At 45.5% G+C, this 288,358-nt stretch overlaps 3 protein-coding genes and 5 long non-coding RNA genes across 13 annotated transcripts in view; 6 read left to right on the plus strand and 2 right to left on the minus strand.

The window, feature by feature from the left end:
* The first annotated feature begins 1,685 nt into the window (after positions 1-1,685).
* On the plus strand, positions 1,686-154,469 carry LOC307211838 (L-threonine 3-dehydrogenase, mitochondrial-like). 4 transcript variants are annotated; one of them, XM_079968933.1, is made up of 9 exons: positions 1,686-1,698; positions 143,539-143,731; positions 144,281-144,323; positions 144,735-144,805; positions 146,366-146,515; positions 146,620-146,792; positions 148,761-148,851; positions 150,374-150,643; positions 152,241-154,469. In XM_079968933.1, the coding sequence occupies exons 2-9, from the start codon at positions 143,548-143,550 to the stop codon at positions 152,387-152,389; spliced, it is 1,131 nt and encodes a 376-aa protein (XP_079825059.1). In that variant the 5' UTR covers positions 1,686-1,698; positions 143,539-143,547; the 3' UTR covers positions 152,390-154,469. The 4 variants fall into 4 exon arrangements, with proteins under 4 accessions (XP_079825059.1, XP_079825058.1, XP_079825056.1 ...); XM_079968932.1 differs by lacking the exon at positions 1,686-1,698 and adding an exon at positions 110,541-110,553; XM_079968930.1 differs by lacking the exon at positions 1,686-1,698 and adding an exon at positions 140,022-140,158.
* On the plus strand, positions 68,726-219,496 carry LOC307212113. Its single transcript, XR_013836839.1, has 2 exons — positions 68,726-68,875; positions 216,160-219,496. It is a non-coding gene; the product is annotated as an uncharacterized lncRNA (long non-coding RNA).
* MTMR9 (myotubularin related protein 9) lies at positions 84,764-117,322 on the plus strand. 3 transcript variants are annotated; one of them, XM_079968749.1, is made up of 11 exons: positions 84,764-84,780; positions 86,690-87,054; positions 95,393-95,501; positions 97,569-97,694; positions 98,382-98,555; positions 98,992-99,209; positions 102,646-102,807; positions 103,724-103,865; positions 107,260-107,480; positions 108,961-109,112; positions 110,674-117,322. In XM_079968749.1, exons 2-11 carry the CDS (start codon positions 86,870-86,872, stop codon positions 110,850-110,852), a joined length of 1,668 nt encoding a protein of 555 aa, XP_079824875.1. In that variant the 5' UTR covers positions 84,764-84,780; positions 86,690-86,869; the 3' UTR covers positions 110,853-117,322. The 3 variants fall into 3 exon arrangements, with proteins under 3 accessions (XP_079824875.1, XP_079824874.1, XP_079824873.1); XM_079968748.1 differs by lacking the exon at positions 84,764-84,780 and adding an exon at positions 84,889-84,991; XM_079968747.1 differs by lacking the exon at positions 84,764-84,780 and adding an exon at positions 85,247-85,412.
* LOC307211965 lies at positions 159,475-169,880 on the plus strand. The gene is made up of 5 exons (XR_013836656.1): positions 159,475-159,516; positions 160,635-160,693; positions 164,986-165,013; positions 167,636-167,692; positions 169,668-169,880. It is a non-coding gene; the product is annotated as an uncharacterized lncRNA (long non-coding RNA).
* On the minus strand, positions 177,007-183,799 carry LOC307211951. Its single transcript, XR_013836635.1, has 3 exons — positions 183,574-183,799; positions 182,193-182,322; positions 177,007-177,233 (listed from the first exon to the last, which is right to left on the minus strand). It is a non-coding gene; the product is annotated as an uncharacterized lncRNA (long non-coding RNA).
* On the plus strand, positions 213,100-219,496 carry LOC307211817 (uncharacterized protein). The gene is made up of 2 exons (XM_079968869.1): positions 213,100-213,232; positions 214,272-219,496. The coding sequence occupies exons 1-2, from the start codon at positions 213,133-213,135 to the stop codon at positions 215,426-215,428; spliced, it is 1,257 nt and encodes a 418-aa protein (XP_079824995.1). The 5' UTR covers positions 213,100-213,132; the 3' UTR covers positions 215,429-219,496.
* An 18,274-nt stretch (positions 219,497-237,770) lies between these two features.
* Positions 237,771-246,083, minus strand: LOC307213178. Its single transcript, XR_013837432.1, has 3 exons — positions 245,713-246,083; positions 242,046-242,195; positions 237,771-237,918 (listed from the first exon to the last, which is right to left on the minus strand). It is a non-coding gene; the product is annotated as an uncharacterized lncRNA (long non-coding RNA).
* A 33,795-nt stretch (positions 246,084-279,878) lies between these two features.
* The window catches only part of LOC307212089, a 10,321-nt gene continuing 1,841 nt past the window's right edge, over positions 279,879-288,358 (plus strand). The window contains exons 1-2 of the long non-coding RNA XR_013836814.1: positions 279,879-280,225; positions 281,280-281,409. This is a non-coding gene — a long non-coding RNA (uncharacterized lncRNA). The remainder of the gene's footprint in view (positions 280,226-281,279; positions 281,410-288,358) is intronic.

Here is a 288,358-nt window from a genome sequence, read left to right on the forward strand (position 1 = left end):
GGAATGTTTCTTACCATCCTCTTTTTATTCAGGATTTACAGAGAGAGGCTATGGAACACAGCCTCTTGGATAATGGCGTTGTCCTGAGTGAATCTCCAACCCCTGTCTCTGTGGGATGTTAGAATCAGGTGCAGTCAACCACAACATTGCTAGAATAGACATGAAGGTTGTCTCAGTCCTCCAGCCATAACTTTCCTGCTTTCCACGACTGAGACGAAACTTCCTATGTGTAACTTGAGATGGGCATGGCCTCTCCTGAAGTAGAATGATCCAGAACCACAGGCTGGCCACCATCTTGTCTCTCTTGTCTCTATCGATGGCATCTTAACAACAGCACTACTAAGATGCACCCTTGGCTCCAGGCCAAGAGGAGAAAAGGGGGGGCTTTCTCCCATAAGGAGATAGTCACCACATTTAAACTATGTTCTAACCTTTTAAGCTGGTAAAAATGTGGTCTTGACTATGCTACCACTCAGTGGATTTGTAACTGGCTGACTGACCGAACCCAAAGGGTGCTCATCAATGGTTCCTCTTCATCCTGGAGAAGAGTGACTAGTGGGGTGCCACAGGGTTCTGTCTTGGGCGCAGTCTTATTCAACATCTTTATCAACGACTTGGATGATGGTCTCAAGCGCATCCTGATCAAATTTGCAGATGACACCAAACTGGGAGGGGTGGCTAACACCCCAGTGGACAGGATCACACTTCAAAACGACCTTGACAGATTAGAGAACTGGGCCAAAACAAACAAGATGAATTTTAACAGGGAGAAATGTAAAGTATTGCACTTGGGCAAAAAAAATGAGAGGCACAAATACAAGATGGGTGACACCTGGCTTGAGAGCACTACATGTGAAAAGGATCTAGGAGTCTTGGTTGACCACAAACTTGACATGAGCCAACAGTGTGACACGGCAGCTAAAAAAGCCAATGCAATTCTGGGCTGCATCAATAGGAGTATTGCATCTAGATCAAGGGAAGTAATAGTGTCACTGTATTCTGCTCTGGTCAGACCTCACCTGGAGTACTGTGTCCAGTTCTGGGCACCACAGTTCAAGAAGGACACTGACAAACTGAAACGTGTCCAGAGGAGGGCAACCAAAATGGTCAAAGGCCTGGAAACGATGCCTTATGAGGAATGGCTAAGGGAGCTGGGCATGTTTAGCCTGGAGAAGAGGAGGTTAAGGGGTGATATGATAGCCATGTTCAAATAGATAAAAGGATGTCACATAGAGGAGGGAGAAAGGTTGTTTTCTGCTGCTCCAGAGAAGCGGACACGGAGCAATGGTTCCAAACTACAAGAAAGAAGATTCCACCTAAACTTTAGGAAGAACTTCCTGACAGTAAGAGCTGTTCGACAGTGGAATTTGCTGCCAAAGAATGTGGTGGAGTCTCCTTCTTTGGAGGTCTTTAAGCAGAGGCTTGACAACCATATGTCAGGAGTGCTCTGATGGTGGTTTCCTGCTTGGCAGGGGGTTGGACTCGATGGCCCTTGTGGTTTCTTCCAACTCTATGATTCTATGATTCTATGACTGCCTTCTGGGAACCTTTGTGTGAACAGATGATTACTTTTACAGAAGACTGTAGCATCTTATTTTAGGAGGGATTAAAAGGGGAAATACCAGGAAATATTTACAGAGACTCTAACGAGTCTGAGCAAGCTACCTGCTGTGCTTGCTGTGTTTAAAAAAGAGGAATGTTAACTGCTGATTTTGTTGAACTTGTAAAGACAAGTTGGGATAGGATATCTTAGACAATATATCCTCTCCCGCATCCCTAAACATTCCCACAGTCTCCCCCACTTCCTCATTCGTTACTTCTATGGGTGAAGAAGTAGAGTTTGGATTTGATATCCCTCTTTATCACTACCGAAAGGAGTCTCAAAGCAGCTCACAATCTCCTTTCCCTTCCTCCCCCACAACAAACACTCTGTGAGGTGAGTGAGGCTGAGAGACTTCAGAGAAGTGGGACTGGCCCAAGGTCACCCAGCAGCTGCATGTGGAGGAGCGGGGACGCGAACCCGGTTCACCAGATTACAAGACTACCGCTCTCAACCACTACACCACACTGGCTCTCCACTGCTGCTACCTGCCCTCTGCCTTTGAGCTCTTTGCTCTCCTACTTCCAAGGCTCTCCGGTTTCTGGGAGGGGGAGTTCTGGAATGCTTTCTAAAGACACTGTGTCCATCAGCTGCTTCCTCTTCCTCATCTCCCATTATTTCCCAACTTTCCCCCTCATCTGCCTCTGAGCTGCAACCTTCCTCAAACCCTGTTGTAAATCTATACTGTCTTCCTCTTATAATAATAATAATAATAATAATTTATTATTCATACCCCACCCATCTGGCTGAGTTTCCCCAGCCACTCTGGGCGGCTCCCAATCAGTGTTAAAAACAGTACAGCATTACATATTAAAAACTTCCCTGAACAGGGCTGCCTTAAGATGTCTTCTGAATGTCAGGTAATTCTTTATCTCTTTGACATCTGATGGGAGGGCGTTCCACAGGGCGGGTGCCACTACCGAGAAGGCCCTCTGTCTGGTTCCCTGTAGCCTCACTTCTCGCAATGAGGGAACCGCCAGAAGGCCCTCGGCGCTGGATCTCAGTGTCCGGGCTGAACGATGGGGGTGGAGATGCTCCTTCAGGTATACAGGACCGAGGCCGTTTAGGGCTTTAAAGGTCAGCACCAACACTTTGAATCGTGCTCGGAAACGTACTGGGAGCCAGTGCAGATCTCTCAGAACCGGTGTTATGTGGTCCCAGCGGCCACTCCCAGTCACCAGTCTAGCTGCCGCATTCTGGATTAATTGCAGTTTCCTCTTCCTCCTCCCTGGAAGGGCCAGGCTGTAGAAGTGGTCTTCACCTTCCCTCTTCTGCCCAGTCCCTGACAGGGGTGGAACAAGGGTGGGGGCCAGACCCCTTGTGGAAAAATTGCTTGTTCTAATGCGGAGGGTTTCCTTAACTTGGGTTTTAAATGCAGCCTTGGGTTCAAACAGACATCAAACATTGCTCTCTGGTTCTCTGCCCAACTTGCCGCTTTACTTCTAGGTCACATCCCTGACGCTTTCAACTCTGGCTTTTTCTGTTGAGGGAGGCCACCCATCCATTTGCTGCCTTGCACCGAGCCCCCTTAATCCGCCTCGACAGCTCACCGTCCAGGTTCTTACCCCACCAGCAAGCTAGTCCGGCTATTCCAATAATTAGGAGCTTTGATTAAATTCTGACACTTGCTGGATCCAGGGTCTGGAGGGGCCTGGCACCCAGCATGACAACCCCAAACTCATAACAATATGTATGAAGTGAAATAGAGAAATTATGTGTCTCTAGCAGAGTGGTGTCCAAACTTTTTTTAAAGAGGGCCAGATTTGATGAAGTGAAGGGCCGTTGGGGCCGACCAAAGGGCCAACCAAAGTTCTTGACCATTTTTTAGAATTGAAGTTCTTTAGCTTTTTTATGATTTTACCCCAAAGTTATTAAGCTTTTTTTAGGATTGAAGTTGTTTTACCCTAGGAAGTAAACTGCGACAGGGGCTGGATTAAACCGACCGGCAGGCCAAAATGGACTTTGGAGAAGCCTGCTGTAGCACCTACAGTCCCAAGAAACAAAGGTCTGTATAGTTAAAGCTATGGTTTTCCCAGTAGTGATGTATGGAAGTGAGAGCTGGACCATAAAGAAGGCTGATCGCTGAAGAATGGATGCTTTTGAATTCTGGTGCTGGAGGAGACTCTTGAGAGTCCCATGGAAGATCCAACCTCTCCATTCTGAAGGAAATCAGCCCTGAGTGCTCACTGGAAGGACAGATCCTGAAGCTGAGGCTCCAAGACTTTGGCCACCTCATTAGAAGAGAAGACTCCCTGGAAAAGACCCTGATGTTGGGAAAGATGGAGGGCACAAGCAGAAGGGGACGAGAGAGGATTAGATGGTTGGATAGTGTTCTTGAAGCTACCAGCATGAGTTTGACCCAACTGCAGGAGGCAGTGGAAGACAGGAGTGCCTGACATGCTCTGGTCCATGGGGTCACGAAGAGTCGGACACGACTAAACGACTAAACAACAACAACAGTCCCAAGAAGTGTGTGTGTGTGTGTGTGTGTGTGTGTGTGTGTGTTATTTATGGACTACCTATCCAAACCCTTTGGCGACCTCAATCACTTTGTTACCATTGACTATGGTCGTTCAGACGGGTGAGATAAATTACTGGATTATTCGTGGATGTGCTAGAGAAGAAGACTCAAAAAGCATGACAAAACCAGAGAAGTGTGACTACTGGGTTTTTATTTCGTTCTTTCTTTCTTCAACCAGAGAGGGGGAAAGTGAGCTTCCCCCCCCCCGGCCCCCAAGTGCTATTGAGGGAGAGAGAGAGAGACAGATCTTGCAGCTGAGGCTCCTCTCTTTGGCTGTCCTCTGGCTGCTCAGGCCTTGTACTGTGGTCTCCAGTGGGGCCACTTCGGGTGGTGGACTGGATAGTGAGGGGCAGGACGTGGTGCTGGTGCAGGTGCTGGCAGTGGTACCGGCCGTGGATGAGGATACGGGTAGTGATAAGGCCGTGCAACACAGCAGTAACCGCCATGAAGCGCGCAGGCACAGCTTGGCCGAGATGCCCCATATTTGCACGAGGTTCCACAGGTGCCGTAGCAGCGGTCTCTGCACTGGTGCTTGTAGCCTGCAGGAGAGGGGAAGCCCAGAGTTATTTGTTTACTTACATATTTATCATCATTGCACAAAATTTATACACCGCTGGAATACCCCCCCCCCCCCCGAGCGGTTTACAAAAGGAGGAAACAATAAAATCGCCACAAAGGAAGATCTCCGGCAATAGGTTAAACTACCAAAAGAGGTTAAAATTCACGTTGGTTTTCTAAACACCTGGACTGGCTCGTCTAAACAGGAATGTCTTCAGCTGGCGCTAAAAGGAATACAGTGCAGCAGAGAAGGTGCCCCCTTGATATCAAGTGGCAGGGAGTTCCAAAGGGTAGATGCCGCCACACTAATTGATCGATCTCTTACAAATGCGGAATGGGCATTATGTGGCACCTATAGTGCTGCCAGTTCCACCGACGGAAGGGTTGTTGTGGGGATTAAATGAATTGGAGGAGAGCTATGCATGCAACATTGAACTCCTTGGAGGAAAAGGAGGAATATAATGCAGTATAATAAATAAGCACATGATTCTCTCTCTCTCTCTCTCTCTCTCTCTCTCTCTCTCTCTCAATAATAATTAAATTTTCTGTTTTACAATTTGGAATACTCATTTATACATCCTTAATATATCAATAAGGGACGCAGGTGGCGCTGTGGGTTAAAGCCTCAGCGCCTAGGGCTTGCCGATCGAAAGGTCGCGGTTCGAATCCCTGCGGCGGGGTGCGCTCCCGCTGCTCGGTCCCAGCGCCTGCCAACCTAGCAGTTCGAAAGCACCTCCGGGTGCAAGTAGATAAATAGGGACCGCTTACCAGCGGGAAGGTAAACGGCGTTTCCGTGTGCGGCTCTGGCTCTGGCTCTGGCTCTGGCCAGAGCAGCGATGTCACGCTGGCCACGTGACCCGGAAGTGTCTCTGGACAGCACTGGCCCCTGGCCTCTTAAGTGAGATGGGCGCACAACCCCAGAGTCTGTCAAGACTGGCCCGTACGGGCAGGGGTACCTTTACCTTTAATATATCAATGACTTCCCTTCTTCTCTTTCCATGGTTCATTTTGCATATTATAAATCCCTGCATATTTTACATAAACCAAACCAGGCATAGGCAAACTCCGGCCCTCCAGATGTTTTGGGACTACAATTCCCATCATGCCTGGCCACTGGTCCTGTTAGCTAGGGGTGATGATGGGAGTTGTAGTCCCAAACATCTGGAGGACCGGAGTTTGCCTATGCCTGAACTAAGCCATTCAGTATTCCATTATTACATCCATCAAAACTTATTTACACTGTTGAATTTATCTGAACGCTGCCCATGTTTTCAAGTGTACACAATCCCCCCCCCATATATTCCATAAATGTTTTCCAATCTTCTCTAAACGTGTGTTCTTCTTGTTCTCGTATTATTCTATATGTTAAGTCCGGAAGCTGCGCATATTCCATCAGCTTAAGTTGCCATTCTTCTTTAGTTGGGACCTCACTCATTTTCCATTTTGGGCCTATATTATTATTATTATTATTATTATTATTATTATTATTTCTATTATTATTATTTCTTAATCACCCATTACCGTGAGATTCCAGGGCAGGTTACAACAATTAAACAAAATCTATTAGAAAAAGCTTAAAACAAATTGCAGTCCCAAGATTTGGGTGCGTCCTAAAATACAGATGGTTGCCAACGACCAAAACTATACAGTGACGGTGCCATGTGGACCTCAGGGGTTTCACAGAGAATGCCTTCTATAGGGCTGCCACCATCTTGGAACAAGAAGGTCTTCATCTGCCAATGGAAGGACAGCAAGGAGGGAGCCAGTCTGGCTTCTCTAGGGAGTGAATTTCAGAGTTTGGGAGCAGCCACCAAGAAGGCCCTTTTGTGAATCCCCACCAAGAGTGCCTGTACTTGGTAAACTACATGCAGTTGCAGTCTAAAATATCAATAGGGTAACGGGCTAGGGAAGAGTGGTCAATAATAGAATTGTAGAGTTGGAAGGGACTACAAGGGACATCTACTGCAACCCCCTGCAGGAATCTTTTGCCCAACGTGGGGCTCAAACCCACAGCCCTGAGATTAAGCGTCTCATGCTCCACCGACTGAGCTATCCCAACTGGGGACAGTCCAAACTGACTTTTCAGGGTTTCCGACAAGAGTTTCCCAGCCTACCTGGAGGCTCCAGGGATGGAGCCAAGGAGACCTCCTGTATGGAAAACTTGTGTTCTACCACTAAGCCGAGCCTTTTCCCATTCCAGAAGAACCAGGTGCACGTGATGATAGATGGAAGGTGCACCATCTAATACAACCCTCTCCCTTAAAGGTGCCATCCTGCTTCCCCACCATTACCTGCATTGACCACAGTGACGAGCAGGATCACAGCAAAGGCAAGGAAGAGGGTCCTCATGGTGAAAAGCTGGGTCAGATCTCGCCTACTGAAGATCTGAAGATCTGATGATGAGTGTGGTCTGGAGCTCCAGTGCTTATATAGGAGTTGATGAATCAAGGAGAGGTGATGGATGATGCACAGGTTGTTCCATTGGTGCCCTATCATGTCATCTCAACCCCAGCAGGCCTTCCATGTCATTGTATGTTATCAGTTTGTACAATGAGCATGGTCCACTGCTGCTCACCGCCATCTGCAAGGAACGTGTTTCATTCCTGGTCCAGGAAGTCTCCATCCTGATCCGGCTGTCTGGCTTCAAACCCATCAAGTGTGCAAGAGTTTAGGAGGCATGTGTGCATGGAAACAATCTCACGCATCTGAGAGGAGAATTGAAAGAGGGAACAAGTTAAGATCTTCCAGGAAGATTACCACACCAGGAAGGAACACCTGAACAAAACGTTCAGATAAGGCCGATGAAGGTACTGAGACAGTGATGGGTATTTTGCCAACCACAGATCGTGAAGAGCGGATGTGATGACGTCATAGCACCACACAGCCAATCCCCAGGATTGTTGCAGGAGACAAACGTTACCTTTTCCATCTTACTTGTGGGGTCTACCCAGCAGCAACTGGGGGGCTGCTGCAGGAACAAGGTGGTGGACTAAATGTACTACTACTCTGATTCTGCAGAGCTTTGGTGCTCTGATGCAGAGAGTTGTCCAGAGACCCCTATGTTCCCCTCGTGAAGCTATAATTCTCAGCGTGGTTTAACAATCAATCCCTCTTCACATGGAACTCTGGGAATTGCAGCTTTGGGGAGGGGAGGGGTCTCCTAACAAACTACATCTCCCAGAATTCTTTGGGGGGAAGCCATGACTGTTTAAAGTGGTATCACAGTGCTGTGTGGTGTGAGGGTAGCTTTTGTTCATTTGTTTTAGCTTCACATCCTAGATCAGAGGAGACGGGCCATATTTTCCTCTGGGCAACATTCCAGGCAACACTTCTTCTTTGGCGATCACTTGTAGGCAAGTAAGATGGTCTTCCATAAACATGGTTTTAACAGTGAGTCTGTAAGTGACTGTGGAGGCCAATTCTGGATCCACACGTCCTTACACAGTGGAGACATAGGTTTCTGGGTGGGACTTGATCACGGTATGGATTTGCCAAGTGTGCCTTCCTCTTAGCACGTTTCTCCCTTGCGTCCTGAGTTTGAGCGTCTTCAAAGCCCATGACACCTTTGGTAAAGGCTGTTCCCCAACTGGAGAGCTTGCAGGCCAGTGTTTCCCAGTTGTCGGTGTTTATACTACATTTTTTTAGATTTGCCTTGAGACAGTCTTTAAACCTCTTTTGTTGACCACCAGCATTACGCTTTCCATTTTTAAGTTCGGAATAGAGTAGTTGCTTTGGAAGACGATCATCAGGCATCCGTACAACACGGCCAGTCCAGCAAAGTTGATGTTGAAGAATCATTGCTTCATAGCTTATGCATCCCAGTACTACAATTCCCAGCACCCTTAACAAATAACAGTCCCCAAGATTCTTTGGGGGAAGCTATGGGTTTCAAACACATGGTAGATGCAACCATATCAGAACTTCTGCTCAGCTTTTCCACTTAGATTACCTTTTTTTCTTTCCCCCTCCCCCTTAATTTTTTTTTTTGTATTTCAATCAATTTGTTTTTATATTGGGTGTTAGCTGCTAAAACCATTTGTACATGTTGCCATGCTACCCGTCCATGCAGCATGTATGCACCCTATATATAGAAATGAGCAAACCAGTGATATTTTAGGGAGCAGGCGAGCAGGTGGGGCCCATGACTTACATCATAGGAGCCTACACAACACAAAACACTGCTGCTGTATGTAGGTTTCAATTTGTTTGTTTTTTATCTTATATTTTGGAAATGTACATCCAGTTTTTTCCCCTTTAATTTTTTTAGGGGGGGCCAAGAGAGTGGGGCCCTAAGCTATAGCTTGTTTAGCTTATACATAAATCCGGCACTGACATCAAGGCCCCAGAGGGCTGACATACAGACCACAAACCAGTCTTTCCTCAACTTATTGCCTTCCAGATGTTGTTGAACTAAGACTCTGCATCACCCCCAGCCTATGGTCAACAGATGGCTTTGGCTGATGAGAGTTCTTCTTCAACGGAACACCAGAAAGACTTCAAGCTGTGAAATGCTGTGGTGGAACCCAGGATGTGAAAAGTCTTTTGTGCTCTATCAAGGTCAACATGACTGTGACGTCTTTCTCATTGTGTGTGTCCTAGTTGCTGGGGTGCAGTGATACAGGGTTTTGCCTGCCAAGTATCTCTGTTTTGGCTGGCTCCGTTCTGTCTGCATTCTCTGAAGCAAGGATCCTGCTATTGTGCGTGCGACGCTTAAACCCTTGGCAAGGACACGAGACTTGGAGGCCATTCTTGAAGCCTGCCATGCCACGAAGCAACATCAAGCTCTCTGAGTCAACACGCATACCCACACCTGTACCTACAAAATAATAATAATAATAATAATAATAATAATAATAATAATAACTTATTTATACCCTGCCCTCCTTGGCCAGAACAGGGCTCAGGGTGGCTCACAACAGTAAAATTACAGTAAAAAACATAATAGGGAAAAAAACCAATTTAAAATACAGGTTAAAATGCAATTTAAAATGCAGCCTCATCAAAATCATAAGGGGAGGGAGATTGAGTCCAAATCAAAGGCCAAGCGGAACAGCTCTGTCTTGCAGGCCCTGTGGAAAAATGTCAAGTCCCGTAGGGCCCTGGTCTCTTCTGTCAGAGCATTCCACCAAGTCAGGGCCAGTACTAAAAAGGCCCTGGCCCTGTTGTTGTTTAGTCGTTTAGTTGTGTCCGACTCTTCGTGACCCCATGGATCAGAGCACGCCAGGCACTCCTGTCTTCCACTGCTTCCCACAGTTTGGTCAAACTCATGCTGGTAGCTTTGAGAACACTGTCCAACCATCTCGTCCTCTGTCGTCCCCTTCTCCTTGTGCCCTCCATCTTTCCCAACATCAGGGTCTTTTCCAGGGAGTCTTCTCTTCTCATGAGGTGGCCAAAGTATTGGAGCCTCAGCTTCAGTATCTGTCCTTCCAGTGAGCACTCAGGGCTGATTTCCTTCAGAATGGAGAGGTTTGATCTTCTTGCAGTCCATGGGACTCTCAAGAGTCTCCTCCAGCACCATAATTCAAAAGCATCAATTCTTTGGTGATCAGCCTTCTTTATGGTCCAGCTCTCACTTCCATACATCACTACTGGGGAAACCATGGCTTTCACTATACGGACCTTTGTTGGCAAGGTGATGTCTCAGCTTTTTAAGATGCTGTCTAGGTTTGTCATTGCTTTTCTCCCAAGAAGCAGGCGTCTTTTGTGACTGCTGTCCCAATCTGCAGTGATCAGATGGCCCTAGTTGAGACCAATCTAACCCCCTTGCGACTTAAGTGTTGTCATTTGTGGACCTTAAGGTCCTCTGCAGGGCATATCAGGAGAGGTACGTGGGTCCTAGGCCGCATAGCAGATGCTCTACCACTGAACCACAGGGAGGCAGATATTGGGGGCTGGCTCGCCTGTTTGGTGGGGAGGAGAGGTAATCCAATCTAATTTAGGTTGGCTCAGTAGCAAGATGAGTCATTCCCAATAAGGGAGCAAGGGGACATAGCTCAGCCAGTTTGCCAAGTAGTCTGAGCTTAGCGTGGCAGAGCCATCAGAGAATCTTATTAACAAGGGGATCCTTCTAAACTTAGGTCACTCCAGTCCCCAGCATTCCTGACGAAAGCCCATATTGGCTGGGGGTGATGGGAGCTGAGACCCCACAAATCTTGAAGAGCAGTAGTGCAACTCTTATTCTAAAGCAGTGATTATCCAAATAACAATCTCCTTGCAGAATTAAACTGATCCTTTTAAAAGACAATGTGCAACTAGTTAATTTATTAGAGTACACAAGAACAAATTAGGGTAATAGAAGCCAGTGCATTAAATGTAAATAACAATACAAGTGCAAGGAGTAGAATTGGAAGTCTTTTATTTAGAAATTCAATGAATTATTCTTGTTTTGTATGTGTGTGTTTTCCCTCTTTCTTTTTTTGTCTAAATCTTTTCTTTTTTATCTTTATGTATGTATATATATATATGTATTTTGATTCAATAAAGATGATTAAAAAACAACACCAGCCCACTTCCTACCCTATAAAGAGCAGTATTCAGAACAGCGGTTTGCACAGCCCATTAAGGGACATAATGACAGTAGAATTCAAAAACAGTAACGCCTCCATATTTATTCTGAATCCAATTGAAACTATTTAGTTTTATTATTTCAACAAATTGAATGAACTTGATTTAGTGATAGCAGGATAGTCATTTGTAGTCCAGCTACACCAGCTGTTCCTAGTGCCGGATTTACATACAGCGGTACCTCGGGTAAAGAACTTAATTCGTTCTGGAAGTCCATTCTTAATCTGAAACTGTTCTTAACCTGAGGTACCACTTTAGCTAATGGGGCCTCCTGCTGCTGCCACACAATTTCTGTTCTCATCCTGAAGTAAAGTTCTTAATCCGAGATACTATTTATGGGTTAGCGGAGTATGTAACCTGAAGCGTCTGAAACCTGAAACATCTGTAACCCGAGGTACCACTGTATAAGCTAAGCAAGCTTTAAAGGAAAAAACAACTGGATGTACATTTCCAAAATATAAGACAAAAAACAAAAATAAAATAAAACCTGCATACAGTTAGAGCTTAATAATTACTTCACTATTAATATACTTCTTCTTAATTGTATTTCACTATTAATATATTTCTTCTTAATTGTATTTCAGTTCAACAATTACTTTGATAAAATACATATTTTGTTATGTGCAAATGGCTTTAGATACCCGTTAGGTCCATAAATTACCAAATAGCATATATTCAACAAAAAAACAGCAACAATTTGTTGTTGACAAAGGACAGCTGGACATATAAAGGGCCCCATTACCTTCAGTAGCTTAGGGCCTCATGAATCCGGCCCTGGCTGTTCCTTTGCCTATTAGCACCCTCTAAATAGTCCCAATGCCCCCCTCAAGGGGCAGTGAATCATAGAATCATAGAATCATAGAGTTGGAAGAGACCACAAGGGCCATCGAGTCCAACCCCCTGCCAAGCAGGAAACACCATCAGAGCACTCCTGACATATGGTTGTCAAGCCTCTGCTTAAAGACCTCCAAAGAAGGAGACTCCACCACACTCCTTGGCAGCAAATTCCACTGTCGAACAGCTCTTACTGTCAGGAAGTTCTTCCTAATGTTTAGGTGGAATCTTCTTTCTTGTAGTTTGGAACCATTGCTCCGTGTCCGCTTCTCTGGAGCAGCAGAAAACAACCTTTCTCCCTCCTCTATGTGACATCCTTTTATATATTTGAACATGGCTATCATATCACCCCTTAACCTCCTCTTCTCCAGGCTAAACATGCCCAGCTCCCTTAGCCGTTCCTCATAAGGCATCGTTTCCAGGCCTTTGACCATTTTGGTTGCCCTCCTCTGGACACGTTCCAGTTTCTCAGTGTCCTTCTTGAACTGTGGTGCCCAGAACTGGACACAGTACTCCAGGTGAGGTCTGACCAGAGCAGAATACAGTGGCACTATTACTTCCCTTGATCTAGATGCAATACTCCTATTGATGCAGCCCAGAATTGCATTGGCTTTTTTAGCTGCCGCGTCACACTGTTGGCTCATGTCAAGTTTGTGGTCAACCAAGACTCCTAGATCCTTTTCACATGTACTGCTCTCAAGCCAGGTGTCACCCATCTTGTATTTGTGCCTCTCATTTTTTTTGCCCAAGTGCAATACTTTACATTTCTCCCTGTTAAAATTCATCTTGTTTGTTTTGGCCCAGTTCTCTAATCTGTCAAGGTCATTTTGAAGTGTGATCCTGTCCTCTGGGGTGTTAGCCATCCCTTCCAGTTTGGTGTCATCTGCAAATTTGATCAGGATGCCCTTGAGTCCATCATCCAAGTCGTTGATAAAGATGTTGAATCAGACCGGGCCCAAGACAGAACCCTGTGGCACCCCACTAGTCACTCTTCTCCAGGATGAAGAGGAACCATTGATGAGCACCCTTTGGGTTCGGTCAGTCAGCCAGTTACAAATCCACTGAGTGGTAGCATAGTCAAGTCTGCATTTTACCAGCTTCTTTACAAGAATATCATGGGGCACCTTGTCAAATGCCTTGCTGAAATCAAGGTAGGCTACATCCACTGCGTTCCCTTCATCTACCAGGCTTGTAATTCTGTCAAAAAATGAGATCAGGTTAGTCTGACATGACTTATTGTTCAGAAATCCATGCTGACTATTGGTGATCACAGTATTCTTTTCTAGGTGCTCACAGACTGTTTGCTTAATTATCTGCTCCAGAATCTTCCCTGGTATTGATGTCAGACTGACTGGGCGGTAATTATTTGGGTCCTCTCTTTTCCCCTTTTTGAAAATAGGGACAACATTTGCACTCCTCCAGTCTGCCGGGACTTCGCCTGTTCTCCAGGAATTCTCAAAGATGACTGCCAGTGGTTCTGAGATCACATCTGCCAGTTCTTTTAATACTCTTGGATGCAGTTCATCTGGCCCTGAAGACTTGAATACATCTAAACTAGCTAAGTATTCTTGTACTATCTCCTTAGTTATTCTGGGCTGTGTTTCCTCTGCTGAATCATTTGCTCCAAATTCTTCAGGTCGGGCATTGTTTTCTTTATCGGTGAAGACTGAGGCAAAGAAGGCATTGAGGAGTTCAGCCCTTTCTGTGTCCCCTGTTTGCATTTCACCATCTTCTCCTCTGAGTGACCCCACAGTTTCCTTGTTCAGTGCCACCCCCTTTGGGGACCACTGCTCTAAATAATCAATTGCCTTATTCCTCCCTTTTCATTTCCACCAGATCCTTCAAACCCGTTGCTCCCCTACCCAAATGCCTTGTTCCATTTGGCTCTCTAGCCTTGAGACACCATGAAAACCCCAATGGATGATGATTTTGACTGGCTTGGCTATGAATTTAGCAACAAGCCATACATTTCAATCTGAGTAGATCATAAAGAGTTCCTCCTTTGGAGTCCAACAGGCTGGGGGTCAGCTGATCATGGCCATCACAAAAAGGAGAAAGTGGATGAATGCAATGAACAATGGCCATTGAAAAGACTGCATCAATGTGCATTGTTCTGGGTAAGAGAGGACAAAAAAAACATCCACCAAAAGGGCAGTAGCTATGTAAGCCTCATGAATATCCACCTGGCATCCCTTTCAGACATTCCTTCTATAAAACAACTGAGCCCTTGACTGGAAGCACCATCGAAGTGCTTATCCACTGTCCTTCTGTGTTCACCCAGAGAACCCAACCAGAACTCCACCATGAGAGCTCTCTACCTTGCCTTGACCGTTGTGTTGTTGGCTGCCACTGTCATAGATGTTCAAGGTATGAACTGAACTTCTACAAGGTGGGAAGAAGGGGCTGTACTTCATAAAGCATACTGAAGCGGCTTCTGCCTTGACCTTAATTCAAGGGAGAGGTATGGGTTTCAGTGATGGCCACCAGCCTAGATGGCCTTCAAAGAGGATTATAGAAATTCATGGAGGAGAGGGCTATTGATGGCTACTGGCCCTGATAGCTGTGCTCCATCTCCACAATTGGAGATAGTAAAGGCTTCTGAATACTCCAGGGGGAAAGAGTGCCTTTGTGCTTCGATCCTGCTTGTGGTTCCCACATGTATCTGGTCAGCCACTGACAGAAGAGGATCCTGTACAAGTTGGGCCATTGGCCTGATCCAGAAACCTCTTCTTATGTCCTTATGGCAAGCACAGACCTCAAGGGAGTGGTGTTGGCCCCATGGGAAAGCGATGGCATAGAGCAGGAGGTCTTGGGTCTAAACTAGATCCTCATTTGGGCTTCAAGGAGTGTTTTGGTTTGGGCGACATTTCTAAGGAGAAGCCGCAGTTTGGGGTAGAACAGCAAGGAGAACAGGAGGTCACCTCCCCTCAAAACAGATGCTGTGTTCCAGGCAAAGGTTCAGAAAAGGACAAACTAAATGACCAAGGGATGGAAGCAACTCCCCCAGGAGGGAAGGACTTCTTCAGCTAGAGAAAAGGCAGCCAAGAGGAGGCATTGTAGTGGTGCCTAAAATCATGTGCAGCATGGAGAATGGAGAGACCATAGCTCAGGGGTGGAGCATGTGATTATTCGTTCATTTATTGCATTTATATGGCACCTTTCCCCCATGTGGTGTACATGGTTCTTCCTCTCCTCATTTAAGCACCACAATACCCAGTGAGTTTCAAATCTGAGCAGGGTTTTGCACCCTGGTCTCATGGGTCCTAGTCTGATACTAACCACTATACAGCACTGGCTCACTCTTCTTCCTGCAGCTTCCTGTCACAAGACACCCAACTGTAAGCGCTATGAAGGCACCTGTAGCAAGGATTGCTTGACGGGTAGGAGATTCGAAGCCACCTGCGACTGCAGTCATGGCACCGTCTGCTGCCTGCCTCCCAAGAGAGGCTGAGCAGGAGGCAGGCCGCCTCACTGAGGAGGAGCTGGAGACCCTGTCTTCACCACTCAGCTGTGTAGAGGGGCCCATCATGGATGCTTCTCCACAATAAATTGACATCAATGTCCTTGGCGAGTTCTGTGTGCTTCTTCCAGAGAGCAGGCAGGGAGGGAGAACTGTAGGGCGGTGGGTGTAATATGGTCATTTCAGACCCCTGGGGTTTCCAAAGCCTTTTCCCAGTGTACAAAGTCCTTTACAGTTCCTACTGCAATTAGCCTCATGCGTTAAGACTGTCCACACTGGGGCTAAGGCAAAACCTGTGATGATTGCTGCAAATGTTTTCACCTGCAAAAGGAAAAGGAAAAAAGGGTGCCCCTTTTGCCACCTTGAGGGTGAAAGCAACAATGTCCAAGGGCATCTGTGCCCTTCTGCATAACACCTGTTCAGGTAGCATCCCCCTATGTTTCTCTCCCTAACTTCTCTTTAGGAAGCACCCACTCAGAGGGCAGAATGGTGCAGGAAACATTGTCATGCCTTGGGATTAGCTTCCTTTGTCCACAACACAACATCAGTATTCCCAGGAAGAACAGTCTTTAAAATAATAATAATAATAATAATAATAATAATAATAATGCTGAAAGAGTAGCAATTGGGAATGGAAACAATAATGAACAAGGTATTGTTGTATGAGGAGATTATTCTGATACATATTTGTGCTCCTTATTTTCCTTATTTCCCTTTTTGCACTGAATATTTTTTCCGTATGAACCTTTGATGCTTTTTTTAAAAAATACATCTTTATTGGTTTAAAATACAATCTTGCAATAAAGGTAAATACTACAAAGTTAAGCACAGAAAAGAAAAGAAGAAGAAAGAAAAGAGGGGGGGGGGGAATTATCCAGATCAAAAAGTACAAAAAGTTTAAAAGTAACAAGAAGGGGGTGGGGGAATAACAATTAAAAGTGCCAGATATTTATACATCATGTCTTATCCAATAAAGTCTTCTGTGAAAAGCTTCCAATCGTTCTCATTATGCTTTTTCTGTTGTCTTGTTGTTTTATCACACAGTTTGTTTTATTTCTTTTTCCATATATACCTCTAAGATGTTTATTCCATTTATTTATTATACACAAATATCATTCAATTCTGCTAGGATGGTATCATTTTTACTATATAGTCTTATATATTCCTTAAATATTTTCTATTCTCCATATACTTTTTGATTTAAGGTTCCCCCGACTTTTCCACTCCGCTTTGCCATTCTGTTATTGTTGGTGTTGTTTCGCATTTCCAACTTCTGGCCACTAGTATTCTCGCAGCTGTGATTGCGTACATGAACAGTGGTCTTGTGTTTTGCTTAATTTCTATTGGCAATATTCCTAATAGGAAAATCTCCGGCCTTTTTTTAACAGTGAATTTAAATAATTTCTTAAATTCATCATATATGTTGTTCCAAAATTCACTTATAATTATGCACCTCCACCACATGTGATTGTAAGACCCTATCTCCTTTTTGCATCGCCAGCATGTTGGTGAACTACCTTTGTACATTTTAGCGAGTTTTGGTGGAGTTTTGCATCTGTAAAGCATCTTCATGGTATTCTCCCTCAAGTTATAACATGATGTAAATTTTATATCTTGTTGCCACAGTCTTTCCCACTGCTCCATATAGATATTATATCCAAAGTCTTGAGCCCACCTTATCACTGATGTTTTTACCTGCTCCTCTTTCACTTCCCACTCTAAAAGATATTCATACATTCTTGACATACACTGGTACCTCTGGTTAGGTATTTAATTCGTTCCAGAGGTCCGTCCTTAACCTGAAACGGTTCTTAACCTGAAGCACCACTTTAGCTAATGGGGCCTCCCGCTGCTGCCGCGCCGCCGGAGCACGATTTCTGTTCTTATCCTGAAGCAAAGTTCTTAACCTGAGGTACTATTTCTGGGTTAGCGGAGTCTGTAGCCTGAAGCGTATGTAACCCGAGGTACCACTGTACTTTCCTTTATTATATATTAATTCTTGAATCTTCGATGCTAACCTACAGAGCACTTAAAGCTTGCATCTAATTTCTGTTAGTTTAGGTTTCTGAGGTTTCTGAGAAAGCCTGATGTCCCTTAAGAGAGTTGAAGGTCTCATTCTCATGGTTCTCTAGGGAGACGGGGGGGGGGGGCTTGAGTCTATGGGGTAGATTAGGACAGAGACTTACAGTAAGAGCTCCTGGGGAGATACAGGCATCCAAGATGAGCCCTGCTAGATCAGACAATGGTTCGCCCATATGACATCACATGCACTCAGCCCCAGGCCTCTTCAGTCTTTGCTGCAAGTTGGCACCTCAGCGTTCACCTAGAATTGCCAGAGTGGTGGATCCAATTCTTCCATCCAGCCAACAAGCAGAACATCCTCATCCTCAGCAGCTGAGATACACCTCCAAGGTGGGCTTCATGTGGCCACCATCACCTGTCCCAATCTAGAAGCCCATCTAAATGTTGGATTGACCTGGGGAGAAGCTACATGGGATGCGAAACACACCACCATGCAGCATATTAAAGAAATTAATGAAATGCATTAATAAGAAGGAGACTGCAGCATTCACTGGAACTTAATCTTTCACCTCCTCCACAATCCGCAAGAACTTACCCCAATCCCGCTGAGAACCAGGACCCAGGAGACCAGGGTTCAAATCCCCACTCAGACATCAAAAGGTGACCTTGGACCAGTCACTGCCTCTCACTTGTTGTGATGATTAAATTGGGGGGGGGTGTGTGAATAATGTATGCTACCTTGAGCTCCTTGGAAAAAAAGGTGAGATATAGATGCAGTAAAAATAATAACAAATAACAAATAAATAATAATAAATATAATTTATTATAAAATAAATTAATGTTATCTATTTTCTTTATTATCAAATAATATTTATTATAACATAATAAATAATAACGACACTAATTGGACTCCCCCCCCCCCATATAAGTACAGTGGTACCTCGGGTTAAGAACTTAATTCGTTCTGGAGGTCCGTTCTTAACCTGAAACTGTTCTTAGTGATTTCTCTTCTCATCCTGAAGCAAAGCTCTTAACCCGAGGTACTATTTCTGGGTTAGCAGAGTCTGTAACCTGAAGCATCTGTAACCTGAAGCATCTGTAATCCGAGGTACCACTGTAATATCAACACTGGGGGAGGAATTGGGATCACAATAAGGGTTAAGCCTCACATTTACACATACTACAGTCCAAATGGTTGGGGTTTTGTGGAGGGGGGGAACATACCTACTATTTGGGTGGGGAGGTAGCTGCCTGGTTAAGAACCCAACGTTAATTTAAAATACTGCAGTTAATCTCTTTAGGGACGCGGGTGGCGCTGTGGGTAAAACCTCAGCACCTAGGGCTTGCCGATCGTATGGTCGGCGGTTCGAAGCCCCGCGGCGGGGTGAGCTCCCGTCCTTCAGTCCCAGCTCCTGCCCACCTAGCAGTTTGAAAGCACCCCTAAGTGCAAGTAGATAAATAGGTACCGCTTTCTAGCGGGAAAGTAAACGGCGTTTCTGTGTGCTGCGCTGGTGCTGGCTCGCCAGAGCAGCTTCGTCACTCTGGCCATGTGACCCGGGAGTTTTTTGGGAGCTAAGAAGTACAAATTGTTTTTTGGGAGCTAAACAGTACAAATTGAAAGCATTTGCTGACGATTTAGTATTGACTTTGCAGGAGCCAGAATCTAGCACCAAAAGGGTACTGGAATTGATTCAAGAATTTGGTCAGGTAGCAGGCTTTAAGTTGAATAAGATGAAAACTAATGTTCTAGAGAAACATTTAACTGTGAATGAGAGAGAGAAGTTCCAGGAAGAGACAGGACTAACATTGGTTAAGAAAGTGAAATATTTAGGAGTTAACATGACTGCTAAGAATGTTAATTTGTTTAAAGATAACTATGAAAAATGTTGGACTGAGGTGAAAAAAGATTTAGAAATATGGTCAAATTTGAAGCTATCATTGCTAGGCTGAATTGCTGTGATAAAAATGAATGTATTGCCAAGGATGTTGTTTTTATTTCAAACTTTGCAAATTTTGGACAAGATGGACTGTTTCAAGAAGTGGCAGAGAGATATTTCTAGATTTGTCTGGCAGGGCAAGAAGCCTCGAATAAAATTCAAGATATTAACTGATGCTAAAGAAAGAGGTTGATTTGCCCTGCCAGACCTTAAACTATATTATGAATCAGCTGCTTTTTGCTGGCTGAAAGAATGGCTGCTTCTTGAAAACACTGATGTGCTGGATTTAGAAGGTTTTGACAGTGTACTTGGTTGGCATGCATATTTGTGGTATGATAAGGTAAAAGCACATAAAGCATTTAAAAACCATGTCGTTAGAAAGGCACTGTTTAATGTTTGGATAAGACATAAGGATTTGTTAAAAAATAAAACCCCAAGATGGTTGTCACCAACGGAAGCGAAGGCACAGAAAAAACTCAATATGGAGGCCAATTGGCCGAAATATTGGGAAATTTTGGAACAAGCTGGAGATAGAATAAAACTGCAAAGCTTTGAAAAATTAAAAAATAAAGTGCGAGACTGGCTCCATTGTTACCAAATAATGGAAGCATATAATTTGGATAAAAAAGTTGGCTTCCAGGTGGAAAAATCAAAATTGGAAACAGAACTGTTAGATCCTAAAATTAAAAATTTGTCAAGAATGTATAACTTGCTGTTGAAATGGAATACTCAGGATGAAATGGTGAAATCTGCTATGATTAAATGGGCACAAGATGTTGGACATAATATTATGATGGCTGACTGGGAACAGTTATGGACCACAGGTATGAAGTTTACGGCATGCAATGCCTTAAGAGAGAATATAATGAAAATGATATACAGGTGGTACATGACACCAGTCAAGCTTGCAAAAATCTATCATCTGCCCGATAATAAATATTGGAAATGCAAAGAGACTGAAGGTACATTCTGTCACCTTTGGTGGACATGCCCAAGGATTAAGACATTCTGGGAGATGATTTATAATGAAATGAAAAAGGTATTCAAATATACCTTCCTGAAGAAACCAGAGGCCTTTTTACTGGGCATGGTTGGCCAATTGGTGTCAAAGAAGGATAGAACTTTCTTTATGTATGCAACAACAGCTGCAAGAATACTCATCATGAAGTATTGGAAGACACAAGATCTACCCACCCGGGAAGAATGGCAGATGAAGTTGATGGACTATATGGAACTGGCAGAAATGACTGGCAGAATCCAAGACCAGGGAGAAGAGTCGGTTGAAGAAGATTGGGAAAAAATTAAAGATTATTTACAGAATTAAGGAGCTTTAGAAAAAAGGAGCTTTAGAAAAAAGGTGGAATGAAGCTAGATGGCTTTGGCAGAATGTTAGACAGAATATATTAAAATTAATTATAAGACAGAAAATAGATGAAGATGGAAAGGACTTGCTAAAATAATTAACTGAGGTGGAATACAAAAAGGGAGGCGTGAGGAAGTCAATGAAACAAGTGCATGAAAGTTAAGATTAGAAATATTGGAAGTGTTTTTAATTCTTTTTGTTTTACTTTGTTGATTCAATGTTTTATGTAGTGTTTTTGTTTGTGGTTTTGTATTTTGTTATATTGTTATGTCTAATCTTTCTTCTTTTTGTAATTTCTAAAATTTCAATAAATATTTTTTTTAAAAAAAAAACACACAAATTGTTGGGGTTTTGTGGAGGGGGGGAACATACCTACTATTTGGGTGGGGGAGGTAGCTGCCTGGTTAAGAACCCAACATTAATTTAAAATACTGCAGTTAATCTCTTTAGGGACGCGGGTGGCTTCTGTGGGTAAAACCTCAGCACCTAGGGCTTGCCGATCGTATGGTCGGCGGTTCGAAGCCCCACGGCGGGGTGAGCTCCCGTCCTTCGGTCCCAGCTCCTGACCACCTAGCAGTTCGAAAGCACCCCTAAGTGCAAGTAGATAAATAGGTACCGCTTTCTAGCGGGAAGGTAAACAGCATTTCCGTGTGCTGCCCTGGTGCTGACTTGCCAGAGCAGCTTCGTCACACTGGCCACGTGACCCAGAAGTGTCTCCGGACAGCGCTACCCCCTCCCAGCCTCTTAAGTGAGATGGGCGCACAACCCTAGAGTCGGACATGACTGGCCCGTACAGGCAGGGGTACCTTTACCTTTTAGTTACCCTATTTTTCGCTCTATAAGACTCACTTTTGTGCGTCTTATGGAGCGAATGCAGGCTGCGCAGCTATCCCAGAAGCCAGAACAGCAAGAGGGATCACTGCTTTCACTGCACAGCGATCCCTCTTGCTGTTCTGGCTTCTGAGATTCAGAATATTTTTTTTCTTGTTTTCCTCCTCCAAAAACTAAGTGCGTTTTGTGATCTGGTGCGTCTTTTAGAGCGAAAAATACGGTAATCTCTTAGCAACAGGGCATACCTTCAGGACCCTGGAGAGCTCCAAGCAAAGCAGACGGGTGGGGTGCTTTCTTCCCAAAATAACGACAAATATTATGGTGGCGTAGGCCTGGGGTCAGCAAACTTTTTCAGCAGGGGACCGGTCCGCTGTCCCTCAGACCTTGTGGGGGGGTGGACTATATTTTGGGAAAAAATATGAACGAATTCCTATGCCCCACAAATAACCCAGAGATGTATTTTAAATAAAAGGCCACATTCTACTCATGTAAAAACACCGGGCAGGCCCCACAAATGACCCAGAGATGCATTTTAAATAAAAGGACACATTCTACTCATGTAAAAACACACTGATTCCAGGACCGTCCAAGGGCCAAATTTAGAAGGTGATTGGGCCGGATCTGGCCCCCGGCCTTAGTTTGCCTACCCATGGTGTAAGCGTTAGCGGCCCACTTGGTCCATCAGATGGAGTGGTGTGCAGCCCATGAATGTTTAAGCAATAAGAAGAGTATTATTATTTATGGAGTCAAGGGACTCCGCATTGCTGCTGTTTAGTCGTTTAGTCATGTCCGACTCTTCGTGACCCCATGGACCGGAGCACACCAGGCACTCCTGTCTTCCACTGCCTCCTGCAGTTTGGTCAAACTCATGCTGGTAGCTTCAAGAACACTGTCCAACCATTTCATCCTCTGTCGTCCCCTTCTCCTTGTGTCTTTCCCAACATCAGGGTCTTTTCCAGGAAGCACTCAGGGCTGATTTCCTTCAGAATGGAGAGGTTTGATCTTCTTGCAGTCCACGGGACTCTCAAGAGTCTCCTCCAGCACCATAATTCAAAAGCATCCATTCTTCGGCGATCAGCCTTCTTTATGGTCCAGCTCTCACTTCCATTGCTTTCCTGTAAAGTTAGAATGCTGAGGCAGATGATCTTGCCTCAGTGTACATCACCTCTTACCTTGAAAAAACACCTGCCATTTCGTTGCCCATTCAACCCACTCTGGGGATATCCTTTCCAAGCTATTCACGGTCCATCCAGGTTTTCAGCATCCTGAGTGTTTGGGTGTCACCCACAAATTTGATCTCTTGCCTATTCACCCCTAACTCCACCAATGAATGTTAAATAGCACTGGTACCCTCTACATAGCATTCAAAGAAACTCAATTTACTTCTCTTCTCTGTGAAAACTGTCTGTTTACTGCTATTCATTGCTTTCTGTTGCTTTTTTTCTTTTTTCTTTTCTTATAACATTCCACATCAACAAAGCATGAACAAAAATGATACAACAAAGAAAAATCTCTCTCTTCAAAGATTTCAAAGAATCAACAAAAAAAATCTGAAAACATTCCCTGACTTCCTATCCTTTCTTTCCATGATTCCTTTTAACCCCTATTTTCCTTGCGTTTTCTTAATTCACCCCGTCTATCGCAACCACTTTTATATATTTTATTTGTTTCTTACTCTGCTGAAAATTTGACCATCCTGCTGGGTAAATTGTTTGCTTATCATACTTTTCCATATATTCTATAAATAGTATCCAGTCCTCTTTATATCTTTCATCATTTTGGTTTCTTATTCTAGTGGACATCCCTGCTAACTCTGCATATTCTAACAGTTTAATATGCCAGTCTTCTTTATCTGTTTTCCATTTTTGTGCTAATAGTACACGGGTGGCCATTGTAGCATATAGAAACAATTTCTCTCTTTATTGGAGACTTCTGTTGTTATTAGCCCCAGCAGTAGGGCTTCTGGGCTTTTAGCAAAATATTTTTAAATAATCAGTATAAATCATTTCCCAATTATTTTTAATTATGCTACACAACCACCACATGTGGTAGAAGGTTCCTTCTGTTGTTTTAAACTCCCAGCACTTAAGGTAAAGGTAAAGGTACCCCTGCCCGTATGGGCCAGTCTTGACAGACTCTGGGGTTGTGCGCCCATCTCACTTAAGAGGCCAGGGGCCAGCGCTGTCCGGAGACACTTTCGGGTCACGTGGCCAGCGTGACATCGCTGCTCTGGCGAGCCAGAGCCGCACACGGAAACGCCGTTTACCTTCCCACTGGTAAGCGGTCCCTATTTATCTACTTGCACCTGGAGGTGCTTTCGAACTGCTAGGTTGGCAGGCGCTGGGACCGAGCAGCGGGAGCGCACCCTGCCGCAGGGATTCGAACCGCCGACCTTCTGATCAGCAAGTCCTAGGCGCTGAGGCTTTAACCCACAGCGCCACCTGCGTCCCAAACTCCCAGCACTTACCCTTTATTAATTTTGACATTTTGCTAATCTTTTGGGTGTCAGATACCAATTATGCTGCATCTTCATATAGTTTTTTCTTAATGTATAGCATGCCGTAAATGTTATATTTACTTTCCACAGTTGTTCCCATAGTATAAAATCACTATTGTGTCCAATGTCCCTAGCCCAACTTATCATTGTAGATTTTACTGTTTCCTTCAGTGTTTCCCACCCAAATAATAAATTATACATTTTTGATAATATTTTTACCTTGGATCTTGATATGTGCTCTTCAAACTGTGAGCTCTTTTCAGCAAAACTGTATTTTTTGTCTTACTAAAATATTGCCCTTAAATGGTTGTAACAACCAATTTGCATTTGGTCTTTTATCTCTTCATACTTTTTCAGTTTGTATTCCTCCCCAATGAGGTTTAGAAGATCTCTATATGTACTGCAGTTTGTCTCTGTGTTAACTTTTTTCCTTCCCAGGGCTTCTGTTGGTGATAACCACATTGGTGTTTTTCTTTCCAATAAATTTTTATATTTTTCCCAAACCCTGTGGAGGTTTTTCCTGATTATATTGTGATTTATTCACAGTTAACCCTACCCCCAGGTATTCTACGTTCTTTTCACTCTTTATACCACCAATTCTTTCCAAGTCTTTCATGAGTTGAGCATCCATATTTTTAACTAGCATTGTTGTTTTTGGTTTGTTTAGTTCAAAACCTGCTAAGTTTCCAAACTCCTTTATTTCTTCCAAAACTGCTGGTACAATTTCTAGTGGGTTTTTTGAACGTCATAATAACATCATCCACATAAGCTTTTAATTAATAATTTCGTTGGCTCACTTTTATACCCCTTATTTTGTTGTGATTCCTTATCTTCTGTGTAAGTACCTCCAAAATCAAAATAAACAGCAATGAGGACAACGGGCATGCTTGCTTGGTTCCTTTCGTAACTTTACATCCCTAAAACATAATGTTATTTACAATAATATTTGCTCGTTGTTTAGTATATATAGCTTCTATAGACTTTAAGAATGTTTACCCCAAATCCATTTTCCTCAGAACTCTTTTCCTAAAAAGCCAAGACACATTGTCAAACGCTTTTTCTGCATCCAGAAATATCAATGCTGCTTGTTTCGCATTGTGCGCTTCTAGATATTCTATTATGTTTATTATATTTCTAACATTATCTCTTAACTGTCTGCTGAGGAGGAAGACTGCTTGATCCTTAGTACCGGTTCCTCTACATAGCATGTGGAGAACTCAACTTACATCTCTTCTCTGTAAAAACTGTCTGTTTACTGCTACTCATTGCTTTCTGTTGCTTAATCCATTACCAATCTAGGTGTATATATAGGCTTAGATCCAAACTAAGGTTCTTTTGCGTCAGCTCAGGAGGCCAGGCCTAGTGAGGACAGCATCTCTTCCTGGTAGATCTTGTCCCTATGTGGGAGTTCTGAGGAGGGTTGGGGGGTTCAGGGTCTGAGCCTCACTGTCTTTCACCTATGAAATGGGCATTTTTCAGCAGCCATGACAGCTCCTTAAGTTTCCAAATGTGTCCCTAAGCACTAAAAGGTTTGAGGCAAAAGCCCTTTCCTGGTATTGTTACCTGGCTACTGGCATTCAGGGGTGGCCTCTGAACCTGGAGGTAATCTACAGTCATCTTGAATAGTTGGGGTTCCCCAGCTGGTGCCTCTCACCAGACTTCTGCATTCAGCTGGTCCATGACATTATGGTAGGAGTGTCCCATGAGCTAGGGAAGAGCTAGAGGAGGAAGCCTGGGATAGGCTACCTGGACAGGTGCTATGCAGAGGGGCACAGATGCTGCTTTCAGGCTCAATGCCACAAGAAAGAAACCCTTTTTCCTTTCCTTTTGCAGGTGAAAACATTTGCAGAAATCATCACGGATTCCAGCTTAGCCTCTGTGCAGACAGTCCTGTCGCATGAGGCTAATTGCAGTAGGAACTGTAAAGTACCTTGTAAACGGGGGGGGGGGAGCTCTGAAAACACCAATCATCTGAATGTTGCCCCCAATGCTCCACCATTGAGCTACAAGCTAGGGAAGAGCGAGAGGAACAAAGGTTGACTGACGCTACCTTAAAGGACTTTATACACTGGGGAAAGGCTCTGAAACCCCAAGCATCTGAAATGACTATATTACCGCCACCGCCCTACAGTTCTCCCTCCCTGTCTGCCTTCTGAAGGAAGCACACAGAACTCGCCAAGGACGTTCATGTCATTTTATTGAGGAGAAGCATCCATGGTGGGCCCCTCTACACAGCTGAGAGGTGAAGGACAGGGTCTCCAGCTCCTCCTCGTGAGGCGGCCTGCCTGCTGCTCAGCCTTTCATGTAAGGTAAACAGCAGACGGCACTACCGCAGTCGCAGGTTTGCTTGTAGTTCCCTGTCTTCAGGCAGTGAGTGCCACAGCTGCCTCCGTAGCTCTTGCAGGTGGGTTTCCCCTTACAGGCTCCTGCAGGAGGAAGAGAAAGGCAGTGTGGTTTAGTGGTTAGAATGCTGGACTAGGCCCTGGGAGACCAGGGTGTAAACCCCTGGTCAGCCGTGAAACTCACTGGGTGTTGTGGTGCTTAAATGAGGAGGGGGAGAACCATGTACACCACATGGGGAAAAGGTGGCATATAAATGCAATAAGTGAACGAATAATAAATATTGAGACAATGCAAGAGCATCTCCCCGTGGATGGAGCTCCCCCCAAGGATCTGCAGAGAGGGAATGCCCAGCTGCATGCAAGACAAATCCCATGCTCCACCCCTGAGCTATGGTCTCTCTCCGGAAGCAGCTTCACATCAAAGATTTATATTAGAGGTTGGAGGTGGGGAACCTCAGCCTTGGGTGCTCAATGCAGCCCTTCAGATCTCTCTGCCTGGCTCAAGCCACACATCCTTCCTAGGCCACACCCCTTCCTAGGCCACACCTCCCGCTGCCCAGCTCCACACACTCCTCTTGCGGTTTTCCCTGGCTGGAATGTGCTCTTGAGATGCAATGTTGCCTCGTTCTTGCCTCTGGCCAGAAGACGGAGAAATGTCTGCATCGGCTTGTGGACAGAAAGCAGCCTGTTCACTTTCTCCAGGCCACACCTGATTTTAGGCACCCCTTTCATGCCTCCTCTTAGCAGCCTTTTCTCTAGCTGAAGAAGTCCCGAATGTTGTACCCTTCCCTCCTGAATGAGCTGCTTCCACCCCGTGGTCATTTTGTTTGTCCTTTTCCGAACTTTTGCCTGGAACACAACATCCTTTTTCAGGGGAGGTCACCTCCTGTTCTCCTTACTGTTCTACCACTAAGCCTTAGAAATACCTCCCAGACCAAAACACTCTTTGAAGCCCAAATGAGGTTCCAGTTTAGACCCAAGACTGACTGCTCTATGCCATTGCTTTCCCATGGGGCCCACATCACCCCCTGAGTTCAGATCAGGTCAGGAGAACCTTCTGTCTTCACCGTAAGAACATAAGAAGAGGCTGCTGGATCAGGTCAATGGTCCATCTCATCCAGCACCCTCTTCTGTCAGTGGCTGACCAGATGCCTGCGGGAAACCCACAAGAGGGATCCAAGCACAAGGGCTATCTTCCCCCCTGGAATATTCAGAAGCCTTTACTGTCTCCAACTGTGGAGATGGAGCACAGCTATCAGGGCCAGTAGCCATCAATAGCCCTCTTCTCCATGAATTTCTATAATCCTCTTTGAAGGTCATCTATGTAGGCTGGTGGCTATTACTGCCTTTCCTATGAATCCCATACCTCTCCTTTGAATTAAGGCCAAGGCAACAGACCCTTCACTCTCTCTTATAAACACAGCCCCTTCTTCCCACCCTGTAGAAATCTGGTTCATACCTGCAACAGCCATGTCAGTGACAACCAACATCACGATGGCCAAGGCAAGGTAGAGAGCTCTCATGGTGGAGTTCTGGTTGGGTTCTCTGGATGAACACAGAAGGAAAGTGGATGAGCTGAGGACTCGGTGGTGCTTGCAGTCAGGGGCTCTGCTCTTTTATAGAGAGAATATCTGGTAGAGATGTCATGTGGACATTCATGTGGCTTACGTAGCTTCTGCCCTTTTGATGCATGCTTTTCTTATCTTCTCTTGCCCAGTACAATGCACATTGATGCAGTCTTTTCCATGGCCATTGTTCATTGGGTTCATGCACTTTCTTCTTTTTGTGATAGCCGTGCTCAGCTGACCCCCCCACCTCATGGACTCCAAAGGAGGAACTCTATGTCTTTATGATCTGCTGTGAAATGTATGACTCGCTGTTAAGTCATAGTCAAGGCAGCCAAATTCAACAACCATTTGGGTGTTGACAGTGTCTCAAGATTAGAGACCCAATGGAGCAAGGACTTTGGGTATTGGAGCAGCAATGGGTCTGAAGGACCTGCTGCAAATGAAAAGGGAGCAATAAGGCAACCAATTATTTTGAGTACTGGTCTGCAAGGTTTGGTTGTAATGCCCATTGGAGAGAAGGGGAATCTACTCAGGGGGTACTAAGAGGCTAAGGAGCAGTCTTCTTCTCCTTCTTCATTGGCGATCACTCATAGCTGAGTAAGATTGTTTTCCATGAACACGGTTTTAACAATGAGTCTGTAAGTGACTGTGGAGGCCAATTCTGGATCCACACATCCTTCCACAATGGGGACATTGGTTTCCAGGTGGGAGTTGATCACGTTGAGGGTTTGCCAGATGCGCCTTCCTGTTAGCATGTTTCTCCCTTTCGCCCTGAGTTTGAGCATCTTCAAAGCCGATGACACCTTTCTCACACACACACACATACACACACATTGTGTATGTCACTACATCCAACTTATAAATAACAAGACCCAAAACCGACTCCTCTATGTTATTGCTTTCCCATGGGGCCAACACCACGCCCTTGAGTTCAGACAAGGGCAGGAGCATGTTCTGTCTTTACCATAAGAACATAAGAAGAGGCTGCTGGATTAGGTCAGTGGTCCATATTGTCCAGCACCCTCTTCGGTGGGAAACCCGCATTTACTGTCTCCAACTGTGGAGATGGAGCACAGCTAACATGGCCAGTAGCCATTGATATCCCTCTCCATAAATTTCTATAATCCTCTTTGAAGGTCATCTAGGCTGGTGGCTATTACTGCCTTTCTATGAAACTGATACTTGTCTCCTGAATTACGGCCAAAATAGAAGCCTCTTCAGTTTGCCTTATCAAACACAGCCATTGGGCTCCATTGGGTCTCTAATCTTGAGACACCGTCAACACCCAAATGGTTGTTGAATTTGGCTGCCTTGACTATGATTTAACAGCGAGTCATACATTTCACAGCAGATCATAAAGACAGAGAGTTCCTCCTTTGGAGTCTGGCAGGTTGGTGGTCAGGTGAGCATGGCTATCACAAAAAGAAGAAAGTGCATGAACCCAATGAACAATGGCCATTGAAAAGACTGCATCAGTGTGCATTGTACTGGGTAAGAGAAGATAAGAAAAGCATGCACCAAAAGGGCAGAAGCTACGTAAGCCACATGAATGTCCACATGTCATCTCTACCAGATATTCCCACTATAAAAGAGCAGAGCCCCTGACTGCAAGCACCACCGAGTCCTCAGCTCATCCACTGTCCTTCTGTGTTCATCCAGAGAACCCAACCAGAACTCCACCATGAGAGCTCTTTACCTTGCCTTGGCCATCGTGATGTTGGTTGTTGCTGACATGGCTGTTGCAGGTATGAACCAAACTTCTACATGGTGGGAAGAAGGGGCTTTGTTTGATAAGACAGACTGAAGGGGCTTCTGCCTTGGCCTGAATTCAAGAGAAAAGTATTGGTTTCATAGGAAAGGCAGTAATAGCCACCAGACTACATACAGGTATGGGTTTAATGGGAAAGGCAGTGATGGCCACCAACCCAGATGGTCTTCAAAGAGGATTACAGAAATTCATGGAAGAGAGGGCTATCAGTGGCTACTGGCCATGTTAGCTGTGCTCCATCTCCATAGCTGGAGGCAGTAGATGCTTCTGAATACCCCAGGAGGGAAGAGTGCCCTTGTGCTTGGATCCCACTTGTGGTTTCCACATGTATCTGGTCAGCCACTGACAGAAGAGAGTGCTGGACAAGTTGGGCCATTGGCCTGATTCAGAAGCCTCTTCTTATGTCCTTATGGTGAAGACAGACCTCAAAGGGGTGGTGTGGGCACCATGGAAAAGCGATGGCACAGAGAAGGTGGTCTTTGGTCTAAACTAGATCCTCATTTGGACTTCAAAGAGCATTTTGATCTGGGAGGCATTTCTAAGGAGAAGCCACAGCTTAGCAGTAGAACAGCAAGGAGAACAGGAGGTCACCTCCCCTCAGAAAGGATGTTGTGTTCCTGGCAAAGGTTCAGAAAAGGACAAACAAAATGACGAAGGGTGGGAAGCAACTCATTCAGCTAGAGAAAAGGCTGCTAAGAGGAGGCATGAAAGGGGTGCCTAAAATCAGGTGTGGCCTGGAGAAAGTGAACAGGCTGCTTTCTGTCCACAATCCCATGCAGACATTTCTCCGTCTTCTGGCCAGAGCTCTCATGGTGGAGTTCTGGTTGGGTTCTCTGGATGAACACAGAAGGAAAGTGGATGAGCTGAGGACTCGGTGGTGCTTGCAGTCAGGGGCTCTGCTCTTTTATAGAGGGAATATCTGGTAGAGATGACATGTGGACATTCATGTGGCTTACGTAGCTTCTGCCCTTTTGATGCATGCTTTTCTTATCTTCTCTTGCCCAGTACAATGCACATTGATGCAGTATTTTCAATGTCCATTGTTCATTGTGTTCACTCACTTTCTCCTTTTTGTGATGGCCATGATCAGCTGACCCCCAACCTGTTGGACTCCAAAGGAGGTCTTTGATAACAGAATAAATGATGTAAGGAGGGAGCTGCAGCCCAAGAGAGGAAAAGAGGTAATAAGGGAACACCTAGCTACTTTAAATTAATTCAGATTTCCAGGACCTGATGAGCTGCATTCAAGGGTACTAATGGAACTTGCACATGTAATTTCAGAGCCTTTGTCCATTATCTTTGAGAATTATGGGAGAACAGGTGAGGTCACTACAGGCTGGAGGCAGGCAAATTTTGTGCCCATCTTCAAAAAGTGGAAAAAGGAATACCAAGGTAACTACCGACTGGTGAGCTTGACATTTATACCACGGAAGGTCCTAGAGCAGATAATTCTACAGTTTGTCCGTGAGCATTTAGAAAAGGATGCTGTCGGGGGGACTTCCGGCGAGGCAGCATGGCGGCTGCAACAGCAGAAAAGAGCTCCTGAAGCCAGCCAGAGTAAATGGCTCTGTCTGGCCGACTCCCGGACTCCCAAGACTGCTGCCGCCAGCACTGCCAGCAGAGAGGAATTGGGGATGCCCGGGGGTCCATCAAAGGAGCCAAAACACCCCCCCAAGGACTGAGATTGAGCCGGAAAGGCACCCGGAAAGGCACCCGACCACCCCCCCCAACAGCTAAGAGAGGCTCCAAAACCAGGAGGACAGTGCAGCCAATGCAGAGAGGGAGAAAAAGAAGAGAAAAGGGGGAAAGAAGGAGAAAAGGAAAGAAAGAAAAAAGAGCCCCAACTTTACCGCTGCTGCACGGCTCCGAAAAAACAGGCTCCGAAAAAACACGTGGCTGAGCCGACGGGAGCCTACCCCTCCGGAAAACAGAGGAAAACCGCATGACAAAGGAGATCGCAGAAAGGAATAAACTACCCTCTTCCCCGCCCCCTTTTTTTAAAAATATATATCCTTTTTAACCCCTTCCTCCCCCTCTCCCTTTTTTTTGTTTAAAAAAAGTCCTTTTTTTTTTTATTCCCCCCCCCCATATACCTACTTTGATCATTTTTCTTTTTAAAAGAGGGGCCACTGCTGCAGCAGCCACCCTTACTTTTTTCAAACAGAAAATAATAATAATAATAATTAGGGGAAAATAGGTTTCTTTTTTTATATATATTAAAAAACACACACAATCCCCCCCCCTCTATTCTATTTCTATTTCTATTCTATTTGTTAGCTTGTTCTTGAGGGGGGGATCTTTCACCCCCATCCACGACCACCACTCTCTTTTTAAACAAAAATTTCCTCCATATCACTGCTATTGCTATTGATACTCCCCCCCCGTTTATTTTTCTCTCCCTTTTTTCTCTCCTCTCTCTCTCCCTTCACCCCCTTTATTTTTTCCTTTTATCCCACCTTTCTCCATCCCCAATTTTGTTCTCTATCCCCTTTATCTTTTAAAATCAACACCCCCTTTTTAGCCTGTTCGTCAGCTTGTTTTTGAGGGGGGAGCCCTTTCCCCCCACCCCCTCTTTTAAAATAAGACTTTCCCCCCCATACCATTGCCACAGCTCCCCCTCCCTCCCCCTCCCTTCTCTCCCCCTCTCTTTTCTTCTCCCTCCTTTTCCCACCCTTCCCCCTCCTCCTCTCCTTTTCTCTTCCTCCTCCCTCTCTCCATCCCCCCCCCCCTTCCCCTAAAGGAAACACATACACACATTCATATCACCATATCCTACTTTGCCCCCCTCATACTATAGCTAAAACTACTGCGGCAATCTAATACCGCCGATATTACTGTACTATCTCTCCTCTCTCTTTCAACTCTCTTTTTGTCTCTCTCTCTCTCTTCTCTTTTACTCCAATCTCTCCTCTCCCCCCCCCGTCTCCCCCCTTCTTCTTTCTTTCTTCTTCTTCCTTTTTCTCCCTCCACCCTTTACATATAGCCTATTTGTCTGTCTCTGTTTCTGAGCGCACCCCCAACCCCAACCTCCACCTTAACCGGACCCCAATACCCTTTTTGGGTATATACAACCCCCTCCTAAACACATATTTTCCCTGGCCCCACCCCTCTAATCTCTTGCATCTCTACCTGCTAACCCCTCCCCCTTATATGAACTGTCTGTCCGTTAGTCTACCCATCTCTACTTACCTGCCCCCCCCCCCGCTTTGGCGGCAACGCTGAGGCAACCACAGAAACTCTAGACAAGTTCTTAAAACACAGGCTAGAAGTGACACAAATGACCACCTAATCCAAACGCTCTGTAAAAGCCACCGGCAACGCCTGATCAGCCCAGCAACCCAACAATACCCAGGAATCACCACTGCCACAACTCCTAACCACCACACGCCCTACTCCAAGAGGATGCCAAGCCAACCTCAAACCAAAACCATTAGGGAGACTGAGATGACACCAACCAGGGAGATGGCAAACAATGCCAATACCGTAACTCCCCTTCAAGATGACGACCACCCAGTAACGAAACGAGATCTGAGGGAAATGGAAGCAAGATTAGAAGCACGATTAGAAGAAACACTGAAGGCCACAATGGCTCCCATGCAGGCACTAATCAACAATCTAACCTCCAAAGTGGAAGCTCTAGAGAACAAGAACCAAATGCAAGAAAGAATAATAGAGCAATACCGGGAGGAGAACGCACGTGTGAACAAGAAACTGGACGAACTGGTAAACCAAATGGAAGCAGAACACAGAGAGATGAAAATTAAGCAAGCCGACCTTGAAGATCGCAATAGATGCTGTAACATCCGCTTCCGCAACTTTCCTGAAAAAACAGAGGAGAAAAGCCCAGCAGACCTAATTATACGCTGGCTGAAAAACACAATCCCAGGCCTGAAACTTGAGGCAGATGACTTGGAGAGGGCTCACAGAGCCCTAAAACCCATGCCAAAACCCAGCGCCCCCCCAAGAGACATCATTGTATGCTTCACGCGCTACAAAAAGAAGGAAGAGGTATGGAACAACCTCAGAAACTCAACCAACCTTCGATATGGAGAAACCCCCATTCTGGCCCTACAGGACCTATCCCAGGATACCCTAAACCGGAGGAAAAGCCTGCGCCCATTCACCCAGCGTCTCCAACAAGCCGGGATCAAATACCGATGGGGCTTCCCCTTCCGCCTCATTGTAACAACTAATACAACACAACACACGGCCACCAACATATCTGAGGCCCTACAACTACTAAAGAACCTTGAACTCGACCTCCCACCGGAATGGCAACCGACAAACCCACCAAGTGACAGCCCCAACCATGAGGAAACAACAGCAAACAACTGGACGACGGTAGAGAAGAAGAAAAGGAAACAACAGAAGCGGCACAACAACGCAAACCAATACAGACAAGCATCATGCTCAGAACCACCCCGCCGGCCATACGACACAAGAAACCAGACCAAGATTAACCAAACCAATTCATCGCAGATGGACAACCCTACAACAACAACAACCGCAGCTGAATGAAGCCACAAACTGAAGGACTGGTGATTCCCCCCCCCCCGTTCCCCCTCTCTCTCCCCCCCAAAACATAGATTTACTTAACACCATCAACATCCCCCCAGCCCCACACCCCCACAGAAATCCCCACCCCAACACCAGCCCAGACGACCTCAACCACATTCCCCACCACCCACACCTTCAACATTCCCATACTCCATACTAAGGAAAAACAACTCCTCCAACCTCAATAACACAACCCACAATCAGGCTAAAATCTGATACCCAACCAGCACTATGGTGGCACCAGAGCGTACCAGCACCCACACCCACACACCAACACACCAACAATGTTGCTCATAACATTGGCAACATTGCTCATGAACCTTATACTTGACAGCGACGTTACAAAGTCACTTCACACTGTCTCACTGATCTCCCCCTCTCGCAAACAACAGGGGGGACGGCCTGCCCTTGAACACGGCCTTCCACACCAGCTGAGACCTAGGACCAACCGGCTAAATGCCAGATGGCCCAAAATACCCCAAACAAACACCTATATGACTACATATAGGAAACTCTCTACAACTTACCCCCTACTCTTTAACCCAAATCTTACTCTAATCCCATTAGCCCCCCACCCACCACACCCTAGGTCAGCGCAACCCCACTGGTTCTTTAAACAACACGAAGAGAGAGACACAAGACAACCCGAACGGGTTGGCAGGGAATCGCCCCACATAATAGATAAGCAAGATGGCTAACCTAAAAGCAATTACATTAAACGTGAGGGGGCTGGGAAACCCCATCAAAAGAAAATGCATCACCTCATACATAAACACCATGAAACCACACATCACCTTCCTACAAGAAATACACAACCCACCCAAAGGCAGCAAACTCCTGAGCGACCCCCGCTTCAGTCAGCAGTGGGTCGCACGAGGCTCAGGGAAAGCTCGCGGTGTAGCCATAATACTCAGTAGAGACCTGAACTTCACTGCCACAACAGTCCTCAGGGACAAAAAAGGCAGATTCATTTTCGCTAAAGGGACACTAGATGGTAAAATCTGACAATTGGCTCCATATATGCCCCAAACGCGAAACAATTAGAATTCTTCCAGAAGACACTAAACAAATTCCTCTCCTTCTCTGAAGGGGAAGCAATCCTAGGAGGGGACCTCAATCTAAATATGAAAGGTATATCCCTGAAAGATATCCACCCTACAACCCCATGGGCAACCTTCCTCCGAAGGAAACCCCCAACAACTAGGAACTCTTACAAGTTACTAAAAATGCTAAAAAACAGGGGTCTCTACGACATTTGGAGTGAGCAAAACCCGGGAGACATCAGCCATACATTCCAATCGGGACGTCATGATACAGTGTCCAGACTGGACAGCATTCTACTCACACAGGGTCTGATCCCCTCAGTGGAATCAACAAACATCGGTAACATTAAAATCACAGATCACGCCCCAGTAGAAGTCATCGTTAAAATAGGAGAAGGAACACAAACCACCCCATCATGGTCCTTCAGTCCCATCCTAACTACAAACAAACAAATTAGAGAGAGTCTCACAAAAACCCTCCAAAACTACTTCAAGGAAAACGATGTAGACAATATAACAACCCCCCTCCTATGGGACACAATGAAAGCGGTCACCAGAGGAGCTTGCATAAAAGAGAAAACATTCCTTAAAAAACAAACCTCCTCAAAAATTAGCAAAATAGAACAAGACATCACAGCCCTCTCAACACGCTACAAACAAACAGGATCTAAAAAACTCCTCAAACTTATAGAACAAAAAAGGAGAGAACTAGACTCCCTAGAAATTAACAAAACAATGATCAGCATTCTATATTCTAAACAACGTTTCTATGAATATGGAGGGGAAAACTCCAGATTACTAGCAAATAGATGTAGGAAAAAAGCACTCAAAACAAGAATACACTGCATCACCAAAAAAGACGGCAACATAACATCCTCCCCTGAAGAAATAACCTCAGAATTTGCAGAATTCTACTCCAACCTATACACCTCCCATAACCCACCAGAGAAGGAAATCAGAACATTTCTAGCAGGACTGACCATGCCTACCCTAACTGATGAGGAACAGGAATTCATGGACAGCCCTATCACCCCAGAGGAAATAGATGTGGTCCTCAAAAACCTGAAACCACACAAAGCCCCAGGCCCAGACGGCTTCACAGCAGAATTCTATAGGAAATTCAAAGAACCCTTGATGCCCTACATGACCCGCCTATTCAACGACATCATAAAAGGGGGCCCCATCCCCAAAACCTGGACCCACTCCAAAATAGTCTCCATCCCAAAACCACTAAAAGACAGCCTCAAAGTAGAATCATACCGCCCAATCTCATTAATAAACCAAGACTACAAGATATTCACATCAATCTTGGCCAACCGCCTAAAAATCTTCCTACACAAGTTAATAGCCCCAGACCAGACTGGCTTTGTCCCTGGCCGCAATATAACAGACCCCATCAGGAAACTACTGAACCTGATCGAACACAGCAAGGCAACGAAACTCCCATTGACAATTATGTCCCTAGACATCCTCAAAGCCTTTGATTGCTTAGAGTGGAAATACATATTAGCAGTACTAACTAACATGAAATTTGGCCCCAACTTCCTACAAATCCTCAAACAAATATACTCCCAAGCCTCAGCAAAATGCAGAATTAACAATATGGATTCTAATACTATAGCTATCCAAAGAGGCACGAAACAAGGATGCCCACTGTCTCCCTTCTTATTTATCCTGGCTCTGGAACCCTTAGCAATCCGCATCCGAGCAGCCACAGACATCAAGGGAGTGGAAATAAAAGGCAGAACCTATAAATTAGGGCTCTTTGCAGATGACCTAATGGTGACAACACCAGACCCCATAAGCACAGCAACCTCCCTAATCAGAGAACTCAACAAATTTGCAATGGTGTCGGGCCTACAGGTAAATTTTACAAAATCAGAAGCTATGTGCTTCAACACCCCTCCTCACACCCAAAAAGAGCTCACGAAGGTCACCAAAATAAAACTCTGCCACACCAAGTTCAGATACCTAGGGGTACAAATAACCAAAAACCTCAACAAATTGTACCTCCACAACTACAAGCCCCTGTGGCGGCAAATTAACAAAGACCTAAAGAGATGGAATAACACGAATTTCACTCTCTCAGACAAAATAGCCATGATCAAAATGATCACACTCCCAAAACTAACCTACCTATTCCAAACCCTCCCAATCTGGATCCCCTCAACCCAACTCCGCAGTTGGCAGAGAAAACTACACTCTTTCATCTTCTCACATAAAAAACCAAGAATAAGCCCCAAATACCTGCACCTCCCCACCTCAGAAGGAGGATGGGGAATCCCCAACATAGAAGCATATTACATTGCCAACCAAATACGTCATATAATTCCATACATACTAGAAGATGAGACAAAACAATGGATGCACCTAGAGAGGGACACAATTGAAAATACCTGCACCACAACATACCCACTCCTCCCAAACAAACTAAAGAAAATTCCCACAACACTTAACAGGTACACACAGACCATGCTCAAAGCATGGAAAACACAAATAGGCAAACTATCCCCAACCCCATCCCCACTAATCCCCCTGGCGTACCACCCATTATTCCACCATGCAGCACAAAACCTCCAGATAAAAGCCTGGCGAACCAAAGGCTTATATCGCCTAATAGACTTTTATAAAAATAACAAACCCTTGTCAACACAAGAAATACAAGACAAACTAGAAGACACCCAAATGCCCTGGTTAACACAACACCAACTACATGCCCTCTTAAACAACCCAACAGTAAAATCAGCAGCAACTAGGCCCCTGACAACCTTTGAAAACCTCCTCCTAACAACAAAGGGAAATGGTAAAGGGACGGTATCCGCAATATACAAAATACTACTCCAAAATCCCGCAAATCCCCTAGACGCAATCAAAAAACAATGGGAGAATGACATAGGCTATGAGATTAACCCCACTCAATGGACCAGAATGTGGTCTAAACCCCCCTTTAAATCCATATCAACGAAAAGAAAAGAACTCACACTGAAACTCACCTACAGGTGGTACCTAACACCAAGGAAACTAGCGCTAATACACCCAGGAACCTCACCAAAATGCTGGAGAGGGTGCACCTCCACAGGCACATACCTCCACATGTGGTGGGAGTGTCCCAAAATCAAACTATTCTGGACAACAGCCATGCAAGAAATATGTAAAATAACAAAGCAAGTATTAGACTTCACCCCAGAATTGGCCCTACTAAACATCTTCCAAGACAACAATGCCCATTTACTCCACAAAGAACTCATAACCCACCTACTTTCAGCAGCCAGAAACACCATAACCAGACACTGGAGAGACCTGTCAGGAGTAAGCATGGACCAATGGTACCAAATAGTATGGGAAACAGCCCTACTAGAAAAATTAACTAACAAACTGAAACTGACATGGGGACAAACAGAAGAAGACACCTTCACCCCGGTATGGCTCCCCTTTATCACATACACAGCCCAACAGGACAATGACAATAATCCACCAACAGCATACAAATCAATATGGCTAACTTGATCCAAAACACCCACCCACCTCACTCACACACGAAAACAAAGATCACCACAGCCAATCACAAACAAACAATCACATCCTAGGCCAACCCCAACCTCTCTCACCACCAAAGGAACACAAGTGAACAACACAAGCACGCTGACACCAAACTACATACATTAAGCATAATAGAAACACCGCTACCCCACCCCACCCCCATCCATCTCCCCTCCTTCCACCCTCCTTTCTTCTTCTTTTTTTTTCTTTTCTCTTTTTCTTCTCCCCCTAATGCCTCAACAAATGAAATGGATTTGTAAAAATGTTACACGGGGGAAAGAAAAAAATACGAGGCATTACACTTACACTGTAAAACAAGAAAACCCTTAATAAAATATATTAAAAAAAAAAAAAAGGATGCTGTCATTACTAAGAGACCCAGCATGGGTTTCTCAGTAATAAGTTATGCCAGACCAATCTGATTTTTTTTTTTGGTGGAATTACAAACTTGGTGGATCAGGGAAATGCTGTGGACATAGTGTATCTTGATTTCAGTAAGGCTTTTGACGTAGTCCCCCATGATATCCTCACAAGGAAGCTGGTAAAATGTGGTTGAACAATGTTAGGTGGATTTGTAGACAGAACCCAAAGAGTACTCATTACTGTTTCCTCATCATCCTGGAAAAAAGTGACAAGTGGGGTGACACAGGGTTCTTGTCCTGGACCTGTTGTTGACTTGAATGAAGGAATTGAGGTGATGCTCGTCAAATCTGCAGATGACACCAAACTGGGAGGGGTAGCTAATGTCGCAGAAGGCAGAATCAGAATTCAAAATGCCCTTAACAGATTGGAGAACTGGGCACAAGCTAACAAAATGAATTTCAGCAGGGAGAAATGTAAGGTTCTGCACCTAGGCAGGAAGAACCAGATGCACAAATATAGGATGGGGAACACCTGGCTTACTAGTAGTACATGTGAAAAGGATCTAGGGGAGGCTTCCTCAACCTTGGCCCTCCATATGTTTTTCGCCTACAACTCCCATGATCCTTAGCTAGCAGGACCAGTGGTCAGGGATGATGGGAATCGTAGTCTCAAAACATCAGGAGGGCCGAGGTTGAGGAAGCCTGATCTAGGGGTCTTGGTAGACCAAAAGCTTAACATGAGTCAGCAGTGTGTGTTGGGATACTGCCAGGGAGATAAAGCCCATCATGGCCCCCACGTCGCCTCTGGACGATCCATCGATCTCCCGTAGATACAGTATCAGCAATTAGCGACATGAGCTCCAGAAAATAGCTTGCCACATTCCAGAGCTGATGCACGGTCTATCAGCAGAATTCGCACAGCGAAAGATGCACGCAGGAGAGCATTATTTACAAGTTTATTCAGCGTTGGTCAGAACAAAGGAAAAAACATGACTGCCTGCTTGCGTGTTCAGGCACAGAGAGAAATGAAAGCAAAGACACAATAGAAACATCCTGTGAACAGGAAATACGCAGGCTGTGACACAAACATCCTGCTCCCTTTTAAGGTGGAACAGAAATATCCTAACAGTGTGATGCACACAGAAATATCCTAACAGTGTGATGCAGCAGCAGCAAAAAAAAAAAAAAAAATCAGCAGCAAAAAAAAAAAAGGTAATGGTATTTTAGGCTGCATCAACAGAAGTCTAGTGTCCAGATCAAGGGAAGTAATGTTGTTGTTGTTTAGTCGTTTAGTCTTGTCCGACTCTTCGTGGCCCCCTGGACCAGAGCACACCAGGCACTCCTGTCTTCCACTGCCTCCTGCAGTTTGGTCAAACTCATGCTGGTAGCTTCAAGAACACTGTCCAACCATCTCATCCTCTGTCATCCCCTTCTCCTTGTGCCCTCCGTCTTTCCCAACATCAGGGTCTTTTCCAGGGAGTCTTCTCTTCTCATGAGGTGGCCAAAGTCTTGGAGCCTCAGCTTCACAATCTGTCCTTCCAGTGAGCACTCAGGGCTGATTTCCTTCAGAATGGATAGGTTTGATCTTCTTGCACTCCATGGGACTCTCAAGAGTCTCCTCCAGCACCATAATTCAAAAAGGGAAGCAATAGTACCACTCTATTCTGCCTTAGTCAGACCACACTTGGAATACTGTGTCCCATTCCGGGCACCGCAATTTAAGAAGGATGTTGACAAGCTGGAACGTGTGCAGAGGGGGGCAACCAAGATGATCAAGGATCTGGAAACCAAGCCTTATGAGGAATGATCGAAGGAGCTGGGTATGTTTAGCCTGGAAAAGAAGAGACTGAGAGGAGATATGATTGCCATTTTCAAATATCTTAAGGGCTGTCACATGGGGGGGGGGAGCATGTTTGTTTTCTCCTGCTCTGGAGGGTAGGACTCGAACCCATGGCTTCAAGTTGCAGGAAAGGCGATTGCGAGTAAACATTCAGAAAAGCCTTCTGACAGTAAGAGCTGTTCAGCAGTGGAACAGAGTCCCACGAGAGGTGGTGGACTTTCGTTCCTTGGAGGTTTTGAAACAGAGGTTGGATGGCCATCTGTCATGAATGGGGACTGCCATTTTTCCCCACCCAGAAACTCCTGCTGCTGTGGCTGTTGGGGGGACTGCTGTCTGCCCCACTTGGAGGACTGCTGCTGCTGCTACAGAAGTGAAGAGGACTGCAAAGAGTACTGTAGGGACCAGGTCCCTGGCAGGCAGGCAAAGTGGAAACAGCTGCTGCACCAGCTGGGCGTGGTCCAGGTACTTGGGGGTGGTGCTTTGGGGGTGAGACAAGGGTGAGGGCCAGCCCCCCTGTGTTAATGGTTATTAAAAATATTTTTATTAAGAATTTCAACATAACAATTTATCAAAAACATATCATCCTCATTTTTCCCCCTCCCCCTAATTTTTTCCTCCCCATTCCCAAAAAAGAAATCCACCCTCCCCCCACCCCCACCCCCAGACTTCCCTCCGCTCCTCTCTCTGGTTTCTCAGCACATGTTATTCTCTGCATATTATAACATTGTAAAGATCTCTCTATATGTTACCAATAATAAATTTGTGTAAGTTTATTCAAAACCTGCCAAGGAGTCCAGTTCAGTTGGTTGTTTCTTTAAGTACTTTGTAAAAGGTTCCCATTCTTCTTTAAAGTCACAGTTGTCCTTATCACGCAGTTTGTGTGTCAGTTTCGCCAATTCCACATAGTCCATCAGTTTCTCTTACCACAGTTCTTTGGTCGGGATTTCTCTGTTCTTCCATCCTGGTGCTATTAAGACTCTTGCTGCTGTTGTCGCACACATGAAAATGTTCTTCCAAAGTGGGCAAATCTTGTGTCTTCCAGTGCTTAGCGATGAGTATTCTTGCTGCGGTTGTTACATACATAAAGAGTGTTCTATCTTTCTTTGGCACTGATTGGCCGACAATGCCCAAGAGGAAGGCCTCTGGTTTCTTAGGGAAGGTATATTTAAATACCTTTTTTAGTTCATTATATATCATTTCCCAGAAAGCCTTAACCCTTGGGCAAGTCCACCAAAGGTGAAAGAATGTTCCCTCAGTTTCTTTACATTTCCAACATTTATTATCAGGCAAATGGTAAATTTTTGCAAGCTTGACTGGGGTCATGTACCACCTATATATCATTTTCATAATATTTTCTCTTAAGGCATTACATGCAGTAAACTTCATATCGGTGGTCCACAACTTTTCCCAGTCAGCAAACATAATGTTATAACCAATGTCCTGTGCCCATTTAATCATAGCTGATTTGACTGTTTCATCCTGAGTATTCCATTTCAACAGCAAGTTATACATTCTTGACAAGTTCTTGGTTTTAGGTTCTAACAATTCTGTTTCTAATTTCGATTTTTCCACATGGAAGCCTATTTTTTTATCCAGATTGAAGGCTTCTCTTATTTGGTAATAATGTAACCAGTCTCGCACCTTATCTTTTAGTTTCTCAAAACTCTGCAATCTCAATGTGTCTCGATCTTGTTCTAATATCTCCCAGTATTTTGGCCATTTGGCCTCCATATTAAGTTTTTTCAGAGCCTTAGCCTCCATAGGTGATAACCACCTTGGAGTCTTGTTTTCCAGTAAGTCTTTATATCTTGTCCAGACATTAAACAAAGCTTTCCTGACAATATGGTTTTTGAATGCTCGATCGACTTTTACCTTGTCGTACCACAAATATGCATGCCACCCAAAAGCATTGTTGAACCCTTCCAAATCCAAAATGTCAGTGTTCTCAAGAAGTAGCCAGTCTTTCAACCAGCAGAATGCTGCTGATTCATAATACAACTTCATGTCTGGCAGGGCAAACCCCCCTCTTTCTTTAGCATCAGTCAATATTTTAAATTTTATTCTGGGCTTTTTGCCCTGCCAGACAAATTTAGAAATACCTCTTTGCCACTTCTTGAAACAGTCCATCTTGTCCACAATCTGTAAGGTTTGGAACAAAAACAACATTTTTGGCAATACATTCATCTTTATAGCAGCAATCCGGCCCAACAAGGAAAGCTTCAGTTTTGACCAAATTTCTAAATCTTTTTTGACTTCTGACCAACATTTCTCATAGTTATCTTTAAATAAATTCAAATTTTTAGCCGTCATATTAATCCCTAGGTACTTCACTTTCTTAACCACAGTTAACTCTGTCTCCTTCTGAAACCTTTCTTTTTCCATTATTGTCAGATTTTTCTCTAAAACCTTAGTTTTTTGCTTGTTTAATTTAAATCCTGCCACATGACCAAATTCTTGAATCAGTTCTAACACCCTTTTTGTACTAGATTCTGGCTCCTGTAATGTCAAAACCAGGTCATCTGCGAAAGCTTTCAGTTTGTATTGTTTAGCTCCGACCCTAATTCCTTGAATCAGCCGGTCCCTTCTAATCATATTTAACAGCACCTCCAGGACCGATATAAATAACAATGGAGAGATAGGGCAGCCCTGTCGTGTTCCTTTTTCTATTCTAAACTCTTCTGACACCACATTATTAACTATCAGTTTTGCTTTTTGTTCTGAATAAATCGCTTCTATGCCATTTTCAAACCCCCGTCCCACTCCCATTCCCTCTAAATTTTTCTTCATGAAGTTCCAGGAAATATTGTCAAAGGCCTTCTCCGCATCAATAAAAATTAAAACTGCTTTTATATTAATATTCTCTTGTAATAGCTCCAAAATGTCAATAATATTCCTTGTATTATCAGATAAATGTCTGCCTGGGAGAAAGCCTGCCTGGTCTTTGTGTATCACTTCATTCAAAACTCTTTTTAGTCTATTAGCTAAAATGTCTGCAAAGATTTTATAATCCACATTTAAAAGGGATATGGGACGGTAGTTCTTAAGTTGTGTCTTTTCAAATTCAGATTTCGGTATTAATGTGATGAAAGCTTCTTTCCACGACTCCGGCGCCTTCTTTCCCTCCAGAATTTCGTTGCATACCTCCTTTAATGGTTGAATTAGGTAGTCTTTCAAAGTCTTATAGTACTTGGAGGTTAATTCGTCCGGTCCTGGAGATTTGCCTAGTTGCCATTCTGAATCAGACTGGACACTGGTTAGAGCTGAACGTTGAGCCTACCAAGTGGTGATAGTGACGACGAAGAGGACCTTCTTCACCGCCTCTATTTCATCTGCAGAAAACAGCAGCAGGAGACTCTTTCTGGTGGCTCACAATTTAACAGAACCACCTTCGCCATCGGGGCCTGGTAAGGACCCCAAGATCTCCTTCAATGATTTTGCAAAGGTTTTTTGCAGATAAAGTCAATCAGATTCAGAAAGAGGTAGACTCCACCATGGGAGCACGGCCAGGGCAGGAGAATGCTAGAGTCTTGCCCAGTCAAGTTGCATGGAATTAATTCCAATCTGTTACCTCTGAGGACGTGGACAGGATGCTTGGATGAGTGAAACTGACCACCTGTCTCATTGATCCTTGCCCATCCTGGCTCATAAAAGCGAGCTGGGAAGGGCTGGATGATGGGCTCTGCGGGGTGGTGAATGCTTCTGTCTGTGAGGGAGCCTTCCCAGATCCACTGAAAGGTATTTATTAAACTGCTTCTTAAAAAAAATATCTTCGTATCCAGCCAATATGCCCAACTATCACCCAGTCTCAAATCTTCCATTCTTGCGCAAGGTGATTGAGCGGGTGGTTGCTGAAGAACTCCAGACATGCCTGGAGGATGTGGGCCATTTGGATCCCTTCCAATAGGGATTCAGGCCTCATCATGGGACTGAAACTGCCTTGGTTGCACTGGCCGATGATCTCTGGCGGGCTAGGGCCAAAGGAGAAAGCTGTTTCCTAGTTCTGCTGGATCTCTCTGCGGCCTTTGATACCATCGATCATGACATACTTCGGGACCGTCTAGAGGGGCTGGGAGATGGGGTCATTGTTATACAGTGGTTCTGCTCCTTCTTCCTGGGCTGTGTCCAGAAAGTGGTGATGGGGGATGAGTGTTCAGACCCCTGGGTTCTCACTTGTGGGGTGCTTCAAGGTTCCATCTTCTCTCCCATGCTTTTTAACATCTACATGAAGCCGCTGGGAGAGATCACCATGGAGTTCGGGCTGGGTGTTCATCAGTATGCGGATGATACCCTGCTCTACCTCTCCTTTAAATCATAACCAGCAAACATGGTGAATGTCTTGTGTGAGTGTCTGGAGGTGGTTGGAGGATGGCTGGCGGCTAACAGATTGAGGTTGAATCCTGACAAGACAGAAGTACTGTTTTGGGGTGACAGGGGGCAGGCAGGTGTAGAGGACTCCCTGGTTCTCAGTGGAGTAACTGTGCCCCTGAAGGACCAGGAGCAGAAGAAGAAGAAGAGTTTGGACTTGATATCCCACCTTTCACTCCCCTAAGGAGTCTCAAAGCAGTGAACAATCTCCTTTCCCTTCCTCCCCCACAACAAACACTCTGTGAGGTGAGTGGGGCTGAGAGACTTCAGAGAAGTGTGACTGGCCCAAGGTCACCCAGCAGCTGCATGTGGAGGAGCGGGGAAGCGAACCCAGTTCACCAGATTATGAGTCCACCACTCTTAATCACTATGCTACGCACAGCCTGGGAGTCTTTTTGGACTCACAACTGTCCATGGAGGCACAGGTCAATTCTGTGTCCAGGGCAGCTGTCTACTAGCTCCATCTGGTACGCAGGCTGAGACCCTGTCTGCCCATGGACCACCTTGACAGAGTGGTGCATGCTCTGGTTATCTCCCATTTGGACTACTGCAATGTGCTCTATGGGTGACTACCTTTGAAGGTGACCCGAAAACTACAACTAATCCAGAATGTGGCAGCTAGACTGGTGACTGGGAGTGGCTGACGAGACCAGATAACACCAATCCTGAGAGACCTACATTGGCTCCCAGTATGTTTCCGAGCACAATTCAAAGTGCTGGTGTTGACCTTTAAAGCCCTAAATGGCCTTGGCCCAGGATACCAGAAGGAGCGTCTCCACCCCCATCGTTCACCCACTGATCTCCAGTTCCAGACACTGATCTCCAGTTCCGAATGCCAAATGCCTTCTGGCAGTTCCCTCCCTGCGAGAAATGAGGTTACAGGAAATCAGGCAGAGGGCCTTCTTGGTAGTGTTGCCCACCCTGTGGAACACCCTCCCAGCAGATGTGAAGGGAAAAAACAACTATCTGACTTTTAGAAGACATCTGAAGGCAGCCCTGTTTAAGGAAGTTTTTAATGTTTGAAATTTTATCGCTTTTTATTGTAAATATTATGTTGGGAGGCACCCAGAGTGGCTGGGGAAACACAGCCAGATGGGTGGTGTATAAATAAATTATTATTATTATTATTATTACTACTACTACTATTACTATTACTACTACTATTATTATGATTAATAGGTAAAGGTTCTGGAAACCCCAGGCTTCTGAAATGACTATATTACCGCCGCCACCCTACAGTTCTCCCTCCCTCCCTGCCCTCTGCAAGAAGCACACAGAACTCGCCAGGGACGTTCATGTCATTTTATTGAGGAGAAGCATCCATGGTGGGCCCCTCTACACAGCTGAGTGGTGAAGACAGGGTCTCCGGCTCCTCCTCATGAGGCGGCCAGCCTGCTGCTCAGCCTTTCATGTAAGGTAAACAGCAGACGGCACTACCGCAGTCGCAGGTGTGGTAGTGCCGAGTCTTCAGGCAGTGAGTGCCACAGATGCCTCCGTAGCTACTGCAGGTGCGCTTCCCCTTACAGGTTCCTGCAGGAGGAAGAGAAAGGCAGTGCGGTATAGTGGTTAGAATGTTGGACTAGGCCCTGGAAGACCAGGGTGCAAAACCCTGGTCAGCCATGAAACTCACTGGGTGTTGTGGTGCTTTAATGAGGAGGGGGAAAACCATGTACACCAAATGGGGGAAAGGTGGGATATAAATGCAATAAGTGAATGAATAATAAATATAGAGGCAAAGCAAGAGCACCTCCCCATGGGTGGAGCTGCCCCCAAGGATCTGCAGAGAGGGAATGCCCAGCTGCATGCAAGACAAATCACATGTTCCACCCCTGAGCTATGGTCTCTCTCTGGAAGCAGCTTCACACCAAGCATTTACGTTAGCGGTCAGAGGTGGGGAACCTCAGCCTTGGGTGCTCAGTGCAGCCCTTCAGATCTCTCTGCCTGGCTCAAGCCACACACCCTTCCTAGGCCACACCTCCCGCTGCCCAGCTCCACACACTCCTCTTGTGGTTTTCCCTGGCTGGAATGTGCTCTTGAGATGCAATGTTGCCTCGTTCTTGCCTCTGGCCAGAAGACGGAGAAATGTCTGCATCGGCTTGTGGACAGAAAGCAGCCTGTTCACTTTCTCCAGGCCACACCTGATTTTAGGCACCCCTTTCATGCCTCCTCTTAGCAGCCTTTTCTCTAGCTGAATGAGTTGCTTCCCACCCTTCGTCATTTTGTTTGTCCTTTTCTGAACCTTTGCCAGGAACACAACATCCTTTCTGAGGGGAGGTGACCTCCTGTTCTCCTTGCTGTTCTACTGCTAAGCTGTGGCTTCTCCTTAGAAATGCCTCCCAGATCAAAATGCTCTTTGAAGTCCAAATGAGGATCTAGTTTAGACCAAAGACCACCTTCTCTGTGCCATCGCTTTTCCATGGTGCCCACACCACCCCTTTGAGGTCTGTCTTCACCATAAGGACATAAGAAGAGACTTCTGAATCAGGCCAATGGCCCAACTTGTCCAGCACTCTCTTCTGTCAGTGGCTGACCAGATACATGTGGAAACCACAAGTGGGATCCAAGCACAAGGGCACTCTTCCCTCCTGGGGTATTCAGAAGCATCTACTGCCTCCAGCTGTGGAGATGGAGCACAGCTAACATGGCCAGTAGCCACTGATAGCCCTCTCTTCCATGAATTTCTGTAATCCTCTTTGAAGACCATCTAGGTTGGTGGCCATCACTGCCTTTCCCATTAAACCCATACCTGTATGTAGTCTGGTGGCTATTACTGCCTTTCCTATAAAACCAATACTTTTCTCTTGAATTCAGGCCAAGGAAGAAGCCCCTTCAGTCTGTCTTATCAAACAAAGCCCCTTCTTCCTACCATGTAGAAGTTTGGTTCATACCTGCAACAGCCATGTCAGCAACAACCAACATCACGATGGCCAAGGCAAGGTAGAGAGCTCTCATGTTGGAGTTCTGGTTGGGTTCTCTGGATGAACACAGAAGGACAGTGGATGAGCTGAGGACTCGGTGGTGCTTGCAGTCAGGGGCTCTGCTCTTTTATAGTGGGAATATCTGGTAGAGATGACATGTGGACATTCATGTGGCTTACGTAGCTTCTGCCCTTTTGGTGCATGCTTTTCTTATCTTCTCTTACCCAGTACAATGCACACTGATGCAGTCTTTTCAATGGCCATTGTTCATTGGGTTCATCCACTTTATTCTTTTTGTGATAGCCATGCTCACCTGACCACCAACCTGCCAGACTCCAAAGGAGGAACTCTCTGTCTTTATGATCTGCTGTGAAATGTATGACTCGCTGTTAAATCATAGTCAAGGCAGCCAAATTCAACAACCATTTGGGTGTTGACGGTGTCTCAAGATTAGAGACCCAATGGAGCCCAATGGCTGTGTTTGATAAGGCAAACTGAAGAGGCTTCTATTTTGGCCGTAATTCAGGAGACAAGTATCAGTTTCATAGAAAGGCAGTAATAGCCACCAGCCTAGATGACCTTCAAAGAGGATTATAGAAATTTATGGAGAGGGATATCAATGGCTACTGGCCATGTTAGCTGTGCTCCATCTCCACAGTTGGAGACAGTAAATGCGGGTTTCCCACCGAAGAGGGTGCTGGACAATATGGACCACTGACCTAATCCAGCAGCCTCTTCTTATGTTCTTATGGTAAAGACAGAACATGCTCCTGCCCTTGTCTGAACTCAAGGGCGTGGTGTTGGCCCCATCGGAAAGCAATAACATAGAGGAGTCGGTTTTGGGTCTTGTTATTTATAAGCTGGATGTAGTGACATACACAATGTGTGTGTATGTGTGTGTGTGTGAGAAAGGTGTCATCGGCTTTGAAGATGCTCAAACTCAGGACGAAAGGGAGAAACATGCTAACAGGAAGGCGCATCTGGCAAACCCTCAACGTGATCAACTCCCACCCGGAAACCAATGTCCCCATTGTGGAAGGGTGTGTGGATCCAGAATTGGCCTCCACAGTCACTTACAGACTCATTGTTAAAACCGTGTTCATGGAAAACAATCTTACTCAGCTATGAGTGATCACCAATGAAGAAGGAGAAGAAGACTGCTCCTTAGCCTCTTAGTACCCCCTGAGTAGATTCCCCATCTCTCCAATGGGCATTACAACCAAACCTTGCAGACCAGTACTCAAAATAATTGGTTGCCTTATTGCTCCCTTTTCATTTGCAGCAGGTCCTTCAGACCCATTGCTGCTCCAATACCCAAAGTCCTTGCTCCATTGGGCTCACTAATCTTGAGACACTGTCAACACCCAAATGGTTGTTGAATTTGGCTGCCTTGACTATGACTTAACAGCGAGTCATACATTTCACAGCAGATCATAAAGACATAGAGTTCCTCCTTTGGAGTCCATGAGGTGGGGGGGTCAGCTGAGCACGGCTATCACAAAAAGAAGAAAGTGCATGAACCCAATGAACAATGGCCATGGAAAAGACTGCATCAATGTGCATTGTACTGGGCAAGAGAAGATAAGAAAAGCATGCATCAAAAGGGCAGAAGCTACGTAAGCCACATGAATGTCCACATGACATCTCTACCAGATATTCTCTCTATAAAAGAGCAGAGCCCCTGACTGCAAGCACCACCGAGTCCTCAGCTCATCCACTTTCCTTCTGTGTTCATCCAGAGAACCCAACCAGAACTCCACCATGAGAGCTCTCTACCTTGCCTTGGCCATCGTGATGTTGGTTGTCACCGACATGGCTGTTGCAGGTATGAACCGGATTTCTACAGGGTGGGAAGAAGGGGCTGTGTTTATAAGAGAGAGTGAAGGGTCTGTTGCCTTGGCCTCAATTCAAAGGAGAGGTATGGGATTCATAGGAAAGGCAGTAATAGCCACCAGCCTACATAGATGACCTTCAAAGAGGATTATAGAAATTCATGGAGAAGAGGGCTATTGATGGCTACTGGCCCTGATAGCTGTGCTCCATCTCCACAGTTGGAGACAGTAAAGGCTTCTGAATATTCCAGGGGGGAAGATTGCCCTTGTGCTTGGATCCCTCTTGTGGGTTTCCCGCAGGCATCTGGTCAGCCACTGACAGAAGAGGGTGCTGGATGAGATGGACCATTGACCTGATCCAGCAGCCTCTTCTTATGTTCTTACGGTGAAGACAGAAGGTTCTCCTGACCTGATCTGAACTCAAGGGGTGGTGTGGGCCCCATGGGAAAGCAATGGCATAGAGCAGTCAGTCTTGGGTCTAAACTGGAACCTCATTTGGGCTTCAAAGAGTGTTTTGGTCTGGGAGGTATTTCTAAGGCTTAGTGGTAGAACAGTAAGGAGAACAGGAGGTGACCTCCCCTGAAAAAGGATGTTGTGTTCCAGGCAAAAGTTCGGAAAAGGACAAACAAAATGACCACGGGGTGGAAGCAGCTCATTCAGGAGGGAAGGGTACAACATTCGGGACTTCTTCAGCTAGAGAAAAGGCTGCTAAGAGGAGGCATGAAAGGGGTGCCTAAAATCAGGTGTGGCCTGGAGAAAGTGAACAGGCTGCTTTCTGTCCACAAGCCGATGCAGACATTTCTCCGTCTTCTGGCCAGAGGCAAGAACGAGGCAACATTGCATCTCAAGAGCACATTCCAGCCAGGGAAAACCGCAAGAGGAGTGTGTGGAGCTGGGCAGCGGGAGGTGTGGCCTAGGAAGGGGTGTGGCCTAGGAAGGGTGTGTGGCTTGAGCCAGGCAGAGAGATCTGAAGGGCTGCATTGAGCACCCAAGGCTGAGGTTCCCCACCTCCAACCTCTAATATAAATCTTTGATGTGAAGCTGCTTCCAGAGAGAGACCATAGCTCAGGGGTGGAGCATGGGATTTGTCTTGCATGCAACTGGGCATTCCCTCTCTGCAGATCCTTGGGGGGAGATCCATCCACAGGGAGGTGCTCTTGCTTTGCCTCAATATTTATTATTCGTTCACTTATTGCATTTATATGCCACCTTTTCCCCATGTTGTGTACATGGTCCTCCCTCTCCTCATTTAAGCACCACAACACCCAGTGAGTTTCACGGCTGACCAGGGGTTTGTACCCTGGTCTTCCAGGGCCTAGTCCAGCATTCTAACCACTAAACCACACTGCCTTTCTCTTCCTCCTGCAGGAGCCTGTAAGGGGAAACCCACCTGCAAGAACTATGGAGGCAGCTGTGGCACTCACTGCCTGAAGACAGGGAACTACAAGCAAACCTGCGACTGCGGTAGTGCCGTCTGCTGTTTGCCTCACATGAAAGGCTGAGCAGGAGACAGGCCGCCTCACGAGGAGGAGCTGGAGACCCTGTCCTTCACCTATCAGCTGTGTAGAGGGGCCCATCATGGATGCTTCTCCTCAATAAAATGACATGAACGTCCTTGGCGAGTTCTGTGTGCTTCTTGCAGAGGGCAGGCAGGGAGGGAAAAGTGTAGGGCGGTGGCGGTAATATAGTCATTTCAGAAGCCTGGGGTTTCCAGAGCCTTTTCCCAGTGCACAAAGTCCTTTAAGGTAGCGTCAGTCAAGCTTGCTCCTTTAGCTCTTCCCTAGCTCATGGGACACTCCCACCATATTGTCATGGAGTGTGCTGGGCCCAGGGGTAACCCGGCTAATGTGGTCCAGGTCCAGTCCCGAATCCAAGGTTTCTGCAAGGAGTCAGTCCGACAGGGCAGAGGCAGGAAACCAGGCAAGTTCAGGCACAGGATCACAGGCATGTTCTGGCAAACAGCAACATTGCTCCTGCAACCTGGGGTGTGGTCCAGCAGCCTTTTATCTCTGTCGGGGTAACGGCCGGTCCTGATCCCCCGGTGACTCGTCTCCCTGTCTCGCCTGAAAGTGAGCACTTCTTCTGCGAGTACTCAGGTCTCTCCTTCTCTCAGACCTCAGTCTCTGCAGCTCAGGAGATGTCTGTGGGTTACTAGACCCAGAGGCCATCTCAGCCTCTCTTTACCTAATTGGCAGTGGTGCAGCTGTAAGCAATGGCCCAGCTGGAGGCAACGAGGTCTGCCCCGCATCTGGAGCCAGGGCAGGCTCAGGCCCTTGACTCAGCCCAGCTGGTGTTTGTTGCAGGGGAACCTGCGCAGACTGGGACTCTTCAGGATCAGGACCCAGACTTGGTTCAGCTGCTGCCTGAGGAAAAGGATCCAGTGCGGACTGAGACTCCTCTGGCTCTGAGTCCGAGCCCGGGTCCCAGGCCATCACATGGAGCAGCGGAATGCAGAGGATTGGGGAGAGGCACCAGCTGGGGGATCCCATCTAGTCAAGATACCCATACATTATCTTCAGGATCATTGGGCACCCCTGAATGCCAGTCGCTAGGTAACAACACCAGGAAAGGGCTTTTGTGTCAATCAAAACAAGTGATGCTGAGACCCTGAACCTCCCCAACCCCCACAAAAAAAGAAAGCCAGGAATGTTTATCGCTTCCATGAACACAGACAAAATAAGCAGCCAATGTATCCTCAAAACTGGACCCCATTTCTTCCCCTGCCCCAAAATAGGAGGTGGAGTTTTTGAGGGTACTGAGGTGCTCCAGATACCATGTTGCCCCCTCCCCCGATTAATAGAACCAGATGTCATGGACTGGCTGGATTCAGATGTGCAGAGATATCAGGGACAGGGCAGAGGAGGAATGGTGGAGACCACCTCCCCAATCTGACCATTCCAGAGAAGAGGAAGACAGTTCAGAATTAAAACCGAGGTTTGAGGGAGGTCACAGCTCAGAGGCAGATGAGGGGGAAAGCTGGGAAATAAGCATTCCAGACCCCCCCCCCCGAACCTGGCAAGTCTTGAAAGTAGGAGAGCAAAGAGCTCAGAGACAGAGGACCCTAAGTGTCACCCAATGGGGAGGTGATGACAGTGATGAATGAGGAAGTGTGAGAAAGGGGGGGGTTAAGAGTCACTCGGGACAATGCCATTATCCAAGAGGCTGTGTTCCAAAACTTTCTCTGTGAATATTGAATAAAAGCGGATGGTAAGACACATTCCTTGTGAGGGTGGGTCCTCTGCCGCCAGACATACAGTCCCTTGGGGGGGGATGAGGGGACTATTTAGGGGGTACTAAGAGGCAAACGAGCAGCAGGGGTAGCTGGAACTGTAAATGATGGCATGCCAAGGCTCTGTGACCTCCTCACCTCTGATATAGTAAAATAACTAGACAGGACAATGAGTGTAAGTGAAGAAAGGGTCAAATAGGCCACAACTTTATTGTTTATATGTGAGAAGGTTTGGCATTGCCATTGGGTATACCATTTTAAATCTAGCCCGCCTGCTAGATTTATACAATCCGTCTGGGATTGTATTCTAGGGTAAACCAACCGAAGGTGGGGGCCCGTATAATCTACATCAAATAGGGGCATCCCCTAGGGGTCGCCGTTGGAGGGGTGCTATGACCCAAATCCCCACCTGGGCATCTGAACAGAGGCATCTCCTCACAGGTACCCCAGGCAGAGGCTACAACCTCCCTTCCATTCAAGACTAAGGCTTACCCAATGCCTAGCCGCACAAAGTTGTGACAAGTATTAAGAGCCAATTTGCTCAGCGGAAAAATTACTGCCCAACCCCAAATACTGCAGGCAAAAATGTCCATAGCAAAGTCAATTACCAGCAAATAGCCAATATTAGACCCAGGGCTGTCATTAGCAGATGTGGCACCAGGGTGCAAATATCCACTGAGCATCCCCAAATTACCACGGATAGTGTGTGGGGAGGGGAAGCTGCGCACTGTCAGCCATGGGTGGGGGCACAACTCTCCCTTATGCTACTGCGGGAGAGCAATCCCCGCAGAGGCTTGGGAGGGAAGCTGTGCGCCTGCCGGCCATATGGTTGATGGGGCGCATCTGGCAGCCGTGCAGGGAAAGGGGAGGCCGCTGGCAAAGCAGCACTCCCCCACTCGCTGGGGCGCCCCTGAGAGGCTGGCGCCCTGGTGCAACACACCACTAAGCCCTATGGGAAAGACGGCTCTGATTAGACCTCAAAACCTTGCTCGTTATTTTGTGACATTTTTTTGTTGCTCCTAGCAAACAAAGCAGGGACACAGGTGGCGCTGTGGGTTAAACCACAGTGCCTAGGACTTGCCAATCAGAAGGTCAGCAGTTCGAATCTCCGTGACGGGGTGAGCTCCTGTTGCTTGGTCCATGCTCCTGTCAACCTAGCAGCTCGAAAGCACATCAAAGTGCAAGTAGATAAATAGGTACTGCTCCAGCGGGAAGGCAAACGGTGTTTCCGTATGCTGCTCTGGTTCGCCAGAAGCAGCTTAGACATGCTGACCACATGACCCGGAAGCTGTACGCCGACTCCCTCGGCCAATAAAGCGAGATGAGCGCCTCAACCCCAGAGTCGGTCACGACTGGACTTAATGGTCAGGGGTCCCTTTACCCTTTACCTAGCAAACAAAGCACCCAGTGGTAGAGATGGGGCCAAACATTTGATTCAGTTCTCATTGATGACTCTACCCAGTTCAGTTTCTTAAAATGAGGAACTGAATCAGGGAGATTCATCGATCCCTACTCAATGGTCAGTTTTTTGGGGGGAATGTTTCTTATGGACCAACATGACTTCTGTTGTATTTTCATGTATCAGACATTGTGACTTTGCTATTAATCTCCTGTATGTTTGTTGCTTGTTTTTAAGGTTAATATTGGTGCACTGATTGCTGCCTTTAAAAAATGGAAGATGCTCCCTGTCTTTGAGAGTTGCTGGATGCAACTTTCTCCTCAGCAGGGGACTCCTTTTGCTTCTGCCCCAAAGCACCCACATTTTTTTAAAAAATAAATAAATCCCTTGCAACATTTTCAATGCTTATATGAGCTTGTGCCTTGCAATAAAAGCAGATTAAAATACCCTGTTCCCTTTGTTTCTGATTTTCAGTTGCTTGTAAAGCCAAAAAAGCACAATGAGAAGGCGGTGTCAGCAGGCATGGCTGTGCAGAAGCTCAAAATGTCACTAGGAAAGAAGCCTAAAAGGGGGAGAAAATCTCCAAAAACAATCCATTGAGGAGGACTGGGCCACAATGGGGAGAAGGAAGAATGCCAAAATATGGGGGATGGAATGAGAGGGAGAGGGAGTTCTGTTCAGTTTGCATTTAAATGACAACCAACCTGATGTGCACTATTTGGAAAAAACGCACAAATTGAAACATGGCCATTCTGCCAAATTCACATTTCTATGAATTTTGTGATGCAGTTCTCCAATCAAATAGTGTGTTCTTTGAAAAAAGTGTATGGTGAAGAACATCTGCACAGCTATGCCGATATTCATGAAAACAACATACCAAAATGTCCAGCAGCCACCTTCACGCAGGTCACTTGTGCATGTTGCACCGGAGCTTCGAGGGGGAGAAACTGTCAGCCCCAAGGGGGTGTGCTATCTGTGAGCTATTAAGGCAGCTCTGGTGGAGCTGGAAAAGGGAGGAAGGGAGGAAGGTTTGAGAGCGCTTCCGTCAGCTCCCAGTATCCTTTTGCTGATAGAAGCTGATAGAAGCTGGGATTTAATTGATATAAGGTGAGGGATAGTAATTGTTTTCCAAGCTGCGCCTCATCATCAGCCTGCTTTGCTGAAGACGCTCTTACTCACACCGGCGGACTCGAAGGGGGCTTGCTTCAACCCCATTTTTTCGGTGTTTCCGATCACCCACCTTGAGTTTTTCCTTTCCCAGTGACGGGGGGGTCAGGCCAGGCCTCTTTCCTTCCCCTTTCACTCGTTTCGGGAGATTACTCAGCTCCACAGCACCAAATGCACGGCGGGAGGTGCGGCGAGGCAGCAAGGCTGAAGCTCGAATCAGGTGATAAAACAATAAAACAATAAAACGCTAAAAAGAAAGCGAAGGCAGCGTTGAGGGGATAATGCAGCCACTAAATCATTAAAATTGAAAGATAAAAGCCCCGAGGGGTTTAAAAACTACTTAAGACTGCTTAAAGCTTAATCTGAAGGCAGACGAGGTTAACTAGGCTACTACCTTCGTCGCCATTTTGAAGCTACTCCCCATACCAAAAGGAATCATAGCAGGGAATGTGGCTTTGCAAAAAGTTGTGACTTCTTAAGTGCAGCACCAGTCCCTTGGATGTATAATATTTTATTAATTAGTTCAATCAAATTCCCGATAACTTTCAGATCTTGACACACACAACCCTCTCCAGCCTCCTCTTCTGTCACTGGTTCTGGACTGCTCCCTGCCACAGCCTCTCCCTGCTCACTAAACCACATTACAGTGGACCCTCTGGATACGAATGTAATTCATTCCAGGGGTCCGTACGTACCCCGAAAAATCCGCAAGTAGAGGCACTGCTTCTGCGCACGTGCACGGTGCGATAGACCGCTTCTGCGCGTGTGCGTGCGGTGAAACCCGGAAGAATACACTTCCGGGTTTCCACGTTTGCAACCCGAAAGTTATGTTACCCGAAGGTAACGTAACCCGAGGGTCCACTGTACATCTTCAGTTTCCAACAGCTCCTCCTCCCATTCTGCTGCTTTTTCTCCCTCTGACCACTCATCGTCATCCCACCACCGATCCCCTGGCTCTGAACCTTCTTCTCTTGGAGATTCCCCATCTGGTTATTCCCACTACTCCTCTGAATCCAGCCAGTCCATGACATTTGGTTGTAGGGCCCAAGTACCTACGGGACCACCTCTCCTGGTATGCCCCGTGGAGGACCTTAAGGTCCACAAATGACAACATTTTGGAGGTCCCAAGTCGCAAGGTGGTTAGATTGGTCTCAACTAGGGCCAAGGCCTTTTCAGTACTGGCCCTGATTTGGTGGAACAGTCTGTCACAAGAGACTAGGGCCCTGCGGGACTTGACATCTTTCCGCAGGGCCTGCAAGACAGAGCTGTTCCACCTGGCCTTTGGTTTGGACACAGTCGGACCCTTATATTTCCCTCCCCTTATGGTTTTGATCTATGAGCTACTATTAAAATGAGGCTGCATTTTAAATTGTATTTTAACCAGTATTTTAAATCGGTTTCCCCTGCCTATTACATTTTTTTTTTTTTGTAATTTTCCTGTTGAAAGCCGCCCTGAGCCCAACTCTAGCTATCGAGGGTGGGGTATAAATAAATTATTATTATTATTATTATTATTATTATTATTATTATTATTATTATTATTATTATTCCAGGGGGCAAAATAGTATCTGGGGCACCTCAGTGCCTTCAAAAACTCCACCTCCTTTCCCCGCCCCCTTTTTTTTTTTGCAGAGGACGGTGTTGGGGGACTGTTTTGGGGAGACATTTCCTGCTTTTTTTGTCTGTGTCCTATTTGTTCATGGAGGTGATAGAGATTCTTTGTCTGGTTTTTTTTTATGGAAGAAAGTTTAGGGGTCTCAGCTTCACCTGTCTTTCTCATGAGAGAACAGAGAGCCAGTGTGGTGTAGTGGTTAAGAGCGGTAGTCTCGTAATCTGGTGAACCGGGTTCGCGTCTCCGCTCCTCCACATGCAGCTGCTGGGTGACCTTGGGCTAGACACATTCTTTGAAGTCTCTCAGCCCCACGCACCTCACAGAGTGTTTGTTGTGGGGGAGGAAGGGAAAGGAGAATGTTAGCCGCTTTGAGACTCCTGAAGGGGAGTGATAAAGCGGGATATCAAAATCAAACACCTTTTCTTCTTCTTCTCCTGTGAAATGGGCATTTTGCAGTGGCCATGGCAGCTCCTTAAATTTCCAGATGTATCCCTGGGCCGATAAAAGTTTGATGCAAAAGCCTTCTCCTGCTATTGTTACCTGGCTACTGGCATTCAGGGGTGGCCTCTGAACCTGGAGGTAATCTACAGTCATCTTGAATAGTTGGGGTTCTCCAGCTGGTGCCTCTCACCAGACTTCTGCATTCAGAAGGCCCATGACAATATGGTAGGAGTGTTCCATGAGCTAGGGAGGAGCTAGAGGAGGAAGCCTGGGATAAGCTACTTGGACAGGTCCTATACAGAGGGACACAGATGTTGCTTTCAGGCTCAATGTCACAAGATGGAAACCCTTTTTTCTTTTTGCAGGTGAAAATATTTGCAGAAATCATAACAGGTTTTGGCTTAGTTCCTGTGGGGACAGTCTAGCCACATTAGGCTAAGGGAAGTAGAAATTGTAAAAGACTTTGTACACTGGGAAACGGCTCTGGAAACACCAAACATCAGAACTGAATATGTTGCCCCCACCACCCTATTGTTCTCCATCCTTGCCTGCCCTCGGCAAGAAGCACCCAGAACTCGCCAAGGACGTTCATGTCAATTTATTGAGGAGAAGCATCCATGATGAGTACTCGCAGAAGAAGTGCTCACTTTCAGGCGAGACAGGGAGACGAGTCACTGGGGGATCAGGACCGGCCGTTACCCCGACAGAGATAAAAGGCTGCTGGACCCCACCCCAGGTTGCAGGAGCAATGTTGCTGTTTGCCAGAACATGCCTGTGATCCTGTGCCTGAACTTGCCCGGTTTCCTGCCTCTGCCCTGTCGGACTGACTCCTCGCAGAAACCTTGGATTCGGGACTGGACCTGGACCACATTAGCCGGGTTACCCCTGGGCCCAGCACACTCCATGACAATATGGTGGGAGTGTCCCATGAGCTAGGGAAGAGCTAAAGGAGCAAGCTTGACTGACGCTACCTTAAAGGACTTTGTGCACTGGGAAAAGGCTCTGGAAACCCCAGGCTTCTGAAATGACTATATTACCGCCACCGCCCTACACTTTTCCCTCCCTGCCTGCCCTCTGCAAGAAGCACACAGAACTCGCCAAGGACGTTCATGTCATTTTATTGAGGAGAAGCATCCATGATGGGCCCCTCTACACAGCTGATAGGTGAAGGACAGGGTCTCCAGCTCCTCCTCGTGAGGCGGCCTGCCTGCTGCTCAGCCTTTCGTGTAAGGTAAACAGCAGACGGCACTACCGCAGTCGCAGGTTTGCTTGTAGTTCCCTGTCTTCAGGCAGTGAGTGCCACAGATGCCACCGTAGTTCTTGCAGGTGGGTTTCCCCTTACAGGCTCCTGCAGGAGGAAGAGAAAGGCAGTGTGGTTTAGTGGTTAGAATGCTGGACTAGGCCCTGGAAGACCAGGGTGCAAACCCCTGGTCAGCCGTGAAACTCACTGGGTGTTGTGGTGCTTAAATGAGGAGGGGGAGAACCATGTACACCACATGGGGAAAAGGTGGCATATAAATACAATAAGTGAACGAATAATAAATATTGAGGCAAAGCAAGAGCACCTCCCTGTGGATGGAGCTCCTCCCAAGGATCTGCAGAGAGGGAATGCCCAGCTGCATACAAGACAAATCCAATGCTCCACCCCTGAGCTATGGTCTCTCTCTGGAAGCAGCTTCACATCAAAGATTTATATTAGAGGTTGGAGGTGGGGAACCTCAGCCTTGGGTGCTCAATGCAGCCCTTCAGATCTCTCTGCCTGGCTCAAGCCACACCCCCTTCCTAGGCCACACCCCTTCCTAAGCCACACCTCCCGCTGCCCAGCTCCACACACTCCTCTTGTGGTTTTCCCTGGCGGGAATGTGCTCTTGAGATGCAATGTTGCCTCGTTCTTGCCTCTGGCCAGAAGACGGAGAAATGTCTGCATCGGCTTGTGGACAGAAAGCAGCCTGTTCACTTTCTCCAGGCCACACCTGATTTTAGGCACCCCTTTCATGCCTCCTCTTAGCAGCCTTTTCTCTAGCTGAAGAAGTCCCAAATGTTGTACCCTTCCCTCCTGAATGAGCCCTCTTCTCCATGAATTTCTATAATCCTCTTTGAAGGTCATCTATGTAGGCTGGTGGCTATTACTGCCTTTCCTATGAATCCCATACCTCTCCTTTGAATTAAGGCCAAGGCAACAGACCCTTCACTCTCTCTTATAAACACAGCCCCTTCTTCCCACCCTGTAGAAATCCGGTTCATACCTGCAACAGCCATGTCGGTGACAACCAACATCACGATGGCCAAGGCAAGGTAGAGAGCTCTCATGGTGGAGTTCTGGTTGGGTTCTCTGGATGAACACAGAAGGAAAGTGGATGAGCTAAGGACTCGGTGATGCTTGCAGTCAGGGGCTCTGCTCTTTTATAGAGGGAATATCTGGTAGAGATGTCATGTGGACATTCATGTGGCTTACGTATCTTCTGCCCTTTTAGTGCATTCTTGTCTTATCTTCTCTTGCCCAGTACAATGCACATTGATGCAGTCTTTTCCATGGCCATTGTTCATTGGGTTCATGCACTTTCTTCTTTTTGTGATAGCCGTGCTCAGCTGACCACCAACCTGCCAGACTCCAAAGGAGGAACTCTATGTCTTTATGATCTGCTGTGAAATGTATGACTCACTGTTAAGTCATGGACAAGGCAGCCAAATTCAACATCCATTTGGGTGCTGACAGTGTCTCAAGATTAGAGAGCCCAATGGAGCAAGGACTTTGGGTATTGGAGCAGAAATGGGTCTGAAGGTCCTGGTGGAAATGAAAAGGGAGCAATAAGGCAACTTATTCTTTTGAGTACTGGTCTGCAAGGTTTGGTTGTGCTGCCCCTGGGCGGGGGGACTACTTAGGTGGTACTAAAGGGCAAAGGAGCAGCAGGGGTAGCTGGAACTGCAAATGATGGCACACCAAGGCTCTGTGACCTCCTCGCCTCTGATATAGTAAAATAACCAGACAGGACAATGAGTGTAAGTGAAGAAATAGTCAAATAGGCCACAATTTTATTGTTTATATATGAGAAAGTTTGGCATTGCCATTGGGTATACCATTTTAAATCCGGACTGTCTGCTGGGAGTATATTCCAGGGTAAACCCAAACTAAGGTGAGGCCCTTGTGACTTACATCAAATAGGGGCATCCCCTAGGGCAGTGGTTCTCAACCTGTGGGTCCCCAGATGCTGTTGGACTACAACTCCCATCATCCCTGAGCTCTGGCCTTGCTAGCTAGGGGTGATGGGAGTTGTAGTTCAACAACAACTGGAGTGGCACAGGTTGAGAAAAACTGTCCTAGGGGATCCCCGTTGGAGGAGTGCTATAACCCAAACCCCCGCCTGGGCAACCCTACAGAAATATGTCTTCACAGATACCCTTTATGTCACATAGAGGAGGGAGAAAGGTTGTTTTCTGCTGCTCCAGAGAAGCGGACACGGAGCAATGGTTCCAAACTACAAAAAAAAAGATTCCACCTAAACATTAGGAAGAACTTCCTGACAGTAAGAGCTGTTCGACAGTGGAATTTGCTGCCAAGGAGTGTGGTGGAGTCTCCTTCTTTGGAGGTCTTTAAGCAGAGGCTTGACAACCATATGTCAGGAGTGCTCTGATGGTGTTTCCTGCTTGGCAGGGGGTTGGACTCGATGGCCCTTGTGGTCTCTTCCAACTCTATGATTCTATGATTCTATGATTCTTTAACGGGATACCATTTCCTAGGGTGGGGCAGGCAGAGGCTACAACCTCCCTTCCATTCAAGACTAAGGTTTACCCAATGCCTAGCCGCACAAAGTTGTGACAATTGTTAAGAGGAAGGCCAAAACCACAGGACCAGAGCCAATTTGCCAAGTGCAAAAATTCCCTCCTGGCCCAGAATATTGTAGCCAAAATGGTCCATAGCAAAGTCAAAAACCAGCAAATAGCCAATATTAGACCTCCAAAGCTTGCTCGTTATTTTGTGACATTTTTGTTGCTCCTAGAAAACAAAAGTTTTTAAGGTTAATATTGGTGGACTGATTGCCGCCTTTGGAGAGAACTCATGAGAGTTCTCTCATGGTGTTCTGGCTGGATTCTGTGGATGAACACAGAAGGAAGGACAGAAGATTGGCTGAAGAATCAATAGTGCTTACTGTCAGGGGTTCAGCTGTGTAATATAAGTGAGGCCTGGAATAGATGTCATGCATGTATCAGCAAGCTGCTTGCATAGATTCTGACATTTTGTAGATGTTGTTTTTCTAGTCCTCAGAACAGGGAATATAGAACATAGAATACATGACTTGCTATGAATCTGCAGCCAATGAAGGCCCAAACCAAAATCTATTTGACTTTGATGGTCCATCATGGTTAGAGATAGCCGGTGATAGAAGTTGGGTGGGAATCAGTGCCACAGAAGGATGTGTTAGACAGATAAAAACAAAGGAATAAAGCGACCTGTTTGTCTGAAAAACATGCATGGAATGATGCACCACTCACACTCCATATTTATATTTATATTTATATTTATATTTATATTTATATTTATATTTATATTTATATTTATATTTATATATATTGTCCAATAGCACCTTATAGAACTGGGACGCAGGTGGCGCTGTGGGTTAAACCACAGAGCCTAGGACTTGCCAATCAGAAGGTCGGTGGTTCGAATCCCCGTGACGGGGTGAGCTCCCGTTGCTCGGTCCCTGCTCCTGCCAACCTAGCAGTTTGAAAGCACGTCAAAGTGCAAGTAGATAAATAGGTACCGCTCTGGCGGGAAGGTAAACGGCATTTCCATGCGCTGCTCTGGTTCACTAGAAGTGGCTTAGTCATCCTGGCCACATGACCCGGAAGCTGTACACCGGCTCCCTTGGCCAATAAAGTGAGATGAGCACCGCAATCCCAGAGTCGGTCACGACTGGACCTAATGATCAGGGGTCCCTTTACCTTTACCTTATAGACCAAGTAAGTTTGTTATAACAAACGCTTTAGTGTGCATGCACACTTCTTCAGAAGAAGTGTCTGAAGAGATCTGAAGAAGTGTGCTTGCACACAAAAGCTTATACCAGAACAGGTCTATAAGGTGTAAGGTGCTACTGGACATTTATTTATTTTATTTTTTTAATTTTTATTTCGACTGCGTCAGAGCAACACAGCTACTTACCTGAATCCATATTTATCTATGTTTAGCTCAACAGTTGCCCTCCAGGTGTTTCCTGTCTACAAATTCCATTAAGAAGAATCCTGATGGATCAGTCCGAAGGCACATTGGGGCCAGCATCCTGTTCACGCAATGGCCAACCAGGTCCTTATATGGGTAGCTCACAAGCGGCATCTCAGTCCTGACAACCTGACTATTTCGCCATTTTATCTGGGGCTGGTGGGAGTTGAAGCCACATCTGGACCATCACAATCTCTCCATCCCTGGTTTAACACAATCAATGTGCATGGTGGTTTGCAAAGTACCATGGGAGAAGTTGACACTCCTGGAGAGTTCACAGTCGAAAACTGAATACATTGTAGAACTCTACAGTTCTATGAAATCAGAAAATTAAGTTGACTAAGTCCTGGAGAATAAAATGAACATGGACCCCAGGCCTAGAACGGATCCTTGTGGCACCCCAGAACCAAAACTTTCCTCCTTGTTCTCCCTCCAAGCTGGATATTAAGGAAGAGAAGCGATTTTGTGCAATCAGCTGAGTCATGGTTGAACTAGCAGGGAGAATGTCCCATAAAGAGTGGGAGGAGGCAATAAACAATAAGCATTGGAAATGTGGCAACTGGGAGGAAAATGCCTGTGAGCAAGTTCAGTGGGCCAGCATGACAGTTTGGAAGAGCAGGCAGGGAAAACCTGCTGACCCAAGATCATCTGTCTTCCTGAACAACTCAGCTTCTGATAACTTTGCCAACTCAACACGTAATGAATCAACCATATTATTTCCATAGCATGGTCTTTGTCTCCAGTATCCTAGAGTCAGGGTTCATCCACATCTCTGTTTTCCCTGTCGCTCCCCCACCCCAGCCGAGAAACCTACAGCTTAGCCCTAAATTGGAACAATGGGCAAGCAGGTTTCTCATGGGTTGTCATTTGCTCTGATTGAGTGCGAAACCACTCAGACCCATGCCTAAAAAGCATAAAGGGTAAAGGTAAAGGGACCCCTGACCATTAGGTCTAGTCGTGACTGACTCTGGGGTTGCAGCGCTCATCTCGCTTTATTGGCTAAGGGAGCTGACGTACAGCTTCCGGGTCATGTGGCCAGCATGACTAAGCCACTTCTGGCGAACCAGAACAGTGCACCGAAACGTCGTTTACCTTCCCGCCGGAGCGGTACCTATTTATCTACTTGCACTTTGACGTGCTTTCGAACTGCTAGGTTGGCAGGAGCAGGGACCGAGCAACTGGAGCTCACCCCATCATGGGGATTCAAACCACCGACCTTCTGATCGGCAAGTCCTAGGTTCTGTTCCCATCAGCACTACTAAGAAGACCCCCATTCCCTCAATAAAGAAACTTCTTTTCTCCCTCTCCCTCCCTGCTAGAACTGTGGGGTAGCCAATGAACCTGGGTGTTAGAGAATTCGGTACAGATAAAAGAAAGTATTTATTCAGGCAGTGCATAGGGAAACTATGGGACTCACTCCAGCAGGAAGCAGATGGCTTTAAAAGAGTATTGGAAAAATTCGTGGAAGAGAAGGCTATCATTGGCTACTAGGTGCAATGGCTTTCTCCAGCTGGATACTCCCTGGTTCTAAATGGGGTAACTGTGCCCCTGAAGGACCAGGTGTGCAGCCTGGGAGTCATTTTGGACTCGCAGCTGTCCATGGAGGCGCAGGTCAATTCTGTGTCCAGGGCAGCTGTTTACCAGCTCCACCTGGTACGCAGGCTGAGACCCTATCTGCCCGCAGACTGTCTTACCAGAGTGGTGCATGCTCTGGTTATCTCTCGCTTGGACTACTGCAATGCTCTCTATGTGGTCACCTTTGAAGGTGACCTGGAAACGACAACTAATCCATAATGTGGCAGCTAGACTGGTGACTGGGAGTGGCAGCTGAGACCACATAACACAGGTTCTGAAAGACCTACATTGGCTCCCAGTACATTTGTGCTGACCTTTAAAGCCCTAAATGGCCCTAAAGTGTTCGTGCTGACCTTTAAAGCCCTAAATGGCCTCAGTCCAGTATGCCTGAAGGAGCACCTCCACCCCCATTGTTCAGCCTGGACACTGAGGTCCAGCTCCGAGGGCCTTCTGGCGGTTCCCTCACTGCGAGAAGTGAGGTTACAGGAAACTAGGCAGTGGGCCTTCCTGGCAGTGGCGCCCGCTCTGTGGAACGCCCTCCTGTCAGATGTCAAGGAAATAAACAACTATCTGACTTTTAGAAGACATCTCAAGGAAGCCCTGTTTAGGGAAGTTTTTAATGTTTGTAGTTTGATTCTGTTTTTAGTGTTCTACTGGGAGCTGCCCTGAGTGGCTGGGGAAATCCAGCCTGATGGTCGTGGTATAAAAAACAAAATTATTACATTATTATTATTATTATTATTATTATTATTATTATTATTATTATTGCCTCATTGTCAGTATGCCCCTGAATATCAGTTGTTGGGACTCACAGGCAGGGAGAGCACTGTAGTCCTCAGGTCTTGCTTACTGGCATCCCTTTGAGGGAACTGTGAGAACAGGATTCTGGATTAGATAGGTAAAGGTAAAGGTACCCCTGCCCGTACGGGCCAGTCTTGACAGACTCTGGGGTTGTGCGCCCATCTCACTCAAGAGGCCAGGGGCCAGCGCTGTCCGGAGACACTTCCGGGTCACGTGGCCAGCGTGACATCGCTGCTCTGGCGAGCCAGAGCCGCACACGGAAACGCCGTTTACCTTCCCACTGGTAAGCGGTCCCTATTTATCTACTTGCACCCGGAGGTGCTTTCGAACTGCTAGGTTGGCAGGCGCTGGGACCGAGCAGCGGGAGCGCACCCCGCCGCAGGGATTCGAACCGCCGATCGTTAGATATTCTGGACTTATCAAACCATAGGACTCTTCTTAGGTTATTGAAGAGATTTTCACAGTGTTATAATCAAGTGTGCATACACAGGGCTAACTTGCCTGAGGAAATGGGATCGCAGAGAGAAAAATTCACTTTGCGGTGCATTCCCCGCCCCCTCCATACAACAAACAGTCCGGTTTTGGTTGAAATGGGTGTTAGAATTCCTGCTGCATGATTGCAGTCATGAGATTTTTGTCTATCACATGACGGTGTATGTTTTGACGCCACAGAGTGGGAAGTGGCGGAGACAGGATGTTTGTGTTACTGTTTTCCGTGAAGTGGGACTATTGTCCTTTGTTCTTTTTCTTTTTCTCTTTGTTCTTTTTCTCTTTCAGCAAGGCAATTGACAAGGTGCCCCATGATATTCTTGTAAAGAAGCTGGTAAAATGCGGTCTTGATTATGCTACCACTCAGTGGATTTGTAACTGGCTGACTGACCGAACCCAAAGGGTGCTCATCAATGGTTCCTCTTCATCCTGGAGAAGGGTGCCACAGGGTTCTGTCTTGGACCCGGTCTTATTCAACATCTTTATCAACGACTTGGATGATGGACTCAAGGGCATCCTGATCAAATTTGCAGATGACACCAAACTGGGAGGGGTGGCTAACACCCCAGAGGACAGGATCACACTTCAAAATGACCTTGACAGATTAGAGAACTGGGCCAAAACAAACAAGATGAATTTTAACAGGGAGAAATGTAAAGTATTGCACTTGGGCAAAAAAAATGAGAGGCACAAATACAAGATGGGTGTCACCTGGCTTGAGAGCAGTACATGTGAAAAGGATCTAGGAGTCTTGGTTGACCACAAACTTGACATGAGCCAACAGTGTGACGCGGCAGCTAAAAAAGCCAATGCAATTCTGGGCTGCATCAATAGGATTATAGCATCTAGATCAAGGGAAGTAATAGTGCCACTGTATTCTGCTCTGGTCAGACCTCACCTGGAGTACTGTGTCCAGTTCTGGACACCACAGTTCAAGAAGGACACTGACAAACTGGAACGTGTCCGTAGGAGGGCAACCAAAATGGTCAAAGGCCTGGAAACGATGTCTTACGAGGAACGGCTAAGGGAGCTGGGCATGTTTAGCCTGAAGAAGAGGAGGTTAAGGGGTGATATGATAGCCATGTTCAAATATATAAAAGGATGTCACATAGAGGAGGGAGAAAGGTTGTTTTCTGCTGCTCCAGAGAAGCGGACACGGAGCAATGGTTCCAAACTGCAAGAAAGAAGATTCCACCTAAACATTAGGAAGAACTTCCTGACAGTAAGAGCTGTTGGACAGTGGAATTTGCTGCCAAGGAGTGTGGTGGAGTCTCCTTCTTTGGAGGTCTTTAAGCAGAGGCTTGACAACCATATGTCAGGAGTGCTCTGATGGTGTTTCCTGCTTGGCAGGGGGTTGGACTCGATGGCCCTTGTGGTCTCTTCCAACTCTATGATTCTATGATTCTTTGCTGTCTGATGCTAGGGAGAGAGGGAGCCATGTTGCAGTGCTCCGTGTGTGTTTATATGTAAATAAAGGTAGATTAGCCAAAATGCTGAGTTGCTGTCACACAAGGGGCGCAAATTCTGTGGATCTCTAAGTGTGCCGGTGTCGGTTGGGATCGGTCGCTGTGATGTTGGGGCTGGAGAAAGCTTATGAAGCTCCCAAACGATCAACCAGGAGGGAGAGAACATGCCAGTCCTACTCAAGTGTAGGCTGAACTCCTGACAGCAGGTTCATTGGGTGAGAACACCAGCTCTGCCTTAATTGGTGAGCCTGAACTTGCTGTTTTGCACTTGAATCCCACCTGTCTAGAAGCAGCTGCAGACACATTCCAGATCACCTGGGATGATCAATTCCCAGTGTACACCTAGAGAGCCCAGGTTGCATCAGCGGGTGTTGGTCTTTGCCTGCTCAGTCTCCTCCTTGAGGTGCAGCTGTGCTTCCCACAGATTTGCCTGACGCCGAGTGAGACTCTAAAGGAGCTCCTGGTTCCTTTGGGACCCCAGTCGTATGCAACACTGCTTGTGCCCCGATTAACCTCTCTGAGGAAGTGAAGTGAGGAAGGAGGAGTTGGGGGGGAGAAGGAGGCTGGTTTGGCAGCTGCCTTCTGCTCCGGAGGGAATGGTTGGAGCAAAGGCACTTTCCTGCCTTGCTCCAGTGAAGCTGAAAGAGCCATCTGTGGCTGAGAGAGAGCGTCCTCAGAGGAGAGGAATCCTGGGCCACTGAGTTTTTCAGTGATCATGCCTTACAGAAGGGCAGATCTCCAATGAGATGGAGAAGTCACTGTGGAGACCATAACTGTTCCCATGGAATCTTCTTCTTTTTAACCCTTTACCTAGAGCATGTTTGTCTGTCGGCATATCTATCTATCTCTACATGCATCTATCTAGAAGCTCAGCAAAAAATATAACAAGGTGTAACCGGACCATTCTGTGAATGGACACAGAAATCGGACAGCGAGAAATATTTGAACATACAACAACAACAACAATTTATTATTTATACCCCGCCCATCTGGCTGGGCTTCCCCAGCCACTCTGGGTGGCTACCAACAAAATATTAAAATACAATAATGCATCAAACATTCAAAGCTTCCCTAAACAGGGCTGCCTTCAGATGTCTTCTAAAAGTCTGGTAGTTGTTTTTCTCTTTGACATCTGGTGGGAGGGTGTTCCACAGGGCAGGTGCCACTACCAAGAAGGCCTTCTGCCTGGTTCCCAGTAACTTGGCTTCTTGCAGTGAGGCAACCGCCTAAATGGTCTCGGCCTACTATACCTGAAGGAACGTCTCCACCCCCATCATTCTGCCCGGACACTGAGGTCCAGTGCCGAGGGCCTTCTGGCAGTTCCCTTACTGTGAGAAGCAAAGCTAATGTATTAACTTATGTGCATTGCTTTTGTATATATGCAATAAACATTTCCCATTCTTCTTTATATTGTTGTCATCTCAATTTCTCAATTTCCCAATTACCGGTAACTTAACGATTTCAGGGTATTCCATTAATTTACCAGCCTTCTTTAGTTGGGACTGCATTGGGCTAACAGTATCCAAACGGTCGTCTTCTTCTTCTTCTTCTTCTTCTTCTTCTTCTTCTTCTTCTTCTACATTTCCAACATTTAAATGAGGTACAAGCCGTAAACTTTCAACCGTTCTTCCAAAGTCTTTCCCAATAGCAAGTACACCCTTGTGCAAATTAATTGAAACACATATACGTACATTAGTAATGGATATGACCTCCGTTATTTTTAAGCAGCATTTGAACACTGCTTGGCATGCAGTCTACTAGTTTTGTTTTGTTTTTTTAAATATTTATTAAGATTTTCCAATTTTATACACAAAGAAAAACAGTTAACAAAACAAAAAACAAAAATACACATTTAAAGACAAAACAAAACAAATATAATTCCCAATTCTTATTTCCATTACCTTATATCCCGGACCTCCTCTCACCTCCCCCTTTTGTATTCCAGTTCAAATTCTTAATTCAGCAAAATCCTTGTTATCACATTAATATAACTTATTTTAATTTATTATTCCAACTTTACATTACAGCTGGTAACCATTTAATTTCTGTCCAACATCATTCTAACTTTCATTGATTTTGCAATATTTCTGTAGATAGTCTTTAAATTTCCTCCAATCTTCTTCCGACGACTCTTTCCCCTGGTCTCGGATTTTGCCAGTCATTTCCGCCAATCCCATGTATTCGATCATCTTCATCTGCCATTCCTCCAGAGTGGGTAAATCTTGTGTTTTCCAGTATTTTGCGATGAGAATTCTTGCTGCTGTTGTCGCTTACATAAAAAAAGTTCTGTCCTTCTTTAGTACCATCTGGCCGACCATGCCCAGAAGAAAGGCCTCTGGTTTTTTCAAGAAGGTGTACTTAAGTACCTTTTTCAGTTCATTATAAATCATTTCCCAGAAGGCCTTAATCCTTGGGCACGTCCACCAAAGGTGAAAGAATGTACCTTCAGTCTCTTTGCACTTCCAACTAGTTTTGAACAGTCACTGTTGATTTTTGGATCCCTGTACCACACTTGAATCAGCGCCTGAAGGAGCTTCTCCATCGTGGTACAGTCTACAGCACGGAGACGACTTTTCATACACAAGTGGTACCTCTGCTTGCAAATGGGATCCATTCTGGAGCTCCGTTTGCAACATGAGCAGAACGCAACCCACGTCTGCCTGTCTGCGTGTGCGCGGGTCACGTATTCACCGCTTCTGCGCATGCGTGTGATGTCATTTTGAGTGCCTGCACATGCGCGAGCGGTGAAACTCAGAAGTAACCTGTTCCACTACTTCTGGGTCGCCGCAGGACGTATCCTGAAAGAACGTAACCTGAACCGAACGTAACAAGAGGTATGACCGTAGCCCACAATTTCTCAGTGGGATTTATGTCTGGGGAATTCCCTGGCCAATCAAGTACCTGTATTTGCTGATCTTTCATGAATTTCTTCACCACTTTCTAGGGGGCTAGATCCTGCTGCAATATCCCAGTACCACCAGGATGCCTCTTTTCCAGCTCTGGAATAACTCTCTTTTGTAGAACCTCAATATATTGTGGCGAGCGCATCACTCCTTCTGTTGGCTGCAGGCTTCCGACACCATAATGATCAACCGACTTTTCATGTTTGTTTTGAGTACAGGATTATGAGTAAGACAGAAAACAAGCTTTGTTTCAATTATTTTGCACAAGGGTGTAGCTTCACTCTCACCCTCCAGGCTCTGTCCTGCCTATGCCTGCCCCACTTCTGATCACTGTCTCCAGTATGTTTAAAGTCAGAGGTTGGCCGCCCTGAATTTGAGCAATGCTACAAGAGCCTTACACATCAATCTCTGCCCATCGTTCTCCGAGCTGGTGCACTGGGGTGGAGCGACACTCGAGCATGGAGGAGGAAGAGTTGGGAGGCCGGAGACTCTGTGTTCCTTCACACACACACACCCTGCAGTTTCTCAGGCACATCTCTTTTGTCGTTCACTTTCCTTCTTGGGTGCTGCCAGGCCTCTCACATCCTATCAACTCGCACCCATGGGGCATTCTGTAGTTCTTTTCCCTCTCTTCCTTTTTCTCTCCATTGCTCAGGCAGGTAAGAAAAGCATTTTGTGTATGTGTGTGTATGTGTTGGCGGGGGGGGGGGGGTTATAGCCTTGGTTTGTCTTCTAAGGACTTATGCACAACTCCATTTCCTCCCACCTCTTTCCCCTGGGAAAACATGAAGTTTAGCACCAAAGGACAATTGGGTTGTCCATGGATTGCTCCAATTTAGCACTAAAGAGCAGTATTTCCAGGGGGGGAAACAGTGTAGCAATGGCAAAACCACTCGGACGCATGCCTAGAAAAGTGCAGGACACACAGAAAAGTTCTCAGACCCGGGTTTTCTAGCCACGGGACATGCAGAAGTGTGGATGTACCCTAAGTGGAAGGGAGATGTTTTCCTCTCTTTTTCAAACTACTAGATATCCAGAGAAACTGAATGTGCAAATATTCAGGTCAGACAAAAGGAGGGACTTCTTCACGCAGAGAGTGATGATGATGATGATGATTTTATTTATACCCCACCCATCTGGCTGGTTTTCCCCAGCCACTCTGGGTGGCTTACAGCACATAAAAAATTGTAAAACCCTTCCAAGGGAAAACCTGCTCTTTAGTGATACATCAGAACAAATGGCAATCTGGGGGGAACCCAAATTCCTGTTAGCTCCGATTGAGCACTAAAGAGCAGGGTTTTTTCCAGGAGGATGATGGAAGCAGCAGAACAAGGGGAGGTGTAGATAAGCCAGTGTGTATATACATATGTTTTTATTGTGAAATCAGTTTGGGAAGCTTTATGAGAAGCGATTCGTAAAGGAAATTAAATGAATAAATATTCAACTGAACAGTGCTTTTGGGTTTACATATCTTTGCGGACAAAACATATTTTTGAATTTGCCAATTCAAAAGTAGATTATAAAGCAAAGTGAGTGCTAAATATGGCATTTTTGGTAAAGATTAGCTTCCAAATCGGAAGCCACGGAAGGACGTTCAGGTTCCAAAATAATGTTCGAAAACAGGAACACTGATCATTCAGGAGCCAATTTGTTCGGGAGCCAAGTATGACTGTATTGCGATGCACAGGGGATGCCCTCACTGTAGCCCAGTCCTTAAGATTTTAATAATAATAATAATAATAATAATAATAATAATAATAATAATATTTTTTTATTTATACCCCGCCCTTCCTGGTTCAAAAACCGGGCTCAGGGCTGCTAACAACAAATTTAAAACACTTAATTATAAAAGCAGCATAAAATACAGTATAGTCATGCCTCGGGTTGAAGTAGCTTCAAGATAAGTGTTTTCGGGTTGCATGCTGCGGCGACCCGGAAGTAACGGTGCATGTTACTTCCGGGTTTCACCGCTTGCGCATGTGCAGATGGTCAAAATGACGTCACACGCATGCACAGAAGCGGCGATTCATGACCCGCACATGCGCAGACGCGTGGATGCGGGTTGCATTCGCTTCTGGATGCGAACGGGGCTCCGGAACCGATCCCGTTCGCATCCAGAGGTACCACTGTATAAAAATATGAATAACAATAAAAATCAAAAATCAATTTAGGGAAAATAAGCATCAGATAATCCCCAGGACTAGCTGGCTGAATTGGTCCTACTTGGGCCAGCGAGGAGGCCAGGGGAGAATTAGCTGTGGGGTCTCAGAGCGGGTAATCTTCATAAAAGGGGAGGGGGAGGGAAGGGAAGGGAAATAAAAGATCAGGCTGAATTCAAATTAAAGGCCAGGTGGAATAGCTCTGTCTTACAGGCCCGACGGAAGGAGGTTAAATCCTGCAGGACCCTAGTCCCATGGGACAGAGCATTCCACCAGGTCAGAGCCATCACTGAAAAGGCCCTGGCCCTGGTGGAGGATAGTCTGACTTTCTTAGGGCCCGGGACCTCTAAACTATGGTTATTCACAGACGTTAAGGTCCTGTGAGGAAGAAGAGCCTTCAGCTGGATCAGGCCAATGGCACATCTAGCCCATCGTCTTGTTCTCACAGTGGCCAATCAGATGCTTGTGGGAAACTAGCTAACAGGATCCAAGCATAAGAGCCCTCTCCCCTCTCTGCAACTGGTCTCCAGTTGCTGGTATTCAGAAGCACTGCAGTTGTGGAGGCAGAGCAGAGTCACCCAGTCATTGATAACCTCTTCTTCCTCCTCCATGAATTGTCTGGTTCTCTTTTAGAGCCATCCAAGTTGGTGAGCATCACTGCCTCCTGTGGGAGTGAGTTCCATAGTTTTAACGGCACTGTGTGAAGTTCTTTTATCTGTCCTGAATCAGAGGGCACACATGCACACCCTAGGCTAGGCTAGGGGTGTGCCCAGTAGCAATGGCCACTCCCCTTCTTCTCTAAGCAAACACACACACAGGACACCTGAAGCATAGCTGTCAACTGTCCCTTATTTGGCGGGAAACTCCCTTATCCCAGCGCCGTTTCCCACTGCTGTCCCGGATTGATGATGTCCCTTAAATTTCCCGGGTTTCATGCTTGCCCAGCTCGGGAGGGAAGCAGGGGCTCGGGGTCCTCCACCGCGCGAGAGAGAGCGCGCACGAGCTGCCGCGTCTCCGTCTCTCCCTTTTCTCCCTCAAGGGAGCGTCGTGAGGAGACAGGTGGTGGCGGGCGGGCAGGCAGGCAGGCAGCCCCTCTCTTGCGAGACTCCCGCCACACTGCCTGGGAGGCTGGAGGCGGAAGCAGCGGCGGCGCTGAGGAGGCGGCCTGAGGGAGGAGGAAGAGGAGGGGATGGGGAGGGACACAGAAGGGCGGCACTTCAGCGGTCGTCGCGGTGCTGCAACCGCCTCATGCCAGGCTTGTAGGCGGTGTGGGCGAGAGTCTCCCTCCCTCCCTCTCTCTCGGGCGGGGAAGGGCCGATGGAACTCTTCGCGCCAGGAGGATGGCAGCCCCGACTGCTGCTTAGCATCCCCTCCAACCAGTGCAGCATCTTAATGTAGTGATTTCCCCCTCTGCATCCCTTTCATAACTCTATTTTTATAAATCATTTGTCCATCCATAGTTCAAATTTTTACTACAAGTTTTCTGTCAATCCTACCAATGTATGTAACTCTTTACAATAGCTTTTCAAATAAATTTTAAACTTTCCCCATTCTTTATTAAAGAGGTCCTCTTCCTGGTTTCTAATTCTGCCTGTAAGCTTTGCCATCTCTACGTCGTTCATCAGTTTTGTCTGCCACTCTTCTTTGGTTGGAGTTGTAGACCCATAGGATCATCTAGTCCAACCCTCTGCAAAACACAGTCAGTCGCAGCAAAAGCAGAATGGCTCCATCAGTGCCGGATTTCTGTATAAGCTAAGCCAAAATCCCTTATTTTGGCCGCTGATCCCTTATTTTCGAGGCTGCTATTCCCTTATTTTCAAATCTGTAAGTTGACAGCTATGACCCGAAGCTGATGCCCAGAACCGTTTTTCCTGGTCCAGGACGGAGAAGGCAAACAGATACGCAGACCTGCATCCTACGGGACGGCTACTGCAGGAGCAAATGCAACGAGACCACCTGGGCCATCCCAGAATTAGACCTTGGGACCTGCGCCAATGGGAAGCAGAGGTGTTGCCGACCTGAGGAGCTGGTAAGGGAGCCTGTAGCAGGGACACCAGCAATGTTGGGGCAAATTCAGAACTGCAGGGTCTCTTCGTAGGGTTGCCAGGTGAGGAGCATCCCAGATTCTGAGATTTAAGGCCCAAAGCTGTTGACCTAGTGAGTGGCCCACAAAGTAGAAAAGGAGGGAAAACGAGCAGCGAGTTAAACAGACGACGAAGGGGTCTTTACATTGTTGATCATAAATCTTTCCCTGGCTTTCATGGCCTTCATCACAAAGACCGCTACCACATGGGTAATACGTGGGTTTGCATCAACTAACAAAAATTTTACTCTATCTTCAGGACTGGTTATAGAGATGGGTATAATTTGCAGCAATGCGTCTCTAAAGCCCGAGTAAATGGGGCAATAGAGGAAATAATGTGTAAGATCCTCTTTAATTTTCATAGAACAAGGACATAAACAATGTTCAACTGGGGTTTTTGTGTATCTACCGGTCAGATAAGCAGTTGGCAATGTTTGAAACCGTGCCATGGTGAAAGCTCTCCGAAGGGTGGGATCAGTGATCTCCACCAAGTAGTTGGCACAGATTTTGACTGCTTTTACTCGTGGGAACCAGTAGGAAAACCCAGTTCAGTATCTTAACTTTCATTTACTTGTTTCAACGACCTCCTCACACCTCCCTTTTTGTATTCCACTTTAATTAACTGTTTCAGCAATTCCTTTCCATCTTCCTCTGTTTCCTGTTTCCTGTCCTGTAATTTATCTTAACATATTCTAACCTTATTTTTCCCTTTAATATATAATTGTCTTAACATATTTTAACTTTATTTTCCCTTTAATAATCTAATAATCTATTTGTACTTAATTCCTTATAACATCTCTACCAAAGCCATATAACTCCTTTCCAACATTTTTCTAACACTCATTAATTTTACAATATTTTTATAAATAGTCTTTAAACTTTTTCCAATCTTCTTCCACCGACTCTTCTCCCTGGTCCTGGATTCTGCCAGTCATATCCGCCAATTCTCTATAGTCCATCAACCTGGTGATCTTCTGTCCGATGCTCTTAACTCTTTTCCAAGTCCCTTCTGCGAGTCTTCTTCATATTTATACTTGAACTTTACTTTGTCTTCCACTGATCTTATTTTCATTTTCCTTCCTTTGAGGCTAAAGAGTAGATCTCGGGGAAACTCCCATCTAAAGATGATTTTATTCCTTCTCGACAGGGCAACCAAATCTCCGTAGTTAAATCTAAGGGAAGCTTTTAACGCATTACTGTATTTTAATATTTTGCTGGAAGCCGTCCAGAGTGGCTGGGGAAGCCCAGCCAGATGGGCGGGGCATAAATCATAAATTATTATTATTATTATTATTATTATTATTATTATTATTATTATTATTATTATTATTTTATGATTTATACTCTGCTCATCTGGCTGGGTTGCCCCAGGCACTCTGGGAGGCTTCCAACAGAACACTGAAAATACGATAAAACATCAAACATAAATAATAATAACTGAATAGGACGTCCCTATTTTCATCAGAGAAATGTTGGAGGGTATGGTGCCATGGGGGAGATCCCTGCAGATGTCACTGGGCAGGCCCTGGAGACGGAAGTTCATTGGGAAAGGGGAGCAGAAGAGGGCAGACTCCCCTCCCTGACAGTCTATGCTATAATTTTGCATCCAGCTGAAGCTTGCAAGCTACATGCACTGTTCTTCTTCTTCTTCTTCTTCTTCTTCTTCTTCTTCTTCTTCTTCTTCTGCCTACTTGGAGGTTCAAGCCCTCCACTTGCCACCTGGAGGGGGCCAGGCAAACATATCTCTTCATGATAGTCACAGCCATGCCTGACTCACATCCACAACCCCCCTAAGATAATACTGCCTTCTAAGACTATACCATACAATACGATAGTCATTGTCCCATACAGAACAACGAAATTGAAAAAATCAGACATTCAAAACCCAACAAGCCTGCTATCCCAGCTATCCCAGCCTGGTTAACCCCCTAGAAACTCTGATACCCCATAATTAAATACAATATACTCCCATAGAGACTCCTTACACTGTGTTTAAAACCAAAATCGCATTTGGGTAGAAACTGTTTCTCAGGCGGCTAGTCCTAGTCTTTATAACCCTGTACCTTCTCCCAGAAGGCAGAAGCTGAAAGAGATCATTTCCGGGGTGCGCACTATCTTGCGCTATCTCTGTAGCTTTCTCGTGACACCTGGAAGCATAGATTTGATCCTAGGTGGGAAGAGTACATCCAATTATTCTCTCCACAGTCTTTACAACCCTGGACAGCATTGTTTTTTCTCTGACTGCGCAGCTCCCAAACCACACACAGAGACCATAAGTTAATACACTCTCAACAGTACAATGGTAAAATGCCATCAACAGGTCCTTTGAGATTATTTAAACAATATCATTATTTATACAATAGAATTTATACAATTATACAATACACAATTATACAATAATAGGAAAGCATTGCAACAATCAGTGCAGATCTCCTTGTGTTGCCCTTCAGCTTTAGCTAATATTTTCTGTGCACGTACCCGGGCAAACGGTTTGGAGTGCTCCAACTTCTTAACTTAATTGGTGTTTTGTGCGAATTTTACCTTCACCCCATTTCCTCGAAACTAAAGCATATTGGGTTTTTCGGGGTTCCTAAACCCTTCGCCCTGGAGCATACAGTGGCTAAAAGGCTCTCCTTTTATGCTGACTGGGCGCTCATCCACACCTTTGCTTGTGCAGTGCTAAGAAAGCACATGGCTGGATGACACTGTGGGTTAAACCACAGAACCTAGGACTTGCCAATCAGAAGGTCGGTGGTTTGAATCCCTGTGACGGGGTGAGCTCCCATTGCTCGGTCCCTGCTCCTGCCAACCTAGCAGTTCGAAAGCACGTCAAAGTGCAAGTAGATAAATAGGTATCGCTCTGGCGGGAAGGTAAACGACGTTTCGGTGCGCTGCTCTGTTCTCCAGAAGTGGCTTAGTCATGCTGGCCACATGACCTGGAAGCTGTACGTCGGCTCCCTTGGCCAATAAAGTGAGATGTGCGCTGCAACCCCAGAGTCGGTCACGACTAGACCTAATGGTCAGGGGTCCCTTTACCTTTACCCTTTATGCTTTTTAGGCATGGGTCTGACTGGTTTCGCACTCAATCAGAGCAAATGACAATCCATGAGAAACCTGCTTGCCCATTGTTCCAATTCAGGGCTAAACTGTAGGTTTCTCGGCTGGGGTGGGGGAGCGACAGGGAAAACAGAGATGTGGATGAACCCTGACTCTAGAATACTGGAGACAAAGACCCTGCTATGGAAATAATGATAGGTCATGTGTTGGCTACTCTACTTCTCTGCCTGGCCCTACCAGTACCTACGGTTGCCATACATCCCAGACATAGCCAGAATACTGCAGTTGGAAGCAATGTCTAGGCTGAGATCGTTTAAAAGTCCTAGAAAATCCGGACGTCTGGCAACCACTGTCGGAAGTGTAGATTTTGTGGTTTTTTATAATAATAATAATAATAATAATAATAATAATAATAATAATACTTTATTATTTATACCCCCCCCCCACATCTGGCAGGGTTTTCCCCGCCACTGTGGGCAACTTCCAACAGAATATTAAAAACACACTAAAACATCAAACATTAAAAACTTCCCTAAACAGGGCTGCCTTCAGGTGTCTTCTAAAAGTCAGAGAGCTGTTTATTTCCTTGACATCTGGTGGGAGGGCGTTCCACAGGGCGGGCGCCACTACCAAGAAGGCCCTCTGAGATTTTGCAAAGAAAGCTCAACAACTTTTGTGTCTGGGGTTTCACTTTTTGAAATATGGCAACCCTATCAGCCCCCCACTCCACCCAGGGCTCAGGACAACTACAAGGGCGGGGGGCGGGGACAACACTCCTTCCTACTCCCTACAGATGGAAAATGACTACAGTGGTACCTCGGGTTAAGAACTTAATTCGTTCTGGAGGTCCGTTCTTAACCTGAAACTGTTCTTAACCTGAAGCACCGCTTTAGCTAATGGGGCCTTCTGCTGCCGCTGTGCTGCCGCTGAACAATTTGTGTTCTCATCCTGAAGCAAAGTTCTTAACCTGAGGTAATATTTCTGGGTTAGCGGAGTCTGTAACCTGAAGCGTATGTAACCCAAGGTACCACTGTACAGAGCTGCAAAAGGAGAATTGTTATGCTTTCATAGTCTGACTGCCTCCAGCTTTGGAGGGATTTTGAAACATGTCCTGAAATATCTTTTGGACTTTAATTTTGACTACGGAGAATGGGCTGACCTGTCGAGAAGGAATAAAGACATTGTTAGGTTGGAGCTTCCCCGAGATCTACTCCTCAGCGCCAAAGGAAGGAAATTAAGAACAAAATCAGCAGACGATAAAGTAAAGCGTATGTATAAATATGAAGAAGATCCGCAGAAGGGACATGGAAAAGAGTTAAGAGCCTCGGACAGAAGATCACCAGGTTGATGGACCATATGGAATTGACAGAAAGGACTGGCAGAATCTGAGACCAGGGAGAAGAGACGGTGGAAGAAGATTGGAAAAAAAGTTTAAAAGTTATTTATAGAAATATTGTAAAATTAATGAGTGTTAGAAAAATGTTGGAATGAAATTACATGGCTTTAGTAGAAATGATATAAGGAGTTAAGTACAAATAAGTTTTATGGTACTAATGGTAAGATAAGGATAAAATAAATTAAGATAAGAATAGATTTGGTGAAATAATTAATAACTAGAATACAAAAAAGGGAGGTGTGAGGAGGTCGATGAAACAAGTAAATGAAAGACAAAGAAATGGAAAAATTGGATGTGTTCTTAACTGTTTTTGCTTTTATTTTTGTTTTGGATGTATTGTTTTTGTGTGTGTGTGTGTATTGTAATGTATTGATTTGTTTTGCTTAATTTTTTATTTTTTTTTCTTTCTTCTTCTTTCTGTAATCTTTAAACTTTTAATAAATATCATTTAAAACATAGTCTGACTGCAAACGTTCTCCCTTAGCTTCCCAGCCACCAGGAGATCTCAGATGGACCCCAGCCGTGACAATTGCCTTCATTTCCTTTGGTGTGTTCTTCATTTGGGAAGGTGAGAAGGGAAGAAGGGCTTTGCCTTAGTGTCTTGGCTCTGCAGGCAGAGGGTTTGCATGACAGGACTGAAGCCCCACAGAACGACCACCAGAGTCTCTCCAGACACGATTTCTGTTCTCATCCTGAAGCAAAGTTCTTAATCCGAGGTACTCTTCTCCAGGCTAAACATACCCAGCTCCTTCAACCGCTCCTCATAATGGGTAGTTTCCAGACCATTGATCACCTTGGTTGCCCTCCTCTGCACACATTCCAGCTTGTCGACATCTTAAATTGTGGTGTCCAGAAATGGACACAGCATTCCAGGTGTGGTCTAAGATGGAATAGAGCAAAACCTCTTACTTCCCTTGATCTGGACAATATACTTCTGTTGATGAAACTGGAGTGATACTACAGTGGCTGCTCCAAGGCACTGTGGGTAATTAAAATGACTTCTGGAAGCTAAGTCTGCAGATGCCGCATATCAAAGCCCCATAGGACCATGAAGGTCCTGGGGGGACCTTGAGATGGTCACCATCAATCAGCATAGCCTACCTCACAGGGTTGTTGTGAGGATAAATGGGAGGGGAATGGGGGGGGAGAACCCTGGGTATCACACTGAGCTCCTTGAATGGTGGGAGCGTCTCCACCCCCATCGTTCAGCCCGGACACTGAGATCCAGCGCCGAGGGCCTTCTGGCGGTTCCCTCATTGCGAGATGTGAGGTTACAGGGAACCAGACAGAGGGCCTTCTCGGTAGTGGCGCCCGCCCTGTGGAACGCCCTCCCACCAGATGTCAAAGAGATAAACAACTACCTGACATTCAGAATACATCTTAAGGCAGCCCTGTTCAGGGAAGTTTTTAATATGTAACGGTATATTGTTTTTAACACTTGATTGGAAGCTGCCTAGAGTGGCTGGGGAAACTCAGCCAGATGGGCGGGGTATAAATAATAAATTATTATTATTATTATTATTATTATTATTATTATTATTATTATTATTATTATGGTTGCAAGCTGCAGAAATGGCTGCCAGGATTCCCCTAGGACTGGGGAAAACAAGCTTGGCCATCCTATCACCTCTGTGTCTCCTCTTTTCCAGGCTAAACATACCCAAGTCCCTCAACTGTTCCTCATACGGTTTGGTTTCCAGACCCTGGATCATCTTGGTTGACCTCCTCTGAACATCTTCCAACTTGTCAACATCCTTCTTAAATTGTGGTGCCCAGAACTGGGGCCTGACCAACTCAGAATGCAGCAGGACCACGACTTCCCTTGATCACGACACTATCTAGAATCACATCAGCTTCTTTTGCTGCTGCATCACGCCGTTGACTTGTGTTAAGCTTGTGGTCCACTAAGACCCTTAGGTCTTTTTCATCTGGCAAGCCCAGTTGTGCGTCTGATTATTCCTGCCTAAGCGCAGAACCTTTCGTTTATCCGTAGTGAGACTGGTTTTTTGTAGTTTAATAGTTTTGGCCCAGGACTCCAATCTGTCAAAGACCTCTTGAACCCTGATTCTATATTCTGAGGTATATTCCCCTCCCAGTTTGGCACCATTGGCAAATCTGAGAAGTATATTCCTTTATCCCCCCCCCCAAAAAAAAATAAAAAAATTGTCCAGTAGCACCTTGGAGACCAAACTAAGTTTGTTCTTGGTATGAGCTTTCATGTGCATGCACCAGACCTTTATACAGTGGTGCCTCGCAAGACGAAAAAAATCCGTTCCGCGAGTCTCTTTGTCTAGCAGTTTTTTCGTCTTGCGAAGCAAGCCCATTGATGGCTTAGCGGATTAGCGCTATTAGCGGCTTTTAGCGGCTTATCGGCTTAGCGGATAAGCGGCTTAGAAAAAGGGGGGGGGGAGGAAAAAAAACCTGCAGGGACTCGCAAGACATTTTCGTCTTGCAAAGCAAGCCCATAGGAAATTCGTTTTGCGAAGCACCTCCAAAACGGAAAACTCTTTCGTCTAGCGAGTTTTCCGTCTTGCGAGGCATTCGTCTTGCGGGGCACCACTGTATATAGTGAGAGGGTGGGGAAGGGTATTACTCAGAAGGGTGTTGGGAATGGGTGGTTTTGGCTGATAGGTGTGGTAAACCTGTTGACGACTGTTAACGACTGCAATTGGTCTTACAGGAAAAAGCAAGGGATGCAATGGCCAAAAATAGTTTTATCATGTATAATGAGATAAGAATCCAATGTCTCTCCATGGCTTTAAGTTATAATTCAGCAACTTCTCTTTCCAGTCTATTTTGTTGGACATTTTAATTTTTTTTATACTGTACAGTGGTACCTCAGGTTATGAACTTAATTCATTCAAGAGGTCCGTTCTTAACCTGACACTGTTCTTAACCTGAGGTACCACTTTAGCTAATGGGGCCTCCTGCTGCCACCGTGCGATTTCTGTTCTCATCCTGAAGCAAAGTTCTTAACCTGAGGCATTATTTCTGGGTTAGCGGAGTCTGTAACCTGAAGCGTCTGTAACCTGAAGCACCACTGTATATTTGTACTGCGTCAGACCAACACGGCTACCTACCTGAACCTTTATCCCAAGTTATGGAGGATGATAGCTTATGATGCCAATACAAAATTGTTGCATGGAAGGGAATGGACTTATGTGCTATGTTTGACCAACACTGGAACAGCAAGCTGCTTCCCTCTAGTGTCCACATCCACAAAAAACCACAAAGCTTTGTTATTTGCTTTAACAGCATTCACATTCCCAATTTTGAAGCACCTCATTTTTGGGGCTAGTCCTTAAGACAGAGAGCACGCTACCCATTTATCTCACACACATGGGAAGGTACTCTGCATACACTCAGAGGCACTTCTCTCCCTTCAAATTCTACAAAGGACTGAGCCAAGCCCCCAGGCACAATATATGCATATGTACACATAAAAACAACACACTCACACATATATGCATATTAGTGGTGCCCACCCTGTGGAATTCCCTCCCTTCAGATATCAAGGAGATAAAAAACTACACAACTTTTAGAAGACATCTGAAGGCAGCCCCGTATCGGGAAGTTTTTAATGTTTGATTCTTAATAGTTTATTATGTTTTTATATGTGCTGTAAGCTGCCCAGGGAGGCTGGAGAAATCCAGCCAGATGGGTGGGGTATTACAAATAAATAAATATTTTAAATTTTAAAAAATATGCACACATATTCAATGACCAATAAAAGGAAATACAATACACACACACACACACATATACATGTACAGTGGTACTTCAGGATGCGAACGGGATCTGTTCCGGAGCCCCGTTCGCATCCTGAACATACTGTAAGACGTGACAGCACGTCTGCGCATGTTGCCGCTTCCGCGCATGACGTGATTTTGACTGTCTGCGCATGCGTGACCAGCGAAACCTGGAAATAACGCGCTCTGTTACTTCTGGGTCGCAGCAGAGCACAACCTGAACAGTATTTATCCCAAGGTATGACTGTATATGAGGAGGGACGCAGGTGGCACTGTGGGTTAAAGCCTCAGCGCCTAGGACTTGCCGATCGAAAGGTCTGCGGTTCGAATCCCTGCGGCGGGGTGCGCTCCCGCTGCTCGGTCCCAGCGCCTGCCAACCTAGCAGTTCGAAAGCACCTCCGGGTGCAAGTAGATAAATAGGGACCGCTTACCAGCGGGAAGGTAAACGGCGTTTCCGTGTGCGGCTCTGGCTTGCCAGAGCAGCGATGTCACTCTGGCCACGTGACCTGGAAGTGTCTCCGGACAGCGCTGGCCCCTGGCCTCTTAAGTGAGATGGGCGCACAACCCCAGAGTCTGTCAAGACTGGCCCGTACGGGCAGGGGTACCTTTACCTTTACCTTTATGACTGTATATGAGGGATGCGGGTGTTGCTGTGGGTTAAACCACAGAGCCTAGGACTTGCCGATCAGAAAGTCAGCAGTTCAAATCCCCATGCCGGGGTGAGCTCCCGTTGCTCAGTCCCTGCTCCTGCCAACCTAGCAGTTCGAAAGCGCGTAAAAGTGCAAGTAGATAAATAGGTCCCGCTCCGGCGGGAAGGTAAACGGCGTTTGCGTGCGCTGCTCTGGTTCACCAGAAGCGGCTTAGTCCTGCTGGCCACATGACCCGGAAGCGGTACCCCGGGTCCCTTGGCCAATAAAGCGAGATGAGCCCCGCAACTCCAGAATTGGCCACGACTGGACCTAATGGTCAGGGGTCCCTTTACCTTTTATGACTGTGTGCGTGTGTGTGTGTGTGTGTATATATATATATACACACACAGACACACACATACATACATGTTCAAATATATAAAAGGATGTCACATAGAGGAGGGAGAAAGGTTGTTTTCTGCTGCTCCAGAGAAGCGGACACGGAGCAATGGTTCCAAACTACAAGAAAGAAGATTCCACCTAAACCTTAGGAAGAACTTCCTGACAGTAAGAGCTGTTTGACAGTGGAATTTGCTGCCAAGGAGTGTGGTGGAGTCTCCTTCTTTGGAGGTCTTTAAGCAGAGGCTTGACAACCATATGTCAGGAGTGCTCTGATGGTGTTTCCTGCTTGGCAGGGGGTTGGACTCGATGGCCCTTGTGGTCTCTTCCAACTCTAGGATTCTATGATATATATATACACACACAGAGAGATATATTTAATACATATATATATATATATATACACATATACAGTACATACACACACACACATATATACAGACACACACATATATATACATACACACATACACACACACATACACACAATATATTTTATATATTACACCCACCCACACCAATATACACGCACCTTCACGCACAGCCACATTCACGCGCACAACGGCCAATTAAAAGCAGACCCTCGCCTTGCCTCGCCCGATTATGACGGGGCAGGATTTGATACCGGAACCTCCGCGCTGCGGGGCCGAGTTTCCAGCCGGCACCTTTCCTCCCGCGGCCCATTTCCGGTAAGGGCAAAAAGAGAGCGAGAAACACACTAAAGAGAGGTGGGGAAGGAGAAAAGCGAAGGACCCGGAGGCAACTTCCGCTCATTCCCAGCTGCCTCCCCTCATTTCGCCGCGGATTGGTCGCCGGGGAGCGTCACGTGGGGGCGAGGCGGCCCTGCCCCCCCCGACACTCCGCCTCCGGGCAGCGCCGGCCCCGCCTCCCGCCCGTTTCGTGTGTATTATCATTATTATTATCGCTATTATTGTCGCTCTCCTCATTTCCTCTCCCCCCTCCCCCTCCCTCCCCCCAAAATAACGGCCAACCGCCTCAACATCCGGGTACCGGCGGGGAGCCTCTTCCTGTCTCCTGGAGCCTCTATAGGGGAGGCAGAGGAAGGAAGGAGGGTTGGTTGGGGGCGAAGGAAAAGAGCCCCCCCTCTAGACTGGGAGAAAGGCGGGGTGTGTATCTATATACCTCTATCTGTACAATATTGCGTGTGGCATCCAGACTATTATTATTATTATTATTTAAAAAAACAGCCTTTTGTTGCCAGTCCCCCCCCACCCCCAAAATATTCCTCCACTATGGAGTCCAAGACCCCCCTCTGACAGCTGGGGGCCCAGCCCCCCAACCTCCTTCCCCTCTCCAAAAGGTGGGTATTGATTCTTTAATTCTTTCTCTCTCCCCCCCCCCTTCCTCACCTCACCTCAACAAGTCCTTCTAAGATTAGGGGGGTTCCCCACCCCACAGCCCTCTTGATTTGTAGAAAGGAGTTTGGGGGGGGGAGGTTGTTCGGTTATTGGTTTGTTTTCATTGCACTTTTTGTGTTTGCGTGTTGCGGGCGAAGGGCGGTGTGCAGTTTTAAGGGACGCGGGTGGCGCTGTGGGTTAAAGCCTCAGCGCCTAGGGCTTGCCGATCAAAAGGTGGGCGGTTCGAATCCCTGCGGCGGGGTGCGCTCCCGCTGCTCGGTCCCAGCGCCTGCCAACCTAGCAGTTCGAAAGCACCTCCGGTTGCAAGTAGATAAATAGGGACCGCTTACCAGCGGGAAGGTAAACGGCGTTTCCGTGTGCGGCTCTGGCTCTGGCTCTGGCTCTGGCCAGAGCAGCGATGTCACGCTGGCCACGTGACCCGGAAGTGTCTCCGGACAGCGCTGGCCCCTGGCCTCTTAAGTGAGATGGGCGCACAACCCCAGAGTCTGTCAAGACTGGCCCGTACGGGCAGGGGTACCTTTACCTTTAATAGAGTAATAATTGCTCCCATTTCTGATTCCATGAACTGGGCAGGGGTAGGTGGGAGGCGGTTACCCTTTTCTGTTGTTAGGAGTGGGGAGTTCAGCTGCCTCTCCCTCCCCTGGGTGTGTGCGGTATATGTATTGGGGGGGGGGGAACCATTCTCAGGCAATTGGACCTTCCACTCAATTGGAATCGCTGTTCTGCACAATGTCTTCCCTGGCCTCTGTGTTAGGGGAGTGTGGGTTTATTCTGCACCTCTTATCCATGCCTGGGAGCTGGAAATGGATCCACTTCTGGTGGTTTGTGGGTGGGAGGGTCCGAGTGGGTGGGTTTGAGGTGTTCTGACCACACCAGGTGCTGTGATTTTAGTCCTTAGGGGTGGGAGGGCAGGGCCTTTGAATTATCTCCAAAAGTCCTTAAGGCCCTTAATAATGTGTTAAGACTTCTGCTTTACATCCTTTTGCACATTTGCACCTGGAGAGAGCTGTGATTGTGACATCCCCAGATACCTGCCTTTTCATTAGCACCTTGGTTTGTGACATCTTCCCCACCCACTCCCCAGAGAGCTTTCCTCTTTCCTAAAACTTCTCCCATACCTTGTAAGTTATTCTGCCCCTTCCTCAAAACACCCTTAATATTTGCCATCCTTTTCTAAGCTAGAAATGGTTCATGATTTCTCATGTCTTCCCCCAACCAGTAAGAAATTGGATCCTGCAGCGATGACCTCTGCTGGGCCGCTAACTCTCAGCTAGTGCCGTGACCTTGAAGCTTGTGGCCTCCTGTGGAAGCGACCAAGAATTTTGAGTTATATCTTGCTGGAAGATTCGAGTTGGCACCGGTTTGCTTACAGGAACGTTGTGCTGGAGCTGAGGGAAACATGGAGTTTGCTGAGCTCATCAAGACGCCACGGGCCGACAACGTGGTCCTTCACCGCCCCTTCTACCCGGCAGTGGAGGGGACGCTGTGCCTGACAGGCCATCACCTCATCTTTTCCTCACGGCGGCAAGACAATGTTGAGGAACTGTGGCTTCTGCATTCCAACATTGATTCCATCGAAAAACGGTGAGGGAGCTTTTATCTTTGCGTTGCAGGCAGTTAACGGAGGAGGAAAATGAGCTATGTACTGCAGAAGAAACATGTAATTTTCATTCAATACCAACATTTGAATGTGTAAGAAAAAAGCATTTGGAGACAGCATGGTGGGCAAGGAAAGCATATACAGTGGTACCTCGGGTTAAGTACTTAATTTGTTCCAGAGGTCCGTTCTTAACCTGAAACTGTTCTTAACCTGAAGCACCACTTTAGCTAATGGGGTCTCCTGCCGCCACCGCGCCGCTGCTGCGCGATTTCTGTTCTCATCCTGAAGCAAAGTTCTTAACCCGAGGTACTATTTCTGGGTTAGCAGAGTCTGTAACCTGAAGCGTATATAACCTGAAGTGTATGTAACCCGAGGTACCACTGTACACTCAGGTCATTATTGTGTGCTTCCCAAAGGCATCTGGTTGGCCACTGTGAGAACAGGATGCTGGACTAGAGGGGCCGTTGGCGTGATCTAGCAGCAAGTTCTTCTTATGTCCTTCTGAGTTTGTCCCACAAAGCCCTACATAAACTGCCCCCAAGTGACTGAAAGACTGTTCTCCCATTCCATACTGCCTGAGTTTTGAGATCTTTAGGAGATGCTGTCCTACTGTCCTGCCATCATCTGTAGCCTCTTTGGCTGGAACTCAAGACAAAAAAGGGCCTTCTCAGTGGCTCCTCTCAAGTTCTGGATCTTCTTAAGAATGTAAGAGCCCCACTGGATCAGGCCAAATGCCCAGCTATTTCAGCATCCCGTTCTCACAGCAGCCAACCTACAGCTTGCCAACTCCTTCTCATAGAATCAATTTTTTAGGGTTCCTGTAGGCAATTCTCCTCTTTGCAGGGAGTCTGCGGCTAGAGTGTCCTTGGCAGAAGGCTGTCCAGCCACTGCTTAGGGACTTCTAGTGAAGGTGAGCCCATCATCTCACTAGCCAATTTCTGCTCTATAATTACCTTCTGCTGGCTCGATTATTCAGACAGGTCTTCAGTCTCATAAGCTGTTTTTTTTTTTTATGACCATTGTAAAGTTTAATTAATGTGTTCCAGCCTGCCTTGTTTTTTTCTGTTAGGTATATTTTCTTTTTCTGTTGCCTTCAACACTGTTTGTTGGGATAATAATTTTTTACAGAACACTGAAGAAATGTATCTATGGACTCAACACCATTCCAAGCAACCCAGTTTAATTATTCTCCATTTTACTGAAAGAGGAGGGGTTGCCGGGGCTGACCACCTAAGTATTATTGAGCTGACATTTAGACATAAGGAATGTACAGATCTTATTGGACAGCGACAGTGGTTACACGCCAGTGTCCTGCTATCCCATGGAAATGAACGTGGGCGTAAGCATGCCTGGTTTTGTGCTGGGTCTTAACCAAGGATGGAATCATAGAATTATAGAGTTGGAAGAAACCCTGAGGATCATCTCATCCAACCCCTAGCAATGCAGGAATATGTATTGTATGTCCTGTCTGGGGATCGAACCTGTGGCCTTGGCATTGTCAGCACCATGCCCTAACCAACTGAGCTATCCTGGCCTAAGGAACATAGAAAGCTATCTAGTACAGAGTCGGACCACTGGTCCATCTATTTATTTATTTATTTTTTTGTAAAATAATATTTATTACCTTTTCCAACAATTTAAACACTACAAAAAATAAAAACCATACAATACAATACCAAAAAAAATTATACATTATACTAACAAAACACTAACATTAAACTAACAAAACAAAACAAACACAATTTAAAACACATCAAATAATTTCAATATCTTATCTTTCATTCCCTTATTTCCGCGACCTCCTCACACCTCCCTTTTTGTATTCCACATCTATTAATTTTTTCAGCAATTCCTTTCCATCTTCCTCTATTTTTAATCCTATAATTATCTTAACACATTCTAACCTTATTTTCCCTTTAATACTCTATTAATCTATTTATCCTTAATTCCTTATAACATTTCTACTAAAGCCATATAACTTCATTCCAACATTTTTCTAACATTCATTAATTTTACAGTATTTCCGTAAATAGTCTTTAAACTTTTTCCAGTCTTCTTCCACTGACTCTTCTCCCTGGTCTCGGATTCTTTTCCGCCAATTCCATGTAGTCCATCAACTTCATCTGCCATTCTTCCCGGGTGGGTAAATCTTGTGTCTGCCAATATTTTGCGATGAGTATTCTTGGTGCTGTTGTTGCATACATAAAAAATGTTCTATCCTTCTTTGGCACCAGTTGGCCGACCATGCCCAGGAGAAAGGCCTCTGGTTTCTTCAGGAAGGTATATTTAAATACCTTTTTCATTTCGTTATAAATCATCTCCCAGAATGTCTTAATCCTTGGGCATGTCCACCAAAGGTGAAAGAATGTACCTTCAATCTGATTACGTTTCCAACATTTATTATCGGGCAAGTGGTAAATTTTTGCAAGCTTGACTGGTGTCATGTACCACCTGTAAATCATTTCCATTAAGTTTTCTCTTAGAGCATTACATGCCGTAAATTTCATACCTGTGGTCCATAACTGTTCCCAGTCAGCCATCATTATGTTATGTCCAACATCTTGTGCCCATTTAATCGTAATTGATTTCACCATTTCATCCTGAGTGTTCCATCTCAGCAACAAGTTATACATTCTTGACAAATGCTTAATTTTTGGATCAAACAATTCTGTTTCCAATTTTGATTTTTCCACCTGGTAGCCAACTTTTTTGTCTGAATTATATGCCTCCATTATTTGGTAATAATGAAGCCAATCTCGCACTTTATTTTTCAATTTTTCAAAGCTCTGCAATTTTATTCTGTCTCCATCTTGTTCCAAAATTTCCCAATATTTTGGCCATTTGGCCTCCATATTGAGTTTTTTCTGTGCCTTCGCTTCCATTGGTGACAACCATCTTGGGGTTTTCTTTTCTAACAAATCCTTATATCTTATCCAAACATTAAACAATGCTTTTCTAACAATGTGATTTTTAAACGCTTTATGTGCTTTTACCTTATCATACCACAAATATGCATGCCAGCCAAATACATTATTAAAACCTTCTAAATCCAACACGTCAGTGTTTTCAAGAAGCAGCCATTCTCTCAGCCAGCAGAAAGCAGCTGATTCATAATATAGTTTAAGGTCTGGCAGGGCAAATCCACCTCTTTCTTTAGCATCGGTTAATATCTTAAATTTTATTCAAGGCTTCTTGCCCTGCCAGACAAATCTAGAAATATCTTTCTGCCACTTCTTGAAACAATCCATCTTATCCAAAATTTGCAATGTTTAAAACAAAAACAACATCCTTGGCAACACATTCATTTTTATCACAGCAATTCGGCCTAACAATGATAACTTCAAATTTGTCCATATTTCTAAATCCTTTTTCACTTCAGTCCAACATTTTTCATAATTATCCTTAAATAAATTCACATTTTTGGCTGTCATATTAACCCCTAAATATTTCACTTTCTTAACCAATGTTAATCCTGTCTCCTCCTGAAACTTTTCTCTCTCATTCACAGTTAATTTTTTCTCTAAAACCTTAGTTTTCATCTTGTTCAACTTAAAGCCTGCTACCTGTCCAAATTCTTGAATCAGTTCCAATACCCTTTTAGTACTAGATTCTGGCTCCTGTAAAGTCAACACTAAGTCAGGACCACTGGTCCATCTAGCTCAGTTCTGTGTGCGTTAACTGGCAGTGGCTCTCCTGGATTTCGAAAGGGCAGCCATTCAGCCCTGTCGAGATGCCAGGGATTGAGGCTGGCACATTCTGTGTGCCAAACAGATGCCCTACCACTGAGCTGCAGCCCTTCTGCGAGAATGATTGATGGCATGACTTGGCATGCTTGTAATATTTCCCTTAACTGAGTGGGTGGATGCCCTGCCCTGCCAACGCATATGCCTCAGGACTGGATTATTTTTTTCAGTTGTGGTCAGGAAGAACTTTTGCCCTAGTCAGATTAGCTAAGGATCTGTTTTATCCTTTTTACTTTTCCCGCTGGTTAGGAGTGGGGAGCCTGCCACCCTTCAGTTGTCGTTGAACTCCCAACTCCCATCTGCCCCAGCCAGCACGGCCGATGTTGAGGGATGGTGGGAACTGTAGTTCTGTATTGTTTTCTGGAAGGACACAGGTTCCCCACCTCTGCTACAGTTCACGATTCTGGGAAAGACTCAGCCTCTGCCTTTAAACAAGGGAAAGGTCTGCTCAAACTCAACTGAATTTTACTTTATGGCTGTCAGTTTTTATATTTGCACCCCAGAAAGGCCGGACTCGGGGGATTAATCACCATATCTAAACTGCTGGGTCAGACTACAAGGCGCATCTAGTTTAGCAACTTGCTTCCTGGAGCAGCTGGCCAAATGCCCTCAGGGAGCCCACAAGTAGAGCTTGAAGGCAGTGGGCCTGTCTGTTTGCATTGCCCCACTCCCCAGCAACTGTTATTTCGTGGTATACTGCCCCTGAGCATGGAGGCTCTGCTTAGCTCCCTTAACTTGTAGGCACCAGGAGACCTAATTGACCTCCATGAATGTGCTTGATCTTTCTTTCAAATGCTCTTTCCATAAGGCTGGTGGGCACATTTGGATTTTTAAGTCAGCACCTTTGGGTTTTTAAGTGGGTGCCTTAGGCACCATACTTCTTGTAGCTTAATTCTCCCCCTGCCTCAGATTAATTCCCACCCCCAAATGAGAGACAGACAGAACGTGCGTGTGGACACACTTCACTTTCCAAGGGATCTGGATAAAAGTCGTATCAAGTAGAATTAATCTGAGCCTTGAGAAGCACGTAAGAGGAAGTGGGGAAGAGCGTCAATCTTCCAACTTCCTAGTTCAACTGTAGGGACTTTCCAAAGGAGGCAGGGGTGATCACCCCTCACCATCTCATGGCCAAGAGGGGCGGCAAGTGGCAGTGCCGGGGGGAGGTCAGAGGCTTTGTGGGCTTCAGAAGAAGCCTGCAAGGGGTATCATTGCACCCATGGGCACCACATTAGCAACCCCTGCCGTAAGGTAATTTTGCAGAAGAAATACCTTCCTTTTGTTTGTCCTGAGCCCACTGCTACGCAGAATGAGGCTGTAAGCTAGATGCAGGTGGGTGGGACCATACTTTGGAAAAGGCATTGAAGTTTATACGGTTTGGGTCCCTCCTCCGCCTTTGTCTCCATGACTTCTCCCCTGCTGTTTTCAAAATCCCAAGCGAGCAAGAGGCAATTTGCTTGCAAGGGCTCAGCGTTGCTTTTCTCCCGGTAGCCTGGTAGAGAAAGACGAGCTGCAATCTGCGGAGCCTTCATTTTTGTTCTCGCATGCTACTCTCTGGCACGCGTTCCTTTCTTCCGAACTAAAGAGCAGCAAGCAGTTTGGAACAGTGTTGAAATGGGACAATTAACCTGCTTACCCTCCTGCCAGGCTCTTTTGCAATTTCCTTGAATGCGAGTAAATGGGGAACTGGCGCAGCAGAGCTTCTCCTTGTAAGGGCAGCAGTGGCTGGTTGATCTATTTAAAAATATTACCAGAGCCGTTTGGCAGTTCACAGGATTACTTGGAAGGGTGTTAATGTCCTATAGTGGTTGGCTAGTCACTTCTATGGGGTTGTGAAGGTGGGGAGGGGCAGTAGCTCAGGGAGTAGCGCATCTGCTCTGCATTCAGAAGGTTTAATCCAGGCATAGGCAAACTCGGCCCTCCAGATGTTTTGGGATTACAGCTCCCATCATCCCTGACCACTGGTCCTGTTAGCTAGGGATGATGGGAGTTGTAGTCCCATAACATCTGGAGGGCCAAGTTTGCCTCTGCCTGGTTAAATCCCCGGCATCTCCACTTTGGGCTGGGAAATGATCTCCATCTGAGACCCTGGAGAGCTGATGCTGGTCAGAGTAGACCACACTGACCAATGGCCTGACTCTGGATAAGGCAGCTTCCTGTGTCCCTTATACAGAGGCTGCATCCACATTGTACATTTAAAATGCCGCAATTCCACTTTATAAACAGTCACAGTTTTCCCCAAAGAACTCTGGGAGCTGTAGTTTGTTCAGGTTGCCAAGAGTTGTTCAGGGACGCCTTTATCCCCCTCACAGAGTTACATTCCCAGCGTTCCCTGGGAAGAGGGATTCCCACTGTGGCAATTGTAGTCCTGGGAGGGGAGCAGCATGTTGTGCGGATGTGGCCTGGGTTTGAACTGTACGTATTTCCCTAGAAAAGGTTTTACAGTGGTGCCCTGCAAGACGAATGTCTCGCAAGACGGAAAACCCGCTAGACGAAAGGGTTTTCCGTTTTCGAGGTGCTTCGCAAAACGAATTTCCTATGGGCTTGCTTCGCAAGACGAAAATGTCTTCCAAGTTCCTGCAGTTTTTTTCCCCTTCCCCCCCCCTTTTTCTAAGCCGCTAAGCTGCTTATCTGCTTATCCGATAAGCCAATAAGCCGCTAAAAGCTGCTAATAGCGCTAATCCGCTAAGCCGTCAATGGGCTTGCTTCGCAAGACGAAAAAACCGCTAGACGAAGAGACTCGTGGAACGGATTAATTTCGTCTTGCGAGGCACCACTGTAAAATGAACATTCTGTATATGCTGCTCATTGCATTTCCGTCTCACACCTTCCCAAAGACAGCAGTTTTCAGTAAATCAAAATGCATGCTGTAAAAGTCACAAGGTAACTGGAATACACCTCCCATGGGCCCCTGTGGAAGAGCATTCCTGCTGAGATACGACAGGCACTCGCTGTCTGAACCTTCTGGAAACCACTGAAGAGACATATTTGTTGCAATAGGTGTTCCCAGCTGGATAACCAGGTCCCTGCCATGGGTGTCGCCTTTGTATTTCTTATTTATTTTTATTAATTAGATCACAAGACTCTTAGTCTCAGGGTTGTAGGTTTGAGCCCCACGTTGGGCAAAAAGATTCCTGCCTTACAGGGGGTTGGACTAGATGACCCTCGTGGTCCCTTCCAGTTCCACTCCCCTCCCCCCCAAATGTTCAGCGGCCACAGACGTCACTTTGTGCACCTGTCTTAGTTGCCTCTGGGTAAATAACTGGAAAGAGGCGGAAGACAAACACCCTTCCTGTTATCCAAGCTTGGCTAGAACATCAGTAAAACTTGGGTTTTGTAGTACTAACACATGTTCAGCAGGAAATAAGCAAAAAACTGCCAATGTAAACACAACACTCCCTTGTGATCGGGTTTCCTCCCTGATAAGATGCCTGAAGCAACAGAGAGAGGCTCAGCTGTTTGCAGGGAGGGAGAAAGCTGCCTTTTACTGAATTGAACCTTTGGCCCATTTAGCTCAATATTGTCCACACTGGCTGGCAGCAGCTCTCCAGGGTTTCAGGCAGGCTTTACATACCCAGGACCTTCTTCATACACTGAGCAGCGTCCTCCTGAGTGGGGAGACTGTTACCTATTGAGGAAGCATGTGTGCTACATGCAGTATAGGGTCAAAAGTTTTAAGAATCCTTGCATTAGACCAAAGGATTGTTTAGACCTGACAGTGTATAATGTAACCTGCAAATCCCTGGCTGACCTCATCCACTCCTGCTAATTTGGTGCGTCTGCACCAATGACTTAGCAGTCCCTCGCCATGGAAACCCTGATCTTTTATGTCTGGCCCTTCATGTCTGACTCTCCCTAATCCTTGCTGGTTGCTTGATTGAGCTTAACCTGATCACTACTTTGATCCGCTTTCCTCTTTCTAAGCCCACTTCACTTTCTGTGCTTCTAATGCTTCAAACTGACGGGATCGGAGTCCTCCTCATTCCAGTTTTCTGTATGAGCAAGGGCTCTTCTATGCATCCCCTGCAGAGTTCTGTGCCGTTGCAGTCTCTCTCCTTTCTGCACTACCATCAAATTATAATACCAAGCTCCTAGCCCCCATGGTTTGGGAGGGAAATCTATGTCTTAGGTAAGTGAAGGAACCAAAGAGACCCGCGGGCAGGCTCTGCAGAGGCGAAGGATGGAGCTTCATATTTATTTATTTGCATACCACTTAATTGTAAGAACCTCTAAGCAGGTTACAGAATGTTTAATGTTTTGGACAGTGGTGGGTGGAATACTTGCAGGAGCAAACCAGCAGGTGTGGGAAAAGCTGAGCAACCCCCTTCCCACTTGACAATTCTCCTTTACGAATCATATCCTACCCCTTGCAGTTCTGTTCTTACCATTTTTCAAACCAGCTACTTCTGCGCATTAAATGAAGGGTGTGTTAGCAGCTACATTGTGATGGGTTATAACCTCTTGTTGGTTGCGCTGCTTGCTGTTGAATGCAGCAGGTTCACTGTAAGTGGCTGCCTTTGCAGGCTTGCAGAGCATCCTTGCATCCTCCTCTTAAACGCACCTGCCTTTTGTGTTGCTGCAGTTTTGTTGGCACCATCGGCACCATCATCATCAAATGCAAAGACCTACGGATTATCCAGCTTGACATCCCCGGCATGGAGGAGTCTTTGAACATAGCTGGCTCCATTGAGGTAAGCTGATCTGTAGAAGTTGAGAGAAAATGGCAAAAACCTGACCCAGTTTTTCAGGGGTCCTCATTGGAAGCTAGGGTGGTGCTCAGTTCCACAAGAGCAGTGGGATATTTTTTTTTTTTTTAATGATTGTTCAACCTCTGAGAATCAAGAAAATAAAAATGCAAGGATGTGTGTATAAAAATAGCATATATCTGAGGAGTTGGGAGATGTTCTGTTTGCTTATTAGAACACAGGGATCATCTCATTCCATATTCACAGATATAGTCCCCCATCTCGAAGGGTAGCTCTGATGGGCCGAAACCTCACTCTCACCAGCAGCCTTAGTCATTGGCTGAGCTGCTGTGATGTCATGGAATGTTTGCGAACATTCCTCTAAGGCAGCGGTTCTCAACCTGTGGGTCCCCAGATGTTGTTGGACTACAACTCCCATCATCCCTGAGTTCTGGCCTTGCTAGCTAGGGGTGATGGGAGTTGTAGTTCAACAACATCTGGGGACCCACAGGTTGAGAAAGACTGTTCCAAGGGGAAAGCTGTCATCAGTGGAATGTTGATAAAACAGCAAACCATCAGGAAGGCAAGAGGAAAAGTCAGTCTGGCTGGGCAAAGAAACTTAAGTGCGGACCAGCGGAAAGAGGAGGAGGAGGGCTTCATAAGTGTTCAGGAGATAACACACCTCCCTTAATCCCCATTATTCAGACTGGGCTGCTCTAAGGTGCAGCTTCATTCTCTGTGCACCTCCTACTTGTGATAGCTGCACCACTCCCAGCTATTACATTTCTCTGTGACATTCTGAATGCTGAATATTGTAAGGCGGCGTGGTGTCCAGAACTAGGATATGGTAGGCACTTCTAGTAACAAAGCAAAAAAAAAAAAAAGTGGCATAGGGCAGACCTGTTCCTTCCTGTACCCTGTGTACCATGCACTGGGATTGCCTGCATGTAGCCAGTTCCATCAGGCCTCCCATCCCTACAGCCATTCCAGCAGATTTCCTCAGTGAGAGATGGGAATAATAATAATAATAATAATTATTTATTATTTATACCCTGCCCATCTGGCTGAGTTTCCCCAGCCACTCTGGGCGGCTTCCAATCAAATTTTAAAAACAATACAGCATTAAATATTAAAAACTTCCTAAACAGGGCTGCTTTCAGATGTCTTTTAAAGAGAAGATGGCTGCTTATTTCCTTCACATCTGGAGGGAGGGCGTTCCACAGGGCGGGCGCCACTACCGAGAAGGCCCTCTGCCTGGTTCCCTGTAACCTGACTTCTCGCAATTAGGGAACCGCCAGAAAGCCCTCGGTGCTGGATCTTAGTGTCCGGGCTGGACGATGGGGGTGGAGACGCTCCTTCAGGTATACAGGACCGAGGCCGTTTAGGGCTTTAAAGGTCAGCACCAACACTTTGAATTGTGCTCGGAAACGTACTGGGAGCCAATGCAGATCTCAGGACCGGTGTTATGTGGTCCCGGCGGCCACTCCCAGTCACCAGTCTAGCTGCTGCATTCTGGATTAATTGCAGTTTCCGGGTCACCTTCAAAGGTAGCCCCACGTAGAGTGCATTGCAGTAGTCCAAGCGGGAGATAACTAGAGCATGCACAACTCTGGCAAGACAGTCCGCATGTGGGTCGGGTCTCAGCCTGCGGACCAGATGGAGCTGGTAGACAGCCGCCCTGGACACAGAATTAACCTGCACCTCCATGGACAGTTACCCCTTTGCCAAAAGCCCAGCTCCATTGTGCAGGTTCTGCCCCTGGTCATTATAAGAACAACTGTTTAGAAATTGGTGCCTGAGTTTTGATTCTGGTTTTCCTCTTCCCTCTTTGGCCCTTTCGCCTTGTATGCCATGCTTTTTCTCTGCCTGTAAGCTGACACCCACCTGTCTTGTTTTACTTGATTGTGTGTATCTGGGAGCCTTTTTGGCCGAAGAGCGTCGTATAGATGCTTTAAATAAATAATAAACAGAGGCTGCGGAAGCAACATCCGTCTAAGGGGCCGAGACCCACTGAATCTTTGGGGTCGTTCGATAAAAGTATGTCTCTGCATGTCTGTGTTTTCCGTCCCGCAGGCACTGTCCACCTTGGATTCCATCACCCTGATGTATCCTTTCTTTTACCGGCCCATGTTTGAAGTCATTGAGGACGGCTGGCACTCCTTCTTGCCGGAACGGGAATTTGAGCTTCTCAGTTCAGTTGTAAGTCCCTGTTCTTGGAGCAATGCCTCTCATGCTGCGCTTAGGGAGAGGGAACTTGCATAAAATGGGAACTTGTGGAAATCACTTCCTACCAACCCTGGGGAAGACCATTCGGTCCATGGGGTGCAGAGTGAAAATCCCACCCCCTCTCCCCTTCTGGCATTTGTAACTGAAGGGCACACAGTGTTTTTTGTTGCAGCCTTGTAAGACTTCTCACGCCCTCAGGCTGGAAAAGCTTAACCAGCCCTGGATTAAGTAAATACAGCTTGTGTTTGGCATTGACCTCTGCACTTGTGGGATTGCAGAATCTGCCAGTCTCCTCCCTGTCTGTGTGTGTCTTATTTTACACACCAGCTTTGTTTAAAGCTCCGGAAAGTGGCTGCCTTGTAGGGTGCTAAATTATGTAGCAGCGCTGAGAGGCGGGGAAGGCCAATGGACAAGATGTCTCTTGAAGAGGCAGCTAAGTGGGTGGGTATGTGCCACGATTAGGAGGAAAAATGAGTCAGGAAAACCGTGTTGCAAAGAGGCTGCTCTTAGCCGGCTGAGCATCCTTGGGGACTTTTGTCTGCTCCTGAAATCTGATGGCTTAAAGCCACAGTAGTTTATTATTATTTCTGATCCCCCACCTCTGGAAATCCCATTATATTACCTTCACCCTTAGTTAACCATGATTTTTCTCCCCTCCAGACAAACGAATGGCGGTTGAGCTACATCAACAAAGATTTCTCCGTTTGCCCCTCTTACCCACCCATCGTCACTGTCCCCAAATCGATTGACGACGAATCCCTCTGGAAAGTTTCCACCTTCCGCCACGGTGGGCGCTTCCCGGTCCTCAGCTATTACCACAAGAAAAATGGGATGGTGAGTTGGTCGAGGTGGATGAGTTTCAACTGCAAACGTATACTTGTTTCCTGGACGTGCATATTCTCAGATCTTGACCTTGAGGGCAAATATTAAATCCTCCTTCCCCATCCCTTTGAAAACGAGTGTATAGGTTGCACTACATTTTTGGCATTTTGACCTAAATTTGCTCCCTGAGTGTGCATGCCAACTTTCATCCTGCTACCTTTGTGTTCAGGGGAGATGGGGCGCTGTGTTTGCAGAATAACCTCTGCCAAGCAGATGGATTGGCAAGGTAAATGGAAGTCCTTGCTTTCCCACGCCAAGGATTCCTAATGCCCATTTTGCCTTTGGGCCGAGCGGACGTTCTTCTTCAAGTGAGGTGTCAGATCTGTGGGCTGGTGGAAGACTCAGCTGAGGCATGGCCTGCTCACTGGAAACCCTTTGCCCTTCCTAGGTGATGATGCGCAGCAGCCAGCCGCTCACGGGTACCAATGGGAGGCGCTGCAAGGAGGACGAGAAGCTGATTAACGCCACGCTGAGAGCCGGCAAGCGGGGCTACATCATTGACACACGCTCTCTGAGCGTCGCTCAGCAAGCCCGGGCCAAAGGGGGAGGCTTTGAGCAGGAAGCCCACTATCCCCAGTGGCGAAGGATCCACAAGTCCATTGAGAGGTGAGTTGATGAGTGAGGCATGGTATGAAGGACCTTGTGAGGTTGTTGCTATGCTCTAAGACAGGGATGGGGAGAATGTGGCCTCCCAGATGTTAAACATAAGAAGAGCCTGCTGAATCAGGTCAATGACTTATCTAGTTCAAGCATCCTCCCCTCACAGATATCTGTATCTACTCAGATATCTCTTATGGGAACTTGCCTTCTTGGAAGGCCTGTTGGAAGAAAAATGTCTCTAGTCATTTCCAGAAAGTACAGACAGTGGGTGTGTGCTGTATCTTAACAGGAATGCTATTCCACACAGAAAGTCCTGCTCTGAGTTACCACAGAGCTGGCTTCTGATTTCTTTGGAACTTGCAGGAGAAATTCTCCTACAGACCAGGAGCCCATTGCAGAATCACTGCAGGTTAAAGGTAAAGGTAAAGGATGCCTGGATGGTTAAGTCCAGTCAAAGGTGACTATGGGGTTGCGGCGCTCATCTCGCTTTCAGGCTGAGGGAGCCGGCGTTTGACCACAGATAGCTTTCCAGGTCATGTGGCCAGCAGGAGGATCCTGTCAGCTTCCTTTTAAATCCTGCCCCGTAAGCCTTCGTGCCTTACAGTTCATTGCCCCTGTTTCTTGCTGCTGCAGCTGACAAACCTTGAGTTCACCAAGGTTTGCTTCTCTCAATTAAGATCCTTCCTGCTCTGCTTTCTTGTCCTCTCCTCCATCTCCCCCTTCTGCCCTGCGGGCATCCAATCAAAGGACATTAAGTGTCCCAATTCATAACCAATTAAATGTCCTGTGACCAGTCCCTGGACGCAGGAGAGAGGCGGTGGCTTTAGACCTCCGGGCAGAAGTTACAAACCCGTGCTCAGCCATGGAACGTGCTGGGTCGACTGGATGCAGTGGTCTCTGTCTAAACCACAGGCCATTGGCTTAAGGGGGGAGGAATGTCACCCACAAAAGCCAAAATTCTATGGTTTTTATTTTTATTTATTAAATCTGTATACTGCTTTTGTAGATCTCAGGATGTTGCACAACATAAAGTTGCAATATAAAAAAGACGAGATGCATAATAAAAATAAGAACAAAAGCAAACCAGTAATTCCACACACACCCTTCCAAAACACATTTAAAAGGGCATCAGATGTCAGTCAGCCAAAGGCCTGGCTGAATGGGAATGTTCTTGCCTGGTGCCTAAAGGCGTATAAGGAAGGCACCAGTTGAACCTCCCTGGGGAGAGCATTCCACAAACGGAGCCACCGCAGAAAAGGCCCTTTTTGGTTTGCTGATTTGTATCAGTTACATAAAATAAAGTGTAATTGCATGTTTCTGCTTGTATTTGCGTAATACAAGCTTCTGCCAGTCAAGGGGAGGTGCTGTGCATTCTGTCCCTTATAAATCCCCCTTATGCGGAGCCCCTTGAGGACTAGTAGCTGAGATTGTCAGGTTGATGAGTCTGCTGCCCAGTCCCCAATTTGTCTGCATGTGTGATGTGAATGTGAACCTAGCCAAAGCTCAGCCCCACGGATTGTCACGGTGTTCATTCTCACTGCCATGAAATACTTTTTTGAACGTTCCGTTATAAAGACCTAATGGAGGGTATCTTAAGCCCAGGCCGTTGCACATCTTCATTCCCCGAAAGCCCTCCTTGACCACCCCTTTCTTGTGAAGTCTTTGACCCCCCCCAGCCCCAAGTCAACGTTGTTGTTGTTGTTGTTTAGTCGTTTAGTCATGTCCGACTCTTCGTGACCCCATGGACCAGAGCATGCCAGGCACTCCTGTCTTCCACTGCCTCCCACAGTTTGGTCAAACTCATGCTGGTAGCTTCAAGAATACTATCCAACCATCTCGTCATCTGTCATCCCCTTCTCCTTGTGCCCTCCATCCTTCCCAACATCAGGGTCTTTTCCAGGGAGTCTTCTCTTCTCATGAGGTGGCTAAAGTCTTGGAGGCTCAGCTTCAGGATCTGTCCTTCCAGTGAGCACTCAGGGCTGATTTCCTTCAGAATGGAGAGGTTTGATCTTCTTGCAGTCCATGGGACTCTCAAGAGTCTCCTCCAGCACCAGAATTCAAAAGCATCCATTCTTCGGCGATCAGCCTTCTTTAAGGTCCAGCTCTCACTTCCATACATCACTACTGGGAAAACCGTAGCTTTAACTATATGGACCTTTGCATCCTCTAGCTAATAAGAATAAGTGCACGCAACAAATAATTGCATCTTTGTAGTGCACGCCACACCTCACATGCCCTCTTCCAAGCTTCTTCCCTTCCCGTTGCTGGGGGGTGTATTGGGAGGGAAGACCCATTGCGACCGCCAGGATCCCATCTGGTTTGCTGTGTTTCCACGTGGGCGTTGGAGACTGTTGCCCCTTGGAAGTGGTAGGGCAGAAGGCAAAGAGACTGGCAGTTGATGAAGCCAGAGCTGACTAAGACTTGTTGTGTCCCCGTCCTCCACCTCCTCCTCATCATCACCATCATAATTTATTTATATCCTGCCCTCCCCAGCCGAAGCCGGGCTCAGAGCGGCTAACAACAGTAAAAATAATACAGTTTACATAAAATCACAATCAGTTAATTGAAATACATTCTAAAATCAGTTCAAAATCAAATTAATGGCAACCATTGGGCTAGAGGATTACAGAAGGAGAGGGTCAGACTGCGCCTTGGCCAAAGGCCAAGCAGAACAGCTCCGTCTTGCAGGCCCTGCGGAAATATGTCAAGTCCCACAGGGCCCTAGTCTCTTGCGACAGAGTGTTCCACCAGATCGGGGCCAGGGCTGAAAAAGCCCTGGCTCAGTTCTGCAAAGGCAACACTGAGCCAGGGAAAGAGGAAGCTGCCAGGCAGTTCCACCCTCTTAGACTGGTTGTCAATAAGAAGGCAGGCTGAGATTAGTTGGGCAGCGCCCCATTCGTCCTAATGGACGAACCACTGATGTGTATTATATATGCATTCACACGCAGAATCAAAGGTAAGCATAGTCCCCAGACACAAACAGCAAGGCTGTGCGTCTTGCCATGCTTTGGGCGATGCCATGGCACAATTCAATGTTAGCTCCACTTGGGGATAAGCTGTGGCATTGCTGTCGTTGTTCTGCACACTGCTATCCAGCCTGCCTCCAGCTCTTGTCCTGCTTGCTTCCTTTCTGTAAATTCAGTGCGTAGATAAGATGGTATTGCCTGGAGTTAGTAGACCAGTGACCAAAGCCAGGTAGTATAGATCAGGGTGTACTTGGAAAATGCAGAGTTGCCACAGAGTCATTCCCTGGGCTCTTTCTGCTGCATCTGATGTCAGCCCTGTAGGTCAGAGGGAGCAGGTCTCGAACCAAAGCTGTTTTGCTATAACAAGGAAGGCCATAGATCCCTGGGGCATTTCAGCCCTCCAGATACAACCAGATCCCTCTGCAGGCTCATTGTGGTCATTCTTGTTCCTTCACCTGGTGCAACATTCCCCACAGGTACAACATTCTGCAAGAGAGCCTCATCAAGCTTGTGGAGGCCTGCAATGACCAGTCGCACAACATGGACCGCTGGCTGAGCAAACTGGAGGCTTCCAACTGGCTGACTCACATCAAGGAGATCCTGACTACTGCCTGCTTGGCTGCTCAGTGCATCGACAGGTGGGACCCACCTTCCGGTTATCTATTTATTTCTTTTCAGGTTTACAAGCAGCGTCACTGTCACCAAAGCGGTATGCAGTAAGATAAGATCCAGGAGGTCACAGGCCCATTAAACGTAAAAAAAAACCACACGCTTCTACAATTGCAAAATTTTTATTCCGTAAAATGATTGGGTCACACTTCGGGGAGAGCGTTTTCAAACAAAAAAGGGCTTCAGTGGTTGCCTGAATATCAAAACGCTAGGTGCTTGTCTAACTTAGGTTTGCAACTGATTCCAGAAGGCTGGAGATGCAACACTAAAAGCCCCATTTTTGGTGCATACTCTAAAAATGCACATGGGGAGCATGTCGTACGCTTCGCAGTGCCCCGTTTGAGGAGTGCAGTTGCTGGGCAGGGATGTATAAGGCGTCCAATCCTCAGGTCTGAATTTGTTTGGGGCTTTCAAGATGAACTGCAGTTTAATGGAATGAGCCGCTCCAAACAGCTTTGCTTGTTTAGAATGTTAATAAAGAACATAAGAAGAGGATTGCTGCTGGATCAGATCAAAGGTCCATCTAGTGCTCTTACTGCATTCATAGCAGAATTTTCCAGGAAACTCGCTGGTGGTTACGGCCCCTGTTGTTTTTCTCGAAGAAACTGATATCCAGAGGTACGCTGGAATGTGGAGGCTCTGTCCACCTATTGTGGCCAACAGCCCTTGAGAAACCAAAACGTCTCCTCAATAAATTTGGCTAACAACCATTGGGGGTTGTTATTCTGGGGCAGCCGGTAAGATCTTGCCCCCAGAAGGTTTCCTGCCAGAGAACATGGACCTTGGGCTGATAAAGTGTTCCCGCCCCTGCAATATGTTGTCTATGCATACGCCAGCTCAGTATGTTTGCCTCCCTTTCTCAACTTTCCTCTGGCCCTTTCCTAGGGAGGGAGCATCTGTCCTGGTCCATGGGACTGAAGGCACAGATTCGACACTACAGGTGACCTCGCTGGCTCAGATCATCCTAGATCCCAGATGCAGGACTATCCGCGGTTTTGAAGCTCTGGTTGAGAGGGAGTGGCTGCAGGTAAGAGCTGACGAATTGCTAGCTCCTGGATGCAGTGAGGAGCCCACAGTAAGAAGTACTCTGCTCAGAAACAAAAGGGCAAATTCATGGTGGAGAGGTCTGCCAGTGGCTGTTGGTTGGGACAGCTGCTGCCCCCTTCCCTCTTAGCAACCCTATAGGTAATCCTGATCAAATCCGGATTTGATTTAGATCAAATCGATTTAAATCACAGTTTAAATCACTAGTCAGTAAGACTTGATTTAAACCATCTTTTTACAGAAGGACTCATTCTTGCTGGTATAATATTAATATTTACAACTGGAGGAAGGTTTCATTTTTGGAATAATAAATTTTCAGAGTAGTTTTTACAGTTACAGTCAAAAATTACTGATTTGGTTATACTATTAGAAAGACATAGATAATTATGAAATTATTGTGAGGTTTAATAAGTTAACTGTTTACATTTGGGCAACTTTTCTGCTGTACTTTATTGGAAGGAGAAGAGTAATCATTTCCTTAATAACAATTTAAACAATTTATTTTACTAAAACAATAACATTCTAGCATATGTATCCATGTTTGTTAACTGATGGGGTTGAACAATTTTTTATTTTTATTTTTAAAAACTTAGACTGAGTTTTAGCACACATAAAAAACTTAAAACATATATTTTATTAATTTTACCAAAAAAGAAAGATTACAATAAAACAACAAACATCAAAACATCAACAAACACCAACATTCAAACAACACAAACAAACAATCAAAACACAACCAAAAAACAGAAAAAGGAGAAATATTACAAACCTAAAAGAACTTAAGAAAAATTTACCATAAAAAGGAAAAAAAAAGCTCTTTTCAAATTCACATCCTTTATAACCTTTAAATCATTGATTTTTATCCACCCTGATCCTGATGCCCCCCCCCCCCCGGAAATGGGTACCACCCACTTTAGGAACCATTGCTTCAGATTATTTATGCGAAAGGTAAAAGACACAAGTGTCAACACCGATCCTTTGGGGACTCCACTTTCTGTGCCCATCCTGCCAAATGGGAGAAGAGTCCATTTATCCCCATCCTGGGCTTCCTGCTTCTTAACCAGCCCCTGATCCCGAAGAGTTGCTGGCGTTTGAATTCAACATGCCACATTCACCTCCCTCCTGCCCGCTTGGCAGCTTTGCGCTTGACTGTACCCCCTCCGGTGCATTCGCTCGTGGTGAGATGTGCTGCGACATTTCTTGCAAAACAATCACCAGCTGGAAAACCGTGGCCTGCATCCCTGCGCTGGCCCTCCGTTCCCAGCAACTGCCGACTCGCGGCAGTCAGCTCGAAGCGCCTCGCTTTTCGCCCCTTGTAACAAAACATTAAGCGACCCGCACGAGACGCATCCATGCATGTCTGGGTTGACGTTTTAATCTGTCAAAACGGAGGCTTGTAAGGGGAAATGACTCGGATGCATATCAGCGCACGTTTAGCTATCAAGTGCACGACCTGCTTCAGAAAATTGAAAAGACGTGTGCGGCACAGCGGGGAGCTACTAGTGTGTGGACAGGAAGCGCTAACTGCAGAAGACTGGCAAGAGAAGCCCGACAGCAGGATCAGATCGAAGGTTCAGCTAGTCCAGCTTCCCATCGCCATCCAGTGGCCAACCAGATGCCCTGATGAAAGCCTGAATGCAACAGGAATCTTCACCACTTGGCACTCCTAGTAGTTGGCATTCAGGGGCATACTGCCCCCAACAGAGGAGGAAGAACACATCCATTGTGGCTAGTAGCCACTGTCGACATGCAGAGGGCCAGGAGGCCAGCTGACAAACCCCAGCTGTACCGTCTCCATCCATCGGCCCGTGCTCCGACGTAAATCAGCAACCTGGACTACGCACACAGAATAGGCATGAGGCTTGTGAAGTCATACATTAACTACAGATTTATTAAACATAAATCAGAACAAAGAAACATGTCGTCTCTCTCTCTCATGTCGTCTCAGAGAGAACAGCAAAAGCTATACACAAACGGAAGTTCCCAGGAAGCTGTGCCGGAATGTAAACAGATATGTGACACGCAACAATCTCATGCTGACTACAGATTTATTAAACATAAACCAGAACAAAGAAACATGTTGTCTCTCCCTCTCTCATGTCGTCTCAGAGAGAACAGCAAAAGCAAAACTATACACAAACGGAAGTTCCCAGCAAGCGGTGCTGGAATGTGACACGCAACAATCTCATGCCTGTTCCTTAAGGTGGAATGGAAATGTCAACACCTTTTACATCCATGAATTTGCCTAAACCTTCTTCCAAAGCCATCCTAGTTGTTGGCCATGACTGCATTAAGTTGGAGCAATTTCCACTCTTTTAAGTAGCTCCAGCTGTCAGCTGCCTCTGGGATGTTCACAAAGGGGGGGGGACTAAGAGCCCTTCCTGTTTGATCCCCAGTAGTTGGTATTCTCTAGTACACTGGTTCTTGCTCTGGAGGTTCCACTTAGCTGTCACCGTCCCTTTTGACTTTGAATAAACCTTACAGATATTTCCACTTCTGGGGCATTTTTCCATCAAGGGTGATATCCAACAAAGTCGCTCTACTAGCAGAAGGACTTCTGGCTGCAGCATCAAACTCCTCCACTCTTTTCCACACATGCACCTCTTAAATCTATTCTGGTTGTTCACCCAGTTCTGCAGAGCAGATCTGCGGAGGGTGCAGGGAGAGAGGGAGGAGAAGTTCCATGATGGAGGCAGAAATCCTTGAACTTCTAGCAGAATGACTGTGGCCACCTTAACAATCAACCATCACATAACCCCTACTGTATCCTACTGTAACTAAGCCTGCAATTGAAATAAATGCACATTCTTCCTCCAGTTACTCACAACTCCATACCTGGCCTCTGTTTGCTCCCCGGACTTAAATTGTAAGCTCCTTGTGGGCAGGGACCTGACCCATTACTGTGATTTGGAAAGTGCCACGCACTTTTCTGCTTATGCATAGAATTTCCTCTCTGCAACCCAGCAAAAAGACATACTGTATTTTTTGCTCTATAAGACTCACTTTTTCCATCCTAAAAAGTAAAGGAAAATGTGTGTGCGTCTTATGGAGCAAATGCAGGCTGCGCATCTATCCCAGAAGCCAGAACAGCAAGAGGGATTGCTGCCTTCACTGCACAGCGATCCCTCTTGCTGTTCTGGCTTCTGAGATTAGAATATTTTTTTTCTTGTTTTCCACCTCCGAAAACTAGGTGCGTCTTGTGGTCTGGTGTGTCTTATAGAGCGAAAAATACGGTGCTATATGGTGCCTCTTTCCATCAGAATTCTTTGTTTTTTAGGCTTTCCATGTTACAGATTTTTAAAAGAACTCTTTCCTAGCTGTACCCTTTGCTCTGCCTAACGAAAGTCCCTCTCTCTATTTATCTTTTGCCCCTGCAGGCCGGCCACCCATTCCAGCAGCGCTGTGCCCAGTCTGCCTACTCCAACAGCAAGCAGAAGTGGGAGGCCCCCGTCTTCCTGCTCTTCCTGGACTGCGTCTGGCAGATCCTCCGCCAGTTCCCCTGCTCCTTCGAGTTCAACTACCACTTCCTGATCATGCTCTTCGAGCATTCGTACGCCTCCCAGTTCGGCACTTTCCTGGGCAACAATGAAAGCGAAAGGTAGGTGAGCTTTTTGCTTCTGGGGTTCCATGAGGCAAAGAGGGAGGGCTGTCGGCATCCTAGGCAGTCTCAGTTGCGCTCTGCATCATGGATGAGAAAACACGGAGGGATGTAGGGGTCTAGGCAGTCTCAGTTGCACTGTGCAATATGGATGAGGCGCATAATGAGGAATATACAAGCCTCTTGGCAGTGGCATAAAAGGCAATCAGTAAATCAATACAGTGATACCTCGGGTTACAGACGCTTCAGGTTACATACGCTTCAGTGAGCCAGTGTGGTGTAGTGGTTTAGAGCGGTGGACTCGTAATCTGGGGAACCGGGTTCGCTTCCCCGCTCCTCCACATGCAGCTGCTGGGTGACCTTAGGCTAGTCACACTTCTCTGAAGTCTCTCAGCCCCATTCACCTCACAGAGTGTTTGTTGTGGGGAGGAAGGGAAAGGAGAATGTTGGCCGCTTTGAGACTCCTTCGGGTAGTGATAAAGCGGGATATCAAATCCAAACTCCTCCTCCTTCAGGTTACAGACTCCGCTAACCCAGAAATAGTACCTCGGGTTAAGAACTTTACTTCAGGATGAGAACAGAAATCTCGCAGCGGCGGCACAGAGGCAGCAGGAGGCCCCATTAGCTAAAGTGGTGCTTCAGGTTAAGAACAGTTTCAGGTTAAGAATGGACCTCCGGAACGAATTAAGTACTTAACCCGAGGTACCACTGTAATTATGATCATCACTGATTTCTTAATCAATTGCTTACATCCAGTAATCTTCCTTTTTTATTTTTACTGAGCTTCTGAGCTAGTTTAGAGTTTTGCTTTGTAGGATATCGGGTGACTAGCAGGTAGTGAACCGCCGAGTGGTATACAAATGAAATAAATAATCATAACAGTGTGTGGGCCTGAATTTTTGTGCAAAGCCTCCGTATTTATATCTCGGAGGTGACCTTGAACTGTATAATAACAACCCGCTAATCCACACGCACTTATGTTTCCCACCACAAGGGGGAAGCCGTGCATCACGTTGCTGGGCAGTGTTGCTGAAACATCGCTTTTATTTGCACAGAGTAGCAAAGAGGCACATTTTCTAAATTTCTACATTTGCAAAACAGGCTTTACTGCCTTGCTCTTCATTGGCCCCTGCGAGAGTTCCCTCACACCTGCCTTTGGCTTATTCTACTGTTTTCCCTGGGGTCAGTGTTGGTATCCAGAGTTTGGTTCCCCCTTGATTCCATGGGAATTTAGTCAAAGGCAGCATGAAGTTCTCTTGTTTCTGCCTTCTCACATGCCCTGTACAGAGAGTGTGTGTGTGAGAGAGAGATCCATCTTCCTCTAGGTTGTTTGCAAATTTGCAGAGAAATTAGAGGAAAGATTTGGCAACAAGCCGGTGACTCCCATGCTTTCTGAACCCTTGGGCTTGACTTAGTGAAGGGAGTTGATGTTTTTTATGCTCAAAAGAGACATGTGGCTGACGGCTGGTCTCTTTGCCAGGTGTAAGCTCAAGCTGCCCCAGAAGACGATGTCCCTGTGGTCCTGGGTGAATCGGCCGGAAGAGCTCAACAGATTCAAGAACCCCCTCTTTGAGGCCAACAGCCTGGTCATCTGGCCTTCTGTGGCACCGCAGAGCCTGCAGCTCTGGGAAGGTAGGTGGTTCCCAAGGTGGCTTAGAGAGGTTCTATCACAGAAACATCTGCCTTTGGTCATTCCCTAAGTTGGTGAGGCTCATTTGACAACAGTGAGAAACATCGGCCCAGTCCTCTGGAACTCTCTGCCATTAGATATTCAGCAGGTGCCTTCTGTTCCTGCTTTTAAACACCTGCTTAAAACTCATCTATCCTGCCAGGCCTATGCAGGCAGTTAATAATACACAACGGTTCACTGATGTCTATTTTAAGCTTTTTATGGTTTTATTGTTCGCTTTTGTTGCTTTAAACTGCTCCAATATGTGTGGTTTTTTTAATGACACAGTACTATACATTTTTTTTTGTAAATAAATAAGATGCCAGCATGTTGCCCCTGGGCACTAGTGTGCCTGCCTTTCCCCGCAGAGGATCTCGGGAAGTATCCTCTCAAAAATCCACAATGCGTGAGAAACCATTTAATCTTCCTGCCCAGTTCCTGTTTGCACTCACTCAGCCTCTCCTGCATTGAGCACCCAGTCAACACGGTCACGTTTCATTGGATGCCAGGATTAGATGCCCACCCAGCCTTCTATTCCGAACGGTGTAGAGGTGCAAAGCGCTTCTCACTTCAAGGATTTCCTCCTCTTGGAGTCCCATTCCCATACGTTCACCACCAGAGGTCCTGCTCCATTTCCTCCTCTCATCACAGGTTTGGCAACAGGGCACAGCATGTTTCAATGATTACGTGGCCTTTCTTTTCTTGGACTGCGGGAGAAAAGTTGCATGACCTTTTCACCCTCTGCTAGCGGGAAAACCAGCTGTGCAAAGGGGATTTTGAGCAGATAAAAGTGCCTGGGAGGACATTGTGGTTAGAGTGTTCAGACTATGACCTGGGAGACCCGAGTTCAAATTCCCAATCAGGCATAATGTTCGCTGGGTGACCTTGCACCAATCACTGTCTCTCCCCCTTACAGGGTTATTGTTAAAGGCGAAATGTGGATGAAAGATTTATATATCACCCTTTACACAGGTGGTTTACGATAAAAACTGGTCAAGAAGAATACAATTAAAAAGCCACAACCCATTAAAACACACAAAAATCACTAAATGCCATTTGTTAATAGCAGTAGCAATCTGGTCTCCTGAAATAAAATTACTTTCCCAAGTACAGGAAACTGATCCTACTTTAGTCTCCAACCTTCCTTTTTCTTTTCTTTTCTTTTCTTTTCTTTTCTTTTCTTTTCTTTTCTTTTCTTTTTTTTTTTTTTGGTCTTCATCTTAAAAACTACTCCCTTTTGGCCTTCCAGATTGCTGTTTCTACATCTTACCTATTTTTTTGTGTCCTCCAGTTGCTTCCATTCCCTCACCCCTGTGCCCCAGTACAACATAGCTGTCAACTTTTCCCTTTTCTTGCGAGGAATCCTATTCGGAATAAGGGAATTTCCCTTTAAAAAAGGGAAACGTTGACCGCTATGCAGTACAAAGACTTAAGTTCACAGTCTAAAGTTTTGGCACGTTACATTTTGTGTGTTATTCCATATCTCTCAATTGTCTGAGAAAAAAAAAATCTCTCCCACACCAGGTGTCTTCCTCCGCTGGAACCGGTCGTCCAAATTCCTGGATGAATCCTACGAAGAAATGATCAACATCATCAAGTACAATAAGGAGCTGCAGGTGAAAGTCAATCTGCTGAGGCGGCAGCTGGCCGAGCTGGAGACGGACGACACCACGCAGGAAGACGGGGTGCCGGAGAGCCCCTGAGGCTGCACCAGGCTCCCTGCCATGGGCCAGATTGTCCCCCTTTCTCTGTCGGGCAAGTCGCCCCCACACACTATAAAGCACTAAACCCTCCAAGACTTGCATGCGCTCGAGCTCCTTTCTGGTGCAGTCGAGTCGAACATTCCTCCCCCTCCACACACCCTCCGATGTCTTTATTATTATTATTATTATTATTATTATTGCATCTCAGTTCCTCACTTGACACTGTTTTCTCCCCCTCTCTCACCTCCCCCTTCTGTTTGGAATGGCGACATTTCTCTTTTGTTTACAGGAGAAGACTCTTGATTTAATTCAGCTGACTGTCCTCTCCCGGCAGCTCTTGCCACCTCTAATAAATGGTGTGTATAGTTCCAGTGTCAGCGCTAGCCGCTCCCAAACCTCATCCCCCTGTGGCATTCAGCAGGGGGTGCCTTTTGGTCTTTTGACTTGAGAGAGGTTTCATTCATTCAGGACTTGGCGGGCGCCTTGCGCTCTTTGCCTGGCCTGAGAAAGGCTGTCTTGATGACGCGTCTATCCTGCTTCTCCCAAACGCATGGGTTTTGATTTTTGATTTTGTTCCTGGGCTAGACAGCTTGCTTCAGCTTAATCCCAAATCCAAATAGCATCTTTCCGTGCTTGGCATTGAGGCACACAGACGGTAAACGTGGAGAGGATCTCTCGCAAAAGGCAGGGACTCCTTTCCACCACTTTCCTTGGGTGCCTCCTACACCATCCTGAAATCTTAATTTGGATATCTGAATGGGCACAAGATAAAATGTATGGTAGAGCCCTTTAAGGACCGTACCACTTCACGCTATGGGGGAGGGGGGTGTTGTTGGAAGGTTGTCCATTGTGTTTGCGGGAGAGTTTGTTCTTAAGCCTGCATGTGGAAAGTGAGAATGGCTTGCCAGCTTTGCATAAAGGCATGAGCGGAGAAGACCAAAGACCCACCTAGTCCAGCATCCCGTTTTCTCACAGTCTGATGCATCCAGGAAGCCCCCAAGTAGGAGGTGAGTCCAGCGGCCCTTCCTGCTGTTCTCCCAAAGCAAGTGACGTTCAGAATCCTGTTTGCTGGCCTCCCACAGGCACCTGGGTGGCCACTGAGAACAGGCCATTGGCCTGGTCCAGCAGGCACTTACAGGATAGGTGCTAAGCAAATCATTCCTCGAGTGCAGCTTTGGATTTCGGCTTATGTTGCAGAACTCTCCTGCATGCCCCCCTGAATCTTTCCCAGGGGTTCCCCCAAGCCTTGGGATCCGAATTAGGGAGGGCACAGGGAGGGCAGTTCCTATTGCGCAAGCAGGAAACTTTGCTCCGAAGGGACAGGGCAGCTGAACAAACCCCAGACAATGTTTCTGCTACGGAGGAAACATCCAAACTGACGGTCCTCTCGCTTGCTCCCAGGAGCAGCACGTTGTACTCTGTGCTGACCTACCTGCCTCAAACCAGCCTCCACCAACCTGGGGCCCTCCGGATGTTTTAGACTCCCTTCATACCCCCAAGGAATTGTAGTTCTGGAGGGCGCACCAGGTTTGTGAATGCTGGTGAGGCTCTCGGCTCTGAGGATCAGCATGCGTCCCATGTAGGAAGAAGCATGCCAAAGCCATGGCTCCATAATCTCCCAAACGTGATTGTTGCATATGTTATTTAATAGGAAGAAAACGGAGGTTAAGCCATGATGGCAAGTGTGCTTTGCAAAGCCTTATCCTAATGCCATGAAATCTTAAGACTTGCTCTGTGGGCGATGAAGCCCAGGATTTAAAAGCTTCCAAGTGGAGTAACGGAATTCCAGCCCACCCAACTGAACAGGGAAGCCCCTATGTTTGCTGTCTGGGATAGATTCCGAATAGGGTAGATTCTGAATATCTGCTAGGCTTGCTGTTCCCAGCTTAGCTCGCACATGCAGTCAGTTTGGTGTGGGTTGAGCTCTCTTCTCTGATCCTGTGGATCTAAGGCCTGCTCATGGAATCAGGATCTCCAGATAACCATCTCCTCTGCTGTGTGTGTCTTTGCACCTGCTAATCCTTTGGCAATGGGTGACTAACGCTTGGTGTGGCCACTGCCATCGCGTCTTATTGTGGAACCTCGAGTGAGTCAGCCTTTTGGAGAATGTTGCTGTGCTTTTTGGCTGTGTGGTTTGAATATATATATATATTATAGCTCCTCCTGTGGCTTAAAATCTTTGCCACCCTTTTCAGGTGGCTGTGGCCTAGATGCTTTTTTCTGACTACCATCTATACAGCTGTTTTGCCTCCTAGTATTGAAATGCTTTTATGGCCTGCTTCCACCCCACTTCCTGCAGACTCCCGATCTCTTAACCCTCTCCTCCTCTCATACAGCCCCTCCTCATCTGAAGTGGTGTGAAATTCCTCAAGCCCCCTCTCTGGATAGTTGTCTCCTCTTGCCATGGGTCCCAGCCAAACTGACAACTCTCGCTTCCCTCACAGAACCAGGACACCAAATGTTTGCTGGGCAGCTGGAACACGTCGCCGCATCAGCTCAGCCATTTGCTGTCAGGGCTTCCCTCCCACCCCAACAGATGCAAAAGATGATTGGATCTAACAAGAGGCGCTTTTGCGAAACCAGTGGTTCATTGCCAACCAATATTTTTATGGTGCTGAAATACAGGTTCCACTGTCGCTTACTGAGCTTGGCAAAGTGCTTCCTGGAGAGGTTACAACTTGTTCCTCCTTAGAACTTGCCGCTGCCCGGGAGGACGGATATTCTAAATCTGAAATGGGCAATTGACGGTTGTTACCTGACTTGCATATCTCCCCCATTCTGTCTCTTGGGGGTGGGGAGGAATCCCTGCACTTAGGGACAGTGTCATTGCCATTCCCAATAGCACACATTTTTGTCCTTCTTGGAGAGGGCAAGCACATCCTGGGCTAACCAGCTACAGCCCCTGTTGGTGCTTGCAATGAACACTCCATCCCAGGTCTTTTGGCGTGGACAGAGCGCTGGGCGGAGAGGCAGGGATTTCTCTTATTTGGGTTGGTGCAAGGAGAAGGCAGTCCTACCTTCCCCCAAGCCGCAGGGGGGAGCTCAGAGCTGCTGGGCACCCTCAAAGTCTTTGCCAAGTAGGCCTGTAGACACCTTACCTTGGCTTTGCATCACATTGCAGTGTAAAAGGGACAGAGCTGGTTGAAAATGTGCCGTGTTAGTGGTTTTCTTCCTCCTCGGGCGTTTCCAGGGGAAAGAGTAAAATCTCAGGGTAAAAGGATGCTCAGTTTGAGTGCATTTGCTGTTAGCTTCAGCTTGTGTTCTCTTCCGTTAGACCCCCCCCCCAAGGATGGGGGTTCCTGTGACTTTCCAGAGGGACTCCCCAAGCCCCATTAGCTCTAGCCAGCATGTCCAGTGGTCAGGGGTGAAGGGAGCTGTATCCCAAAAACCTTTGGAGGGCCATAGGCTCCTTGCCCCTGCCCTAGTTGCATCCTAGCTCTGTCCCCACTCGTCTTCAGCCCTGATCTATGGGGCATCATCCTTATGCTCCCAGTCTCTTTCAGTTTTGGGCAATAAACTGGAGGAGAATTGGAGCCCTTATAGACACAGGTTTCTCTTCAGATCGTATAAATCTTTCGCCTTTTACTTATAGAAACAGTTCAGTTTCTGGAGGCCTAAGAAAGATCAAACCTAATTCCAGAACTGGTTTCAGTTTCAGTCCCTTCTCAAATTTGCCTGGTTTTGAAATTCTTCTTCTTCTTCTTCTTCTTCTTCTTCTTCTTCTTCTTCTTCTTCTTGCTTATTCTTAAAGGATTTTTTAAAAGCTCGTTCATAATCTTTGAAGGCTGGCACTGTATGGTTCTTAATCTCGATTGCACTGTTTGAAAACAGCTAATCTTTTGGTGCTTTTAATTTTTTTAAGTATCTGGTTAAAGGGAGTTGTACATACAGTCTGTAATATTATTATTATTTTATTTTATTTTTATTATTTCATGTTGTTTGCTTGGTTTTGAAACTGTTTGGTGAATGTTGCCAGCCAAAGCATTAATCATGTTGATTCCAGTTGTTAGAAGCCCATGTGAGTTTCATTGGGGCAAAGGATCTTGGGACTGCCCGGGACTCCCCTGAAGGCATCTTTTCCAAGTGCATTTCTACACTACAAAGAATTCTGGGAATTGTAGTCCTGGGAGATGATTGGGAATTCTTCCAGATGTATTCCAAAAAGCCTTCACAGAATCAAAGTTCCTAATGATTGGACCTGTCATAAATCCCCTCTCCCATTTTTATTTTTCTGTATATATACATAGGTGTTGGTTAAAAATTGGTGTGAGGACACCAAAATCTGCTTGGCTGCTTGTTTTTGGAAGTTATTATTTCTCACCCAGCTAAAGCAGTAAAGCTGCATTTTCTTCCTTTCTTTCTTTGATGCTGTTGCAACGGGTGACATGAAATTATGCTACTGATAATTTTTTCCCTCAAGTTCACTACTGTACCAAGAATGATATTCAGCTACATTTGCTCAGAGTAGGCCCACTGAAATGAATGAACACAGCCAAGTTAAGACCATTAATTTCAATAGGTCTGCTCTTGAGTAAAGCATAGCTTAATACCACCCCAAATCTTCAACCTATTTCTAATGGATGATATGAGTTATGGGCTCGGTGAGTTACTGTGAAAACAGAGAAAAGCTATTTTTGAGTAGTCAAATTCCTAACTGTCTAGCTGTACATCTCCCTCCTTGAATGCTTGCATCTGAAGAAATTGGTGAGCTTGCTGTGATTGATAGGTGTCAGATTCTTGTCATGTTGCAGATGTGTTCCTGTTCCGATTTCCACTTTGTCGGGTCCCCCTCTTTAAATGTTTTGAAGTTACGGCTTCATCCTGGCATTCAAGAAGACTCTGCTACTTTGATTTTTGAAATTAGCACACGTTTCGGAAACAACTCGTTCCCTTGTTGGATCAATCCATATTCTTCTACCACGTGGGTCTCTGAACCTCTGCTGTTCCAAAGTAAGAGGCCCGGGTAGCTGCTTACTTTTCAAGTACTTGGCATTGTGATGTGCCCTTGCAGGACATATAACCCGCCACCATAATTAATGTGCTTAGCAGAAATGCTCAAGAGCTTTAAATTTGGCCCACGTTGCTTTGCTATGGTTGTATCAGCTTGGATGCATCCCTGCTGGTGTGGCTAACACTTGAAATTGTGTGAGGTTGCACAAATGCCCAGACCCGAATGTTGATGGAGAACTCGCCAAATTCACTGCGTCACCAACTGTACTTTGCCAGAGGGAGATCAGGATAGCAGAGGGGGAAGGCAAGGTCTCACATTGGGTTCCTGGGACCGTGGAAGAAGGAAAGACTTCAGCAATGATGGAGCCAATCACTTATTCCACTTGTGTCCGTGGGTGATATGAGTTATGGGCTCAGTGAGTTACTGTGAAAACAGAGAAAAGGGATGCCTTCTGAAAGCTTTGCTCGAGGCTTCCCAAACTGCTGGTGCCAGTCCTCCTCTTAAATTTGGGAGCTTGTGCAACCTTCAAAACGCAAAGCCTTTTAAGTAATCCTACTCGCCAGAGCATGAGCCAGGTGGAAACCTATAGCTACCCCTGCTACCCTTACCTCCAGCCAATATCTCTCATATCTTAATTATTCTGTTGGATGCTCTTGAGAAAGGTAGAATGTAGGAAGCCATGGTCGACCTTCCAAAGGGAAACACTTTTGTCGTAGATTGTTTGCATCGAACGCTGAACATTTCTGATTGTACCCAAGCTTTACTGTCTCCCATGCGGCTTGGGGTGCCTGGATGTAGTGACCCTGCCCTTCAGCAGCACATAGGACAGCCCCACAAGTGTGTACACAGTTTGCCAAAAATGACTTGATTTTGCACGTACAGTAGTGGGCATTGCACCTTTTACTGGGAGGGCTGCAGTTTGATTGTATTTGGGACTGAGCGTTTTCTTGAATGTGGCAATCTTGTTTTCAAGTGCACTACTGTCTATTGTCTCCTCCATCTCTGTTATTTAATGGCATATTGGCGCCTTGATGCTTTCTTAAGCCTTGCAAAAGAAAAAAAGAAAAAAAGAAAAAGCAGTGCTTTTCTTTATGAAGCAGGAAAACTCCAGTATATTAGCAGATCTTTGTGCAGCGGAGTAGAACCATTGTAGCCTACTGTACCACACCGTGTCTGTTAACGATTTACAAACTAAGTTGTAACTGCATCTCAGTCCTAAATGTGGGCCTTCTGCTGCTTCCGAGTTTTCATTTTTCAAGCGAACCAAACCTGGGAGCATCTGGGGGAAATCGTGCGCTCGCATGCTGGAGAATGTTTGCCGTTTTCTGTACAGAATCTGGAAACGCTGTTACACGGCCTTTTGTCAGAGAGGGGAATAAATTTTAAAAAGAGAGTGGGGAAGGGGTTGAAGTTTATTTGTCTGTTTTAGGAAATCTGCAGTGGAAAAATAGCTATCAAACTTTGCTTTTAGATTTGTGGGTGTAGCGTAAATGATCTCAATTAAAATATTTAAAGACTTTTTTTGCTACACTTGTATCTTTCTTGTCTGCCTTTCCAGTGTCATTTATTTTATGAAATTTGCGAGGAATTCGCATTCAAACATGTATGCATGCAGATTAGATCATTGTGTTACCAACTCCTGGAGATTCACTCCCTCCCTCCCCACACTTTCTAAATATATCCTGCCTTCTGGGAGAAACCGTTTGGATCAGTATTTTTATACTGCTTTTTAGCCATAACTGTCTCTAAGCCAAGCATAGGCATACTCGGCCTTCCAGATGTTTTTGGCCTACAACTCCCATCATCCCTAGCTATCAGGAGCAGTGGTCAGGGATGATAGGAATTGTAGTCCCAGAACATCTGGAGGGCCGAGTTTGCCTATGCCTGCTCTAAGCGGTTCACATCAACAAGGCCAGAAGTATAGGTAGGGTTGCCATATTTCAGAAAGTAAAACCAGGACACCCTGAAAGTTGTTGAGCTTTTTTTTTCTAGGCAAACCACAAAACTATTGTGCTTTTAAAGGAAATCAATGGGAAATCCAAATATAAGGCAACCCTAGTAATATTGCCCTCAATAGTAATGAATCCAGGATACCAGGTGCTGATGCTGGCATTCAACAATGGTACCTTTTGGCTCCTGCCTCTGCTCCCTTGAAAGGTGGTGGTAACAAAAGCCAATATTGGGGGCAGATGATGCTCAGAGTCCTCTCCTAAGCCCAACAAATGTTCCTCAAGCTGCTATAAGCAAGAGAGAGAGAAAGAGCTATGAACCAGGAAGTCCCTGGTTGCAAATCTCAGTACACCCATGAGCCCATTAGTGGTGTAGGAGAGCTGAAAAAAACATCATTGACAATCAACGCACTCCTTTGGTTTTGGATAGTACATGGGTAAAAGGTAAAGGGACCCCGACCATTAGGTCCAGTCGTGGCCGATTCTGGGGTTGTGGCGCTCATCTCACTTTACTGGCTGAGGGAGCCGGATTACAGCTTCCAGACCATGTGGCCAGCATGACTAAGCTGCTTCTGGCGAACCAGAGCAGCACACGGAAACACCATTTACCTTCCCGCTGGAGCGGTACCTATTTATCTACTTGCACTTTGATGAGCTTTTGAACTGCTAGGTTGGCAGGAGCAGGGACCGAGCAACAGGAGCTCACCCCATTGTGGGGATTCCAACCGCCGACCTTCTGATCAGCAAGTCCTAGGCTCTGTGGTTTAACGCACAGCGCCACCCGCGTCCCAGTACATGGGTAGACGACATCTAAAAATTCCTGGACACAAATTTTCATGGCCTCCTTGAGCTATGGCAGCTCATTTCCCATAAGTAATGTGTTTAGCATTAATTCTGGAAGTGTATACTCGATTCTGACCAAAACTAAGCCTGCTATAGCGTAATATACATCAGGAAGCTGTGCCTTGGGATAGATGATAGGAGAAACGAACCTGGGCTTGATCTTAAGTGGCACCCAAGACCTGATGCAAAATGCTGAACCAAGTGGGTATGGTGAATACAGTGCTACCAAGTTCAGCACAGCATGGTGGACTGTGTACTCTTTGACTTGCATAGCAATATACCGTACCTCCGGCATGCCCTTCTCTGTCTCTTCCTCTAGGATTTGTATCTGGAAATAAACATACCCCACCAAGTCTCTCCATTTCCACCAGGTTTCTGTTACATTCACCAAAATCTCCCTTGAAATCAAGCTCACTCATTTTGGCTTATAGGCTTCTAGTATTTGCACAGTAGAACCTATACTGTACATGATGTGTTGTTTCCCAATGTCTCTACCACCTCTGTTTTTGCTCCTGAGCATAAGCATTTGGGAAGTGTGGTCTTTTCCAAAGACAATTCTCCATCTTGATGGAAGGGAGTATGGGAGAAACGAAAGCAAGCGATCGAAACAAATGCAGTGATGCTGCAAGAGCAAGCCCAAAACATCTGTGTCGGGAAATGCAGAAGCATCCCTTTATGATACTGGCTTGGTTGCAAGCTGAACTTTCTTCCCCCACTCCCAAAAGAGAAATTGTCTGTGCAAACAAAGAAGTTGGTAGACCTGCTGACTCCTGCTTCAAAAGTGACAACTGACTAGATCAGTAAGGTAGGTTGTATAAAAGAGTATTGGGAAATGCTTCATAATGAATTGAAGAAAATGTTTAAAATTACTTTCTTAAAAAAACCCAGAGTCCTTTCTGTTGGGGGTAACTCAGACTGAAATCCCCAGGTGTCAGAAAAGGTTATTTATTTAGGTATGCAACAACTGCAGCCTCTGTTTTGTTAGCCCAGAAATGGAAAGTGAGCGAGGTTCCCACTAAAGAAGATTGGCAACTTAAATTGACAGAATATGCACAACTTGCAGACTTAACATATAGAATAAGAGAGCAAGAAGAACATATGTTTAAAGAAGATTGGAAAACATTTATTGAATATATGGGAAATAGCTGTGTACAGCTCAAAATGCTGGCAACATTAAGATAAGTTCAACACTGTAAGTAATCTTTGACGGATGCAAACCAATTGGAATAGTTTTTATATGGGATCAATTCCAATCTGTTACCTCCGAGGATGTGGACAGGCTGCTTGGACGAGTGAAACCGACCACCTGTCTTCTTGATCCTTGCCCATCCTGGCTGATAAAAGCGAGCCGGGAAGGGCTGGGCGATGGGCTTTGCGGGGTGGTGAATGCTTCCCTCTGTGAGGGAGCCTTCCCAGACCCGCTGAAAGAGGCGGTCATTAAACCGCTTCTTAAAAAAACATCTTTAGACCCGGCCAATTTGGCCAACTATCACCCAGTCTCAAATCTTCCATTCTTGGGCAAGGTGATTGAGCGGGTGATTGCTGAACAACTCCAAGCACGCCTGGAGGAAACGGACCATTTGGATCCCTTCCAATCGGGATTCAGGCCTCACCATGGGACTGAAACTGCCTTGGTCGCGCTGGTTGATGATCTCCGGCGGGCTAGGGACAAAGGTGAGAGCTGTTTCCTAGTTCTGCTGGATCTCTCAGCGGCCTTTGACACCATCGACCATAACATCCTTCTGGACCGTCTAGAGGGGCTGGGAGCTGGGGGCACTGTTATACAGTGGTTCCGCTCCTTCCTCCTGGGCCGTGTTCAGAAAGTGGTGGGGGGGGATGAGTGTTCAGACCCTTGGGCCCTCACTTGTGGGGTACCTCAGGGTTCCGTCCTCTCCCCCATGCTTTTTAACATCTATATGAAGCCGCTGGGAGAGATCATCAGGGGGTTTGGACTGGGTGTTCATCAGTATGCAGATGACACCCAGCTCTACCTCTCCTTTAAATCAGAACCAGTGAAGGCGGTGAAGGTCCTGTGTGAGTGCCTGGAGGCGGTTGGAGGTTGGATGGCGGCTAACAGATTGAGGTTGAATCCTGACAAGACAGAAGTACTGTTTTTGGGGGACAGGAGGCGGGCAGGTGTGGAGGATTCCCTGGTCCTGAATGGGGTAACTGTGCCCCTGAAGGACCAGGTGCGCAGCCTGGGAGTCATTTTGGACTCACAGCTGTCCATGGAGGCGCAGGTTAACTCTGTGTCCAGGGCAGCTGTCTACCAGCTCCACCTGGTACGCAGGCTAAGACCCTACCTTCCCGCAGACTGTCTCGCCAGAGTGGTGCATGCTCTGGTTATCTCACGCTTGGACTACTGCAACGCGCTCTACGTGGGGCTACCTTTGAAGGTGACCCGGAAACTGCAATTAATCCAGAATGCGGCAGCTAGACTGGTGACTGGGAGTGGCCGCCGGGACCACATAACACTGGTTCTGAGAGATCTGCACTGGCTCCCAGTACGTTTCCGAGCACGATTCAAAGTGTTGGTGCTGACCTTTAAAGCCCTAAACGGCCTCGGTCCTGTATACCTGAAGGAGCATCTCCACCCCCATCGTTCAGCCCGGACACTGAGATCCAGCGCCGAGGGCCTTCTGGCGGTTCCCTCATTGCGAGAAGTGAGGCTACAGGGAACCAGGCAGAGGGCCTTCTCGGTAGTGGCGCCCGACCTGTGGAACGCCCTCCCATCAGATGTCAAAGAGATAAAGAATTACCTGACATTCAGAAGACATCTTAAGGCAGCCCTGTTCAGGGAAGTTTTTAATATGTAATGCTGTATTGTTTTTAACACTGATTGGGAGCCGCCCAGAGTGGCTGGGGAAACTCAGCCAGATGGGCGGGGTATAAATAATAAATTATTATTATTATTATTATTATTATTATTATTATTATTATTATAGTTTTTGTAAAATATGTAGGGATGGAAGAGATGCAAAATGAACCATGGAAAGAGAAGGAGAGTCACTGATATGTATGTACAGTAAAATGTTTATTTGAAATCGTAAAACAAAATTTAATAATACATTTTATATATATATATCCCTCACAGTGAGGGAACTGCCAGAAGGCCCTCAGAGCTGGACCTCAGTGTCCGGGTTGAACGATGTGGGTGGAGACCCTCCTTCAGGTATACTGGGCCGAGGCCGTTTATGGCTTTAAAGGTCAGCACTAACACTTTGAATTGTGCTCGGAAAAGTACTGGGAGCCAGTGTAGGTCTTTCAGGACCAATGTTATATGGTCTTGGCGGCCACTCCCAGTCACCAGTCTGGCTGCCACATTATGGATTAGTTGTCGTTTCCGGGTCACCTTCAAAGGTAGCCCCATGTAGAGCGCATTGCAGTAGTCCAAGCGGGAGATAACCAGAGCATGCACCACTCTGGCGAGACAGTCTGCGGGCAGGTAGGGTCTCAGCCTGCGTACCAGGTGGAGCTGGTAAACAGCTGCCCTGGACACAGAATTGACCTGTGCCTCCATGGATAACTGTAAGTCCAAAATGACTCCCAGGCTACGCACCTGGTCCTTCAGGGGCACAGTTGCCCCATTCAAGACCAGGGAGTCCTCCACACCCGCCCGCCATCAGCCCTTGTCTTTGTGAGAACCCAAGCCTGTGGAGCATAGGAAGCAGCCTCCTACCAAGTCATACCACTGGTCCACCGAGGTTAGTATTGTCTACACTGACCTGCAGCAGCTCTCTGGACTTTTCCAACCTTGCCTGGAGATGCCCAGGACTGAGCCTAGGAGCTTTTTGCATGTGAAGTAGATGATCTGCCACTGGGCTATGGCCCTCCCCTGAGCTGTGAACATTTTCTGCATTTGGTGGGGAGGGGGAAATGATATTCAATGGTTAGCAGTGAGAGCAAGCAGGTTTTAAGGTACAGTCATACCTCGGGTTACAGACGCTTCGAGTTGTGCAATTTCGGGTTGCGCACCGCGCCGAATCCGGAAGTACCGGAATGGGTTACTTCTGCGTTTTGGTGTTTTGCACGTGTGCAGAAGCGCCGAATCGCAACCCGCATGTGCGCACAAGTGGAGCTGTGGGTTGCGAACATGCTTCCCGCATGGATCATGTTCGCAACCCGAGCATCCACTGTAGTCTGGAAAAGTGTGCCTTTGTAACACATATCTTCCATACTTCTGTGTGTGAGAGGGAGTTGCATTCAATCTATCATAGCACCAGTATTCTCTGCGTCCAGAACACTGCTATTCTTCCATCTCATCAACAAACCATTAGGTCCATGAAATTTGGAAAATACTACTTGGCACAGAATTGTAAATTCTCTACTGTTTTGTTGCCCGTGCAAAGTCAGTCCCAGGCAGGTCTGAAATAAAAATGGGTAGAGGAGAATTAATTAGCTCTGTGAAAAGGTTTTTAATTCCTCCCCTAAAACAAGGAGAGAAATGCAGCAGAAAGCCTAGGGAAGGCATAAAGCGACTGCCTTCTGGAACGATTCTGCAATGTTTCCTTTTGTCTAGTTCAAAAGGCTCATTAAGGTAATTCCTGTTTTTGCTTCTGGCTCTCAGACTTGCTTTTCCTCCTAGCCAATGCAAGTCATTACTTCCTCCCCCTGAAGGGAAAATTGGGACTTGTGAACTCTTGCACCGCCTTAAATTGCAGGAGCATCTCTTATCGGACAAATCTAGTTTGCAATGCCCTTTTTGGGTGAAGAAGGTGGCAACGCCCAACATCTTCCCATAGGGTGTGTGAGAACTTCAGAGCTTGTGAAGGCTTCGTTTACAAAGACTTTTATTTATTATTCATTTGCAGCAGCTTCCCAGGGTGGTAGCAGTGTTAGACCACATCAGCAACATATATTTATAGTATTATAATGCCAATTTAAACAGTCATGGCTTCCCCCCAAAGAATTCTGGGAGCTGTGGTGTGTTAAGGGTGTGTGGAGAGTTGTTATGAGGACCCCTAAATTCCCAAGCGTGGTTCAACATTCAATCCCTCTTCACAACTCTGGAAATTGTAGCTCTCTGAAGGGAATAGGGTTCTCTTAAGATCTCTCAGCACTCTTAACAAACAAGAGTTCCCATAATTATTTGGATGAAACTTTATTCATGTCTATGCTATGGCCATTTGAACTGCCTACTGTAAGTAAATGAATTGCCCTTTCCTGATCTTTCTTTATTACTATTTCTTTGATATACCCAAATAATACAATTCGGGAGTCATCTGGGACCTCCCTCTTTCTCTGACACACATAGAGACTAAAGTTGATATCTTCTAGTGATTGAGATTGCTTTTAGCAGTGAAACAAAGGCTATACGTGTATATATACAGTGGTACCTCGGGATATGAACGGGATCCGTTCCGGAGCCCTGTTCGCATCCTGAACGCAAAATAAGCCGTGACGGCGCGTCTGCACGTGCGTGGGTCGCGTTTTGCCGCTTCCGAGCATGCGCGTGACATCATTTTGAGCGCCTGCACATGTACGAGCGGTGAAACCTGGAAGTAACACGCTCTGTTACTTCCGGGTTGCCGCGGAGCGCAACTCGAACGCGCTCAACCCGAAGCACATTCAACCCAAGGTATGACTGTATATGCCCTTATTTCATAAAAAAAAAAAAATCAATGCAGTTTATGACAAAAATACATAAAACCATACAAAAAATTAAGGACACATCAATTATCCATTGTGGCAATATAGTACAGTGGACGCTCAGGTTGCAAACGTGATCCATGCGGGAGGCATGTTCGCAACACGCAGCGCTGTGTCTGTGCACAAGTGGGTTGCAATTCGGCGCTTCTGCACATGCGCAAAGCGTGACTTAGCGCTTCTGTGCATGCGCGAGCACTGAAACCCGGAAGTAACCTGTCAGAGCTGCCCCTAGGTCCCAGCTCACAGAGGACCAACGCGAGGCTGTCGTTATGTACAAAAGTCTTTATTGAGGTTCAGTTTCCATTTCAAAGCCGCCGCGCGCAGCTCTACGTCTTAACCCTAGATCGGCGAAGTACCGTCTGAGTCTCCTCCCCTGTGACACCAGTTTAAGATCCTAGCCCTGCTCCACCTTTTACGCTGCTCTCTCCTCCTCTGGGTCCTCCTGCCCACTGGGGCATTGCCCTTTCTGGACTCTTCCGACGCTGAGTCGCTTAGCTCCTCCCCCTGCCTCCTGCGGGCTTTAGGACCCGGTTCCCAATCCTCATTCTCTGCTGTCCCGCGCTCCTGTACATTTGAACTTGCCTCTCGCGCCAACCCAGTGACCTTCCTCCTGACCGTTACACTACTTCTGTCACTGCTTCCCTCTTCCGGGATACTGGCCGGATCTGACCTCCCCTCCGTTGTCTGACTCTCCGATGGAGGTGTGGTCAGCCCTGCCTTATCTTCTCTCCCTGGTGGGGAATGCACTGGCCCCGATCCTTGGGACTCTTCCCCCCCACTCTGCTCTGGTGGGGAAGCTGGTCCTGATTTCCAACTACTGCTCTGGGAGTCCCTGCTGCCCCCTTGCTCCTGGGGCGTTCCCCTTGGGAACCCCCTACCCCTGGCCACTGGCGCCCCCTTCTGTGAATCTTCCGATTCGCTGGAGAGGCTCATGGAATCCCTCGGTCCACTGTCCTCTTCTCCTACGCTCCCCTCGGATTCTTCCCCTTCGCTCTCCATCTCCTCTCTTCCCTGTGCCTCTGCTCCTGAACCCCTGACATTCCGGTACTTCTGGCTTCAGTGCAGTGCGCAACCCAAAAACACACAACCTGAAGGGTGTGTAACCCAAGGTATGACTGTATTCTTAATTACATATATAGGCCTGGCTGAATAGATAGATTTTCAAGTGGTTAAAAGGAGGAACAGATGGTGACTGTTGAAGCACCAGTGGCAGAGAGTTCTACAAGACTTGCCTGATGACACCAAAGGCTTTGTTCCTTGTTGTGAAATGAGCCTCACCAACTTGGAAAATGACCAGAGACGCTCTTGCAGATAATCTCAGTGTTCGGTCTTTTAAGACCACACCTGCCATGATGCACAATACTTTCTGCCCCCAATCTTACTATATACGCAAAGCATTTCTAAACTGCTGCATATTTAAAATATCAAAGCACCATACAAAAGCACAAACATAAAACAGTGTGATAAAAGCAGAAATCTTGTATCAACAGATATTTCTGTAATCTGCATGCATACATGCATAATTAGGTTGCATTCCTAGCCCCGCTTTCCCAAGAGTAGGCTAAATACCAAACTCTGGGATTTAATTGTGAGCAGACACGGTCAGGACTGCACTTGTTAATCAGTTTAAACTAATCAGATTCATTTAAGATTTCTTTAATTGAGTGACAGCTCTGCCAAGACCTCGCCCTCTGTTAGATGAGGGTGATGCCTCATGCTTCTAATGACACACTTGTCTCCAAAAGCCTCTTGCCACAATAAATCTGCTATTTTATTATCAATACAGATGCTGCTGTAGTCTTCAAAGCGCTGGAAAATACTGCTTTTTTTCTTCTTCTATTGCTCAGCAAGTATTTTAACAACTCAGTCCTGCAGATGTCTGCTTAGAAGGCAGTGCGATAGGTTAACATTTGGCCTCGCCCTCAAGTTTCCACACTTTTGCAATAGGGGGTTAATCATACTGTTCTGTGTCACAGGATCTCTGTATGGCTTACAACAATGTTTGTGAAGCAATCCTGGCGCTCTGAATTGCTGCACCAGTGTGAAGTATTGTATCCATCCCTGGATGCAAAAGTCAAAAGGAAAATGTGCTGTGGTAAGAAGCGGCTGGCTCTCTCTACTGGTTTCCATTTTGTGTATGTGTGTGTGTGCGTGTGTGTCTTTTGTATTGAATTATGCTAGTGTTGTTTCTGATGGATGAGGTAGGGTGTTTGAATGTGTGGTCACATCTGGCAAAATACGCTGCTTTCTTCCCATTTGCTTTCAACCTTTTATTGTTTGGGTGCTCCCCTACTGGCCCACAAAATGCAACGATGAGACAAGCACTAAGACAGGCACAGACAAACTCAAGCCCTCCAAATGTTTTGGGACTACAACTCCCATCATCCCTAGCTAACAGGACCAGTGGTCAGGGATGGATGGGAGTTGTAGTCCCAAAACATCTGGAGGGCACTAAAATGTCTAAACTATAGGACAACACAGAAATGTTAATCTGAGAGGGGAAGGAAGAGTAGGAGGAGAAGGCGGCTGGATCGGGTCCAAAGCCCATCTCGTCCACCACCCCATGTGGCTCAGGACCCTAATTCCCTGAGGACCGCCTGTAGTAGTGAAGTGTGGGTTGCCAGGGCAAGGCAAGTATTGCATCCCTTAAGGCAAGCATAGGCAAACTCGGACTACAATTCCCATCATCCCTGACCACTTGTCCTGTTAGCTAGGGATCATGGGAGTTGTAGTCCCAAAACATCTGGAGGGCCGAGTTTGCCTATACCTGCCTTAAGGCAGTGTTTCTCAACCTTGGGTCCTCAGATGTTTTGAGACTACAATTCCCATCATCCCTGACCACTGGTCCTGCTAGCTAGGGATCATGGGAGTTGTAGTCCCAAAACATCTGGAGGGCTGAGTTTGCCTATACCTGCCTTAAGGCAGTGTTTCTCAACCTTGGGTCCTCAGATGTTTTGAGACTACAACTCCCATCATCCCTGACCACTGGTCCTGCTAGCTAGGGATCATGGGAGTTGTAGGCCAAAAACTTCCCCATGCCTCTGACTGCCTCTCCACATATGATCCAACCTGGACCTGCGATTGTCACCTGAGGTCACCTGAGTTTCTTCGTGTTGCCGTTCCACAGGAGGTATGGAGGGTTGCAGCTCAAGAACCAGCCTTTTCTGTAGTGTCTCTGCTCCTGTGGAATGCTGTATCCAGGGAGACTCACCTGGCACTCATCATTATCTTCAGGCTTGAGGTGGAAACTGTTAGAATTCCTGCTCCATGATTGCAGTCATGGAATTGTTGTCTTTCACATGATGGTATATGTTTTGACTCCACAGAGTGGGAAGTAACAGAGACAGGATGTTTGTATTACTGTGTTCCGTGAAGTTGGACTATTGTCCTGTGTTTTTTTCTCTTTGCTGTCTGATGCTAGAGAGAGAGGGAGCCATGTTGCAGTGCTCCATGTCTGTTTATATGTAAATAAAGTAGATTAGCCAAAATGCTGAGTTGCTGGGGTTCTGTTACGCAAGCTGCGAAGACTCTGCGGATCCCTAAGTGTGCCGATGTCTGTTGGCATCGGTCGCTGTGATGTTCGGGCTGAAGAAAGCTTTTGAAGCTCCCGAACGATTGACCAGGAGGGAGAGAACATGCCAGTCGGGCATGTATCTCTGCCAGGGTTCTACTCAAGAGATCTTCCTCATCTGTGTGAAATCTGGTTCTTGCTTACTGGCAGTTGATAAACTGGATCTTTCTGGCAAATACAGCAATTGGTGCAGTAACAATATACAAGACCTTTTTTTAAAGCAGCAGAGTTTGCTAACCAGGAAGAATATTTAGAAAGCCGTGCATGGCAAAATGCTCTTGGACCTGTACTACCATGCCTGAAGTCTTAGCTTTATTTAAGGGCCCAACATAGTGTAAGGAGCTCAAATTTCAACTCTGGTAGAAGTTTTGCTTTCATTATGAAAGTTTTTTTCTTCCTGTTGCTCAAGTTGTACATTTACGGGTACTTGGATATTTCCTGTGTCTTTTGAGGCAATCAAATACCAGCATGGTGTTTGATGAAGCAATTGCCGATCCTAATAGCTAAACAAACAGGATAGCTCTGATTCTTTGCTTTCTCTTTCAACATTAAAACTGCTATGCCTCTCTTTCAACCTTCATCTAGAAAAAACTAATTGTACAAGGTTCCTGTTTCCAAGAAACGGATGCTTTCTGGGAAAGTTGTCTGCACTGTGGATTCCTGTTCTTCTGGGTTCCTTTTGGTTTCTGTTCTTTGCAAACTCCCCCACCTGCCCATCAAAACGTAGGCCCACATCCAGAATCAGCCCCCAGCTCCTCACCTGTTCACAAAAGTTCACCACAATTCCTATGTTTATATTAGCATGGTATTTATATGGTTTGTGACATTTCAATGGTTTGCAACAGTATGGTTTGCAACATCTGCAGAAGCATTAAATTGGTAGCAGCAGCACTCATCTCACTCAATAAAGCATGAGACTCAATCTCAGGGTTTTGGGTTCGATTCCCAGGTTGGGTGAAAGATTCCTGTATTTCAGGGGGTTGGACTAGATGACCCTGTGGTCCCTTCCAACTTTACAAATCTGTGATTCTGTGATCTGCGCTGGCCCAGAAAGTCTCTCTTGCAGAAAGGTGCAGAGAATCTGATTCTGGCAGCTGCTGTCAAAAGGAGTGGCCTCAGAGATCATGCTAAACCAGTCCCACAGAGTTCTGTCCTGGGCCCTGTCCTGGTTGTTCAAAGTCTTTATAAATAACTTGGATGACGGAATTGAGACAATGCTTATCAAATCTGCAGATGACAACAAACTGGGAGGGGGAGCTAATGAAGGCAGAATCCAGATTCAATATGACCTCAACAGACTGGAGAACAAGGCGCAAGCTAACAAGCTAATGAATTTCAATAGGGACAAATGTAAGGTTCTGCACTTAGGCAGGAAAAACTAGCTGTACAAATATAAGATGAGGTACACCTGGCTTCTCCTTCATGGATCACTGCTTTGTCCTTGCCGACAAAGCGATGATAAACCTAGACGTGAAAAAGCGATGATAAACCTAGACGTGAAAAAGCGATGATAAACCTAGACAGCATCTTAAAAAGCAGAAACATCACCTTGCCAACAAAGGCCCGTATAGTTAAAGCTATAGTTTTCCCAGTAGTGATGTATGGAAGTGAGAGCTGGACCATAAAGAAGGCTGATCGCCGAAGAATGGATGCTTTTGGATTCTGGTGCTGGAGGAGACTCTTGAGAGTCCCATGGACTGCAAGAAGATCAAACCTCTCCATTCTGAAGGAAACCAGCCCTGAGTGCTCACTGGAAGGACAGATCCTGAAGCTGAGGCTCCAAGACTTTGGCCACCTCATGAGAAGAGAAGACTCCCTGGAAAAGACCCTGATGTTGGGAAAGATGGAGGGCACAAGGAGAAGGGGATGGCAGAGGACGAGATGGTTGGACAGTGTTGTTGAAGCTACCAGCATGAGTTTGACCAAACTGCGGGAGGCAGTGGAAGACAGGAATGCCTGGCGTGCTGTGGTCCATGGGGTCACGAAGAGTCAGACATGACTAAACAACAACACCTGGCTTGGCGGTATTACTTGCAAAAAGGATCTAGGGGCCTTGGTAGACCACAAGCTTAACATGAGTCAACAGTGTGGTGCAGCAGCAAAAAAGGCAAAAAAATCAAGATGAATTTTAACAGGGAGAAGTGTAAAGTATTGCACTTGGGCAAAAAAAATGAGAGGCACAAATACAAGATGGGTGACACCTGGCTTGAGAGCAGTACATGTGAAAAGGATCTAGGAGTCTTGGTTGACCACAAACTTGACATGAGCCAACAGTGTGACGCGGCAGCTAAAAAAGCCAATGCAATTCTGGGCTGCATCAATAGGAGTATAGCATCTAGATCAAGGGAAGTAATAGTGCCGCTGTATTCTGCTCTGGTCAGACCTCACCTGGAGTACTGTGTCCAGTTCTGGGCACCACAGTTCAAGAAGGACACTGACAAACTGGAACGTGTCCAGAGGAGGGAACCAAAATGGTCAAAGGCCTGGAAACGATGCCTTATGAGGAACGGCTAAGGGAGCTGGGCATGTTTAGCCTGGAGAAGAGGAGGTTAAGGGGTGATATGATAGCCATGTTCAAATATATAAAAGGATGTCACATAGAGGAGGGAGAAAGGTTGTTTTCTGCTGCTCCAGAGAAGCGGACACGGAGCAATGGATCCAAACTACAAGAAGATTCCACCTAAACATGAGGAAGAACTTCCTGACAGTAAGAGCTGTTTGACAGTGGAATTTGCTGCCAAGGAGTGTGGTGGAGTCTCCTTCTTTGGAGGTCTTTAAGCAGAGGCTTGACAACCATATGTCAGGAGTGCTCTGATGGTGTTTCCTGCTTGGCAGGGGGTTGGACTCAATGGCCCTTGTGGTCTCTTCCAACTCTAGGATTCTATGATTCTAAGGCTAATGCTATTGTAGATGTTCAAGGGTCTGGAAACCAAACCTTATGAGGAATGGTTGAGGGAGTTGGGGTTTTGGAACGAGGAGACTGGGAGCAGATATGAAAGCCATCTTCAAATATCGCAAGGGCTGCCTCATGCAGGATGGAGCACTGGAGCACGCTTGTTGGACCAGAGGGTTGGACCAGAAGCAATGGCTTCAAGTTACAAGGAAGGAGATTCCTTTCTGTCAGGACTTTTCCGTCATTGCAGGGGGTCGACTAGATGACCCTTTGTGGGGGAGGCGCGTGTCCTTCCTAAATGCTGAGCTTCTAGGTTGTAAGAAATGCTAAACTTGGATCCGCTTCAGTTTTGCTCTTTGTCTGCCACCCACCCAAGCAGCATCCCTTTCCTTTCCATGTTTTCCTGCCTTTATAAACCTTCACAAATGACGTCATGAGAAGGCGCTGACGCGGCAGGTGCGGGGGGGTGACGTCACTCCCCCTCCGGCCTTCGCTTTAGCAGCGCGTCCTCTGCTAGGCCGCCGCCAAGCGGTTTCCATAGTAACCCCGCGCGGCTCGGCAGTTGCCGGCGCGGCGCCCCTCATTGGCCGAGGCCGCTTTGCCTCCGCTACGTCGAGGGAGGCGCGGCGGGGGAGGGAGGCGGCGGCCCGACACCAGCCTATCAGGAGGCGGGAGCCGGAGGGCGGGTCGCCGCGAGCCGGCGCTAGGCTATATAAGGGCAGGTGCCGGAGCCGTTGCGTCAGGTGGGTCGTGAGGCGGCCGAAGAGGAGCGGGAAGGATTTGGTCGCGTGTGAAGGGGGAAAAAAATTAAAAGAAAGAAAGCAGGTGAGTGAGGGAGCGCGTATTTATTTCCTCTCCTCAGAACCGTCCTTTGTCCTCCTTTCTCTCCCTTTATTTTATTTTATTTTATTTTATTTTATTTTATTTTATTTTATTTTATCTTATTTTATTTTATTTTATTATTTTGTTGTTATGGCGGTTCGCAACAGAAAAAAAAAATACAAAACGAGAACACAATAATAAAAAAACCGAATACTCGAGTTTTCAAAATACCTTATTTTCTTAACCAGCGACGTGGTGGGACCCCAGAGGATCCACCTCAATTAATTTTAAGGGGTTTTTTTGGGGGGGGGGAGTTAGGAGAGGGTCTCTGCACATGCTCAGAGGAAAGCATCATCTCGTCCACCTGCTGCTCTGGTTTCCATCGAACCTCCACTGTCTCCTGGGCATTTATTGGATACATTTATGTGTTTTTCTTTAAACACGCACACACAGAACAAGAATGCATTTTGCATCTATGCGTTATACTTGACTTTCTTCTGTAATGTTTTATCCTGGGTTGTTTTATTAGATGCTTTAATGTAGATTGTAAAATGCTTTGATGCCGGGGTTTTGTTTTGTTTTTAATTAGAAGTGGTATAGACATGAAATTAATAATAATTGTAAAGTATTTCTAGGGTGGCTAACAACAAAGATCACTGTAAAGTGGTAAGTTTCAAAAAGGAAAGAACAAAGGGTTTTTGTTTTCTTGGCTGGCTTTTTTGTGGTGTAATCTTATTAAACTCCTCTGTTTTTCCCTCCCAATGGAATGACTAAGATTTTTCAGCAATCTCAATCTCTCTGTCTCAGCAGCAAATGTACTGAAATAGCATTTTATTTAAATTTATTATCTACGCTGTTTTGTTTTGGTTGAAAAATCTTAGCCCTCTCTTAAAAAAAACCAACAATCAGCAAACCCCTTTCTTCCCTGATATATGTTTCCAGCTGGCATTTTATTTTATCTTCAATGCTGATTTATTTTGGTTATTATTTTTAAGCAGACCTACCTTGCTTGCTGAATAGCACTCCCAGTCCTTCATGTTGCAATCCTTCTTATTCCTGGTGCTTTACAGAGCAGAGGCAAAAAGTGTGGGTCCCTGCCCTGAGGTGCTCAGTCTTGAAAATTTAATATGTTGGGAGCTGGAGGTGGCAGAAGGCATGTGTGTTCCATTAACATTTAAAACACATCACTTTCCCCCAAAAGAATATTGGGGAACTGTAGTTTCCCTCTGAGTTGCAATTCCCAGCACCCTTAAAGTTCCCAGAACTCATGTGCTTTAAATTTATGTTGTGGAACTGGCTTTAGGCTCTGTTTCAGTAGGGGATGAGGCTTAAGCCAGAGGCTTAGAAGATTATTCATACCAAATCAATAGTGAGATAATTGTAAAGTGCAGAAACGCTGTACAAGTGCATGCACTTGTCTAGCCCTTATTTTCCCTGCCCCATGATAGACCCTCCCAGACAGGTTAGCCTCTCTCTCCCTCTCCCGTACCTGTCACTGAAAGTCCTTCTGCCACTTCTGCAGGGCCACAGTTCTTGTTCCCTAATGGTGTCCCATGAGGGACGCGGGTGGCGCTGTGGGTTAAACCACAGTGCCTAGGACTTGCCGATCAGAAGGTCGGCGGTTCGAATCCCCGCAACGGGATGAGCTCCCGTTGCTCGGTCCCTGCTGCTGCCAACCTAGCAGTTTGAAAGCACATCAAAGTGCAAGTAGAAAAATAGGTACCGCTCCAGCGGGAAGGTAAACGGCATTTCCGTGCGCTGCTCTGGTTCTCCAGAAGCGGCTTAGTCATGCTGGCCACATGACCCGGAAGCTGTACACCGGCTCCCTTGGACAGTAAAGCGAGATGAGCGCCACAACCCCAGAGTCAGTCATGACTGGACCTAAAGGTCATGGTCCCTTTACCTTTAATGGTGTCCCAGAAGGGCAGACACCAAATCGATACATTTGAGGTGACCCCCACAGACACCAGTGCATCACTGGTGTTTGCAGCATGCTCAGTTTCTCTCTTCACATCCTGAAACACACTCTTGGGCTGAGTACAATCTGTTTGCCTGCCTCTACACAGCAGCAGTTAATGAGGACTGACCCATGCACCAAATTGCTGTTAAATTAGTGCAAAAAGTTAAAAGGTCTCAGAGAGTAGCTTAAAGGGCAAATGGTAACCTGTTTTAAGTTCACTTCCTTTTTCTCAATAACCTGGCGGCCAAGATGTTTTGTTATCACCACCTGCATCATGCCTGACTTTGTGTCTCCAGCTGTTCCACCTCTGCACACGGGTAGCTAAGTAGCACCATCCCATGTGGTCAAATTGCTTCTATGCTTGTACAGAGAAAAAGTCTTGTACATTGGCTGCGGATGTGAATGGCAGCAAGTAAGATGTGTGAAGCTCATCTCCCTTTGAAACCTTTGGCTAATTTATTTCCCTTGCTGCTGTGGGTCCTGCCTGCCCAGTTGGATGCATGGACCATTCATTGCTCACATTCTCCTCCTCCTCCTCCTCCATAGCAGCCAGCCCTTGAAAGATGAGGCTGCAGGAAATCTAGTGTTGTCTTTCCTGGGGAGGGAATTGGTCCAGGGATGTAGGAGTACATTTGAAAGCATGCTTCCCCAAAAGCTTTTCTCACCTCCCAGAGCCTTTTAAACTGGTGTGTGTGTGTGCGCGCGTGCGTGCAAGTGTGTGTGTAAGTGCCCATGGGTCTCCTTGGAGCTTTAAGAATCCAATGGAGTCAGGGGCTTGGGCACAGGTCTCATACGTTCCCATCAGCTGGACTCTTCTCCTGCACTGCCCCAGGCTGAAGGCAGGCAAGCAGTAAAGGTAAAGGGACCCCTGACCATTAGGTCCAGTCGTGACCAACTCTGGGGTTGCGGCGCTAATCTCACTTTATTGGCGGAGGGAGCCGGCATACAGCTTCCGAGTCATGTGGCCAGCATGATTAAGCCGCTTCTGGCGAACCAGAGCAGCGCATGGAAACGCCGTTTACCTTCCCGCCGGAGCAGTACCTATTTATCTACTTGCACTTTGACGTGCTTTTGAACTGCTAGGTTGGCAGAAGCAGGGACTGAGCATCGGGAGCTCACTCCGTCACAGGAATTTGAACTGCTGACCTTCTGATCGGCAAGTCCTAGGCTCTGTGGTTTAACCCACAGCGCCACCCGCGTCAACTTCTTTCCCTGTACAGTAGTCTAAACTTGATCCATAAGGGTTGCCTGCATGGTGCTTTCGGGTGCTTTCTGCTGCTGAGGCAGCATGATCACAGGAGAGCAATGTACATGTGTAGCCTGTAGTCTGTTTGGGCATTTTGGGAAAGCTATTGCTTTTTCTCTTCAGGTTTTTTTTTTTAAGAGAGGAAACCACCTTTATTTCTCCCTGGCCTATTTGGGCACCCAGTGTAGAAAGAGGATTATTTCTGTAATACTATTCCGTTTACACAATACCTTACAATTTTCATCTCGTGTCCTCAAGGTGAGGTGAGGCAATGACTTAACAAGGCCATGAGGGTCACTCCTCATGTTGGTGAAACTTTTGTTTTCAGAGGGAGTTGCATAATGCTAATAGCAACTTTCCTCAGCTCCCCCCCCCCCTCCACCAACTGCAAACATATGCCTTAAGAATCTAGGGCAAATTGTAGCTTCCCAACTAGAATATTTATACTGCAGGTGCAGAGGAGAGGGAGTTTTCTTCTTACATTCCAGAGTTTGCCATTAAAATGTGCAAAAAATATGTGTGTACTGTAGTTAATTGTGTTGAAGTCCCACTTTATCAAGTTGCTAGTTAATACAGTGGTGCCTCGCAAGATGAAAAGAATCCATTCCGTGAGGCTCTTTGTATAGCGGTTTTTTCGTCTTGCGAAGCAAGCCCATTGGCGGATTAGCGGATTAGCGCTATTAGCAGTTTAGCGGCTTTTAGCGGCTTAGCGGATAAGCGGATAAGCAGCTTAGCGGCTTAGAAAAAAGGGGGGGGGAGGAAAAAAAACCCCGCAGGAACTCGCAAGATATTTTCGTCTTGCAAAGCAAGCCCATAGGAAATTCGTTTTGTGAAGCACCTCCAAAACGGAAAACTCTTTCGTCTAGCGAGTTTTCCGTCTTGCGAGGCATTCGTCTTGCGGGGCACCACTGTAATTTAAGTTACGCTCATTTTAATAGGATGAGAGCACCTTTCTCTGGATTGCATTCAACGTGGCATCCTGTTGTGCTGTAGGAGGCTGATGCCTTTAATGGAAATGCGAGGTGGCAACTGTCTGTCCCAAGAGACAATGGGAGAGTGCACCAATGGGGATGAAGTCAAACTGTTGGAAGGGAGAGACATGTTTTGTTGCAGCTGGGGCAGATCAAGATGTCCAGTTGTGCTGCTGCAGATGCACCATGGCGTTTCTTTTCTCTGCAATCATCCCTGCGGTCACTTCTCCTGGTCCCTGCCGTGGATACACAACCTGACTGTCTGTCTCCAGGCAGTGCGGTTGTCTGCAAGGGATTCCCACATGGCAGGGTTTATGCTGCCAGCCTTCATGTCATGTTTGCTTACATCTTTGTAACACAGAGTTGGTTTGCCAACAGGCTACTCCCTGAAGCCAGCTCCCTGCAGAGCATGTCTTTGTGGATCCTGCCACCTTCCGTTCTGTGTACATGACTAAGTCAGTGAAGACTTGTTGAGATAGAAGTGCGAACGTTCTGGGAATGTGGGCTTAAAAAGAGAAAACAAACTATAGGGGTACCTCTCATTACAGACGCTTCAGGTTACAGATGCTTCAGGTTACAGACTCCGCTAATCCAGAAACAGTACCTCGGGTTAAGAACTTTGCTTCAGGATGAGAACAGAAATTGTGCCGTGGCAGCAGTGGGAGGCCCCATGAGCTAAAGTGGTACCTCAGGCTAAGAACAGTTTCTGGTTAAGAACGGACCTCCAGAACGAATTAAGTTCTTAACCCGAGGTACCACTGTATGCTTGATTTTGCACTTTGTGAAAGTTCTGCAAAGTTCAGGTATCAAATTGCATGGAAATTAATGGCAAAGGTGCTGCCTGCCGTCTTCCAGAAATAAAACGCATCACAGTCTGCATTTCATTTCAGTGCCACTTAATGCTGAATTCCAACATTTGTCTTTCACTTTCCTCTGAACTTCTATTTCATCAGCATTTTTTTAAAAAAGTCCTTGCACGTGTTGCTGCAGCAGCACTCCTTTCCTGCAGTAGCTGAAGAGGCAATGGGAGACCCATAAATCGTCCACTAACTGTGCTGCAGGCAGTGCGTAGTAACTGCTGCACAAGCTATATTGCTCAATGCAGTGTGTGAGCCAGAGGTTAACCAAGCACTTGGCTGTCATGAGCTAAGAGTTATGGGTTGTAATTTAAGAGCGCCTTGAAATCAAAATGGGCATTGCAGTGTTAAAAGCAATTCCAGGAAAGGAATTTGCTGTAATAGACCTAGAGACATAAAAGTGAGATTCTGCGTAAACATGGGAGTGACGTTGCACACTGTTAAGTGCTGCCAAGAAGTTAAAAATGAAATCCTCTTATTAAATGGATATGTCTAGTCTAAAATTGCCTTGCAACAATAATGACATGGGGAAAAGGTATAGGACCACTGGACGGTTAAGTCTAGTCAAAGGTGACTATAGGGTGCGGCACGCATCTCAATTCAGATCGAGAAAGCCGGTGTTTGTCCACAGCTTTCCAGGTCATGTGGCCAGCATGACTAAACCGTTTCTGGCGCAACAGGACATGATGACGAATGCCAGAGAGCATGGAAACGCCGTTTACCTTCCCACCACAGCAGTACCTATATATCTATTTGCACTGGTATGCTTTTGAACTGCTACATTGGCAGGTGCTGGGAAAGATCAATGGGAACTCACCCCGTTGTGCAGATTTGAACCCACCAACCAGCAAACCCGAGAGGCTCAGTGGTTTAGACCACAGTGCCACCCACTCCCCCGAATAATGTAGGGTACAATTCAGCCCAAGTGAATACTTTTGAATCTCATTGATTGCAGTTGGGAAGAGTTAATTTGTAGATTTTTTGATAAAGCGATCCCCACACAGTCCCATGCAGGCTTTGTTTGTTTACAAAAAGGGCAGTGCACAAAATATTTTATTTTGCTTGAGGAAAAAGCCATTGAACAACGTTCTTGCATTCTCTGATCATTTACAGCATGTTGGGTGGGGTGGGTTTTACAACACTTCTCCATCAGTTAAGGAGAAAAGAAATTGCATTTGGAAATTATATTTCCCTTGTAAAAGAACATAGAAGAGAAGGTTGGCTACTGTCTACTGTCATCCCTACGTCTCTGCAAGTGGAATGAAATGCATCCGGTCAGTTACTCTCCACTCCTTCTCCTCTAAATTTTTTGATCCCAGGAAGTGCAAAATATGGAGATTCCAAGGACTACTAGAAAATGGAAAAGGGCAGTAAAGCAGAGGGGGAAACAGCTCTTTAAAGTCCCAGGGATTCCTGTTGCCTGGTATGAATACAGTTCATCAATCACTGCATTGGCTTCACTCATTGGCTAAAAACATGGATAGGTGGGAGCAGCCAGGCTGGGTCGTTTCACCAATTTTTTTATTTTTAAATTAGACGAGTGCTTGCACAGTTTGCTTAATTTTCTTTCTAGGAGGGCTATGATTTTTTTTAATGATAGCTCAGAGTTTGGATTTTTTGTCGACACTGGCACCTGCAGGTGCAGTGCTGATGACCTCTGCACAGTACAGTGGTACCTCGGGTTAAGTACTTAATTCGTTCCGGAGGTCCGTACTTAACCTGAAACTGTTCTTAGCTAATGGGGCCTCCTGCTGCTGCCGCGCTGCCGGAGCCCGGTTTCTGTTCTTATCCTGAAGCAAAATTCTTAACCTGAAGCACTATTTCTAGGTTAGCGGAGTGTGTAACCTGAAGCGTATGTAACCCGAGGTACCACAGTAGTAGAGTCTGCACAAATTGCGAACTTCTTCCTGACTGCCAATCCATTCTTAGCAGAAACGGCACCGTCCAGGCACAAGAGGGAGGTATTTGCATGTTCAGGGCAGCCCTGATGCTTGCAGAAATAGCAAGCGGAATGGAAAAAAGTGGAAACCCCTAACAGGAGAGACCTCCTAAAACAACTCAGTGAGCACTGAACATACTGTGTGTAAGAGGAGGTGTTTTTTTTTTGGGGGGGGGATGCCAGGTGGGGAGTTGGATATATGGAACCCTGAAAAGGAGTTCTTCACACTGCAACATTTTGTTGCAAGACTAACTTGCAGTTTTCTAGTGCTGTAAACTTTGGGTGTGACTCTTGTCCCTTTGCATGGCTTCTCCAAATAGCAGTGTGTTTAACTTTAATTGGACAGCTATTAAGTACATCGGTGAAAGAATTACAGTAGATTGATATAACATAATCTCCATTTTGTTCACTGGAATCTACAGCTCTTAAAAGCTTCAATTCAGCTTACCTAAGGAACAAACTATGCGGTACATTAACTTTTCATAAAAGCATGCTTTTTGCTACCAGTTTTCTTCTGTAGAAAACCAGCTGGTGGGTCATAGTCCAGTTCCTCAGTTTTCTTTAGAGGCCTTCTATTGATTTCATGCTTCAAGTTGCTACCCTCTTCCCTAAATTTGTTAATTACAGCAAAATAAGACCTCCAGGGTTCCTAACTCTCTCTGAATAGCCTTATTGTTGCTGAATGAACCTGAAGGCTGCCAATTTATGCAAAATGTTCTTGATTTCTGTGTGCGTAGCAGGTGCCTAGGTTACGTTATCACTCTGGAGATCTGTCACGCTACAGCCAGAGAGTATTATTTCAATTACCTACCTGCCAGCAGTAAGGCTTACATAACTTTGTTTTTAGAACATAGGAAACTACCTGGTACTGATGAATCACACCATTGGTCCATCAAGTTTGTGTTAATAAATTTAAGTATTAAGTGTAAAAAAAAATGCCCCACCATTCATACTTTGTGATCCATCTTATATTCTTATATATACAGTGTGTATGTGTATATATATGTGTGTGTGCGTGTGTATATGTTTAGGGACGCTTTTAATACTGGATGAATCATTGTATTTTAATATTCTGCTGGAAGCCACCCAGAGTGGCTGGGGAAAGCCAGCCAGATGGGTGTGGTATAAATAATAAATTATTATTAAATAATAAATTATTATCACCATCATCATCATCATCATTTCAGACTAAACCTTAGAGGCTTTTTAGTTTACCAGTTGTGTAAATTGAAGTACTGTTAGAGAGTTTTTAATCTTTCTTTTTAAGCCAAACAAATCCAGTTTATAGTACCATTACTTCAGTTTCCATTAAAACAATAGTCGGCAGGTGTTAATTTAGGATAAAGTATTAATCCAGTGAACCAGGCAAGCAGGCCCTGTATTATTAGAAAAGCAGCGTTGCTGTTGCTTCTTGTCTTCAAAGTTCTGTACCCATTGTGTGGTGACGCTGTTTTTAAATCAAACAACCTGGATTATGATGTGTGTTTTGTGCTGATATCATGTGCTCTCTCGCACACCCTTTTTCTGTGTAATGGACAACTCCCACTCTTTCAAGAACTCCAATTGGCTTGATGGAGAGAGGCTGTGCCCTATAAATGTCTCTCCCCTCTTCTTTTCCTTCTTGCTTTGCAAAGCCACTGGCAAAAAAGGGGAAGGTAAGCTGAGAAAAAAAGTCTTATTGTATTGGGAAGAAGGAAGACGCTGTTTAAAGATTTGCTTTTTAGAATTTTTTCCCCAGTTGCATTTAGAATAAATGAATTATCTCTAGTTTGATGGCTTCTCTTAGATGCTAAATGGGGCCCAGTCAGTATAATTTTAATAACCAGACACAGGTATTATTTTTCCTTCCAGTGCTAAGGCTTAGCACTATTATTGATCTACATGAAAAGTAGTAGTTTCCGTCAGTTGGTGATGTGAGGATTTATGTAAGTTCTGAGAGTATAATGTGTGTTCTTATATTCATGTATATCAACTTTAGAAGGTGTGTAGCTTTTAATCCTAATGAAGCACTGGAATGCCCTTTTCTATTATTCTAATCTTTTAATACCCCAATATAATGTAATCAATTATGAACTGGGTGAGTGTGAAGAATGGATTTCTGACTGGATGCTGAGAGAGTGAAATAGCCATCATTAGCTCTCGTCCTCTCCAAGGTCCCAGGGCAGATTACAACAATTAAAATAGGATGTTTAAACAACACAGAAACAAAGCAAGTCCTAAAAATATGAAGCTCAGGTATCAAAAGCTAGAGTAAAGAGATGTTTAGGATCTTAGGTCAGTAGGGCATTAGAACTCTGCCTTTTACAACAAAGAAAAACATGGGATAAGAGCAACCTTTCTTGAAAGTCACATTCAGTATTAGAAAACTCCAGAGGCATAATGGATGGAAATTAGACTTCCAGGGCACAGTCTCCCCCAAACAGATGAAGGAGGTCATATGATCAATTTCTTTTAACAGCTGAGGGATACTAAGGTATTAAGAACTCCAGACTGACAGTCATCATGGGGGAAGAACTTGACACCCCAAGATGACTGTGAAGCTTTCACCCTAGCCTGACTTCAGCTGTCAATTACCCTTTACTTCTAGACTGGCCATCTAGCTAGATGGAACACTTGTTGACTAGGTAAAGGTAAAAAGGTAAAGGATCCCTGGACAGCTATATCCTTGCAGTGTGAGGTGTGTGTGTGTGTTTGTGTGTGGGGGGGGAGGGAATCTTTATTATTTATTATTTTTAAAATGTGTCAATAAGTGTGAGGTCTGGCTTTTTACCTCCCCACCCCCACAATGTATGCGTCTCACTAATTTATTTCTGGCTGAGGTTTATTAACCGTAAGCTTTGGGAACTTATTAAAGTGAAGTTAGGCTGAGCAAGATTCTACTTTGTGGTTGGGGGTGTGTTGGGTGTACAGGAAAATGGTATATATTTTGTAGTAGGTGTGTTCTCTCTAATCAAATCCCTATTTCCTTGCATGGTTGTGAGGAAAGCTACTGCAAGTTTAATGAATTGCATGAGACTTCTTGCAGTCAGACTTCTTAACCCCTCTGCACTAGATTTATAGACAACAGGTGTAGCTAGGATCTTGCTGATTCTGGCTGCCTTCAAGAAGCTGTAACATTAGGTATCAAGCCAGCAGGCATGGTACTTAATACTGTGTTGTGCGTGCGTTTATTTGTTACTTAGAAGTTTCAAAAATATGCCTCATACTGAACAGCAGGAATTTATGATAGAAATATGATTAGTATGCAATATGGTTTCTATTTTTACTGCAGTGATGTATTGTGATTTTTTTAAAAAAGTGTCTATGCTATTATATTACATCAGTGAACATTTATTATTGGTCTTCATTCTGGTCTTAACATTATACAGTGTTCTCTTACAATCAGAGCTAATATTAACTGATTCATAAAAATCATAGAATTGTAGAGTTGGAAGGGACCACAAGGGTCATCTAGTCTAACCCCTGCAATGCAGGAATCCTTTGCCCAATATGGAGCTCAAATCCAGAACCCTGAGATTAAGAGTCTCATGCTCTACTGAGTTAAGTAGGGTGTGCAGAACTTGATGGTTGTGGAAAAGCATGGTACAAATTTAATGTACAGTAGTCCCTGAAATGGAAGACAGGAGTGCCTGGCGTGCTCTGGTCCACGAAGAGTCAGACACGACTAAACGACTAAACAACAAAGTCCCTGAAATGATATGTTCTTCTGTAGCATCTGTTCATTTCAATGGGTCTTGTGCAAGAGAAGTTCATTGCATGCCGTGTTGTTAATGTAGTGTAGACCAGAGCTTTCCAAACTGTGTGTCGCGACACATTAATGTGCTGGCTGCAGTGTGTAGGTGTGTTTCGTAAATGCTCCCCGTGCTCTTCCCAGGGCCGGAAAGAGGTTAGTTTAACCTGTGGTTTGTTAGTAAAACTGAATTACTGTGTGGCAAAATGATGCATGTGTAAAAAGTGCGTCACCAACATGAAAAAATTTGGAAAGCCCTGATGTCGATTTTGGCTGTGTAGACCAGCAGACATGACAATTTAGCTGTCAGAATTGACTATTTGTTTTATTATAAACAGTTATAACAAGGGAGGGCCCTCAAGCAAATTTCCATATTGGGATAGCAATTTTTTGCTACTCCTGTGTTGATTCAGGCTCTTCCCTTTCTGACAGCGGCATGCCAGTGTTCTGGGGCGCATAGTAAACTGTGTTGCAGAGTCGAACTGTTCCAACTACATGAGTATTGTCTGTGACTGGCAGCATTTTCCCATGGTTTCCTGGAAAGACTCCTGTGTGAAGATGCAAAGCACATGCTAAGAACATAAGAGTTGCCATCTTGAATCAGAACCAAAAGCCCATCTAGTTCTGCAGTCTGTTCCCGTGGGAAGTCAACAAGCAGGGCCTGAATGCAATAACACTGTCCCTAACAACTGTTATTCAGAGACATTCTGCCTTCAATACAGGACATAGATCAGGCATCCCCAACCTGCGGCCCTCCAGATGTTTTGGCCTGCAACTCCCATGATCCCTAGCTAACAGGACCAGTGGTCAGGGATGATGGGAATTGTAGTCCAAAACATCTGGAGGGCCGAAGGTTGGGAATGCCTGACATAGTACACAGCAGTCATGGCTAGTATCTATCAACCAGCAGCTCTACCATTGAGCGTACAGTGGTACCTCGGGTTACATATGCTTCAGGTTACATACGCTTCAGGTTACAGACTCCACTAACCCAGAAATAGTACCTCAGGTTAAGAACTTTGCTTCAGGATGAGAACAGGAATCATGCTCCGGTTTCACAGCTGCAGCAGGAGGCCCCATTGGCTAAAGTGGTGCTTCAGGTTAAGAACAGTTTCAGGTTAAGAACAGACCTCCGGAACGAATTAAGTACTTAACCTAAGGTACCACTATATATGAGTACTCCCACTGTAGCTAATGAATTGTTGGGTAATTCAGGCAGAGCTGGTTTTTCTGAAGCGCTTATGAAAAATGACTGCTTGTGGAACCTCTTATTAGTGACCGTGAAATTTCCTTTTCTTCCAACAGCCTTGAAAAATGCCAGCCATGAGGAGCTTGAGCCGAGCTGTCAAGCAGGTGCTGCAGAAACCTGGCTGTGGCTGTCAAGTTGCTGTTGTGCCGGTTAGGTGTCTTGGTTTCTCACCACGGCAAGTAGCTTCAGACGCCAGCTTTCACTCAGTGTCGTTCTCTGAATCGGACCATCCACGGGTATTAATTACAGGTCAGTCTGCTGTTAAGCAGTACTCTGCAGTTGTTTTTCTCTGTTCTGTTTGTATTTCTTTGTATCAGGCCACCTGTATTGATAGTCATCTGATTATATGTAAATACTGGTTTAGAGAAACACTGTGAACCCTCTTGGAACCCTTATCCCCTTGTACACATAGGCCTGTCCATTCTACCTCACTCCAGACCACTGAGAACAGGAGCATTGCTCCAAATGTAGCCCTGGAAAAAGAGGGTTCAGCTTCCATCTGATTATTGTAGATGATGGATCATCTGCCACTTCTTTCTTGAACCAAAGCCCTCTTGAAATGCCAATGTTTTGTGAGGTAGTAATTTTGAGGTTTGAGGATTTAATACGCTACAGGTCATTCTTGTGCAGGTCAAAGTCACTAAAGTAAATAACCCATCTGTAGCTTCCTTTGATGGCTTCTGTTAATTGAGTTTATGTCTAAAGTTCTCAGTCTCTGCAGAACATAAAGTATTTTTATTTGTGTTGTTATAAGGCATAACATTTCAGGTGCTGTAAACATTTAATCTTGTTTTGTAGGGGGACTTGGCCAACTTGGAGTAGGACTTGCTAAGCTCTTGAGGTAAGCTGTAATTTCTATTTACAACTAGAAGTTCTGGTGCCCTTTTTGAAGATACAGGTTAAGATTTCCCATGAATGATCACATTTACTTGTAGTTAGAAGGTGAAAATCAGGCACATCTCATTCACAATCCTAAAGTTGTGCCCGGGGAAGAAAAGCAGAGAGGCAATGGAGATTGCATTGTACACTGATCTGGGTTGATCACAAATCTGAATCCATATGTTGTCGGCTGATGTTTTCTGATGCAGAAGGGTTGTCGATGCTGCTATTTCAGAGTGCAGGAACTTTGGGCTAGAAGCCACATCACCCAGCAAAACTAGTTCTGTTCAAAGAGTCTTGTCCAGAACCTATCGTGCTAATTAAAATGAATTCAGAAGAGTTGTTCTGAGTCTAATCTTTCTGTCTTCTCTAGAAAACGCTTTGGAAAGAACAATGTAATCCTATCAGATATTAGGAAGCCCCCTGATAATGTCTTTCATAGCGGTAAGTGACCAGATTATGATGAGAGAGCCACACTATGATTACATTCCAGCAGCAGTGATCCTCTTTGACAAAGGATCTTGAAAACTTAGTTATATGCTATATCTCACCTTCCTGTTTCTTCCAGTTCACCTGAATTTGCTGACCTAACCCTAAAAATAGGCATTTGGCATATTAAAATACTGGTGAATGTGTTTTGAAAGAATCTTTGCCCAACAATTTTCATATTTTCCATAAAACAAAGCCAACGTGTATGCAGTATAACTAGAAAGGGTTTGTGTTGATGCTAGTGCAACAGCAATTGAATTGACTTGCTTATTTCTGTGTGAACATAAATAGTAAACGAACGAAAGGACACCTGTACATTAAATGTATGCCATATCTAATCATGCTGAACAGGCAACAGTGTGATGTTCTGCTTTGAAGAGAGGCAATAGAGTTGAAAAGTGGAATGAAGAGACATCCTAATTTGTGGTGTACTCACTCATTCCACTGCTGCTTTTGGTTCACAGGGTATTGCAGTACTTCAAAACCTTGTAAATCCTGTTTGACAGTAGCCAATGGCAGGAAAAATAAATGAGTGTGTATTCCAGTGGAAAACAATGTTTTTATCATCCTTTTACCTTTCTTAAAAGCTATTGTCTGGTTCCAGCTTAGGGCATATTGTAAACCTTTATCATAGTGACCCCAGGCATGTAAGAAAATCCTGTGTGGTATTCCATGCATGCAGCTCTATATTTTAACCAACTCTTCAGTAGTTATACAAGCAGCATTGACAGGCCAGCTTAAGTGCTAGCTATAGATCCCTTGCATGCTTATCACAGCACTCAAAAAATGAAGTAACCAGTTTAACCAAGCTTCTAGTTTTGTATACGGTGTGGTGGGAAACTTTTTCCTCATATGCCTGATACATTTTTCTCTAAATCTCGCCATGCAATTTGCCTCGTCAGTGGTATTTTCCTGGTACAGAAGGAAACTGATCAAAGCAAAAAGATCTTCCAAATGGATGCTCAAACAAAGCAAAATGCTTGCATCAAATGAGATCTGGCTCTGTGAACAGTGCATAGCTTTTCAAGAGCTGGAGATGCTGTAGTTATGTCGTCCTTAGCTTTGTTGTGCATGCACTCATCTTTTTTTATACTTTGAAGGTCTCTGGCGAAATCAGTTTTGCAGTTCTTGTGCTGTTTCAAACAGTGCCTTAGTCAACTGAAACGAGTGTCAAATTTGGCCTAGCTGCTACGCAGTAGATGTATGTATGTTTGGGGGTGACTGTCATGGACACCTGCTGATTAATGTGCACAACTGATGGTGCACAACATCATGGTCAAAACATTATTGCGCCTGTTTGTAATGGATCGTTCTGTATGTACATGAAAGGATGCACAGACGTGTATATGAAGTTCATTACACATGCAGTGTTCTGCAGAGAACATGAGAATGGAATTCCTTGAGATTCTGTTTTCCATCAACAGGCTTTTGTCCAAAAGGCAGGTGACCCTCTCCAGTTTGTAGGTTCTTACGCTGCTTCTTACCTTCATGCTTTCACCTTCCTCCTCCTCTTAGGTCCTTTCATCTACTCTGACATTTTGGACTACAAGAACCTCCGTGAGATAGTGGTGAACAACCGGATTACGTGGCTGTTTCATTACAGCGCTTTGCTCAGCGCCGTTGGAGAAGCCAATGTCCCTTTGGCAAGATCCGTGAATATCACCGGTAGATGTCAGCTTGCTTCCTATTGTTTGTTTAGCTGTTCCTGCCTCCCTCTGGGAGTGTTAACGCTTGGTTTCAAGCCTGATAACTCTGTTTGCTGTTCCCAGGATTGCACAACATTCTTGATATTGCTGCTGAGCACAGCTTGAGACTCTTTGTCCCCAGCACAATTGGAGCATTTGGACCCACGTCCCCTAGGAACCCAACTCCCGATCTCTGCATCCAGAGGCCAAGGACAATCTACGGTGTTTCCAAAGTTCATGCTGAGCTCATGGGAGAAGTAAGAGTTGCCCTTTCCTTATGCAGATGCCTCCAGCCCTCTTCAATATGTGGTGGTGGTTCCCCTTTCATGAGCATTTGTCTGTGGTGTTGTGGATGGACAGTGAATGCTGCTAAAAGCACAGAAAGTGCTTGTTGTTGATGTTTAGTCGTTTAGTCGTGTCTGACTTCGTGGCCCCCTGGACCAGAGCACGCCAGGCACCCCTGTCTTCCACTGCCTCCCGCAGTTTGGTCAAACTCATGCTGGTAGCTTCCAGAACACTGTCCCACCATCTCGTCCTCTGTCGTCCCCTTCTCCTTGTGCCCTCCATCTTTCCCAACATCAGGGTCTTTTCCAGGGAGTCTTCTCTTCACATGAGGCGGCCAAAGTACTGGAGCCTCAGCTTCAGGATCTGTCCTTCCAGTGAGCGCTCAGGGCTGATTAAGCAGAAAGTACTTAAAGTTGCTTAAATGAATTTCTTGTATTTTGTTTCTTACCTGTACAAATGGCATCTTAACCCAAGAGAATTCATCAAATGCCAGTACAGTCGTACCTTGGATCTCAAACGCCTTGGCTCGCAAACAAATTGGCTCCCGAATGATCAAATCCCGGAAGTGAGGTTTTCGGAAGCTGTACATACTCCGCGGTTTCTGATTGGCTGCAGGAGCTTCCTGCAGCCAATCGGAAGCCGCGCTTTGGTTTCCAAATGTTTTGGAAGTCGAACGGACTTCCGGAACAGATTCCATTCGACTTCCAAGGTACAACATGCACTGTGGAACATTCCCTCTCTCCTCCCACTCCATGAAAACTGGATTGACACTCTTAACTTTTCAGGCCTTTTTCCATTCTAAGAGAGAGAATGTAAACAACAAACTCCTGTATTACCAATGACACTAGATATGTTTATGAAGGTACATGAGGCCACCACCTTGCTGAATAGGTCTGACTCTGGTTGGTTTGTGGATGGCCTGCCTGCCTGAGAGCCACATGTACATGCAAGTCCCGCTTTCTGGACACAATGCGTTCCCAGGAAATGGTTCGCTAGGCAAGTGTTTGCATAGCAAGCTGACGATTTCCAATATTTCCTATGGGAACATTTCTAATCCGTGATTAGTCCAGTCTCTCTCCCTGCTCCCTCCATGGTTTCTTCCTGAAATGGCTGCAGCCAAACAGCAAAGAAGAGATAAAGGAAAAACTGATTTGTCCAATCTCCCTGCATGGTTGTTTCCCTCCCATATGGCTGCCACAATTTAGCATAACATAAACAAGTAAGAAAGTGAGAAAACTCCATCTGCTCTGATAGCTGAATCTGTGGTTTGCATAGCGAGGTTTAGGTACCAGTTCTTCACGTTGGATAATTGCTTTTTCACATTGTGAGCATTCAGAAAGTGGGACCTGCATGTACAGTGGTAGCCCGCAAGACGAATGCCTCGCAAGACGAAAAACTCGCTAGACGAAAGAGTTTTCTGTCTTTTGAGGTGCTTCGCAAGACAAATTTCCCTATGGGCTTGCTTCGCAAGACGAAACGTCTTGCGAGTTCTTGAGAGTTTTTCCCCTTTTCCTTTCCTTTTTCTAAGCTGCTAATAGCCGCTAATAGCCGCTAAGCCGCTAATAGCGCCAAGCCACTAATAGCCGTGCTTCGCAAGACGAAAAAACCGCAAGACGAAGAGACTCGCGGAACGAATTAATTTCGTCTTGTGAGGCACCACTGTATGCTACTTTGGGTTCAAGTCAGGGATATAAATTTAATTAATTAAACAAAAATAGCTGATAGGTTGTGAAATGCTGTCATCAGACACAATTAATTTCTCAGTTTTGAAGGTGCCACAAGACTTTGTTGCAGCAAACGTCCATTTTTTTGCTCCTAAAATCAGTCTGTTTCCCTAATTTCCTCTATAAACATTTTAAGAAGCCACTAACACCAGGTAGCTAGAGTTGCTACTGTAGAAGAATTAGTAGCTAATTGTATCTTTTTTTTCCCTTGTTCAGTATTACCATTACAGGTATGGACTAGACTTCCGGTGCCTAAGATACCCTGGTATTATCTCAGCTGATTCCCAGCCTGGTGGGGGAACAACTGGTAAGGGGGTCAATGCTGCCTGGACAGATTAAGTTAGCCTATAAAATACAATAGTGATATTAAGAGGGAGGGGGGAAATGGGGGTCTTGCCTTAGATTATGGCAGAACATTTCATGTGCCGTAGGAGAAGGGAACGATGGAGGGAATAGGTATCTCTCACACATAAACACTCCAGCCGTTGTTTATCATCCTTTATTTCTTTCTCTAGTGCAGGAATAGCCAGTGTGATACCTTCTGTGGATTCCAACTCCCATTGGCCCCAGCCAGCATGGTCAGTGACCAGGGATTATGGGAAGAGTAGTCCACAATATCTGGAGGTCCTCATGTTAATAATAATAATTAATAATAATGTATTCCCCTGTCCATCTGGCCAGACCTTCTCAGCCACTCTGGGTGGCTCCCAACAGAATATTAAAAACACAATAAAAGATCAAACATTAAAAACATCCCTAAACAGGGCTGCCTTCAGATGTCTTCTAAAAGTCAGATAGTTTATTTCCTTGATCCTTGACATCTGGTGGGAGAGCTTTCCACAGGGCGTGGGTGCCACTACCGAAAAGGCCCTTTGCCTGGTTATCCTTGCCCTAGTCAGTAACTTAACTTCTCAACTGTTAGGGGAAATGGTATGTAAGGGAAGATGAACATCAAGGAGAGAGAGGCATTCAGTAGCTCCTTCTTCGCTGTGTGTGACAGAGATGGCCGTCTACTTGGATGGCTTTACAGGAGGAGTAGACAAATTCACGCAGGTGACTGCTGCCAGTGGCTACTAGCCACGATGGCTATGCTCTGCTTCTACAGTTGGAGGCAGAATGCATCCGAATACCATTTATTGGAAACGGCAGGAAGAAATAGTGCTCTTATTGCTTGGGTCCTGCTTGCCAGCTTCCTGTAGGTATCTGGCCAGCTACTGTTGTTGTTGTTTAGTCGTTTAGTCGTGTCCAACTCTTCGTGACCCCCTGGACCAGAGCACGCCAGGCACTCCTGTCTTTGACTGCCTCCCGCAGTTTGGTCAGACTCATGTTGGTACCTTCAAGAACACTGTCCAACCATCTTGTCCTCTGTCGTCCCCTTCTCCTTGTGCCCTCCATCTTTCCCAACGCCAGGGTCTTTTCCAGGGAGTCTTGTCTTCTCATGAAGTGGCCAAAATATTGGAGCCTCAGCTTCAGGATCTGTCCTTCCAGTGAGCACTCAGGGCTGATTTCCTTCAGAATGGATAGGTTTGATCTTCTTGCAGTCCATGGGACTCTCAAGAGTCTCCTCCAGCACCAGAATTCAAAAGCATCCATTCTTTGGCGATCAGCCTTCTTTATGGTCCAGCTCTCACTTCCATACATCACCACTGGGAAAACCATAGCTTTAACTATAGGGACCTTTGTCGGCAAGGTGATGTCTCTGCTTTTTAAGATGCTGTCTAGGTTTGCCAGCTACTGTAAGATGGGCCATTGGCCTCATCCGAAAGGCTCTTTTTATATTCTTACAGCTGCATTACCAGTTAACATTGTTTAACTTTCCTCGTCTCCAGATTATGCCGTCCAAATCTTCCACGATGCGATGAAGACGGGCAAGTTCCAGTGCAACCTCAAACCCGACACCCGCCTCCCAATGATGTACATTGATGACTGCCTGAGAGCTACCTTGGAGATCATGGAAGCCCCTGCCGAAGGGCTGAGCATGAGGACATACAACATCAGCGCTTTGAGTTTTACTCCCGAGGAGCTAGTTCAAGAGGTCCAGAAGCATATTCCAGAACTTGAAGTTTCCTACAAAGTAGATGCTGTCAGACAAGCCATAGGTCAGTACTGGGCTCTGATCTTTCGCTGCAATGTGTGTTCGTCTTGTTGCTGGGTCTTAAAATAGGCTAGATGTAGTTGGGTCTAGGTGTTCCTCTCGGCTCTATCCCATTGTTTCTTTTCATCATCATCATCATTTATTATTTATACCCTGCCCATCTGGCTGGGCTTCCCCAGCCACTCTGGGCAGCTTCCAACAAAGTACTAAAATACAGTGGTCTGTTAAACATTAAAAGCTTCCCTAAAGAGGGATGCCTTCAGATGTCTTCTAAAAGTCTGGTAGTTGTTCTTCTCTTTGACATCTGGTGGGAGGGTGTTCCACAGGACGGGTGCCACTACTGAGAATGCCCTCTGCCTGGTTCCCTGTAACTTGGCTTCTCGCAGTGAGGGAACCGCCAGAAGGCCCTCAGCGCTAGACCTCAGTGTCCGGGCAGAACGATGGGGATGGAGACGCTCCTTCATATGAATGGCACCGGGCTTTGGGCCAAGGCATGATAGATGTAACTAGCCTTCACTAACCTGGTGCCTTCCAGAACTTTTGGACTACAGCTTCCATTGGCCCCAGCCAACATGGCTGTAACCCACAACTTCTGAAGGCCGTCAGGTTGGTTAAGGCTGATCTAAGTAGTACTTAAAAGTTGTGAAGTGAAGGTGGGGGACTTGGATAGCAAGGCTGCGCCTGGAAAAACACATTTCAGCTGGTAGACTCCTATCAATTGGCATACAGTTGGTTTGGCAGATCCAAAGGTCTGACTTTGTAAGGCATCTTGATAACAAGAAAGGAGTCTTACAGGTGGACTATGTCGGATTTTATCCGTAGTGAGCAATGTAGGAGTCAGATCAATCAGAGGAGCATTCGTTCCTGCTAAGAAGAGTTGGTGGGTGGTGTTCTGCAGTGGTCTGGTGCTATATAGGCAATGGGGATGCTCAAATTTGCTCTTGGGAGACAGGAAAGCATTAAAAGATGTACTGGGGTGCGTGGGAAGCAGAGCCTCAAAATGGTATGGCAAAAACCACTGGGTTTTATAAAATAGTAAAATGTCGTCATAAAATGCGCAACACGTTCCAGTGAAAACCTTGCAGGGCCACAAGAATCTTGTCTTCCTCCCCGCACCCCAAAGGCAACATCTCTCAGTTAATGCCAGGTGAAAATTGCTTTACCTTGGGCCAAGTGGGGAAATGTGTGCATTGGAACCTAGGCAGAAGCTTTTCCTACTTCATGAAGGAGGTGACTTCAAATGAAGGAGGGGAGGCTGTGTTCCATAGACATTTACCATCACAAACAGACCTACAGATACCTTGTATATAATATATAGATCCCAGTGAAAGAAGGAAACTCCTCCCTTTGGAACATTATTTTTTGGTAAAGAGATGAGAGAAGATTTGTGCCCTCTCCCCTCCCTGATGCTTTCCTGTTTCAAAACTTCTCCCTCCTGAAGCTGCTGTTCCTTTTCTTTTTTCTTTTAAAAATAGAAAAGCAAACCCGGGTTTTTTTGAGGTGGGGGTGGGGAGAGCCACTGAAGTTATTGAATTAAGCATAAAGCGAGGAAAAATTTGCTTATGACACAATCTGTTTTGTCTTTCCCGCCCGTGCTACAGCTGACAGTTGGCCAATGATTTTTGACGACAGCAATGCTCGCCAAGATTGGGGATGGAAACATGATTATGATCTACCAGACCTGGTGAACACCATGTTCACCTTCCTCGACTCGGCCCGCTCCATTTCCAGGGTTGCCCAGGTCAACTGACTCTCCAGGTGTGATGCAGCCTCAAGTGATCAGCTGGCAAGACCTGGGCAGAGCCATACTGAGTGTTCATCTGTTTTGAAGTCTTGAAGCAGCACAGCACCAGAATACCATCTTCTAGGAAGGCTTGCTCATATCTCCGTTCATCTTTCTTCCTGTTTGCCCCTCATCTCCTGTGCACCCACATAGATAATTTCAAAAGCACTTCTGGGCGCTGTGTAGCTCCTGGGTTTCACAGAAAAACATCATTCCTGTCTCATAATGTGCAACTTGTTTGCCTCAGGCTCCAACAAATGTTCACAGGGACAGTCTCCTCTCCTTCTTGACTATCTCTTCCATATGATAAAATATTTGACTTAGTTACTGGATAATATTCTGTGGAATTGTATTCGCATAGAGATATTACAGGCTCTCACTCTCCGCACTTTCTGGAAATAATTGGGGATATTTCTATTCTGATAGGCTTTCCCACCTGGATAAATGAGTCTTTACTTTGTCCTGTTTTCACCTTGTTATAAATGTGTTTGCGTTATTGACTTTTAAATTATTTTATGTGCACATCTCCTTGAGACCTTACTCCAGGTTGCAGTTGATACATTGATTGAGGGTGTTGAGGATGACATGTACAGTGTGGGCTTAACCCTGAAGCTGCTACGATAATGGGAATAGACAGTGGGTGATCATTATGGGGAGAATGGACTCAATCTTATGGGGTGAACAGGTCATCTGTGGGGCTCACCTTAAGCACACATTGCCGGTCAGCTGAGTGTCCAGTTGTAATAATAATAATAATAATAATAATAATAATAATAATTTATTATTTATATCCCGCCCATCTGGCTGGGCCTTCCCAGCCACTCTGGGCGGCTTCCATAAAAACCAAAAATACAGTAAAATCACACGTTAAAAACTTCCCTGAAGTTGTGTTGATCATGGGGTGCAATCTTAAACATTAGATCCATCTGCCCTTGCAAAATAAAGAACAATGTTTATTCACTTCATCTTTTGGATAACATGGCTGCGGGTATAGGATGGTATACAGATTTAAGTGGTAGTAATAATAATAATGGCTGATGCCAACTCCAGGTGTTCTAGGCTGATACAGATTATCTTGGCCGTTTAGAGGGATTAAAATTTCCTTGAGAGTTAGAAATATAGTTATATTAGCATCTTTCACTTGACAATCCTTTTGGACCATGTCTGTAGGCTTGATATTTTAGACACTCAAAATATGGGGTGGGGAGAAGCTGGCATGGGAGAGGCATTTTTAACCGAGCTGGATCACACAGATGTGTTTGGCCTGATCCAGTAGGCTTCCTGCATTTAGCATCTTCATATAAGAAGTACATAACGGGCTATCTACTGCAACCCCCTCTCCCTTTCTCAGTTAGGTACCAGGATGCACTTCTTTCATTTGTTTCTTACCCAAAGAAGTTTTTTACTCATCTGAAAAAACTATGTGTTGCCATGTTCAGATTTTGCCCGTAATATTTACAGTTCCAAGAGAAATTTGAACTTCTGGTCAATTCTTTGTTGCCAAACAGTTCAAATTTTAAAAGATTTGGCCCAGTGGGTCTTACAAAGTTGAACTTGATCGAATACGTTTCTTGTTTTGCTTTCTCCATTTCCTTTAACTACGTTCAATGAACAATATAAATAAGAAGCAGTAATTCACGAGCAAAATGTTTCCCAGTGTCCTTTATCCTGTGATGGTGAGAGGTGAATAAGAGGAGGTGTCTATGTTAAGATTTGTAGAGGCAGTTACTGTTCATATGACGACACATTTAAGAGGGTTCTGTCATTTGGGTTTTGCCCCCAATGTGCAGTGCAACTAAACCCTGTTGGTTTACAGCTTGATGTATTTAGTTGGAAGTAAGCAAATCACCTCATTTTGCATCTTTCCAAGTTCTGCAGTTTTGTTTTAACAAAAATAAATTCCTGTTTCTGAGAAGAGCTTTGCTACTTGGCTTCTGTATCACTCATGTGCCAGTTTTTAGGATTTTGTCTTCTCTCTCCACCGCCCCCCCCCCCATCTATTGTAAGACATCAATAATGGTTACTTGAATAAAATCCTAAATGCAAAGGTGACTGTGTTTGCTTCTATTTACCCTGCAACCCAGATGTTAACTAGAGTCACCTGCTACCAGTGCTGTCTGCATTATTTAATTTCTATAGCTGCCCCTAGGTGAATATTTTCTTGGTGGCTTATAAGAAGAGCAACGCTAAGTTACAATATATTGAAATCAAAACAGGAATAACTTCCTGATAGGAAGAGCTGCTCAACATGGAGTGGACTCCCTCTGAAGGTACTGGACTCTACTTCATTTGACGCTTTTAAACAGGTTGGATGGCAATCTGTCAGGGGCCCTTCAGCTGTGATTGCAGGGGGTCAGACTAGCTGACCCTGGGCGTCCTTTGCATCACATCTAGGATATTCATGACTACAGACTTTACATATTGATCCACAGCAAATCCAGTGTGTGGCTGCCTGCTAGGAAAGGCTTACCTGGGTCAGGTGTTCAGGCCAGAGTAATAATAATTTATTATTTATACCCCGCCCATCTGGCTGGTTTCCCCAGCCACTCTGGGCAGCTCCCAACAGAATACAGTGGTACCTCTGGTTGCGAATGGGATCCATTCCGGAGGCCCGTTCGCAACATGAAAAGAGCGCAACCTGCAGCAGCAAGTCTGCATGCACGGGTTGCGATTTGCTGCTTCTGCGCAAGCGTGTGATGCCATTTTGCATTCTGCGCATGCATGAGCGGCGAAACCCGGAAGTAACCCTTTCCAGTACTTCCGTGTTGCCGCGGGACGTAACATGAAAGAACGTAATATGAAGCAAACGTAACATGACTGTATTAAAATCACGATAAAATGTCAAACATTAAAAACTTCTCTAAACAGGGCTGCCTTCGGATGTCTTCTAAAAGTCAGATAGTTGTTTATCTCCTTGACACCTGATGGGAAGGCGTTCCACAGGGCGGAAGCTACTACCAAGAAGGCCCTCTGCCTGGTTCCCTATCACCTCGCTTCTCACAGGCAGGGAACCGCCAGAAGGCCCTCGGAGCTGGACCTCAGTATCTGGGCTGAATGATGGGGATGGAGACGCTCCTTCAGGTATACTGGGCCAAGGCCATTTAGGGCTTTAAAGGTCAGCACCAACACTTTGCATTTTGTCAGCAGCAGAATGAATTATATTTGTATATCACACTTTAAATTGTGCTCAGAAACGTACTAGAAGTGCATTCCATGCTCCCATACTATATATAAGGTCTCTACACTTGAGTTCTCATTTGAAACATTCCTATTTTTGTAGCTTTTTTATAGTCCTTCATCTGTAATTTTAGGGAAACAACAAAAGGAACAGCACTTTAAAGGCTAAAAGGTTTGGTGCAGTTGCATCATTTGTGGTAATTCACCAAGGTTTAGGTGGTAATACAGTTGGTAGCCTTTAGAGTAAGATAAAGGTAAAGGGACCCCTGGCCATTAGGTCCAGTCGTGACCAACTCTGGGGTTGCGGCGCTCATCTCGCTTTATTGGCCGTGGGAGCCGGCGTACAGCTTCCGGGTCATGTGGCCAGCATGACTAAGCTGCTTCTGGCGAACCAGAGCAGCGCACGGAAACGCCGTTTACCTTCCCGCCGGAGTGGTATCTATTTATCTACTTGCACTTTGACATGCTTTTGAACTGCTGGGTTGGCAGGAACAGGGACCGAGCAACGGGAGCTCACCCCGTCACGGGGATTGAAACCGCTGGCCTTCTGAAAAGACACAACTTCGGAATCTTCGGAAGCTGAAAAGACACAACTTAAGAACTATCATCCCATCTCTCTTTTAAATGTGGATTACAAAATATTTGCAGACATTTTGGCAAGTAGACTCAAAAAAGTTCTAAATGAAGTAATCCACAAGGACCAGGCAGGCTTTCTCCCAGGTAGACATTTGTTCGCCAATACAAGGAACATTATTGACATTTTGGAACTTCTGCGAACAGATATAAATACAAAAGCAGTATTAATTTTTATAGATGCGGAGAAGGCCTTTGATAATATTTCCTGGAAATTTATGAAGGGAAATTTAAAAGAAATGGGAGTGGGACGGGGTTTTGAGAATGGGATTGATGCAATATATTCAGAACAAAAGGCCAAACTGATAGTTAACAATGTGGTTACAGAAGAGTTTAAAATTGAAAAAGGAACACGACAAGGCTGCCCCATTTCCCCTTTGTTTTTTATTTTGGTCCTGGAGGTGCTCTTGAATATGATTAGAGAGGACCGGTTGGTGGAAGGAATTCAGGTCGGAGCGAAACAATATAAACTTAAAGCTTTTGCAGATGACCTAGTTTTGACCCTGCAGGAGCCAGAATCTAGTACGAAAAGAGTATTACAATTGATTCAAGACTTTGGTCGGGTGGCGGGTTTTAAATTAAACAAACAGAAAACTAAGGTGTTGGAAAAAAATTTGACAGATACAGAGTCAGAACGGTTTCAGAGAGAGACAGAATTAAAAGTGGTTAAAAAAGTAAAGTACCTAGGGGTAAACATAACAGCAAAAAATCTGAGTCTATTTAAGGATAACTATGAAAAATGTTGGTCAGAAATTAAGAGAGACTTAGATAGTTGGACAAAATTGAAACTTTCCTTGTTAGGCCGAATTGCTGCTATCAAGATGAATGTATTGCCAAAAATGTTGTTTTTGTTCCAAACACTGCAGATTGTGGACAAGATGGAGTGCTTCCGGAAGTGGCAGAGAGACATCTCTAAGTTTGTCTGGCAGGGCAAAAAGCCCAGAATTAAGTTTAAGATATTAACTGATGTGAAAGAAAGAGGGGGCTTTGCCCTGCCAGACCTAAAGTTGTATTATGAAGCCGCAGCTTTCTGCTGGCTAAAAGATTGGCTACTTCTCGAAGACACTGACGTATTGGACTTGGAAGGTTTCAATAACGCTTTTGGTTGGCATGCATACTTATGGTATGACAAGGTTAAGATCAATAAGGCCTTTAAGAACCATATTGTCAGAAAAGCAGTGTTTAATGTCTGGACAAAATATAAAGACTTATTGGAAAACAAAACTCCAAGGTGGCTTTCACCTCTGGAAGCTAAGGCCCGAAAAAGACCCAATATGGAGGCCAAATGGCCAAAATATTGGGAAATACTAGAAAAAGATGGAGACAATTGGAAATTGCAGAGTTTGGAGAAATTAAAGGATAAAGTGCGAGACTGGTTACACTACGCTCAGATTAAAGAAGTTTTTAAAAATGACAAAAAGTTAGGGTTCCAGGTGGAGAAATCGAAATTGGAAACAGAACTGTTAGAACCTAAGACTAAGGTACTTTCAAGAATGTATAACCTGCTGTTAAAATGGAACACACAAGACGAAACGGTTAAATCGGCTATGATAAAGTGGGCACAGGATATTGGGTATAATATCATGTTTGATGACTAGGAAAGGTTGTGGACCACTGGGTTGAACTTCACTGCTTGTAACGCTTTGAAGGAAAATGTAATGAAAATGATATATAGATGGTACATGACCCCAGTTAAACTTGCCAAAATATACCACCTGTCTGATAATAAATGTTGGAAATGTAAAGAAAATGAAGGAACATTCTTTCACCTCTGGTGGACGTGCCCTAAAGTGAAGGCTTTCTGGGAAATGATATATAATGGGTTAAAAAAGGTATTTAAGTATACCTTCCTTAAGAAACCAGAGGCCTTTCTTCTGGGTATTGTCGGCTAGAGGGTGATAAAGAAGGACAGAACTTTTTTCTTGTATGCAACAACGGCAGCAAGGATACTCATCGCTAAATATTGGAAAACCCAAGATCTACCCACACTGGAAGAATGGCAGATGCAACTGATAGACTATATGGAACTGGCTGAGATGACCGGCAGAATCCGAGACCTGGGAGAGGAGAGGGTTGAAGAAAATTCGAAGAAATTCAAGATTTACCCACAAAAATATTGTAATTTGGTTGAATGTTAATAAGGATGCTAGATCACAAACAATTGAGCACCACTAAAATAGTTGGAATTAGGATGATAAGTGAGATTGAGGAAAATATAAATTTTTTGGAGAATTATTAATTATATTTAAACGAGCGGGACATAAGAACGCAAACAAGTTGATAAATTGCTGGCAAAAATTTATAATGATGTAAGTGGGAGTGGGAGACGTGAGGGAGTCCAAAGAAGTTATGAAACTATGTTATGAAATATGTTACATTGTTTACTAATTTTGCATTGGTATTTAAAAATCTCAATAAAATATTATTAAAAAAAGAAAAAAGAAACCGCTGGCCTTCTGATCAGCAAGTCCTAGGCTCTGTGGTTTAACCCACAGCGCCACTCGCGTCCCTTTTTGACATGGTACCAGGAGTAATTTACCCAATATTATAAGGTGAGCTTGTGGCAGAAAGGGGGAATTTTAAGTTAGCTTTCTAGATCTGGGAGGCTGACATAGATATGAAAAGAAATTGTGAGCCCCAGAAATAAATGACATGAGCATGCGCAGAGTGCACCTGTCTGACCAAATCTCAGTATCTATTAGGATGATACCACAACATCCATGGCTGTCCAAAAAAGAAATAGCTTTGAGGATGTCGTTGAGGATCTCACCCTCTGTACTGTTCTTGGGGTTCCCTGACCCTCCAGAGCAGATTTGGGGGGGGGGCTAGGCCAGAGGGGAGCCCTAGTGTGCTAGCAGCACTCCTTGTGCTGGTTTTTGCTGCTGTAATGTGGTTGCTGAATCTGGCCCATCAAAATTAATGGACACTACCACTGTAATTGATTTCAGTGGGTCTGCTCTGAGTAATAGCTAGTTGAACACCACCCTTTGTGGCTAGCCAATAAATTTCTTTCCAAGTAAGTCAGACAAGAATATCTCTTGTTGATGGGATAGTCTGTTTTCTGATACCCAGTGTGGTCAGCCATTCCTGAAGCCGCAAGATGGTTTCCCTTCCAAATGCGTATTGCGTTGCTATGGAGCTGTGTGACCGTTGGTGGCGGCGAGACATTGGTTTGCTCAGAATTCCAGTCTCGTAGTTGCGTCATCAGTTCAGAAGAACTGGAGTCTGAGAAAGTTTCTGTGTGTGTCCAGAGTTTGGGAACGACGAAAGCCAGGTGGTTTCTGGTAAGTTCTTCTTATGCAGGACTGGTGTTTTCTAATAGCTGAAAACATGCCAAGGATGTTCAGTGACACTGTATTCATTAAGGACCAGGGATGTGGAGAAAACTGCAAGATTCATCTTTCATCTGTATCTGTAGAAGCAGCCCAATCTGTTAAGGATCTGCCTTGTGTAACTCCAGTTCATTATTCAGATCTGAATCTGTTCAACCCAAAACTCTGTTTTGACCACATTGACTACAACGGGGAATCTAAAAATGGCTATATATTTCCCCCTCTTTTTACATAAGTGGGTGAAATTTGCAGGCAAAGAGTGGATCAAGACTGCCAAATTTGAGGCAGAATCCAAGAGAGTTTGGTTAAGTAACTTTTGGTTATTATTATTTTTTTAAAAAAAACAGGAATGTTTTTATTTTCTGCCAGAATGGGCCGCCACTTCTGAGGGGATAACACAGAAACCGATAGTTTTGGGAAGGCCAAATCTAGGGAAGTCCTTGTTAAAATGAGATCTTTAAAACACGGTGCTTAAAATATGAACTGAACTGTCCCTGTCCCTTATTAGGTACACTGTGCCTATGTCCCAAGTCACTTTTTACCACCTTAAAACTGGAGGCAAACATTCCTCATCCACCCAATGAGTAAGGTAAAGGTACCCCTGCCCGTACGGGCCAGTCTTGACAGACTCTGGGGTTGTGCGCCCATCTCACTTAAGAGGCCAGGGGCCAGCGCTGTCCGGAGACACTTCCGGGTCACGTGGCCAGCGTGACATCGCTGCTCTGGCGAGCCAGAGCCGCACACGGAAACGCCGTTTACCTTCCCGCTGGTAAGCGGTCCCTATTTATCTACTTGCACCCGGAGGTGCTTTCGAACTGCTAGGTTGGCAGGCGCTGGGACCGAGCAGCGGGAGCGCACCCCGCCGCAGGGATTCGAACCGCCGACCTTTCGATCGGCAAGCCCTAGGCGCTGAGGCTTTAACCCACAGCGCCACCTGCGTCCCTGGTTCCACCCAATGAGGGTAGCTCCAAAAGCAGGTTTTAACAAAATCATTAGGTTAATGTGCACCTTGGGACCAAAGGAGTTTGTAAGGAACATAGCCAGTATTGTGCGATCTTTTCTATGTTTAGACAATGGCAGACAACCTTCTGCAGGAGAGCATTTACCAGCTGCAGAGAGACTGGGACTGGTGAGTGTGCACCCTTTCTGATTGCGCGTGTTATTGAGCAGGGGATACAATATAAAGGTGGGTTCTAGACCTGTGAGCAGTGGAATTGGCCGCGCAAGACGCCTGCTTCTTGGGAGAAGGGCAATGACAGGCCTAGACAGCATCTTGAGAAGTAGAGACATCACCTTGCCAACAAAGGTCCGTATAGTTAAAGCTATGGTTTTCCCAGTAGTGATGTATGGAAGTGAGAGCTGGACCATAAAGAAGGCTGATCGCCGAAGAATTGATGCTTTTGAATTATGGTGCTGAAGGAGACTCTTGAGAGTCCCATGGACTGCAAGAAGATCAAACCTCTCCATTCTGAAGGAAATCAGCCCTGAGTGCTCACTGGAAGGACAGATTGTGAAGCTGAGGCTCCAGTACTTTGGCCACCTCATGAGAAGAGAAGACTCCCTGGAGAAGACCCTGATGTTGGGAAAGATGGAGGGCACAAGGAGAAGGGGGCGACAGAGGACGAGATGGTTGGATAGTGTTTTTGAGGTTACCAGCATGAGTCTGACCAAGCTGCGGGGGGCAGTGGAGGACAGGAGTGCCTGGCGTTCTCTGGTCCATGGGGTCACGAAGAGTCGGACACGACTAAACAACTAAACAACAACAACAACAAAAATACTGTTTGCAGGTGTGCCTGTTGCAGAGATGCTCCAAATCCCCCTGCTGATACTCCGATGGACTTATTTGCAACTCATCTATTTTGGCAGCTTCTCTCTTGCTGCTTCCTTCTGCTAGGGACAGTCCCTATTGGCTAGTTCCCGATAAGTCACAAAATTTAATTTTGTTTTATGGGGAGATTGGGGGCTCTCAGTGCCAACCAATTGTATGCCCCACGGAGGACCTTAAGGTCCATAAATAGCAACACCCTAGTGGTCCTGGGCCCTAAAGAAGTTAGATTAGCGTCAACCAGAGCCAGGTCTTTTTCAACACTGGCTCCGGTCTGGTGGAACACTCTGTCTCATGAGGCCAGGGCCCTGCAGGATCTGATTTCTTTCTGCAGGGCCTGTAAGACAGAGTTGTTACGCCAGGCTTGGAGCCAATTTGATTCCCTCCCCCTCTTTCTTTTTCCTTCTCCTGTGATGAGGCTGCATTTTAACATTTTAAGGTTTCAATATTTTAATGTTGTATTTTAATCTTGTTTTTAAGTTGTATTCATTCAAGTTGTTTTTATTATTGCTTGTTAGCCGCCCTGAGCCCGGTCTTGACTGGGGAGGACGGGGTATAAATAAAAATTATTATCATTATTATATTAGTATTATTATTAATTGTGTGCAGGATATGTGTGTACAATCACCCTTAACTCTACCGGTTTAAGTCTAGCTTTAAAGGCCAGCTGAATCAAAAGTACTTCAGAGACGTACACCCGAGCCATTCTCAAAATCCAGGAATAATGCCGTTGTCCTTAACATGAATTCCTGTGGGGAAAAGAGCACAGGGAGCCTTTCTAACATTTTGAGGAATGCAGTTAGACTCTGGTCCATCACATGCAGAAACAAGTGGCCTGCATGGGGATTCACAACTGGGCTTTATTTATTTATTTTGAATATTTATTGAATTTCATAACAATTAATGATACAAATCTCATTCATCATGTTATTTACAATTATTCTCCCTCCCCTCCCCTGGACTTCCCTCAACTCCCTCTGCTGAGTTAGTTTTCTCTATCGTATATTGCTTTTCCTACACAAAAATAAAATCCCTTATCATTTCTCTGAATTATCTGTTACTGAAATGAAATTGTGAACGTTTATTCAAATCCTGCCATTGAATCCAGTCCATTCTGTTGTTTCTGCAGATAAACTATAAATGGTTCCCAGACTCTTTTGAATTCCTTTTTGCCCTTCTCTCGTAGATTGTCTGTTAGCTTAGCCAACAGCTAAGCTAACACAACTGGGCCTTATGATTTCAGCACATCTGGGTGCACCTCTGCACATGGAAGCATGATGGACCCAAACTGCTTTCTCTGCAGAGGGGAGAATGCTTCTATCTATCTATCTATCTATCTATCTATCTATCTATCTATCTATCTATCTATCATCTATCTATCATCGGTTTTTTTAACATATCATTTTGAACAATCATAACTTCTTATCTTATACAATGTTTTAGACTTCCATCAACACCTCTGATGATTTTCCGTTCTTTATCTTATTCTGCATTTCTTAGTTTCTCTATTACACTTAATTATCATTAACTAATAATTCTCCTCATGGTCCTTCTTGCAATATTTCAAAAAGTCCTCTTTACAAAACTTCTTGCAATCCTACTAGCGTAATCTATTCATTACAATTGCTTTTCAAATAGTTCATATATTTACTCCAGTCTTCTCAGGTCCCGCAGGTTTTGAATCCTTCCTGTTAGTTTATCCAGTTCTGCATAGTACATCAATTTCATCCGCCATTCTTCTTTCGTCGGTAATTCTTCTTGCATCTATTTTTGTGCCAATAATATTCTTGCTGCTGTCATTGCATATAAAAACAACTTACAATCCTGTCTATTAATATCATCTCTTACAATGCCAAGTAAAAATGCTTCTGGTTTCTTAATAAATGTATATTTCAACATCTTTTCCATCTCATATATCATTTCCCAAAAGTTTTTCACTTTTTTTTACAGGGAATGCTCCATTCTAAAGGGAATTTTGTCCTCTGCAGAGGTCCCTGAGGGGCTCATTATAACTGCTAATCAGTGATTGAAGCAACAGCCCCCTCTTGGAATTTCGACAGGTGTCAGTCATCTGGTGTCATGATGTCAGGTGATTGACAGGTGTTGTGGTCCCTCTCACCTTCGAGAGTTGGCCCATGGGAGGATGGGGAGGGAAGAGAAGAATCTGACCTGACAGCTGGATCCAGTCCCCACCCCCCATACACAATGAGGGATTCTATATGCGCACACACACACACACCTCCCGCAAAGGATTTCTGGGACTCCGTTGTGTATGGATTTCCCACCCACCAGCTGCACAAGGAAACTCACTTAGACTGCAATACGTTACACACTACTTTCAGAGTAACTCTAAATTGAACTCGTTTGGGATTAGAGGGCATGGAAGTGTCGTTTCACCCAAATCCATGTGTCTTCTTTGGCGATCCCTCGCAGGCGAGTAAGATTGTCTTCCATGAACACGGTCTTAACAGTGAGTCCGTAATAATAATAATAATAATAATAATAATAATTGTTATAATTGTTATAATTGTTATAATTGTTATAATTGTTATTATTGTTATTATTATTATTATTTATTTGTACCCCGCCCATCTGGCTGGGTTTCCCCAGCCACTCTGGGCGGCTTCCAACAAAGTTGAAAAATACACTAAAATGTCACGTATTAAAAACTTCCCTGAACAGGGCTGCCTTCAGATGTCTTCTGAATGTCAGGTAGTTGTTTATCGCTTTGACATTTGATGGGAGGGTGTTCCACCGGGCGGGCGCCACTACCGAGAAGGCCCTCTGCCTGGTTCCCTGTAACTTGGCCTCTCACAGTGAGGAAACCGCCAGAAGGCCCTTGGAGCTGGACCTCAGTGTCCGGGCAGAACGATTGGGGAGGAGACGCTCCTTCAGATATACTGGACCGAGGCTGTTTAGGGCTTTAAAGGTCAGTACCAACACTTTGAATTGTGCTCGGAAGCGTACTGGGAGCCAATGTAGGTCTTTCAAGACCAGTGTTATGTGGTCTCACGAGGCCAATTCTGGATCCACTCGTCCTTCCACAGTGGGGACATTGGTTTCTGGGCGGGAGTTGATCACGGTGAGGGTTTGCCAAGTGTGCCTTCTTCTTAGCATGATTCTCCTTTGCATCCTGAGTTCGATGTCTTCAAAGAGCAGAACACCTTTGGGAAAGGCTGTTCTCTAGTGAACGCTCACAGGCTAGTGTTTCCCAATTTTCGGTGTTTATACTACATTTTTTAAAAATTGCCTTGAGAGAGTCTTTAAACCTCTTTTGCTGACCACCAGCATTATGCTTTCCATTTTTAAGTTCGGAATAGGGTAGTTGCTTTGGAAAACGATCATCAGGCAGCCAGGCCAAAGAAGTTGATGTTGAAGAATCATTGCTTCGACACTGGTGATCTTTGCTTCTTCCAGTACACTGGCGTTAGTTCGCCTGTCTTCCCAAGCAATGTGTAATATTTTTTTTGGAGACACCGCTGATGGAATCTTTCAAGGAGTTGGGGATGGCGTTTATAAATTTAAAAATAGCATTTAAAATCCTTGTGTATGAGGGTCCTAACGTCTCTTTTTCATTCTTATCTTCCCTTCTCCAGTCAGCTATTTGAAAAAATGGAAAGTGCGGTGAGTAGAGAAATCTCTTGGTGTCTGACCTGGGCTGCAGGGAATTGTCTGAATTGTTAATTCACTGTAGGTTGTCATAAGAACAGGTGGGAGGGAATGTCCAAATCGGAGGAAGATTGGGAAGGGCAGGATCTGAACTTCATTTGCCAGGCCTTAGGGGCTCCTTGTGATGTCACCAACCCTAGACACTCAAGGCAACCTTCTCTGTTTCTTCTCCTTTCACCCCAGAACTGGCCCTACTAAAGCTCTTCCAAGATGACAAAATTAATATTTTCTTGTATGCGACAACAGCAGCGAGAATGTTGATAGCCAATCATTGGAAAGGAAATTATCTTCCAACCAAAGAAGAATGGTTGAATAAATTATGCGATTAATACTTGGAATTAGCAAAGTTGACTGCTTTGATAAGACAAAAACCGAAAAATATAATCCAGAAACAATGGAAATATTTAAATGACTATTTATATAGACAAGGATTAAATGTAAGGTATTGGTTGTTGTCAGAGCTGCCTCTAGGTCCCAGCTCACAGAGGACCAACGCTAGGCTGTAGTAATGTACAAAAGTCTTTATTGAAGTTCAGTTTCCATTTCAAAGCCACAGCGTGCAGCCCTACGTCTTAAACCCTAGATCGGCGAAGTCCCATCTGAGTCCCCTCCCCTATGACACCAGTTTAAGATCCTAGCCCTGCTCCACCTTTTACGCTGCTCTCTCCTCATCTGGGTCCTCCTGCCCGCTGGGGCATTGCCCTTTCTGGACTCTTCCGACGCTGAGTCGCTTAGCTCCTCCCCCTGCCTCCGGCGGGCTTTAGGACCCGGTTCCCAATCCTCATTCTCTGCTGTCCCGCGCTCCTGTACATTTGAACTTGCCTCTCGCGCCAGCCCAGTGACCTTTCTCCTAACCGTTACACTACTTCGGTCACTGCTTCCCTCTTCCGGGACACTGGCCGGATCTGACCTCTCCTCCGTTGTCCGACTTTCTGATGGAGGCGTGGTCAGCCCTGCCTTATCTTCTCTCCCTGGTGGGGAATGCACTGGCCCCGATCCTTGGGACTCTTCCCCCCCACTCTGCTCTGGTGGGGAAGCTGGTCCTGATTTCCAGCTACTGCTCTGGGAGTCCCTGCCCCCCCTTGCTCCTGGGGCGTTCCCCTTGGGAACCCCCTACCCCTGGCCACTGGCGCCCCCTTCTGTGAATCTTCCGATTCGCTGGAGAGGCTCATGGAATCCCTCGGTCCACTATCCTCTTCTCCTAAGCCCCTGACAGTTGTGTATAGAATAGATTTATGAAAGATTTAGAAAACATAGATTAGAATATTTGTGTGAGATTGAATGGGAAAAATATGGAATAACAGATGCAATCTTGCTTAAAATGTATATAGGAAGTGCAGTGTAAGCGATGGAAGTCAATCAATGAAATTTTATTATTATTTTCATATTTGTAGAATAAACTTGGAAGAAAATCTTCCAACTTTTCTTCTTTTCTCTTTATTTTTTCTTCTTTTTTCTTTTCTTCTTCTTTTCTCTTTTGTTCCCTTTTCAAATATATGTGCTTATTTTAAATATATATGTATGTATTTGCAATATTTTGCTTATATTTTGTAACAATTATGTTAAATAATTTTTTTCTAAAAAAAAAAAAAAATCTTCCAAGATAATAATGCCCTCTCTCATCACAAAGAGCTCATAACCCACTTCCTCTTAGTAGCCCAAAACACTATAGCCAGACACTGGAGAGACCTGTCAGGAGTAAGCATGGGCCAATGGTACCAAATAGTATGGGAAATAACCTTATTAGAAAAAAAAACTAACCAATAAACTGAAACTGACATGGGGACATATGGAAGAAGACGCCTTCACCCCCTTTATCACATACACGGCCCAACAAGACAACGACAAGAATCTGCCAACAGCATACAAATCAATCTGGCTAACCTGATACAAAAACACCCACCCGCCACACTCACACATGAAAACAAAGTTTCTTCTCCTTTCTAAATCAATATTCTGTTTCCTGGCAGCCACTTTTCGGGGGGCGTGAAATAGGGGAGGAATCTTATACTTTAGTCATGTGAGATAGATGACTGTGGCTTTCAAAATGGTAAACTGCGCGGGGGAAAAAATACCGTAGTTTTAGCTCTATAAGACACACCAGACCACAAGACGCACCTAGTTTTTGGAGGAGGAAAACAAGAAAAAAAAATATTCTGAATCCCAGAAGCCAGAACAGCAAGAGGGATTGCTGCGCAGTGAAAGGAGCAATCCTTCTTGCTGTTCTGGCTTCTGGGATAGCTGCGCAGCCTGCATTCGCTCCATAAGACGCACACACATTTCCCCTTACTTTTTAGGAGGGAAAAAGGGAGTCTTATAGAGCACTCTCAGGTTTCCAGCTCTCCTTCACCTCCTGTTTAGGCTACAATTTGCTTCTAAAAAGCATTACAGATATAGAATGCTGAATCATGCAGAGTTCATCTTTTAAGGATTGGGTGTTTTGTGGGTGTGGTTTTTTTTTTTTTTTTGCAATTTTGACTGCTGAATAATGTATTTCTTATGAATCTAGGATTGATGGTGACTTACTCATGTGGCTAATTCTCCCTCTCTCCCCGCCATTGCCTCCCCCAAATCCAGTTGCTTGAATTCACCCATTTGAAGGTTGAAATGGAAAATGCTCCACCAACTTTCCAGGCAAGTGTCTTGCCCTTTCTGGGGATTTTTAAAAATATATATTTTGAAATGCAGAAAGATGACTTAATAGCTGCAACTTCTTGCCCGCCTCCACCTGGACAAATCTTAGAATCATCTAGTCCAGCCCCCTTCAATGCAGGAATCTCAGCTAAAGCATCCATGATAGATGGCCATCCAAACTCTGCTTGAAAACTTCCAAGGAAGGAGAGTCCACCACCTCCCGAGGAAGCCCATTCCACTGTTAAACAGCTCTTACCCTCAGAAAGTTTTTTCGTGGAATCTCCTTTCTTGTAACTTGAAGCCATTGGACTGAGTCCTATCCTCAAATGCAGGAGAAAACAAACTTGTTCCCTCTTCCATGGGACAGCCATTGAGATTTTTGAAGATGGCTATCACATCTCCACTCAGTCTCCTCTTTTCCAGGCTAAACATACCCAACTCCTCCAACTGATCCTCATAAGCCTTGGTTTCCAGGTCTCTTTTAACTTCCAGGCATCTTTTAACAGTTTCCAAGAATAATTCAAAGTGTTGGTCCTGATCTTTAAAGCCCTAAATGGCCTTCAACCCAGTATACCTGAAGGAGCGTCTTCATCTCCAGTGTTCAGTTTGGGCACTGAGGTCCAGCTCCGAGGGCCTTCTGGCGCTTCCCTCCCTGCAAGTGAAGCCACAGGGAACCAGGCAGGGGGTCTCCTTGGTAGTGGTGCCCGTTCTGCGGAACACCCTCCCATCAGATGTCAATGAAATAAACAACTATCTGACATCTGAAGGCAGCCCTGTTTAGGGAAGTTTTTAATGTTTAATGCTGTATTGTGTTTTTAATATTCTGTTGGGAACCCCCCAGAGTGGCTGGGGAAACCCAGCCAGATGGGTGGGGTATAAATAAATCATTATCATTATCATTATTCGCTAGTCAGGCCCAGACACACTTTACCAGGGGTCGCCAAGGTGCTGCCAATATCCATTTTGGCCTCCATGAAAGGTCTCACTGAATACCCCCTCAAAAATCCACAGTGCCTGAGAGACTGTTTGATCTTCCCATTCAGTTCCTGTTTACACTGACTTGGCATCTCTTACACCAGGCCTAGGCAAACTTGGCCCTCCAGATGTTTTGGGACTACAACTCCCTTCATCCCTGACCATGCTCCTGTTAGCTAGGGATGATGGGAGTTGTAGTCCCAAAACATCTGGAGGGCCGAGTTTGCCTATGCCTGTCTTACACTGAACACCCCCCCTTCCAAGTCCCCACATTTTCTTTGAATCCAGGATTGGACATCCATGTTCTTCTTGTGAACAGAGGAGGGGTACAAAGAGCTTCTCCCCGTTAGCAAGTCCAGCAGGGGCTGAATGCAGGGAAACCCAGCTAGATGGGCAGGGTATAAATAAATTACTACTACTACTACTAAGGGATGTGGGTGGCGCTGTGGGTTAAACCACAGAGCCTAGGGCTTGCCGATCAGAAGGTTGGCGGTTTGAATCCCTGCCAACCTAGCAGTTCGAAAGCATGTCAAAGAAGTGCAAGTAGATAAATAGGTACCGCTCCGGCGGGAAGGTAAACGGCGTTTCCATGCGCTGCTCTGGTTTGCCAGAAGCGGCTTAGTCATGCTGACCACATGACCCGGAAGCTGTACGCCTCCCTTGGCCAATAAAGCGAGATGAGCGCCACAACCCCAGAGTCATCCGTGACTGGACCTAATGGTCAGGGGTCCCTTTACCTTTACTACTACTATTATTATTATTTATTATGTGTTATAGCATGTACTCATGGTATCCGTGTCAGGACTGTCCCCCACAATGCTTTCACAAAATTTCACATCTATCCAGCACACAAAGTTTACCAAACCCCTGCTCTGGGAGTTGAATTTGGTGGTGCGGAAGAATAAAGCCTACAGACACTAGGTGTCATGTGTCAAACAGGAAAGCAGGCAGTGCAGTATTTGCCATGAAAGATGCTTGGTTTTGGATTTTTCTCCCCTAGAACCTTCAAGGTGCCAGACCTGAGGAAGGAGCTGTGGAAGATAGAAAGGCAAAAGGCAACCGAGACAGTTGAGTGGACACTGAACGCTGCCTTTCTTTTATCAGAGCAGGGAATGAAGGGCTCTTGGCGATGCCTTAGCAAGTGCAGGCAGCTGTTTTCTTGAAATTTAAATTTGTTGTGGCAGGTTGCTATTAAATGAAGTGCTTTTGTTGTGTTTCCATTGTGCTGCCTTTCCTTTAAAAAAAAATGTGTGTAGTGCAGAATCCCGACCCTGGGCTGGTATCTTGAGACAGGTGTCCAAGGCATCAATTCTCCGGCGATTAGCCTTCTCTATGGTCCAGCTCTCACTTCCATACATCACTACTGGGAAAATCATAGCTTTAACTATACAGACCTTTGTCGGCAAGGACAAGGCAGTGATCCATGGAGGAGAAGCCAGGTGTACCTCATCTTATATCTGTACAGCTAGTTCTTCCTGCCTAAGTGCAGAACCTTACATTTGTCCCTATTGAAATTCATTTCGTTAGCTTGCGCCCAGTTCTCCAGTCTGAGGTCATATTGAATCCGGATTCTGCCTTCATTAGTGACCCCTCCCAGTTTGTCATCTCCAAATCTGATGAGCATCACCTCAATTCCTTCATCCAAGTTATTTATAAAGACTTTGAACAACCAGGACAGGGCCCAGGACAGAACTCTGTGGGACTGGTTTAGAATGATCTCAGAGGCCACTCCTTTTGAGAGCAGCTGCCAGAATCAGATTCTCTGCACCTTTCTGCAAGAGAGACTTTCTGGGCCAGCGCAGATCACAGAATCACACAGGGTCATCTAGTCCAACCCCCTGAAATACAGGAATCTTTCACCCAACATGGGAATTGAAACCACAACCCTGAGATTGAGTCTCATGCTTTATTGAGTGAGATAAGTGCTGCTGCTACCAATTTAATGCTTCTGCAGATGCTACAAACCATACTGTTGCAAACCATTGAAATGTCACAAACCATATAAATGCCATGCTAATACTGTATACACATAGGACTTGTGGTGAACTTTTGTGAACAGGTGAGGGGCTGAGGGCTGATGCTGGATGTGGGCCTACTTTTTGATGGGCAGGTGGGGGAGTTTGGAAAGAACAGAAACCAAAAGGAACCCAGAAGAAGAGGAATCCACAGTGCAGACAACTTTCCCAGAAAGCATCCATTTCTTGGAAACAGGAACCTTGTGCAATTAGTTTTTTCTAGATGAAGGTTGAAAGAGAGGCATAGCAGTTTTAATGTTGAAAGAGAAAGGAAAGAATCAGAGCTATCCTGTTTGTTTAGCTATTAGGATCGGCAATTGCTTCATCAAACATCATGCTGGTATTTGATTGCCTCAAGTGAGACAGGAAATATCCAAGTACCTGTAAATGTACAACTTGAGCAACAGGAAGAAAAAAACCTGGATACAAGAACTTTCATACTGAAAGCAAAACTTATACAGTGGTGCCTCGCAAGACGAAAAGAATCCGTTCCGCGATTCTCTTCGTCTAGTGGTTTTTTCGTCTTGCGAAGCAAGCCCATTGACGGCTTAGCAGATTAGCGCTATTAGCGGCTTTTAGCGGCTTTTAGCGGCTTTTAGCGGCTTAGCGGATAAGCGGATAAGCGGCTTAGCGCCTTAGAAAAAGGGGGGGAAAGGGGGGGAAGTCGGAAAAACTCGCAAGATATTTCGTCTTGCGAAGCAAGCCCATAGGGAAATTTGTTTTGCGAACCGCCTCCAAAACGGAAAACCCTTTCGTCTAGCGGGTTTTTCGTCTTGCGAGGCATTCGTCTTGCGGGGCACCACTGTACCAGAGTTGAAATTTGAGCTCCTTACACTATGTTGGGCCCTTAAAGAAAGCTAAGACTTCAGGCATGGTAGTACAGGTCCAAGAGCATTTTGCCATGCACAGCTTTCTAAATATTCTTCCTGGTTAGCATATTCTGCTGCTTTGAAAAACGGTCCTGTATATTGTTACTGCATCCCATCCGACTCTGCAATTCTATAAGTCTATGAAAATGCAGTAGGCATTCTGATGATAGGTGCCAGTCTGAACTTTATGCATGGTTTATTTCTAAGGATCTTGGCCTTAGAACAGCTGGCATAAGTTCAATATAAAATATTCCCCTCGGGAACTATCTGTGACCTGGGTACATGCTCCAATCGCATACATGACCTAGATGGAGCAGAGTATATTTGCAGAAAAGATTGGAGCACCAATTGGTGTATTTGCCAACAGAGCTGGTTTATTAACCTCCAGGAAGCAAAAACCATAAAATACAGAACAAATATCCAGCCCTGAATCAAATTAACTCTGTACAAAACTTGGCAAAACATGAAAAAGGCCCAGCATGTTCTTAGAGGTCTTTAGCAAGCCACAAAATATCAGCATTGCAGGTCCCTGTCTGGTTTTACATGGGAACAGCAGACCCTCTCAGTGCCCCTATTTTCCAGGGACAATCCCGGATTTACAGAAGCCGTTCCTGTTTCTGATTTGATCCCAGAATATCCCGCTATTCCTTAGGACATCCCTATTTTCATAGGAGAAATTTTGGAGGGTATAAAAGACCCTGATGTTGGGAAAGATGGAGGGTACAAGGAGAAGGGGATGGCAGAGGACGAGATGGTGGGACAGTGTTCTCGAAGTTACCAGCATGAGTTTGACCAAACTGCGGGAGGCAGTGGAAGACAGGAGTGCCTGGTGTGCTCTAGTCCATGGGGTCACGAAGAGTCGGACACAATGAAACGTCTAAACAACAACAATCTTCATCAGAGGAATGATTTAGGGTATGGAACAGTCTTCCAATGTACTGATGCCTCTACCCCTAAAAGACTTCATTTGCTTTTCTTCAGGCACAAGACCATTGTGGTGTAGTGGTTAAGAGCAGTAGATTCGTAATCTGGGGAACGGGGTTCGAGTCTCTGCTCCTCCACATGCAGCTGCTGGGTGACCTTGGGCTAGTCACACTTCTCTGAAGTCTCTCAGCCCTACTCACCTCACAGAGTGTTTGTTGTGGGTGAGGAAGGGAACGGAGAATGTTAGCTGCTTTGAGACTCCTTTGGGTAGTGGTAAAGCGGGATATGAAATCCAAACTCTTCTTCTTCCCATCTCTCCAGCTTTTGTATCCTTCCAGTGCATAACTTCCCTCTCCTCCAACTCTCCTTCCCAGTCCAGGCCATTTGCACCAATAGCTCAGTTGATGCAGCTCACACCCCTGCCTGGGCTGGATTTCCCTGGCAGGGCTGGGTTTCTGGGACTCAGATTACACCAGTTCCTGACAGACGGTGAAGAGGTCAGGGGCACAGCTGCATGGCAGGTCAAGCTAGTAAATAACCACCCCAGGAGTGTCTGCTTGACAGGCCACGCTCTGTGTCTTTGCCTGGCAGCCCCTGCTCAGGTCATGCAACAGTCATGGCTCTTCTCCTTGCCGGCTTGAATATATTGCGTCTGGGTTTCTCCCTGCTTCTTTAAAAAGAATGTCTCCACAAAGTCCTGAGCAAGGCGGGGTTGCTGGCCCACCCAAAACCACACTGGCCTAACCGGAATCAGAGATAAGAAGTTTGGGCATGCAGCCAGAACTGGAGGATGCAAGGCCAGGGAAAAGCACTGAGCTGAGCTGCCGATTGTGCCTTCGAATACCCAAGAGAAATAGAAAATTATGCACATCATGGAAACAGTGGTGGATCTGCATTTTTTAGGTCCTGAAGCCTGAACTGTCACAGACCCTCCAAGTGTCCCAGAATCAGTGCCGGATTTACGTATAAGCTAAACAAGCTATAGCTTAGGGCCCCACTCTCTTGGGGGCCCCCAAAAAATTTAAAGGAAAAAAACACCTGGATGTACATTACCAAAATACAGTGGTACCTTGGGTTACATATGCTTCAGGTTACCGACTCCACAAACCCAGAAATAGTGCTTCAGATTAAGAACTTTGCTTCAGGATGGGAACAGAAATTGTGTTCCCGTGGCGCAGCGGCAGCAGGAGGCCCCATTAGCTAAAGTGGTACTTCAGGTTAAGAACAATTTCAGGTTAAGAACAGTCCTCCGGAACGAATTAAGTACTTAGCCCGAGGTACCACTATATAAGATAATAAATAAATAAAATAAAGCCTACATACAGCAACAGTGTTTTGCGTTGCGTTGGCTCATATGATGTAAGTCAGTCATGTCCAAAGTCTGGCCCGGGGGCCAATTGTGGCTTGCTGGTTGGTTTAATACGGCCCCACAGCGCGCACAGCTGCCCACCGTGCGTCTTGCGGTGCAAGCACAGTCACGCGGTGATCAGATCGAGCAGCCGCCCAGCGGGTTTGCCGCGCGCGCATCCCGAGGTTTACGTAACCAGAGCGTTACGTAAACGGAGGTACGGCTGTATATGTTAGTACCAACACCTTGAACTTGGCCCAGTAGCAGATTGGTGGCCTGTGCGAATCCCGCGAGCAGGGTATTATAAGCTGAAGATAGTCTCCAGAACACATCTTGTTTGGCAGGGCGAAAGGCTGAATTATGGTGTTGTGGACTTGAGAAGGGTGGTTTTGTTTTGTTTTTGTGTAAGGCTGCAGTTGTTGGAGGTTGTGGGCATTTGTACACTTCAGTCCTGTGAGAATTCTTTGTGGGTAGAAAATGTATGTTGTTTCAAAGGCCAAGATATCAGGCTTTGGGTCAGGCTGTTTGGATGGTGCTGTGTGGAAGGGATTGGAAATAAATATGCCTGCATTGCAGGGGTCCCATGCAGCTCTACCATTTTGTGATTCTATTCCCCCCCCCCAATTTTTTTAAATAGTTTTCGCAAAATTATAAACAAACAAACAAACAAACAAACAAACATAAATCATAACCTTATTAAAATTATGCTTATTAACATTCTTAAGTGGCTTCCTCGCTCTCCCTTGGTTGGACTTCAATGCATATCTTTTTAACAGTTTTCCAAATCAAAGTACTTATAAACTTAACTTAATCTCGTAACATCATTCTATCTTTTCAATTCAGGATTAAACATATTAATTCATCATTTAACTTACATAAAATCCTAGGCCGATCTAGTATTTGCAAGCTAATTCCAATTAGTTTAACTTAACGTATTTAACGAAATAATCATTAAATTTTGTCCATTCTTCCTGGTGGTACTCCTCCTTCTGGTCGCGGACTCTCCCGGTCAGGTCGGCTAGCTCCAAAAAGTCCATTATCTTCACTTGCAAGTCGAAAAGTCCATCATCTTCATCTGCCATTCTTCTACAGTTGGTAGTTCTTGCGTTTTCCACTTCTTAGCTGACCATTTTGTGATTCTAAGCAACCTAGCTTGTCCATTCTGTTGGCATTTTGAAGTGGCGCCATCCGCTGAATTAACAGGTCTGTTCTAAAAATCTCGATTCAACCCCCCCCCCCTTGAAACAGATCACACACAGCGGCTAATTTTGCAAGCAGATTTTGACATGTCTGTGAAGAAATGTCCTCCACCGTCGCTCATTACGGGCTTTGTTAACCCACATTGACTCTTTGTCCCCGGTGACCTGGGCTATGTTATTTTGCAACTGTGGGCATTACCCTTCTTGAGTTTCGCAACGCTTTCTCCAAATACTGCAGTGAAAAAAATTACAAAATCGATGAGCTCTGGAGCTGTTGCAGCTTGAAATCAAGGTTGCTGTTTGGTTCGTCTCCCGTGCCCTGTGTCTTCCACATTTACGGAAGCACCATAGCTCATTGGTAGAGCATCAGGTTTGTGTACAGGAAGCCCAAGGTTTAATCTCTGATAGGGAAGGGAATCGTCCTGGTTTGAAACTCTGGAGAGCTTGCTGCCAGACAAAACTGAGATAGGTGGACCACTGGCTCATAATAATAATAATAATAATAATAATAATAATAATTAATAATGGGATAATGCACACAGTGACTTGCGATCTCGATCACACACAATCTGTAGTCCACTGGCAGTAGGAGTACAATATGGGCATGTCTTTAAGTTAACATCTTGCATTAAAAAACCTGACAGTACCAAATTATCGAAGGCTTTTCACCAAAGCCAGACTAAACGTCTTTCCTTCTGCAGTGTTGGATGGCAGGTTGAGAGGAGTTCCCTACCAGGACAGACTTTGCTCGTGTGCTCAAGACATTGATTCTATAAAACATATTTTGTTGCACTGTGCGAAATATGAGCAAGCCTGGTTCGCCAGAAGCGGCTTAGTCATGCTGGCCACATGACCCGGAAACTGTACGCCGGCTCCCTCGGCCAATAAAGCGAGATGAGCGCCACAAGCCCAGAGCCATCTGCGACTGGACCTAACGGTCAGGGGTCCCTTTACCTTTACCTTTATGGTTGGAGAAATGTGCTACAAAATTCAGAGAACTGTGAATTTTGAAAGATGGCTGTGTTTCCCTCCGTCGACATGTTTGTTTCAGGAAGTCCCAGTTAGGTTGGTTCTCCATTAAAACCAAATCAAATTTCTTCTCCCTCCCTCCCATAGAAGCCAACTCCTTGGGACTGAGTTCCTTTTGCCCCTCCCCGCAATAAAATGTTTTAGGGGCCCAGCTCCAAGTTGATGTGCATTGCCATTCAAATGGGGTGCGTGTGGTATGCTGTGTATTGTGATCGATTATGTTACCTGCCTCCCCCATATATTATTCCAGCTGGCCCCTTGCTCCCTCACATTCCTTCCTTCTCATTTTTTCTTTCCTCATCCTAACTCAGGCTTCCTCAGCCTCGGCCCTCCAGATGTTTTTGGCCTACAACTCCCATGATCCCTAGCTAACAGGACCGGTGGTCAGGGATGATGGGAATTGTAGTCTCAAAACATCTGGAAGGCCAAGGTTGAGGAGGCCTGTCCTAACTGCTGCTCAGCCTTCCTCATTGGATTGTTTTGGGGATCTTCTCCCTGTTATGTACTGAGTTGAATAGGATCCAAAATGCAGCAGTCTGATTGGTCCTAGAACAATAGGATCCAAAATGCAGCAGTCTGATTGGTCTGCAGGAGCCACCCAATCCAGCTCCAAGTTGAATCCACAACCTGATTGAATCCACAACCTGATTGGCCTACAGGAGAATCCCGGATTTAACCAATCACGTGCAGCCCATTGTGTAAATAATGTATATAAAGCAGATATTTTGGGGAAACATTCATTCCTCCTCACCACTATGAGCTGAATAAAGAGCATGAAATCCACTCTTGACTCCGAGTATATTTCACTCCCCCTTTTAGGCTTTCCCCCCTCATTACATTTTGGACTTCCGCACAACCATGCCTGGTAACACCTCCCTCTTATGGCTGTAAGGTGGCATTTGGGCTAGATAACCAACAGCACTCAGGCCTGAAAACTTCAAACCAAGGAGACAAATCTTTTGAATTTGCTTTTATTGCAAGGGAACAAGCTCATATTCTCATTGTAAATGTTGCAAAAGCCCCTTCATTTTGAGCCAGATTCTCTGGTGAATAAATGGATGGGATCTCCAGCTGGGGGGGGGGGGATGCAGGATCCAGTAGCTCTCAAAGTTGAAGGAACATCTCCCATTTTTCAAAGGATCTTGGGTCAGCAGGCAGCAATTAGTCTTCTATCACATTGGGCTTAAAAGCAAACAACAATAATTATTTCAATTTCATTGCCAAGTCACAATCTTTGAGAGATGGAAAAAGCAAAGGAAGCAATGTTGCCCCATCAGAAACATACCAAAACCCCACTGGGTGACTCTGCCAATCTCAGTTTCTCACTTTCACCATTTTAAGTTCAGTTCTCGCCATTGGTATGCAAATTTTGTTTTTAAAAAGTTCCTCGTGAACTTTCGCAAGCCTCGTGACATTAACTGGGCCACCAATTGTGCAATTAAAAGACTACATGTATAGTGCAATGTGCCTTTCATACTCTGAGCAGCTAACAAGTTACGTACTTGATACCCTGTGCGTAACTAATGGGATATGCAAATAGCACTCATTGGTCCATTAAACTGAAATTGCATGTATTTCGTAAGCTGTCTTAGTTATACTTAGCACAACCAGTGCCTGTTCAATTAACACACTACATAATTAAGGTAATTATAAATCTAGCAAGCTGCATAATCAGTAATTCCCTTCAAGAACAACAATGAAAGTGTACATGCTTCTGAGTTTTTTTTGTGTCTTCTAGATTTGGGAAGAAATAGAATGATTGTTACAAGTCGAAGGAAGGAAGGAAGGAAGGAAGGAAGGAAGGAAGGGAGTTTTTGTATGGATCAAGTTTTTCAGTAATAGAGGAATTTAAATGGAAAAATTAAATGGATTTTAACAGAGGATAAATGCTAAATTAGAGGATGCTAAACTTGAATCCGATGTAAAAATTATAAAGGAAGCGCTCAAGAAGATAACAGTGCAGGGCAGAATAAATGGGCAATTAATATTGAAAGGTAACGTAAAAAACTTGGAGACAAGAATAAATAACTTGACATTGTTTTATGCATTTATTTATATAGCAGGGGTCCCAACTCACCTTCACACTAAGTAAAAACCACACACCAATTCCTTAAAAGAGTTAACTGGGAGATATGGATAATAAGTGTAAACAATATAGGATTCCCATTGTAGGTATAAAAGAAAAAGTAGAAGGTTACTTTTAATCTTCTTAAGACCTTAAAGGCCTTTGGGATTTACTTTGTTTTGTTTTTTTTAATTAGAATCCCAAGATCCACTGAGCAGGGATCGGTGCAAAAGCCTGCAGATCCTGAACTATCTTTTGCCTACTTCTAAGCAAGAGGCTGGGGACGCAGGTGGCGCTGTGGGTTAAAGCCTCAGCACCTAGGGCTTGCCGATCGAAAGGTCGGCGGTTCGAATCCCTGCGGCGGGGTGCGCTCCCGCTGCTCGGTCCCAGCTCCTGCCAACCTAGCAGTTCGAAAGCACCTCCGGGTGCAAGTAGATAAATAGGGACCGCTTACCAGCGGGAAGGTAAACGGTGTTTCCGTGTGCGGCTCTGGCTCGCCAGAGCAGCGATGTCACGCTGGCCACGTGACCCGGAAGTGTCTCCGGACAGCGCTGGCCCCTGGCCTCTTAAGTGAGATGGGCGCACAACCCCAGAGTCTGTCAAGACTGGCCCGTACGGGCAGGGGTACCTTTACCTTTTTAAGCAAGAGGCTGCTGGGCATCTGCTAAGACGATGGATATGGTATTTGAGGCTCCTTAGTTGTGCTAACCTTGGTCACACCCACAAAGCACATTCAAAGAAATCTTATGCCTCTGTATAATAATAATAAAGTGAAACCACCCCCTCAAAAATCGAATGGCAGACCAAATTGTTAGAATACCTAGAGTTAGCAAGGATAACCGGATTAGTGAGCGGAAACTCGATACAAGATGTTAATAAAGAATGGATAGTAATCAAAAAATATCTCAAAGGTTACTGTGATAACAAAAGCTTTATGGCAGAGATTGAATGAGTCTTGTAACATAAGGTGATATCAGAGGAAACCAGAATCAAAAAGGAGGAAAATATTTTCAGGAAACTGTGTAAAAAAATTAATCTCAAAATAGTACAACGGGTATAGTCGGAAGGTTTTTTCCCCCTTATAAATAAAATCATATTCTGTCTCTTTTCCTATTTCTTTTCTCTCTTCTTCTTCTTCTTCTTCTTCTTCTTCTTCTTCTTCTTCTTCTTCTTCTTCTTCTTCTTCTTCTATATTCATTTGTATGTCTATAATTTGTAATGTCTGAAATGTGATGTTTGAAATTGTATGTATTTTAAGATTTATGTATAATAAAGGTTGATTTAAAGAAAAAGAAAAAGAAACTTCCCTAAACAGGGCTGCCTTCAGATGTCTTCTAAGAGTAAGATAGTTGTTGATTTCCTTGACATCTGATGGGAGGGCATTCCACAGGGCGGGCGCCACCACCGAGAAGGCCCTCTGCCTGGTTCCCAGAGTTCTTGACATGTGTGTTGTTGATGTGACCTAGATGTGTACAACTGGAATGTGGTCTCCACCCAGTGTTGCCTATGTCTCTTGGGTGTGAAAGCCCTGAGCTGCACCTTTAACCATGTTGTTCGGGCACCTATTGAATTCCCCTTTCAGCAAAGCCTTCCAGGTGAAGATCTTTATCTCAGCCTGCACCTGCAACGGGAGCATTTTGAACCAGTGACATCAGCTGAGTCTTGGGAACCAGGTGTGGGAACCAAACAATCGACTGATTCCAGTTGTGTTTGCATGCTCCTTGAGTTCTGCAAAGGCAACATGAAAGAGGACAGCCAGGGCTAATCTCTGGACTGGGTGCAAGGAAGAAAGCAGACTGGTGGGGATTTGTCGAATTCAGACTGAGCTTAGTGGGACATTGCCCCATTTGCTCCAATAGGCTAGCCTCCTCTTAAAAAAAAATAATAATAATCATGGAATAGTTTTTAAACATTTGCATAGTTTTTATATGTGGAGTTGTCCTTGGTTTGTACAAATGCAACAGATATACAGTGGTACCTCAGGTTAAGTACTTAATTTGTTCCGGAGGTCCGTTCTTAACCTGAAACTGTTCTTAACCTGAAGCACCACTTTAGCTAATGGGGCCTCCTGCTGCTGCCGCACCACCGGAGCACAATTTCTGTTCTCATCCTGAAGCAAAGTTCTTAACCTGAAGCACTATTTCTGGTTACAGATAGGTAGCCGTGTTGGTCTGCCATAGTCAAAACAAATTCCTTCCAGTATCCTTCCAGATACTTCCAGTAGTATCTGAAGAAGTGTGCATGCACACGAAAGCTCATACCTAGAACTAACTTAGTTGGTCTTTAAGGTGCTACTGGAAGGAATTTGTTTTCACTATTTCTGGGTTAGCGGAGTCTGTAACCTGAAGCGTATGTAACCTGAAACGTATGTAACCCGAGGTACCACTGTATGGAGATAAATACACTAGCGGAGACATCACCTTGCCAACAAAGGTCCATATTGTTAAAGCTATGGTTTTCCCAGTAGTGATGCTTTTGAATTATGGTGTTGGAGGAGACTCTTGAGAGTCCCATGGACTGCAAGAAGATCAAACCTCTCCATTCTGAAGGAAATCAGCCCTGAGTGCTCACTGGAAGGGCAGATCCTGAAGCTGAGGCTCCAATACTTTGGCCACCTCATGAGAAGAGAAGACTCCCTGGAAAAGACCCTGATGTTGGGAAAGATGGAGGGCACAAGGAGAAGGGGACGACAGAGGACGAGATGGTTGGACAGTGTTCTCGAAGCTACCAGCATGAGTTTGACCAAGCTGTGGGAGGCAGTGGAAGACAGGAGTGCCTAGTGTGCTCTGGTCCATGGGGTCCGGAAGAGTCAGACACGGCTAAACAACAACAATACACTAGCGGCCAAATTTTAGAAACCTTTTGGGAAAAAGTGTATTTCTGATGTTTCATAAGATCACTTTTTCGGTGAGTAATACCATAAAATTATATATCAATGGAAAGATAATTTAATGAAGAATGTAATGCAATAAAGGTTGTTCAATTATCTGTATTCCATCAAAAGTTATAGCCAAATAACCAGAAAAAGGAAGCACAACTTGCTCAGGCTGATTTGCAGTCGCTTTCCTTCATTTGAATGTAGCCAATGAGCAGGAGTGTTTAGAGAGCCAATCAGGTGTTATGAACCATCAAACTTTGGAAACACACTTTCCCCAAAAGGTTTCCACAATTTTGGCCCCTAGTGTAGCCATAGGATTGCCTACCCAAGTTGCACAGTTAACCTAAATAAGCATTGTACTGTAAGTCATTTTCATTTTTTATCCATAGAAGCCCTGGAGAATGGCTTTTTGATGTGCAAACTATAAATCTTATAACAAAGCATACAAATACACTTAACGTACAAATTATGGTAAACATGCAAAAAAAAAAATTGTATAGTTAACTCTAGCAAGCATCTCAAAACTTTTGTTATTGCTCCTCTTCTGCACACAAAGGTATCAGAAATATACAATTAAGCTGCTTTCTCAGTTCAGTAGATCCCTTAGGCTGAATCCAGACTGGCAAATTACTGCTCAAGTAAAATACCAACTTAAAAACACTGGGGAGGGCAAGCAGGAGGTCATCATGAACACTGAGATAGAAATCAGTTTAGTTCAGTAATATACTCTGGATTTCACGGCGACTTTAATTGTGGAAGGTTGTACAGGGTTTCATTTAAGCTTTGATCTGGATTTCTGGAACTCAGAGTACTGGAGGTGGTGGGCAGGGAACCAAATGTGTTTCCTAGGAAGCGAGTGCCATTAAATTTGATGGAAATGATGGGCTCGTGCTTAGGATGGCAGCTCAAATCAGGGGCTTCTTACAGGGGCAAAACTAGGCTTTATTTCACCCGGGACAAAGACCCAGTTTGGCACGCCCCACAAACATTTGCGTACACACACAAACACAGGCTGAGAACCTCAATGGCACCCCTTGGAGGCTTCACCTGCGGCAAAAAACCCCCAAACCCTCCCCCCCCCCAGCTAACTGCCCCACAGCTTTGGCTCTGTCTTCTCAGCATGCTCAGTTCAGAAGGTGCTGGGGAGGGAAGAACCCCAACAACTTGTAGGACCTCTCCTTTGGCGAGCTGAAGTTACCTTTTGCAGCATTTCCTCAGGATTCCACATTTCCCGATCTGAAGCATGGGAGAGGGGCACTTGAAAAATTTGCAAGCACCGTTGACTTCATAGCATTGCCGTCTGGTGTGTGGTTTGAAAAAGGCAAATCCTGCGGGAAGTGGAGAGAGAGAGAGAGAGAGAGAGAGAGAGAGAGAGAGAGAGAGAGAGAGATTACTGTCCACTGCGTAAGACACACCTGACCATAAGACGCACCTAGTTTTTAGAGGAGGAAAGGGGGAAAGCCCTGTTTTTTTGAGGATCAGCTCACAGTTGTGCAGCTTCTTTTGCAAAGGGGGAAAGCCCCATTTTTTGAGGATCAGCTCAAAGTTGTTGAGCTTACTTTGCAAAGGGAAAAAATCCTGTTTTTATAGGGTTCAACTCACAGTTCTGCAGCTTCTTTAGGAAAGGAAAGGGAGCCGTTTCTACAGTTTCCAGACAGATAATCTAATCAGCCAGTCACATGTCGATGGGGAAACAAACGGCCTCCTTCTGCAGAACATTCAACAATGGAGGCCTGGGCAAGGGAGCGGGGCCAGAAAGGGAGCCAGTGACCAACCACATGTTCGCTCCATAAGACGCACAGACATTTTCCCTAACTTTTAAGGAGGAAAAAAGTGCGTCTTATGGAGCGAAAAATACGGTAAATTAGGAAGAGGGAAAAAAGGAGGCACAAGTTTTCAAGTTTTATGAGAAGAGTGGGGAACCCCAGAAATATCTGGATAACTGCTGCATTCCAACTTCGCGGAAAGCTACTGCTGTTCAGTTTCCAGTCTTTCCCAACCTTTTGCCCCCAGAAGTTGTTGGACTACAATTCCCATCATCCCTGACCACTGGACCTAGCTGTCTGGGAAACCTTGGAGGCTTTTAAGCAGAGGTTGGGTGGCCATCTCTCTTGGATGCTTTAGCTGAGATTCCTGCATTTCAAGGGGGTTGGACTAGATGATGATGAAGAAGAAGAGTTTGGATTTGATATCCCGCCTTTCACTCCCTTTAAGGAGTCTCAAAGCGGCTCACATTCTCCTTTCCCTTCCTCCCCCACAACAAACACTCTGTGAGGTGAGTGGGGCTGAGAGACTTCAGAGAAGTGTGACTGGCCCACGGTCACCCAGCAGCTGCATGTGGAGGAGCGGAGATTGCGAACCCGGTTCACCAGATTACGAGTCCACCGCTCTTAACCACTACACCACACTTACCCTTGGGTCTCTTCCAACTCTACGATTCTATCCTTCTATGGCAGAAAAGCTAGAGAGAAATGCTCCTTTCCTTTGTGAGGAAATAGAACATCTCAATTCCTTTCTCCCTTCCACTCGGCTATTGGCTGAGCAGCCCCTTTCTCCCTTCTTTACTCTCCATCCCTTACCTGAGGAAGCCAGGAGCAGCACAGACAAAACAGCCCAGAACAGGTGAAGGATCTTCATGGCTCCGTTGGGGTGGACTGATGCAGCAAAGGTGAATGCAGCGTTACAAGCCAGACGGGTGTCCAGTGTTTACTGGAGGAGGGCTGGGCTGCCTATATTTGTAGGCTCCTTGGGAAGTGGTTCCCTCCTCCTGGCTTGGAAAGTCCAGCATGCCATCACCATGACCTGAGACAAGGTGCGGCTGCTGTCCAACCCATAAACACACTGGCTTAACCAGGCAGAGATGTGGGGATAAGTGGTTTTGTCCTGTTGCAAGACCTGGCAGAGATGCAAAACCCAGAACAAATCACTGGAGGCGAATATCCCTCTGAATACCAGAGAGAGGGAAGAGAAAGAAAGGGGGAAAAGAAAGAATGATGGAGTGCCTGGAAAATAAAGGTATCGGTGATTACTAAACCATAATTACTGCTGTTGTTGCTATTGCATGCAAATCAATCTCTCTGTGTTAAGAGAGTCCATCGTTTACCCAGGATTCAGCTTCCCTGGAATGAAGACCGGAGGAGGCTGTGGTGTCTATTAGGATCTATGGTTTTATTTTCACATATGTGCAACATGATGTGAGTATACAATGGTACCTCTGGTTAAGAACTCACTTTGTTCCAGAGGTCCGTTCTTAACCTGAAACTGTTCTTAACCTGAGGTACCACTTTAGCTAATGGGGCCTCCCGCTGCCGCTGCGTGATTTCTGTTCTCATCCTGAAGCAAAGTTCTTAACCCGAGGTACTATTTCTGGGTTAGCAGAGTCTGTAACCTGAAGCGTCTGTAACCTGAAGCATCTGTAACCCAAGGTACCACTGTAGAATGGAGGGGCTTTGGGTTTCAGCACACAGCAAGACCAGCCTCTGTGTCTCCAGCTTCCAGAATTAGCCAGATCTCTCTCTCTCTCTCTCTCTCTCTCTCTCTCTCTCTCTGACACACAGAGCTCTCATGGGGTCATGAAGAGTCGGACACGACTAAACAACAACAGCTGTTACAGGTTACTTAGTATTATATAAAGCAGCCATGTCAGGGAACTGCCATCGGAGCCAGAGGGAGAGGGAGGGCTCCAGAGGGGTTCAGGAGAGCGTCCCGGGAGGGAGAGAAGCAGCCCATCTACTGGGGAAGGAATTCAGCGTAGCACCAGTGGAGAAGGGGGGCAGATGGGGGAATCGGCGAGGTGGCTCCATGACTCCTCGCCGGAGACCAGCGGGGAGAGCACGGGTCCTCCGCTGCCCACACCCTCCCTGCGCAGAAGGCTTCCGCGCAGGGAGAGTAGGCGGCGACTAGGCATCAAAGAGCTTCTTTGCTGGAAGAAGTTCAAGAAACGCCCACTGACGAATTCTGCCAGCGATTGAGACAGCCACGGGTGAGTGGCTGTCCAGACAGAAAGGGTTCACCCAGGTAACCCAGCCAGGTGTGGTGTCGATTTACACACGAGCAACCCCTAGAACCATTACAAACCGGCTAGGCTGCAGTGAGTCTGACTCCAAGAGCAGCTCTAACTACTGTAATAAAGAGCTGTGAATCTAACAGGGCTGTGTCCTTCGTCCATCTTTCCCACTATTTTACACATTGTTTCCAGAAAGTGCCATATCTCAAGAGGAATGCTATTTCACAGAACAGAGCCAACCACACTAAAAGCCCTACTCTGAGTTCCTATGGAGCTGGCTTCTGATATCTTTGGAATTTGCTGGAGAAGCTCTCCTGTGGGCTGCAGCAATGTACTGGGTATATAAAGGATGTTGTTGCTGTTTACTCGTTTAGTCGTGTCCGACTCTTCAAGACCCCGTGGACCAAAGTGTGCCAGGCACTCTTGTCTTCCACTGCTTCCCGCAATTTGGTCAAACTCATGCTGGTAGCTTCAAGAACACTGTCCCACCATCTCGTCCTCTGTCGTCCCCTTCTCCTTGTGCCCTCCATCTTTCCCAACATCAGGGTCTTTTCCAGGGAGTCTTCTCTTCTCATGAGGTGGCCAAAGTATTGGAGCCTCAGCTTCACATATAAAAGATAGTCTCTGATATAACCTTAAAGGTAAAGGGTCCCCTGACCATTAGGTTCAGTCATGACTGACTCTGGGGTTGCGGCGCTCATCTCACTTTATTGGCCGAGGGAGCTGGCGTACAGCTTCCGGGTCATTTGGCCAGCATGACTAAGCCGCTTCTGGCAAACCAGAGCAGCACACAGAAACACCGTTTACCTTATTATATCTCAATAAGAATTGTAAATCTTTAAGCTGCTTCTTGTTGGTGCTTAACACAGAAAATAAAAATCACACCACAGAGCTCTCTCCTCTATTCCTCCTCCTCCTCCTCCTCCTCCTCCTCCTTCTCTTTACAGAAATTTATCCACCAAGGGGAAAACTTTTCCTTCTTTCCTTCCCCCAATTCTTCTTCTTCTTCTGAAAGTGAGCATATGATGCCACCACCTGGAAGGAAGGCAAAACTACAAAATACTAATAGGGCAATTTGAATTATTATTATTGTTTTGAATACTTTTTAAATTAAATTTGCACTTTAACCAAACAAGAGTAAATTTCCACATTCATTTGTACAACTCTTCCCCCCCCCCCGCTCTGCCGAGCAATGATTTCCCTCCCTCCCGCCAACAGTTTTCTATTTCCAATCTACATCTCACAGTTTCCTCTTTATTCAAATCCATGTCGTAAGATTTATTTTAATCCTGCTAGTGTCTTCAAACTTCTACAGTCCTGGTTTAAATAGTCAATGAATTTACTCCAGTCTTTTTGGATTTTTTAAAATAACTTTTTTATTCGAAATTTAAACAAAACATATTATCCAGAAACATATCATCCTTATCCCCCCCCATTTTTCCTCCCTCCCCCTCCCCCCACAGAACCCTCCCACCCCCCGACTTCCCTCAGTTCCAGTCTTTGATTTCTCTAAAAATGCTGTTTTCTGCATGTTACACAGTTGTATAGATCCTCAAACTATTTAGCTGATTATTATCAATAAAATGTCTATGAATGTTTATTCAAAACCAGCCAAGTAGTCCAGATCGCTTTGTTGCATCTTCAAATACTTTGTAAAGGGTTCCCATTCATCTTTAAAGTCACAGTTATCCTTGTCCCGTAGCTTATATGTCAGTTTTGCCAGTTCTGCATAGTCCATCAATTTTTCTTGCCATGATTCTTTAGTTGAGGTTTCTTCAGTCTTCCATCCTTATGCTATTAAAACTCTTGCGGCTGTTGTCACATACATGAAGATGTTTTTCAGCTTTTTTGGCAGATCTTTCCCTACAATCCCTAATAAAAATGCTTCAGGTTTTTTAACAAATGTTAAATGGAACATTTTCATCAATTCGTTGTATATCATTTCCCAATTTTTTTAAATTACTTTACAATCCCACCCATATGATAAAATGTCCCCTCCTTTTCCTTACACTTCCAACATATATTTGAACTAGTTTTGTACATTTTCCCTAACTGCACTGGTGTTGTGTACCATCTGTACATCATCTTCATGTAATTCTCCTTCAGTAGGGAACAATCTGTAAATTTTAAGTCAGTTTTCCATAATTCTCCCCAATCTTTCATCATAATGTTGTGACCTACATCTTGTGCCCATTTAATCATAACTGATTTTACCTCTTCATCTTTCTTCTCCCATTCTAATAGTATGCTGTATGCGGCCTTCAGTAATTTCACTTTCCCTTCGATAACTTCCGTTTGAAACCTAGATCTTGTATAACTAAATCCTTTCTTGCTGTCTTCTTTATGTGTTTCATATAGTTGTTGATAATGCAACCAACTCTGAAAGTGGTCTTTGATCTCATCATAATCTCTTAATTTCCATTTTCCATCATGTTCCTTTAATAAATCAATGTGAGCCATTTTCCTTTCTTTTCCAAGTGGTTTGAGCAGTAATGCTTCATGTGGTGAGAGCCACTTTTGTTCCAAGAGGTCTTTGTATCTCTCCCATACTCTCATTAGTGATTTCCTGATTATATGGTTGTAAAAACTTCTATGAACCTTCCCTTTCCCGTACCATAAGTATGCGTGCCAGCCGAATCTGTAATTTCCAATTTTGGGCCAATAAAGTTCTCACCGCGATTGTTGCATACATAAATAATCTTTGATCCAATTTCCTCTCCCATCAAGCTTAGCAGGAAAGCTTCTGGCTTTTTGGGAAAGGTATATTTAAACATCTTTTTCAATTCATTATAAATTAATTCCCAAAATAATTCTGTTTTCTCACACGTCCACCACATATGATAAAGGTCTCCATCTTTCTCTTTACATTTCCAGCATAATTTATTACTCATCCTGTACATTTTAGCCAGCTTAACCAGTGTTAAGTACCATCGGTACATCATTTTCATTACATTCTCTTTTAAGGTGGCACATGCTGTACATTTTAGACTCTCATTCCACAACCTCAACCATGCTTCATACTCAATGTTATACCCAAAGTCCATTATAGGGGATCGAACCTGCAACCTTGGCATCATCAGCCCCATGCTCTACCCAACTGAGCTGTCCATGCCGCTTATCTACCTTTGCAGTCTACCTTTCCCCCATTGTGCTCCTGCAGAGCCTAGGACTTGTCAATCAGAAGGTCGGTGGTTCGAATCCTCGCGACGAGGCGAGCTCACGTTGCTCGGTCCCTGCTCCTGCCAAACTAGCAGCTCGAAAGCACGTCAAAGTGCAAGTAGATAAATAGGTACCACTCCGGTGGGAAGATAAACGGCGTTTCTGTGCGCTGCTCTGGTTTGCCAGAAGCGGCTTAGTCATGCTGGCCACATAATCCAGAAGCTGTACACCGGCTCCCTCAGCCAATAAAGTTAGATGAGCGCCACAACCCCAGAGTCAGACACGACTGGACCTCATGGTCAGGGGTCCCTTTACCTTTACTATTAAAAAAAGAAACTTGGAAATAGAGGGAACCATGCCTCTTAATTTGCTTTTATTGCAAAGGAGAAGCTTGTGTACTCATTAAAAATGTTGCAAAGGCTTCATTTTTTTGGTTCAGATTCTCTGGTGAATAAGCAGAAGACGTCTCCAGTCAGGGATGAAACAGGATCCAGTGGCTCTCGGAAGGAGGAAGCACCTCTTGTTTTTCACAGATTCCTGGGTGAGCAGGCAGCACTCAACAGCATACTTACTTATTTAAAAACAAAGAAGAAGAAAACCCAAGGGTTAGTTCATAGCAAATAACTTCATAGCAAAGCCACAACAGTTGACACATGGAAAAACAAAGGAAGTCATGTTGGTGCATAAAGTAAGGTAAAGGTAGAGGACCCCTGGATGGTTAAGTCCAGTCCAAGGCGACTCTGGGGTTGCGACGCTCATCTTGCTTTCAGGCCAAGGCAGCCGATGTTTGTCCACAGACAGCTGTCCGGGTCATGTGGCCAGCAGGACTAAACCGCTTCTGGCACAATGGGACACTGTGACGGAAACCAGAGCGCACGTAAATGCCGTTTACCTTCCCACCTATTTATCTACTTGCACTGGTGTGCTTTTGAACTGCTAAGTTGGCATAAGAAACATTCCTAAGCCCAGTATTTGGTATGGATGGGTTGCAGGCAAATTCAGCTCCTCATTTTCCCAATGTTAAGTTCAGTTCTTCATCTCAGTTTGCAAATTTTGTTTTGTTTTGGTTTTTTTAAAAAAACGCTCGCCAGGATTTTAGTGCAAATTTCTCCCACTGTGTTTGCATGCAAGCATACTTCTTTGTGTACACCTCTTCACTCCTGTGCACTTTTGCACACGTTACGTGACTAGGGAACGGTGCTGCAAAATTCAGAGAAGTGTGAAATTCAAAGGATGGCTGCGTTTCAGTTTGTGTATTGCTTTGGACACTGGGAGTTAGGTAGGTTGCACCTTGGGTCTAAAAGAAATGGAAGAGGGAGAATTTAGGAGACTATTTAAGTAATAAAACTATTTTCCATTATAAACTCACTATAAAGAATTATAAAGCCATTATAAATAATGCATGCAAACACACTTACCTTACCAAAGATTGTCAGCATGTAAATAAATGTATGGCTAATTCTGGCAAGCATCATAAACACTTTTCTTCAATTATCCTCCCATGCACAAAAGATTATCAGAGTTAGTCATAATAAAACTACTTTCTTAGTTCAGCAGGTCCCTCAGCCAATATCCAAGATGGCAGAATTGCTGCTCGTGTAAAATCTGCAGCACTAACTTAAAAACACCGGGGAGGCAAAAGGAGGTAATCTTTAACACTGATACTAAACTGAAATAGAAATCCTGCCTTTCTCATTGAGTCGCTTTTAGGAAATATTTTACAAGATTTTATTTAAGCTCTGACCTGGACTTCAGAGATTAGGAATGCTGGGTAAAAAACCCAATACAGTGGTACCTTGGGTTACATATGCTTCAGGTTACATATGCTTCAGGTTACAGACTCCACTAACCCAGAAATAGTGCTTCAGGTTAAGAACTTTGCTTTAGGATGAGAACAGAAATCGTGCTCCAGTGGTGCGGCAGCAGCAGGAGGCCCCATTAGCCAAAGTGGTGCTTCAGGTTAAGAACAGTTTCAGGTTAAGAACGGACCTCCGGAACGAATTAAGTACTTAACCCGAGGTACCACTGTAGGTTTCCTTGGGGAGAAGTGAGGTTACAGTGAACCAGGCAGAGGGCCTTCTCAGTGGTGGCGCCTGCCCTGTGGAACGCTCTCCCATCAGATGTCAAGGAGATAAACAACTATCTGACTTTTAGAAGACATCTGAAGGCAGCCCTGTTTAGGGAAGTGTTGAATGTTTAATAGAATATTGTATTTTAATATTTTGTTGGAAGCCACCGAGAGTGGCTGAGGCAACCCAGCCAGGTGGGCGGGGTACAAATAAATAAATAAATAAATAAATAAATAAATAAATAAATAAATATTATTATTTTTAGCGGAAATGACTAACTAGCAAAGGTGATTAAGATGGCAGCCTGTTGTCGCTCAAATCCGATGAGTGCTGGGAATGAGACAGGGCAGAGGTGCAACTTTCATCCAACAACCTTTGAGAACTTTTCTTTGGTGAGCTGTAGTTACCTTTTGGAACATGTCATGCGGTTTTTGCACACTCCAATCTTAAACATCTTGGGACAGAAGGAATAGAGGCATTCTGCACGAGCAGCCCGGCATTGTAGATTATTATGCACTATGTACCTTGCATATCCTGCATAAACGGAGGGAGGGGGGAATATCACTGTCTACTTCGGAGAGTAAAGCAAATTCAGAAGAGGAGAAAAGGGAGACACAAATTCACCGGCTTTAGAAGGGGAGGTAAGGAATCCTGTGCCCCTCTGAGTGTTGTGGCAGTCCCATTACCCCACAACCATTGGCCCCAGATGTTCCTCATGGTCCCCAACCTCCCACTTTACAATCAGTTCATCATAAATGGGACAATCCAGAACATCTTCATAGTACAGGCTGCTTCCTTCATGGTTCCAGCCAGCCACACTCTCATTCAGGATAACTTCATTCCAATCTCCCTCTTCCCAGTTTTACACACACAGACACACACACACACACACAGTGCCGGATTTACGTATAAGCTAAATAAGATATAGCTTAGGGCGCCACTCTCTTAGGGCCCCCCCCAAAAAAAAACATTAAAGGGAAAAGACCTGGGTGTACATTTCCAAAATATAAGATTAAAAAAGAAATAAAATAAAACCTACATACAGCAACAGTGTTTTGTGTTGTGTAGGCTCCTATAATGTAAGTAATGGGCCCCGCCTGCTAGCCTGCTCCCTAAAATATCACTGGTTTGCCCATTTCTATATATAGGGTGCCTACATTCTGCATGGACTGGTTGCATGTGCAAATGGCTTTAGAGACCTATTAGGTCCATAAATTACCATATAACATTTATTCAACACAAAAAACAGCCACAATTTGTTATTGACAAAGGGCAGCTGGATATATAAAGGTAAAGGTACCCCTGCCCGTACGGGCCAGTCTTGACAGACTCTGGGGTTGTGCGCCCATCTCACTTAAGAGGCCAGGGGCCAGCGCTGTCCGGAGACACTTCCGGGTCACGTGGCCAGCGTGACATCGCTGCTCTGGCCAGAGCCAGAGCCAGAGCCAGAGCCAGAGCCAGAGCCGCACACGGAAACGCCGTTTACCTTCCCGCTGGTAAGCGGTCCCTATTTATCTACTTGCACCCGGAGGTGCTTTCGAACTGCTAGGTTAGCATGAGCAGGGACCGAGCAGCGGGAGCGCACCCCGCCGCAGGGATTCGAACCGCCGACCTTTCGATCGGCAAGCCCTAGGCGCTGAGGCTTTAACCCACAGCGCCACCTGCGTCTTAGCTGGATATATAAAGGGCCCTATTACTTTCAGTAGCTTAGAGACTCATCAAACCTAAATCTGGCCCTACACACACACACACACACACACACACACCAACCACACCAGTCAGCCTCATTAGACGGTGGGTTTATTTTTGGGTGGCGGCGGGAGGTTCCCTGAAGTTTGGCAAATGTTATGTTGCCCCCAAGCCTTGCTGATATGTTACTTGTGTGTATGGATGGTGCTGTTTTGGCCAAAGCACCAGGATTGGGACAATTTCAAGGATGGGCTGGATGAGGACAGTGGCGGAGGAACCCTCTCTGGCACCCGGGACAAGGCAAACAACTCGGCTGCGCATGTGCAGCATCCGTACGGACTGTGCACATTCTCTCCATCCCTTACCTGAGGCAGCCGGGAGCAGTAAACACAGGACAGCCAAGCACAGGGGAAGGATCTTCATGGCTGCGTTAGGATGGGTTGAAGCAGCGAAGCTCGATGCACGACTAGAAACCAGAAGGTTGCCAGGGGGCGGCTGGGCTTTCTGCAGTTGCAAGCTCCTGGAGAAGTTGCCTCTGAGCACTCCTTTGCAACGTCCAGCAAGTCGTACCATGCTTTGAAGGAAGGTGGGGCTGTTGTTCCAGCTGGAAGCACAATAGGTAAAGGTACCCCTGCCCGTATGGGCCAGTCTTGACAGACTCTGGGGTTGTGCGCCCATCTCACTCAAGAGGCCGGGGGCCACCGCTGTCCGGAGACACTTCCGGGTCACGTGGCCAGTGTGACAAAGCTGCATCTGGCGAGCCAGCGCAGCACACGGAAACGCCGTTTACCTTCCCGCCAGTAAGCGGTCCCTATTTATCTACTTGCACCCGGGGGTGCTTTTGAACTGCTAGGTTGGCAGGCGCTGGGACCGAGCAACGGGAGCGCACCCCGCTGCGGGGATTCGAACCGCTGACCTTTCGATCGGCAAGCCCTAGGTGCTGAGGCTTTTACCCACAGCGCCACCCGTGTCCCATAAGCACAATATCCTCCCCAAAATGAGATGTAGGGATAAGAGGTTTAGGCCTGTGGGGAGACCAGGAGGATGTGAAGCCAGGAAAAAGCTGAGTTAATGAGTGCATCCTGGTAGATTCATGGATGATTTGTAATCAGTAGATAAGGACTTCTGACTCTCAGTTGTTCCACAGGGCAGCAAGACGTCACCATTCTCCCTGCTCTACTGCTTCTTAGAGTCTAAATGTCATGCGTTCGATAAAGAAGGTAAGCTTTTACAGAGTTACGATTAAATACAATAAACTCTGCTTATAGAGATGGGAGACACAGAGGCATACCAACAAACGAACGTGTTTGCATTAGGGGATGTCCTGAAGTATAGGACCTTATGTATTATATATTGTGCTGCCCCTTATATAATGAAGCAAGAGAAAGATTTTTAGCACCTATGATGACAAGGTCCCCTGGCCAGAACCCCTCTGACATGAATTTATATTGCAGACACAGATAAGAATGTGACCTGGCGTGTAGCACTCTTTGCAACTGCTGCTAGGAAAATTAGAGCAAATTATATAGCCAAGGTAACCACCAACTGTAAAGGAGATGAATTAATCTGACCCTATCTATATCAAGCTATATTCTATCTTTATCACTAAACTCCAAATATAATTGCACGTTGTATTAATTAACATTATTTTTTAATATATTAGTGGCCATGTGATAATTTTAGCTTATAAATTTTATTGTTTAATGTCTTAACTTGTATATTAAGGTACTTTTATAGCTCTTTTTAGAGTAGGTAATGTTTTGATGATATAAATGTTTTAAGTTTTTTTGTATCAATCCAGTATATTTTTTTTTAATTGTTGAATGATTCTGTGTACATTGCGGCAGCCTTTGGCTATGTGCAATAAAACTGACTGACTGACTGACTGATAAAGAAGGGTTTTTTGGGGGGGAGGGGTAACCAGGAGACGATCTTTGTGTTGAGCTCCATTCAGTTCTGGACCTCAAAACAAATTCCTGGGCTTTGGCTATGTACATTAGTGGCTTGTAAAACATCGAGAGGGAAATGGGAGTGCCTGATCACCTCATCTGTCTTCTGAGAAATCTCTATGTGGGACAAGAAGCTACAGCTAGAACTGGATATGGAACAACTGATTGGTTCAAAATAGGGAAAGGAGTACGACAAGGCTGTATATTGTCTCCCTGCTTATTTAACTTGCATGCAGAATTCATCATGTTAAAGTCTGGGCTGGATGAATCCCAAGCCGGACTTAAGATTGCCGGAAGAAATATCAAAAACCTCAGATATGCAGTTGGCACAACCTTGATGGCAGAAAGTGAGGAGGATTAAAGAACCTTTTAATGAGGGTGAAAGAGGAGAGCGCAAAATATGGTCTGAAACTCAACATCAAAAAAACAAAGATCATGGCCACTGGGCCCATCACCTCCTGGCAAACAGAAGGGGAAGAAATGGAGGCAGTGAGAGATTTTACTTTCTTGGGCTCCATGATCCCTGCAGATGGTGACAGCAGTCATGAAATTAAAAGACGTCTGCTTCTTGGGAGAAAAGCAATGACAAACCTAGACAGCATGCTAGAAAGCAGAGACATTACCTTGCCAACAAAGGTCCCTATAGTTAAAGCCATGGTTTTCCCAGTAGTGATGTATGGAAGTGAGAGCTGGACCATAAAGAAGGCTGGTCGCCAAAGAATTGATGCTTTTGAATTCTGGTGCTGGAGGAGACTCTTGAGAGTCCCATGGACCGCAAGAAGATCAAACCTATCCATTCTGAAGGAAATCAGCCCTGAGTGCTCACTGGAAGGACAGATCCTGAAGCTGAGGCTCCAATACTTTGGCCACCTCATGAGAAGAGTATTAGGCGTGGCGTAGCTAATTGGTTTACGACCCCAATTAGCCGTAGCTTAATCGATCTGGAGCCTGGCACGTTTCCCTCTAGCTGCGCCTCCTGCTGCTCCGATCCTTCATTCGCCACGAATGCAGAGTAAACACAGCGGGCTGTTGCTCCTCGGTGTTTAGAAGATCAAACACACCCAGTCATTAGTGTGTTTATATGACAGTCTTTATTTAAGCAGTAAAGCAATAAAACAGAACTCTCTTGGTTTTCCCGGGACTCCGAGCACTCATGGCTGCTTTCCCTTCGGAAACAGTGACAAACAGGCAGTGGAATCAGGCCACTCCCTCAGTCACGCCTCAGGAATGTGAGACGTCACTCAGAACTTCTTAACCCTATAAGTTCTGATTCTCTCCACACCCCCTCTCGTCTTGCTTCCTGAGGGGAAATGGGTAATTACCTTTACAGACCTCTTGTGCCCCTTCCTGGCGTCCTTGTCAGGCAACTGTTGAACCTCCTCAAAACTCCCAGGTTCACACTGTGCGAAACCAACCCACACATTAGTGACCTGAAACCTCTCAGGTGGAATGCCCTTCGTTGTGCGACTGGACCGCCTGGGCACAAACTCAGGTACTTCCTCTGACTCACTGTGGTCAGCAGGTGTGTCCTCATCATCAGTATCCTCCCCCTCTGACTTAACACGTCTTCGGACCTTTTGCACTTTGCTAACAGGAGATGAAGGCTCACTCTTGGGCTCTCTTTTAACAACATGTGGAGATGCCCAATCCTGTTCTTGACCCTGGTCAGCGACCTGGTCCTCAACAGGTTCAGCTTCTGCCTCTCCTTCCTCCTCTGAATCAGACAGACATTCTGAAAGAACGTCACGCCTTGCAGGAATCTGACCAACCATCCTGCTCATAGAACTCAGCATGTTTACTGACCAGAAGCTTGGTCTGATCACCTTCTGGATATGCAAACCTCCATCCCTTAGTTGCAGGCTCATATCCACAGAAGATCATTTTCTGGAACCTGGGTTCACCTGGCTCTTGTAGTGCCTTTGGCACTGGCACCGAGGCCGGTGACCCAAACACACGGAAGAAATGAATCTGAGGTTTCCTTCCGTGAAGCATGAAGAACGGGGTGTCACCTACCACTGAATTGTAGGACCGATTCAAAGTGAAATTCACAGTCCGAACTGCCTCCCCCCAAAAGCTTGGAGGTAAACCAGAGTCTGACAGCAAGACCTGTGCAGCCTTAACCAGAGCTTCACTCCTGAGCTCTGCCACCCCCTCTCTTGAGGAGAAGTCACCTTGTGATGTATCCCTTTCTGGTGAAAGAACGTCTGCAGAGCAGACCCAGTAAACTCTGCACAACGGTCACTTCGGACCCCCTGTACCTTGGTGGAGAACCTTAGTTCCACCTCCGCAACCCAATTTTTAATTAGTTGCGCTGCATCTTCCTTGCATTTCAAAGCATGGGCCCAGGAATTCTGCGTATGGACATCTGAAATTGTCAGCAGAAACCTGGCTCCTCCCAGACTTGGCTTTGCCATGGGACCAAATAGGTCTATGTGCACAAGCTCAAAAGGTTTTGTGGTTACCCTGTCCACCCTGGGGTAACTGCACCCTTCTACCTTTGCCCTTCTGCAAGCCCTACAATTTAGGGATTTTCCACATTCCTGTATTTTACAACCTTTAGTGCACTCCGGTAACATCTGGATTTCTTCAAGAGAACTATGAGCTGTCTTCTTGTGCCATGCACACGAACATGAAACATGAGTGGGAACTGTAGCACGCAAAGCTTGTGCCCTCTCAGCATTCCCCTCACCCCTCAGAGGCGTTTTAAGAATAAAGAGATCATTCTGCCCCGAGGACTTCCGGAGGCGGCGCGAACGGCAATGGCTGCCCTTTCCTAGTCGGGAAAGGGAAGCTCCGCCGAAAAAGGGTCTCCCGCTGCGGCGAAGCGGGGACCCATTAAGGAAAACCACAGGCAGCAGAAGCCTGTGGTCTTGGGGTCCGGCGGGCGCCAGGAGCAGCCCCCAAAACGTTGAAGGAGCCCCGTAAGGGGCTCCGGATCGCGGAGGGTGTTGCGGCGCTGAGGATCGTTCCGCAATCGGCGGAGTGAAGCCGCGTTGCTGCTGTCGGTGAGCGCTGTCCTTTCTTCCTAAACTACAGATTCGGAAAATAACAACCCGTGAGTAAACGGACTTTAAAAGTTTTCGGGACTTTAAATATTTAATTTGGCTGAAAGCGGAGTGACGAAAAATAGGAAGTCCGTCTTCCGCTGTCATTGAAGCATTAAGCAAAGAGCCGGAGGAGTGGAGGCAAAGAGTGAACTTTTAATCTAACAGATCTGGGCATTCATGGAAATTATTTTTAAGCTGAATAAGGACTCTAAGTAATTGATTATATGACTTTTATGTGGACTTTGATACCTCTCTTCTACTTGGATTACAATTAAAGCAAGAAACCCAGGTGCTGGAACTGCCTGAGTAATTGAGTAGCCAGCTTGCAGGGCTGGATACTTTTGAACTTAAACTTTGAAACAATCTGAGGGAGTTTGAATTGGTTACTTTGAAGCATCTTTTGGAATACCAGCAAGCACTGCCTGAAACACTGAAACACTGTGACTTTTTAAACACCAACTCTGCTAAAAATTACCTTATTGAAGGCTCTCGGACATTAAATGGGATTACAATATTTTTATGGAAATTGTCTTCCTTTCTAAAGACATTTTAAGTTCCCCCTAGAGGATTTGGGATTAATAGCAGTGACATTGTTTTACTTTCCCTTTCCCGGCCTCCTGTTTGACTATTACCATCTGGGCTGCTGTTTCTCTCATGGGAACAACTCAGCTTGACCTTGAATTTTAGATAACTCTGGAATGAGTGGCGCAAGAAGAAAGGGACCGAGAACCAGACAAACAACTCTAACCGCAGTCTCCCAGGCACGTAGATCATCTGTGCCTACTGTGCTTACTTTGCCTACTCTGACTTCTGAGAAAGAAGCTGCTTTTCTGCCAAGGGCAGAAACTGAGGAATTTCAATTGGAAGAGATGGCCTCAGGAGGAATTAGCTCTACTTTAGAGAAAATTCTTGAAAAACTGGAATCTTTGGAAAAAAAAGTGGAATCCTTGGATAAAAAAGCTGATCAACAAACAGCTAAAATTGAACAAAATACTGAATGTTTAAATAGACTAACTGGACAAGTTGCACAAAATGTGCAAGCAATTGGAGAACTGAAGGAGACTGCGGGTGAAAATCGGAAATTGGCTGAAGATACCAGCCAAAGATTGGGAAATTTAGAGAAAGAGGTAAGACCACTCAGCAAACAAGTAGGTGAACATCAGACCTATCTTTCTATGATAGAACTGCAGAATAGACAGACTAATTTAAGGATAAGGTCGATACCAGAGGTGGAAGAAGGCAACTTAGCTGAGTTCCTGACTAAAGAATTTTCCAAGTTTTGGAACCTAGAGGAAAAGGACTTCAAAATTACATCAGCCTTCAGACTTGGAAGACTTATAAAGAGAGAGAAGCCCAGAGACTGTTTAATAATATTGAGATCAAAGGAGGAAAGGGACAAGATTTTGGGTTTACATTACGGAAAGTCACTGGACATTTTGGATAAAAGAATCGAAATTTTTAAGGATATTCCTAAACAACTGTTGGATCTTAGAGCTGACTATTTGGAACTAACAAGACTGTTAAGGAGCAACACAATTATCTTCAGGTGGGACTTTCCTCAAGGATTATCTTTTACTTTTAGAGGGAAGAAGATTAAAATTAGATCACTGGAAGATAGAGACAAATTTCTGATTGCGTACGGAGAGGACCTTCAAAAAGGACTGGAATTACCCTCGGGGCCTGAAGTACCAGAGGTGCCCGCACCCTCGGATTCTGAAGACCCAGCGAACAAGGTACTACCCCTAGAAAAATAACCAGACTTATCCAGGATGTCTCTGCAACTTTTGAGCTGGAATATAAATGGCTGTAACATTCCGGAAAAAAGAAGGAAAATTTTTCATATATTGAAAAAGGAACAATTGGACATTATTTGCTTACAAGAAACACATGTGACTAGGCTCCACCGGAAAGTACTAATAAACAAAAGACTTGGTCAGGAATTTATATCTTCAGACAAAGTAAAGAAGAGAGGCGTGGTGATATATGCAAAAGAGAGCCTGTCACCCAAATTCTTATTTAAAGATGAATATGGAAGAATTTTGGCAATTGAAATACAACATCAAGGAGAAAAGATTCTGATATTAGGAATTTATGCACCAAATGAAGGGAAGTCGGAATTTTTCAAGAAGTTGCATGAGACTATGCTGGAACATCTGGATTATGACAACATCATCATGATGGGAGATATGAACGGGGTTGTATCAACAAATATGGATAAGTCACAAAGCCAGAATGTCACTAAAGATGGCAGACTACCAAAGACCTTTTTTGAAATGACTGACAATATGGACTGGATAGATATTTGGAGAACGAAGAATCCCTTGGGAAAAGAAGGAACATTCTTCTCTGAAGCTCAGCTGACTTGGACAAGAATCGACCAAATATGGATAACTAGAGGTCTGGCACCGAAGGTCAGAAAGGTGGAAATCTGCCCGAAAACCTGCTCCGACCATAATGCACTGAAAATGGATATGATACTATTACCAACTGGCTCCTTTAGATGGAAGATGAATGACAATTTGTTTAGAGATCAAGAGATTACTAAGAAGGCCCAGAAAGCATTGAAGGATTACTTTGAGATAAATATGAACACTGCGGTGGAAAAAAGAATTATTTGGGATGCAAGTAAAGCTGTGATGAGGGGGTTCTTGATACAACAGAACGTGGCAAAGAAGAGGAAACAAAATGACAGAAAAGATAAGATTTTGGAGAAAATAAAAGAATTGGAGAAGAAGTTAAGATCAAACCCGAAGTCTTTGCCGATCTTGAGAGAAATCAAACTCTATCAAGCACAGTATTCTAAACTGATAAATCAGGAAATAGAGTGGAAGATTAAATTAATGAAACAAAAAACTTTTGAATCGGCAAACAAATGTGGGAAACTGCTAGCTTGGCAGTTGAAGAAGAGACAAAAATTGAATACAGTTACAAATTTGGAAATTGAAGGAAGAAACATTCAGAACCCCACGGAGATTAGAAAGTGTTTCCAGAAATATTTCAAAAAATTATATACTCAAGGGCCGCAGAATGAGGATGAGATAAAGCAATTTTTGGAGAAAAATGGACTTAAAAGGCTGTCACAAGAAAATAGATCTCTCCTGAACAGTAAAATAACATGTCAAGAAATTGAACAAGCCATTCAAAACATGAAACCGGGCAAATCTCCAGGGCCAGACGGGCTAACCTCCAAGTATTATAAGATATTAAAAGACCATTTGATTCAACCACTGATGGAGGTTAGCAATGAAATTATGGAGGGGAGGAGGGCGCCGGAATCGTGGAAGGAAGCATTCATCACATTGATACCAAAATCGGAAGCTGAAAAGACACAACTTAAGAACTACCGTCCCATCTCCCTTTTAAATGTGGATTACAAAATTTTTGCAGATGTTTTGGCAAGTAGACTTAAAAAAGTTCTAAATGAAGTAATTCATAAAGACCAGGCAGGCTTTCTCCCAGGTAGACACATGTTTGCTAATACAAGGAACATTATTGACATTTTGGAACTTTTGCAAACTGATATAAATACAAAAGCAGTGTTAATCTTTATAGATGCGGAGAAGGCCTTTGATAATATCTCTTGGAAATTTATGAAGGGAAATTTAAAAGAAATGGGAGTGGGTCGGGGTTTTGAGAATGGGATTGATGCAATATATTCAGAACAAAAGGCTAAATTGATAGTAAACAATGTGGTCACTGAAGAGTTTAAAATTGAAAAAGGAACACGACAAGGCTGCCCGATTTCCCCTTTGTTATTTATATCAGTTCTGGAGGTGCTCTTGAATATGATTAGAGGGGACCGGTTGGTGGAAGGGATTCAGGTCGGAGCGAAACAATATAAACTTAAAGCTTTTGCAGATGACCTAGTTTTGACCCTGCAGGAGCCAGAATCTAGTACAAAAAGAGTATTACAACTGATTCAAGATTTTGGTCGGGTGGCAGGATTTAAACTAAATAAACAGAAAACTAAGGTGTTGGGGAAAAATCTGACAGATGTAGAGTCGGAACAGTTTCAGAGAGAAACGGAACTAACTGTGGTTAAAAAAGTAAAGTACCTAGGGGTAAACATAACAGCAAAAAATCTGAGTCTATTTAAGGATAATTACGAAAAATGTTGGTCTGAAATTAAGAGAGATTTGGATAGTTGGACAAAATTGAAGCTTTCTCTGTTAGGCCGAATCGCTGCTGTCAAGATGAATGTACTGCCAAAGATGTTGTTTTTGTTTCAAACATTGCAGATTGTGGACAAGACAGAGTGTTTTCGGAAGTGGCAGAGAGATATATCTAGATTTGTCTGGCAGGGCAAAAAGCCCAGAATTAAGTTCAAGATACTAACTGATGCGAAAGAAAGAGGGGGCTTTGCCCTGCCAGACCTAAAGTTGTATTATGAAGCCGCAGCCTTTTGCTGGCTAAAAGACTGGCTACTTCTTGAGGACACTGATGTATTGGACTTGGAAGGGTTTAATAATGCCTTCGGTTGGCATGCATATCTATGGTACGATAAGGTTAAGATTAATAAGGTCTTTAAGAACCATATTGTCAGGAAAGCAGTTTTTAAAGTCTGGACAAAATACAAAGACTTATTGGAAAATAAAACTCCGAGGTGGCTTTCACCTCTGGAAGCTAAGGCCCGAAAAAGACTCAATATGGAGGCCAACTGGCCAAAATATTGGGAAATATTAGAAAAAGATGGAGACAATTGGAAATTGCAGAGTTTGGAGAAAATGAAGGATAAAGTGCGAGACTGGTTACATTACGCTCAGATTAAAGAAGTTTTTAAAAATGACAAAAAGCTAGGGTTCCAGGTGGAGAAATCGAAGTTGGAAACAGAATTGTTAGAGCCAAAAACTAAGGTTTTATCAAGAATGTATAACTTGCTGCTGAAATGGAATACACAAGACGAAATGGTTAAATCGGTTATGATAAAGTGGGCTCAGGATATTGGGCATAATATTATGTTTGAGGACTGGGAAAGGTTGTGGACCACTGGGCTGAACTTCACTGCATGTAATGCTTTGAAGGAAAATGTAATGAAAATGATATATAGATGGTACATGACCCCAGTTAAACTTGCCAAAATATACCATTTGTCTGATAATAAATGTTGGAAATGTAAAGAACATGAAGGAACATTCTTTCACCTCTGGTGGACTTGCCCTAGAGTGAAGGCCTTCTGGGAAATGATTTATAATGAGTTGAAAAAGGTATTTAAGTATACCTTTACTAAGAAACCAGAGGCCTTCCTTCTGGGCATTGTCGGCCAGAAGGTGTTAAAGAAGGACCGAACATTTTTTATGTATGCAACAACGGCAGCAAGGATACTCATTGCCAAGAGCTGGAAAACTCAAGATCTACCCACACTGGAAGAATGGCAGATGCAGCTGATGGACTATATGCAACTGGCCGAGATGACTGGCAGAATCCGAGACCTGGGAGAAGAGAGGGTTGAAGAAGACTGGAAGAAATTCAAGATTTATCTACAAAAGTATTGTAATTTGGTTGAATGCTAAGAAGGATGCTAGATCATAAATAATCGCCTACCACTGAATTAGATTGAATTTGACGATAAGCGAGATTGAGGGAAACATAAAATTTGTGGAGAATAGATTAAATTAACTGAACAAAATTTAAGAATATAAATAAGATGATAAATTGCTGGAAAAAATTTATAACGATGTAAGTGGGAGTGGGAGATGCGAGGGAGTCCAAAGAAGTTCTGAAAAATGTGTTATGATTCATGTTACATTGTTTATTATTTTTGCATTTTGTATTCTAAAAAAAATCTTAATAAATATTTATTAAAAAAAAAAAAAAGAGATCATTCTGCCCCTTTGCAACTCTGACCAGTTGCTTCCCTCCTTTGGAGATTGTACAAACATCGTTTTCAAAGCAAACCTTATACCCCTTCTGCAACAAATAAGGGACAGATAAAAGACAGTTTTTCATCCCAGGTACTATGCAAACTTCCAACTGCTCCTGCAAAACAGAAAAATAAACATTTGCAATGTTAGACACGGATCTTTTTCTCCCATCAGCAAACTGAACAGACAGCAGGGGTCTCTGGAATAAGATTCCGGTTCGCTCCAGAGTCGATGACAAAACACAGTTCAATGTCTCTCTTAGAGCTGTTTTCAAACATTGCAAGACTGGCTGTCAGTTGATAAGCATCATCATTGTCTACAGCATGTCCGCCTTGCGCGTTCCCACGCCTGGCCCCCTTGCCGGGCTGGTTTCCACGGAAACCTGGCTGGCTCCCATGAGAAGCGACCTTGACAACATCCTGCCTCGTCTCCCTGCTTCGGTGGGGGCAAGAGCGACGTAGATGTTCAGTTGAATTGCAAACAAAACAACGACGAACAGTGGAAAAAGCCTGAACCGTGCATTCCGCTGGCTTGGCTCCGCCCTTGCAACCGGAGCCCCCGGTGCCAGCTCTGCCCTCTCTGATACGGCGTTCCTCTTCATCAGATAAGCATCCTGTCACGTAAGCAAGCGTCAACGCTTGGGGATCCATAGATTCCAGAGTTAGACACAAATTGTCATAACTTTTGTCCAGAGAGCTGAGCAAAATGTACACTTTCAGCTCCTCAGTAAAGTTCACTTGTAACAGCCTCAGCTGGTTGAACACAGACAGCATCTCAGTTACATGCTTCCTGATGCTATCCCCAGGATGTAACTTCATCTCAAACAAGCGTCTGGTGGTGTGGATCTTTGCCCCAGCTGTGGTTCTGTGGTGCACCCTTTCCAACGCTTGATAGGCCTCAAAAGCAGTCTCCAGCCCCTCTACCAAAGGCAGCTGTGAACCATCCAAACTAAGCACAATAGCTCCTAGAGCTTTGTGATTTTTTCTCTGTGAAGCGTGGGCATTTGCAATGTCTGCCGCTGAAGCACCTGCCGCCGCTGGGGGGTAGTGGAGGCCCTTGGACTGCCTCTCACAAACCCTTGGCTACAAGCCATGCCTTCAGCTTTCTGCTCCATTCCGCCCAATTTTTGCCGTCCAGTTTTTCAAACGGAACCGACCATGACTCATGGCTGTCCGCCATCTTCTCCCCGGGGCCCCTGCTGTACTCACGTAACCAGTCAGCTTTACGGCACCCGGCTTTCCGCTGCTCTCAGCTCCTTCCAGCCAGCTGCTCTGCTTCAGAACGCAGACAGGACCTCAGCTTTCTTTAGCGTCTTGGCCTCCTGGCTTCAAACACACACCGGCATAACGTCGCAACAGCTTCAAAGCAGTAATTAGCGTCCATAACCTATTAGGCGTGGCGTAGCTAATTGGCTTACGACCCCAATTAGCCGTAGCTTAATCGATCTGGAGCCTGGCACGTTTCCCTCTAGCTGCGCCTCCTGCTGCTCCGATCCTTCGTTCGCCACGAATGCAGAGTAAACACAGCGGGCTGTTGCTCCTCGGTGTTTAGAAGATCAAACACACCCAGTCATTAGTGTGTTTATATGACAGTCTTTATTTAAGCAGTAAAGCAATAAAACAGAACTCTCTTGGTTTTCCTGGGACTCCGAGCACTCATGGCTGCTTTCCCTTCGGAAACAGTGACAAACAGGCAGTGGAATCAGGCCACTCCCTCAGTCACGCCTCAGGAATGTGAGACGTCACTCAGAACTTCTTAACCCTATAAGTTCTGATTCTCTCCACAAAGAGAAGACTCCCTGGGAAAGACCCTGATATTGGGAAAGATGGAGGTCACAAGGAGAAGGGGACGACAGAGGACGAGATGGTTGGACAGTGTTCTCAAAGCTACAAACATGAGTTTGACCAAACTGGGGGAGGCAGTGGAAGACAGGAGTGCCTGGTGTGCTTTGCTCCATGGGGCCATGAAGAGTCGGACATGACTAAATGACACAACAACAACAAAAATGTGCTGGTCCCGGGGGGAAGGTACTGTGATCGTAGTCAGAGTTCACAAGATGAGAGGCGAGGTCCGAAACTGGGAGCCGGGCGGGAACGGGAACGCTGGAAGGTCAGAAGCAGGAGGCCGGGCAGGGAACAGGAACGCTGGAAGGTCAGGAGCAGGAGACCGAGCAGGGAACAGGAACACTGGAAGGTCTGAAGCCAACAACGATGTTGCTCCCGCAACCTGGGACCGGGCTGACTGACCTTTATCTTCTTCTAAGGCCAGGGGCGGTCCCGGCCCCCAGAAGCCCCGCCTCCTCTGGCCTTAAGGCGAGCACTCCTCCTGGGAGCAACCAGTTCCCTTCGCCTCTCTGCCCTAAATCTCTGTAGTTCAGGAGAGGCTGAAGGGTTACTGGGCCCCGGAGGAGGCTCACCTGTAGCCACTGAGTCCTCAAGCACCTCTGGGGCCAGAAGGGTTTCACCTGGTGCCTGCTCTTGAGGATCTGACACAGGTGCAGGCTCCTCAGAATCTAGGCCTTGCCCCAGTTCAGCCGGCCCTGGAGGCGGGGACTCCTGTGCAGGCTGGGATTCCTCTGGTTCAGCCTCTGAATCGGAATCCCAGGCCATCACAAAAAACATCGAGATGGCTGTCCCTCACGAACAGACACCCCGTGTGTTGCATTTCAAGTCATATTCTTATGTTGCTCAACAGGCCTGAGAGGGTATGGGCACGTCTTTGCTGAATGCCCATTACCTGATTTGTTTCCCTGCACCAAGCTCCAATTTACTGAAGCTGTCACACAACCATAGGATTGTAGAGTTGGAAGGGACCATGAGGTTCAATGCAGCAATATGCAGCTGTCCATTACAGGGATCGAACCTACAACCTTGGCATTATCAGCACCAGTGGTGGGGTCACAGGGGCAGCTGCCTCAGCAGCAAACTTGTTAGGCACGCAAAATTTTGACATCTGGTGCTGCCTCAATACAGCTGTGCGCTTCCGTCACTGGGCTCCGCTGAAAACAGCTTCTCCGTGTGAACCAGGAAGTGACCTCTTCAGACAGAGGAATGATAGTGTGGTGTAGTGGTTAAGAGTGGTAGACTCATAATCTGGTGAACCGGGTTCGAGTCTCCGCTCCTCCACATGCAGCTGCTGGGTGACCTTGGGCAAGTCACACTTCTCTGAAGTCTCTCAGCCCCACTCACCTACAGAGTGTTTGTTATGGGGGAGGAAGGGAAAGGAGATTGTTAGCCACTTTGAGACTCCTTCAGGTAGTGATAAAGCGGGATATCAAATCCAAACTCCTCTTCTTCTTGTTCGGGGGGGGGGGGGGGATGAAAACATCAATTCTTCACCAAGGCTAAATTTCCAGACTGGTCCTACATGGGCCAGAAAAAAGCCAGGGAAGTCCCCAAATAGCCAGGGGAAGTCCCCAAATAGAACCCCCGCCCCCCTCCTGGGCTTCCACACCTGCCCCCCCCCCGGGTCGCGTGTGCGTTTCATTCCTCGCCTGGGACACTTCCTCCTCCGTCTCTTTTCCTGGGGTGAAAAGCGGAAAAATCCACTTGACGAGGGGGGGGGGATGATTTTCGGGAGGGGAGGGGTCTCCCGGCTGGAAGGCCCCCCCTCCATGTACCCCCCCCCCGCTGAGCTGGAGGGTGTTTTTTGGAGCGGTGTCTTGAGGGAGCCATTTCTGAGCCCAAGGCACCTCCCGCCACTAGGCAGCCCTTCGCCTCTTCTCCCTCCCAGCCTTTCCTTGGGATCCAGGAGCCTCTATGTTGGGGGAGAGCCAAGGTAACCCCCCCCCGTCTCCCTTGCAGTTAGTCTGCTTGGATGTGGGCTCTTTGGGGCAGAGTCCTTGACCCGGAGGGAGAAAGAGGGAGGGAAGGGGGGGCAGCCGCTAGAGCGCAGGCGCAGAAGCAGGAAAACTGAAGGCAGGGAGAGGGAGGGGCGCGCTAGGCTTTGTAAGGGTTAAATGGAGCAGAGCTGGATTCCTAGAGAGGACGGGAAGTGAAGGGGGAGGGGGCAAGGTCCTCCAGGGCAGAAGCCCCTCCCTCCCCGTCCCTTCCTGCTTTCTTCCCTCTCCTTTGCAAAAGCTGCCTTGGTGCCCCTCCTGGAACCCGGTGAGTCACCTCTCTCTTCCCCCTGAGGGTGCAATGGGGAGAAGGGGGTCCCAGGGGTGCAGGGAGGGGGCATGGGGGTCCCTGTTCAGATCATGCATGGTGGGGAGAGACCCCCAAGTCAGGGAGCAGAGGGTCCTCCCTTGTCCTCTGCCAAGCCAGGGAGGGGCCACATCGCAGGAGGTCTGCTGCCCTGTTCTTCCCTGGGATCCAGATGCTGCCTTCCTTTTGGGGGAGGGGACTTTGGGTCAAGAAAATAAACCCCCTTCAGATGGAGGGAAAAGTCACATTTGTGAACAGAGGCTGCAGTCAGACGGGAACATTTGCACATGGGGGGGAGCACAGGGAGAAGAAAAGCCCTTCTGCATCTGCAGCAGCACAACCGGACCACTTCCTCTGTCCCAGATGCAACAACACATGTCTCTCCCCCAGATCTCACTCCCAAAGACACACTCTTCCATGGTCTCCTAAGACAGATGGATGTCAACCAACCAACATTCCCTCCCCTCCCCCTCCTGGTGCCCCTTGAAGTTGGCTTGAGGGCATTGGGAGGGTCCACCCCACCAGATGAAGAGAGAGGAGGTCTTTCCATCTGGAAAATGGGAATGCTTGCAAAGATTTACTTGAAAATGAGTGCCATATAGATAATAAAATTATTATGTTATGGAATTGCCCCACTTACACAAAGATTAATACCCATCATTTAAATACACAAGAAAATTGTTACAGAAAAGAACAGAGCAATGTGCAGACGATCATCTTTATGCTCCCTTTTTCTCTTAGGGTCCAGTGTGCTTTGAAGACGTAGCTGTTCCTTTCACAGAGTAGGACTGGGCTTTGCTGGATCCTGACCAGAGAGCTCTGCAGAAGGAATTCAAGGAGGAGAATCGTGGGATCGTGGCCTCTCTGGTAAGAGAGCTCCCAGAACTAAAGGGGAGGAAGAATTAGTGCTTGAAATGTGGAAAGCTTCCTTCGTAGCTCCACCCACAATTCCCATGAGATACTTCATACAGGGGAGTGTTTGGAAAAAGCTTCATACAGGTCAGAAACCATATCAGTGCTTGGAATGTAGAAAGAGCTTCATTCAGTTGGTGAATCTAATTTTCCATGAAATATTTCCTGCAGGGGACTGTTTAGAATGTGGAAAAAGCTTCACCTAGGAAACCAGTCTCAATTTCCAATAAATAAAACACAGCAGGGATAATCATATAATTTTAGAAAATGGTATAAGGCATATGGTATAACTGGTTTTAGGAAACTTCATGAAGAATTAAGGGGAAAGATAGCATTGACCTGGAGTAGTTACAAAATTTATGGTCTCTCCCCGAGTGCCATGGACCCTCCTCCAAAAAGAGCTTTTTTTTTGTTGGAATTATTTCTTTTTTTTCCAATTTTTGGCAATTAATTGGCAATTAATGTTCTCACTGCCACTGTGGCGTAAAGAAATGCTTCCTTATTTTCTTTTGGTATATCTGCATCCAATATTCCCAATAAAAAGGCTTCTGTTTTGGGGGCAAATTTTTGTTCAAATGTTTCTTTAGTTCTTCATACACCATATCCCAGAAGCCCTTGATTTTATCACATAGACACCACGTATGCAGAAGTGTCCCCTCTACTTGGTTACACCTCCAACATAATTTTGATTTTCTTTTATACAGTTTACATATCTTGGTTGGTGTTAAATACCATCTATAAAACATCTTTATCAAATTTTCTATTATTGCCTCACAAGCCGTAAATTCCAACTCTCCTCCTTCCATAATTTTTCCCATGATGTTAATTGAATAGGTTTACCTAAATCCATATCCCATTTGATCATTACCGCCTTTACCTGTTCATTCACATCCTCCCACTCCAATAAGGTTCCATACATTTTAGAAACTACTTTTGTTTTGTTTTGTTTTGTAATAATTCTTTATCCATTACTGAAATTGCAAAACCCTTTTTCTTGTCACCTTTGAAGACCTCATTTATTTGGTGATACTGGACCCACCCTGTTAGGTGTTTATTTCCACCCTCAGTTTGGTCAGACTCATGCTGGTAGCTTCGAGAACACTGTCCCACCATCTCGTCCTCTGTCGCCCCTTCTTGTGCCCTCCATCTTTCCCAACATCAGGGTTTTTTCCAGGGAGTCTTCTCTTCTTTTGAGGTGGCCAAAGTATTGGAGCCTCAGCTTCAGGAGCTGTCCTTCCAGTGAGCACTCAGGGCCGATTTCCTTCAGAATGCGGAGGGTTGATCTTCTTGCAGTCCATGGGACTCTCCAGAGTCTCCTCCAGCACCAGAATTCAAAAGCATCAATTCTTCGGCGATCAGCCTTCTTTATGGTCCAGCTCTCACTTCCATACATCACTACTGGGAAAACCATAGCTTTAACTATACGGACCTTTGTTGGCAAGGTGATGTCTCTGCTTTTTAAGATGCTGTCTAGGCTTGTCATTGCTTTTCTCCCAAGAAGCAGGCGTCTTTTAATTTCGTGACTGCTGTCACCATCTGCAGTGATCAGGGAGCCCAAGAAAGTAAATTGTCTCACTGCCTCCATTTCTTCCCCTTCTATTTGCCAGGAGGTGATGGGCCCAGTGGCCATGATCTTCGTTGTTTTGATGTTGAGCTTCAGACCATATTTTCACCATCTTTCACCCTCATTAAAAGGTTCTTTAATTCCTCCTCACTTTCTGCCATCAAGGTTGTGATATTTCTTCCGGCAATCTTAATTCCGGCTTGGGATTCATCCCGCCCAGCCTTTCGCATGATGAATTCTGCATATAAGTTAAATAAACAGGGAGACAATATACAGCCTTGTCGTACTCCTTTCCCAATTTTAAACTAATCAATACTTCCATATCCAGTTCTAACTGTAGCTTCTTGTCCCCCATAGAGATTTCTCAGGAGACAGATGAGATGATCAGGTACTCCCATCTTTTTAAGAACTTGCCATAGTTTGCTGTGGTCGACACAATCAAATGCTTTTGCGAAGTCAATGAAGCAGAAGTAGATGTTTTTCTGGAACTCTCTAGCTTTCTCCATAATCCAGCGCATGTTTGCAATTTGGTCTCTGGTTCATCTGCCCCTTCAAAATCTGGCTTGCACCTCTGGGAGTTTTCAGTCCACATACTGCTCAAGCCTGCCTTGTAGAATTTTAAGCATAACCTTGCTAGCGTGCGAAATGAGCGCAGTTGTGCGGTAGTTGGAGCATTCTTTGGCACCTGCCCCAATCTGGCTACAGTGATCCATGCGATGGTCACCTCCAGGCTTGACTACTGTAATTCGCTCTACGCGGGGCTGCCTTTGAAGCTGTCCCAGAAACTCCAGCGGGTGTGGAATGCTGCAGCGAGGCTTCTCACGGGGTCCCTGCCATGGGAGCATATTCACCCAGTGCTTTTCAAGCTGCACTGGCTCCCGGTGGAGTACAGGGTCAGATTTAAGGTGCTGCTTTTGACCTTTAAAGCCCTTCACGGCCTAGGACCCTCGTACCTACAGGACCGCCTCTCCCGGTATGCCCCTCGAAGAGCCTCAAGGTCCATAAATAGCAACACACTAGAGGTCCCGGGACCTAAGGAAGTTAGATTAGCTTCAACCAGAGCCAGGGCCTTTTCAACTCTGGCTCCGGCCTGGTGGAACGCTCTGCCTCATGAGACCAGGGCCCTGCAGGATCTGATTTCTTTCTGCAGGGCCTGTAAGACAGAGTTGTTCCTCCCGGCCTTTGGTTTGGTGCCAATTTGATTCCCTCCCTCTCTTTTTTCTTTTCCTTCTCCTCCTGCGATGAGGCTACATTTTAATATTTTAATGTTTCAGTATTTTAATGTTGTATTTTAATTTTGTTTTTAAGTTGTAATCATTCAACTTGTTTTTTATTATTGCTTGTAAGCCGCCCTGAGCCCGGCCTTGGCTGGGGAGGGTGGGGTATAAATAAAAATTATTATTATTATTATTACTTGTACTTGTCCTCCGCTCTTCTTCAGTAGCATGTTGGATGCCTTCCGACCTGAGAGGCTCATCTTCCAGCGCCATGACTTTTATATGCCTGTTGTCTTTGTCCATGGAGTTTCCTTGGCAGGGATACTGGAGTGGCTTGCCAGTTCCTGCTCCAGGTGGATCACGTTTAGTCAAAACTCTCCACTATGACCTGTCTGTCTTGGGTGGCCCTGCACAGCTTAGCTCATAGCGTCTCTGAGTTATTCAAGCCCCTTCGTCACAACAAGGCAGTGAAAGTGGCCCAATTCAATTCCATATTTTTCTTTCCCCCAGTTATTGCTTCCTGAGGTGAAATCCACCAGGGGGTTTTGAGTTCTAACACCACTTTATGTTTTTCCCATACTCTATATATCAATTTTCTTATTATATGATTAAAAATTGATTTCTTTCCATGTTTTAATATAATTGTCTTTAAATAGGTTGGTGTTTTCATTTGTCAGCCAGATTCCCAAATACTTGGTTTTATTTACTATTTCCAATCCTGATATTTTCTTTAGTCCTTCTTTTTCCTGTGTTGACATATTTTTTGCTCGCATACTAGTCTTATTTTTATTTAATTTAAATCCTGCCACTTCCAAATTCAAGGATTTTCCTTATTACTTTTGGTATGCTTTCCTCCAGATTTTCAGTAGTTAGAATTAAATTGTCTGCAAAGGCCTTCATCTTGTGCGACGTCTTCCCCATTCTTAGACCTTTTATGCCTTGGTCACTCCTTGTTGTCACTGCTAAGAATTCTAGTACTGTAATAAAAAGTAGAGGCGAAAGGGGGCAGCCTTGCCTGGTCCCCTTACTTATTTTAAATTCTTTTCTTATTTCACTATTTAGTATCAGTTTGGCTCTCTGATTTCAATATATTGCCTCAACATCACTAATAATATTTTCTCCAAGTCCTGTTTTTTCTGTAGTTTTTTTCATGGAGCTCCAAGAGATGTCAAAGACCTTTTCCGTGTCTATCAGCATCAAAATGGCTTTTTTATCTGATCTTGCTTCTAAATATTCTAAAATATCAATTATGTTTCTCATTTTATTGTGCATGTGTCTGCCTGGTAAGAAGCCAGCCTGATCTCTGTGTATTATTTCATTCAATACTTTTTTTTTTAATCTGTTGTCTAGTGTAATGGTTCTATGGGTTGCTCGTGCGTAAGTTGTTGCCACTCCTGGCTAGGTTACCTGGGTGAACCCTTTCTGTCTGGACAGTCTCTCACCGTGGCTGTCTCAGTCGCTGGCAGAATCCGTCAGTGGGCGTTTCTTGAACTTCTTCCAGCAAAGAAGTTCTTTGACACCAAGTCTCCTCCTATTCTCCCTGCGCGGAAGTCTTCTGCGCAGGGAGGGTGTGGGCAGTGGAGGACCTGTGCTCTCCCCGCTGGTCTCCGGCGAGGAGTCATGGAGCCCCCTCGCCAATTCCCCCTTCTGCCCCCCTTCTCCACTGGTGCTACGCTGATTTCCTTCCCCAGCAGATGGGCTGCCTCTCTCCCTACTGGGACCCTCTCCGGCATCCCTCTGGAGCCTTCCCTCCGCTTCTGGCTCCGATGGCAGTTCCCTGACATCCAGGATGTTGGCAAATATTTTATAATCATTATTGAACAATGATATAGGTCTATAATTTTTGATTAGTGTCGGAACTGCTCTTTGTTTGGGTATCAGTGTGATAAATGCTTTTTCCCATGATTTTGGTATTCTTCCTTCTTTTGAAATTCCGTTCAGTACTGTTTCATTGGTTCTGATAGTATATCTTCTAACTTCTTATAAAATGCCACCGATAATCCATCCGTCCCTGGGGACTTACCTATCGTTGCTTTTGAGATTGATTGCTGCACCTCCATCATCGCTGTTGGTACACTTCGTTGTTCTATTTTCCAATCTGCTATTGTCGGGAGTCTATTTTGTGCTATGTATCATTCCATTTCCTCTTGGTCTTCTTCTTCTGCATGGTAAAATTTCCTATAGTAATTTAATTTTTCTTTACATATTTCTTTAGGATCTTCAATTATTTTTCATTTCTCTATTACTCTCTTTTTTCTTTCTTTTTCTTCAATTGCCATGCAAGTAGCCTACCTGATTTATTGGAACCACTGGAGAGGTATAGAAATGGGGCTTTTGTTCGGAAGGCGCCGCCCCATTTGTGCTTTTCCAGGGGCAGGAGAATATATAGGGCAGGAGAATCCCTGCAGGGCCTCTGAGGCTCCCTTTCCTTCTTCCTCTCTCCCAGGACCCTGCAGCTTCTTTTGGCTCCTTGACTCCTCAGGAAGGATAAAAGGGACGGATCCTACAAACCTAGTGAGGATGGAAGGGGGAAGATGGACGGTTGACCTGGTCAGGTTGTCTTCTGCATCGCTCCCCACAACTTCTGAGCGTTCCCTCCCAAGGACCTCCGAGAGATCTGGTGAGTTCCAGGAGAGTGGAGATGGGGACCTGGATGGATGGAGCCAGAGAGGTATAGGGGCTTGCTCAGCTAGGGGTGGGGGAAGGCAGGCAGGCAGATGGAGATGGAGAAGGGGAGCACCTTTTCGGGCTCCCCCACCTGCCTGCCTGCTCCTTGGTCATCTGCAGGCAATTTGAGCTAGGAATAGGTCACGGCTCCCTGGCCACCACCGCTCAAAAGGTCTAAAACCAGTTCTGTAATCTGAATGCCCTGCCAATGTCAGACAACTCACTGATCCCGCTTTGCAGTTTGAATGCAGATGGGGCCTCTGTGTGATGTCTTTTTCCTTTTGGAATAACTTTTTATTTGCTTTTAAAAACAAGGAACATAGGACAAATAAATGATACAAATATGTAGACTGTCTTCGCATGCCAGTGATTTACGTATAAATTTAAATTTATACCAACCAGATTGAGGCAATAGCTGACGGGGAGTGTTCAGGTGAAGATGTTGCTGTTTGTTTCACAGACAAGGTGTGGACGTTCCATACATACCTGTATGTGATGAACTTCAACTGTTTGGCTGGAGACCAACAGCATCTGGGATTCTAACATCCCCCACCGTGAACCCAGAATGGAGGGATATCAACTGTTTCCTCTGTGAATGTTCTTCGTCTAGTCATGACTTTTAAAACAGTGACCAGGATTCTCTGAACCACCCAGGCCTTCTTAAATGCTGGCTTCAGAGTTTTTAGGGAAGTTGATGTAAATTCTGTCAGGTTTGTTGTTTTTGCTTCTGTTTGCATTTGATTGACCAAAGAGATGACTGACTTTGGAGATGGAGTGGATTCCAGGATTGAGCCAGAACAAGATCCATTCCAGATAAAAGCCAAGCAATATGTCAGTAAATACCAGCCAACAAAGGCAGTGAAAACTATAGAAAGGCCCCACATCAAACTATTTTTAGTTCTTCCTCTATCACAAGCATTCATTAACTTTGTTCAATGATCTGGAGCTCCATTTCTTCTTGAGGCTCTAATTCACTTCTCTCTTCATTGCAGATGGAGATGAACTGGAAGGGAAGAACAAGGGGGAGCACAACAGAATCCACATAGTGGAGAAGTCATATAAATATTCAGAGTGTGGAGAGAACATCCGTCTGAGCTCCCAGTCCACCTCCTGTCAAAGAAAGAGCTTCGTTCAGAGGGATGGCCTTACTTCACATGAAAGAGCACAGAGTAGGGAGAAACCCTATCAGTGCTTGGAATGTGGGAAGAGCTTTAATCAAAGCACAAATCTCACTTCCCATCAAAGAATTCATACAGGGGAGAAACCCTATTACTGCTTGGAATGTGGAAAGAGTTTCACTAATAGCTCCCATCTCACTTCCCATCGCAGAATTCATACCGGGGAGAAACCCTATCAGTGCTTGGAATGTGGAATGAACTTCAGTCAAACGGCCAAGCTCACTTTGCATCACAGAATTCATACTGGGGAGAAACCCTATCAGTGCTTGGAATGTGGAAAGAGCTTTAGTCAAAGTGCACATCTCACTTCCCATCGAAGAATTCATACAGGAGAGAAACCCTATCATTGCCTGGAATGTGGGAAGAGCTTTATTCGCAGGTACAGTCTCACTTGCCATCAAAGAATTCATACAGGAGAAAAACCCTATCAGTGCTTCGAATGCGGGAAGAGCTTCGGGGAGGGGGCCAAACTCACTTTGCATGAAAGAACTCATACAGGGGAGAAACCCTATCACTGCTTTGAATGCAGGAAGAGCTTCAGGCGGAAGGACACTCTCATTTCCCATCAAAGAGTTCATAGAGGGCAGAAACCGTATCACTGCTTGGAATGTGGAAAGAGCTTCAGTCAGAAGGTGAATCTCACTTTCCATCAAAGAATTCATACAGGGGAGAAACCCTATCACTGCTTGGAATGTGGAAAGAGCTTCAGTCAGAAGGTGAATCTCACTTCCCATCAAAGAATCCATACAGGAGAGAAACCCTATCAGTGCTTGCAGTGTGGAAAAAGCTTCAGTCAGAGGCATAGTCTCACTTCGCATCAAAGAATACATACAGGAGAGAAACCCTATCAGTGCTTTGAATGTGGAAAGAACTTCCGGGAGTGGACGCAGCTCACTTTGCATCAAAAAACTCATACAGGAGAGAAACCTATCACTGCTTGGAATGTGGAAAGAGCTTCAGTAAGATGGTGAATTTCACTTCCCATCGCAGAATTCATACAGAGGAGAAACCCTATCAGGGCTTGGAATGTGGAAAGAGCTTCACTAATAGCTCCCATCTCACTTGCCATCGCAAAATTCATACAGGGGAGAAACCCTATCATTGCTTGAAATGTGGAAAGAGCTTCAGAAGGAGCTCCCATCTCACTTGCCATCAAAGAATTCATACAGTGGGGAAACCAAAAAAGAGAAATAAAAGAAAAAATATTATACAACCCTTACAAAATACAATTGTATAGAAAAGAGAAAGGGGGGGATATAAACTAAAAATACTGTTTATGACATTTGTATCATAAATATCATATCATTCGTCAACACATAGAAAGGCAGGCTCCCCCACTTCTCCCCTGCGTGACCCCCTCTTCTCCCCGTATCCCACCCAGAGAGATCCTTCCCTGCTTTCCTTGCAGGTCCCTCGGACCTCCAACTGTCCTCTTCCTATGTGTGTCCTCCTAAATTCAAAATAAAGGAAACTTAATATAAAATATTAAAAATATTAAAAATCCTAAAAAATAGATGATGATGATCATTTATTGATACCCTTCCCATCTGGCTGGGTTTCCCCAGTCACTCTGGGCAGCTTCCAACAAAATATTAAAATACAGCAATCCATCAAATATTAAAAGCTTCCCTAAACAAGGCTGCCTTGTTTTTTCCTTTGGCATCTACTTTGGCATCTACTGGGAGGGTGTTCCACAGGGCAGGCACCGAAAAGCAAACTCCCATCTCCGTCTGAAAATCATCTGTAGCAACAATTATTCATAATTTGCAATCCAGAATAAACCCAGCTGTATTTCGTATACAGTGGTGTAGTGCTTAAGAGCGATAGATTCGTAATCTGGAGAACCGGGTTCGCGTCTCCGCTCCTCCACATGCAGCTGCTGGGTGACCTTGGGCTAGTCACACTGCTTTGAAGTCTCTCAGCCCCACTCACCTCACAGAGTGTCTGTTGTGGGGGAGGAAGGGAAAGGAGAATATTAGCCACTTTGAGACTCCTTCGGGTAGTGATAAAGCGGGATATCAAATCAAAACTCTTCTTATCCTCTTCACCTTCATTCCCCCCCCCCAGCCCAGCTTTCAAATCTTAATCAACTCAAACAGTGCAATATGACTCTTATAAGGATCGTCTAATAATCCAAATTAGTATTTCTCCAGTTTCTAGGTCCAGTTTCTATAAAGCCTTTTAAAAACTGTTCCAACAAATCTCAGCCAAGTCACAATGGAAAATTATGGTCTCTTATAATGTTCATCCGATCCTTCTTCCTCTTCTTTCTTCTTTCCCTAATCTTTGGACATTTCAGTCAACTGGGGATGGGGAAGAAGGCATCTTAATTCCTTTTCCTCAAACGAGATCATAGCTTGCCTTGTCCACCGTTTCAGGAGTTGCTTTGCATCCTCTTTTGTTGGCTGTACATTCTTCTCTGCCGCTCATTCCCACATCAGCTCAGCCCAAATTCGTCTTTCCCTGGGGCTCTTTCTGTCCCCTCCTGCTTTTCCCTCGCCTGCTCAACACAACCTTCTGCCTCTCCCAGCGACTCCTTTCCAACGACTCCCAGCTTATGACCCACACATTCCCCTCCGTCTCTTTTTCTGTGTCTTCAGTCCCAAGGTGCTCCATGTCTTCATGGAGAGCAGAGCTGCAGAAGCTTCTTTGGAGTGGATGCATCTGGTTCTCCTTAAATCACGCAGAGGCCAAGTTCATTGGCAAAAGAAGAACTTTCGACTAAAGGTTTCTCAGCTTTTTCAAGGCATCCTTATTAAACTTGGGAATGTCTGCATGTGATCCCATCTCTACAGCTCACAAAAACACCAGAGAAGGTGGGCTGGAGCCTGAAAGGCGAAAGCATTGGCCTCGAACGCAGGCCTCAGGAATGCTTTCCCCCATGGAGACCTGGGACCCCTTCTCCTTCCTTTTGTTTTCTTTATGCTAAAGAGTAAGTTGTTTTTCCTGCACCACTCCCCCAACTGCTCAGCATCCTTTCTATAGGCCCCCTCTCCAGCCGTGATTAAACCAACCACCGTTGTATCATGTTGTTTAGTCGTTTAGTCGTGTCCACCTCTTTGTGACCCCCTGGACCAGAGCATGCCAGGTCCTTCTGTCTTCCACTGCCTCCCGCAGTTTGGTCAAACTCATGCTGGTAGCTTCAAGAACACTATCCAACCATCTCATCCTCTGTCGTCCCCTTCTCCTTGTGCCCTCCATCTTTCCCAACATCAGGGTTTTTTCCAGGGAGTCTTCTCTTCTCATCAGGTGGCCAAAGTCTTGGAGCCTCAGCTTCAGGATCTGTCCTTCCAATGAGCACTCAGGGCTGGTTTCCTTCAGAATGGAGAGGTTTGATCTTCTTGCAGTCCATGGGACTCTCAAGTGTCTCCTCCAGCACCAGAAGTCAAAAGCATCAATTCTTCGGCGATCAGCCTTCTTTATGGTCCAGCTCTCACTTCCATACATCACTACTGGGAACTATACAGACCTTTGTTGGCAAGGTGAGGTCTCTGCTTTTTAAGATGCTGTCTAGGTTTGTCATTGCTTTTCTCCCAAGAAACAGGCGTCTTTTAATTTCGTGGCTGCCGTCACCATCTGCAGTGATCGTGGAGCCCAAGAAAGTCAAATCTCTCACTGCGTCCATTTCTTCCCTTTCTATTTGCCAGGTGATGGGACCAGTGGCCATGTATCATATGCAAACTTAATGATCTTATTACTGGAGTTTGGGGGGGGGGCACAGTCAGCTGTATAGAGCGTATATAAAAGTGGTCTCAACATGCACTTCTGTGGCATCCCCATATTCATGATGAGATCCGCAGAGACACGGGAACCCATCTTGATCCGTTGGGAACGGTTTGATAGAAAATTTAATATCCACCTGCACAAACACGGTGGAAGTCCCAGGTCTAATAGTTTGGGCACCAATCTATGTGGAAGAATAGTATCAAATGCAGAACTGAAGTCTACAAATAACAATCTCACGTAGTTCCCTTTCTTCTCCAAATGAGTCAGGACAGGATGTAAAGCCATTGCCACAGCATCCTCCATGGATCTCTTTGCCTTGTACGCAAACTGGTAAGGGTCAAGTCCTACTGGCAGACAAGATATGATATGGTTCCTTACCCACTTTTGCTTTCCTGATACCCCTCTTCAAGTTCGCTCTTTCTATACCATACGGTCCCCAGTCCCCAGTTCTAAAAGCAGAGTTTCTGGCCTTCAAGAATCTCCTAACCTCTCCGGTCATCCAGGGCTTCCTATTCGGATACAACTTAACATACCTTTCCCTGGTGCATTTCCTGTGCCGAATCAAAATATAATCCAGGACCGTTGATGTAGAAGTTTCTAGATCTTGATGGTCGAACATATTCCAATCGGTCTCCTGGAAACAGTCCTGCAACTGCTGAGAGGCTCCCTTAGGCTACAGAGTAATCATCCGTGTTTGTAGCTGGCCTTGTTTCCTGAGGGGTGTGTACACTGGTGTCAAAAGCAGGGACACATGATCTGAACCACCGAGGTGCGCCTCATATTCTCGGCTGATGTCAAGAGTATTTTCTCCCCTTATTGCACACTCAATGTGCTGAAGGGATTTTGGGAGTACTGCCCTCACATCTGTGTGAGTGAAGTCCCGCACAATAATCCGCACTGCCTCAGGGTATCTGCTCAATTTAGCATTGATGTTTTCATGCATACTACTCGTGGCCCTGCAGGCATTTGCAGTTGGTGCTACATAAAAAAGCTGCAGAGATAGTGCAGGATAGTGCGCACCCCGGAAACGATCTCTTTCAGCTTCTGCCTTCTGGAAGAAGGTACAGGGTTATAAAGACTAGGACTAGCCACCTGAGAAACAGTTTCTATCCAAATGTGATTTTGGTTTTAGATGCAGTGTAAGGTAGTCTCTATGAGAGTATATTGTATTTAATCATGGGGTATCAGTTTTTAGGGGGCTGACCAGGTTGGGATAGCAGGCTTGTTGGTTTTTGAATGTCTGATGTACATTTTTTCAATTTCGTTGTTCTGTATGGGACAATGACAATAAAGATTATCGTATTGTATTGAGACTCATCTGGAAAGCGCCATTTCATGTTCCTTTCCCCACTTGCCAGGAGTCTGAGCTCCATTTGGGGTTCCTCCTTCCGCACCCCAAGGTTCCCCCAAAGCCGTGGGGAAGGAAACTGAGGCAGGCTCTGCTTGCTCCCCAGGGCCCTGCAGGGGATTCAGGGTGGGGGCCCTGTCTCTTCCTCTGGCCATGGCACCCCCAGGAAGCCTTGGAAGAAAGGCAGGAGACCCTCAGCAGAGAACAGCCAAGTCCGGTTCTTCTCCGCAATGGCTTCCTCTTCTGAGAGCTCCCTCTCTTTCTTGTCTGGGCTGGACTGGGAGGACCCCAGTTCAGCCAGTTCCCTAGAGCCCCCCCCCCACTGCCTCCTGAGACCCTTTTCCCCATGGCCTGCAGGTGGAGCCCTTCTGCTTGCGCTGACTCTTGGGGTGACCAAGGATGCTGCTCAGGGGGTCAAACTCCCCTGAGAGGAGGCATGGCATCTCTGGGAGCGGCTGGGCCCTCCGGAAAAAACAAAATGGCGTTCCCGCCTATTTTTGGAAAAGGGCGGGAAACGCTTTCTGCTGTCCCTGCTGCCTCCGTGGGCTCCTAAACGGCCTGCCTGGGCCTGGGGGGGGGGGAATCCAGCTGCCCCCAAACAATGAGGGGAAAGAGGAACAGGAAGAGAAGGAAGAAGAAATGAAGGATAAGCTGGGAGGGGGAGCAGCCATGAGGGAAACTTGGGGGGGGAAACTCCCTCAGGAAACCAGCGAAGCAGAGGAGGAGGCCCAGGGAAATCTGAAAGGGGATTGGCCAGCTGTCCAATGGAGAGGCTTCTGATTGGTGCAGCCCTGCTCTGGGGTGGGAAATGGGGTCACCTGCCTCCATGTGGTTCTGGGAGCCCAGTAGAAACTGGTTTTCTGGCAGGAAACTCAGGGAAAGGATGGCAGGGGTCCCTCTTTTTCTTTGAACTGGGAAGAGTCCCAGAGGGAGGGGCCACTCCCCTGAGCAACATGCGCCCCCCACCTGCCCCCCCCCCCCCAGGATCACAGGTGCGTTTCATTCCTCGCCTGGGACACTTCCTCCGTCTCTTTTCCTGGGATGAAAAGCGGCTGCAGAAGCAGGAAAATCCACTTGACGGGGGGGGGGCGATTTTCGGGAGGGGTCGGGTCTCCTGAGCTGGAGGGTGTTTTTTGAGGGGTGTCTCAATATTCCTCAATGTGATGCATTTTTGTTGGTCATGTTCATGAATACTTTATATGCATTTTCCTTTGATACATCTCATGGTTGGAGAACCAAATCGCCAGATTTGAAGCAGCATTGATTTTGAACGGAGGATGTGCTTTGCCTTGCATCTTGCTTCAGAAAGTGAGAATTTGGTAGGTTAACTTTTAAATGTGAACTGAATCGAATCTCCTCTCTCTGCCTCTCATTCCCTCTTTCCCATTTTTGCTCATTCTTCCTTCCTCATCTCAGTCCTTATTGTACTGTTTTGGTGGGCCCTCTCATTTTCTAGACTTCTTTTCTAAACACATTTTGCCCTTCTGCACAATCATGCATGCTGGCACCTCCTTCTCATGAGTATAAGGTACTGCCCTGGTTTCATAAGCAATGACACTCAAGCCTGAAAATCAGAAACAGATGGAATGGGGATTTTTAATTTGCTTTTATTCCAAGAGACAAGCTCATATAATCACTGAAAATGTTAGAAAGACTTGTTTTGATGTGGTTGAAGAAGAAGGAGACTCTAGCTGGACATCAAACAGGATCCAGTGACTCTCATAGTGAGGGAACACCTCTGATTTTTCAAGGGATCCTGGGTAATCAAGCAGTGATCAGTTCTTGAGTTTGCCTAAAAATCAAGTGAAAATTACAAGAGTTACTTCTGTTTCAGCAGCACTCAGAAAACTATGAAATTGAAGGGGAAAGGGGGTGGGGGTGGAAAACCTTGTAGATGAGAATGAATATCCAGTCATGGTTTTACATCTTTATTTAGGATCTAGCTCAGCTTGGCACTGAACAACAACAACAAATGAAAACTCACTTAATGGAAAAAAGGAATATAATAAAATATATGTCCATAATATAAGCAGGTAAAATATAGCTAGCATTATAGATCTCAAAGAAAAGGAAGAAGGAAGAATTTAGGTGATTCTTCAAAACATTCATTTCCCATAATGAACTGAGGCCAGAATGTTTCACATACTTGGAACAAAGTCCTATTAAACTCAGTGAGGCTTACTCCTAGGGCTGTTCTGTCACATTCTGTCGCATTCGTGTCCAGAGGAGGGCAACCAAAATGGTCAAAGGCCTGGAAACGATGCCTTATGAGGAACGGCTAAGGGAGCTGGGCATGTTTAGCCTGGAGAAGAGGAGGTTAAGGGGTGATATGATCGCCATGTTCAAATATATAAAAGGATGTCACATAGAGGAGGGAGAAAGGTTGTTTTCTGCTGCTCCAGAGAAGCGGACATGGAGCAATGAATCCAAACTACAAGAAATGTGACCTGAGTTATATGTGATATAAAATGCTTTCTGTGTTCAGCAGGTCCCTCAGCCGAAATCCAAGGTGGCCAATTACTGCTCAAGTAAGTTATTAAGTGCCAGGAAGGGCAGAAGGAGGTCAACATGAATATGAATACTCATACTTCCAGAATTCAGAGTAATGGAAAGAAGAAATGTGTTTCCTTAGGAATATGTAAGCCCCATTTTGTTTCATGGGAGACAAATCATTAGTCAAGGATGAATTATTGGCAAAGGAGGGCAGTCTGAAGCCCCCCATATCAGAGGATCCTTGACATACTAAGTCTAGGGGCTTTGGGAGTGGAACAGGCTGTGTGTGAGATGATGTTTGGGGGTTTTTTTTAGGGGGGGGGACCTTTTGCAACATCCCTTCACATTTCCACAACTTCCAATCTTAACCATTGTGGGTGCAACCACCACTCGTTTTATCGCAACCCTTGTTGCCCTCTGGTCTTTCCTTGGCAAATCCTGTAGAAAGGGAGGGGGGGAGAGAATCATGGTCCACAGGGAAGAGGAGAGTAAATTCAGAATAGGAGGAAAGGGAGGCAAAGGTTCACAGACTGTAGAACAGGAGCAGGGAGTCTACCTTTTTGTTGTAATTTAAGCAAACTAGATCTAGGAGTAAAGACAGCAAAAACCAATCTGTTTGAGAACTGAACCTGATCCCCGATAATCTTCTTTATTTCAGATAATCTTTATTTCCAACCACACATGGAAATAAGTACCCTTGTTCCTGTATCTCCCCCAGCACAAAGCAGAGGAGCTGGAAGTGACACAGAAACCTTGATAGAAGCACGAAACCTTGTCAAACGCATTTTTTAAGCCAATTCATGTGTCTGAACAAATACCGTCTTAAAAGGAGGCACTCTCCATAGCCCCACTCCCATTTTCCTTCATCAATTTTCTCCTTCCATGTAGATTTCAAACTGGTCAAATCTCCTAACTTAATATTGACTAAGGCTTTTTACATAGCTGCTTTAAATTCTTTCCCGGAGGAGTCTATTGTTAAAAATTGCATCCTCTCCCGGAGTAAAGGTGTGCTTGGCATGCGTATGGACCATAAAATCATAGAGAATATCCACAATCTGATGAAATTGGAACCACTCAATCGGTATTTCTTGAGTCAACATTTATAGTTGTTTTTTTGGGGGGTGGGGGATTTGAAATAAAAAATCCCTCTTTGTTGGGTTGGGTTTTTGTGTGTGCAAACCAATTAGAGGAGATGTTTTCAACCTTTATGGCTCCACAGCTCCCTTGACCAACTGCATTCTTTCTGTGGCACCCCTGTGGGGCTCAGGAGCCCAGTTATGTCACCCCTTGCCTGCAGAGCTGGCAGACCCACACCCCTTTTCAAAGCCTCCCTTGTGAGTGTTCCCTCTGTCCCCTCTCTTTTCCCCTCTCCTTGGGAGTGTTCTAGGCAGCCCCAGCTGCTGCCCATGCCCCCAAGAAAAGTACGTCGTCCTCCCACTGCCCCACAGGGGCCCGGGAAGCAACCCCTGGTCAGCCCCAGAGGCACCATTCACCTGGGGAGCTTGTAGCCAGGGCTGCTGCAACAGACAGCCTTTGGGAGACAGAGACACGAGAGGGCATCCGAGGAGGGAGGGAAGGAAAGAGGGACGGAGGCCAGTGTTGCCTGTGGCACCCCTGGCCATCATTCAAGGCACCCCCGGTGCTATGGCACACTGCATTACAGGATTTACAGTAGCATATGAGCATTGCAAAAGGAAATGAAAGAAATAAAAGGAAACTCCTCTCTAGGAGCTGGTGTGTATGTACTGTCTCAGGAAGCCAAAATCTGGTTTACCGTGAAGTGTGAAGCAGGGCTAGATGCCACAGAATTCCCTTGCTACTTAGATGTGCACATCTCCAATATTGCAAACTTTGCTGTGAGTTTGCAAAATTCCAGACTGCCTCTTCTTAAACAGTCTCCCAGTGCTGCTGGGTTAAAATTTGTGAGCTTCTCTTAAAACATTTGAATATACAGTCGTACCTAGGGTTACAGATGCTTCGGGTTGCACGATTTCGGGTTGCACACTGCGCCGAACCCAGAAGTACTGGAATGGGTCACTTCTGGGTTTTGGTACTTGCGCATGCACAGAAGCGCTAAATTGTGCTTTGTGCATGCGCAGAAGTGCCAAATCACAATTTGAGCGTGCACAGACACAACGCTACGGGTAGCGAATGCTGCAGGTTGCGAACGTGCTTCCCGCACGGATCACGTTCACAAGCCGAGTGTCCACTTTATATACTAGGCAGAACCTGAGCAGAACAAAAGTCTCCTCCTCCCTTCTTTCTCCTCATCCCTTACCTGAAAAAGCCAGCAGCAGCACACACAGGGCAGCCCAGAACAGGTGAAGTATCTTCATGGCTTAGGGAGGATGCGAGGATGCAGAGAGGCTCAACACACGGCTACAAGGCAGAATGTTGTCAGGATTTGAGCTGTCTCCCAATTGTTTAGCAGGACAACAAAAAGTCTCTCTCCTCCCTGCTTTGCTGCTCTTTTCATTTTAGATGATAGATGATGAAAGCTTGGAGGGTAACCAGGAGTGAGGTTTTGTGTGGAAGGACAATGAGCTCCATTCACAGTTCTGGCACTGAAAAGAAATCCCTGGGCTTGGGCTACGCACACATTAGTGGCCTGAAATGCAGTGAGGTCATCAATGCCCCTCCCACCTGTGTGAAGAACATCGAAAGAGCCTGCTGGATCAGGCCAGGGCCCATCCAGTCCAGCATTCAGTCCCCAAAGTGGCCAACCCTTTGGGACACTAGCAATCAGGATTTGAGCACAAGAGCCGTCTGTGGATTCCAGCCACTGGTATCCAGTGTTGGGGTGTGTGTGTGTTTATCATCCATACTTATTAATCTTGCTCTCTGTTTGCGTGCCAGGGAAGCTTCAGCAAAGCTGTCTAGCGCACCAACGCAAAACAGTTGTTGTTTCAAGCAAAGTGGTTTTACTCGGCACACAGAGAGCAAGAACTCAGTAGAGCACAAGTCTCTTAGAGAGCCAGTGTGGTGTAGTGGTTAAGAGTGGTAGATTTGTAATCTGGTGAACCGGGTTCGCTTTCCTGCTCTTCCACATGCACCTGCTGGGTGACCTTTGGCCAGTCACACTTCTTTGAAGTCTCTCAGCTTCACTCACCTCACAGAGTGTTTATTGTGTGGGAGGAAGGGAAAAGGAGCATGTTAGCCACTTTGAGACTCCTTAGGGTAGTGATAAAGCGGGATATCAAATCCAAACTCCTCTTCTTCTTCTTAAGCTCAGAGTTGTGGGTTTGAACCCCACCTTGGGCAAAGAAGGTTCCTGCATTGAAGGGGGTTGGACTAGATGGCGACCAGAGTCCATTCCAACTCTACCATTCTATGATTCTATGAATACTTTCCACCAGTTTTCTGAGGACGCACTTGAATCTAACCAGCCTGTACTTTCCTAAATCACCCTTGGATAACTTTGGGAAGATTAGTGTGGCATGGCCACTTTGTAGTCCTCAGTTATGGTGCAAATTACATGTTTTGGTTTGAAGATCAGCAGTTTCATATTTGAGTTCTTTGAAAGCTCTTGGGTAGATGCCATCCAGACCTGCTGATGTGTCGGTTTTTCTTTTGTCTATTAGTCCTGGAAATTCATCTCTTGTCACCACTGTCTGCCTTAGTTCTCCTTAGTTGGAGAACGGCATCACAGGATTTGGAGAAGTACCGGTTTTGAAGAATAGAAAACGGTAAAGGACCCCTGACAGTTAAGTCCAGTTTCAATTCACATGTTGCTTTGTATTGGTTTACTTTAACATGTGAACTGAATAGAATTTTTTTCTCTCTCCCTCTGATACCCTGCTTCTCATTTTTGCTCATTCCTCCTTCTCCTCATTATGTTCTCACTCCTCCTCACTGGAATGGTTTATTTTTTTTGCAGGGAGGGGGATCCTCTCCCCTTTTAGACTTCTTTTCTAAAGACATGCTGTTATTCTGCACCAACATGTCTGCTGAGACCTCTTCCATCATGAGTATAATGTATCATTTTGACTTCATAAGCAATGACATCTTGGCTCGAAATTCAGAAACACAGGGAAAGGGACTTTTTAATTTGCTTTTAGTGCAAGGGAGAGGTTCATCTTATCATGCAGAATCTTGCAAGGCTTCTTCTTTTGATCTGGACGCTTTGGTGAAGAAGCAGGTGGAGACTCTAGCTGGGACTGAAGTAGGATCCAGGAGCAATCTCACTTTACGAGGTTAAGGTCTGAAAAACAAAAGAAAATGTACCGTATATTCGCTCCATAAGATGCACCAGACCGTAAGACGCACCTAGTTTTTGGAGGAGGAAAACAAGAAAAAAAATATTCTGAATCCCAGAAGCCAGAACAGCAAGAGGGATTGCTGCGCAGCGAAAGCAACAATCCCTTTTGCTGTTCTGGTTTCTGGGATAGCTGCGCAGCCTGCATTCGCTTCATAAGACGCACACACATTTCCCCTTACTTTTTAGGAGGGAAAAAGTGAGTCTTATAGAGCAAAAAATACAGTATATAAGATTTACTTCTGTTTCACCTGGAATCAGATGCCAATGCCCCATTTTCCTTAAAAGGTTTAGAGCAGGGGTCAGCAAATGTTTTCAGCAGGGGGCCAGTCCACTGTCCCTCTGACCTTGTGGGGGGGCAGACTATTTTTTTTTGGGGGGGGAGAGAAATGAACAAATTCCTATGCCTTACAAATAACCCAGAGATGCATTTTAAATAAAAGGACACATTCTACTCCTGTAAAAACACGCTGATTCCCGGACCGTCCGCAGGCCAGATTTAGAAGGCGATTGGGCCGGATCCGGCCCCTGGGCCTTAGTTTGCCTATCCATGGTTCAGAATGCTGCAAAAACCAGATGTGCTTCCTTGGGAGTAAGCCCCATTGTGTTTCATAGAAAGGACTCATTAATAAAGGTACTGAGAATCCCTCAGCCTGAAGTCCTTCAGATCAGAGACTACAGATCAGACAGTCTACAGGGTTTGGGCAGTGGGACAGGGGTGGGTGAAAGAGAGATGATGCTTATGTCAGCGAGCTTGTCTGAACACTTTTCTTTGGTGAGCGGAGCTTACCTTTTGCAACATTTCTTTTCTTCGTTGCATTTTCCAATCTCAGTCCAGTAACTGGGACATCCATTTCCAACACATTCAGCACCCTCTATTTTAACACATTGCCTCCCTGTCGTTGGTGCATTCTGTGCGAATCCTAAGCAAAGGGAGGAAAAAAGTTCGTGGACTAATGTGGAGAGCAAAGTAGAATCAGAACGGGGAGAAAGGGGAGCACAAGTTCACAGTCTTTCAAAGTGGTTTGGGGAACCAACACTCTTGTAACTTATGTCAATCAGATCATGAAACATGATGGTGGCGGCGCATTTGGAGTGAGATTATTCTTCTCCCTTTGGCTTATATGTCTCATGCAACTCCAGCCTCCACACAGTTTTATGGTGAGGATGAAGCGTTTTCTGGTCCACCCCAGGCAGCCAAATGTCCAAGGCAAGCACTGCTTCCCGGTGCTGCTGGGTTAGAATTACTGCTATTATTTTATTAAGAAACCAGAGGCCTTTCTACTTGGAATAATAGGTTTGGAATTGCCCATGAAAGATGTTAGATTGTTTTTGTATGCCCCAACTGCAGCTAGAATTTTGTTGGCCAAAAACTGGAAATCACAGGGGGCCACCAGGGGGCGCATTGGAAGATGACCGACAATACCATCTCTCCGGCTCACACGAGGTAATTAAGAGGCTGATATGGGAGTATGCAGCCTCCCAGTTGCCCCAAGGACATGGGGAACACTTTGCCTGCTGTGGCCATAAATCACCCCCAGATTCGAAAGAAGGGGGTGAGGGCACTAGGCACAAAGCCCTCGGGTGGGTCCGGCTCTCCCGGACGCTGGCTGCATCAGCTCGAAATAAACAATTAGAAAAGAAGCAAATGCACATACTTCAAGTGTAGAACGGGAGTAAAAGTCTGCTAATTAAAGGGATCTCTGGAATGTGGAGCGATGGGCTGGATTCAACAATAAATCAAGAAGAAGACCCATCAGAAGATTGGTATGTCGGAACGAGACTGAAAAGGGGGGGGGACTTTTCTTTTTTTGTCTTATGTGAGTATCTAATAATCCTCCCCCCTAAGAAAGAATCGTTGCAATTTACTGATCACAAGCAGGAGGATAAGAACTGTGTGGAAATTAATTACTAATCAAAGATATGGCTTGCGGAACATTGAGAAAGGAAAGAAGGTTCTCTGTGACGCAGTTAGAAAAAGAGGCTGTTATGGCAGACCTGTCCGCAGGAGGAATGAGGGGGAGGAGGACTATGGCTCGTAACTATATCAGAATGTGAGTTCGGCCTGGCAGGGCCCCCTGAGAAAATTTATGAGAGCGGCAGGTCTGTGGAAAACAGGACAGACTGTGGGAAATGTTTTGTACGGAGTGTTGAAATAACGTCTGTTTATTTTGATATGGCTCTTGGATGAATGTAAAAGCCACACAGGATATAACAACGTTTGTTTTCAACCCGCTTGTGGAAACTACCAGAGATCACAAAGAAAAGAAAGGAATATATGATAACAACAAGAAGATGAGGAAAACAACAAAGAGAAGATTGAATAGAACTGTGATTATTATTTGGACAGAACTATGTAATTAATAAGGGACGCAGGTGGCGCTGTGGGTTAAAGCCTCAGCGCCTAGGGCTTGCCGATCGAAAGGTCGGCGGTTCGAATCCCTGCGGCGGGGTGCGCTCCCGCTGCTCGGTCCCAGCGCCTGCCAACCTAGCAGTTCGAAAGCACCTCCGGGTGCAAGTAGATAAATAGGGACCGCTTACCAGCGGGAAGGTAAACAGCGTTTCCGTGTGCGGCTCTGGCTCTGGCTCTGGCTCTGGCCAGAGCAGCGATGTCACGCTGGCCACGTGACCCGGAAGTGTCTCCGGACAGCGCTGGCCCCTGGCCTCTTAAGTGAGATGGGCGCACAACCCCAGAGTCTGTCAAGACTGGCCCGTATGGGCAGGGGTACCTTTACCTTTATCTATGTAATTAAAGTAGCAGCAAGAGAGATGTTTGGATCCCGTTTGAAGCTGGAAGTTTGGGTACCCCCAACAAAAATTTAAAAATTTGGCTATGTAATTTGGAACTGATGTGATTTGGAATTAATGTGATCTGATTGGCCTGTTAATAAAAATTATTTTCTAAAAAAAACACCTGGAAATCACAAGAAGTACCAACAGTGGAGGAATGGCAGATGAAGATGATGGATTTTTCGGAGCTAGCCGACCTGACAGGAAGAGTCCGCGACCAGAAGGAGGAGGAGTATCAAGAGGAATGGAAGAAATTCAAAGACTATTTAGTTAAATATGTTAAGATAACTTAAATAGAATTACTTGTGTTTATCAGATTGGCCTAGTATTTAAATATGTGATGTTGTAGAATACTATGGATAAAAGTTAAAATGAAAGAAAGAAAGATGTTAATGGACTAAGTAAATTTTATGTGAACTCAGTTTTGGAAAACTGCTGCAATGATTTATATGGAAACTCAGCCAGGGGGATTCAAGGAAGTCACCTCACAATGATTTTAAAAAATGGAATTTTTACAGTCAGGATATTTGTTTGTTTGTTTTCTTTTTGATGTTTTCTTTTTGATGTTTGTGGATATGTTTGTTATAAATTTGGAAAATTAATAAAAAAGATTTGAAAAAATATATAGAATTACTGCTATTATTTTTCCCTGTGCAGACCCTGAGTGCAACAGCACTCTCTCTTTCCTTCTTTCCCTCCATCCTTTACCTGAAGTAGTCAGCAGCAGCACAGACAGGACAGCTAAGCACAGGTGAAGGATCTTCATGGCTCAGTCAGAATGGACGGATGCAGAGAGGCTGCAAGTCAGAAGGTTGTTAGGTTGGCAAGGCTGAGCTATTTGTAGGGTCCTGGGGGAGCCTGCTTCCTCCCATTTCTTTGTGAAGTCCAAGAGGTCGCCACCATGCCCTGACGGAAGGTAGCGCTGCTGGACTTTGCAGAGCACAGTGTCCTCTCTAGAATGAGACAACGAGATATAGAGATAAGAAGCTTTGGCCTCATACAAGACCTGAAAGATGGAACACCAGGAAAAAGCACCCAGCTGTGCCACTGAGTACCTACTGGTCTATGCATGGCTGCTTTGCAGTAGCCTGATAAGGGCCTCTGAATCTCATTTGTTTAACAGGGCAGCAAAGAGCGCCCACCCTCCCTGCTCTACTGCCCTTTCCATCTTGATAGCTTGAGGGTGACCAGAAGTGAATTTTTGAGTGGAAGGACCATGAGCTCCATTTGAAAACAAATTCCTGGGCTTGGGCTGCGTACACTTTAATGGACCGAAAAGCAGTGAGGTTGCTCCCCTGCTCCCCCAATGTGCATTCAGTGTTGGTGCTGACCTTTAAAACCCTAAACAGCCTCAGTCTCCACCCCCATCATCCAGCCCGGACACTGAGGTCCAGTGCCGAGGGGCTTCTGGCAGTTCCCTCACTGCAAGAAGTGAGGTTACAGGGAACCAGGCAGAGGGCCTTCTTGGTAGTGGCGCCTGACCTGTGGAATGCCCTCCCAGCAGATGTCAAGACAATAAACAACTATTTCACTTTTAAAAGACAACTGAAGGAGGCCCTGTTTAGGGAAGTTTTTAATGTCTGATGCTGTATTGTTTTTAATATTCAGGTGGAAGCTGCCCAGAGTGGCTGGGGAAACCCAGTCAAATGGGCAGGGTATAAATAAATTATTATTATTATTATTATTATTATTATTATTATTATTATTATTATTTATTCAGAACATAGGATGAGCTTGCTGGATCAGGCCAGTGGCCCATCTACTGCAGCATCCTGTTCTTGCAGTGGCCAAACAGATGCCCTTTGGGGACCCTGCAAGCAGGATTCGAACATTGTGCGTAAATAAATACGTTGTTTAGCTCTACGATGTCTCACGCATCTTGCTGTGTTATGCCAGAAGTTTAAGTGTGCATGTATCATTTTATATATGTTGCCGCAGCACCCTGGAGAAGAAGGGAAATGACTTTTCCATTGCTGCGCATACCGGAGGATGCTCGGACAGTAGGGGCTGCAGGGGCACCCCAGGGTTTTTTCCAACATCCCACACATCCTGGACATATCTGGGATTCAACAACCAGAATGCTCAAAAAGTGGTTAAAATGTCCGGGGAAACTCTGGCGCATGGGAACCCATCTCAGAAATACTGATTTCTTTCTTACTAGAAAGCATGAGGAAAGGAATCAGAAAAAAACCCTATTGGTACTATAATGCCATTATACAAATCTATGATGTGTCTTTGGCCACATATGATAATACTTTGGCCACCTCATGAGAAGAGAAGACTCCCTGGAAAAGGCCCTGATGTTGGGAAAGATGGAGGGCACAAGGAGAAGGGGACGACAGAGGACGAGATGGTGGGACAGTGTTCTTGAAGCTACAAACATGAGTCTGACCAAACTGCGGGAGGCAGTGGAAGACAGGAGTGCCTGGCGTGCTCTGGTCCAGGGGGTCACGAAGAGTCGGACACGACTAAACAACTAAACAACAACATGATGTGTCTGCATTTGGAATACTGTGTACAGTTCTCCTCACCTGAAAAAGGGTATCGAATAGTTGGAAAAAGTTTGGAAAAGGGCAACCAAAACAATGAAAGGAATGGAGCAACTTCTGTATGAAGAAAGGTTGCAGCATCTGTAGTTTAGAGGAAAGTTGCATGCAGCAGTTTGATATGGGCCTTTGAATCTCAATTGTTTAAGAGAACAGCACAGAGTGTCCATCCTCCATGGTCTGCTGCCCCTTCCATCTAAACTTTATGACTCAGATAAAGAAAGCTTGGAGGGTAACCAAGAGTGATTTTTTCTATGGAAGGACCATTAGCTCCATTCTGTTCTGGTACTGAAAACAATTTCCTGGGCTTGGGCTAAGTACACAGTAATAAGCTGAAAAGCAGTGAGGTTCTCACCATGGAGAACCTTCTATGAAATGGATGCTGATTGCTTTGATGGTAACCCTCCCAATAACCGAATTCTTCCTAAGGTGGTTGCTTGATGTCCTTGATCATTGCGATTGCCCTTTTCTGCACCTTTTCCAACTCCACAATATCCTTTTACAGGAGTGTTGGCCAGAACTGCACACAGTGATCCAAATTCATGATTTTGTATAACAGTTTTGCATGAGCATTTGTAGTTGTAGGATCTCAGGACGGTTCACTGTATAAAAGTCTAAGAGGAGAACACAAAACGCATTTTGAATTCCACTTGGAAACTAATTGGCAGCCGGGGCAGGATCGGTTTAATATGCTCAAACTGTTTTATCCTGGTGAACAATCTGGGGGCTGAATTCTGCAACAAATGAAGATTCTGCACCGTTTTCAGAGGCAGGGCTTTGTATAAGCTGTTGCAGAGATGTGAGGATCCCCCAGAACAGTCCAATGAGGAGGATTAAAGAGCCTTTATTTGAGGCATATCTTAGCTCACATACCTGCCAAGTGCATTTTTGGGTTTGAGGCGTGATCTTGCCCCTCAAAAAGTGCCTTTGTGGGGGGAAGAGTGAGGCATGGGTCATGTGACTTGCCAATGAGCACAGCACGGAAGATGCATCTCCCAGTGTTGGGTCTCCAAAAATTGGACATTACGAGCTCACTGCGCTCTGCTGAGCCTTTGGCAAGTCCTCCCCGGAACAAGATGTAGATATGAAGAAATAAGAGGTCTTGGCTTTTGGCAAGATGCAGAGGATGCAAAATCAGGAAAAAAGCACCCAGTTGAGTCACTGAGTACCTCCTGTTAGATCCACGGCTGATTTGTAGTAGGCCAACAAGGACTTCAGGGATGCGGGTGGTGCTGTGGGTTAAACCACAGAGCCTAGGACTTGCCGATCAGAAGGTCGGTGGTTCGAATACCCGCAACAGGATGAGCTCCCGTTGCTTGGTCCCTGCTCCTGCCCACCTAGCAGTTCGAAAGCACGTCAAAGTGCAAGTAGATAAATAGGTACCACTCTGGTGGGAAGGTAAACGGCGTTTCTGTGCACTGCTCTGGTTCGCCATAAGTGACTTAGTCATGCTGGCCACATGACCCGGAAGCTGTACGCCGGCTCCCTCGGCCAATAAAGCGAGATGAGCGCCGCATCCCCAGAGTCGGCCATGACTGGACCTAATGAAGACTCCATTCTCAGAGGAAATATGCTTCCAATTAAGGTTTCCACCCACTTCCCCCCGAGCCACCCCCGTCACTTCCTCGTCTGGCAATGTGATCTCGCAACCATTTGGCCTTCTATGTAGCTACCTTCTCCGCTCTCCTTGACCTTGGACTGAACGCTTGGACACCTTCCAGCGAAAGGGAGTCTGTTCATTCTCTCTCTCCCCCTCTTCTTCTTCTCCTGGCTGTTCCCCACTCAGTTCTGCCCAGCTGTTGTCTTCCAAATTATGTCCCTCTGCAAACCACTGCTCCGAATTTATACTGTTTCACTGCTCCTGGGCAGCTTCAGGATCCTGGTTAGGAGAAGGGGGAGGTCCCCACTATTCCTCATCAGAGTAGCTCTCTTCAGCCTGGTCCCCAACAGGTTACCAGGAGTGGTAATATGTGTGGAATCACCATGAGCTCTATTCAGTTCTGATCCCTGAAACAAATTCTTAGGCTTGGGCTATGTGCACATTAGTGGCACAATCTCCTCTATGTGGGGCTCAGCAGTGCAGCATGACTTCATAGTGCCCGGGACGGGTGCGCCCAAGGGTAGGGCATGGAGGGCGACATGTGGAGGATGTAGCAAGGAATGCATGCCCTCCAAGGACAGTGTGATGGCCTGGGGCTCGGGCTCGGACTTGGAACTAGAGGGGTCTCAGTCTGCACTGGATCCTTTGCCTCAGGCATCATCTAAACCAAGTCTGGGGCCAGAACCTGAAGAGTCCTAGTCTGCACAGGTGCCCCTGCAGGAAACACCAGCTGGGCCGAGTCAGGGGCCTGAGCCTGCCCTGGCTCCAAATGCGGGGATCACCTCACTGCCTTCAGCTGGGCCATCGCTTACAGCTGCTCCACTACCGGTTGGGTCAGGGGAGGCTGAGGCGGCTCCTGGGTCTACTGAGCTGCAGAGACTAAGGTCTGAGAGAAGGAGAGACCTGAGTACTCGCAGGTGGAGTTCTCACCTTTGGGTGAAACAGGGAGGTGAGTCACCAGGGGATCAGGACTGGCCGCTACCCCGACAAAGATAAAAGGCTGCTGGACCCCACCCCAGGTTGCGGGAGCAACATTGCTGTATGCTAGATCCTGCTGAGATCTTGTACCTGTCCTTGCCTGGTTTCCTGCCTTGTGTCCTGCCTCGGCCCTGTTGGACTGACTCGTAGTGGAACCTTCAGATTCTGGACTGGACCTGGACCATGTTTCTTGGGTTACCCCCGGGGCCAGCACAGACTGGGTGCAGAGGCACACACTTAGAGTTCAGAATCTGAAGAGAGGACGGGGATATGACTCAGAGGAGAGCGACTCCAAGGTCACACAGAGCTTTACACATAGCTGAATAGAACTCTAGAAAAGCCCAAGGGTGGGGCCCTTCTTCCCGCCAGAGTTTGTGTCTGCTTGGAAGACGTCCAGAAGAGGAGGGTTAGAAGGAAGAGGAGATGCCAAGAGCGAGTCTTGGCAAGGTCTTCATGGAGATCGCAGTGCCTGAGTGAACTCTGCTGTATACTAATTTCCTAAATAAAACGGCTAACTTTACTTTGAGTCTCCGAGGCTCCCTTCTGACCTGTTGATGAACCTGCTCCCCTGGCAGCCCCCTGACACTAAAACAGACAAATATGCATGTAGAAAGCCAACAGCAGAGTGAGATTGTGGCAACGCAACGGTGAGGTTGCCAGTGCCTGAGCAACTGCGGTCAGGCTATTTGGATCTAGGAATAGCTGTAGCTGTCTTATCAACTGAAGTTGGTCTAAGGCTCTTCTAGCCATTGAGGACACCTGCAAGAAGCTACAAGATGCTCGTGGATTCCGGCTGACATTATGTGTACTCGACTTGAAACACCGGGATTGAAACCAGAGAAAGAGGTAATGTGGGTCTGTGGTGATCACACAGGGTCCCCGGACGTTTCACCATCTATTGATCCCTGTGCCACCACTTTATTCCTCGCTGCCACCACCCAGGCCCTACCTGGTAAATTACTGAGTGCAGTTAGGGTTAAATTGAAACATAAACTTTTGTTTATTTATTGCAGTTTAACAAGCACGTGGTTTCATAAACGGTATCAGTCAATTACATTTATAGGGTGCCTATCCATTTATGGGGTGCCTATCCAGACCTATAGAGGGATGCGGGTGGCGCTGTGGGTTAAACCGCAGAGCCTAGGACTTTGCTGATCAGAAGGTCGGCAGTTCGAATCCCCGCAATGGGGTGAGCTCCCGTTGCTCAGTCCCTGCTCCTGCCAACCTAGCAGTTCGAAAGCACGTCAAAGTGCAAGTAGATAAATAGGTACCGCTGTGGCGGGAAGGTAAACGGCGTTTCCGTGCCCTGCTCTGGTTCACCAGAAGTGGCTTAATCATGCTGGCCACATGACCCGGAAGCTGTACTCCGGCTCCCTCGGCCAATAAAGCGAGATGAGCGCCGCAACCCCAGAGTCAGTCACGACTGGACCTAATGGTCAGGGGTCCCTTTACATTTATCTATCCAGACCTATAACTTCTGCTACCCGCTGTCTCTCACTAAACCACCTCTCAGATTTTTACTTGTCTTCCTAGCCCCTAACTGTTCCTGCTTCAGCTTATTTCGCTACACTAATTCAACCTACCCACATACTCTATCTCAATTCACTCCCACTCCACCCAACTCCCAACAAATTCCACTCCGAACTCCACCTTTTGCCCCTCCCAGAGGGTTTTATAGTCCCTCTGACTCCACCCCCCTGGGTTCTGATAGGGTAACCTGTTTAACTATTTCACCTCCAGCACTCTCATATGGTAACATCACAGGGTCCAACCTTAGATTTCTTTCATTCTAAAGATGGGGCTGCTCCAATCAAAAATTCTGTACAGAATGGGAATGCATAGGGGAATACATGAAGAAATATGGTGTTAAAGCAGAACTCTTAAAAGGCAATTGTTAAGTGTATAAGGACAAAAGAAGTAAATATAATTTAACAGTTTTCATGATACTCTATTTTATTAAAGCAACTAGGGAAAAAAAATATGATGGGAAGATATCACACAGGTGAAGGGAAGCAGTGGGGAGGAGGGGAGGGTTAGGTTGAATATGGGAAATAAAATAATATATGGGACAGCAAAGGATATAATAGATTCTTATATAATAGTAATATGTTGTAACCAGAATAGAATTTTAAAAGGGGAAGTAAATGTACTTTTAGTATTTTCATTAGTGTAATAGTTATTATTGAGGGACACGGGTGGCGCTGTGGGTTAAACCACAGAGCCTAGGACTTGCTGATCAGAAGGTCGGCAGTTCAAATCCCCACGGTGGGGTGAGCACCCGTTGCTCGGTCCCTGCTCCTGCCAACCTAGCAGTTCGAAAGCACGTCAAAGTGCAAGTAGATAAATAGGTACCGCTCCAGCGGTAAGGTAAACGGCATTTCCGTGCGCTGCTCTGGTTTGCCAGAAAGCGGCTTAGTCATGCTGGCCACATGACCTGGAAGCTGTACGCCAGCTCCCTCGGCCAGTAAAGCAAGATGAGCGCCGCATCCCCAGAGTCAGCCACGACTGGACCTAATAGTCAGGGGTCCCTTTATCTTTACCTAATAGTTATTATTATTTCTTATTGGTAGAAGGCAATGTTAATTTAGGTGTCTTTGTTTTGCTGTCTGTATAATTTTTTTTTAAGCCAATAAAAGAAGCTGAAGAAGATGACTCTTGGGCCCCTTCCAACTCTACCGTTCTATGATTCTATGATCTCAGGATTCCAGTAAAAACCAGTGAAGATCCCACATGGCTGAAGTTGGCCCACACCTTCTCTAGATGTGCATACCTCCATGTGATGCTTCTGAAGAGGGCTTGACATCAATGAATGGCTTTCTGGGAGGATGAGGGTTCCTGCTTCTTTGCATTCAACTCTCTTTCCCTTTTTTCTGACATTCTGTCACAACCAGCTGCCTGGCCTAGGGAGGCCATGAATTACATGGAAGAATGTCCTCTGCTGTGGCTGGCAGCTCATTCCAAAAGACATGCACAGAGGGACTTTAAAACTAGGCCCGTTTATTACAGAGATGATAAGCAATGCATAAAAGAGCAACATTGTTTGGAGGGCAAGAGATGAATTAATAAAGACAACCACAAAAATGCAAACTCTATAGGTCAAAGCAAGAGAAAGCAATTATCATCTTTAATGGTGATTTCTACCCAATAATGCCAGTCAGACAGGGCTAAATATACGGTATGTCCTTCCCCACCCCCCTCAAAAAAAGCAATGAACTCCTCTGTCAATATTTCACTGATTAAAAAGAAAGTTTCTTCCATTCTGTCAGTATTGTTTAGGAGGGATTCATTTTGTAAACCACTTTGATTTTTTTCCGCACTCAATTTAAAAATAATTAAATAATTAAAAATATATCACCCAGTCAGATGGGTGTTACTATAATTATTATTGTTGCCATATTCATGCCCACTTTCACCAACTATATGCATTTTATATATATATATATATATATGTGTGTGTGTGTGTGTGTGATATAAGGTTAGAGTACTGCATTGCAGAATTAGGAGAAAGGTGAGCTAAAAATCAGAAGCAGAGGCAATGTGGCTTTTTAATTTGATTTATTGCGAGGGAGAAGCACATACAACCAATGAGAATATTGCAAAGGCTTCCTCTTTCTGATCTGGGTGCTTTGCTGGAGAAGGAGGAGACTCTAGCTGGGGCTGAAGCAGGATCCAGTAGCTCTCAAAGTAAGGGAGCATCTCCCAGTTTTCAAAGGGTCCTGTGTAAGCTGGGCATTAATTTTCTGGGACACTTAAAAGCAAGCAGACAAAAACAAAAGCAAAAAAAAAAAACTCCAGTTACTTCTATATCACCTGGAATCTGATGTATAAATTACAATCATATAAAGGAAGGCAGAAAACTCGGCAGAATGTTAAATGATAGAACAGGGAATTGATGAGCCAAAACAAGTTAGACTAAGAATGCAACAGCATAGGTCCCAGATCATTTTGATGCCGAGTAGGTAAAATAAGTAGGTAAAATAAAATATGCATCATAGGTCTAAAGGATGATGTAGAAACAAGATTTAGGACATAATATACAAATGGAAGACTGGGGAAAATTATGGAAAGTGAACTTAAAATTTGCTGATTGTATACTGTTGAAAGAAAATTACAGTGGCACCTCGGGTTACATACGCTTCAGGTTACATACGCTTCAGGTTACAGACTCCACTAACCCAGAAATAGTGCTTCATGTTAAGAACTTTGCTTCAGGATAAGAACAGAAATCGTACAGTAGCGGCACAGTGGCAGCGGGAGGCCCCATTAGCTAAAGTGGTGCTTCAGGTTAAGAACAGTTTCAGGTTAAGAACAGACCTCCGGAATGAATTAGGTACTTAACCGGAGGTACCACTGCATATGAAAATGATGTACAGATGGTATATCCCTGCTGTAAAAATGGCTAAAATGTATAGAACAGGCTCCAATAAGTGTTGGAAGTGTAAAGAAAAGGAAGGCACATTTCTTCATATGTGGTGGAACTGTAAAATAACCAAAAACTTTGGGGAAATGATTTATAACCAAATGAAAAAAAAATGTTTCAGATAACATTTGTTAACAAAAAACAAGAAGTTTTCTTGCTAGGCATTACAGGTCAAGACTTGTCAAAAGATAAGAATATGTTATTTATGTATGTGACAACAGTGGCTAGGATTTTATCAGCCTAGAAATGGAAAGATGACAAGACACCAATTAAAGAAGAATGGTAAGAAAAACTGGTGGAATATGCTGGCGAAGTTGACTGGGAAACTTAGAGATAAGGACAATAGAGACTGGGAATCATTTATGTTCTACCTACAGAAAAACTGCAAAGAAGTGGACTTGCTAGCAGGGTTCGATTTAACACTTACAATTTTTTTTTTAAATATTCTTTTTTATTAACTTTCATTTATCACACACACACAAAGAAAAAACAAAACCATTTAAAACAACAACTAATACAGAAAAGGAAAGATTTACATTAAATCCAATACTTATTAAATTAAATAACAGAAAAAAGTGACAAAAAAAAGCACCAAAGCAATGAAAATAAAAATAAACTGATACATAACACATACTTGCTGACTTCCTTCCCTCCTGATTTCGGGTTCTTAATTTTAAGAGTTTCATTTTTACAGCTGATGTTGGTTAATTGATCTATCTATACATCGAAAGTTTCATAACAAGCCTGCTATATTTGGTAGGTTACTATAGTTACCTTCAATATATATCATAAATTTAATCCAATCGTTATTTAACTTTGTATTCTTTTGGTTTCTAATTCTCTGCGTCATTTTAGCTAGTTCGACGAAGTTATATAGTTTCGTTTGCCATTCCCTCATCATTGGTATATTTCTATTTTTCCAATTTTGGGCAATTAACATTCTGGCCGCTGCTGTTGAGTATTGAAATAGGACTCTATCTTCTTTCTTAATTTCTTCTCCGATGATACCTAATAAGAAGGCCTCTGGCTTTTTCGGGAATGTGTATCTTAATATTTTTTTTAATTCATTATATATCATATCCCAGAATTTTTTTATTTCTTCACATGTCCACCACATGTGTATGAAATTGCCTTCTTTTGTTTTGCATTTCCAGCAGGCCTTATTTCCAGTTTTGTACATCCTACTTAGCTTCTCTGGCGTAATATACCATCTATATATCATCTTCTCTAGATTTTCTCTGATTGCAACACTCGCCGTGAATTTTATTCCCTCCTTCCACAATTTTGACCATTTTTCATATTCTATGTTATGCCCCAGATCTATCGCCCATTTAACCATAACTTCCTTAATTTCTTCATCTTTTGTGTCCCATTCCAATAATAAATTGTACATTTTAGATAATAATTTAGATTTATTTTCTATTATTTCAATTTGAAATTTCGATTTCTTTTCATTCATTCCAGTTTTTTTATCTTTTAACCAAATTGCATTGATTTGATGGTACTGTAACCAGCTTGTCAACTTTCCCTTCAGCTCCTCATATGGCTTTAATTTCCAGCTGTCTTCCGATCTTATCAATAAATCCTCATATGTTAATTTCTGCTCCTCCATATTTATTTTTTTAATAGTTAGGATATTTATTGGGGACAGCCACCAGGGCGTTCTCCATTCTAGCAATTTTTTATTTTTTCCCCAAACTTCATATAGTGGGCCCCTAATGATGTGATTTGAGAACCCTTTATGAGCCTTCTCTTTATTTGCCCAGAGGTAGGCATGCCATCCGAACCTGTTGTCTGCCCCTTCAAGATCCAATAAATCAGTATTTTCCAAGGTTATCCAATCTTTAACCCAACATAGGCAGGCGGCCTCGTAGTATAATTTCAAGTTAGGGACTGCAAGTCCCCCTCTCTCCTTTCGGTCCGTAAGTAATTTAAATCTTATCCTTGGCCTCCTTCCCTGCCAAATGAATCGTGAAAGAATTTTCTGCCGATCTTTGAATAATTTTGACCCTCTAATTACCGGAATATTTTGAAACAAGAACAGCATTCTTGGAAGGACATTCATTTTTATTGTCTCCATCCTGCCCATCCACGAGAGGTTAACTCTGTTCCAGACATCCAAATCTTTTTTAATTTCTTTCCATGTTGTCGTGTAATTATCTTCAATTAAGTTTATATTTTTTGGTGTAAGCCATATTCCTAAGTATTTTATTTTTTTAACCACCTTTATCCCGTGTTTTCTCTCCAGTCCTTCTCTTTCCTCAGCACCCAGGTTTTTTGTCAACATTTTGGTTTTTAGTTTGTTCAGTTTAAAACCGGATAGTTTACCATATTCTTCTAAGATCTCCAGCGCCTTGCCCAAACTACCTTGCGGTTCTTCCAAAGATAACATTAGGTCGTCCGCATAAGCTCTTAGTTTAAATTCCTTCAATCCTATTTTAATTCCTTGTATCTCTCGTTTCGATCTTATTCTGTTCGCCAGTACTTCTAATACTATAATAAATAATAGCGGGGAGAGGGGGCACCCCTGTCTTGTACCCTTCTCGATTTTAAATGTGTTTGTAAGATTGTTATTTATTACCAATTTGGCAAATTGGGTTGAATATATTGCCTGTATTCCTTTCAAGAATTCACCTTCTATCCCTGCCACCTCCAGAGATTTTATTAGAAACAACCAAGAGACATTGTCGAATGCCTTTTCGGCATCTATGAAAATCAGTGCCGCAGGTATATCGTTATTAATCTCCAAATATTCAATTATGTTTATAATGTGTCTCAAATTATCTTTCATGAACCTATTTGGGAGGAAACCCGCCTGGTCCTTATGGATTAAATTTATTAAACATTTTTTCAGTCTGTTTGCCATGATATCTGCATATATTTTGTAATCGTTATTTAATAACGATATTGGCCTATAGTTCTTAATGTTCAATTTGTCTGTGTCCGGTTTTGGAATTAACGTTATAAAAGCCTCCCTCCAGGCCTCAGGTATCTTTCCTCCTCTTAGTATATTATTCATGGTCTCGCAAAGCGTTGTTGCCAATTCATCTCCCAAAACTTTATAGTATTTTGCCGGTAAACCATCCGGTCCCGGTGCTTTCCCTAATTTCATTTTTTTAATCGCATTCTGGATCTCCTCTATACTTATAGGTCTGTTTAATTGAGATTTTTCTTCTTCCGTTATGGCCTTTCCTTTACAGTTCTCCAGATACCTTTCTATTTGAGTTGGGTCTTCTTCTCCTTTTTTGTATAATTCCTTGTAAAATTTAAGAAAGTTTTTTTGTATCCTTTTTGGGTCTTACACTTACAATTAATAACATTAAGATGTACAAATTGGAAAATAATAAAGTGTAAGTGGAAATATGAAATATGAAAATAAGTATGGTATGAAAATGTTAAGAATATAATAATATTTAAGTTCATCTCCGGCACCTTGTTTGAGCTCTTTTTACCTCTTGCAACATATCTTTTTCATGTTACACATTCCATCTTGAATCATTCCTTTGGGACACTTGTTAGATTTGCACGTGCCGCCTCTCTTATAGCAATCTGGTCCAAGATTTGGGTCTTCCTTGGCAAACCCTTTGCAAAAGGAGAAACAAAAAAGATCCCTGTCCATTGCAAATTCAGAAGTGGAGGTAAGGGAAGGGAAACTTTAGAATGGGAAACATTATGTTGGATATGCAAAAAAGATACAGGATCATATTTCCGTATGTGGTGGAATTGCAAGGTTATCCGTGAATTTTGGAACAACATTTACAGTGAATTTAAAAACTATTCAAATTTACATTTCTAAAAAAACTAGAATTTTTTCTATCAGGAATACTACCAATGGAGATAATATATATATCTGGCATGGCTATCTGGGTCACGATAAAATAAAAGCACATAGAGGATTTACTAATCATTTGGTGAGAAAGGCCCTATTTGAAGTCTGGGAAAGAAATAAAACAATAGTAACAGCCAAAACTCCCTGGTGGCTATCACCTATAGAGTCATCAGCCTTGCATAGAAGCAATATGAAAGATAGCTGGTTAACATATAGAGAACTTGTAGAAGAGATAAAAGACTGCCCAACAGTAAAGAAATTTGAAGAATTAAAAGAGAGGGGGGTGAATTGGTTAGAATATTTTCAATTAAAAACAATATTTGAGAAGGATACTAAGCTTAAGGGGTTTGATAAAAAAAATCTTGGTATGGGAAAAAGAAATTTTATATAACAACCAACAGACTCTCTCAAAAATATATAAACTGTTACAAAATGGGAAAGTAGAAAAGGAGGAAAAATGAGACGCTATTAAAAAATGGGAACAAGATCTGGGCCACCCAATTGAATATATTGAATGGGAAAGACTATGGACAAAAATTATAAATTTTACAGCATGTTACCTAATAAGAGAGAACTACCGTATTTTTTGCTCTATAAGACTCACTTTTTCCCTTCTAAAAAGTAAGGGGAAATGTGTGTGCGTCTTATGGAGCGAATGCAGGCTGCGCAGCTATCCCAGAAGCCAGAACAGCAAGAGGGATTGCTGCTTTCACTGCGCAGCGATCCCTCTTGCTGTTCTGGCTTCTGAGATTCAGAATATTTTTCTCTTCTTTTCCTCCTCCAAAAACTAGGTGCGTCTTGTGGTCTGGTGCGTCTTATAGAACGAAAAATACGGTATATGAAAATGTATCACAGGTGGTACCTGGTACCAGAAAGGCTTGCAAAAATGAATAAAACATATAATAATAAGTGCTGGAAATGCAAGACACAAAAACGAACCTTCTACCATATGTGGTGGACATGCCCCGAAATTGGGAAATTTTGGAGCATGATCCACGAAGAAATTAAGAAAATATTAAGAATATCATATAGTAAAAGGCCAGCGGCATTCCTTTTAGGAATTTTAAATGACGATATTCCAAAAGACAAAACTATTTTTTTCTTATACGCAACGTCTGCAGCACGAATCCTGGTGGCTAAGTACTGGAAAGGGAATCAGTTACCAAAAAGTGAAGTTAAAAAAGAATGGAAGTTCCTAAATGAATACCTCAAAAGCCAAGGTTCAAGGGCAGAAATCTGGCTGAGTCTGGAATAACCTTGTGAAGTGAAAGGACATGAAAGAAGGATTTATATCTAGATGTTAGGATAGAGAGGATAAAGAAAACAGGAAAACAGAAAGACAGAATGAGAGATAAAGGAGGTACTGTGGGATTGGTGGAAGTCAATGTCTTGTTGTTGTTTTAGTGTTTAGAATATTAACTTGTAAGATATGGATTTGTGTTTTTTTGTTTTTTGTTGTTGCTGTTTTTTGTCTTTTTCAGTTTTCGAATGCTGATTTTTGTGTGTTGTGTATTGTTATCTTTTGATATCTTTCGTGTTGTTGCTGTTGTGTGGAAAATACTAATAAAATTCATTTAAAAAATTTATACACACACACACACACACACACACACACACACCATTGTTTATGTACGCAGTTATGGCCCTGGTGGAGGATAATCTGACTTCCTTAGGGCCTGGGACCTCTAAGTTATGGTTATGTATGGACCTTAAGGTCCTCTGCGGGGCAGACCAGGAGAGATGGTTCCATAAATACGAGGGCCCTAAGCCACAAAGGGGTTTAGAAGTCAAGACCAGCACCTTGAACCAGACCCTATACTCCACCGGGAGCCAGTGCAGCTGGAAAAGCACTGGGTGAATATGCTCCCATGGCAGGGACCCCGTGAGAAGCCTCGCTGCAGCATTCCACACCCGCTGGAGTTTGTGGGACAGCTTCAAGGGCAGCCCCACGTAGAGTGAATTACAGTAGTCAAGCCTGGAGGTGACCGTCGCATGGATCACTGTGGCCAGGTTGGGGCAGGAAAGCACAAGAGTCCTCTCTCCTCCTGTGATTTCCAGCAACGGGCATTCAGAAATATTGCTACCCCTTCTATTACAGAGGCACTGCATAGCCATTATGGCTAGTAGCCATTGATAGTCCTTTCCTCCATGAATTTGTCTTTCAAATTCCTCTTTTAAAGCTACCCAGGTTGGTGGCTATCCCTGCCTCATTCAGCAAGTTGCATAGCTTCACTGCGTGCTGACTGAAGAACTGCTTTGCTTTATCCAACCAAAGGGCATATTTAGGATGCATAAGGAACACCACAGGGAGAATTAATCTGCTTTTGTTTTATAACATAGACTAGAAGGCTATTACATAGACTAAACGGCCTCAGTCCTGTTTTCCTGAAGGAGCGTCTCCAACCCCCATCATCCAGCCCGGACACTGAGGTCCAGCGCCGAGGGCCTTCTGGCGGTTCCCTCGCTGCGAGAAGTGAGGTTACAGGGAACCAGGCAGAGGGCCTTCTTGGTGGTGGCGCCCGCCCTGTGGAATGCCATCCCATCAGATGTCAAGGCAATAAACAACTATTTCAATTTTAAAAGACAACTGAGGGCTTTTAAAAAGGAAGTTTTTAATGTTTGATGCTGTATTGTTTTTAATATTTGGTTGGAAGCGTCCCAGAGTGGCTGGGGAAGCCCAGCCAGATGGGCGGGGTATAAATAATAAATTATTATTATTATTTATTAAGAAGGGGTCATGCAAGTCATCTCCTCCACCCTGTGAGTATCACAAGGAATCTAGAATTTGAGCATCCCCAACAGATGCTCACCTCCAATGGAGCCCACCTCCATTCAACTGAAATCTACACTCCTGTAGTTCAAGCCATTCAGATCTATCCTTGCCCTCTGAACTGGATGGTGTTTACCACCTGCTTTTATTTGTTTCTTTGTTCCTAATCTTAATGTTTTAACTTTTTTTTGGAAATGGATCAGAGGCTTCACTGCACAATTAAATTAAATTAAATTTAGAAAGAACTAGGAAGGAGCAAAATGTCTGCGAGCTCCTCTCTGGGAGCTGCTGTGTATGTATGGTCCCAGAAATCCAAAATCTGTGACCTGTCAATCATGACTAAATGTGTATCTTTACGCGTAAATCAGCACATGCACATTTCCTGCAAACCTGTGTCCTCTTTTGCCCTTTTTCCTGGTCAGGCTTCATTGTTATGTTAGCTTTTCCTATGCAGAACAGAAGCGGAACAGGATTCGCCCTCCTTCCTCTCCATCCCTTACCTGAAGCAGTCAGCAGCAGCAAAGACAGGACAGCCCAGAACAGGTGAAAGATCTTCATGGCTCAGTGAGGATGGATGGGTGGATGCAGAAAGGCTCAATGCAGGGCTATGAGGGTGAAGGTTGTCAGGGCTGGGAGGGCTGAGCTTCCCATATTTGTAGGATCCTTGGGAAGCTGTTTCCTCCCACTTCCTTGAGAAGTCTAGCAAGTTGTCACCATGCCCTGAAGGAAGTTGGGGCTGCAAACCCAACCCAAAGCACAGTGTCTTTCTTGAAATGATATGGAGAGATGCAGAGATTAGATGTTCTGGCCTGCGGTAAGACCTAGAGGGTGCAAAACCAAGAAAAAGCACCCAGCCAAGTCACTGAGTACATCCTGGTAGATCCATGGCTGATTTATTGACTCCCAATTGTTTAACAAGGCAGCAGAAAGTCTCCGTCCACTCTGTTCTGCTGCTCCTTCCATTCTATTTTATATGCCTAAAACAAAGGAAGGTTTGTTGCATCATCAGGGATGGAAGGACCATGAGCCCCATTCAGCTTGGCACTGAAAACAAATTCTTGGTCTTGGGCTATGTACACACAGGTGGCCTGAAATGCAGCAAAAATTCCCCTTCCCGTGTGCTTTAAGACCATAAGAAAAACCTGCCACTCAGACCAATGATCTACAGTCATACCTCGGGTTACGAACGCTGTGGGTTGCGTGTTTTCGGTTGTGGACTGCACCGAACCCAGAAGTACCGGAATGGGTTACCTCTGGGTTTCTGCACTTATGCATGTGCAGAAGCGCAAAATGATGTCATGCACATGCGCAGAAAAGCCAGATCGCGTCATGCGCATGCGCAGATGCAGCACTTCAGGCTACGAATGTTGTGGGTTGCAAACATGCCTCCCGCACAGATCACGTTCGCAACCGGAGGTATGACTGTATGTCATTGTGGGTTTTATATTGTAATTTTACATTGTGAACAGCCCTGCATCAAAGAATCGAAGAGTTGGGACAATGAGGATCATCTAGTGCAACCCACTGCAATGCAGGAATATGCATACAGGGATTAAACCTGCTCACTTTATCCATGCTGTCCTCCAAGACCAAGCTCTCAGTTCACCCATCAATGGCTGAGAGGTGTCTAGCACGGGAATGAAAACACTTGAATACTTTCATAGAACTGTATATTTGGAAGGGACCACAAGGAGCATCGAGTCCAACCCCACACAACGTAGCAATCCTTCACCCAATGTTGGCGCAAACCCAAGACCCTGAGATTAAGAGCCTCATGCTCTACCAACTGTCTTCAAGTGTAGGTTGGGATTATTAAAAGGGGTCCCTGGAGTGAAGACATAGAAGGCCACTGGGAAAGCAAACTCTCAGAATAATGCATTAGGCTATTTGGGAGAGTTAAAAATGGAGGCCCTTCACTCTTGAGAGTCCCATGGACTGCAAGAAGATCAAACCTCTCCATTCTGAAGGAAATCAGCCCTGAGTGCTCACTGGAAGGACAGATCGTGAAGCTGAGGCTCCAAGACTTTGGCCACCTCATGAGAAGAGAAGACTCCCTGGAAAAGACCCTGATGTTGGGAAAGATGGAGGGCACAAGGAGAAGGGGATGACAGAGGACGAGATGGTTGGACAGTGTTCTTGAAGCTACAAACATGAGTCTGACCAAACTGCGGGAGGCAGTGGAAGACAGGAGTGCCTGGTGTGCTCTGGTCCATGGGGTCATGAAGAGTCGGACACGACTAAACGACTAAACAACAACAAAAATGGAGGATGTTTTGCAGGAGAGGAGGGAAAATGGGTGTCCTTCCTTGGGCTACGTTATACACATGACTTAAAGGTAGGTGGGGAGAGAGTGCCCATTCTCTCTGCAGAACCACAACTTGCCATTATTCATAGAATTATGGACACAGAGAGGCAACAGGACTGCTTGAGGTCCCCTGATTACATAATTGAAGAACACAAGAGAGATGTTGCTGTCCCAGCAGCATACCTCCATTTCCCCGTATCCAGAAATGCAAGAAGGGCCTTTACCAGAAGTTCGGCTCTGCCCTCACTGGTTCTGGAAGGATCTTTTGGAAAAGTCCCGTACGCTCAGAGACTTTGCACCTACCCGTTAGGGGAAATAGGAAGCCCTCAACACTTATTTTTTAGATGTCCTTTTTACGATGAGGTATGTAGAGATGCCATCGACCCGCATCTGGTGAGGCTTGCTGGTCTTCCGGACAAGCCTAAACTCACTTTTCTCCTCTTAAGCAAAAATCACAAGATGACGCGGATGGTCGCCAGATTCTGTGCACAGATTTGTAAGCGTAGAACACCCCCTGGAACAAATTGATCTCTAGGAAAACTGCCGTAGCTGGCCTCCTGGGCGTTCCAGGGGCAATCTGCATGTTGGTTTAACCTTAGGTCTTTTTGTGTTCATGCGACTATCTTAATTTCAATCTATGAGCTGTTATTGTATATTGTTTTAAATGTCTATTTCACTCTTGTGAAAGCAGTCTCAGTTGTGCTTCTGAACTGGTCTTTGACCGTAATAATATATTATTATTACAGTCATACCTCATGTTACGTTTGCTTCAGGTTGCGTCCCTGGAACCCTGGAAGTACCGGAAAGGGTTCCTTCTTGGTTTGGTCGCTCGCACATGCGCAGACACAAAAAATGACGTCGCAGGCATGCACAGAAGCTGCGAATCACGACCCGCGACCCTCTGGAATGGATCCCATTTGCAACCAGAGGTAAGGTAAAGGTAAAGGTAAAGATACCCCTGCCCGTACGGGCCAGTCTTGACAGACTCTGGGGTTGTGCACCCATCTCACTTAAGAGGCCAGGGGCCAGCGCTGTCCGGAGACACTTCCGGGTCACGTGGCCAGCGTGACATCGCTGCTCTGGCGAGCCAGAGCCGCACACGGAAACGCCGTTTACCTTCCCGCTGGTAAGCGGTCCCTATTTATCTACTTGCACCTGGAGGTGCTTTCGAACTGCTAGGTTGGCAGGCGCTGGGACCGAGTAGCGGGAGCTCACCCCGCTGCAGGGATTCGAACCGCCGACCTTTCGATCGGCAAGTCCTAGGCGCTGAGGCTTTAACCCACAGCGCCACCTGCGTCCCCGCAACCAGAGGTACCACTGTATTATTATTGTCTTCAGGTGTCTTGGGCACTCATGTTTTGACTTGTTGTACATTGGCCTGCTACACCTGTGCCCCTGCACTCACAATGCATAGTTCTGTGGCACCTCCATATTGATTTTTATAGGTTTTGTGATCTACATGCCAGGTTCCAAAGCAGAGCCTCCCCAGTTCCCACCCTCAATCAGTTTTAAAGCCTTTTTGTTATAAGCACCAGCAGTCTATTTCCACTTTGTTTGAAGGGCCAAAGGTGGGCACAAAACCCCAGAAAAAGCACAACATGCCTGTCCCCTACCAGAGGTGCCACCTCTCCCCTAACACCTCATCCACCCAACATATTTACAAGTCTGTCAATCAAGATGCCTGACAACACCTGATAAATGCCCGCCCTGGGACATTCTTTGAAATGGTGAATACCTTGACTCCAGGATGCCTTATCAAGGGCATGTTTCATTCATACATAGATATCTGCTCTTTTAACAAGTCTGCTCAGATAGTTCACCCATACTTGCTAAACCAGTTTCACAGAAAGGAGGCCAGGAAGAATTTCCTGCTGTGTGACTGGAGGGGCTTCCGGGGTCTATTAACAGCTAAACATGGCTTTGATCTTGCTGGCCTTACTATTACAGACATGTGGTTTATGCACAAATGTGCATTTCCCTTGTGCACTTAGGGAAGTGCATGTATTTATGACGCCTTAGATTTCTTAAAGCATAATCCCAGCCCTAACCACAGTGTAACCAGCTGAGCTATTGACATTGTTTAGAACCTCGAACCCAGATAATGGAAAATTGGCAAGCAGTGCATCTCTGAACAGTGTAACATGTTGTCCCCAGTAGCTGATCCTGTTTGCAGTCTGACTGCTGCTTTCTGCACTGGTTTCAAATACTAGTTTTATCAACTCTGCCTGAGTCTCCAGGTTTCTAAATTTAGCCTCACGCAAAACCCAAAAGATAACCCATGGTGGTTATAGTATAGTTACCAGATTTTTTTTCAATGAATCCGGGGACACTTTCTTTCTTTTTCTTTTTTCTTTTGAAGCTGAGTAGCAACAGGGAGTCAGTAGTGGGGATGGTGAGGCAAAAGACCCTGGGCCAAAGCACACATGCATATTGTATAAAAGTGCAAAGCCCTTCTTTCGCACCCTGTGAAACATAAACGCTCTGAGTTTTTAAAAAGCTGGGCAATGGCTGCCCGCCCGCGGCTCCTGAGCCTCCCCCGATCTCCTTCCCCCTTTCACCTTTGTTTTGATTGATCAGGGGAGGTTTGGGAGTCGCAGGAGGGCAGCCATTGCCCAGCATTTATGTTTCACAGGGTGCGAAAGAAGTGCTTTGCTCCTTGCCTGGCAGAAAAACCGTGCACCTTGCGCTTGTGCTGGGCAATGGCCGCCCGCCCGCGACTCCTGATCCTCCCCTGATATGTCAAAACAAAGGGGAAGGGGGCAGGAGATCTGTACTGCCGGACGTCCCTGGTTCCCCCTTGGCAGTGGCAGTGGCAGCGGCAGCAAGCAGTTCCTGAAGCCAGCCAGAGCCAACTGCCCTACCAGGCTGGCTCCGGGATGCTGAGGTTGCTGCTGCCACATTTCCTGGGGACAGATTTGCAAATCTGGGGACATTCTAGTTCATTATCCTCATTGTGGCTCAACGGACTGTTTAGGGGGGACCCTTTCACCTTCTAACATTCTTTTCTAAAGATCTGCTTTGCTTCTGCACAACCATGCTGGTCTCATGAGTAAAGGTAAAGGTAAAGGGACCACTGACCATTAGGTCCAGTCGTGGCCGACTCTGGGGTTGCAGCGCTCATCTTGCTTTATTGGCCGAGGGAGCCGGCGTACAGCTTCCAGGTCACGTGGCCACCATGACTAAGCCTCTTCTGGCGAACCAGAGCAGCGCACGGAAACGCCGTTTACCTTCCTGCCAGAGCGGTACCTATTTATCTACTTGCACTTTGACCTGCTTTTGAACTGCTAGGTTGGCAGGATGAGGGACCAAGCAACGGGAGCTCACCCCGTCGCGGGGATTCGAACCGCCGACCTTCTGATCGGCAAGTCCCAGGCTCTGTGGTTTAACCCACAGTGCCACCCACGGCTCATGAGTGCAAGGTGCTATTTTTGCTGCATAAGCAAGGACGCATACCTGAAAACAGGAAAGAGAGGGAACAGGGTTTTTTAATTTGCTTTTATTGCAAGGGGCAAGCTGGTATAATCATGGAACATTTTACGATGGCTTATTCTTTCGATCCAGATGCTTTGGTGAAGAAGCAGAAGGCATCTCTAGCTGTGGATGAAACCGCATTCTACGTGGCTCTTAAAAGATCTTGGGTAAGCAGACCTCCTCCATCAGTCTAACCTGTTTGAAAACAAAGCAAAATATACAGCAGTTATTTCCATTTCACCTGGAATCAGATGTCAAAATGATAAAGATAGGAGGGTGGAGCATTGCAGGGAATGAATGAGCTAAGGCAATCAACAATAAGTATTGTAAACTCCTGTGGACAAGAATAAAGATCTTGCCATGGTTTTTGTATATATTTCCATTGTTCTAGTGCATGTCCCAGCTCGTCTGAGAACTGAACAGCAACAATAAATGACAAATGAAGGAAAATGGAAGATATAGACAATATACACTGGTAAAAGAAAATTACAGATCTGAAAGAAAAGGGAGACATGCCTAGGACTCTACTGTCATATTCTAATGAACAAATGAAGACAGATTCCAGTTATAGAATCAACTCTGAGGCTGTTCAAACTCTTTAGAGATATTAACGTGAGTTTTCAAAATGAAGGATCAAATGAGTTAGTTATCTGTAGAATATGGGGAAATCCTAGTACTAAATTTGAGTTGGACCTTTCCTCGTTTACTCTGTGGGAAAGCAAAGAATGGCACCATGATTTAATTGATATGTTAATGAGCTGAGGAATGCAATGCATATGGCAATTCCATTAGTCCTACATGTTAAGTATATCTCAGCAAGGGCTACAACACTAGAAGATAAGAAGAGGTTTTAATATTTGCAAAAGGAGATGGGGAAAAACTCAGGTGTGTTTCCTTGGCTGTAAGTCCCATTGTGGTTCACAGAAATGAGTCATTAGTCAAGCGATTGTGGAGAGAAGCCTGAAGACCCTGAAATCAGAGGCTCCTTGACATGCTCAGCCTGGAGGGTTCGGGCTGTGGATGCTATGTGTGAGATTACGCTTACCTCTGGCAGGTTGTTCAATCTCTTGTTTGGGGAACCAAGATTACTTCTGTTTACAACACCTGAGGCTACTCCATCTCCCGCACATTCCAATCCGAGTCTTGGGGTAACATATCACTAGTAGGCAATGACCCCCTGCAGCTTTGCATTCTTCCTTAGTCTGTGGTGACTCCTGGGGTTCCTCACTCTGTGCTGTCTCCTTACAAAATCCTGCACAAAGAGAGAGAGAAAATATCACTGTGCACTGCAGAGAGCAAAATAATGTTACAGGTTTGCAGGGGGCAAAGAAAATTCAGAAGAGAATGGAAAAGGGGGTACAAGTTCTTGGCACCTCAGGGTACAGTGGCATTCCAGCTCCGAACTCCAACCTTTGGCCACACATGTAGTCAGGGCAAGAGTCAGATGCCGGTCAGCAAAAAGAAGCAGTTTTCAGTGAAGTTTACTTTTTATTCAAAGAATTGGCATACAACTCAGTCACACGTCCCAGCAGTTACTAGGACTGAAGGTTCCTGCCTTCCACTCCTTCTAAGGCTCCTCCTCTTTCAAACATTTACCAAGCACTCTCTAAAGTCATCTGCCCACCTCTGACCTCTGTTCTGCTTTTCTCATTGTCCTGCACGTTCTTGGGGACCAGTGGGGAGGGGAGCTTGTCACAACTGGAGAGAAAGACTCCCGGCATTCTTCAGCAGGCTCTAGATCAGTCTGCTTCAGCCTTGGAGTCTGAACTGCTCCCTGCCACAGGTTCCTCCTGCTCACTAAACCCTGTTGCCCCTTTGGTACACTGCACCTCCTCCCAATCTTCTCCCTCTGACCTCTCCTCAGTGTCCCACCACCAATCCCCATGATCTGAGCTTTCTTCCTCTGGGATTTCCATTTGGGGGTCTCCTGCTGTCACATCAACACCACTCCTCCCCGTCCAGCCAGTCCCTGACACATGTTCTCCATCCCTGCTTTGGAATCCATAGAAATGGGACCTACAAGAATATTGCAACACGTTATATGTAGGCTGCCTCAGAAGACAGTTTGGAAACTTTAGCTGATGTAGAATTTGGTGGCCTGGTTGCTCACCTGGCCAAGAGGGCCCAAGCATATTCCTGGCCCAACTGCACTGGCTACCCATTAATTTCCAGCTGCAATTCAATGTTCTGGTTTTGACTTATGAAGGCTTAAATGGCTCAGGGTTGCAATACATCCAGGTCTGCCTCTCTCTCAGTGGTTCCCAACCTGTGGGTCCCCAGATGTTGTTGGGCTACAACTCCCACCATCCCTGAGCTCTGGCCTTGCTAGCTAGGGGTGATGTGAGTCGTAGTTCAACAACATCTGGAGACCCACAGGTTGAGAAACCTGTTCCAGAGGAACCGGCCCAGAGCCTTTGATCACCATCTGAGGCCCTTCTTCATTTGCACCCTCCACGAGAGGTCTGGAGGGTGGTAACACGAGATTGGGCTTTTATCTGCTGGTCGACTGTTTGCAGAATACTCTCCCCAAGGTGGCACACCTGGAGCCATCATTGCATATATTTGTGCACCAAGCAGGGAATCCAGCACTTGAGCTCTCCAGTAAGGATCTACAAATGTTTTGCTGAAATCTACACTCCTATAACTAAAGCCAGTTATAGATCTAATTTCTCATTGGTAGCAGAAAGCAAATATTTTCAGCCTTTCATGGAGCGGACAAGCATCAACCCAGTCTCTCCAGGCTGTGGCTCTTTCTTGAGAGCCACTGTCTGTTGGTATAGACAGTATTAAGCTAGGTGGACCAGTGGCAGAAGGGTTAAAAGTACTGCGCTGTTCTCAAAACCTTTGAATAGTGCGGTTTCCCAGCCCCACTATGCAGGACCTGAAGACAACTGCCTTCTTCTGTATCACTTACCAGACGTAGCCAGGAGCAGCAAAGACAGAATAGCCAAACATAGCTGAAGGATCTTCATGGCTCTGTTAGGATAGACGGTGTAGTGAGACTGGGTGCAGGGCCACAGGCCAGAAGGTTGTCAGGGGAGAGCCGAGTGATCCATATTTGTAGGATCTTTGGGAAGCAGTTTCCTCCCACTTCCTTGCAAAGTCCAGCAAGTCGTCACCATGCCCTGAAGGAAAGTGGGGCTGCTGGTTCAGCAATCAGCACACTGTCTTCCCCAGAATGACATGTAGAGATGGAAAGATTAGAGGTTTGGGTCCATTGTGAGACGTGGAGGACGCTAAGTCCGGAAGAAGCACCCAGATGAGTCACTGAGCACCTACTGTTAGAACAAAAGCCTGTGTACTGGAAGAGGCAAAGGTCACCAGTGTCAAAGCAATGATTCTTCAAGATCAGCATCACTGGACTGGTCATGTTGTTCAGCTGCTTGATTAGTGGTCAACAAAAGAGGTTTAAAGATTCTCTGAAGGCAAATCTAAGAAAAAGTAGTATAAACACAGAAAAATGGGACACACTGGGCTGTGAGCACTCCATTTGGAGAACAGCCTTTATCAAAGGTATCATGGTCTTTGAAGACGCTCAAACTCAGGACAAAGGGAAGAAACATGCTACGAGGAAGACACGCTTGGCAAACCCTCACCATGATCAACTTCCTCCTGTGGAAGGACATGTGGATCCAGAATTGGCCTCCACAATCACTGATGGTCTCACTGTTAATACTGTGTTTATGGAAGATGTAGGATTTATTACTGTTTTAACTGCATTATTTGCTTTTAATATTGTGTGCTGCTTACAGATTTTAACAGGTTTATAAATGTTTTCAAGTCAATTCAGGTTTGCTTTTATCAAAGTGACTCTAGTGTTGCAAACTGTTTACTGTCGAGAAAGATTTTTAATAATCTCAACGGCCTTGGCCTAAGTACACCTGAAGGAGCTTCTCCACCCTCTTCATTCAGCTGTTGACCTTGTTTAGAACCTCAAACCTGGATAATAGAAGATTGGCAACCAGTGCATCTCTGAGCAGCATAACATGTTGTCCCCAGTAACTGCTCCTGTGTGGCGTCTGGCTGCTGATTTCTACTAGTTTTATCAACTCTGTTTACAAGGCTTAGCCTCACGGAAAAACCAAAACATAACCTGTGGTGGTTATAGGGTACATGCTGGGGGGGGGGGGTTGCCACACCTCCCTTCCCATTTTGTCATATTTCACTATCCTCATTGTGGCTCAACAGACTGTTTTGGGAGAATCCTTTCTCCTATTAGGGTTCTTTTCTACAGATCTGCTCTGCTTCTGCACAATCGTGCTGGTTGAAACCTCTGTCTCATGAGGGCAAGGTGCTATTTTTGCTGCATAAGCAAGGACGCATGCCTGAAAGCAGGAAAGAGAGGGAACAGGGTTTTTTAATTTGCTTTTATTGCAAGGGGCAAGCTGGTATAATCATGGAACATTTTACGATGGCTTATTCTTTCGATCCACATGTTTTGGTGAAGAGGCAGAATGCATCTCTAGCTGGGGATGAAGCAGCAATCCAGTGGCTCTTAAAAGATCTTGGGTAAGCAGGCCTCCTCCATCAGTCTAACCTGTTTGAAAACAAAGCAAAATATACAGCAGTTATTTCCATTTCACCTTTAATCAGATGTCAAAATGATAAAGATAGGAAGGTGGAGCATTGCAGGGAATGAATGAGCTAAGGAAATCAATAACAAGTATTTCAGGGAAATGTAAACTCCTGTGGACAAGAACAAATACATTTCTGAGCACTATTCAAAGTGTCGGTGCTGACCTTTAAGGCCCTAAACGGCCTGGTGCCAGTATACCTGAAGGAGCATCTCCACGCTCATCGTTCAGCCCGGACACTGAGGTCCAGCACCGAGGGCCTTCTGGAGATTCCCTTCCTGCGAGAAGTGAGGCTACAGGGAACCAGCAGAGGGCCTTCTCGGTAGCGGTGCCCACCCTGTGGAATGCTCTCCCATCAGATAGCAAGGAAATAAACAACTATCTGACTTTTAGAAGAGATTTGAAGTCAACCCTATTTAAAGAAGTTTTTATGTTTGATGTTTCATCGTGTTTTTAATAATTGGTTGGGAGCCACCCCCAGTGGCTAGGGAAAACCAGCCAGATGGCCGGGGTATAAATAACAAATTGTTGTTGTTTGCTGTTTTCTTGTCATGGTTTTCTGTATATATTTGTATTGTTCTAGAGCAGGTCCCCAGCTCATCTGACAACTGAACAACAACAAAAAATGACAAATGAAGGGCAATAGAAGGTATAGACAATGTAAACAGGTAAAAGAAAAAGAAGAAAAAAAGTGAGGTATGCCTAGGACTCTACTGTCAGATTCTGATGAACAAATGAGGACAGATTCCAGTTACAGAATAAACTCTGAGAATGTTAAAACTCTTTAGAGATATTGACATGAGTTTTCAGAATGAAGGATGAAAAGAGTTAGTTATGTGAGGAGTGGACTTCCAGAACAGCGCTCTCAGTGTTGGGTCGGAGTTTGAGCTCTGAGCTGCTCAAGACAGACTCAACACCTGGAGAGGTGTAAGTTGCCCCTACTCGGGTGGATTTCCCGGGAGCAGAGGTTCAGCAGCGCAAAAAAGGGGTTTCCCCACACTAGAACTGGACTTTAAGACACTTTAAAAAAGAAATTTAGGGGAGAACCTCTGCGCAAAGGAGCGACACCACCCTCCGGTGCCTTCGCCTCCAGACCGCATGAGCTAGCGCTGGACTCTCCAGTAAGATATTGACACAAATTCAAGGAGCATTCCCCCCCCCCAATTTATACAGTGAGAAAGAGGTTATCTAAAGCCCAACAATACACCAGATACAAAAAAGGGGGAGACTAACAAACAGATAAAATTAAGAAGTTGCAAGTGGAATGCTAAAAGGGGGTCATCCCTCACAACAGAAATTAACGCTGGAGAACCGACAGCGCGGTAGAGATTTTGAGGGGCTTCTCTGCGCTCCCAAAACAAAACAGTTAATCCAAGAAGTGTTACTGAAGTTTGGAGCGGGGGAACAGTTTAGACCAGTTAAACAGACAACAGAAATAAGGAGAGTTCTTTACCAGAGACTTGCGGAGATCTGGAGAGGCGAGGAGAAGGCTGGAGGAGTGAGTCAGCAGATTGAGTGAGGTGGGTGGTGGCCATTCCTGAAAGACTATACTGGAGAAGACTTTAAAGAGCCGCTTTAACACCAGAGAAAGATAGAGTGAGGAACGGCAGGAAGAGTGACATAGCGGCCACTAGCGGAAGTAAAAGACATAACAGCTAAGAGACATGTTACAGATAGGTAGCCGTGTTGGTCTGCCATAGTCAAAACAAAATAAAAAAAATCCTTCCTAGGTGCTAGTGCTACTAGAAGGTGCTACTGGAAGGAGCTAAGAGACATAATAGTGCTACTGGAAGGAGCTAGGTGCTACTGGAAGGAGCTAAGTGCTACTGGAAGGAGCTAAGTGCTACTGGAAGGAGCTAAGAGACATAATAGTCAAGAACCGTAGGAAGAGCTACACAGCGGCCACTAGTGGAAGAAGAAGACATAACAGCCAAGAGGCACAATAATTAAAAATAGCAGGCAGAGCGACACAGCGGTCACTAGTGGAAGAAGAAGTTACAGTAGCCAAAAATGGTAGAAAGAGCTACACAGCGGCCAATAGTGGAGGAAGAAGACATAACAGCCAAGAGACATAATACTCAAGAATAGTAGGAAGAGCGACACAGTGGCCACTTGTGGAAGGAAATGATACAACAGCCAAGAGGAAAAGTAATAGCCATACCCGCAACACCAATACTTGCTTAAAGGAACTGTGAAGCATAAACATCAAAGGGGAAATTTAAAATTCCAAATATTTCCAGCATAAAGGTAAAATTAATTACCCATGAAAATTAGATCCAATTAAACTTCCCACAGGGGAACTCCCAATAGGTTTAATCTTTGGAGACTATATAGAATCTGAGGCGGAGAAGCGGAATCGAAAGACAAGTGAACTCAATCTCAAAACAACCAGCCATCAAAAAATACCCAAATACCCAAATGGGTTCAAAGAAAACGCAATCAACAATTGGCTAAACTTAAATTGCCAGCCAAGCAAGGAGAACTTCGATGGCGGAAGGTGAAGCAAATATGGATGTAAAGGATTTGATTATTGCCATGCAGAAAGACTTAGGGGACAGAATAAACTCAGTAGGTGGAAATATAAAATCACTGGAAGAGAAAGTAGTAACTATGGGCAATAAAATTGAAAAAAATTCAGCTCTTATAATGGACCTTACACATGAAATGAACCAACTGACAACAAAGAATAAAGAAATTGATAAGACAGTGCAAGAAGTGAAGGCAAAGAGATTGAAGCAAGAGGAAATAACCAAAAAGATGGGGGCTGAGCAAAAAGAACTGAAAAAAAAACCAAGACAAAAACAAGGGGGAAATAGAGAACCTAAGGAAGATGCAGGAGGCAATTTGGGACGAATTGGCTGTCCTTGAGTTGAGACAAAAGGAAATGATTCTCTGCCTGAGAGGAATACCAGAGAGCCAGGATGAGGACATTTCGACAAAATTGTTAAAAGCCCTGGCGGACTGGTTGGGGGTTCAGGAGGAGGATTTATCACTTGATATTGATAAAATCTTCAGGATAAAACTGCATATAAGAGGAATTAACCTAGGAACTCGATACTACAAAATTAAAGCCTTTGCCGATGATGTAATCGTAACCACTGAAAATCCAGTGGCAAGTATCCAAAAAACGCTTGCACAACTGGAAGAATTTGGGAAGGTCTCTGGGTTCAAACTGAATAAAGGAAAATCCAAATTATTAACGAAAAATTTACGTAAGTTGCAACAAGAGGAACTGGAAAATACAACAGGTTTAAAGGTAGCCAATAAGGTAAATTATTTGGGGGTTTGGATCACCAATAAGAATATAAACTTATATAAGGACAATTATGAGAAGAAGTGGAAGGAAATAAAAAAAGAATTAGAGACTTGGGGAAAATTGAATTTGTCCCTGTGGGGGAGAATATCCACAGTTAAAATGATGGTATTGCCAAAGATGATTTTTATGTTCCAAATAATACCTATAATTAGAGGCGTAAAGTGTTTTAAGGATTGGCAGAAAGACCTTGCCAAGTTTATTTGGCAAGGGAAAAAACCACACATAAAATTTAAGCTACTAACAGAGTTGAAGGAAAAAGGAGGCTTCGTGGTCCCTGACCTTAAACTGTACTTTGAGGCAGCATGCTGGACATGGATTAATGACTGGATATTAATTAAAAACACGGAAGTCCTAGATCTGGAGGGATGGGATATTGTATACGGGTGGCATGGCTACATAGGCTATGACAAGGTTAAATCCCACAAAGGATTTTTAAATCATATTGTGAGAAGGGCATTCTATGAAGTATGGGAGAGGAGTAAAAAATCAGTAGTAACCAAAACACCATGGTGGCTGTCACCAATGGAATCTATGTCGGTTCACAGGATGAATATGAACAGTGATTGCCTAACATATAAGGATTTAGTAGAGGAAACAAGTAGTGATCCGAAAATAAAGGACCTAAGTGAATTGAAACAGAAGGGAATAACCTGGCTGGAGTATTATCAATTAAAAGCCGCCCTTGAAAAGGATAAAAGAACCAAAGGATTTGACAAAAAAATATCCTATCTGGAGAAGGATATTTTATATAATAATCAAAAGACACTTTCTAAAATGTACAAACTACTTTTGAATTGGCAAAGAAAGGAGGAAGATATCAATTGGAAACAGAATTGTTAGATCCCAAACTTAAGAATTTGTCAAGAATGTATAACTTGCTGTTGAAATGGAACACTCAGGATGAAACGGTGAAATCTGCTATGATTAAATGGGCACAAGATGTTGGACATAACATTATGATGGCTGACTGGGAACAGTTATGGACCACAGGTATTAAATTTACGGCATGTAATGCCCTAAGAGTGAATTTAATGAAAATGATTTACAGGTGGTACATGACCCCAGTCAAGCTTGCAAAAATTTACCATTTGCCCGAAAATAAATGTTGGAAATGTAATGAGATTGAAGGTACATTCTTTCACCTTTACACGTTTTTACAGCACTTCATGTTCAGTAACCCCTTGCATTTTCCAATCTTAGTCATGTGGAAACACGTAAAAGGTATGCAACGACCCCCTGCAGCTTTGCATTCTTCCTTAGTCTGTGGTGTCTCCTGGGGTTCTTGACTCTGTTCTGTCTCCTGGGGTTCCTCCCTCTTTGCTGTCTCCTTAGAAAATCCTGCACAAAGAGAGAGAGAAAATATCACTGTGCACTACAGGGACCAAAATAAAGTTACAGGTTTTCAGCGGGCAAAGAAAATTCAGAAGAGGAAGAAAAAGGGGGTACAAGTCAGGATACAGTGACATTCCAACTCCCACCTCCAGCCATTGGCCACCCATGTTGTCTGGGCTGGAGTCAGATGCCGGTCATCACAAAGAAATAGTTGTCGGTAAAGTTTACTTTTTATTCAAGGAATCAGAATACAGTTCAGTCACATGTCCCAGTAGGTCTTGAGCCTACTGAGCAGTTACCAGGACTGAGGGTCCCTGCCTTCCACTCCTTCTAAGGCTCCTCCTCTTCCAAACATTTCCCAAGCCCTCTCTAAAGCCATCTGCCCACCTCTGACCTCTGTTCTGCTTTTCTCATTGTCCTGCACGTTCTTGGAGACCAGTGAGGAGGGGAGCTTGTCGCAACTGGAGAGAAAGACTTCTGGCATTCTTCAGCAGCCTCTTCACCACCCCTCCCTCCTCTGCTTCAGCCTTGGAGACTGAACTGCTCCCTGCCACAGGTTCCTCCTACTCTATAAACCCTATTGCCCCTTCAGCATCCTGCACCTCCTCCCAATCTTCTCCCTCTGAGCTCTCCTCAGTGTCCCACCACAAATCCCTGGGCTGTGAGCCTTCCTCCTCTGGGATTTCCAAATGTTTAATGTTCTGAATAGTCTTCTCCTCTCCATTCCATTTTCCCTCCCCAGTTTTACACCCACACACCCACACCCACCTCTTTACAGACCTCTTTAGGATATGAGATTATTTGAAGGGGGCTGTCCCTAACATTTATTGAGGTTTTCCCTGCCCTAAAGCTTCTTGGAACTACTGCAAATCTTAAGCTGCTCCTAAACCCTTGTTGATATGCCCCTCTTCTGCTTGAGTGCTGTTGCTTTGAACAATGCAGGGAATCCAACACTTGAGCTCTCCAGTAAGGATCTACAAGTGTTTTGCTGAAATCTACATTCCTATAACTAAAGCCAGTTAGATCTAATTTCTCCCTCCAGGGCAGCAGAAAGCAAACATTTCCAGCCTTTCATGGAGCAGACCAGCATCAACCCAGTATCTCCAGGCTGTGGCACTTTCCTTGAGAGCCACTGTCTGTTGGTATAAACAGTATTAAGCTAGGTGGACCAGTGGAAGAAGGGTTAAAAGTACTGAGCTGTTCTCAAAACCTTTGAATAGTGCGGTTTCCCAGCCCCACTATGCAGGACCTGAAGACAACTGCCTTCTTCTGTATCACTTACCAGACGTAGCCAGGAGCAGCAAAGACAGAATAGCCAAACATAGCTGGAGGATCTTCATGGCTCTGTTAGGATAGACGGTGCAGTGAGACTGGGTGCAGGGCCACAGGCCAGAAGGTTGTCAGGGGAGAGCCGAGTGATCCATATTTGTAGGATTCTTGGGAAGCTGTTTCCTCCCACTTCCTTGCAAAGTCCAGCAAGTCATCACCATGCCCTGAAGGAAAGTGGGGCTGCTGGTTCAGCCATCAGCACACTGTCTTCCCCAGAATGACATGTAGAGATGGAAAGATTAGAGGTTTTGGCCCATTGTGAGACCTGGAGGACGCTAAGTCCGGAAGAAGCACCCAGATGAGTCACTGAGCACCTACTGTTAGAAGTAATGTCTGTGTACTGGAAGAGGCAAAGGTCACCAGTGTCAAAGCAATGATTCTTCAAGATCAGCATCATTGGACTGGTCATGTTGTTCAGTTGCTTGATTAGTGGTCAACAAAAGAGGTTTAAAGATTCTCTGAAGGCAAATCTTAAAAAAAGGAGTATAAACACCAAAAAAGGGGAAACACTGGGCTGTGAGCACTCCAATTGGAGAACAGCCTTTATTAAAGGTATCATGGTCTATGAAGACGCTCGAACTTAGGACAAAGGGAAGAAATGTACTAAGAGGAAGGCACGCTTGGCAAACCCTCACCATGATCAACTCCCACCCGGAAACCAGTGTCCCCACTGTGGAAGGACATGTGGATCCAGAATTGGCCTGCATAATCACTGACGGACTCACTGTTAAGACCGTGTTTATGGAAGACAATCTTACTTGGCTATGAGTGATTGCCAAAGAAGAAGGAGAATATTGTAAGATCGATCCATGACTGATTTGCTATAGACCAATAAGGACCTTTCACTCTCAATTGTTTAATGGGACAGCAAAAAGCCTTTTGCCTCTCCGCTCCCCCTTCTATTCTAAATTATATGCCTAAAATAAAGGAAAGCTTGGGAGGAACCAGGAGTGGGATTTTTGTGTAGAAAGACAATGAACTCCACTCATTTCAGATACCGAAACCCAATTCCTGGGAGTGGGTTATGTTCACATGAGCCCCTTGAAGCACCTTGGAACACAGTGGCATTACGTCTTTGGTTGGCACCCGGGGCAGGACCAGCGGCTGCACAGAGGGTGGACAAAACATAATGTGCCAGCCCAACCCTTGCCACTTCTGCTTGGAGGGCTTGGAGCACAGAGGTTTCATGGGGCCATGCTGCAATGCTTGCCCACACATGAACCTTGGCATGCACAGCCTTTCAGCGCTTGCTGGGCGGTCCTTCAGTGAAGCACCCAGGGACAAGGCGACAATGCCTGGGAGAATTACATGGGGGTGCCTGGGTCTCGCCTCCTCAAAATCATGCACCCAGGGCTACGGTCACCCTGGCCTTCCCCACTCTACACCCCTGCTCCAACCACTAGCCCTTCATTCAGAACACAAGCCCACTCACCCCTTTGTGTGCGGTGACATTGCAGGACAGAGGAGGCTTATCTTGGCCCCCAACGTGGGAATTCAATCTGCTATGCCCTTCTTGATAGTCATAGGAGGCTTGAAGCCCCTCCACCCATCAGGAACCAAATCTTAGCCTACTTTGGCAAATGTGGCTGCAGGCTGTGCCAGGGGCAGTGCTGATGGAACCGCCAGTGGGCTTCTCTCTTATACACCCCTTGCCCATTTAAGCAGCCAGCAACTGAGGCTCAGCTTGCTTGTTATTGCGCTGGGCATCCCCACCCATCTGCCCCCGGTTTAAGCTGATAGTCACTCACTTTACCTTGGCTATGGTGGTTGCCATTGTTCAAGGGGCCTGGTAGGAAATTGCCCACCAGGGTAACTGGCAATGACCCAGTGGTTTTGCCTGCCTTTATAGCACAACTGGTTGGGTATTGGGGAAATCCTTTGTTCTGGATGGAGGGGAGGTTGTAGTCTCCACCTGTCACTCCAAATGCTGGGGTATCCCATTAAAGGGATCTGGGGGGAGTAGCCATGTCTGTGTGCCTAGGCAGGGCCAAGGCTGAAGGCACTCTCCCAAACGATGGTCCCTGCAGGGGTCACCCTATTTGATGTACATCTTAGGAACCCCCGCCAGGATTGACCACACATCCCTTCCAGGGGGTGAGCCAGAAGTATTTTGATTGCTCCATGCCTAAGTCATACCTCTTTCATCTGTATCTAGTAAAGTTGTGGCTTGTTTTGACCCAAAGTCCAGTCTTATTGGTTTCTTATTATACAGGCTGGGGTATAGGAAGTTTGATGCCTGGTCCTGCAAGAAGAGTCTACTGGATCTGGCCCGGGGCCCATCTTGCTTAGCATTCTGTTCTTGCAGTGGTCCACCAGATGCCTGCAGGAAGCCAGGATTTGAGCGCAAGAGCACTCCCCACCAACTGTGGCTTCCAGCAACTGGTGTTCAGAAGTATTGCTCTCTCCAACTGTGGAGAGAAAGCAAAGACATCATGGATAACTGCTCTCATTAGCCCTCTCCTCCACAAAGGTTGCAGGTTCAGTCCTTGGCATCTCCAGGTAGGGCTTGGAGAGACCCCGCTGAAACCCTGGAGAGATGCTGAGAGTCAGCTTAGACAGTAGAGTTGTACCTTGGATCTCAATTTCCTTGCTACTCGAATGTTTTGGCTCCCAAACTCCACAAACCCGGAGGTGAGTGTTTGTGAATGTTCTTTGGAACCTGAACATCTGACACAGCTTCCGTAGCTTCCGATTGACTGCAGGAAGCTCCTGAAGTATACCTGAAGGAGCATCTCCACCCTCTTCGTTCAGCTATTGACCTTGTTTAGAAACTCGAACCCGGATAATAGAAAATTGGCAACCAGTGCATCTCTGACCAGCGTAACATGTTGTCCCCGTAGCTGCTCCTGTGTGGCATCTGGCTGCTGATTTCTACTAGTTTTATCAACTCTGTTTATAAGGTTTAGCCTCACGCAAAAACCAAAACATAACCCGTGGTGGTTATAGGGTACATGCTAGGGGGGTTGCCACACCTCCCTTCCCATTTTGTTATATTTCGTTATCCTCATTGTGGCTCAACAGACTGTTTGGGGGGGATCCTTTCTCCTTCTAGGGTTCTTTTCTACAGATCTGCTCTGCTTCTGCACAATCGTGCTGGTTGAAACCTCTGTCTCATGAGGGCAAGGTGCTATTTTGGCTGCATAAGCAAGGACGCATACCTGAAAACAGGAAAGAGAGGGAAGGTGGTTTTTTAATTTGCTTTTATTGCAAGGGGCAAGCTGGTATAATCATGGAACATTTTGCAATGGCTTATTCTTTCGATCTTCGGATTCATCCAGCCCAGCCTTTCATCATGCGAAAGGCTGGGCTGGATGAATCCGAAGCCGGAATTAAGATTGCCAGAAGAAATATCAACAACCTCAGATATGCAGATGACACAACCTTGATGGCAGAAAGTGAGGAGGAATTAAAGAAGCTTTTATTGAGGGTGAAAGAGGAGAGCGCAAAATATGGTCTGAAGCTCAACATCAAAAAAACGAAGATCATGGCCACTGGTCCCATCACCTCCTGGCAAATAGAAGGAGAAGAAATGGAGGCAGTGAGAGATTTTACTTTCTTGGGCTCCATGATCACTGCAGATGGTGACAGCAGCCACGAAATTAAGAGACGCCTGCTTCTTGGGAGGAAAGCAATGACAAACCTAGACAGCATCTTAAAAAGTAGAGACATCACTTACCATCTGGCCTGGGGCGGGGCCTGAAGCCTCATAAGGACTGTGTGGTGCTTGCTGCCTGCTGCCCAGGAGGACTCCGCTGAGTGAGTGCTTGAGGGCCCTGCTCTTGCCACTTACCATCTGGCCTGGGGTGGGGCCTGAAGCCTCATAAGGACTGCGTGGTGCTTGCTGCCTGCTGCCCAGGAGGACTCCCCTGAGTGAGTGCTTGAGGGCCCTGCTTTTGCCACTTACTATCTGGCCTGGGGCGGGGCCTGAAGCCTCATAAGGACTGTGTGGTGCTTGCTGCCTGCTGCCCAGGAGGACTCCCCTGAGTGAGTGCCGAGGGCCCTGCTCCTCTCTTCCACTTAACATCTGGCCTGGGGTGGGGCCTGAAGCCTCATAAGGACTGCGTGGTGCTTGCTGCCTGCTGCCCAGGAGGACTCCGCTGAGTGAGTGCCTGAGGGTCCTGCTCTTGCCACTTACCATCTGGCCTGGGGCGGGGCCTGAAGCCTCATAAGGACTGCGTGGTGCTTGCTGCCTGCTGCCCAGGAGGACTCCCCTGAGTGAGTGCCGAGGGCCCTGCTCCTCTCTTCCACTTACCATCTGGCCTGGGGTGGGGCCTGAAGCCTCATAAGGACTGCGTGGTGCTTGCTGCCTGCTGCCCAGGAGGACTCCCCTGAGTGAGTGCTTGAGGGCCCTGCTCTTGCCACTTACCATCTGGCCTGGGGCGGGGCCTGAAGCCTCATAAGGACTGCGTGGTGCTTGCTGCCTGCTGCCCAGGAGGACTCCCCTGAGTGAGTGCCGAGGGCCCTGCTCCTCTCTGCCACTTACCATCTGGCCTGGGGCGGGGCCTGAAGCCTCATAAGGACTGTGTGGTGCTTGCTGCCTGCTGCCCAGGAGGACTCCCCTGAGTGAGTGCCGAGGGCCCCGCTCCTCTCTGCCACTTACCATCTGGCCTGGGGCGGGGCCTGAAGCCTCATAAGGACTGCGTGGTGCTTGCTGCCTGCTGCCCAGGAGGACTCCGCTGAGTGAGTGCTTGAGGGCCCTGCTCTTGCCACTTACCATCTGGCCTGGGGTGGGGCCTGAAGCCTCATAAGGACTGCGTGGTGCTTGCTGCCTGCTGCCCAGGAGGACTCCCCTGAGTGAGTGCCTGAGGGTCCTGCTCCTTCCTGCCACTTACCACCTGGCCCAGGGCAGGGCCTGCCAGGCCTCACTAGGACAGTGTTACTGCAGGAGGGGCACAGAGTGTTTTTAAAATGTTTTTAAAAAAATTCTTTTGGATTTTTTGTATGTGGGGGGTGGGGGTGGGATGGATGTTTGGTTGGGTTTGGGGAATTATTTTTTTTATTTTGATTTTTTTGTAATTTTTAATTTTTTTTGTTTGTATTGTTTTATTGGTTTTGTTTGTTTGTATAAGTTGTTATTTTGTTCTTAGGGGGAGGGGTCAGGGCTGCCGGGGAGTGGGCCCCAGCCCACAATATGGCTGGGGCATGTTCCACAGGGGGGGATGCACTGGGACAACCGATCTCAGTGATCACGGGTAGGAGGAGGAGTTACGCTAAGACCAGACCATGTCATTACAGAGGAGGCAGGTTTAGTCGTTGTCTGAGGACTATTCCTGCCTCTGGGTCTGGTCCTGACCGGATGGATACTAGAATCAGCAAGGGATACCCACATGACCTGAAGGTGCTGCTGTGCAATGCCAGGTCAATGATTCATAAGACCACTGCCATCCATGACTTGATCATGGATGGAGGACTTGACCTGGCATGTGTAACAGAGACTTGGTTGGATGAAGCAGATGGGCCTGTCCTTGCCGCTGCTTGTCCACCAGGTTTCTCTCACGCACAGCAACCCAGGTCATGTGGGCGGGGAGGGGGGGTTGCAGTGATTTTTAGAAAGTCATTAGTTTGCACCGGGCGTCCTATTGGGAAGACCCAGTTTTCTGAGTGCATGTTCTGGAAGTTGGGCAATAGGGGCAGTACAGGATTCCTTTTGGTGTACCGACCTCCCCGCTGCACCAAGGATTCCCTGCCCGAGCTGCTTCAGGTCGTGGCGGATGTTCTCCTGGAGACACCTAGCTTGGTCGTCCTAGGGGATTTTAACATCCATGCCGACACGACCTTACAAGGAGCAGCTCGGGACTTCGTGGAAAGCATGGCCTCCATGGGGCTGTCCCTGAATAAGTCTGGCCCAACCCATAGCCGCGGACATGCCTTGGACCTGGTGTTTACCTCTATGGATGTTGGTGATCTGACACTAAGTAAAAGCGAAACAAAAGAAGTGCCATGGTCAGATCACTTCCTGGTGCAACTGGACTTCTCTGCGACCCATCCCCTCTGCAGGGAGGTGGGACCAATTCGGATGGTCCGCCCCCGCCACTTAATGGATCCAAATGGTTTCCAGAGAGTGGTAGGGGATGCTTTATCCCATGTTGATGGCCTTTCAGCTGATTCCCTGGTGGCCCGCTGGAATGCAGAGTTAACCAGGGCTATTGACTGTTTGGCTCCGAAGCGCCCTCTCCGATTGCATGGAGCCCGGAGAGCCCCGTGGTTTTCCACGGATCTGAGGGCAATGAAACGATCTTTGAGACGGCTAGAGCGCCGGTGGCGGATAACTCATTCCGAATCTGATCGGACACAGGTTAGAGCTCAACGTCGAGCCTACCAAGTGGCGATAGCGACGGCGAAGAAGAATTTCTTCACCGCCTCTATTGCATCTGCAGAAAACAGCAGCAGGAGACTTTTTCAGGTGGTTCACAATTTAGCGGAACCACCTGTAACCACCAGTACGGGCCACATGTTCTCCTGCAATGATTTTGCAAAGTTTTTTGCAGATAAAATCGCTCAGATTTGGGAAGAAGTAGACTCCATCGTGGGAGCAGGGCCAGGGCGGAAGAGTGCTAGAGTTCTGTCTAGTCAAGTTGAGTGGGATCAATTCCAATCTGTTACCTCCGAGGATGTGGACAGGCTGCTTGGACGAGTGAAACCAACCACCTGTCTCCTGGATCCTTGCCCATCCTGGCTTATAAAAGCTAGCCGGGAAGGACTGGGCGATGGGCTTCGTGGGGTGGTGAATGCTTCCCTCCGTGAGGGAGCCTTCCCAGACCCGCTGAAAGAGGCAGTTATTAAACCGCTTCTTAAAAAACCATCTTTAGATGCGGCCACAATGGCCAACTATCGCCCAGTCTCAAATCTTCCATTCTTGGGCAAGGTGATAGAGCGAGCGGTTGCCGAACAACTCCAGGCACGCCTGGAAGAAGCGGACCATTTGGATCCCTTCCAGTCGGGATTCAGGCCTCATCATGGGACTGAAACTGCCTTGGTCGCACTGGTTGATGATCTCCGGCGGGCTAGGGACAAAGGTGAGAGCTGTTTCCTAGTTCTGCTGGATCTCTCAGCGGCGTTTGATACCATCGACCATAACATCCTTCTGGACCGTCCTGAGGGGCTGGGAGCTGGGGGCACTGTCCTACAGTGGTTCCGCTCCTTCCTCCTGGGCCGTGTTCAGAAAGTGGTGGTGGGGGATGAGTGTTCAGACCCCTGGGCTCTCATTTGTGGGGTGCCTCAGGGTTCTGTCCTCTCCCCCATGCTTTTCAACATCTACATGCAGCCGCTGGGAGAGATCATCAGGAGGTTTGGGCTGGGTGTTCATCAGTATGCAGATGATACCCAGCTCTACCTCTCTTTTAAATCAGAACCAGTGAGGGCAGTGAAGGTCCTGTGTGAGTGTCTGGAGGCGGTTGGAGGATGGATGGCGGCTAACAGATTGAGGTTGAATCCTGACAAGACAGAAGTACTGTTTCTGGGGGACAGGAGGCGGGCAGGTGTGGAGGATTCCCTGGTCCTGAATGGGGTAACTGTGCCCCTGAAGGACCAGGTGTGCAGCCTGGGAGTCATTTTGGACTCACAGCTGTCCATGGAGGCACAGGTCAAATCTGTGTCCAGGGCAGCTGTTTACCAGCTCCATCTGGTACGTAGGCTGAGACCCTATCTGCCTGCGGACTGTCTCGCCAGAGTGGTGCATGCTCTGGTTATCTCCCGCTTGGACTACTGCAATGCACTCTACGTGGGGCTACCTTTGAAGGTGACTCGGAAACTACAACTAATCCAGAATGCGGCAGCTAGACTGGTGACTGGGAGCGGCCGCCGAGACCATATAACACCGGTCTTGAAAGACCTACATTGGCTCCCAGTATGTTTCCGAGCACAATTCAAAGTGTTGGTGCTGACCTTTAAAGCCCTAAACGGCCTTGGTCCAGTATACCTGAAGGAGCGTCTCCACCCCCATCGACTGGGCTGTTGTGGGCAAGCATTGCAGCATGGCCCCATGAAACCTCTGTGCTCCAAGCCCTCCCAGCAGAAGTGGCAAGGGTTGGGCTGGCACATTATGTTTTGTCCACCCTCTGTGCAGCCGCTGGTCCTGCCCCGGGTGCCAACCAAAGACGTAATGCCACTGTGTTCCAAGGTGCTTCAAGGGGCTCATGTGAACATAACCCACTGCCAGGAATTGGGTTTCGGTATCTGAACTGAGTGGAGTTCATTGTCTTTCTACACAAAAATCCCACTCCTGGTTCCTCCCAAGCTTTCCTTTATTTTAGGCATATAATTTAGAATAGAAGGGGGAGCGGAGAGGCAAAAGGCTTTTTGCTGTCCCATTAAACAATTGAGAGTCAAAGGTCCTTATCGGTCTATAGCAATTCAGCCATGGATCTAACAGCCTCCTCCTCCTCCTTCTTCCTCTTTGGCGATCACTCGTAGCCAAGTAAGATTGTTTTCCATAAACACGGTATTAATAGTGAGACTGTCAGTGATTGTGGAGGCCAATTCTGGATCCATATGTCCTTCCACAGTGGGGACATAGGTTTCTTTTTTTAAAAAATATTTTTTTATTAACTGGCCAATCACATCAAATTAAATCACATCATATAAGTTCCGAATTACAAAGCCAAATTTTAAATTTTGTTGGGGGGACCCATACTTCAAGATCCAAAGGAGGATTCTGATCATCTTCTTGCTGCTGCGTTAATCAGTCCAGACAGAGTTCATAATTCTATCCCATCTTATCTTGCTGTTTCCACTTCACATCTTGTTCATATGTTTTCTCTTTTTTCTTTATGATCTCTTCTGATAGTCTCCTTAAGCCGATAAACACCAATAGTAATAATAATCCTGTGTGAATTTTCCGTTCTTCCAATCCTCAAATCAAGTTAGTTACCATATATCATCTTCTTCATAGATAACATTGCTCTTTCCATCATAATCTTGCAAAACTGTCGCTCTTAAGTCCCACTGAGGAGTTTAATCCAAAATATATAAACAACTTTGTTTCTCTCTTTCTCCTCCCAGACTCAAGACCTCCAACAGAGCTTCCCAATATGGCGACAGCATTTTTAACTGCGTCATTCCAAAGCTTTTATACCTTCCATGCTATTCTTAAAACATGCTTTGGTTCGAAAGTTTATCTCCACACAGCCTTAAATCCACAGCTTAAGTCTTTAAAACGACATTTCTGACTCATAAGGGGAGGGGATTCTTGTTTAATCACATAAGAAAAGAAAGGAAAGTTTCTTCCCCCTCCCCCCTCAGTCATTTGCCGTACCGTGTCTTGGCGTATCTTCTCATGATTTATTCTTGTCTTGTTTTATCAGAGATCTCTTCTGTTACCAGTCTTTACTCCCCCTTCTTCATTGAAGTATGTGCAATTCGCCTCATCCAAATTGTTTCTTTTGAAGTTCTTGCAGCTAGTGGCGCGAATCAGGGATGGCGTCCAGGAGTGCCGAAATCCCACAGGAGGGCTTTGTGCCTAGTGCCCCCATCCCCACAAATTCGAGGGTGGTATAGGGCACAGCAGGCAAGGGCCGTCCCCCCCACCATCCTGGGGGGGGTTAAGGAGGCTAATTACCCCCATCATAGCCTCCAAATTACCTCGTGTGGGTCGGAGAGATGTTATTGTCAGCCATCTTCTGATGCGCCACCTAGTGGCCCCCGGGGACATAGGTTTCTGGGTGGGAGATGATCATGGTGAGGGTTTGCCAAGCGTGTCTTCCTCGTAGCATGTTTCTTCCCTTTGTCCTGAGTTTGAGCGTCTTCAAAGACCATGATACCTTTGATAAAGGCTGTTCTCCAAATGGAGTGCTCACAGCCCAGTGTGTCCCATTTTTCTGTGTTTATACTACTTTTTCTTAGATTTGCCTTCAGAGAATCTTTAAACCTCTTTTGTTGACCACTAATCAAGCAGCTGAACAACATGACCAGTCCAATGATGCTGATCTTGAAGAATCATTGCTTTGACACTGGTGACCTTTGCCTCTTCCAGTACACAGGCTTTTGTTCTAACAGTAGTTGCTCAATGACTCATCTGGGTGCTTCTTCCGGGCTTAGCGTCCTCCACGTCTCACAATGGGCCAAAACCTCTAATCTTTCCATCTCTACATGTCATTCTGGGGAAGACAGTGTGCTGATGGCTGAACCAGCAGCCCTACTTTCCTTCAGGGCATGGTGATGACTTGCTGGACTTTGCAAGGAAGTGGGAGGAAACAGCTTCCCAAGGATCCTACAAATATGGATCACTCATCTCTCTCCTGACAATCTTCTGGCCTGTGGTCCTGCACCCAGTCTCACTGCACCGTCTATCCTAACAGAGCCATGAAGATCCTCCAGCTATGTTTGGCTATTCTGTCTTTGCTGCTCCTGGCTACGTCTGGTAAGTGATACAGAAGAAGGCAGTTGTCTTCAGGTCCTGCATAGTGGGGCTGGGAAACCGCACTATTCAAAGGTTTTGAGAACAGTGCAGTACTTTTAACCCTTCTTCCACTGGTCCACCTAGCTTAATACTGTCTATACCAACTGACTGTGGCTCTCAAGGAAAGAGCCACAGCCTGGAGATACTGGGTTGATGCTGGTCTGCTCCATGAAAGGCTGGAAATATTTGCTTTCTGCTGCCCTGGAGGGAGAAATTAGATCTAACTGGCTTTAGTTATAGGAGTGTAGATTTCAGCAAAACACTTGTAGATACTTACTGGAGAGCTCAAGTGCTGGATTCCCTGCATTGTTCAAAGCAACAGCACTCAAGCAGAAGAGGGACATATCAACAAGGGTTGAGGAGCAGCTTAAGATTTGCAGTAGTTCCAAGAAGCTTTAGGGCAGGGAAAACCTCAATAAATGTTAGGGACAGCCCCCTTCAAATAATCCCATATCCTAAAGAGGTCTGTAAAGAGGTGTGTGTGGGTGTGTGGGTGTAAAACTGGGGAGGGAAAATGGAATGGAGAGGAGAACACTACTCAAAACTATAAACACTTCCTTATGTTATTGTATTATCAAATTTGTTAGAAGAAGAAGAAGAAGAGTTTGGATTTGATATCCCGCCTTTCACTCCCCTTCAGGAGTCTCAAAGCGGCTAACAATCTCCTTTTCCCTTCCTCCCCCACAACAAACACTCTGTGAGGTGAGTGGGGCTGAGAGACTTCAAAGAAGTGTGACTGGCCCAAGGTCACCCAGCAGCTGCATGTGGAGGAGCGGAGACTCGAACCCGGTTCTCCAGATTACGAGACTACCGCTCTTAACCACTACACCACACTGGCTCTCAGTTCAAGGTCAAAGGCCTGTTTATAAAGCAAAGCTTTGGCTTGGTGCACAAATATATGCAATGATGGCTCCAGGTGTGCCACCTTGGGGAGAGCATTCCGCAAATAGGGACCAGCAGATAAAAGCCCAATCTCGTGCTACCACCCTCCAGACCTCTCGTGGAGGGTGCAAATGAAGAAGGGCCTCAGATGGTGATCAAAGGCTCTGGGCCCGTTCCACTGGAACAGGTTTCTCAACCTGTGGGTCTCCAGATGTTGTTGAACTACGACTCACATCACCCCTAGCTAGCAAGGCCAGAGCTCAGGGAAGATGGGAGTTGTAGTCCAACAACATCTGGGGACCCACAAATTGAGAACCGCTGAGAGAGAGGCAGACCTGGAGGTATTGCAACCCTGAGCCATTTAAGCCTTCATAAGTCAAAACCAGAACATTGAATTGCAGCTGGAAATTAATGGGTAGCCAGTGCAGTTGGGCCAGGAATGGTGTAATATGCTTGGGCCCTCTTGGCCAGGTGAGCAACCAGGCCACCAAATTCAACATCAGCTAAAGTTTCCAAACTGTCTTCTGAGGCAGCCTACATATAACGTGTTGCAATATTCTTGTAGGTCCCATTTCTATGGATTCCAAACAGGGTTGGAGAACATGTGTCAGGGACTGGCTGGACGAGGAGGAGTGGTGTTGAGGTGCCAGCTGGGAAGCCCCAAATGGAAATCCCAGAGGAGGAAGGCTCACAACCTGGGGATTGGTGGTGGGACACTGAGGAGAGGTCAGAGGGAGAAGATTGGGAGGAGGTGCAGGATGCCGAAGGGGCAACCAGGTTTAGTGAGCAGGAGAAACCTGTGACAGGGAGCAGTTCACACTCCAAGGCTGAAGCAGAGGAGGGATCATGGTGAAGAGGTTGCTGAAGAATGCTGGGATTCTTTGTCTCAAGCTGCGACAGGCTCCCCTCCTCACTGGTCTCCAAGAAGGTGCAGGACAATGAGTATGGCAAATGGTTGAAGGAACTCGAGGTGGGAGTTGGAATGCCACTGTATCCCGATGTGCCAATGAACTTGTACCCCCTTTTTCTTCCTCTTCTGAATTTTCTTTGCCTCCTGAAAACCCATAAGATTACTTTTCTCTCTGCAGTGTACAGTGATATTTTTTCTCTCTCTCTCTTTGTGCAGCATTTGCCCAGGAGACACCACAGAGTAAGGAAGCATGCAAGGCTCAAGGTGGTAGTTGCTTACCTCATACGTGTGTCAATTTTCCTGAGATTGGAAGCTGCGGGGGGAAGATTAAGTGTTGCAAAGAAAAGTAATCTTGGTTTGGCAAACAAGAGATCAAACATATTGCCAGAGGTAAGCGTGATCTCAGAAACAGCATCCACTGCCCAAACCCTCCAGGCTGAGCATGTCAAGGAGCCTCTGATTTCAGGGTCTTCAGGCTTCTCTCCACAGTCGCTTGACTAATGACTCATTTCTGTGAACCACAATGGGACTTACAGCCAAGGAAACACACTTGGGTTTTGCCCCATATCCTTTTGCAATTACTACAGCCTCTTCTTATCTTCTAGTATTGTAGCCCTTGCTCAGATATACATAAAATGTAGGGCCAATGGAATTACCATATGCCTTACATTTAACAATTTAAATCATGGTGCCATTCTTTGCTTTCCCATAGAGTAAAAGAGGAAAGGTCCGACTCACATTTAGTACCAGGATTTCCCCATATTCCTCACATAACTAACTCTTTTCATCCTTTATTCTGAAAACTCATGTCAATATCTCTAAAGAGTTTGAACAGTTTCAGACTTGATTCTGTAACTGGAATCTGTCCTCATTTGTTCATCAGAATCTGACAGTAGAGTCCTAGGCATACCTCACTTTTCTTTTCTTTTGCCTGATTATATTGCCTATATCTTCCATTTTCCTTCATTCGTCATTTTTTGTTGTTGTTCAGCTCTCAGATGAGCTGGGGATCTGCTCTAGAACAATAAAAATATATACAGAAAACCATGACAAGAAAATAACAACAACAACAATTTGGTATTTATACCTCGCCCATCTGGCGGGGTTTCCCAAACCACTCTGGGTGGCTCCCAACCGATTATTAAAAACACGATGAAACATCAAACATAAAAACTTCCCTAAACAGGGCAGCCTTCAGATGTCTTCTAAAAGTCAGATAGTTGTTTATTTCCTTGTCATCTGTTGGGTGGGCGTTCCAGAGGGCGGGCGCCACCACCGAGAAGGCCCTCTGCCTGGTTCCCTGTAACCTCACTTCTTGCAGGGAAGGAATCTCCAGAAGGCCCTCGCTGCTGGACCTCAGTATCCGGGCTGGATGATGAGGGTGGAGATGCTCCTTCAGGTATACTGGGCCAAGGCCGTTTAGGGCCTTAAAGGTCAGCACCGACACTTTGAATTGTGCTCAGAAACATATTTGTTCTTGTCCAAGGGAGTTTATATTTCCTTTCAATACTTATTGTTGATAGCCTTAGCTCATTCATTCCCTGCAATGTTCCACCTTCCTATGTTCATCATTTTGACATCTGATTCCAGGTGAAATGGAAATAACTGCTGTATATTTTGCTTTGTTTTCGAACAGATTAGACTGATGGAGGAGGCCTGCTTACCCAAGATCTTTTAAGAGCCACTGGATTGCTGCTTCATCCCCAGCTAGAGATGCATTCTGCCTCTTCACCAAAACATGTGGATCGAAAGAATAAGCCATTGCAAAATGTTCCATGATTATACCAGCTTGCCCCTTGCAATAAAAGCAAATTAAAAAACCACGTTCCCTCTCTTTCCTGTTTTCAGGTATCCCTCCTTGCTTATGCAGCCAAAATAGCACCTTGCCCTCATGAGACAGAGGTTTCAACCAGCACGATTGTGCAGAAGCAGAGCAGATCTGTAGAAAAGAACCCTAGAAGGAGAAAGGATCCTCCCAAACAGTCTGTTGAGCCACAATGAGGATAATGAACTATGACAAAATGGGAAGGGAGGTGTGGCAACCCCCCCCCCCAGCATGTACCCTATAACCACCACGGGTTATGTTTTGGTTTTTGGGTGAGGCTAAACCTTATAAACAGAGTTGATAAAACTAGTAGAAATCAGCAGCCAGATGCCACACAGGAGCAGCTACGGGGACAACATGTTACGCTGCTCAGAGATGCACTGGTTGCCAATTTTCTAATATCCGGGTTCAAGTTTCTAAACAAGGTCAATAGCTGAACGAAGAGGGTGGAGATGCTCCTTGAGGTATACTTCAGGAGCTTCTGGGTTAGTGCCTCCGGCAATGGCAGAATTCCTCTGATCGGGAGGAATTTGCTCCGTGGAATTCAGGGTCTGGCCACCACGGCGAAGGCGGAGACCCACTAAAAATCGCAGGCGGGAGAAGCCTGTGAACGTGGGATTCGGCTGGCACCTTTTGCGCCTCCCCTACTCACGGGGAGACCCGGTTTCGGGGATCTAGAGTGATGTGGGGTGAGTGGCGCGGGGCTTCAAATTGACTGCTACTTTCACAGAGTGAAGCCGCATTGCTGTTGCCGGAGAGCGCTGACTTTTTCCTGTGGACAATTTGATTCTAAACAATTACCCGTGAGTAGAATGGAAAATTGGATTTTTAAACGTCTTAATTTGGCACCGATATGGGGAGGTTTCAAACAGGAAGTCCGCCTTCCCCTTTTGTAAATAGATTGAAGCAAAGAATTTGCAAGCTAAAGTCTTGGAAAGTCCTATGTAAAGGATTAAACTTCCATTGGCTAAAATTATTAAACCCCCCTTGGAGGCAGGAGAAGAGGGGGGAAATTTTGGATTGTGTAAGCCTGCAGGAGAGAGTGAAGAAAGTTGGATCACCACCGCTCTGAACCTGGAAACGGTCTGCTTAAGACTGACGTTTTCGGGAAAGTTCATTGACTGTGACAGTTAGTTAAATAAGAGAAATACATTGTTTCCATTGTCTCCTGCGTTTAAAAAGGAGTAAAAGTAGTTGAAAATTGAAACTAATCTTACTGCTTGAACTGTGCTTAAAAGGATTGATACAAACAGAAATTGTTTCTTCTAGAGGGAGCCTTTGAAATTGTTACAAGAGTTGGGCTGGTGGAATCCCCAGCTGCAAGAGAAAACCGTGAGATTGACCTTGGATCGCTTGAGAATGTTGACAGAAGAAGCCTTAGTGATTGCACTATTCAAGATAAGTGAGTCATTGGAACAGCTCCATAAGAAGACGGATGTGATGAATATTAAAATTGATATTTTGGGACAAAAAGCGACTAATTTGGGATAAAAAGTGAACATCTACACAGAAAATATTCAGGAACTGATACAGGAACCTACTTTGACATGCCAAATGGTGGAGAAAGCGAGGGAGAAAGTTGTGGTTGTTGAACCTAAAGTAATACAAGTGGAGAGGGAGAGAGCCCCAGCCTTACAGAGGCAATTTGATGACTACAAGTTGTTGCCCTACATGATTGAATTCAGAGAAAGTCAGATTGGAACCCTGCTTGGACTGGAGAAGGAAAGTTGGATAGATCATCTCATGCAGGGATTTACTGACCTTTGGGATCTGGGCTTGGGTCAGGAGGAAATTGGAGTTGTGGGGACCTTCAGATTTGGAGGGATTTTGAAACACGTCCCGAAATATCTTTTGGATTTTAGTTTTGACCATGGAGATGTGGATGACATGTCGAGAAGGAATAAAAATATTGCTAGGTTGGAGCTCCCCCGAGACCTACTTTTCAGCATCAAAGGAAGGAAATTAAGAACAAGATCAGCAGAAGACAAAGTATACGAAGAAGACTTGCAGAAGGGACCTGGAAAAGAGTTAAGAGCCTTGGACAGAAGATCACCAGGTTGATGGACTATATGGAATTGATGGAAATGACTGGCAGAATCCGAGACCAGGGAGAAAAGACGGTGGAAGGAGATTGGAAAAAGCTTAAAGTCTATTTATAGAAATACTGTAAAATTAATGAGTGTTAGAAAAATGTTGGAATGAAATTATATGGCTTTAGTAGAAATGTTATAAGGAGTTAAGCATAAATAAGTATTATAGTATTAATGGAAAATAAGGTTAAAATAAGTTAAGATATTTATATGACAGAAAATAGTGAAAGATGGAAAGGAATTGCTGAAACAATTAATAGAAGTGGAATACAAAAAGAGGGGTTAGAGGAAGTCGATGAAACAAGGGAATGAAAGATAAGGCATTGAAATCGCAGGATGTATGTTTTTAAATTGTTTTTGTTTTGTTTTGTTTTGTTTAATGTGTTAATGTTGTGTGGTGTATTGTTTATATATTGTATTGTATTGCTTTTTCTTTCTTTTGTTTCTTCTTCTTTTTTCTCCTTTTCTTTTTCTTCTTGTTGTAAGGTTTAAAAGCAATAAATATTATTATTTTTTTTTAAAAAAAAAAGATTGTGCAGAAGCAAAGCAGATCTGTAGAAAAGAACCCTAATAGGAGAAAGGATTCTCCCAAAACAGTCTGTTGAGCCACAATGAGGATAGTGAAATATGACAAAATGGGAAGGGAGGTGTGGCATCCCCCTCTCCAGCAATATACCCTATAACCACCACAGGTTGTCTTTTGGTTTTTCTGTGAGGCTAAGCCTTGTAAACAGTGCTGATAAAACTAGTAGAAATCAGCAGCCAGACGTCACACAGGAGCAGCTACTAGGGACAACATGTTACGCTGCTCAGAGATGCACTGGTTGCCAATTTTCTATTATCCGGGTTTGAGGTTCTAAACAAGGTCTAGAGCTGAACAAAGAGGGTGGAGATGCTCCTTCAGGTATACTGGGCTGAGGCCGTTGAGATTATTAAAAATCTTTCTAGACAGCTTGCAGAATGCTGGAGAAGAGGAGGAACTGGGGAGGTAGCAGGTGGAAGGGGCTGGGGGTAAAGGGTGCATTTGCAGTGCTGTGGATGAGCAAGATGAAGCACTGGGATGAAAGAAAGGGGTTGTGGGTCAGGGGGACGGAGATTCTGGAGGGTAGTGATGTCTGTGGTAAGTGGCTGAGGGAGGTTGAAAGGAAAGACTGGAACAGAAGGAGAGTGTTTATGACACTTTTAGGCAATGCTTAGCTAAATGGACTCAATATGAGGTAGCTTCCTATCTTCTAAAACACACATCCTACCTCTGGAATCCTTTGGAAAAAGATGGCGGGTCTCAAACACCCAGAGATGGAAACCCTCCCATAGTAACTTGATATATTTCAGAAGTCATTGCTGGAAAGGATATTGGAGGCAGCCTGGTCCAACCTTAAGCTCAGGGAAGAATCTCCAGCACAGGTTGGAACTGCAGCATCCTTAAGAGATAACTATTCAGCCTCTGCTTATACCTCTTGGGCTTGCCGATCAGGTCGGCGGTTCAAATCCCCGTGACGAGGTGAGGTCCTGTTGCTCTGCCCCAGCTCTTGCCAAGCTAGCAGCTCAAAAGCACACCAGTGCAGGTAGATAAATAGGTACCGCTGCGGCGGGAAGGTAAATGGAGTTTCTGTGCTCTATGGTTTCGGTTACAGTGTTCCATTGCACCAAAAGCAGTTTAGTTGTGCTGGCCACATGACCTGGAAAGCTGTCTGTGGGCAAACGCTAGCTCCCTCAGCCTGAAAGCGAGATGAGAGCTGCAACCCCATAGTCGCCTTTGACTGGACTTAACCATCCAGAGGTCCTTTACCTTTTACCTTTTACCTATACCTCTAGTAGAGAAAGCCTTCCTCATCAGACTGATCCACTGTCAACACAAAACCTCCTTTCATGTAGAATACTATCTTTCAGAAAGGAAGGCTACAGAATGATGGGAACTGTAGCCACAATGGCTACTACAGGTTTTGGAAGTCTTGAAAAACACTAAAGCATTCTGCAGCAGTCAATTATCTGTTTTTCTCTTTGGCTTGATGGTATCCTAATCTCTGGATTAATTTGTAGTTTGAAACCCCCTTTGCTTCATCTTCAGAGTGCCTAATGTACACTGTGAGCCTATTCATTTTTTCAGTTTTTGTTTTAAATCTCCAAACTTTTTTGTTGTTGCTACACTGTACATTCCTGCTCTATTGCTTGTTTTAAATACTTCTATTTAAAAATTAAAAAAACCTCCACATTGTCCTAAGATAGGTAGGCAGTTTTTGTTTTGTAAGAATGAGGAAATGCTGAAAGAGGCAACTGTTCTTAACGTTTGTGGTCTGTAACTGGGAACTGTCTTTGTGGACACTGCTCTGACTGACAGACTGTAGCAATACCTTTCCAACGGCCTTTGATTTCGGCAAGATTCCCTTCAACCGCTCCCGGTGTCACAACATCCCAAGGATCCTATAAATATTGGAAGCTCCGTCTTGCCCTGGAAACCTTTGAGACTTGGCCTTGCTTGTAACATTGCATCCAGCTTTCCCACATTGCTCCATCCCAGCTGAGTCATGAAGATCCTCCAGTTGTGCCTGGCAGTTCTCTCTTTGCTGCTCCTGTCTTCCTCAGGTAAGGGAGAGGGACACTTGTCAGCCAATGGGAAGGGGAAGAGGAATCAAGACGTTGTTCTGTGGCCCTGCAAAGGGAACAAGCGTTTCCATCTAACTTTTATACCATAGAAGGAAACTGCCTTGGTCCTTCCATCAGAAATGGGTTTCCCCAGAAGCTGCACCCTGCACCATGCGCTGCAACTCCCATTGCACACTTGCACAGAACTGTAGCAGCTTCTGCTCTGTTTTGAGATTACTAAACCATTAAGCAGCTTGCAAGAGTCTCCCCAAACCCTCCTTGGAGGTGATGAGTTGATGCTTGGCTATTCCACCGAAGAGGGAAAATACTTGCTCTCTGCTGCCCCAGAGGGCAGGACTATTTGGATCAAGTTATACATAGATTTCAGTTGAACATTAGAAAAACCTTCTTGATGGTAAGAGCAGCTGTGGTGGGCTCTTGCTCACTGAAAAGCCCTCTGTTGGGGGACGCTCATGTTCTGGATTCTCTGCATTGTTCACAGGGCGGAGTAGATGACCCAGTCAATGCCCTCCATCTTCTCCTATAAACCAATAGGAAACTCACTCGGAATCCTGGTTTCCATGTGGGCAAAACAACGTCATCCTTGCACAAAAGGGATGCTTGGGGGAGGACCTCAAACACAGCAGATATTCAAAAAAATCTTAAGGGTGAGGGACTCAGGAAACCTTCTCCCACCCAAAAAATTAGCCCACAGACTAATGAGGCCCATTGTCTATTTGTGGGGGTGGGGACTGGAGAGGAGGGTACATTGAATGGTGTACCACGGATGAGGGCATGGCCAGCTGAGACCATGAAAAGGAGCACTCTGAACTATAAGCACTTCGTTGAAGTTCCCATTTCTGATGAAGTGATTCTAAAGCAGGAATGGGGAGCAACTTCAGCTAATGGCTGAGAGGTGCTGGGAGTGGAACGCCCCAACATCCAGAGAGTCGCAGAATCCCCCATTCCTGAACTTGTGCCTCCCTTTCTTCCTCTTCTGAATTTCCTCTCCTCTCCCCAGTGGACAGTAACCTATTTTTCTTCCTCTGTGTAGGATCTGCCCAGCTAACAGCAGGGAATAGTCAACAATGCAGAGACAACGGTGGCTTTTGCAGATCTGGAGGTTGTATCTATCCCTTCATTCAGAGGGGGAGATGTGGATTTCTGAGGAGATGTTGCGTAAGGTAGCTTCAGCTCACCAGACAAGAGATCAAATGAGTAGCCAGAATATAAGTGTCATCAAAGTTTTTTTGATGCTTGCTAGACTTAACCAGATGTTTCTTTAGATGTCTGAAGGCAGCCCTTTTAAGGGAAGCTTTTAATGTTTAATAGAATATTTTATTTTAATATTTTGTTGGAAGTGGCCCAGAAGGGCGGGGTTGTTGTTGTTTAGTCGTTTAGTCGTGTCCGACTCTTCGTGACCCCATGGACCAGAGCACGCCAGGCACTCCTGTCTTCCACTGCCTCCCGCAGTTTGGTCAGACTCATGCTGGTAGCTTCGAGAACACTGTCCAACCATCTCGTCCTCTGTCGTCCCCTTCTCCTTGTGCCCTCCATCTTTCCCAGCATCCGGGTCTTTTCCAGGGAGTCTTCTCTTCTCATGAGGTGGCCAAAGTATTGGAGCCTCAGCTTCACGATCTGTCCTTCCAGCGAGCACTTGGGGCTGATTTCCTTAAGAATGGATATGTTTGATCTTCTTGCAGTCCATGGGACTCTCAAGAGTCTCCTCCAGCACCATAATTCAAAAGCATCAATTCTTTGGCGATCAACCTTCTTCTTTTTTTCCATTTTATTTTATTTGTACAACAAGAAAAACAACAACAACAAAACACAAATACCAAATTACACACAAATTACAAAAATAACCATAGACACAATTTTTTTTTAGCAAACAATAAAACATCTATTAGTCTTAACACTAAAGACCCAACCTCCCGTCTGTTCCATATTTCAAATTCATATTACTCATTGCCAATACACATTTTTTTTTCATAATTAAACTTATTCTCAATAAATCTAATTTCTTATATCTACCTTGCAACTATTACTGAAGTTCCTCGAATGCTGCAACAGAATTTAAACTACTATATTTATTTTTCAGATATTCTTTGAAAACCTCCCATTTACAAACAAATTCCTGTTTTGATTTATTCTTTATTTTTTCTGATAAACCATCTAATTCGGCATATTCTGTCAGCTTTTGGATCCAATCTTGCACAGAGGATACCTCATCACTCTTCCACTTTGCTGCGATCAAAACTCTTGCTGCCGCCGTCGCATATAAAAAGATACCCTTCCTCTTTTGTAGAATATCCAAATCTGTTATTCCCAGGAGGTAGACCTCTGGTTTTTTATTGAAAGAGATCTTTAGCATTTTTTGCAGTTCTGCATGTATACTCTCCCAGAATACCTGTATTTTCCTACATATCCACCACATATGGTAGAATGTTCCTGAGTCTCCGCATCTCCAACAATTACTTGACACATTTTTATACATTTTTGAAAGTTTCCATGGTGTTAGATACCAACGATGTTGCATTTTCTGAAAGTTCTCTCTAATCGTGTAACAATTTGTAAATTGCCAATTGATCTTCCATAAATTTTCCCATTGGGCCATGGTTATTGAATGGCCAAAATCCTGGGACCACCTCACCATTGCCACTGTTACCTCCTCCTCCTTGACTGTCCAGTCAAGGAGGAGTCGGTAAGTTTTGGAAAGAGTTTTTCTTTTAGAATTTACAAGATCAGATTCGAATCGGGAAGTTTCTGTTGAGAACCCCTTTTGTTTGTCAGATTTAAATTTTTCAAATAGCTGATGGTATTGGAACCAGTCTGGAATGTGTTCTCTTATTTCCTCAAAGTTTTTAAATTTTATTTGGTTATCTTCATTTTTTAGAAATATTTTATATGTTAGCCAGCTTTCCTGAGTATTTTTCCGTTTTACTGCTATGGCTTCTACTGGAGAAGTCCACCACGGGACTTTAGGCTCCACCAGGTCTTGATATATTTCCCACACAGCAAAGAGTGACTTTCTTATTATTGTCAGAATTCAGGCTCGGTCAGAGGTATGTGCCTATCTCTCCAGGCACCGGCTGAATTCTTTTGACCTCCCTCCGGCGACTCCCGGCAGGCGAAATACACGAGGTCCGTTCCGGCGATTTTCCTCAGGCTGTGAGAAAAACACACCAAACTGCTTCTCCTCCTCCCTGCTCTCCAGCATATCCCCAGGGAGGGGAATCAGACACAGACAGAAATGTATCTACATGTTTTATTCCTGTCTTTCACTTCAGTACAGAGAAAACATGTCTGCTCTCTTCAACAAACAGAGAGAAACTCCAGACTCCACCCATGTACATCCTGTACAGGTCATATGACACACACTGAGCTAACATCCGGTGCTCAATACAGAATGGACTGCCCCTTTGTTTCCATGGCAACAGTCACACACATCCTGTTTGGCTTTCCAGCCACAAGCAGCTGACTTGGCTGCTAGAGCCTTTGCTTGCTGCTGCATTGCTGCTTTAGAATAACATACTCCCCCTAAAGTATCAATGCGTGCAGCGAGCAAAGCGTCATCCAGAGAAGAAAACAAACAGTTGTTATACATATAACACTCCCCTGTTGTTTCAGTTCCATCCTTGGAACTACCCGCCACTGGTTTTACCAATGTACCTCTCTGGTTGTGTGACTTCCAAGGAATGAGTGCTTCTGCATTACCTTGGTTAACAACTCTCTGTTGTGCCTTTGTCTCTGACTCAGACACAGCTTCAATTTGACCTTGGTCGTTTACAACAGCAACACATGCAATAGCTTGGTTGGCAAACTCCTTTGAATACCTCTTGGGTGGTACACCCTTCGTTGCTCTCTCAGACCTACGTAAGAGGTGCTGTTCTCCCTTGCTTTCTGGTTCAGCCTCTGAACTCTCTGAAGAACCAGTACTAAGCTTAATCAGTGGTTCATCCTCTTCTTCTGAGGGTCTAGTCATTATGTGAGATTTCCTCTCAATGACTGTGACAACTGAGCTGTCTGAGCTATCGCTGTCATCATCAGTACTACTGAACTCAATAAGATCAAATTCATCATCATCATCATCAGAATCATCATCATCACCTGTGGGAAATGTGTGAACAGTCACTCTCTCCTGTTCAGGAGCACTCTCTAGAAATTTTGTGAGAATCACCTTACCAGATTCAGACAAAATTACTCTGTAGAGACCCTTTTCATAACCCACAAAAATGCCTCTGGCATTCTTTACTCCACCCGGAGCTTCTGTCCTCACATGAGACCCAAAAACCTTGAAATGGGCAACAGAAGGTTTTCTGTGGAACAGTTTCTCAAAAGGAGAACATCCCAAGTCTTTTGAAACCTTTCTCAACCACGTGTAACAATATGACATTAGTGACTCAGCCCAGTACTCATGTGGCAGATGTGAACTAAGCAATTGCGCATGCATTCCCTTTTGCAATTCTTTGTTCACCCTAACACAAACACATCTGTTCCAAGCTTCTTCGGAACTAGCAATTTTGTGTCTTATCCCTTTCTTCTTCAGGAACCTCTGGAAATCCTGTAAGAGAAAAATTGGCTTCTCATCTGTGCAAAGACAATCTATGTCAGCATCATGCATGTTTTTAACCTTGTCACAAAACTCTTTAAACCTTTCTAAGGCTTCTTTCGGTCTCTCCAAAAGATAAATCCAGACAAAACCTGTAAAAGAATCAACACATATTAGGTAATACTTTGCATTGCCTCTAGATGGTGCTAAAGGACCAATCACATCAGCATACACCCGCTGAAATGCCCTGTCGACCCTCGAGGTGACCTGCTTGGCGTTCTTTTTGGCTACACCTGCAAAAGAGATCATGTTAGAATCACAAGAATTACATTCCATGTAATCACTTTGATCAAAAGTCAACAAATACAGTCCATCTTTCTCTTTGGCAGAAAGATACAACTCTCCATCTTTGTAGATCTCGCAGTGTTGATCATCATAGGACAGTTTTAGTCCTTTCTTGGCAATCTGCGAAACGCTGAGCAGATTGTACTTCAACTCTGGAACCAAATAAACATCGTTTATAGTCAAGTTCAGACTTTTAAGATACACAGTCCCAATTCCGGTGGCTTCCAGCTCTCGACCGTTGGCTTGTTGTACAACGAAGCTTTGCTTCTTAAACGACGAAAACAAATCCCTGCGATGGGTCATGTGAACCGTCGCTCCCGTGTCTAAAACGAAGGAATTCCCCACTTGTGGTGTGGCTTTTAGGGACATCAAAGCCTTTGCAGGCTTCGCCTGTGACTTGGCATGACTTCTGCCTGACGCCTCAGACTTCGTGGAGCTTCCCTTGGCTCCTCTATTCTGACGTGGCTTCTTGCAGTACCGCTGAAGATGCCCAGTCTGCCCACAATTGTGGCATCGGACAACGTTCAAAGCTACAGCGTCTCCTCCAGTAGCTACAGCAGTGGGGGTGTCTGAACACCGTTCTTGTCTCCCCCTGTCCTTCACCTCCAGTGCGGCAAGTCTGTCATGTTCGTTCAGGACGACGGCAAAGACCCTGTCCGACGTTAGATCTTGCGCTGGGAGAGACCCCAGCTGACTGGCAACAGTTTTGTAAGTCCGATTCAGGCTGTTGATCACCATGAAGCAAAACACTTCCTCCTGCAGACGGAAATTGCGTTCCACCATCTGCTGACGCAGAAATTTCATTTCCGTCAGGTGCGCTTGAACATCTCCATCAGGCGCAAGCCTCAGGTTAGTCAGCTTTTCAAAATACAGCAACGCTGAAGAACCTGCATCTCTCTGATGTGTCCTTCTCAGCGTGTCCCAAACATCTTTCGCGTGCTGTAAATCTTGTATATGAACAAGCTGAGAGTCTGACACGCACAGAATTATAGCAGTTCTGGCCTTCACATCCTGTGACTCCCAAACAGGCGTTGGTGCTGCAGGGATGGGGTTCTCAATCACCCTAAACAGTCTCTGATTCTGCAGCAAAGCCTTCATCTTAATAGACCAAGATGCATAATTGTCACTGGTCAAAAGGGGTGGAGAAGGCAGGCCTTCCCCCTTCTTGGCATCCATTTTGAGTCCTTGCATTGACTCTCAAACACAAGCCTCTAAAATCCAATAGCTGGCTTGTTTACACTCTGTGCACCTGGCAGCAATAACACTGGCCGCTTGGAAAGTCCCCTTTCACAGTTCCTTTGTAAAGGCCTAGTCAAAACACGAGCTGTTTGTGCCTCTTTGGGCATAGCCTGACTTCCAGCCCTTATCTTGAAACTGGCCTGCGTTGCTAAGCAACCACATTCCTTTCCTTGGACAGGAAAAACCACAAGAATGTCTGGAATGCAGACTCTTCTCTCTCGGAGCTGTTTTTCCCAAACGTTGCTCCCATGAAGCAGAGAATTAATCCATCTGCATTCACACTCTTAAGCCCGAAAATCTCATACCTGGGCTCCGTAGCTTGGCTTTCAGCTTCTTCTGGTCAGCTTCTAGCTGCAGAGAATCAGCATCCATCTCAGGCTTCCATGGAGAGGGATGAATACAGTCTCCTTGATGCAGACTCCCATGGATCGTAGCAACCATCCTCTGCTACCAATGTCAGAATTCAGGCTCGGTCAGAGGTATGTGCCTATCTCTCCAGGCACCGGCTGAATTCTTTTGACCTCCCTCCGGCGACTCCCGGCAGGCGAAATACACGAGGTCCGTTCCGGCGATTTTCCTCAGGCTGTGAGAAAAACACACCAAACTGCTTCTCCTCCTCCCTGCTCTCCAGCATATCCCCAGGGAGGGGAATCAGACACAGACAGAAATGTATCTACATGTTTTATTCCTGTCTTTCACTTCAGTACAGAGAAAACATGTCTGCTCTCTTCAACAAACAGAGAGAAACTCCAGACTCCACCCATGTACATCCTGTACAGGTCATATGACACACACTGAGCTAACATCCGGTGCTCAATACAGAATGGACTGCCCCTTTGTTTCCATGGCAACAGTCACACACATCCTGTTTGGCTTTCCAGCCACAAGCAGCTGACTTGGCTGCTAGAGCCTTTGCTTGCTGCTGCATTGCTGCTTTAGAATAACAATTATATGGTTGGTAAAATTTTTATGAATTTTTGCTTTTCCATATATTAGGTAGGCGTGCCATCCCCAACGGTTGTCAAAACCTTCCAGGTCCAGGAGGTCCGGATCCTGCAACGTGCACCAATCTTTTAGCCAGGTGAAACAGGCTGCCTCGTAGTAAAGTTTTAGGTCGGGTAGGGAAAAGCCTCCTCTCTCTTTTATGTCTATTAAGATCAGGTGTTTAATCCTAGGTTTCTTCCCTTCCCACAGGAATTTGGAAATTTCTTTAAGAACTTGCCATAGTTTGCTGTGGTCAACACAGTCAAAGGCTTTTGCACAGTCAATGAAGCAGAAGTAGATGTTTTTCTGGAACTCTCTAGCTTTCTCCATATTTGCAGTTTGGTCTCTGGTTCCTCTGCCTCTTCTAAATCCAGCTTGCACTTCTGGGAGTTCTTGGTCCACATACTGCTTAAGCCTGCCTTGTAGAATTTTAAGCATAACCTTGTTAGCGTGTGAAATGAGTGCAATTGTGCGGTAGTTGGAGCATTCTTTGGCACTGCCCTTCTTTGGGATTGGGATGTAGACTGATCTTCTCCAATCCTCTGGCCACTGCTGAGTTTGACAAATTTGCTGGCATATTGAGTGTAGCACCTTAACAGCATCATCTTTTAAAATTTTAAATAGTTCAGCTGGAATATCATCACTTCCACTGGCCTTGTTATTAGCAATGCTTTCTAAGGCCCGTTTGACTTCACCCTCCAGGATGTCTGGTTCAAGGTCGGCAACCACACTACCTGGGGTATACGAGATATCCATTTCTTTCTGGTATAGTTCCTCTATGTATTCTTGCCACCTCTTCTTGATGTCTTCTGCTTCTGTTAGGTCCTTTCCACTTTTGTCTTTTATTATGGAAATCTTTGTACAAAATGTTCCTTTCATATCTCCAATTTTCTTGAACAGATCTCTGGTTTTTCCCATTCTATTGTTTTCCTCTATTTCTTTGCATTGCTCGTTTAAGAAGGCCTTCTTGTCTCTCCTTGCTATTTTTTGGAAATCTGCATTCAATTTCCTGT

This window comes from Podarcis cretensis, assembly GCF_951804945.1.
Source record: "Podarcis cretensis genome assembly, chromosome: 3".
Classification (NCBI taxonomy): domain Eukaryota; kingdom Metazoa; phylum Chordata; class Lepidosauria; order Squamata; family Lacertidae; genus Podarcis; species Podarcis cretensis.

Bases quoted from the DNA above. Each gene is read 5' to 3' on its own strand.
- MTMR9 (XM_079968749.1), top strand. From the start codon at position 86,870: ATGGAGTTTGCTGAGCTCATCAAGACGCCACGGGCCGACAACGTGGTC. The intron at 87,055-95,392 runs GTGAGGGAGCTT...GTGTTGCTGCAG, and splicing joins ATTGATTCCATCGAAAAACG to TTTTGTTGGCACCATCGGCA. The intron at 95,502-97,568 runs GTAAGCTGATCT...TCCGTCCCGCAG, and splicing joins ACATAGCTGGCTCCATTGAG to GCACTGTCCACCTTGGATTC.
- LOC307211838 (XM_079968933.1), top strand. From the start codon at position 143,548: ATGCCAGCCATGAGGAGCTTGAGCCGAGCTGTCAAGCAGGTGCTGCAG. The intron at 143,732-144,280 runs GTCAGTCTGCTG...CTTGTTTTGTAG, and splicing joins TCCACGGGTATTAATTACAG to GGGGACTTGGCCAACTTGGA. The intron at 148,852-150,373 runs GTAAGGGGGTCA...CCTCGTCTCCAG, and splicing joins GCCTGGTGGGGGAACAACTG to ATTATGCCGTCCAAATCTTC.
- LOC307211817 (XM_079968869.1), top strand. From the start codon at position 213,133: ATGGAAGGGGGAAGATGGACGGTTGACCTGGTCAGGTTGTCTTCTGCA. The intron at 213,233-214,271 runs GTGAGTTCCAGG...TCTTCATTGCAG, and splicing joins AAGGACCTCCGAGAGATCTG to ATGGAGATGAACTGGAAGGG.